This window comes from Eumetopias jubatus, unplaced genomic scaffold (assembly GCF_037043125.1).
Source record: "Eumetopias jubatus isolate StellerSeaLion01/CBP00866 unplaced genomic scaffold, mEumJub1_p1.0 scaffold_4, whole genome shotgun sequence".
In the NCBI taxonomy this organism is placed as follows: Eukaryota; Metazoa; Chordata; class Mammalia; order Carnivora; family Otariidae; genus Eumetopias; species Eumetopias jubatus.
In genome coordinates, this window is record NW_028274810.1 from 8959326 (window position 1) to 9185669 (window position 226344).

The 226344-nt window shown below is 47.6% G+C and overlaps 2 protein-coding genes and 1 long non-coding RNA gene across 5 annotated transcripts; 2 read left to right on the plus strand and 1 right to left on the minus strand.

Annotated features, from left to right (window-relative positions):
• Nucleotides 1–11700: 11700 nt before the first annotated feature.
• On the plus strand, nt 11701–65447 carry IGSF3 (immunoglobulin superfamily member 3). The gene is made up of 11 exons (XM_028102200.2): nt 11701–11842; nt 25990–26367; nt 28432–28842; nt 33216–33605; nt 35026–35085; nt 37521–37922; nt 41390–41794; nt 53058–53468; nt 56924–57331; nt 60731–61210; nt 63376–65447. Exons 1-11 carry the CDS (start codon nt 11701–11703, stop codon nt 63624–63626), a joined length of 3738 nt encoding a protein of 1245 aa, XP_027958001.2. The 3' UTR covers nt 63627–65447.
• Nucleotides 65448–70428: 4981 nt separating this feature from the next.
• Nucleotides 70429–147488, plus strand: CD58 (CD58 molecule). Of its 3 annotated transcripts, XR_015767958.1 has the most exons (8): nt 70429–70574; nt 85445–85738; nt 93470–93733; nt 99761–99841; nt 102502–102538; nt 115811–116033; nt 140595–140711; nt 146511–147488. XR_015767958.1 is itself a non-coding variant. In XM_028102141.2 (6 exons), the coding sequence occupies exons 1-6, from the start codon at nt 70505–70507 to the stop codon at nt 115812–115814; spliced, it is 750 nt and encodes a 249-aa protein (XP_027957942.1). In that variant the 5' UTR covers nt 70429–70504; the 3' UTR covers nt 115815–117158. The 3 variants fall into 3 exon arrangements, 2 of the variants coding, with proteins under 2 accessions (XP_027957942.1, XP_027957941.1); XM_028102141.2 differs by lacking the exons at nt 140595–140711; nt 146511–147488 and having other exon boundaries at nt 115811–117158; XM_028102140.2 differs by lacking the exons at nt 115811–116033; nt 140595–140711; nt 146511–147488 and adding an exon at nt 106902–107222 and having other exon boundaries at nt 70430–70574.
• On the minus strand, nt 119257–120969 carry LOC148164491 (uncharacterized). The gene is made up of 3 exons (XR_015767959.1): nt 120884–120969; nt 120567–120710; nt 119257–120150 (listed from the first exon to the last, which is right to left on the minus strand). It is a non-coding gene; the product is annotated as an uncharacterized LOC148164491 (long non-coding RNA).
• Nucleotides 147489–226344: the final 78856 nt, after the last annotated feature.

Genomic DNA, 226344 nt, shown 5'->3' on the forward strand with positions numbered 1-226344 from the left:
CCACACCTGAGTTCATACTATCCTTCTAGCCAGGGCCCACAGCGGTCCTCCCGGTGAACTCCCACTTTGTCCTCTGGCCTTGCCTGTGCCCTGTCCTCACGTGTGGATGAGTGCCTCCCCAGACCGGTCCCTGGGCTGCCCGCCCAGCTCCTGCTTACCTCCCAAGACTCAGATCAAGGGGACCTCCATGAGACGCCCTCCCTGACTCCCCAGGCTGCCTCCACCCTCCTGGGGTCCTTGTGCAGGTAGCTCCTTGGCTGGCTGGTGCTTCATTCCATGCCTTTCCTGGACAGTGATGCAGGCGGAATGGTTCAGAGCACAAACTCCCTGTGTGGTCCTGGGCAGATGCCTTGATCTCTTGGCCCGGCATTCATCTGCAGACAGGGATGAGAAAGGCACCCACCTCACATTGTTGCTGTGAGGGTTACATGTGCCACACGCGAGGCATTCAGAGCGGGGCCTGGCAAGACCCAGTGCCAAGAATTGCTGGTGCTACCATTGTTACTTTTCCTGTTCCTCCCTCCTCCTTTCTTCCTTCTACCTTCCCTCCTTCCTCTTCCTTTGTGCTCACTGTTGTTCGCCCACCAACACGGCGAGATGGGAGACATCGTAAGCAGAGCCTCTTGGTGTGAGTGACGAATGGCAGGCTTGTGGGGGAGGCGAATTCTGGAAGGACTAGGGGGAGATTGGATGGATGCGGGAGTGGGCCTGGGATTTGGACACCTTGACGACCAAGAGGAGGTGTTTAGATGAGAAGGGACTGGCAGAGTGGAGCCACTGGAAATAACACATTTTCTTAAAATTTATTTGTATCTTTAATATGTGTGGAATGGCTTAGGATTTGCCATCAAATTGCATTTGTTGAGAATGCCTACTGTGGGTGCCAGCAAGAGGCATGGTGACATGATGCACTTACAGGCAGGACAGGAGCACGGAAGTCTTTTGCCCAAGCACCGAGTTCAGAGTTCTCTGGCTGCCTTAGGGTGTTGTGGGAGTCTGTGCTTGACCTTTCTGCATTCTTCTAGTGAGTTTTGATGAAGGTGAAGGTCGTACTCATTTAAAGTCACTGAAAGGACTTTAAAACAAGAGGAGACAGCATGTATGTTGGTTGGTAAGGAAGACAAAAAACGAGGCAGGCTGATGGTCTGCCTTCTGCTAGAACGGAACTGGGATAAAGGCAAGGTTTGGAATCCAGCTGTACAAGGGCAAGAGGGGGAGACTGGGCAGGATGGCAGGTTGTAGTTGGGCAGGCGCCAACCATGTGATGTGGCCACCAGACAAAGCTGTCTTGTCTGCACTGAAAGAAATTTGGTGTCTAGAACCAGGGTGCTGGTCAGACCACAGGCAGGGGATGGTGTGGCGTTCTGGGCAACACATCTGGAGGGACAGAGACGACCTGGAGCCTGTTTGTGAGAAATAGGGAAAAGAACTGAATCTGTGTCATGCGTGCAGCCATGAAAGGTCTCAGGCTGTCCAGCTGGCAGAGAAGAAGCTGCAAAACTTCTAGATGGCAAGCTCCTTGAGCGTCAGGATGGTCGCTGTGCATCTCTCTGCAGCTTTCGTGCCTGTTTCAGTGTTTGGTGCCTAGAATGTGCTCAGTTATTACCCACCGAAGGGGTAAGTAAGAGACTGGGCTCATCCTATGTTTAGGACCCCTGAGCCCAATTTCAGTTCCAAGTAAAGAAGAGCTTTCTAACAGAGCTTCCTGACCCGAGCTGGCATCCATGGAGATGAGCCGCAGGTATGGGGAGTCAGTAGCTAGTGGGCCCCAAGAGTCGTTCTTTACATCCCTGAGTCAGGACTTTTTGTGGAGGGAAGGAAAAGGAGTGGGTAAGAATCTGGGATGGCTGAGGGTGGCCAGGAACAAGTAGGTTTGTAAATGAATCTATTGGCAACTTAGAAACGCACCCCCTCCCCCAGACAATGCTTTTTATAATTTCTGGTTAAAATGCCCTAATTTGAAATAACATCGAGTAGAATTTAAGTTAATAGTGTGAATCGCAGTCCCATTTGCTCAGCTCCATGGCCCAGATCTGCAGAGCCATTTGTCACAGTTTGTTTTAAAGCCAGGAAGAAAAATACTCCTGGCTGCTGTCCAGAACTCCTTGTGGAGACGCTGTCTTTGGAACATGGAAAGGGTGGGTGGTGAGAAAGCTGGGGTGGGGCAGAGGGAGGGCCAGGTGCGGCAAGGCAAGGGACAGGGTTCCACTTGCCCTCACTGGCTTGCTGGTGATCTTGGCTGAGTCATGCAGCCTCTCTCAGCTCCCCGTGCCTGGTGGAGAGGAGCCCCGGCAGACCGCACCTCCTCCAGGTTAGCGAGCTTTCCTTCTTTCATTCATTCAGCCGATACTTTGAGTTCCTCTTGGGTAACCAGGCACCATTCTAGGAGCCGGGAATCCAGCGGTGCCAATACTTTCCTAGTTTTAAGACCTAGGATGCGAAGAACGTCATCCTCCATACTAGAGAGCAACGTTTCTTCCAGGCCTAAGAACCACGTGCATGCAGACCTTTATGAGCTCGGGAAAAGTCATCAGCAGGCTTCCTCCTGGTGTGCTTGAGGCCTGAGAGGGGGCAACAAGGGCCAACTCAGAAGTGCATGGAAATCAGGCTGTGGAGATTTGGAGAGCTGAACAGATGCCCCTGAAAGCACCTCTGAGTGTGGAAGGAACCAGAAAGCGGGTGTGGGGAAGGTGGTTATGGGGCGGGGCTGTCTGCGGGGCAGGGACCTGCTTTGCTGGAGGAGGCTGAGGGGGCTTCAGCTGGGGTAGGGGGAGTGGGGCACCCGTGGGGAGGGTTGTTCTTTGGAGTGGAGGTGCCCTGGGAAAAGTGGTTCCAGGAGAATGAGCGATCGATTCATGCCACGCATGTCCTGGGCACCTGCCGCTGAACGCAGAGGGGCCCACAGAGCTGGGTTACGGTGGGGCTCTGACTTCGGCTGCCTGGAAGCCAGCGAGGCAGACGAGTGTGGAAATGTCCCTCCACGGTGCAGCGGGGGCACACCACACAAGAGTGTGGGAGTAGCTGCCCCAGAGGGCGAGGAGGGCCTCCCAGCAGAGATGACAAATGGGCTGGGCTTTCAGGAGGGACTTGGAGTGGGCTGGGTATGCGGCAGAGGAAGAGCCATTCCAGGGAAGGGCTTTGGAGTCTTTGGAGTTTGCCTTCATGTTGTGTGTGGAGGCAGAAAGAGACCCCATCACCAGGCGTTGGTCATTTGATTCTTGGAACGATGGGGGATATATGCTTCAGTGCCCCAAAAAGAGGGTGGCCATTACAGTGTTCAAGGCTGAGAATTCTTTGTGCTTAAGCTGCCACAAGTCTTTTCTGGAACACTGTGGGTGGAAAACAAAAAATAGTCCTTCCTGCTCTGTGTGTGGGGAGTCAGAGGGCTGAGGGCTGGGAGGCGGCTGGCGGGCCAGGTGCAGAGGGTGGCAGGTGGATGGAGGTGTAGCTGCAGGACGGGGCCGGGAGGGGCTGACAGTGACTGGGAGTAAACGGGATTTAGGGGCGGTCCGTGTGCCATCCACCGCCGTCCATAGTCGAGGGAGCAGAGAAGAGCAAGGACCACTGTCTGCCAGGAAGAGAGCTGAGGAAGGCAGACATCAGTGGGGATTGTTTGGGAGGAATAGTCAAATATGAGGAGACACAATGAATTTATTTAAACAAGTTTCTGGGGCGCCTGGGTGGCTCAGTTGGTTAAGCGACTGCCTTCGGCTCAGGTCATGATCCTGGAGTCCCGGGATCGAGTCCCGCATCGGGCTCCCTGCTCGGCGGGGAGTCTGCTTCTCCCTCTGACCCTCTTCCCTCTTGTGCTGTCTCTCATTCTCTCTCTCTCAAATAAATAAATAAAATCTTTAAAAAAAATAAATAAAAATAAACAAGTTTCTGGAATTGACGGCTTGACTCAAGGGCTTAGCCAAGCTCTGTGCCTTAAAACCAGTAAGTGGGAAACTGAAGTGAATTTGAGATGGGGTCTAGACCTTGGGGCTTCTGTTGTTTAGAGGCGGGTTATCCGTTATCTAGAGCTTTTCAACCAACCACCCTAATCTTAGTGGTTTACAAGAATAATCCTTTTATTCTCTCTCGGGAATCCTGTAGGCGGGGACTTCAGGAAGGGTTTGGCCCATGATTCTGGCCTCGTGTCCGTGCGGCTGCTGGCTGGGGCCCCAGGAGGTGGAGCAGGGGTTGGGGGCCAGCACACTGGGGGCTGGCGTGGCTTCCTCAGAGTATGGCGGGTTCAGTGCGGTCAGGCTGCTTCCTTGGCTCCCAGGGCTCCCAGTGAGTGTCCTGGAAGAGGCAGGCGGAAACCTTTCATGACCTAACCTCGAAGTCACTTGTGTCGCTAGGGTAGTCAGAAGCCCACCCAGACTCAAGGGGAGGACGGGATCGCGTCTCTCCATGGGAGGCGTGCCAGAGTCAGGCGAGCAGAGCACGTGGGATGGAAGGGGGCTTCGCATCCAACTTTAGGAAACACTTGTTCAGGTGGGGAAATGGCAAGAACAATTGAACTCCCCAATAGCGCCATAGCACTGTTAGAGGCCAGTGGTGGTGCTGGGGGCGCACCTGTGGTCTGGTGGGCAGCCCATGATACTGGGCACACAGGAGAGGAGGCAGCGGGTGATTGAGGCAATGGAGGAGGAACGCCAGAGCTGTTCTGGGCCTGAAGCTGCTGTGGGGGCAGGGCGGGAGGGAGGACCAGAGGGACGTGCGTTTGGCCAGAAGCGTGCGGCTCTAGTTGATGAGTTGTTTTCTTCACTGTCTTGAGCCCTCCCCCCACCTTCCCCTCAGCTTTCTGAACGACACTTAATTAGGAGAAATTTTAAGTAATCTTAGTCTTTTTTATTGTCTCCAGATTTTACTTTGGCATAGCATGCATTTTTATTCATTTACTTTTGAATAAGCGAATAGATGCACGTGTCTAATTTAAGAAGATACAAAAGGATGTAGACAGTGGAAATTAAGTCTGCTCCTCACCCCGTCCCCCCAGAGACCACCGCTGTTGCAGTGCACGGAGTATTCTCCCCGCCTGGGGCCACAGTAATGCTGACTGAGGGCTCCTGCTCTCTGGTCTGGCGCTGAGGCTCTTCCCCAGCTGGTTCCCCCCCTCCAGATGGACCCACCCACCTTCACCAGAAGGCCTGGCCTGTGAACTCAGGGTCAGCCTCAGCCTGGGGCTGTGTTTAGGCTTTTCTGAGCCCATCATTTTAGATGTTGCTTCTAATTCAAGTCAGATTCATTCCACGTTGGTTCTTCATTTCTGCTTTGTGTCGTTTCTAAGTGTTCTTTTACTCCCAAGATCATGATTTCTGATATTTTTGTTGTTGTTGTTCTGTCAGTTACAAGTACGTTTCCCTGGCAGAGGGAAATATATACAGGTGGGGGGAGCCCAGGGGCTTTGAATTTTGGTATCACAGAATCACGCAAACTTGGAGCTGAAAAGGGACTTTATGGATTGTCTAGGTGTTTTCCCTTTTTTGTTTGTTTTGGTTTAATTTTTTTTTTTTTTTGTATGTAGGGAATTCAGCCCTAGAGAGAAAACTGAGAGATTGTCTAAAGTCCTCCCTGTGCCAAAAAACCCACAAACCTCCCACAAAACCAGCTCTGCTTTACTTCCTGGGATGGATGCTGACCCACAGAGACCCCGAGTCCCTGGAGCAGGTGGTGGGAAAGTACCTGATCCAGCTCTGGACAGGAATGCTTGAACCCAGGAGATTCCAAATGGTTTGAGCGTGAGACCTTGGCACTGTGCCCAGGCCCGGAGGGACTTCTTAGCTGGCCTTCAAAGGGACGTATTGCAGCTGAACTCTGTGCAGTACCTGAACACAGCTCGTCGACACCAAAGGCTGTATCTCTGCAGGGCGCAGCATCGATCCATAGCATTAGAAGCTATTTTTTCTGAGTGTCCACAAAATTCATTACTTTACAATAAGCCTGTCAGGGAGAGCTGTAGTGAAGAAACTCTCCACTCAGGTCCCCATGTCTCATCCTTCTGGAATTTTGCCTTAGCAAGTAAATCAAATGCTCTGTAAACACACTAATGTCACCATCCCCACACATGGGGATTTAAAACTTTTTCAGAGCCCCTTTATATCTGTTGCCTCACTTGTGCCTGGCTGCAGCCCTTTACTTTTCTGGATTTGGCTGGAGGTTTTGTGAAAAGGTTTTTTGGGGTTTTTAAAAAAGATTTTATTTATTTACTTTAGAGAGAGAGCACGTGGGTGCGAGCAGGGGGAGGGGCAGAGGGAGAGGGAGAGAGAATCTCAAGCTGACTCTGTGCTGAGGGCAGAGCCCAACACACATGGGGCCGGGGCTCGATCCCACGACCCTGAGATCATGACCTGAGCCGAAACCAAGAGCTGGACGCTTAACCGACTGAGCCACCGGGCACCCCCGTAAAAAGGGTTTAAACAGCAGCTCCTTTCCCCCTGAAAAGCACCCCATGCACTGGGTCCTGGCTCCACAGGTATGGTGTGTTCATCCGGCCAGGCAAGGGGAGCTCTAAGTTAATGAGTACCATCTTTCTTCTCCCTCTTAGAGCATAGATTTACTTTACAATTCTTGTGAGTTTGGGGAGACAGAAAGATGTGGCTGAAAAGGGATCGCTGGGCAGGATTAAACATGAATCCTTCAGCATTCACGTCCCTATTTGCACCTTCTGGGTTTGCTTTCTTCCCTGCCTCTGAGGGCCCCTCATTGAGTGTGTTGCATGCTTAGTTACTCCACAGTTATCTTGAAAGTAGTTTCCGAGATGCTGTTTAAATCCTGGCGAGGTTGTTGCCTTTCGATGGCAGTCTGCTGTACCGAGGGGCACTGGCAGCGCCCCGCCCCCCCCCGCCCCCCCGCCACAAACGGATCCATGTCTCATCTGGCCGTATACACAAACGGTAACTGATAACTCCTCTTATCAGCACTGGGTGCGTTGGAGACCTTTGGGGATGGTCCGCGTTTTCTGGTTTTGATTACCATGTAACTATTTTAAATGTGCAGCCCTAGCAAAGTGATAACCTTCACAGCCATGTCATCAGGGCTCTTATTAATGGGATCATTTTCTATTCTGAACGTCGGTTGTCTCTCTCCTCTCTTTTCTCAATCAAGCCTGCATTGATTGAGTTGTGCACGTCTGGAATCCTTGACTGCCTTCCAGGAACAGGCTCTGCTCTTGGTGACTTCTGCTGTGTCTGGACCTTTGTGGTAATGATGCCCATTTGGGAGCTGCGGGGTCTGCAGCTGACGGAGGTTTTGAGGAGGACTGAGTGCCAGGTATTTGGGAGCAGTCTTGAATTAACTATCTTCTGGCAACTTTCTCAAATTGATCGATGGCTTATTTTGGCCTTTGAGGCACCTCCCATCTGAGTGTTTGCCATCCATCAGCTGTGTGACTGTTCTCTGCTTCCTCTGTCCTGCAGAGGGTTATTGGAGGAGGTGATTTCTAGCTGCAAGTGGCAGGGTGGTCTGGGGAGTTGGACGGGCGCAGGGGAATGGACTCTCAGTCCGATGATGACCTCATCAACTTTTTCCCAAACCTGCCTCCTCTGTCTTTGTTTTGCACAGCCACCCTGTCGCCCAGATCTGGGAGTTACTCTGGACGGCTCCCTGGACACTCCTTTGGGCTCTTGACCACATTTCCTTAGCATCTCTTCTTCCAGACAACCTCCCTTCACCTCCTGGGATCTGTTCTATTTGGGTTCTCAGTGGTGCTCTTCTGGATCATTGTAAGGATCTTCTGCTAGGACCCCTTCCCCATCATTCCTGCCAGAACCACCTTCCCAAGACATGATTCGGAATATACGTTCTCTTGTGTACACCCCTCAGTGGCTCTTCACTGCCCTTGGAGCAAAGCCTCTTTAGCATGGCGCCTGAGCCCCACCAGATCTGCCCTGAAGCTGCTTCGTCTCCGTCTGACCCCTCTGCGTGCCCGCACCCGTGGGCCCTGCAGCTCCCCCCAGTAGCTCTGTGGACGCAGGCTGCTCTGGGCTGAGGGCCTGGTCGTGTCCTTCCAGCCTCACCAAGCAGGAATGTCCGCTCATCCTAATTAAAACTGGCACCAGGAAGCTCTCTTCTCCAAAGCGCTCCCGACTCCCCACAGTTAGCAGGGACCGCTTGCCCCGTGCCCCCCACGTGTCCTTGGCCTCGCTGCTAGCCCTTCTGCCTTTGTTTACATGTCTGTCTCCCCCTCCTCCACGGCGAGGATGGGGGTCTTGTAGCTCATCAGCCTGACACGGGGCCCGGTGAAGGAGAAGCACCGTCCATAGTTGTGGAGTGGATGAAAAAGGAGCGTGGGGTCCTGGCTCCGCATTCACCGTGGCGCTTAATTTCTCTGAGCCTCCGTTTGCTTATGCCATCTGTACAATGGGGACAGCATACTTCTCTTGCAAAGTGATTGTGAAGTTCAGATGACAGGACACTTAGTGGAACCTGCTAGTATGGGGCAGATTTGACCAGTACCAGGGATTTCGCAGGTACCCAGTCCTCGTGGCCCTTTTCGGATGGCAGCTGAGGAGAAGCATCAGTGTCAGATGAGGCATCTCATGACTGCCTCGTGTCTTTTGTCTCCTTTCCCAGAGGGCTTCTCCTCGCCCCTCTAGTTGGGAGGGTGTGTCTGGGGAGCACCTTCAGCATCTGGGCCGGAGTTTGCCTCCAGGGGGCAGAGGCTTCTGAACCCTCCCTGTGCCTTGTGGGACCATTCAGCCAATGTTCAGAATCCCAGTCCTGAAATCTCTGTTCCTCAGGGCTTCTCCAGGGCCCTTGCTGGTGCGGCCGCCCTTGCTCTCAGTGGGGAATTGCGGACAGCCGTGGGCCATGGGGCGCGTCCTTGGCCCTGGATAAGTCAGATGCAGCCTACATGGTAATGCCTGAACTTCCGTCTTCTCAGGACTCCCCCCAGCCAGCTGTCACTCACGGGCCTTCTCTGTACCCCAGAGGGACGGTTGTCACCAGGGCTCACGGTCTCCATTCATGCTGCAGGGGGCATCCGGTTGGAAGAAACGAGAAGAGATGCATACTTGGAACGGATCAACATGGAATTGAAAGTTTAATACCTGGGAAAATAAGGAGTTTTAGCAAAGTGACTAAATAGATTGAAAAAAAAAAAAGAAGATGATGAGGTCGAACCTGTTCAACCAGGCCCTTGAGCAAGTACCAAGCTCAAATAGAGGGCAACTGATTAACCATGTGACATGTCACACCTGCCAGGTCACCTGGCCAGCTTGGCCCTGGCCGATTTTGCCATCTAGTCTCTCTCAGCCCTTCCCTTCCCCCTCCCCCACCTCACATAGGCCACTTAGACACCCCCCCCCCCCGCCTCCCCTGCTCACACAACCTCGGACTCATCTGCACAAAAACATTCACCCCTCTCTGACTCCTTTTCTGGGGGGTGCAGAGGAAGGTGGTCTGAGAAATACTTTGTAACCACTTGTCCTCCTTTCAAGAGTAATCTGTGCAGAGTGCAGAACGCTTAGAAAACACTTCACACAAAGAAAACCAGTCACTTATTACCCTCCTGTCCTTCAGCATTTCCTGCATGTTAGCCTGGCACTTTCCCCACACATATTGTAGTGGGGTGAGTGGTTCTTGACAAAAATACTTGCAAACCCCTTTAGAGCCTTTTTCTTCTTTAACTTACTAAGAGGCTTCCAACATTTTTAGGTGTTCATAATATTTAGCTCTGTGATTTTCGATGGCTGTGTAATATTTCCCCACCTTGGAGAAGGGCTGTCATTTCCGCCGTAGAGCCTTGCTGGGTGGACCTCTCCCTGCTTCTACGAACCCCCATCCCCACCGCCGTGTTCTGCTCCTGGTGCTGCCACCCTTTGGAAGGCCCCTCTGCTCTCCCCCAGCGCAGCCTTGCATACATCCCAGGGCTGTGTTCCAAACTCCCCAGTTCTCATCTCTGGGCTGCTGCAGAGTTGTGTTTTATGTGTTCCTGCCCCCCAGTAAGAACAAGCAGGGGACCTGCTGCTTACTACCTGGTGACAGTCATGCTCAAAGTGTGTTCCTTAAATTAAATTGGAAAATAACGCAACCCCAGGGCTGCCCACAGAGGAGGGCACAGTGCAGGAGACTGAACCACCAACACTGAAAGTCAAAGCTGAGAGAGAAGGAATGGCCATGAATTATTATGATAGAGGTGACAGGGGCTTGGGAAAATCCTCAGAGGTGGTGTCCATGCACTTGACTATTAATTTTTAGTTGAGTGTGGATGTTGGTTCTTTATTAGTGTGCTGGACATATTTCAGGGTGCCTGGCCACTCACACTTGAAGCAGGGGGTGGCCCCCTCCCCCATGGTCCCTGCCGCCTTGTCTGCAGCAGGGACCAAGGGGACAGTGGTTGTATGCCAGATAATGGGATGCAGAAGCCCATCTGGTTGGGGTGAAGTGTGTATCCTAAACGACCCCCCAAATCCACAACTGAGGCTTTGAGGTTACTGTCTGGGGCACTTGTACCGAGAGCCATAGTGGGGAGTTGCAGGTGAATGCACAGGTAACAGTAGGCATATGTGAGCTGAGTTGTTGGAGCACAGAAACTTTGGCCAAGTAAAGGAAGCCCATCCTTGAAGAGAGGAGTGCAGCCTACCTGAGGAAGTCATCTAGGTCACGTGGGTTTCCAGTTCTGGGACTTCCAAGGTCTATGACCCATACTCTTGGGTTGCTTTGAACTTCCACAGTGTCACTTGTCGTACATCCTCCACCCCACACACATACACTCTTGAGCTGGTCGAATGGGCCCCTGAGCTCAAATCCTTGTGATTATCTGGCTAACGTCCAAGAGGATGGCCCACATGTGTAAGGGGATGGTCATGGTCAGGAGGATGGTCATCTCTGCTGCCAGCCCATCTGCTTCCCCTACTGTCCTGCAAAGCCAGCCTGGCTCCCAGAGGAAGGTGCCTGAGCACCTCTGGAACCAAAGGTGGGTGTTCTGGGCTTTTCCTAACTTTGGAGAAGTGGGCCCTTGGAGCCTGCTGCACTCGTTAGCTCATTGGCTCATCCATCGATAACGTTTACTGAAGTGTCTGACAAGCCCCAAGCACTGAGCTCAGGGCATGCACAGATAGTAACAGAGTTCCTCAGTGTCTAGAGATTCCTGCTGGGAGTCACAGCGTGGCCTCCATGAGGCCGAGAGAGCACAAGGAGAAGGCTCTGGTCTTGGGCGGAGCTGGGAGAAGAGCATGAGTGGTTTGTACAAGGAGTGCTCGCTGAGGGGGAGCTGGAGGGGCTGCACCAGGAGTAGGAAACTGCTCTGAGGCCCGTCTGAAGACCACCCACTCAAAACCTGTGTGTCCCTTGGCAGCTGGGCAGCCCCCATTTCTTATGCATGTCTATATGTGTCTGTGGCCTTGGCATTGGAATACAGAACGGGGAGGGGGTGGGACATTGTGTCGAGGGCCACGGCAGACCTCTCATGAGCTTTCTGAAGCCATGGCCTCCGGTTCCCACTCAGGTCATGGTCTTATTCCTGGTGCACTGGAGAAGGCCCTCAAGGTCTTCTGCGTTCCTTGCTGCCCCAGCGAGCTGACATCCTAATGCCACCCGCAGGAGCCCTTCTGGCATTTTCTGGGAAGGACCTGGGCTTAGCATCCTGTTCCTGGGGCCACGAGAACATCAAGGGAGACACAGACAGGAAGCCTGCCAGCTTCTAGGAGGATGAACCAGAGGATAGCGTGTGATGGGGGAACCAAGGAGGTGTTACCTTGCCTCACATGGGCGATGGTGGTGACGGCCAGTAAAAAGACTGGAGATCCAGCAGATGCTTTCAACCGGTCTGAGAACTTGGTGAAACTGGGGCATCCCGGGTCCAGAAGTGCCCCCTTCAAGGGTATCAGCTGCAACAGTTACGAAATGCATGCTGGTGAGGAGGAGCAGACCTTTGCTGGTTCTGAGCGTGGGTCCTTTTACTGGAACTCACGCAAAGCTTGTGGTTCCTAGGCCACCAGACTTGGCAGGGGAACTGTGCCATGAGGTTGCCCTCTTATTAAAAACAATCTGCCTGACAGTCCATTTCTGTTATCTTTGAAACTGGATGGAAGGAAACAGTGGTCAGTAGATCTAGGGTAATTACAGGGAGAGCATTTACAGGCAAGTAATCTGATTCCGTCTTTTAATTTTTTTTCTCCTCCAGAAAATAGAAGGCAAATACTGGTAGTTCTGTTCAATTATAGGCATTTTCCACTGGTTATGCTGCCTTTGGTCCTGGTGGAATTGGGAAAAGGGTCTGTCACCTTAGCCATGAGCACGGTTGGGTCAGGGCAGGCTACGGGGCACCCCCATGTGCCTTTCCAGATGCTTCCATGCTGTGCCAACATTAAGATGGGGGTGACGGGGTCCCAGGTGAGTATGAGAAGGTAGGGGGGACTCTGGGGCGTTAGCCCTGCCTTTTCTGGAAAGGGAGTGGAGGGCCATGGCGAGGGGTGAGTGACAGGAGAGGGGGCACTGAGGAAGAGGAGCAGGGAGATACGGTCTTGGGGGCTGGTCCTAGTGCAAGCATGTCATGAGTGGAAGAGCCCTGGACATCCTAGAAGTGCTCAGGTCTCCCCTGTGGGTTAAATGGTTAAGGAGAGAGAAGCTAGGGGACTGTACAAATTTGGACGAGGAGAGGACCAAGATGTACTGTTCCCGGACAGAGAACAGGTGCCAAATTCAGGTTCAGCTGCTCACTGCTCAAAAACCAATCTTGATAGACAAAGAATGGTAAAGGAAAGCTTGCTTTCTTCAGGAAGCCGGCAGCCTGGGAAGGTGGTGGGCTAACGTCTCGAAGACCGTCTTCCCCATCTAGGTGAGGCTGGAAGGGTTTAAAGGGGAAGGGAGGGGAGCGAGTGAGCAGGAGAAGCAGATGCCCTGGCGGTTCGTCCGAGGTGGACGTGACCCTGAACAGACTTGCTGGCATCTGGGGCCGCTGTTTTCATGTAGTCAGACCTTATCTTCTGGGAGAGTCTGGTCCTTCACTCCTCAAGGCTGCTGGTCTGCAGATCTCAAGGAAAGTAGGTTAGTTCTGCTCTAGACCCAGGGACTTAGGTCAGCAAGCGAGGAGTGCATAAGCTGGAAGCAGGTTATCCCTTGGGACCCGTTGGAGTGCTGTTCTCGTGGTAGGCATGTGCAAAGAGAAGGACATGTTGGTTATAGCAAAACATTTAGAAATCATGTAAATATCCATCTATAGGGGAACAAATAAAGTGCGGTGTAATCCCAGGAGGGGATACCATATAGCTGTATAAAAGGAGAGAACTAGAATGATATTTAATCTCAAAAACATCGAGGAGCAAAACCAAGGAACGTGTCTGTGTGGAACCCCAAAGTGTTTATGTAAAAAAGTGGGGACTGATACTTTCAATGATTATACACACACACACACACACACAGTGTGTGTGTGTGTGTGTGTGTGTGTATCTGTATGTATGTGGATTTTTAAGAAAAGTCTGGAGTGATATATCCCTAAATCATAGCAGTGCCAGTCTCTGGGGAGTTGAGGAGGGGAAGCAGGATGATGGCTGGTAGTTGGAAGAGATTGAAGGCTTATAATATTTTCATTAACATTTGTTTTAAATATTCTGATTGAAGTAAATATTAGAATGTTTAAAGTATTTTTGAAGTCATAGTTCAGCAGCGTTCTAAGGTGGCGGCTTCAGCATTTAGGACTGAGTAAATGAGGCCGCAGCTGGGGGGCAGGGACCCAGCCCAGGGGCTCGCTCCCTGGGAGTCCTACCCTGGGCAGACAGCGAGGAAGCCTCGTCATGACTCAGCAGGACACATGTCATGGAGATCAAAGTCGGTTTGGGGTGAAGTGAATCATTGTGTTTGCCATCTTGTTTGCTGGTTCTGTAGCGGGTAGTCACACCTCCTTAGAAGTGGCATCAATAATTTAACATTAACTAATCATCATCTTTAGACAAGCTCTATTTTAGGTACCACTGGGGAATTAAACCAAAAAAAAAAAAAAAGAGAGAGAGAGAGAGAGAGAAGGAATGAGTGATATTTTTGTCCTTGAACTTAAAACCAGGCCAGGCCCTCATCTTGTCTCACTTGACTATTAATTCAGTCTCCGTGCTTCCGTTCTCGCCCTCTGCTCTGTCCTCCACGCACTTCCAGAATGAGGACTCAAAAACACAAATCCGATCTGTGTCCTCACTTTTCCTTTGCTAGCCTCTTTCTCAGCTCCCCCTGTCCCAGAGGAGAGGTTTGACTGTATCCATCTGCTTTTCGGTGCCCTTTCCCACCTGGCAGTCCTGTACCCTCCAGTCATGTGACCAGAGCCCATGGCAACCTTCTTGCTGGTCCTGGAACGACACTATCATGTTTTTGTGTGGCACTTACTTCCCCACCCATCCTTCAAGACCCAATTCAAATGCCCCTACTTCTGTGAAGCCTGTTTGTACCTTTCTCCTTTTTTTTTTTTTTTTTAAGATTTTATTTATCTGTTAGAGAGAGCAGAGACAGAGGGAGAAGCAGGCTCCCCGCCGAGCAAGGAGCCAGATGCGGGGCTCGATCCCAGGACCCTGGGATCATTACCTGAGCCAAAGGCAGACGCTCAACTGACTGAGCCACCCAGGCGCCCTACCTTTCTCCTTCTGAGGGATCTTAATCTTTGCACTTCACACCTCACTGCCGTCACCTTCTGTTATATAATGATCAGTTATGTGCATTTCCTTTGGGGTTGTCCGCTTAGCATACAACTATGTCTTATTAATCTCTCCCTCAGTTTGTGAAGGTCCCTTCTTCATATAATAGGTACTCAGAAACCTTTGGTTGCAAGCGTAGCATATGTCCCAGTTATCTTTGCCCTGTAACCAATTACTCCAAAACTCAGTTGCTTAGAACAACCATTTTATTATGCTCGTGGAAACTGTGGGTCCAGAATTGGGGCGGGCGTGGCAGGGATGGCTTCTCTCTGTTCCCCAGTGTTTGGGGTCTCAGCTGGGAAGATTCAAGGCTGGGAGCGGTGCTATGATGGCCGCCTCCCCAGGACCCCTCCACGTGCCTTGGGCTTCCTCATAGCACGGCAGCCTCAGGGCACTCGGAATTCTTCCACGGTATTAGAGCAGATGCTGCATCACTTGTGTTATGATCTGACCCTGACGTCCACAGTGTCACAAGCCCGCCCAGGTCCCAAGGGAGGGGGATTAAAGCCCACCCCCCGATGGCAAGTTTACACTGAGGAAGAGCACCCGGGACAGGAGATGTTGTTGAGCTGTGTTTGGAAAATACACCTTGTCATGGTGTGGGGGAGATACTGGTTTCACCGCTAGAGCTAATACCACTTCCTACTGCAGGTCCTCCTGCAGTTGGTGGCTTTGTGCCTGTTAAGCACTTAGGATGGGCCATGTGCTAAGAGTCTTAAAGGAAGAACTCATTTAATCCTTCAACAACCAGGTGAAGATTAAATCACTTTACAGATGAGGATGCTGAGGCACAGAGAGGTTCCGTATTACCAGCTGAGGTCTCACGACACCGCCTGTGCTGTGTAAGGTCAAGGAGGGAGAAAATTCTGGAATTAGCTGCACCCTTCAGATCTGCTGCTGGGTTGTGGCACTGCACGAATCTCATGGGAGTCAGAAGCTGTTTCAGGGGATATTTTTAATGGAAATAAGGACCGAGATATAGGCCTTTGTGCCCATGGTCTTGGGAAGCAGAGCAGACCGCTGTCCTGGCTCTGTAGATTTCGTGTGTGTGCGCGCGCACGCAGCTTGGTTAGGCTGCCTCTAGGGGGCAGTGGCACTGACCTAGTGGGACCTCTGTGAAGGTGCTTTGGGTGTGTGGGTGTCTCCAGCCTGGCTTCATTGACTGGCTTCCCCCACCCTTTGCTTCGTGTTCTGCTTCTGTAAAGTGAGGACACTAAGAGAATATACCTTCTGGGGTTGCTGTGAGCATTGACATTCGTTAATCCACATAAAGCCCTTGAATGGTGCCTGGTACCTGATCGGGATCCCGCAAGTGCTGGCTGTTGTTGGCAAGGGCCAAGCTCTGTGTCTGTCTGTCTGTCCCCTGGTCCAGAAGGAGATCGCATGGAGGTTCTTTTAGCTCATGCCACTCTTGTCCTCCCTTGGCTGAAGGCTAAAAAGTGGGGATCTTCAGACACTGTCCCTGGAGTCGCCTCCCTGACTGCTCTCTCTCGGGAACTTATGTTCTGGGGAGCTTTGGTTTGGCCCAGTCTCCACCCCGCAGAGGGTCTGTTTGGCATTTTAAACTTGAGGCCATGTAGATTCCCCACGATAGTCGTCGAGACCAGCTTGGCAAGAAAAGCCAGTCTGTGGTTTATCCTCACTTAGCGCTGATGTTCCTCTAGCACATTCAGCATGCACCACAGACTAGGAAAAGTATTAGTCACGTTCTTTGTTCTGGAGAAAGTGGCTTAACCCCGAAGGGCATCGCCGTGTCTGGTCCGTGTGGCTCTAATGACATCAACTTCCTTTCATTGTGTGAGGATTAAATGAGATGATGTACGCCTATTTAAAATAATGGGAGAATAAAAAGAAAAGAGGAGGCGAGAGTCACCCGTATTCTCACCACTCAGAGGGTCAGGCCAGGATCGTTGTTTTCTGGCGTCAGTTTTCTAGGTATAGTATTTTTTTAAACATAATTTTACTACCTATGCAGTTTTGCATTTTTAGCCAAAAGTTAAACGTCGATGTTCCTTTTACGCTCTTGTGCTTACAAAGATTTTTTTTTCCTGATTTTAGATTATTTCATGTGGGCAGAAATAAAATGAAATCTTGAAATGTTCATTGGGTGGCTTTCACAATACTATTTGATCTCTGGCGTTACCTGTGAGATCAAGATATGGTGCGTTACATTATTCCCATTGTATGGATAAAGAAATATGCCAGCATGGCGGATTTGGATGTAGAATTTGTACCAGCTGGGTGCGGAGGGAGCTTTGATGATCGTAGAGGCCACAACCGGAACAGGAGAAGTGGAGGGGTGGTGAGCTAGGTCCTTTGACACTTTGACGTGCTCAGTCATGCATCTTGAACATAGCAGTTGGATCCTTTGCCTAGTGGAACCTGTGGGTTCCCTGAGCCCAGGCGTATTCCAAAAAAATGCATAAGAAGCTAGTTTTCACAGGCACAGTGACCCCTCCTGCTCACTAACTCCTGAATCATACTACCCCTAGTCAGTTTCATCTGGGAACAAAGGAAAAAGAGTGTCCTTGGGCATGCACTGTCTTGAAAAACTAGTTAAGTGATAGATACTGTTGTGTTAGTTTATGTGACTGGAAACTGTCACAACTAAATCTAAAAGGACCTGGCCAGTCCTAATGATCATGTACTGTGTCTAAAGCAATATTCTTAATTCTTTTTCTGGGCCTTGAATTGCTTTCAGAATCTTTTAAAATTTATGGACCTCTTTTCTAGAAGACACATAACATGGGCAGGGAACACAGTTTTTCATTAAATCTTAGGACTCACAGGTGTTCAGATACTGGTGCAAAACAAAGTACCCCCAAACTTCAGGCTGAAAACAGCAATAAATTCTTCTCGATTTTATTGTAAACCAAAAATTGTTCTAAAAAAACCATAGTCTTAAAGATTTTGATTGGAGAAGCTGTGTGAGCTCTGCGAAAGCAGTAATTACTGCAGTTGTCAATAAAATTCTTAAAATGATACAAAAAGTCAAAAAACACACAAAATAACAGCAAACATTATCTCATACAGTTTCCATGCATCGGGAATCCAGGAGCATCTGACCTCTGGTGGCTCTGAGGCTGTGGCTCCCGACGGGGTGCAGTCATCTTGACTGGGCCTGGAGGACCCACTTCCAGTGTGGCCCAGTTACATGCTGCTGTTGGCGGGAGGCCTCAGGTAGACCTGCCCAGAGGGCTGCTTTGATGTCCTCCTGACATGGTGTATGTGGTCCCAGAGAGCAAGGCAGAAGCCCTGGTGTCTTTTTATGGCCTAGCCTTGGAAGTCCTACTTCAGCATTTCTGCATTTCCAGTCAGTGCGGAGGGCAAGGTATGGAGGGTAACTTCCTTGTCCTCTCCAGGCATACCACCCTCCCTGCACATTGACCCGGGGCTTTTCCTAACCCTGTCATTTAGGGTTTTTATATGGGGGTTTTATTACATAGGCATGGCTCATTAAATCATTGGCCATTGGTGATTGAACTCAATCTCTTGCCCCTCTCTCCTCCCTGGAGTGTGTGTGGGGTGGGGTTGAAAATTTCAACCCTCTAAGCTGGGCCAGCTGATGTCTTGAAACTGTCTAAAGGCCTGCCTTAAATCATTAGCATAACTCCTTTGGGGCCAAAGGGGCTTTTTATGAATGATAAAAGACATTGCCATCCCTTAGGAAATTCCCAGGGTTTTACCAGCTCTGGGCCAGGAACCAGGGATAAGGACCAAATACGTATTTTTTTTTTTTAATTCTACCATATTAGTCAATACAGAAGACATTTTATACAGCAGTCATACATTATTTTTATTTTTGGTTAAATTTTTTTCCTACTTCTATGACTCGTACATACTCTTTGCAGAGGACAAGGGTGGGGAGGAGTAAAATATAAAGAAGAACATAAAAATCACTTGCCATCCTATTACCCAGTATTTTCTCTCTGTACTTTAGGTTTACAACAAAATCGAGAGGAAGATACAGAAATTTCCTGTACATCTCTGCCTCCACTCAGAAATAGCCTCATGCATTATCCGTACCACTCATCATAGTCGTACATTGGTTACCTGGGATGAACCTGCTTGGACGCATTTGTCACCTGACACGTGTCACCTGAAGTCCATAGTTCACCCTAGGGTGCACTCTTCCTGTGGTACACAGGATAAATGTATAATAAAATGTGTTCATCATTACAGTATCGTACAGAGTATTTTCACTGCCCTAAAAATCCTCCGTGCTCTGCCTATTCATCTCCCCACCCGCTGCAACTGCTGATCTTTCTGTTGTCTCCGTAGTTTGGCCTTTTCTGGAATGTCTCATGGTTGGAAGCATATAATGTGTAGCCTTTTTTGATTGGCTTCTTTCACTTAATAGTATGTATTTAAAGTTCCTTCATGTCTTCTCATGGTTTGAAAGCTTATTTCTTTTTAGTGCTGAATACTGTTCTGTGGTCTGGATGTACCACAGTATGTTGATCTCTACTGAAGGCCGTCTTGATTGCTTCCAACTTTTGACAATTATGAATAAAGCTGATGGCAACATTTATGTGCTGATTTTTGTAGAAACAAAAGTTTTCAACACCTTTGGGTAATACCAAGGAGTACAGTTGCTGGATCATATGGTATGGGTGTGCTTAGTTTTGTTAGAAACCCCCAACTGTCTTCCAGAGTGGCTATACTGTTTTGCATCCCACTAGCAATGAATGAGAGTTCTTGCTCTACATCCTCGCCAGCAGTTGGTGGTGTCAGTGTTCCAGATTTTGGCCGCTCTTACAGGCGTGTAGTGGTATCTTTTTGTTGTTTTCCTGGTGACGTAATGTGGAGCAGCCTTTCATATGCTTACTTGCCATCTGATATCTTCTTTGGTGAGGTGTCTCTTAAGATCTTTGGCCCATTTTTTAATCAGGTTTTTTTCTTATGTTTGAGTTTTAAAAGTTCATTGTATATTTTGAGTAACAGTCCTTTATCAGATGTGTCTTTTGCAAATATTTTCTCCCAGTCAGTGGCTTGTCTAATTCTCTTGATTTTGTCTTTCACAGAGCAGAAGTTTAATTTTAACGAAACTTATCCATTATTTCTTTCATGGATCATACCTTTAGTGTTGTATCTGACAGGGCATCACTATACCGAAGCTCACCTAGGCTTCCTCCTATGTTATATTCTAGGAGTTTTATAGTTTTGCATATTACGTTTAGGTCTGTGATCCATTTTGAGTTAGTTTCTGTGAAGGGAATAAGGTCTGTGTCTAGATTCGGGTTTTTGCTTATTTATTTATTTTTTTTGCATGTGATTGTACAGTTATGTGAGCATTATTTGTTGAAGAGACTATCTCTGTTGCATTGGATTGGCTTTGCCCCTTTGTCAAAGATCAGTTAACTGTATTTATGGGGGTCTATTTCTGGGGACTCCTTTTTGTTCCATTGATCTATTTGTCCTTTCTTTCTCTGATACCATGCTGTTTTCATTACTTTATAGTAAGTCTTGAAGTTGGGTAGCTTTAGCCCTTCAACTTTGTTCTCCTCTTTCAATATAGTGTTGGCTGTTCTGGGTCTTTTGCCTCTCTGATAAACTTCAGAATCAGTTTGTTGATATATACAAGTAACTTACTGTGATTTTGATTGGAATTGCATTCAATCTATAGATAAAGTTGGGAAGAACTGGTATCTGGACAATATTGAGTCCTTTTATCCAAGAACATTGAATTTTTCTCCATTTGTTTAGTTCTTTGAATTTGTTCATCAGAGTTTTGTAGCTTTCCTCCCTATATACCTTCTGTATATTTTGTTACATCTCTACTATTTCATTTTGGGTAGTACTAATGTAAATGGTTTTGTGTTTTCAAAATTTCAAATTCCATTTGTTCCAGGGTTGGTTTGTTTTTTTAGTCAATCCCCTTAGCTTTTTTATATAGACAATCATGTCATCTGTGAACAAAGACAGTTTTCCTTTCCAATCTGTATACCTTTTATTTTCCTTTTCTTGCCTTATTGCATTAGCAAGGACTTCCAAATATGATATTGAAAAGGAGTAGTAAGAGGGAAGATCCTTGCATTGTACCTGGTCTTAGTGGGAAAGCTTTGAGTTTTTGACCATTAAGTCTGATGTTAGCTATAGGTTTTTTGTAGATACTCTTTATCAAGTTGGAAAAATTCCCCTCTGTTTCTAGTTTACCGAGACTTTCTATGATGAATAGTTGTTGGATTTTGTCTAACGCTTTTCCTGTTTCTCTTGATATGATCCTGTAATTTTTCTTTTTTAGCCCATTGAAGTGATATATTATATGAATTGATTTTTAAATATTGAACAAGCCTTGCATACCTGGGATAAACCCTACATAGTCTTGGTATATAATTCTTTCTGTAAATTGTTGGATTTGATTTGCTAATACTTTGTTGAGGAGTTTTGCATCTGTGCTCATAAGGGATATTAGTCTGTTTTTTTCTTATAATGTCTTTGTCTAGTTTGAGTAGTAGGTTTGTGCTGGACTCGACTCACAGAATGAGTTAGGAAGTGTTCCATTTCCTTTTGTTTTCTAAAAGAGATTGTAGAGAGTTGGGATACTTTTCTCCTTAAATGTTCAATAGAATTTGTTCATCTGGGCCTGGTGCTTTCTGCTTTGGAAGATTATGAATTATTGACTCAATTTCTTTTATAAGTGTAGGTCTATTGAAATCATCTATTTGTTGTGTGAGTTTTCACAGATTGTGTCTTTCAAGGAATTGATCCATTTCACCTAGGTTATCAAATTTGTAGGCACAGAGTTGTTCATAGGATTCCTTTATTATCCTTTTAATTTTCGTGGGCCCTATGGTGATGTCTTCTCTTTCATTTTTGATATTAGATAATTTGTGTCCTTTCTCTTTTTTTAAATTTTATTTATTCAAAATTTTTTTAAAGATTTTATTTATTTATTTGACAGAGAGAGAGACAGGAGAGAGGGAACACAAGCAGGGGGAGTGGGAGGGGGAGAAGCAGGCTTCCCGCTGAGCAGGGAGCCCGACGCGGGGCTCAATCCCAGGAACCTGGGATCACGACCTGAACCGAAGGCAGACGCTTAATGACTGAGCCACCCAGGCGCCCCGTCCTTTCTCTTTTTTCTTAGTCATCCTGGCTAGGGGCTTATTGATTTTATTGATCTATTCAAAGAATGGCTTTTGATTTTGATGATTTTCTCTATTGATTTCCTATTTTCAATTTCAATGATTTCTGCTCTGATTCTTGTGATTTCTTCTGTTTACTTTGGATTTAATTTGCTTTTCCTTTTCTATTTTCCTAAGGTGGAAACTTAGATTACTGATTTGAGATCTTTCTTCTTTTCTAATACATGCTTTTGACTTTATGAATTTTCCTCTAAGCACTGTTTTGCCTGCATATCACACATTTTGGTAAGTTGTGCTTTCATTTTCATTTAATTCAAAATATTTTTAAATATTTCTTGAGATTTCTTCTGTGATCCAGGTGTTCTTTAGAAGTGTGTTGTTTAATACCCACATGTTTGGGGATTTTCCAGTTATTTTTCTGTTATAGATTTCTAGGTTAATTCCACTGTAGTCTGCGAGCAGACATTGTGCGATTTCTAGTCTTTTAAATTTGCTAAGGTGTGCGTTATGGCCCAGAATGTGGTCTGTTTTGGTGAATGTTCCATGCGAGCTTGACAGGAATGTGTACTCTGCTGCTGTTGGAGGAAGTGGTCAACAGATGTCCGTTATGTTCAGTTGATTGATGGTGTTGTTGAGTTCAACTGTGTCCTTACTGATTTTCTGCTTGATGGAGCAGTCCATTTCTGATAGAAGGGTATTGAAGTCACCAGCTCTGCTAGTGGATTCATCTGTTCCTCCTTGCAGTTCTATCAGTTTTTGCCTCATCTAGTATGGTGCTCTGTTGTTACGTGCATACACGTTAAGAATTGTTATGTCTTTGTGGAGAATTATGTAATGTCTTTCATCATCAGTGATAGCTTTTTTTACTTTGAAATCTACTCTATCTGAGATTAATTGAACTACTCTTGCTTTCCTTTGATTAGTGTTTACATGGTATGTTTTTCTCCATCCATTTACCTTTAATCTATATGCGTTCTTTATATTTAGAGTGGATTTCTTATAGATATGATAGAGTTGGGTCATATGTTTTGATCCACTCTAAAAATCTGTCCTTTAATTGGCATGTTTAGATCCTTGACTGACATTCAGAGGGATTACTGATATGGTTGGATTAGTATCTACCATACACCTTACTATTTTGTATTTGTTGCCCTTGCTCTTTGCTCTTATTTTTGTCTTCCACTCTTTTTCTGCCTTTTGTGTCCAGTCCTTTTTATACAGTTATATATGATCCTGTGTATATTTGTTTTTTTCTTTTTAAATTACAGAAGTGATATGTACTTGTTGCAAAGTAATTCAAAAAGTATAGGAATGTCTAAACTGAAAAAAAGTAATAATAATAATAATAAAGTAATCCCTGCCTGGGAGGAGGCTTCTGTTGTAGGCTGAGAAGGGAGATGGAAGGGGCCGTGAGGCCAGGGGATGCCTTGGCCAGGTAGGGGACCTGGGTCTCTTTGAATACATAGCACTGTCTTGGAAAATGAGGGGCAGTGCCAGGAATAGGTAATATGGAGGGTGGGATGTAGAAAGGGAATTGAACTGAGAAGGAAAAGGTAATTTTTACCTCTGTGTTAGGGTCCATTCCCTAAGAATGGCATTGTTTTCAGGGGTCAAAGGCCCTTTGTGGGGCAGGAAAGAAATGAAGGAGATATCGAATGAACAGGTGCGGCTGAATGTGTGTGGTTCAGGTCCAGTCTGGTGTTTATTTATTTATTTGTTTGACAGGGCTGTTTATAACCTGCTTCTGGCTTGGACAAGTCATTTTGACCCTGATGCCCTGGCTCATTGAGGCCACTTAACACTGTTTACTTTTCAGGGGGTGATGTGTGTGATCTGACAATCAAGCGCTTTGGTAAAGTCTGTGAGGAGAATGCAGGCTGGCTAAGCCCCTGGTTGCCTCACAAGAGCCAGGATCTGACAGGGCCTCCACTGCGCCCATTCACTAGAGAAGAGTGAAACTCTCTTGACCCAAATTCATGGAGAATCTTTGCAGAAGGAAGGAGCTTAAAGCTACTGAGAGCTTTAAGTTAGGAGACGTTCTCTAAAATTTGGACACCTGGTTGCCAGTATGTAGAGACCCATGAAAGCAGCAGTTGTCGACCCTGCCATGCGTTTGAATTTTTAGAAATGCTAACGCCCAGGCTGCACCCCAGACCAGTTACAGCAGGTGGGGGCCAGGCCCTGCTATGTTGTAAAGCTCCCCGGGTGATTCCAGTATGGATCCAAGGTGGAGAGGTAGTGCCTTGAAGAAGCTGGCTCCTGACTTGCCTCTAGCAGCCTTCCTGGAGGCGGGGGACGAGCGGTTGTGGCTTTTGTGTCACAAAACACGGAAATACGAAGAGACCTAAATGTTACGAATGTAGTTAAATTGTTTTCAGAGTTCTGTGTTTCTAGAGTAGTGCAAACAATTGATTCAGAATGTCACCATATAGATATTTTAAGTTGTCATAGACAGAGTACACATAGTCAAAACGTTATACACCAAATTTTCACAGACTGAAAATAAGTAATGAGCTGTCTTCTCAGTGACTCTCAATGTAGTAATGAATACTGTCAACCAGGATGGATCAATTAAATTCACATACCACTTTGATTTGTTGATTTGGTTCCCACCGTTAATTTGTTCAGTTCCCGGTTTCTGCTCATGAAGCCAGGATGGGGTTCCAGGTAAGATTTTGATTGGGAGAAAAGGTTCTCCATGAATTACAGGCCTTTCCTTGTAGGGTCTGTGGTGAAGTCTATCATCTGGTAGATGAGGCCCGAACACTGCCCCCCCTCCCCCAAGCTGCGGCCCCGGACTGGCCCTAGAGCTGCATCTCAGTCCTTGAGCTGTCCCGGCTGTTCACCAGCTGGATCTCCGACAGACAGGTTTACATTGGGGCAGCTGCGATTCCTTTTTGGAGAGGGAGAGGGGAAGCTTTCATGGACGGTGGAGGTGGGCTGCAGCTGTGGGTGGAGGTGGGTGGCCCAGAGATGATGTCATTATCCAGAGGCCCTTGGAATGTCCTGGGGTGATGCCTGGCCAGAGCTGTGGATCCAGAGCTGTAGAATGTTCCAGCCAGGAGGGGTTTTTAGCTAGCAGCCCTATATTGAAGAGTAATTGTGGGCTAGACCCTGTGGCAGGGGCTTTGCAGATGTTATCTTACGGAGTCTTTTTGATAATTCTGTGAGGCACACATTATTATTATCCCCGTCTTACAGATGAGGAAACTGAGGCTTTGAGAGGGTTAAGTAACTTAGCCAAGATCACAGCTAGTAAGTGACAAAGCCAGCCCTGACGTATGTGCTGGTCCACTCCCAAGCCTTCTTAGAAATCATTTTACAGATGAAGGGATCAAGGTCCGGAAAGGAAAAGCAACCTGTCCAAGATGACACAGCCAGTCCCAGTTGCTGGCAGAGCCGTGGCTGGAACTCACGTGCCCCTTGCACCTCATTGGCGTGCCCAGCTGCTGCTGAGGGGAAGGAAGGCCACGGGGGTGTGCCCCCTTCTCCCTGCTCCAGGGCTCAGGCTGTAGGCATGGAATGAGAAATGAAACTCACCATATTTCCTCGCTCCCGAGTCTGTGGGGGAGACCGTGTTAAGAAGAACACGGAGAAGGCGAGCAGAGGTGACCCCAGAGCAGCATAGCCCGGTCAGAAGGCAGGGGGACTGGTGGAGAATCAGAGCCACCATACCAAAGGGCGGGTCTACACTGTCAGTCCCCTACCCCCCCCCCCCACTGCCAGTGTGCGGGCATCTGGGCAGCAGGGCTATACTTCGGCCCTGCACGTACTTCCACATTCGTGTGCACTCAGCTTAAAGCTGCAGTCGCCTGCAGGAGCTCGGCTCTGCCCACCCCACTGCCCCAGTACGGATGGTGCAGCACCAAAGCGAGGGCCCCAGGCTTACCTCCGACCTACAGGCCCAGACTGTTTATTTCTTTTCATCGGAATGGGTGTCGATTCAACGTTTTGTGCTCCTTTTATTAAAAACTTTATAAATGGCATTAATAGATAGATATAAAACTGCTACACAAATGACAAGCAGAGAGACTAAATGAAATTTCCTAGGGTTCAGCCGTTGAATAAGTAACAGAACCGCGGCTTTGCATGGTCAGATTTCCATACATGCAAATTAGGGACAGAGCTTAACCGCAGAGTGTTTTAACTAATATTTACTAATCACAGAGCACCTCAGAAGGGGCCAGCAAGCTATTTATATGATCAGGTCATACAAATCACAAACCCTTTCGAAGATCACTGCCTACTCTGCATTTTGGTCTGAGAAGTAAGCGAGCATGTCCGTGTGTCCCCCACAGGTGTAGTGTCGGCACAGCGACATGTCGCCGTCCAGGAAGGACCCCTGTACCGCACGGAGGGCTCCCACATCACCATCTGGTGCAACGTGAGTGGCTACCAGGGGCCGTCTGAGCAGAATTTCCAGTGGTCCATTTACCTGCCATCTGCCCCGGAGCGCGAGGTCCAAATCGTCAGCACGGTGGACTCTTCCTTCCCTTACGCCATCTACACCCAGCGAGTCCGCGGGGGGAAGATCTATGTGGAGAGAGTGCAGGGGAACTCAGCCTTGCTGCACATCACCGACCTCCAGGCCCGGGATGCGGGGGAGTATGAGTGCCACACGCCCAACACGGATGAGCGGTACTTTGGGAGTTACAGTGCCAAGATGAACCTAGTGGGTAAGGAGATGACGTTTCCCATGGCCAGTGTCCCGCCCCAGTAAGTCCGCTCGGGCTGTTATACCCAAATACTGCAGCCTGGCTGGCTGAAACCGCAAGTGTTTATTTCTTACAGTTCTGGAGGCTGGAAGCCCAAGGTCAAGGTGGCAGGCACAGTTGGTTCTGGTGAGGGCCCACTTCTGGGTTGCCAACTTTTGATTTCTCATTGTGCCCTCCCATGGCAGAAAGGGAATGAGAGAACTCACTGAGGTCCCTTTCTAAGGGCACTAATCCCATTCAGGAGGGCTCCCCCTCCATGACCTCATCACCTCCCAGAGGCCTCACCTTCAAACACCACTGGGGGGGGTGGGGGAGGAAAGATTAGGGTCTACCATATGGATTGTGGGGGAGGGGAGGAAATAAACACTGAGTCCAGATCACTGAGTCACTTCTTTTTTAGTGCAACTTTATTTCACTTAAAAAACAAAAACAAACAACAACAACAAAAAAAAAATCCAAAGCTCCCCAGATATCTTAGTGGTTAACCGGTAGCATGAGCGAACAAAGGTTGTGGGTTCATTTGTAAATAATAGAAGGCTGAGGCTAAAACTTAGGAAAGATTGAGTGCAGATGTCAAGAATTCAGAGAAGGTTAACTAACCCTGTAGCTGGTGAAAGGGGATATGAAAGTAGAAGGCAGGGACATTTGTGGTTGATGATCTGTCTGAAGAAAGGACGAAGATGGAGCATATGACATCAGCTAGCAGAGAAGTGAAACCGCTGGGCAGTGGAGGGGCTCTGAGACCCCTGGGGCACTGCTGAGTCAGGAAGCAAAGGCACCTGCAGGTCCTTTCTTGCTCACACCCGGAGCCTGCCCCTAGGTCCTTTGGCTATGCGAGTAAGGAATTATGCACCAGCCCTCTCCCTTGGCCCTCGTGCTCCCTGAGTGATGGAGGGAGTTGGCAGGAGGGGAGGGGACAGATTTCAGTGTGGACAGCCGTGGGCCACCACGCTTGCTGACGTGAAGCGTCAGTGATATCAAGGCTGTTCTGTTTTCTGCCCACATCTTAATTTTCCCACATCTGTTTTTCTGCCCACGTCTTAATTTCCAGTTTTTATTATCACAATTATGCTTGGAAATTATGACGTGAGCAGAAAAACAGAACAGCCTTGATATTGTTGACTCTCCGCGTGGGTGAACATAGCAGCCCAGTGCTGTCCACACTGAAATCTCCCCCTCCCCACCCTACGCCAAACTTGCTTTTCCTTTCTCTCAGTCTGCATCCCATCAGAAGGCCTGTGAGACCCAGGCCTGAGATCATGCATTGAGAAAAGACAACACTGTGACTGGGGTGTCCCCATCACAGCCCGTCAGTCCCAGAAGGGGGGTGTTTAGTCTCCAGAGTACATTTCTGACCAAGATGCCATGGGGCAATGCCCGAACCTAGGCTTCCTTCCAGTGCCGACCACTCTGACACATGCATTGTAGGAAAATTCAACCTGCCAGACAATTGAGGATGTTGTTGCTTTCCTCTACCAAAGATCTTTTTCTTTTATTTTTTGTACAACATAGCCTTGCTAGAGGATTGCATTGCTGAAGTGAGTTGGCGGGATGGGGGTGGGGGGACACGTGGGGGTGGGGCCGCGAAAGGGGAGGAAGTCAGCAAGGTGCACAGACACATAAAACTGCAACTTCTAGGAATGATTTCTTTTTGAAGATCGGTCAGAAGCCAAGTGAAAGTATCTTGAAGCAGTACCAAAATGAACAACAAAATCTCATTTGGCCTAAAAGAGAATTCTTTTTCACATGGTATTTTCAGGGAGTTCATTTACTATGGGGAACAAAATACATCCTACCTGTTATCCAAGTGTTATTAAAATACCAAACAGGTAAGTGTAAGTGCCAAAAAATTGCAGTCCATATCCAAGCGGGCAAATCCTTCTGTTTCTGTGCCATCCGGGGTCACCCGTGGCCTCACGGTGACTGTTGAAGGCTGTGGGAGGTGGGTGGCTAACCCCCTCCCCGCCGCGAGGGTGAGGTTCTGTGGCTTTGTGACTGGGTTCCCGGGACATTTCTGTGTTGCAGTGATCCCCGACACCCTGCAGACCACGGCCGTGCCCCAGACTCTGCACAAAGTGGAGCAGGACCCCCTGGAGCTCATGTGTGAGGTGGCCACGGAGACGCTCCAGCACAGCCACCTGTCTGTGGCCTGGCTCCGGCAGCGAGGGGGCGAGAAGCCCGCGGAGGTCATTTCCCTGAGTCGAGACTTCGTGCTGCACTCCAGCAGCGAGTACGCCCAGAGGCAGAGCCTGGGGGAGGTGCGGCTGGACAAGCTGGGGAGCACCACCTTCCGCCTCACCGTCTTCCACCTGCAGCCCTCCGACCAGGGCGAGTTCTACTGTGAGGCTGCCGAGTGGATCCAGGACCCGGACGGCTCGTGGTACGCCATGACCCGAAAGCGTTCCGAGGGAACAGTGGTCAACGTCCAGCCCACGGGTCAGTCTCTCTCTTGTCCCCACTCTCTACCTGGTGGTGAGGGTTGTCCGTTGCCGGGAGGGTGTGCAGACTTCTTCTCTGGTGACCTCTGAAAGTACTAGGAATGTAGAGGGAGCCTAACTAAGATCTGACCTTCTAGTGAGTCTTGGAGAGGAGCAGGCCAGACTGAATCTGGCTTACAGACATGGTTTCTTGGACCCACGTGGAATTTTATATTTTTTCTTGAATTACAAATTCATTTTAAAAAAATTAGGAGATTTCACATAAACCATTTGTATCTGATGAACTGGGTTTGCAGTGGCTGCCCCCTTTGATGACATTACCTGTTTTGGGGACCAGTCCTGTTTCATTTGTAGAAGACATTTGAGATTATGAGCCTTCCATCAGAGGTATGAAATTATGATCTAGGGACATTTTGGCTTAAATTATTATTTTTTATATTAACACTATGTCTTAATATATGTGGCGTTTTATAATTTCCAAAATACTTTATCACATATTACTTCAGGGTCCCTCAGAAGGTCTGCAAGGTAAGTCGGCGGTGGGGCAGATGCTGAGGGCAGTTGCTTTATGGTGGGGCCCTGGGAGAAGTCACAGGGCGGGTTGTCGAAGCCAGCCTGGTGAGTATCGGCTTTCTCTGGTGAAAGACCTGGAAAAGGGGTTCCCTGAGGAGGCTGAGTGACATGTTTATAGCTGGGGTGAGAAGATGGTGGTACCGTGGGCTGGGATCTTCCCTGACTCCTTGTATTATTCCCCCACAATCTTCGACTGCCCCATGCCCCCGAGTGCAGCCAGGCTCCAGATCGGAGCTGACCCCTGTCGCTGGCTGCCTCGGCTGGTCAGGGGCGGGCTCTCCACGAGCCTTCAGTGCCCTGGCTTTGTTCGTTGTGTCATCATCGAGGTGCAGTAAGTGGCCCAAGAACCTTCCTGTGTTGTTCCTCACCTCTGGTGAGGGGCTACAGTTGGAGGTGGGGTTTGTCGGAGCTGAGCTACAGTACAGGTGGGGTCTCCTCTTCAGGACCTGACCTTGACCTCACTGTCCCTTTTGCTACATCCAGTCCGGGGTCCTGGTCTTCTCCCGCTTCTTCTTGTGTCCTTCTAGAGCAGTGCTTCCAACTTACCTAATGGTACAGATTCCTGAATCAGGCTCCTGGGGTGGGGCTGGGGGGCCTGGGAAGCTGGATTTCCAGTACACGTCCCAGGTGATTGTCCCACTGCCCACATTGTCCAGCACAGCTCTACAGGTAATAGGGCAGAAGGGATTCTCTGGACATCTGATGGGCTTTTATGAGAAGGGGCGGCTCCAGGAAAGAGAGCACTTGATCTGCTCTGTCGGGCCCAGATCAGTTAGCAGCTTCTGGATCTTCCAGTACTAAGACATCTGGGGAAGGCACTTCATTCCATCTTTATCCTTTCCCTTTCTGGATGGCTTTAGGATCAGCTTCAGAAGTCTGGACCAAATTTTGAATCTTAATGCTTTCAAATTAGGTAGCATCAGTTAATCTTCTTTATTTTAATCTTACCAATTTGGGATTAGGACTTTCTGCATTTGCTCAGCAAATGTATTCAGACTAAGCCAGCAAGGGGAAAACTAGATATAAAAAAAAAAAAAAAGTGGATGACTTTACTCTGTGCCCCTGAGCTTTTCAGGTTCGACAGTTGCAGCCCCATCTTGGCCCTTCCCTTAGTTCCTTTCGGTAAACACTCAGTAAGTCTCTGCCGCAGTGAAGGTCTGGTGAGAGCCACTGGGGATTCCCGGATGAACAACTCTTGGGGCCTACGTTCAGGGAAGGGGCAGCTGTGAAGGCCGATGGCTAAGTGGGGCGTGCTGAGGTTTATGATGCTGCTGTCTGGACGGTGCCCTGGGACACAGTGACTCGGAAGTGTTCTTGCAACCTGAAGTTTTCCCTGGATGGGAGAGTGAAGGCAAATCCAGGAAAAGCAGCAAATTTACTAAGTGGAGCCGAGTCTGAAGCTTGAGGAGACAGCAGAGGGACAAGCATAAGGGCACAAAAACGTGTCCCCTGTTTGGCTAGCAGAGAGGAGTCGGCATGGGTAGAGGTTGAGTCCCAGAAATGAGTGATGAGAGGAGGAAGGAGGCCTGAGGCCCCACGTGCTGGAGTACGGAGCTCGGCCTTGACTCCATAGACCCAGTGTTTGCAAGCTGTCCTTCTTGGGATCTTAGGAGCCCTTTAGAGGCGCCTGCCAGGAGGTCCCGGAGGAAGGCATGCTGAGGGCCACAGCGTTCCCTCGCTTGCCTCAACCAAATGTTTTCTATATTGGGCAACAAAAGATTTTGCATGGAGAAACTGCCCTTTCCCCTGCCCCCTCCAAGGAATGTTTGAAAATCACTGCTGCTGACACTGGGAGGGGGAAATAGAGATTTTAAAGCAAGGAGTGACACAATGAGATCTGGGTTCTAGAAGGGGAACACCACGGAAGCCAGTGGGAGGTTGATGAAGCAGGTTGATCCTGCCGTGGCGAGACCAGGTAGGAGAGAGCTATAAGGCCAGGGCGGGTTGGCGGCAGTGCCTGGAAAGCAGGCCAGTGGGTGTTAGAGATGGAAGAACGGGGAGCACCACCACGGAACGGGAATCCACCTCCCAGGTGCCCTGAGGCCAGGGCTCTGGGCAATTCCTTGCATCGGGGTAGGGAGAGGGGGGGAGGAAAGGTATCAAGAGCGTGCCGAGTCCTGCTTCAAAGCCTCTGCTTCCCCGGTGGTGGCAACCCTGGTTGTCTTTTCTACTGTTTTTGTCAATTTTAGTCAAGGAGTCCATCCTTCATGCAGAATCTTACAGAGATGCTTGGTAGATAAAGCACTGTCCGTGCTGAACCCGGGAGGGATGAGGGCCAGGGGGAAGCCCATGGGGTAGTCATTGCAGAAGGTCCCGGAGAACAGCAGGTCTCAGTGAAAAACAGAGAGAAACCTAGTGGTCAGTCAAGCAAGAGGAGAGAAACAGGAAGGAAGGCGTCATGGAACCCAAGGGCAGAGAACGGGTCCAGACTGAAACCTGCTTGAGAGAAGCCTTTGGTGTGATGGCGGAGGTGGGGGTGGGCGGATCATTGGTGACATTTGGTAAGTCAGTGAAGTGTGGGAGAAGGGCCAGAAGCCAAACTTCAGGGTGCTGAAGAGTGAGGGGGCATTGGAAAAAGCATAAATCAATTTCTAGAGGTTTAATTGGGTATCATCACCAAGGACCAATTGCTGTACAGGAAGGAGGTGGTTTGCTGTAAGTCTTGGGTCTTCAACCTGGGCATGGGAAGGCTTCACCAAGCCACTGGGGATTGTCCCAGGAGAGTAGAAGAGTCTCTGGCTGCCAGCCTAATTCTGAGGAAATGGAAAGTTCTGAGATCTCAGGCACCCGTTTGCATGTCTTCTGTGCCATTTATGTGGAAGAGTCTCTGGTAGCCAGCCTAATTCTGAGGAAATGGAAAGTTCTGAGATCTCAGGCACCCGTTTGCATGTCTTCTGTGCCATTTATGTGGAAGGGGTGCTTTTTTTTTTTTTTTTAACCATTGATGTCAAGTGACTGTAATTGGGTTTACCGCAGAGCCACTGTCTTACAGATAATATAGGCACAGTTCCCTGTGGGTGTGTTCCTCTAGGCTAGGGTGGCAGAGCGAAACCCGCTCCTTTCAACTCCTGCCTCGTAGGACTGGCCTTTGGGGAACGGGAAACTGAGGCAGCAGCTGTCCCCTTCCTTCTCGAGATTTGATCTGACAGGTGGTGACTGGTGGAGAGACATTTGTTTTCACTTTGCCTGCGGAATTTTGTTAGGGATTGTCTTACCTGTGTCTTTTATTTCCAGTGTGCACATGGGGCTGGAGAACATATCTCAATTATAGGTACACTTTTGAGTATTTCTTAGCATTGGGGTCAGCGCCTAGGCCACCGTGTAACTTTGTCTCTCCCGTCTCAGTGGGGGTGGGTCCTACCACATCTGCAGAAAATGTTTGTAGTCCTGTTGCTTAAATGGAGTTCTGGGAGTATAGGTCAGGGCTAGACCTGGGTAAGTGATGTCAGGAATGATATTCCTTATTGACCTCTGGGGGTCTAATCCAGGGCATCACAGGCTGCAAACAGAGCCCCCTCTGTCTCAACTGGGATGGCAAGCCCCTTAGACTGCCTGGGTCTAGCTAGCTACCTTTGAGTTCGCTCTGTGACATTCAGGAGTTTCTCTGGTCCTCAGATCCCCTGAGCATGGGTTGGATTTTTCTCCCAAGACAAGTGGGGAGGTGCCTTCCCTGTGGTTAGCACTACACAGAAGGCACGGGTAGTGGGAATTTGCTGATACAGTTGGGATAGCCGGGGGAGTGGGGGGTGGGGCCCGCATTCACCCAGAATGCATCCGTTTTGTTATTTGTTTTCTTAGACAAAGAGTTCACTGTTCGGCTGGAAACAGAGAAGCGGCTGTACACGGTGGGTGAGCAGGTGGAGTTCAGATGCATCCTGGAGGCTCAGAACGTTCCTGACCGTTACTTTGCGGTCTCCTGGGCCTTCAACAGCTCACTCATTGCCAGCATGGGGCCTAACGCCGTGCCGGTCCTCAACAGTGAATTCGCCCATCGGGAAGCCAGGGGCCAGCTGAAAGTGGCTAAAGAGAGCGACGGTGTCTTTGTGCTGAAGATCTACCACCTCCGCCAGGAAGACAGTGGGAAATACAACTGTCGTGTGACAGAGAGAGAGAAAACGGTCACCGGGGAGTTCATCGACAAGGAGAGCAAGCGGCCCAAGAACATCCCCATCATGGTCCTCCCCATCAGTAAGTAGAGAGACGTGCTGCCGCCTTCTCCTCCCCCTGGGCTGGTCTGTAGCTGGCGTCATTGAAGAGAAGTTGGGGGGACAGATGAGCGGTGTGGGCAGAGGGGAGGGCAGGGCTCGTGGAACTCAAGGGTTCAGTCAGTGCTGGCAGAGAAACCTGTTGATCTCTCTCCCTTCTCCGGCTCGCCTGCCCGCACTTAGCAAACCCCCCCGCCCCCGTTATGCAGAGCATTGGAGTGTGTTTGCAGGCTGGAAGGGGCATCCCAGAACTGAGCGTTAACAGCCCTCTGTAAACGCCAGCCGCGCCAGCTCAGCTTGGAGGAAAATCAAGGAATCCAGGAATGGCTGTTTGCTCCCACGTGGGAATTAAATGCCCAGAAGAAGTGGGCAGATGCCTACCTTGAAATCTCACTTAGGAGGGTTGGTCTTTTATGGGAGGATGTTCGATCATAAAGCACGTTATTTAAAAGGATTTGCTGTCTGGGGTTTTGGGGCATAAGGGTTGCCATTTCCCTAAGGGTCTCTTCCCTACTGAAGTTGTTTTCAAAGGTCAGTGGGTGGGACCCCTCCTGTCTTCCTGGAGCATAGCCTTCCTTTTAAAGCTTAGCCGGTTTCCGAGGCTATGGCTGGGCTCCTGTCTCCACGGAAGATGGCCTTGTCTGGGTGGGGAGTGGTTGTGGCTGGGGACTCGGGGCACTACCTGAGTTTGCTCCTACTGTGTTTACTCATCCCCTAGATTCAGGATGTTATTAACATCTCAGTTCTCTCATAGTTCTGTTTTTAGTATAAAGAGAATTAAAGCGTACCATGCCCTGATTTTAAACAAGACAGTGAAGTTTTTTAAACTAACCTTTAACCTTTTCTCAGCTGCTCAAACTGTTCTTTCCCTTAGCCTGTAAAGGTTACCTCTACGTTTTGATTTACACTTTTACATTTTTAATATAGTTCTCCTCAAGCGAGAAGGAAAAAGTAGACATAGGGGTCTTCTGCCACTTTTTTCTTTTCTCACCAACAGGATTCCTTTCTTTTGCACTTATTTATTTATTTTTTGAAATCTCTCACACCCACCTAATTATCTCGAAATTATTTTGTTTCTTAGACTTTTTTTTTTTTTTTTAATTTTCCTTGCAATGCCTAGCATGGTGCTTTGCGTAGGGTAGGTGCTTGCTGAGTATTTGTAGAGTTGAAATTGTTGACTTGAATGCCCACTCTCTTGACTGTTTTCTGTCGGTTTGTGCTTGCCCTAACCACAGACTCTCTCCTTTTAAATCTGCAACTAATTCTTCGTTGTTTTGTAAGGATCCAGTGAAGGGCAGCCACGCTGTTTTACTCCCCTAGATCTTTTGTACTTAAGAGATTTCCCCCCCACCCCTTCCAAGAACTTGTTTGATGATCTGTGGCCTGCTATATTGCTTTTCCAGCAGATAACTGGGTAGTTAAAGTCCCTCAGCACCACCAGATCCTGCCCCAAGGCCACTTGGGTAAGTCTACCAAAGTACAATGATCACATCGGGAATGGTGATGATACCTTGGATTTTCATGGCGCTTTTCCTTCCAAGAGCCCAAGTACTTCTGCATAGATCACTTCTTTCTCCGCTCCCACCCCTGAGGCCCAAAACATACCCATCCCACGAGTGAAGAAGCGAGAGCACCTTGCAGAGAAGCGGCCCAGCCAGTTCCGTTAGCGGTTGGGCGTGCGTGGCGTTAGGAATATTTGCTCCTCACTCCAGATCCACTGCTCTGCGCTTAGCCTGTGCTACATTGTCCGCCTCCTGGTTGGAAATTTCCCTGGCGCCCATGCAGTCAGATTCTCATTCATCTGTCCTAGTTTTCGTTTAATCCAGAGAGTTTTTAAGTTGTCGGCTGCCTTTTTCTCAGGCCCAGGGATGCGCGGATCTAGTCTTAACAGGCAGTGCTACATTGGGTCTGTATCTGCCTTTGCCCGGTCCGCCGGCCTGGTTTTTCTTCTCGGGGGTCCACGTCTCCCCCTGCAGTTCTTCCAGGCTGGCTCGAGCAGCAGAGCCCCAGGCAGCAGCCCCCATCATTACCCAGCCAGGGCTTCTGGAAGAGTTCACTGGGGTGACAGTCTGGGAATGGCAGGGACACCCTGCACGTTATTCTTCTGCCGGAGGCAATCGAAGGGATTTTTTTTTTTTTTTTTAGCCCTCGATGTGGAGTTGCCCTTTCTGTTCCTCACATGGAATGATCATACTGGGGATGAGTCCGTAACCTAAAGAGGAATTATTCGTAACGAGGATGGTAATGAGACGTAATTATCTCCTCCAGGACTGTCACCGTCGGGACCCCAAGAAATAGGAACTCTTAGCCCCTCCGTTTTGCACATGAGAAATGCGAGCGTGGGGGGTGGTTAAGGAAGAACCCCAAGATTACAGAAGTAGGAAGCAGTAAAACCTGGGCCTAGAGCCCAGGTCTGCCTGCCTCCAAATCCATGCTTTTAGCCTCTTAGTGCTGTAGATGGTGGCTAAGTGGGAGACTCCTCACCTCCAGAAATCATCTTGGTATGGCTCCTGGGGGTTGCCCTCCTGAGAAAATTCCTCTTTCCCACCCTGTCCAGACGGATTTTTCACGTGGAACAAGCCAGCGCAGAATGGATAGCAGGCATTCTCACCATAGCACAAACTACCTGCTGGGGCTCGGTGCTCATCTTTGTCTGTTTCTGCCTGTGGGAGAAATACAGGGGAGAAGAGAGCGATTCAAATGCATGGTTATGGGTGTCTGCGGGTCCCCCCTCTGTGATTGGGTATGGCTCTGAATCTGGGATTTGATTTAATTGATTGATTTTAAATTGTTGTGTTTCATGTGGGTGGTACCCAGAAAATTGAAGCCGAATTAGTTATGGTGCTTTGTATTCTTTTGGGTTTTTTAAAACTCAGTATAGATAATTACACAAAATAATGTATGCATAATTAAGGCAGATTCGAACATCCAGGGTATTTATCAAAACAAAAGTTATTGGCAGTAGTAAAGTTAATCATGATCATGGTGACCACCTTTTGGAAACCTCCAAACATTGTCTTGTTTCCTTTTTAATCTTTAAAAAACTGTACAACATGAATACCACCGTCCCTATCTTATAGAAGAAGGCACGTAGAGTTGAAATGATTCGATTGAGTGACGTCATGGAGCTAAGTGAGTAGCAAAGGAGCCAAGGGAGTGAGTGGATCCTTAGCCCAGAGTTTGACTGGCAGGAGGTTTTAAGATTGAAGCAGTGGAACCAGGGCTGAATGTGGGCAGCAGGATGGAGAGCCGGTGGCCTTGGTATGTTCCTCTGCTTAATGAAAAGGATGAGTGCTTATTCCCCACCCCTTTGTGAAACGAGACGCCTGTGCCATTATTACCCACACCCAAGCAAGCTCATGTTTCTCTTCCAAGTACTTCCCATCGTTTTTGGGCTGCTTGCTAATATTGCCCTGAAGGGCTCTAATGGCATATTATGGACGTTCAGCATTTATTTGTCTGCCGTAGCACCGAACGGTGGGAAGATTGAGGTGAAGTAGAATTCCCGAGTCACTCAGCTTACTGAAACTCCTGAGCTGAAAAATCCTTGAACCCCAGCTGAACAGATTCTCTGATAAATGCCTTTATGCCCCAAGGGTAAGGTCATCGTGTTGTGTTTCTTAGGTTCTGATTCAGTCTCAGGTCTTTAGACCCCCCTTGTCCCACACGTTATTCTGGTACACAGCAAAGGGCCTCCAAGGTTATGAATCTTAAGATCCTGGGGAGCAGTGCCCAGAACCAGCCAGGCTTGCAGCAGCGAGTGTCAGAGGGCTTTTATCCTCCAGGGGAACGGCACCTGCATAGCATGACCTCTGCACCCGTCCTCCTTTTTACGTCTGCGGGGAGGGTGCAGGAGGGGCCAGAAAGCCACAGTGTGGCTCTCTGTCCCTCTTCCCAGAGAGCAGCATCTCCGTGGAGGTGACCAGCAACGCCAGCGTCATCCTGGAGGGTGAGAACCTGCACTTCTCCTGCAGCATCCGCACGGTGGGCCGGCCACAGGGCCGCTTCTCAGTCGTCTGGCAGCTCGTGGACCGGCAGAACCGCCGTAGCAATATCATGTGGCTAGACCGGGACGGCACCGTCCAGCCTGGCGCGTCCTACTGGGAGCGCAGCAGCTTTGGGGGCGTCCAGATGGAGCAGGTGCAGCCCAACTCATTCAGCCTGGGCATCTTCAACAGCAGGAAGGAGGACGAGGGCCAGTACGAGTGCCACGTGACCGAATGGGTGCGGGCCGTGGACGGCGAGTGGCAGATCGTCGGGGAGCGCCGGGCCAGCACCCCCATCTCCATCACGGCTCTCGGTAAGGAAGCGTCTGGCAGTCTTTCTTTTCTTTTTTTAAGATTTTATTTATTATTTGAGAGAGAGAGAAAGAGAGAGAGAGAGCACAGAGGGAGAGAGAGAAGCAGACTCCCCACTGAGCAGGGAGCCCGATGCGGGGCTCGATCCCAGGACCCCAAGATCATGACCCGAGCCGAAGGCAGACACTTAACCGACTGAGCCACCCAGGCGCCCCCAGCATCTGGCAGTCTTTCTGTAGGGCTGTGCGGAGACTGCTTCCCTGTCAAGAACCTTACCCCGACTTTTATCAGAGTCCTGGCAGGAAACGGATGGCACCTTCCGAAAGATTTAATTGAAGGGGCCGTTACCGAAGTGCAGGTAGGGTTGACGGGGCCAGGGGTGCACGGTGGGGCCCCTGGGGACTGGTGGCAGCTGGGGGGCGCCCACTATTTCTGCGTCCGCGTGGTAGGCATGAAGTTAGAAGAATTCAGGTCAGGGGAGCGAGGCCACCCCCAGGAGTGGTGGCCCCAGGTGGAGGAATGGTCACTGCCAAAACTGGCCCCCCAGAGCAGATCCTCTCTCGCCTACCCCCAGGCCCTCCTGCCCTGCGGTCCAGGGCAGGCAAGGGTAGAAAATCCCCCATTCACCATTTATTTAGCATTTACTATGTTCCTGGCTGAGTCTAAGCACTTAAGCTTAATTTGTCCCTAGGAATTTTCACCTAGCCAAGAGCTAAACCCGATTTTACAAGGAAACTGAGTGAGACGCCTTAACTCATTTGCCCAGGACTACGGCTTTTAAATGACACACCCAGAATCCGGACCACGGAAGCCAGGAGTCTCTCAATTTTTTTTTTTCAAAGCCTGTGCTTTTGTCTCGTCCTCCATAAGGCACCTCCTTAGGAAAGCCACTTCCTCATTAGCATGAAATTAAAAAGATACCTCGAGATTTGCTAAAACCAGAGAATTAGATTTGCTTCTCACCGGGCAGTTAAGGAGGCTTCTATCAACATTTATCTGCCTAATATAATCAGTATATTAAATTGTAAAAGGCCAGTCTGCTGCTTGTTGTCTTGTTAGGTCTTCCTGTTTATCAGGACAGCTGTGACATCAGTTGTCCTTAGTGGCTTTGTGTCGCTGGGACCGTGTTGCCCACTCTCATAGGTAGAGCTGGTGGCGCTTTTAGACACAGCCCCGTAAAGATGGCAGCCCCCGCTGCTTTTGCCCTCAACGGAGTACTCTGTCCTCCCCTCCACACTTTTTTTTTTCTAAAAGCTTAATCCCCAAGATTGGTCCTGCTTCTTGCAGTCATCGTATTGCTCAGATTTCTGTCTGTGGAAGCTTCATCCACTGGTTGAGTTTGCCGCTCGGCTCAGTCAGCACCAGTGTGGACCTGTGGGGATGGCGCCTGTGAGGAAGCGTCTGGCTGTCCGGTCACGGGCATTTTTCCCATACTGTGAGGTTAGGGACGTCCAAGGAGTGGTTAGCATTCATCAGGAGCGCTTCTCTAGAGGTCACCTCACAGAATCCGCTAATCCCCTGAGATTTTTCCTCCTCACCGTATGTCTGTGGTTTCCACAGTCAGGGTCACCAGGGGCTCTGACCCAGGATTCTGGGGCTTGGTTCTGCTTCCCTGTCCTCTACCCCTGGGGCGCCTCTGGCCAAAGCCATAATCAGGGCGGCCCAAGGGGATATGGCAGGGAGAGCGGAGGGCACTGTGGGTTCAGGTTGCCTCTGACCCACATGAGTTTTCAAATTGGTGCAGTTAACATATGGCTCACTCTCAGCAGGCGCCCCGGGGAGATAACAGGTGGGTACATCCTCCAGCTACCCCTGGGCCATTATGATCATTCAGTTAGAGGAAGCCGGCTGCTCCGTGCACCATGATCATGGCGTGTGCTCTGTCAAGTCTGGACAGAGTCCCTTGCTTGGAGAAGCTCTCTCCCCCTACGGGTGTTGAGGCCAGGAACCCTTGGTGCGTGTCCTCTCCCCGAGGTCCTATGTTCTGCCACCCTCGGGGCAACGTATACTTCATGCAGGGGTCCAAGGGACCATCACAACCACGTCAGGCTCAAGGATGGGTCTCTGGGGCTTAACTTTTTTTATTTTAAGGATACATAAAGATAGCTTATGAAATCCAAATTAAAGATCCAGAGTTTTCAGCAACTTATGCCAACCTGTTTGCTGACTTAACCTCCCCACACAAAGCCAGAAGATTCATTCTGTGCCTGGTCTTTTACCCACAGAATTTAAAGTACTTTCCTTTATGTGTATTTTGTTTCTTCAGCTAACGACATATTTAACAAAATATGGCATGGGCCGGGTACTATTCCATGCCAAGTATGTTGCAAATATTAACTCATTTCATCCCCACCAGGACCCATTTTACGGATGGGGAAATAGAGGCAGAGAGAAGTAAAGTAACTTGCTCACTGTCACACAGCTAGAAAGTGTCACAGTTGGGCATCAGGCTCAAGGGTCTGTGCCTTTAACCACTTCCCATGGGTAACGCCACCTGATAAGAGCCCTGACTGCCATCAACTAGCAGCTTGACCGTGGTCAATTTCTATAACCTCTCCGTGCCTCTGCCTCGTCCATAAGAAACGGATGGTGCTCCTTCTCGTCCTACAAGGTCATTTTGAGGACCTGGTGAAGTGTGGCATGAGCACGGCAGTTGGCACCACGCCTGGCACATGGCGCTCAGTAAGTCCCAGTTTTATGAGCAGAACCATTGTATTAATATTAAGTCGTGTTTCAAGATGAAGGAACTCAGATAACCCCCACCGAGGAGTTGGTATCAGGGATTAGTCAGCTGCCTGTCCATAAGGAGTACCGTGACGGCAGAAGCCCGCCTCACCCCAGGTCCCCACCTGCTCAAGATCAGGCCACCTGCTGTGGCTTCCTCACTGCCCATCTCCCCTGGATTTCACAAGGAAAGTGGAAAAAGGATGGGTGAGCAAGCCTCCACTGCCCGGCCCTGGGAACATGGGACACGTCCTCCCATCTGCCTCCCCTTTCTCCAGCCCCAGTGCGCTGCGGACCAGACAGAGGAGGCGTCAGGGCTGGGGGCTGTGTCCACCTTGCAGGCAATGAATGAAGTTGGCTTGGGGGCTTTTTTCTCGTATTTTAGGGGGCTTTTTTCTCGTATTTTAGCATGGGATCCCAAGATTTCTGGGAATGGCTCTTCCTACAAACCTCAGTCCCTGGGAGGGGGCTGTTGGGAGGCAGATCGACATGAAGGTTTCATTGGGAAGGATTTGCTTAGTGCTGCTCAAGGAGAATTGCGTCTGGCCTCTGTCTTTGGGGTCTTGTGATCTTTTGGGCTCGTGCTTCCATGTGAGAGCTATAGTAACACTGGCCTGGGCATCAAGAGAGACCCAGAGCCTTGGCTCTGCTCCGCTAGCTTTACCAGTAGCCCCATCACTACAGCACGCCGCCCTGAGAAAGCCAGGTGTCTCCCCTAGCTGGAGTCTCTCTGCTCTCCCTCCAGAAACAGGCTTTGCGGTCACAGCCATCTCCCGCACGCCAGGCGTGACCTACAGCGACTCCTTTGACCTGCAGTGCATCATCAAACCCCATTACCCGGCCCGAGTCCCCGTGTCGGTGACGTGGCGGTTCCAGCTGGTAGGCACCCTCGAGTTCCATGACCTGGTGACCTTCACCCGGGACGGAGGGGTCCAGTGGGGGGACAGGTCCTCCAGCTTCCGAACCCGAACGGCCATCGAGAAGGCCGAGTCGAGCAACAACGTGCGTCTGAGCATCAGCCGAGCCAGTGACACGGAGGCGGGCAAGTACCAGTGTGTGGCCGAGCTGTGGCGGAGGAATTACAACAACACCTGGACGCGGCTGGCTGAGCGGACCTCCAACCTGCTGGAGATCAGGGTGCTGCAGCCAGGTCAGGGGCTCGGCACGGGGGTGGGGCGGGGGGGGGTGCTGGGTCGCGGGCGCTTGCCCTGGGTGCCAGGCACGCAGGGATGGAGGGGGGCGCACATCGAGCTCTCGGCCGGCCTGCTTTCTCCGGCTGGAGAAATTTCAAATCTGTATGTGGCTGCAAGATTGCCATTCACTGGTCTGGCTGGTCAGTGGCTGACTACTGCATTTGTTTTCTCCCTCTGGTTGGTTGGTGTCATTGTGTTTGAACCATTCGAGGATCAGTGGCAGCGGTCGGGTCTCCTGCTTCTCAGTCCTTCAGCGGGTGCCTCCTAAGAACAAGGACCCTCTCCTGTCCAACCAGGACACCGCTGTTGGGCCTGGGGAACTCACCACCATTGCGGGACGTTACCAGCATTTCCCCCATTGTCCCTATAATGTCCTTTGTAGTTTCTCTTCTGCTTTTTTATTTTTCTTCTGAACCAGGATCCAATCAGGGATTACAAACCACTTTTAGTCATCATGTCTTTTTAGACTCATCTCCTATAATCCTTGTGACTGTAGCGTGGAGGAGGGACCGTTGTCCCCCGTTGGCCGATAAGGAGTGTTGAACGTGAGAAGGAACATGAGAGGCACTTACTGAGTTTTCTCCCTCGTGGCAGGTGCTTAGGGCCCCTGGTTTTATGAGAATTTCACAACAAGCCCAGGAAAGATTCCATGACTAGCCCAGGGTCACCTAGCTGGTAAAGGGTGGAGGGAGGGTTTGAACCCTTGTGTGCCTTTCTCCCATGCCCTTTCCTGTGGGAACAAGAGAGGAGCAGGGCGCTCCGCAACCGCTCCTTCACTGGACCCTTCTCCTAAGTATATGTGCTTTTGTGGTGTGCCCGGTGTTGCTTGGTTGGAAGCTGGTGGAGGGTGGAGCCTAGGCTGCAGGTCCTGTTTAGCTGCCGCCGCCGCCAGACCCCCGAACAGGAGAGCGCAGGCACCCACTCGGTGAAGGGAGGTGGGGATGAGAAGTGACTCTGCAAAGACGTTTTTCTGAGTTTGTGACCTGCCCACTTTGCCAAGATGGTTCGAACACCTGGCAAAGAGGATTTTTCTGCCCACTCACAGCCGTGGTTCGTGTCCAGCTGGTCTGCTCCGCCGCATCATATGGTCACAGTGGTGTTGCCTGAACTTTTACCCTTACCTTTACTCTTCTAACCCCATAAAAGCCCTGTTCTGCACCAGTGTTTGGGACGAGCAAGTTGTATAAATGATGGGAAGGGGTTCCTTGGTCAATTACAGCCTAAGCCTGGGCAACGAGAAGCTCAGAGAAGACGCTGTGCTGCATAAGTGGATTTTTGGGTTAATGGAGGGTTAAGCAGAGACCCCATTTTGTGTGACCTCTTGTTGTGGAAATGCCGAGGGACACACTCGCCTGCCTCACTGACTAGGACGTTCTGATTGTAATTGCACATTTTGTGGTCTCCTCTGGCCCTCAAGGTCGGGTTGTGAGCCACGGTGCCTGTCACATGGTTCTGCAGCTGTAGAAGGTAGGCTTAGCGCTGACCCCAGAACCTTGCCTGACATTGCCTTTTTGAATCAGTTCCTCATACTTGCTTGCTTCCATCCCTATCTGGAATCTAAGGCTGGAGCACATAAGGGAAGGCTTAGGAATCAGCTCATCAAAGTTCAAGTTATTTGGATTCTTTTTTTTTTTTTTAAAGATTTTATTTATTTATTTGACAGAGAGAGAGACAGCGAGAGCAGGAACACAAGCAGGGGGAGTGGGAGAGGGAGAAGCAGGCTTCCTGCAGAGCAGGGAGCCCGATGTGGGACTCGATCCCAGGACCCTGGGATCATGACCTGAGCCGAAGGCAGACGCTTAACGACTGAGCCACCTGGGCGCCCAAGTTATTTGGATTCTGTTTAATTTGTGGGGTTACTAGAGAGAATAAGGGATATAGTGTATTAAGTACCTCTTGGGTGCCAGGCTTTGTGCTTACTAGCACCTATGTTTTTCTTAAAAATTCATCCAGCAGTGAAACAAGGTAGATGTTTGTATCCCCATGTGGTTTCTCTGCGAAGAAACCCAGGCTCCCATTGCTTAGGAGGCACGATGGCGGCAAACCAGCTTGTCAAGTGGAAAACCGAGATTGCAGCTGCCGGTGGGCCTTGGTCTCCTCCACTTCCAGAGTTCTCTCCATTTTCTGTCACACCATCTCATTCCTCCTAGGTGGAAAATGTAGCTGGAGAGCTAGGGGGTGAGGATCTGCTCTGAGGACCGTCTCGGGTCTTGTGGCTTGCGCTGGATTGGTTTGTGCTTTCACTGTTGAGGGAGAAGGAGCTGTACTGGTGCAGGAGCCTTGGGAGGGGCTGTTGGTCATGTGGCTGGTGCTCCGCAGTGAGCAGGAATGTACCCCGGAGGCCCTCTGGAGGCTGCAGAGAGCCTGGGTGGGTGCTGGGGCCTCACGCCACCGCCCAGGGGGTGGCTGATGCACCAGGGAGAGTGCATCCCTCTTAATGTTACCATTTCTCCTCTGTTAAATATTTATGCAGTTAGCACTTCGTCTTTCCCAAAGAGCTTCATGTTCGTTTTTCCTTTTTTCCCCCACACACTCCCGGTTGGTGCTGTGCCTTCATGGGGGGAAGTAGAAGTGGAAAATACCAGAGGGCTGACTGTGTCAGACACTTGGCGTGTGTGATCTCATGTTGTCTTCACCCGCTAACCTGGGAGGAGGCTCTTGCTGTCCCACTTTATCAATGAAGTAACTGAGGCTCAGAGAAGTTCTGACTTGCCCAAGTCAAGTAAGTGGCGGGTGGGGGGTGAGGGTTGGGATTTGAACCCACGTGTGCCTTGTTAAAAAGCAGTGGCGTTGGATGACGAAAGGGGGACTTTGACTTTCTTTAAGGCCATACGGTCGGAGATTATGCTTTCTGCATTCAGTTAACAGCCTTATTAATGGAAGAAGTTTCGCTTTGGAGCTTGCTGGCATGGAGGAGTCTCAGCACGGGTGGTTGTAGTAGTAAGAACAGTAACAACGACACGGCAGCTAATCTTTATGGAGCATTTCTTGTGTGTCTGTCACCATCCTGAAAGCTTTATACGCAATAGCTTACTTGGTTCTTAAAATACCAGGTTTTACCCATTTTATAGACGAGGACACTGACACAGACCTTAAATAAATTATCCAATGATCCATAATAAGAGGCAGAAGCAAGATTCAAATCCAGACAGATAGTCTGGCTCCAGAACCCAAGCTCTTAATTTTATTATATTGCATGTTTTCGAGAAAAAAAAAAAAAATATATATATATATATATGTACTTTTTTTCTTTTTCTTCTCAGGAATCCTCTTTGGTACCAGGTACTTTTATTTGACCTCTCTTCTCTCTGGTGTACCATCCTTGAATTCCTGACACCCATTAGCAAATGCTTAAATTTGTTTTTTTCAAGTTGGGGTCACGAGGTACCTGTAGAGGTTCCGGTCTCCTGATGGTGTAGGAGTTTAATTTATGCCTCCTCTAACTCTCGTTTCTTCACAGACTTCTGCCACAAGATGGCTCCTAAGACTTGGGGATACTAGAGCTCAGAACCAGTGCTGGCTTCTCTTCTTTCTGTTCTCCCTCCATTCCTTGCCCCTCAAAACAGGGCTTCTTATCCCTGCTCTGGTGTTTTCCCTAGGAGCGTCCCCCACCACCTGCCCCCACCCCCTTTTAAGAATATTTTGTCAAATATTCTTATTCCAATAGAATCATAGAGAAACCCAGGGACCGTTGGCTCTCTCGTGCTGGTCCATGTGTCAGCCTTTCACTGCTCATGTCACCTGCTCCCAAAGGGCTCTGTGTGATCTGTGCCCCCGACCAGCCCTTGCCGGGGCCCCCTGCTGACCTGACCACATCACAGGTGTTTGATTCATTGAAATCTCTGGCCGGATGGCACGATCGATTGTGGATCTATTATTGACCATTCTTTTTACCTACTTCCTGCTCCATCTGCACATCCCCAAGGAAATCTTCAAGGAATGCCATCACTCCCATTTTGTTGATTTAGCTTAGCCTGACTCCCATCGATCACAGGGGGTGACCCCCAAGGGGCCTTTAGGCAAGACTTTAAGCCGGTTCAACATATTCGATTCTTCACTCTTAATCATTTCTTTTCTCTCTTAATTTCCAAGCATCACTTTGCTTCCTTCTGATTTTCTTTAGCACCAAAAAACACTCTCCAATTACATATCCCTAAATACAGGAACAATAAGGGAAATGTCAGCACTCATTTTCCAAATGTTTATGACCCTCTCTTGGTCTGGCTATTAAATATTGCACATTCAAATTGACAAAGCAATAAACAAGCTTCCAGGAGGAGAGCCTCCGGTGTAGAAAGCCGACTTGTCAGTGGGTGTATTCTGCTGGGATTTTACTGATGGGTAGTCGGGATGAATATTTAATACCCTGTGGGTGCTGCCAAATCCGTTTTCTCCAATTTCTTACTGCTGACCTGGCAGATTGGGAGGGCTGAGCGCTTTTTTTTTCTTTTTTTTTTTTCTTTTTTTTGACTTGCATGGGTCCAGGACGTGTGAACAGTGGCTGTCCTTGTCATAGTCTGGTGAGTGACAGCCCGCCTCATCCCAAGTGGGATTGGCCCCTACTTTCTTTTAGGAGAACCTGGGGTTCATTCTCCTCGCATGCCGAGTACATGTGGCTTCTGCCTGCTGAGTGCTCAGAGACAGTGAGCAGGAGTGCCAGAGCCCTAGGGGAGCCCCCAGTCCTCCCTCACCTCCTCAGGCCCCGTTGTCATGGTGACGCCAGGTGCACCTGTTTGCAGTCAGCGCAGAAGGGTCATTGCTCTGTCTGCAGACAGTTAAGGCAGGGCATGTCTGGGTTACTCCTAATTAGCTGTTTCCACTTCCAAACTTTTGCTGCTTTCTCCTCCCTCCTCCCTCCCACTGCCTTCTGCAAGCATATTTGAGCACCTACTGTGTGCCAGTTTCCATGCTGAGTGCTGCAGCTGCAGACAGGGGTGTGTCCCCGTTCCTGCCTGGCAGGCTGTCCTGCGGCCTGGGAAGGCGGAAGCTCGGGGAAGAGTCACAAGGGTGGTGGGAGAGCTGGCTTGGGGGATGTGCCCAAGGAGGGAATCGGCTGGCGTGGGCGCGGGCAGTGGGACAGTTCAGGCTTGGAACAGAGTGTACGGAGAACATCATGGAGGGAGGAAGCAGCATGCATGTTTTGATATGACTGAAGCATGGGGTCAGGGAGGGCTCTGGCCCCAGGTATGTTGGTGAGGGCAGGGGAGCCCCTTTTATTTATTTTTTTATTATGATGTTATGTTAATCACCATACATTACATCATTAGTTTTTGATGTAGTGTTCCATGACTCATTGTTTGCGTATAATACCCAGTGCTCCATGCAGAACGTGCCCTCTTTAATACCCATCACCAGGCTAACCCATCCCCCCACCCCCCTCCCCTCTAGAACCCTCAGTTCAGGGGAGTCCCTTTTAGACACCAGAGCATGGAGGGTCATCATATGTGATGGTTAAAAGCAAGGACAGACCAGGCAGCCTGGGTTTGAATCTGGGCTCTGCCATTTATCAGCAGTCTGACCTTGGCCAGTATCTCTAAAACTGGGGATAATGATACTTATTTCATAGATCTGGTGGGAAGCAAGTAGTCAGTATTTATGAAGTGCTTACAGCAGTGCTCAGCACATAGAAAGGCATCTATAATTTGTTAAATAAGACATTTTTTTCTAAACTGAGCAATCAGGAGTTCTGCTCATGCTCAGATCATATAATCCTTTTTGTAACAATTTAGAATAGTCCCTTTACTACTATTAAAATGAAATTCCTAGACTGTATAACATTCCTACTCACATAATCTTTAAAAATTGTTACAGTGCCCTCATTGTGGAATAAAGGATGATTTTTTTTTAGAAGTAGTTCATAACACAGTGATGCGTTGTAACACGTCCGTGCTCAGGGACAGCTATCTGGGCGGCCACCCTGCTGCCCTGTCCCTAGAAATACCGACTGGGTGTCAGGCCCGTCTGCCCAGGAGGTGCTTCTGTCCCCTACATGCTTTCTGAAATCCTGAGCACCTCTTGCAGCAATGCCAAACAAAACAAAGGAAAACCCTCCCTTCATTTCCCTGGCATATATTAAAACCACGCAAAATTAAAAAAAAAAAAGTATTGTGATAGTAAAATGCAAGTAGGTTCTGAGCTCAGGGACAGAGTTTTCCCCCCACATGAATGTCATTTGAAAGTCATGCAGGACCCGAGGCAGAGGTTTGTTGCATGGAGCCATCCCAGACCTGGGTTTACATCTATCGCTGGCTCTCATCCACTGAACACCCCCCTCCCCCACTTCCAATCAATGCGACAAGGAAAGACCTGCCCACAGATTTCCCTGATGTCCCTGGGGGCATCGCTGCCCTGCTGAAAACTGCTGTCCTGAGGAGCCACAAGCAGGCCCTAAGCTGGGAGCAGCGAGCTCCCGTTTGCAGCTTAGGAAGCTCCCCCTGGTGGAAGAATGAAGGGGAGTAAGTCGGAGGTGGAGATGGACCATTAGAGACGATGGACTCTGAAAAACAAACTGAGGGTTCTAGAGGGGAGGGGGTGGGGGGATGGGTTAGCCTGGTGGTGGGTGTTAAAGAGGGCACATTCTGCGTGGAGCACTGGGTGTTATGCACAAACAATGAATCATGGAACACTACATCAAAAACTAATGATGTATGGTGATTAACATAACAATAAAAATTATTAAAAAAAAAAAAAAGGAAGCTCTCCCTGGTGCGGGCGGGGGCTGGAGAGCTCCCGTGCAGGCTGAGTGTAAGGCTGGGCAGAGCTTCTAGGGACTCAACTAGGGCATGACCATGGGGAGAGAGAAGAGCAGGGGCTTAAAATGTAGGGACTGTAGGGTGTAGTAGCTGCTTGACTGGCAGGTGTCTTTGCCGTTCCCATCTCTGAGGGTGGGACGGACACACACACACACACACACACACACACACACACACACACACACCATTCATTCCTCCCCCCCTAGCTTTCCCTTCTTGGCAGACTTGCTTCCCTCAACTTGACAGACGTCTGCTGTCCAGCCACTGGCCCCCCTCTATGCCTCACTCTTCTGATCACTGTCACATGTCTTTAATAAAGCACAGTGTTCCTTCTCTCTCCTCTACTCCTTCACTGCCCGCGTCTCCTCACTTGTCCTCTGGCTCTGCGCACCTCCCCCCCCCCCGCACAGAAACTGCTCCATCCTGTGTCACCGGCAGCCGCCTCAGCACCACACCTGTGGCTTCTCAAACTCTGTGTGCCTCTGACTTCGCTGGAGGGCTAGGGAAACTGCCCCTCGCTGCCCCCCCCGCCGCAGCTTTGTGATTTAGTGGTCTCAGCCAGTCCCCAGGGGATGCTGATGCCCCACATGGCGCTCTGAGAACCGCGGATGGTCAGCGGCTGGTACGCGCTCCAGGCCCCCTGCAGCCCGGCGGAGGCGTACCTTTCTGACTTCATCTGCAGGACTGACCATTTGCTCTCCCCGAATGTGGTGCACAGAGCAGTTCCCACCTTTGCTCCCCTGTCCCCTCTCTCATGGGTGTCCTCTCGCTCCCCTCCTGTGCCTGGGTAACACCTACTCACTTGTTTTTCAAGGGCTGAGCTCCGACGTCACACACTTTGTGAAATGTGCAGTCCCTCCCGTCGCAGTCAGGATTAAACGCCTCTCCTTTATCTTCCCATACCTCCAAAAGATCAATCGCCTCTTTATTCAATCATCCATTTCTTAATTTGTTTAGCAAATGGTTGGGTCACAGTCTCTGCCCTTCAGATGCTTATAATTTCGTAGGAAAGAAGAGGCCTTTAAAAAATGAACCTCAATGTGAGGCAGCCTGTAAGAGCTCTCGCAGGGTGTAAGAGAATCGTTACTGATGGAAGAAAGGAGTTCTGGGGGGGTGGTGCACACAAAGCAGGGTCCGCAGGATGGGGGGTGAAGTTGGCCGGTGAAGCCACGGCTCCCCCCTGCTGCTGAGTCCCTCCAGATGCCTCTCACCACCTGCTATACGCTGTCTTTGCTGTAACACAGCAGCCTCTCCCAGAATGCCAAACCCATGATCCCACCCAATAAGAGGCCTAGGAAGGGAACTCTCCAGATGCAGAAAGGGCCTGTCCCTCAAACGGGGCACAACCTGGCTCCAGGAGCCTGAGGCGCCCCCTGGAGGCAGCACGAGCGTGAGCCTGAGCCTGAGCCTGAGCCTGTGCTAGCAGGTGGGGCCTTGCCCCGCAGCCTCTCTTCCTGCCCCTTCCTCCCGCTGACTCACTTGTTGGGTATTAAACCAGCCTCTGCTCCTGGCTTTCCTATGACCTGTGTGCGGTTGCCCTCCCTAAAACCATTCCTTCACAGGGGCCCCGTCCAGGGGTTCTCAGGCTCTAAGGTGCTCAGGAATCACCCAGGGATCTTGTTGTTAGAGGCAGATTCTGAGTCGGTGGGGGGTGGGTCCGGGAGTCTGCCTTTTTAACAGGTTCCCAGGTGACGCCAGGCCTGGGCCAGGGGCTGCACATTTAGTAGCAAGTTGGTCACTTAGTTTGACAGTTCTGGGTCTCATGGTGTGCTTTGCATGTGGCACCGAACCCAGAGACCAAAATGAAATGGAAATAGTAAAAACGTATTACACGTTTATGTTATACCAGGCTCTGTACTAAACTCTTTCTATAGACTTGCGTTTCGCCGACACAACACTGCTATGAGGTGTTGTCATCATGTAGATGAAAATTCCTCCAGTCCTAAAGTGGGCTGTGTCCCGTTTGTCGGCGTCGTTGCCCCCCGCCCACCTCCGCCTCCACGGAGGAGGATGGTGGAAGCAGGCTTCACAACGCCCAGGGCAGTACTGGTCAGGACTCATGAGATCTTCCTAATTAGGCAGGGGGGCTGCCGGCTCTCCTGGGCTTCAGGCAAGGCCCTCCCTGCCCTTGAGATGGGGGAGGAAATTCTGAGCGCAGAATAGCTGACCCCTTGCCCACCTGTCAGGCAGGCACCAAATTTCAAAACTGCCTCTCTTTCAAGCTTTTCAACACTTCACAATATTTTGACATGGGAAGGAAAGAAAAAATGGAAATGCTTTAAAACATCTTTCTTCCTTGGATTCTTGTTCTTAGACCACGTGACTGAATTGAGGCTTAGTCATAGGATTTCAGTTTAACATATGCAGTTACTATAGCAATTGAGGTTTCCTTAGTAACAGTTGCAAAAATAATCCGGCCCCAATTAATAATACATTTTAAAGCTCTTTCTACTCCACACTGAACAACCCAGTTTTTTGGACAAGAACCAGATAATTCAGGTGGTATCATTTGTGCTGATATAGATATCATTTGCATGTGGTGAATTGGGTTGGAAGGGAATGAAAAGGGAGCTCGTTGTTTCAAGTATTGTAGGAATCAGATCTGAAAAATCGACTGGCAAGCTAAGTGCATCTAGTTTGCGGAGCTGGGAAGCTTACTGGTAAACCCTGCCCTGGATTCCTGTGTGCCCTGGAGGACTTTGTGTGTTTGAAGAAGGGAGAAGGCAGGGGACTGGGCTTGTTCACAAGAAACATGAAAAGAAGGGTGGGGTGTGGGACGTAGGATTTCTCTCTCTTGTTGGTGTGTTCTTTTTTTTTTTTTTTTTTTTACAGAGTGGGGAAGAGGGGGTGGGGGAAAGAGGGTCAGAGGGAGAGGAAGAGAGAGAATCTTAAGCAGACTCCAAGCCCAGCAAGGAGCCGTTTGCTGGGCTTGATCTCGTGACCCTGAGATCATGACCTGAGCCAAAATCAAGAGTCAGACACTCGACCCACTGAGCCACCCAGGCGCCCCTCATATTGGTGTGTTCTTGATGGCTTGGGAAGGTCTGTGGGAATGTGAATTCAGCAGTCATTTGTGAGGAGTGTCTCCTGATTCACCACTGAGTTACTTGTTCTTAGAGTTGCTTTTGCAGTAATGGCATTGGGTATCAGATCCCCCCGTCCCTTGGCTTGCTGAATCCTCTCTGCCATCCAGAATGTTTATCTGTGTGTGACCAAGGTGTCCCAAATGACTGGGGCTTTCAGAAATTTCAGTTGTGGTGTGAAAAGTTGTTTTCACTGTTAGCTCCCTAGGAGGAACTTGGAGCTGCGTCTTTTTCCTTTTTTAAAAAACTTTTTCAGTAGGGGGACAATAGTGGGTAGGGAAGAAGCAGAGCCAGGTATAAGACGGATGGAGTGGGTACGATCCCAGGTTACCTTCATAAGATATATTTCCTTAGACCTTGGCTTCTTGCCACCTTAAAGGTGAGCCCAGTCATTAATTAGCAGGTAGGGTGGCACTCTGGAGTCTGCCCTCCCTCTGGCTTTGGAGCAGGGCGGCAAGGGGAAGGACACTGGAGTTAGCTCTGTTCTGTCCCATTGCTCACGACTTTCTTCTCAGCCTCCTCCCTCTCTCTGCCCCGAGGAAGATCACCCCTAGCAATCCTTTCAATACCTGCTACCATATTTCTCTGGCACGCTCTCCCCCACATATCCCAGCAGACATTCGAGTACTTTCTGAAGCCCAGGCACTGTGCCAGGCTCTGGGGGGTGCCGCGATGAGAACGTCCACTAGGCACGATGGTGGTGTTCTTCGGGGTATCCCTCGCACTTAGCATCGGGAGGGGCACACTCGAAATATTTGCAGACTTCCAGAGAAAAGGTTGATCTCTGCCCTCAGGGCGCCCACACACTAGGGTGGAAGAGAGACTAAGGAAAAAGAGTCGGAAGATATGTAGAGGGTGCTGATGCCAGCGCTGAGAGGGGCTGCCGGCCCAGGGTGGGAAGGAAGAAGGGGGGGTGGAAAGACGAGTGCACAGAAGGGCCAGAGGGGAGATGGTGGAAGGAGACAGGCAGAGAGGTCAGCTGAGCAGAGACCAGAGCTCAGGGAGGAGGTGCAGGGGGACTGGGGGCGAGATGAGGGGGGAGCTGGAGGGGTGAGTCGTGGAGATGAGCCAGGACAGTTGGGCGAGAGCCAGATCCTGGGGGGACTTTGTACTGTGAAAAGGAATTATTTTTTTCCTTATAAGCTATAAGCAGTTGGGAGCCATTAAACTTTCTAAGCAGGGAAGTGATTGGGCAGATCTGAGTTTTCGCGGAGTCCCCTGGAGGCTGCGTGATAGGAGGGGAGGCAGGGAGGAGGCAGGTGGAGGGATGTTGGGGTGAAGCCAGCTCTGTGCTGCCTCCCTCATGCGAAGCCCGGTCGCGTTCAGTCCCCCGGGGAGCTGTGTGGGGCGCCGCTGCTGAACTGCCCCACCCCCTTCCTCTGCAGTGACCAAGTTGCAGGTGAGCAAGTCGAAGAGGACTCTCACCCTAGTGGAAAACAGGCCCATCCAGCTGAGCTGCTCCGTCAAGTCTCAGACTAGCCAGAACTCGCACTTTGCCGTGCTGTGGTACGTCCACAAGCCCTCGGATGCCGACGGCAAGCTCATCCTGAAGACCACCCACAGCTCGGCCTTTGAGTACGGCACCTACGCCGAGGAGGAGGGCCTGCGAGCCAGGCTCCAGTTCGAGAGGCACGTGTCCGGGGGCTTGTTCAGCCTCACGGTGCAGAGAGCCGAGGTCAGCGACAGTGGCAGCTACTACTGCCACGTGGAGGAGTGGTTGCTGAGCCCCAACTACGCCTGGTACAAGCTGGCCGAGGAGGTTTCAGGGCGCACGGAGGTCACCGTGAAGCAGCCAGGTAAGGACCCAGGGCGCGGCTGTCCTGGGCTAGTGGCTTTAGTGCCGACAGAGTGCCTAGGGGCGTGGGGTGGCAGGGCTCTGCAGGGCCCATGCTGGGGGTGGGTGCAGGCATGCAGACCCTCACCCTAGTGCCGTGCGGACTGCTGGCTTTGCCTCGGGCGCGTCCTGGTGCTGTAGGGCCAACTCAGGAAAGAACCCTCCACTCTGCTGTTAGGGACAGCATCTTCCTCACCAGGTAGTGCCCCAAGGGGCGGCTGTGCTGAGCAAGAGGCCGCAAGGCAGGGTCCCTGAGGGCTCCTGCATCTCCTCCTGGGTTTGCAGGTTGCACCCTGGATCTCAGGCCGGTGCCAGCTCCATACCCAGCATTCTCGCCTGGAAGGCATTTTCTGGTCTCCCTCGTCTGCTCCCCTTTCTTCCTTACCATCCATTTCAGCCCCCCGGGGCGAGAGCCCTTCCCATCTGCAGAGCGGACCACCCCTCGGTCCTGTCTCAGAGCCTGTGGGTGCAGGCCTCATTCTGCTTCCTGACAGACCAGGGGTGGCACCTGACCTCTGTAAGCACGCTTCCAGAGAGGGAGCGCTTCCTACCTCCGCAGGACTCCCTTCCATCCACGACAGGGCAGCCCTACTCATTGAAAAACCCTCCTCCACGTAATTCCCCTCCAGGTTTTAGCTCTGCCCCTGGAACAACCCAGAATAAGTTTGGGTCACATCTTTTCATGCATGAAGGGGGCCCCTGTCAGTCTCCCCTTCTCCTTGTTAAAGAGCTCTAGTTCTTGAGCTCCCCACACGATGTGGCCTTTAGCTCCCTCTCCATCCCTCATTCCTGCATGGCCACGATCTGTTGCTGCCCTGTCCTTCCTGATGGGCTGGGGTGCCCCGTTGTGCCCCAGGTCCTGGCTCCACGCCTTCATTTATCTTGTCCTCTCTGCCTGGAACGCCCCTCTCCTGCTGCTTCTCCCCTGTCTTCACTCCATCCTCAAGACTTCCCTCAGCACCACCTCCAGGAAGCCTTCCCTGCTTTCTCCCGTATCACCAGAGGTTCCCTTTTCCTTATAAAACACCTCGTGTAATAATTATTTGTTTGCATTTCTTTTCCACTCTACTTTACTTTGAGGACACAGCTGTGTCTTTGTGTTTTCAGCCACTAGTCTGGCACCCTTAATAAGTACCGACTGAATATGGAACGGATGGCTGCTTCCCTCGAACACCCCAGGGCCTTTGCATTTACCTTCTCTTAGCCTGGAACATGTTGACCATAGATATTCATTGATCTCCTACTTTCTCAAAGAGGTGTTCCTAGCTCATTTTAACTAAAATAGCATCCCAGTCACCCTGTACCCCTCTCCCTATCCCCTGCATGGCATACATCACCACCTGGCATTCTGTTTATTTACCTATTCACATGTGAGTAATTATGAACTGCTTATTCATATTTACATTTAAGGAAATGCATTTATTATCAGATACTATATATTACATATAGAAGTAAATGTGCGTATGCGCGCTCGCGCGCGCGTGTATGTATATTGTTCACTGTTCTCTTCCCATGGCTTGTCTCCCAGGAGGCCTTGGTAGACATTTGTTCACACAGCACATGGAACCAGATGCAGAGGCCAGGACGTGAATGCAGTGGGGCCGTTCCCCCTCTTTCCCCTTGGGACGTTGTATTGCTAAGACTGCACCAGTGCAGGCTTCTCAGCACCTCGCGGTGACACGTGAACCGTTCTGCGGGTGCATTGCCAAGGAAGCTCTCATCTGCATTATCCCTCTTGGTTTTTCCAGAGACCTCAGGCCAGTCCTTGGGGCTTTTGAAAACTGACAGTTGTCATTTCGCCCACAGATGTTCTTTTAAGTTTCTGTTCTTTCTATGTATTTTCAGTTTTGGTCACTTTCTCTGCTGGGCGGACATGATCCCCCACCCACCTCGAGTTCCCCCTTAGTCATCATTCATCCTTTGCCTTTGCTCATTTGTGCAGAAACTAAGAGATTCTCAGTGGATCCTAAATTTATCAAGGGAATTTCCCCATCTGAGACTACAGACTTAAAGCGAGCTAAGTGGGCCAACGCACAGGGCTGCACGGATGTTTGTCAAAACACATTTAGTGAGATCTCTGTTTGTGGGAATACTAACACTATAAACAGCAAACTCACAGGACACTGATTAAAACAACACATCCCTCCTTTTCAGTGATTTTTTTTTTTGTTTCATTTTTTTTCCTCCCCCTTCTTCCAGTTCTTTTTCTCTACACACCACCCCTCTCTTTCTTTTCCTGATGAGAAAGAATATGCTTATAGAGCTTTTGGAAAATACACAAAAAGAGAAGAAAATACTCTTTCAACCCAAAGACAACCAGAGTTAATATCTTCATACATGCACATGCACACGCACATGCACATATATGTATATGTATGTTTTCGGGAGACTGGTTACTTAAAATTTTTTTTAAAGATTTTATTTATTAGAGAGAGAGGGTAAGCAAGGGGAGGGCCAGAGGGAGAGAGAGAATCTCAAGCAGACTGTGCTGAATGTGGAGCCCAACTCGGGGCTCAGTCTCATGACCCTGAGATCATGACCTGAGCCAAAACCAAGAGTTGGCCACTTTACCAAATGAGCCACCCAGGCACCCGTTTTTTCTGTTATTTTAATTTTTTGACCTTTTAATTACAGAAGTTACTGCATTGCATGGTAAAATATTCCAATAGTTTTGAAGTGTAAAAATGTAAAAAGTGCTCTGTGCATGGCCCTCCCCCCTCCTCGGGTATCACTCAGGAAGTGTCCTTCACTAGGTTCTTCTGTGCTTTTACAGTTTTGTAGGTTTTTGACCCCCCTGGTCCAGATAAGCTCATCAGGACCTTTTATGAAATTACACGCATGTCGTCAGGGCATACCATCATTAGGGACACTTTTTTCTCTGGAGGAGAATCTGGTTGGCTGAGTTTTCAAGTCACCGGTTCTCTTAATACCAGGCTTCTCTTTACTAAGGTGAGATCTGTTCTGTTCCCACTTTGAGAGGGAACCCGAGAAAGTAAGAATTGCAATTCGTAAGGCCAACTCGGGAACATATTTAACTGTCTCATCTGCAGTTCTTTTTGTGGTGGACAGTCCAACATATTCTAGTCATCATGTGGTCAGTTTTCAAAATTCACTCTTGGTTCGAAAGGGGGTCTCACCTTGTCCTTTTCTACCTGGCCCTTCCCAGCCGGGCCTTCTGGTCAACCATAGGCTTATGGGCTGCTCTCATTTGGATGCGGAGTCATCTATACCTCATGCTTGTCCCCTCCTATGCATCTGAACCAATGAGATAGAAATGGGGGGACAGCTGTTACCATGAACTGCTTGCAATCCATGCCCTCAGACGCGTGATCAGGGGACTCAGAATGTGCGTGGAAAGGGTGCATGCAGGTGGCCTGTCATTCTGCGAGGCTAATATGTCTTTTTTCGCCTTTCTAGATAGCCGCCTGAGGCTCAGCCAAGCGCAGGGGAATCTGTCGGTCCTGGAGACACAGCAGGTGCAGCTGGAGTGTGTGGTGCTGAACCGCACCAGCGCGGCCTCCCAGCTTGTGGTGGAGTGGTTTGTGTGGAAGCCCAACCACCCGGAGCGGGAGACCGTGGCCCGCCTGAGCCGCGAGGCTACCTTCCACTACGGGGAACAGGCGGCCAAAAACAACCTGAAGGGGCGGCTGCATTTGGAGAGCCCTTCCCCGGGCGTGTACCGGCTCTTCATCCAGAACGTGGCAGTGCAGGACAGCGGGACCTACAGCTGCCGCGTGGAGGAGTGGCTGCCCAGCCCCAGCGGCGTGTGGTATAAGCGGGCAGAGGATACTGCCGGGCAGATGGCTGTGACCATCATGCGGCCAGGTGAGGGTTAATGTCCCCAGGCCCTCACTGCTCTGGGTATTTCCCCTCCAAGTGTCATACTTTGTGCACTGCACAAAATGAGTGTATTAATACATTGTTTGCAATTAAATTTATGAGCGTTTACATTTTGCATTAACATTCAGGATTGTCTCACATTTTTTTTCCCCTAGTGAATGGAAAATGGCACATCTGGCTTTGGCCTAAAGTGATTCTATTTCTTAACCAGAATAGCATTTTTCGATTAATTGTTGCAGAACATAGAGTAGTTTCTTTTTAAGAGTACATTCCGACTCAGAAGGTGGTTGGATATGCAAAAATCTTGAAACAGTAGCCATGTGGTTTAAAAAAAATTAAGCCTGTAGATTTTCAGTGGAAAAGAATTGATTCACATGCTTTAAATAGAAATAGCATGCTTTAAGTAGGAAAAGATGAAATTCAATCTCATTTCCTAATAATTTTGTTGGTACCAGTGACTGCTCCGTGTGGCCTTTCTTGTCTTTGTTGTCATTTCTAAAGTTGCTAAATGCACATAATTCCGTGGTATAATTATGATTACCCATTTCAACCCGTAACGAAAGCAGAGGTAGGCCGATTCCTGGGTCCCCTGCGACTTCACATCCTCATCCATCCGCCATCACATCCATCCGAGTCCCAGCAAAAAGTCAGTGGTCCCCCAGAGGACATGGAGCAGAAAGGAACTGGTGGCCTGCGTCGGTGTGAGCGCTCTGTCTTGTCCGTTTCCCGCGCATCCCCGCATTCCGATCTGTGGTCTCTTGGAAGCGTCCATCACGTTTGCACGTCTCACGAGAGCGGCTCTTTTCGTGGGTGGAGCCTCGCAGCTGTGCCCGCCCCGTGTGTCACAGAACACACTTCAGGAGTGAATGTGCCCTTTGTTCTGGGAAAGGGGCATTATCTCACTGCTCTGTGTCTTGCCTACACTGGACAGGAAATCACCTCTGCTTTGAGTTACTCATAGTTCCCATGAGCTTTTGTTTTTTTTTTTTTCTTCTTTCTACTGTGCCTAGAAACTGCTGCGTGTCTTCTCCCAAACGTGAAATTGTAGAGAGGTGGCAGCTGAGCACTCTTCTCCCCCAACACCCACCCATGTGCGCGTCCCCACACTAGGGCTGCAGGGAGACTGGGGCGGGGTGGGGGGCAGACATTTAGGGAGCACCGGCGGCATTCCTGCCTAACATACAGAGAGGAGGCAGAAGCGGACTTTCTTGGGGCTTATACCTGAAACAGGAAAGAGCGCAAAAGTCTGCACAGGGAGGTGGTTTGGCCTATTCTAGAAGGGAACAGACATGGGCAACCAAATTAGTATAGAGATATGTTAAAGGGGGTGGGGTGTGGACAGGTGGACATTAGTTTCATTCAAAAAACTTGCATTGAGTCATTACTGCAGGTGAGGCACTGGAAGAAGCCAGGAAATCTAAATTAAAACTCAAATGCTTAAATAGCAAGCATTCAGGGGCGCCTGGGTGGTGCCGTCAGTTAAGCACTGACTCTTGGTTTCAGCTCAGGGTTGTGAGATCAAGCCCTGCATCGGGCTCCACGCTCAGTGCAGAGTCTGCTGGAGATTCTCTCTCTCCCTCTGCTCCTCCTGCTTGTGCTCTCTTTCTCTCTCTCAAATAAATAAATAAATCTTTAGATTGTAAGTATTCAGACAAGAAGAAAACAAAGGGAGAGTAGATGGGGAAGAAGCCCTTCCGAGGAACTAAATGTCCAGTGGTCTCTGATCGTCTTGCCGTTTTGGGTGTATTGCATCTTGTTGGCCAGCCACCAGGAGCTTTGGGATACCAGTGTGGTAGACTCTGCAGAGCAGAGGTGCCCTAGACTGCTCCTTGATCTGCAGTATTTCTCTCTGATGGCTTTGGGGTTACAGTTAGCCATGCTCTCTGGAGGGATCAGCTGATGAGCCAAGGAGCGTGAGTTGCCTGTGAATGGATATTCTGCGCCCTGCCACGTTGCCCTCCAGCGTGTTCTCCCCCGTGGGAGCTGGACTGAGGCGCTGTTCCCGCCACCTGTAGCCGGTTCCCGAGACTTTCTATGCCAGTGATGCAAACCAAGATTCTAGATGGGCCATGGGGGGTGTGGAGGGGCTTGGCAGAGCCCCACAAAGGTGGGAGAACCCCCAGCTTTGTGTTCACCTGTAAGCAACATTAAGCCAATTCATTGAAAGCCCAGGATAGTACTTGGGAAATGCTCCTATTTGGTCTTCATCCAAGCAGAATCCGATTTGGTATCTTTACTTTTGTTACCATTATGTTGGCATCTTATATGAGCATTTCATAAACAGAGCCAAACAGGCCATTTAGGAGGTAGGGAATGGATTCTTTGTTTAGTACCTACCCCGGTGAGCCAGAAAAAAAAAGGGGGGGCACAGCAAAATAAAGAAACAGATTATGGCTGCCTAGTGCTGTCTGATGTGTGACTCACCTGCTTGGGTACCTCTCCCTGGCTGTTTTGTGTCTCCCGTCTCCGTCGGGAGGATGCTGTCCGTGTCATCCTTCTGGGGGCTTTATGCTCAGGGCGAGGAGCCCTTTCAGGTCTTGGGCTTGAGTCCTTGGAGATTACTTACCTCCTCGGGTTCACTGTGGCATAGATAACGGTCCACATGCACACTTTAAACTCAGAAGCTGAGGGGTGAATGAATTTCCCAGGGCTGCCATAACAAATTAGTACAAACTTCATAGCTTAAAACAACAACAGTTTATTCTCTGACAGTTCTGGAGGCTAGAAGTCTAGAAGCAAGTTGTCAGCAGAGCCAGGCTCCCCCTGAAGCTTCTAGGGAAGAATCCTTCCTTGCCTCTTCTGACGTCTCGTGGCCCCAAGTGTCCCCTTGGCTTGTGGCTGCATTGCTTCAGTCTCTGCCTCTGTGTCCTTTCTGTGTGTCTCCTTGTCTTCTTATCAGGACACCAGTCATTGGATTAGGGCCCACCCTAAGTCCCAGGGTGAGTTCATTACCTCTGCAAAGACCCTATTTCCAATCAAGGTCACATTCTGAGGGCCCAGATAGACATGAATTTTTAGGGGGACCCTTCAGCCCCTGCAAGAGGTTACAGTGAAAATAAGTGTCCCTTCCTCCCCAGATTCCCATAAGCAGCCATGCTACCAGCTCCTTGTGAATTCTTCTGTGGATATTCGATGCAAATATAAACAGATTCATGTGTCGGAATAAAACATATTTTCTTCTGCACACAGTGACTGGTAGGGTACCCAGTGTTCTATAGCCTAGCAACCTTTCTGGAGACTCTCCTTCCATCTTGCTCCTTTCACTAGGTGTGTGTTGTATATTACTATGTTACTAGAGTGTATTTGGTGATGGGCGTGCAGGTTGTTGTGAGCAAAGAAGTTAAAACAGCTTCGTCTTCCTTTCTTGCCCCTCTCCTCCCCTAGATGCTGCCCTGCAGGTGGACACGGTGGTCCCCAATGCCACAGTGTCCGAGAAGGCAGCTTTCCAGCTGGACTGCAGCATTGTTTCTCGGTCGAGTCAGGACTCCCGCTTTGCCGTGGCCTGGTACTCCCTGAGGACTAAAGCTGGAGGGGAAAGGGACGGCCCCGGCCTGGGCGAACGGGAGGAGGAAGGGGACGACGAGGAGGAGGGGGAGGAGGGGGAGGACCCAACGGAGCGGACGGCCCTGCTGAGCGTGGGCCCAGACGCCGTCTTTGGCCCGGAAGGCAGCCCCTGGGAGGGCAGGCTTCGCTTCCAGAGGCTCTCCCCGTTGCTTTATCGGCTCACCGTGCTGCAGGCAAGCCCCCAGGACACGGGGAACTACTCCTGCCGAGTGGAGGAGTGGCTGCCCAGCCCTCAGAAGGAATGGTACCGGCTGACCGAAGAGGAGTCGGCCCCCATCGGCATCCGGGTTCTGGACACAAGTGAGTTTGCCCAGGTTGCAGGGGAAGGATGTCTCTGTTGGCTCCAACGGTCTGGAAGAATAAAGTCAGAGCTCGATTATGGGTTAATAAGCAGTTTTCCCACCTGTCATAGGCATTTCGGCTTTGCCATGCCAGTTCGTCTAGTTGACCCTCAGTTGAGGCTAGGAGTTAAAGTGAGAACATACCATCCAGTAATCTTCCTAATCAACGCGATGTTCCACCAGATTCTATTTTAGTAAGATTTCATTATCCAAGTATCTTGTGAGATGTTAACCGTGTCGCTCTTTAGAATATCCAGCCTAGGGTGATAGACACTGGGGAGGGTATGTGCTACGGTGAGCACTGTGAATTGTGCAAGACTGATGAATCACGGATCTGTACCTCTGAAACAAATAATGCAATATATGTTAAGAAAAAAAAAAAAGAAGAAGATAGTAGGAGGGGAAGAATGAAGGGGAGTAAGTCGGAGGGGGAGACGGACCATGAGAGACGATGGACTCTGAAAAACAAACTGAGGGTTCTAGAGGGGAGGGGGGTGGGGGGATGGGTTAGCCTGGTGATGGGTATTAAAGAGGGCACATTCTGCGTGGAGCACTGGGTGTTATGCACAAACAATGAATCATGGAACACTACATCAAAAACTAATGATGTAATGTATGGTGATTAACATAACAATAAAAAATTATAAAAAAAAAAAGAATATCCAGCCTAGTCCCCCTTTAGCCAGTTAGCGCGTTTCAGACTCAGAAGGAGGACAAAAAATGAAGCCCGAGTGTGTCGCTGCTCTGTTTTTCTCAAGTTCCTGGCTCGTGTGTATTTTGGAGGGTGACTTGGAGGTTGAGCTGGATTCTGCATGATTGGCTGGGATGACCAGTGATACTGCAGAGCCCTGCTCACCATCAGCGGCTACTCCAGAAAGGTCTAGAGCTCAGAATTCTCATCAGATCAAGGGACTCCATGGCCAGAGGCTGGAAGAAATAATTGCTGACCTGAATGATTTTTTCTCACAAGGCAGTCTTTTAAGTTGCCCTCCTATCAAAGTGTGGCATAGAGCAGACTGAAGGTGGCGTTTGTCACCGTAAACTTGGCCTGCAATGCAGCAATAAAAAATCTGCTGGAAACTGTAACCTCTTTTCCATTTCAGCCAAAACATTTTACCGGGTAAATTGATTTGAGGTTTCTCGTTTTGTCAGCTTTTTTTTTCTTTGACTACCTCCTGTTTAGGAGATGGAACCGTATGAAATTGAAGTTTTGTAGGTCAAAAGTGGGTGACTATCAGCAATTTCATATACTTTGGAAATCTAATAAGTGTAAGTGCATGTTGAATTTTCTTAATAATACTGAGCAACAGCTATGCAGTGGAAAGGAAACCAGAGAAAAGCCTAAATCATACTCAGACACCCTAACAATCTACTGAATAACCCAAAAGTACAAGCAAAGGTGTTTAGACCACATTTTATCTGTCCACTGTGGATGTCCCTATTTATTAAGTTTCGTAGTACATAGAGGTCATCCAGCAGCCTTGTTTTCCAGAGAAAATGGAAGGTCTCCTGCTGAGGTCTCCTACGCCAGAGCAGACCTCAGCTGGGTCTGGGGCGTGGGGGAAGCGGGTGTCATTCCCTTCCATATCCAGGAATAACTAGCACTGAATTCACTGTGGACATTTGTAAATGGTCCGTAATGGCATTTCAATTGATAGTGTTAAGCAAGTAAGCATCATTTCTGGTAAAACTGCTCTCAGAAGCTGGCGGGGGAAGAGAACGGGTCCCCTCCCAAAGAAGGACGTGTGGAGCAGAGCTGAGTGCATAGGGACACGTGAAGTATCACCGGGCAGGCAGCACGGACTGGGGTGGAGTCAGCTGCTCCACCATCTAGATGCAGTTGGGTTCACAGTCAATAAACTGTATTTGGTTCTATGGCTCTCCAAGCACAGTACTGGCTCCCCGTGGGAGATGGAAGCATTGCTCTGAATGAACTTCAGCTGGGAATCGGAAGGGGCGCTGCTGTGTGAAGAAGGCTAGGGGGGTGGTCCCCCCTCCCTTAGCAGCAGCGGGGGAAGACAGCGTGGGGGGCAGGAGTTGGGTTGGGCTGGGCTGGGCGAGGGCTTGGGGAACGAGGGCTGGCGGTCCAGGCTCCCAGCCCTCACGGTCTTGCCTCTGTTCCAGGTTCCACCCTGCAGTCCATCATCTGCTCCAATGATGCGCTCTTCTACTTTGTCTTCTTCTACCCTTTCCCCATCTTCGGCATTCTCATCATCACCATCCTGTTGGTGCGCTTCAAGAGCCGGAACTCCAGCAAGAACCCGGATGGGAAGAACGGGGTGCCCCTGTTGTGGATCAAAGAGCCACACCTCAACTACTCCCCCACTTGCCTGGAGCCCCCCGTGCTCAGTATCCACCCAGGAGCCATAGACTAAGGGGAGCCCAGCGGACCTCAGCCACAGAGGAGCTGAGACTCTCCCTTCCTGCCTCTTGCTCTGTGATCACTCAGCAGACGGCACCCAACCTCTGGAGTGCTCTCGCCCGAAAACCGTCAGACTTGAGAAGTGTTCAAAGTCCCTGATCAGTCACAGAGACAGACTGCCTCTCAGTGGCAGTCCTGGTTGGTTAGCTGTTTTGGAGCAGATGTCCTTACCCTGCAGAATTAGGCTCCTTGTTTCTGTTTCCGGTAATGTAGTGAGTAGCTCCAGGTGCCATGTCTACTCACTGATTTATATAGTATTCTCATATAGATGTGACAGGGGTTCTTATTCTTTGTAATGGACTCTTTTTAAATCCCTTTGGTTTACCCTTTTTGGATTCCGTAATGTGACGGACGAATTTCTCTTTAAGGTACCACTGATGGCAAAAGGAGGGATGAACTTTATGGCGCAAAGGAATCTCTTCCAAGACTTAACTGTTTTTGCATACTTGAAAATGCTACCCACGGATCAGAACACACCGAAACGTTTTCTACTTTCTTAACGAGACTCGAAAATTATGTGTAGTGTGGGCCCAATTTGTATCTTATCTTCTCCCTCTGCTGGAGTGGTTGGAACCACTTTGTAGTCAAGATGAAAGCATTGAATTTTGCTTCAAAGAACTGTGTACGTACAACAGAAATCCTGCATAACCCCATTAGGAGTAGATGGTGCCTGACCAGCCTGTCAGGGAGGCAAAGAATAGGCTTCATCCCAAGCTTGCCAAAAAAAACCCCACAAAAACAAAAAACCCGCTTTGTTGGAGAATAAGTCAAAAGCCCCAAACAGCACACACTTTGCCAGCTAAAGTGGGCAACGGGCTGCTTTTAGCAGCCACTGACTTTCAGATTGATCAGAGCCAGTGATCAGGGAAGGAGGGACAAAAGGCTAGTTGTTGGCTTGATCTGTTCTGCACCAGACGTCTCTTAACTGATAACTTGAGTGGGTGGGCTTCTATTTTAAGGTGCTTTGCCAAACTCTTAAGGGAAAGTGGCCAGGGAGCCTGAAAAGGGGACAGTGCTGAGCTGACCACAAGGGGCCCAAGCAGCTGCCCACAGGACACCACATACCTGGAGGGCATGGGGTGGGCTGACAGCTAAGCTCCTGCAGGGGTCAGTGGTGGGAAGGGGTGGTTTCCAGAGCCTGACCTTGGAGACCAGGGGAGGTATAACTGCCACGCTGGAGGTATGAAGACTGGGTTTTTCTTCTTCCCTCCAGGTAGATTTTCCTCAAAGAGAACGGTGTCTTTCTTGTTCACCATTTCTGTCCGCGTGGGTCTTACTGCCATGAGAAAATCTGCCCCGGAGAGGTCCGGACACAGCCCTTTTGTGACCCAGTCAGACGACCTAGTCTCTGCGGGAAGTCATCACATGGCTGTGTGGGTCTTTGCCTTCCCCTTTCTTAGATCTTGTTTGTGGTTTTAGGCGATTTGGTTGTTCATTGTTACGGTGGCTTTTCATTTGAATGCCCACTGAAGCCCAGCAAAGCCAGTGTCACCCTGTTCCTTTACACTATGGGGCAATGTGCTTGGCTCCCCTGGCACGCCGTCATGGGTTACAAGTGTTGCCTTTTGCTCACTCCATGGGAGGAGTGCTTATGCCCTGGCGTTTCTTTCTCTATTTTGCTGGTCAAGAGCGCCATCTCCTTTCCTCTTGAACTTGCATCTTGAATCCCCAGGGAATTCCCAGTTTAGAAAAAGCCACCAGGGATTCTGGAGCTAAGCCTAACCAGAGAGATGATTGTCTGTCCTGAGGCTGAACAGACTCCCTGGGAGGCCAGGTGGGTGCCAATCCGTATCGGGGTCCGTGGGGATGCTGGTGGCGTGGGTGCTCAGCGGACGCTCTGCTGTTGCGCAGTTGAGGGGTAGCAAGACCACCAACAGGCTTGTGGAGAGCTGCCTCCCTTTCTTCCCCCCGCACCAGTACTCTCCTATGAGACCGTGTGCAGGTACCACCACCTTCATTCCTCTGTTGCCTGATGTGCTCATTCCCATTTATTACGAATACTGCATCAACGCCTCAGAGGTACAGAGTCCACCTGCTCAGCCGTGAGGGAAGAAGGCAGTCCTTTGCCCCATTTCTTCCTTTCCTGCGCCAGGGTTTTCTGTGGAAAATTGGCCCCTAATTGGTAGCCTGAGTCAATGAGGGAAGATGACTTACTTTCCTCTGTGAGAAGGGGAAGATGCCAGAGGGCTGGCCGGGACTGGGCGTGTAAGGACTCAGAAGACTTGACTTTGCATTGGTTCACAGCTGTAGAAAAGTAGGTAATGCACGGAATTAAATATGTGAAGCAGTTGCAGGAAATGTGAAAGGAAGAAAAGAAACGGAAGCCAGTGTTTTAATAATTGGTCCCCCCACCCCCACCCCGGTGTATTTTCTATTGGGCTGGGGAATACCATCAAAGGGTGAGCTTTTCAGCTTTCTGTGAAAATCCCCAGGACCTTGTTTGGCCATTTCTATGGAAATGTGGTGTCAGATGAGTGGTAATGGTGCCCTCCAGTGGCTGGAGACCTCATTGTACACAGCCTCCGGGAGTTCTAGGCCATGGACCAGGAGAGGAAAACTACCAGCTGTACTCTTTTGACTTATCTACAGCTACAATGTTGCATTCATGAAAAACTACGCGGTGCTAGGCCCATCCCAGGACATGGATATGACCACACCCTCCTTCATCAGGGTGTCTCTGTAGCAGGTTTTCATATTCTTTTCAAACAATGGTTTCTCTGCGTTTATTGTTGAAAAAACAGGTAGGGTAAGAAAACTACCCATGCATGATGTAGAGAGCTGTTGATTTGTTTTTGGTTTGTTTGTTTTGTTTTTTGGTTTTTGGTTTTTTTTTTTAAAGGAGAACTATTTGTAAAATGTTGCACTAAAATGTTTTATATACACTTCAGAGACCTGTAGTAAATTATGTTGAAAATATGGCTGTTTACAGTTACTGGAGCCCAGTGTCCTTCTTTCTCATAACCGGCCTCTCTCCTCCGTGAAACTGTGCCCTGGGAGCATGGAGTTCTGCCCCTGGCGTTGTGTTGGCCTGCTAGGCTCAAGGGTCAAGAACTGCAGCCTTTATTACCCCGCCCTGCCCCCAGCCTAAAGAGTGCCTTTGTACAAATGATGGGGGCAACAAAACAAGACAAAAAAGCCTTTCCCAAGACGCTTTACTGCCATCTGCTGAAGATGAATCATAGTGAATGTACACAACTACCCTGTCAAGGCCATACTGCCCCCAGGTCTGTGCACACACCACACACCTGGAGGCCTGACAGGCAGGTTCAGAAGGCAGAGCTTAACCAGCTTTCCTTTTTAGGGGGATGGGACAGGAAGGGGTGGGAGGAGACTGATGGAGAAGGAGCGCAGGAACGGGGAATAACCTTCCCCTTGCCTACGGAGGGCCTCCACAGCAAGACCACACCACCTTTGCCAAACGATGGAGTGCTGTCCCGACCTGAACTTGTCAGCAGGCATTTTCCAGGATACAGGAACTGCACAGGAGCTGTGTCTTCCTGCTCAGGGTGCCTTCCTGCACAGCACGCCAGTCCATGTTCCCCACGTCCCTGGAATGCTGGTGTGGTACGGAGGAGTTCGCCACCTCTGCAAAATGAGAATGATAGAATGATTAAAACCACAGCAGTGATACATGATCTGTAATTCTTTACATTGTACAGAATACGCAAAAGAAAAATGCAGGTAAAAAGCAGAGGGAGGCGCTTCCTTTTCTCTTTAAAAATCCAAACCCTTCAGAGGTTTTAATCTGTGCTTTCCTCTGTTCTGCAGCCGCATCTGCTGCATCCTTATCAACTTCTTGCAGCTGCTGGCGGGGCCAGGAGTTGAAATGGGGATTGTTTATCCCCTGGGTACCCAGAATGCTTCCATGTTATGTCTTACGTTCTACTTTTGCCTAATTTTTCTCCCAAATGCTCTCTTTCTGCCAGGGAACATTTTAAAAAGGGAAATGGAGTACTGTGGAAGAAGATTACCCATCTACGCCTTTGGTGCAAATTTGCCCAGTGTTTATATAAGGGAAGGGAATGTACATTTCTGTGAGAGGCAGGGACAATTTCCATGTATGCAAGATTAGGAGCAGTGTTTTGCTCAGCTCATCCTGGGATTTCTAAGCTTCCTGGGGGTAGTTCCAAGGTTGGCAAGAACTAGAGCCAGAGTACCAGAGAGGGACATGCTAGGAAGAGTAGCAACCTCAGGCCACGTGAGCAGGTTGGATGAGCCCTCCTTTCTTACCTCTAGCTCATGATTTATCTATAGTGACAAGCAGATAAGACTGGACCTCAATACTGGCCACAGGATGAATAATACATCCACTCTCCTTTTGGGGGCAAGTCTTCAGTATACGAATAGAGCCTTTTTGGCCCATTGCCTAACTCAGGTCCACCTTTCCGAGCCACTTTTGACTCATGAAGTCTGCTGGACCATGCACAGAAGCTCCTGTAAAAATGCTTGGTAGAAGGGAGTACCTGGCTGGCTCAGTCAGTAGGGCGTGTGACTCTTAATCTTGGGGTTTGGGGTTTGAGCCCCACGTTGGGTATGATGTAAATATTTCCAAAAAATAGCTTGACAGAAGCCTAGCATTTCTCTTACTGAAAAAGCTGGCACTGCTCGTTGGTCTTGGTCAGAGGAGCATCTAACCAAGGAAGACCTAACAAATCATTCCTCACCCAAAGGCTGGAGACCATGACCTGAGGCATACTTCCCAGCCCCACATGACTGGGCAGAACTTTCCCCAGCCATGCTGGGTTGACAGTGCCTGCTGGCTAATCCAATCAATAGCATGGCCGCCTATCCAAAAGTTGCATCCTGTTCATGTATGAGAGGGTAAGAGTGGCACTTTAGATTTAACTTCAGTTGGACTCCCAGGTCTGCCCCTTACTGTGTGTCCTTGGGCAAGTCATTTACCTTCTCTGAGTCTCCGTTTCCTCATCTTTGAAAATAGGGAGAGCAAGAAGATTAAATTAATTCGGGTAATGCACTTTAACACAAGGCCTGGCTTGGTTAAAGTGCTCAGCAGATGTTTGCTGTTATATCACTTCTCAGTTCAAAAACGTTCAGAGGCTCTCCAGTGTCTAGAAGTTTGACCCCATCCGACCTTTCTCAGTTGGCCTGAGTTCCCACCAGCTCCGAACAGAGCAGAAACTTGATTTTCTCACATTTTGTGCTATACACTGCACCTGCCTCAGGTTCTCAATATCTACAGATGGTAGGGAATGTTTTAAGGTAAGAGGCTTCCTGGTACATGACATTGGTCCCAGAAATTTCACTGACAGAAATACCTTTTAAGATTTAAGGTATTTTTTTTTTTTAAAGTACGCTCCCCACCCAGCGTAGAGCCCAACACAGGGCTTGAACTCACAACCCTGAGATCAAGACCTGAGCTGAGATCAAGAGTCAGGTGCTTAACTGACTGAGCCACCCAAGGCGCCCCTGGATACCTTTTAAGACCTTATGCCTGACTTAAGAACTAATGAATTCTTACAGTACAGTTCAACTGTCTTGAGTGGTTTTGTGATCCTCACTTGAGGATGATGGAGATGACAGCAACAATAAAGCACATTTCCACTCAGTTTCACAACTGACACGTTGATGTTTATAAGGACAGCAAGGTGTCCTGTTCACCTGAGGAGCTTCAGAGTTCCCTTAGCTCCCACAGCTCCCACAGCAGGGTCAATTCATGTGCTTCTCTTTGAAAGGGGTCAGACAGGGAAGCCACGTGAGGAGCTGGTTCTGGGAGTTACTTGGTCTGGAGTCAGATTTGAGGGAGGACAAGCCCATCGAGAAGACTAACCACTAGGGGGCGCCTGGGTGGCGCGGTCAGTGAAACCGCGGCCTTTGGCTCTGGTCCTGGGATGGAGGCCCAAGTCCGGCTCCCTGCTCAGCGGGGAGTCTGCTTCTCCCTCTGCCCCTCCCCCCGGCTCGTTCTCTCTCTCAAATAAATAAATGAATGAGCGAACGAACGAATGAATAAAACAAATAAATAAATAAATCTTTAAAAAAAAGACTAACCACTAGCATGGAGTGTTCCAGGTGACTTTCGCAGCTGGGGCGGGAGGTTTCGTAGGAGGCCGAACAGTGAGGGGGCGACCAGACCTGACTCCTTAGCCTAAGGGAAAGTCCACAGCTGAGATGGAGGAAGAGGAAAACAAAGAGGAAACTGAGAAGGGAGAAACCCAAGGCTAGAAGTCCCAGCTCCGGGGAAAGAGAAGGTTGGGGGCGGGGGGGCAGGCTTAAGGAAAATCTGGTCTGAACTTGAGTGAGACCAGCGGGACCGGCTGCACCAGGTACCCCGCACCGTCTAGCAGTTGCCCACAATGTCCCGCTTCCTTTTGTTCAGCATGTTGCTGCTGCTCGAAAACGCTGAAGGAAGTGCTTCAGAGCCTCCCAGTCCTTCGGCAGAGTTCTCCTGTCACCGTAGGGTCCAGCCGAGTGGGATGCAGCTTTGCCCGGGGGGGGGGGGCACAGTTTCCCCTCCCCCCTCCCCGACACCCCCAGTTACGGAGTTGCCTCCGTCACGTCCCAGACGTCCAGGAAAAGTGCTGGAGGAGCGGGAGGAACGAAAATAAGCCTGGTTTTTAAAACGCAAGCCACTCTGAAGGAAGAGCTCCGCAGAGCAGACGGGAGGCCGCCGGACGGCTCTGGGGACTTGCCCGGAGAGGAAGCTGGCGCGGCGGGCGGGACCCGGCCAGGGCGGCGTGGGGGGGCGGGGCCAGGGCGGCGCCAGGGCGGTGCCGGGGACGGGGCAGGCGCCGGAGTGGTTAAGGACCGCGGGAAGCTGCTCGAGAACTAGTACACCCCTGCGCAGGCCGGCCCTAGAGGCCCGCCGGACGCGCCATGACCGCCGGGAGAGCCTGGGGCTGGGCCGCGGGGGTCCTCGGCGTGATCTGCCTGGTGCTCCAGTTCGGTGAGTGGAGGCCTTCCTCGGGCCCTGGCGGGGACTGGGCAGCGCTGCGGGTATCGGTGGCTTCAGGGCTCCGGGGCTGGGTGGACGGGCGGGGCTCGAGGTGGCCACAACTGGGTGGGGGAGAAGAAACGCAGCGAGCGGGACCTGGTCCGGCCGAGTTGTCACTTCAACAAGTCTCCCGTGGGTAGTCAGGAAGCAGCCTTGACTTTAGGCACCGGAATCCGCGTTTGGAATAGGAACGGGACTCCGGCTCGCTCACTTCTCCGGTGGTTTCTTCTCTTAAGAATCCTTAACCCCCGGGGCGCCTGGGTGGCTCGGTCGTTACATGTCTGCCTTCGGCTCAGGTCATGGTCCCAGGGTCCTGGGATCGAGCCCCACGTCGGGCTCCCTGCTCAGCGGGAAGCTTGCCTCGCCCTCTTCCCACTCCCCCTGCTTGTGTTCCCTCTCTCGTTGTGTCTCCTCTCTCGTTGTGTCTCTCTCTGTCAAATAAAATCTTAAAAAAAAAAAAAAAACCCAAAGAATCCTTAACCCCCAACTCCCTCAAGGCCTTTCACCTCTCCACCACCCCACACCTCCGGAAGGGGGTGCCTTTGCTGAGGTTCCAGGGACTGCTGAGCCACTCGTCGCCCCCACCATCACCCGCGGGGTATGGTCGCCGAGCTCATTAGTGAGCTCTCCCAGGACGGCTCCCGGCAGCGGGAGTTTATCCCGGCGGTTTATCCGCGGCGCGCGGAGTGGGGCGCAGGAGCCGCGACAGCCGATTGGTTCCCCCGTCCCCCCTTCCGACGCCGCGCCGCGTTTGAGTTGCGCTCCTGAGGGAAGGGTACCGGGCTTGGGACAGGGGCCGGCCAAGAGAAATGTCTGAATCGCTCCAGGATTTCGAAGCAGGGCGGCTGGTGCTCCTTTCCCCTCCCTTGAAAACGTCAAAGAACTCTGTGCGTCTAGAACTGCTTTCATCCCTTTCCCACTTCTTCAGCCAAATTAACAGCCCCATGAAATAAGTATCTGTCTCCATTTTTACCTCCCCACCTTTATAAACCCCTACACACACAGTCATAGCCAACCCCCTGGGGCATAGTAACAAACGCTTAACTAGTTCTTCTTTCCTTGAGGGTTTCCGGTTGGGGGCCCCTTTGCACATACTACAGATCAATCTTGCAATCCTCATTCTGCACTCAGCTTCCGCTGAGTGCCTATGGGGTATGTGTCTATGGAGGCCCGCCTAGCGGGGCCTACAGTTTAAGGCACAGAAGTAAATGTCGTTAAGACAGGCTGAGCATAAAGTGCTGTAGGCGTGCACAGGGAAGGGAGCAACGTCTTTTGTGAATCAAGTATCTCTTGTGACACAAAAACTTCCTGGAAGGGGAGGGTTTTTGAACCTGACCTCGAAGGCTAAATGGTGTATGGACGAGTCATGACGTGGGAAAAGATTCCGAGAGGTGAAAAAGACGGGAGCACAGTGTACAGGGTGAACCTGGCAGTTGAGAGTCATTCAGTGTCCCTGGAGCATAAGTGTGCTGGTGGGAGCTGGAGGCCCCAGGACAGAGCCCTGCACATCCCGAATGGGAGTTTGGAGAATTCTTTAGGGGCCTCACAGAATCGGAACCATGCGTGTAGGAGGAATAGTCTGGCAGCAGTATGGAGAAAGGATTGCAGCTGGGAGTCATTGGAGGCGGGGATGCCATCACAGGACCCCCTGAGACTTTTCTATGCTGGTGACTGTGGGAAACGGGGAGATGCAAGTTCAGGCCGAGCCTGACCCAATGAGAAGCAGCCCACCAGTGATAAAGAGCATCAGCTCTCCAGTCAGTGCTTGGCTTCCCACCCTGGCCCTGCTCCTTATATGGAATTATAATTTCCATAAGTTACCTAACTTCTGTGAGCCTCACTATCTTTGCCTTGGAAGAGAGAGAGAGAGCACCCCTCACTGGTGAGGGAGGGTAATGATAACATGTACTGCCTAGACTGTGAACATGAGTCACTGAACACAGTTTTACTGGGGGTCCACCCTGTGTTGGGCACTGTACAAGGGACCGGGGTTACAACAAGAAGCAGACTTCCCTGCCTCTTTGAAGCTTACATTATAGTCGGGGAGAGAGACAGAAAGTGAATTAATGAGTAAATATCTAGATGTTGGGTGGTGGTAAAATAAACACTAATACAGAGATTAGTAATGCAGAGGAAAGGGGAGTGGGCATCGTTAATATTTCTTTAAAACTTTGGGACATTGGAAATCTTTAGAATAGTTGCAAAAAATAGTATGATGAACACGTACACACTTTGCTCCTGGAATCCCCAGTTATTAACATTTTGAACACATTTGGTTTACTTCTATTTACACACACACTTAATTTTTTTTTGTCTAAACATTTGAGAGTTGTAGATCTTATGATAGCTTACCCGTAAATATTTTATCATATGTCTTCTAAGAACAGTATGTCTCCAGGAATCCGTGAAACCATGATCAAAGTCCGGAAATACACCATCAATATAATACTGTTTTCTGATAGAGTCCAGAAGCTGATCCTGGATCACACACTGCATTTGGTAGTCTTGCCTCTTTAATCCCCTTTAATCTAAAACTTGCCAACTCTTTTTTTTTTTTTTTTGGTACTTTATGATATCACCATTTTTGAAAGGTCTGGACCAGTTTTATAGAATGTCCCTAGATTTGGATGGTCTGTTTCCTTATGATTAGATTCTGGTTAAAACTTTCAGGAATGTTCCATAGGTGTGTCGTGCCCTTCTCTGTGCATCTCATTAGAGAGCACATGCAGTCCATTTGTCCCGTTATTGGAGCCCTTAACTTTGGTTATTTGGTTAAGGTGATCCACCAGATTTCTCCATCACAGAGGTACCTGTTCCCCTTTGTATTAATACATGACGTATCAAGTGACACTTTGAGATTGTGTGACTATCCTGTTCCACAACAATCTTTCATCCAGTGTTTTAGCTGTTTTGGCATCCAGTGGTGATTCTTTCCCAAGTCCACTAAAATATTGGTAGACGGCAGTTCTCTATCCCCATTTTTCCTTATATATCATTGACATTCTTCAGTAATGAAGAACTTTTGCACCTCCTTTTTAATTTTATTTTTTTAGTATAAGTATGGACCCAGGGGTATTTCTTAAGATGGCATTTTTGTCATCTATTTTGATGCTCGGTGATCCAGACTTTGGCAAATGGAAACCCCTCCGTGCTTCTGTGTTCTTTGCCATGTTTCCATCAGTTTTTGAGAACTTCCTACTTTCTGGCACAGAAGGATGTCTTGGACTCATTTGTACCTTTTCTGCCTCCGCCTGTAATCATTAGATTCTCTCATTCCTTTTAGTGGGAGATAGGACTTAGAAATCAATATCTGGGTGCTAGGTGTGCTCAAGGCTACTGGAGTCATGGTTTCTAGGCTGTCAGTTCTCAGAGCTGGGAAATAGAGTGTTCGCAAAGTCGTAAGTTTATCCTGTTACCGCCAAGCCTAATCTAACAATTTGGTTCATCTTTCTCTTCCTCCATTCCCTATTTGTATCTCCTTTTGCCACAGTGAGAACTCTATTCCTCATAGAATCCGTATGTTTTCCTAATATACATTAAACACAAAATAATTTCGTAATTGCTATACCGAGACCACTACCAAGCACAAACCTTACTAAATACAGTTCACAGGTTCTTCACAGCTTTTTTTATTCTTCCATATATCCTGTTGTATATGTACAGAAGACTCTTTTAAAATTACTTGGATTAATTTTTTTTCTTCTGAGTGGTAATGCTATCAACTCAATATATGCTTGCATTGATTTGTTTTGTTTCTATTCAGTTTTAGGGTTTCCCCCCTTGATTTAATTTTTAAATATTAATATGGTGCCAGTCAAGCCATATAGAGAGATGCTCAGGGAAACCCTATTCCCACCCTCTCCCTCTGTCATAATAGGTACTATTTGTTTCTGTTTTATCTTTGTTTCTTTTTGTAGATATAAATAGATAATGCAACAACGGTAACAATAGTGTCATACTCTGTGTACTCTTTTGTACCTTGTTTTTGTCTCTTAACCATATGTCTGGTTCATCATTCCGTATCAGTTCATAGAGATCATCCTCATTCCTTTTTTATAGCAACATAGTCCTCCATGGGCTGAATGTATGATGTTGCATTCAGCTACCCTACTCTTCAGGTTAGGGTTCAATACTGTGTAGTCAGGGGAGGGTCTCTTTTAAAAGGATGACAGTTGAGTGTAGCCTTGAGTGGGCCAGGCAACTGTCTGGGGGAGTAGTATTCCGGGCAGGGGGCTAGCAGCAAAAACCCTAAGCCAGGCTTCTGACATTTAAGGGATTTCAAGTAGACCATTGTACCAGAAAGTAGTAGGAAATGAAGTTGTAAACACAGGGCTAGGACTTAAGAGATAAAGTTTTGTGGGCCCCTTTAAAGACTGCGACTTTTTTACTCCCAGTCAAATGGGATGTTTTGGAGGATTTTGAACAGGAGTGAAATTACAATGAGTGGAATGTGTAAATGAATTATTCTGGCGGCTTTGTGAACAGTCTGTAGAGTGGGCAACGGAGAAGCAGGGGGACCAGCTGGGGAGGCCATAGGAACAATGCAGATAAGAAATGACTGCAAGAGAGGGGGATTGAATGGGAGGTAGGGGGGTATGGTTGGAAGGTAGAGTCAGCAGGATTGGGTGCTGGGGTGCATCGTCAAGATACCACATGGACAGAGCTGAGGTAGTGCCAGGCAGGTAGCAAAGCTCAATAAGAACTGTTGTATTGGGTGCCTGGGTGGCTCAGTTGGTTAAGCGACTGCCTCTGGCTCAGGTCATGATCCCGGAGTCCTGGGATCGAGTCCCGCATCGGGCTCCCTGCTCCGCAGGGAGTCTGCTTCTCCCTCTGACCCTCCCCCCTCTCATGTGCTCTCTCTCATTCTCTCTCTCTTTCAAATAAATAAATAAGATCTTAAAAAAAAAAAGAACTGTTGTATTAGCTCTTTTTAGCAGAGCCTGCCTTATTCTGCTGCTTTGTATAGTTCCTTTTTCTTGTCAGCTATCTCCACAGCTAGATTTTCTTTCCTTGTATGCAGAAACAAAGCCATATACTACTTCTTAAAAAGTTCCTTTCACTGATTTGTTTTCATGTTTTTTTTTTTTTAACATTACAGCGCGTTAAATCTGGACATTAGATGAGACAGTGTTTGTCTAGCATTTCTCCTTTTTAAGTTATTATCTTACATTATTATGTGAGACCTGTTCATGTTTTTTTGTTTGTTTTTGTTTCGGGGTTGTTTTTTTTTTTTTTTGCTGCAGTCAAGATTCAGAGTCTGTGTGTTTTTATTTAGGAAAAAGATACTCTAAGTCAAAATAGTGTGGTGTATTCCTATGAGAAAACTAGACCCATTGTTATAATAATAATAGCTGTCATGAATTGAGTACATGCCCTGTGCCAGGTTCTATGCTTAGTATTTTGGATTTTTGTTTTCATTTAATTGTCACACCAGTTTTTTTTTATAATCTTTAAATTTTTTATTGTTATATTAATCACCATACATTACATCATTAGTTTTTGATGTAGTGTTCCATGATTCATTGTTTGTGCATAACACCCCGTGCTCTGTCACACCAGTTTTTTAAGGTAGAGACTATTAAGGAAGAGAACAAAGGTCAACAAAGGTTGAACCTTGTCCAAGTTCACACAGGAAAGAAGTGAAAACGCGACAGAAGTCATCTGACTCAAAATCCATGCATTCCCAACCCAAAATTAGATGAGCAAATTTTATGACGATATGAAGAGCCATCGTGACCTCTCTCTCTTTTTTTAGGTTTATTTACTTTTTTAGTAATCTCTACACCCAACATGGGGCTCAAACTCACAATCCTAAGATCAAGAGTCACATGCTTTTCTGGCTGAGCCAGCCAGGAGCCCCCATGGGTGATCTCTTATATGTGACATGTATGCATTATCCAGTGTAATTTTGCTGAGACATGTGAAGTTATATAGGACAGCACAGTTACCAGTCATATAAGATGGCTTTCAGTATCATCATCTGCAGAAGGGGGTTGGGGAAACCTTACTTGGGCTGTAGAATTCAGGATGGGGATTTATTTACGTATTTATGAACATTTTGTTATAGTTACACTCTCTCTGTACATCCATACTTTACTCCCTAGTACTTTTGCATAATCCTGATAACATTATATTTATGAAAATTAACAGTAATCTCATCATATCACCTAACTTCTACCACTGTTCAGATTTCCCCAATTGTTACAAGAGTGCCTTTTTTTTAAAACACCAGGATCTAATCAAGTATCCCGCATTGCATTTGTGACTAGGTTTTTGGTTTAATTTTGATGGGTATCTTTAAAAAATTTTTAAAGAGACTTAGAACCACCTTTTGAGAACTCAATCTAAGAATTTGTTTTATTGCCTTTGGGGCACTGTAAGGTTTCTTGAATGAAAACAGGCTTTCAGGGTAGGTATAGGTTCCTGCGTTTGAAAGCAGAAAGTTTGCCTGCATTCATGAGGCATGAGTGTTTGTTTGCAGAAGTTTTCTGTCTTTTGATTTCCTCTTACATTTCTTCTCAAGTGCAGAAGGCTTTTTAAAGTAGTATATGGCTTTGTTTCTGCATAGAAGGAAAGAAAATCTAGCTGTGGAGATAGCTGGCAAGAAAAAGGAACTACACAAAGCAGCAGTAGAATAAGGCAGGCTCTGCTAAAAAGAGCTAATACAACAGTTCTAATTGAGCTTTGCTACCACACAGGCCCTTAGACTCTGCAGTCACAAATCAAACCTTCTGTCTCAGGATTGAAAGTGAAACCATGATACTACCTTTTCCATTTGTTCCGACGAGTTGAGGTCTGACTAGGAAGTGTAAAATACTGAGACTGTTCCCAGGAAAGTGCTGGGAAATATCTTAGCATTTCTTTGGAGGTAGCTTTCAGTGTCTGTCCACGAGCGTCAAAAGAAAACGTCTTCCATTTACTTAGAGACACAGGATCTTCTCCTTTGACCTTTTTTCCTTTTTCTTTTTAAAAATCTTCTTGCCCTTGTGCCCTTTGGTCTTTCTTTTCCTTCTCAGCTGCTGCTGGCGCCTATGCCAGTGACCTCTTAGCCCAAGGACTCTGGGGCTCCGATGGAAACCAGTGGAATTAAGGAGACCTCTTGCTCAGAATCCCTGCAATAAGTTCACGTCTGCTCTATGCCCCCAACCAGGAACCCCTAGTTCATAGGTCTACCCTTTGTGACCTTGACCAAGTATCTATCTGAGGGAAACAAATTACTTTGATAGGCTTGTTCTCAAGACCCGTTTCAGGTCCTAGGGGACTTCACTTCCTTTTCATAATATTCCCCAAAATGTCTGTTGTGATTAGTGTCTGAATTTCCACCAGGCTCACTGCTGTGTCGTTTCTTGAACATTTTTCCCCTGTAACAGTTAAAAACTAGAAAAAAAAATGCCATTTTATATACACATTCAGAAAATAATAAACTCAGATTCACAGGAAACTAATAAGACTGTTGTCATCATAAATTAGTTTCTTAACTATGAGCCGAAAAACCTGAAAATAGTAGGGATTATAAAGAAATTCTTAATGGAATGATCAATAGTGTATAGAAATACCTTGAATCAGAAGTTGGAGAATAGATTTTAAAAGACTCACAGTCTTAAATAGCTCTAGTGAAGACCCAATTCCCTAAAGCGTGCTGTAGATCTCAGATATATCCTCCAACAAGAACATGTGGCTTTTGAGCCTAATGAGCTCACAAATGGGGCTTTTGACCAAGATGGTGTGTGGGTATCTTGAAAGGACAGGCTGCAGGAGTGCTGACAATTAGAAACAGTATGAAACCAGCAAAAATGATTTTGATAATCTATTTTACTTAACCTAATAGAGCCACAATATTTTCATCTCAACATGGAGTTGATATAGAAAATATTAATGCGGGATTTTACATTCCGTCTTCAGTGTCCGAACATACCTCCATTCAGACAGACCACATTTCATGTGCTCCGGAGTCGTGTGTGGGTAGTGGTTACTGAGGCTCACTGTACAGATTGAGAGGGAAAGGAAAAGGGCTTTTAAGTGTCAGCCCAAGGAGTAATGCTTTGGGGAATGTTTTAGCCTGACAGAAGACAGAAAAGCTCAAAAGGAAATTGATTTGGTCAGTTCCAATATCTCCATTCCAGATGAGCTCATCCAGGAGGCAAGGAGTAGCTTGACAACTGAGAGCACCTGTGGGGCAAGTTCTGGGGGGTTTCAGGGACTGGGGGGCCAGGGGGTTTACAACTTGCCAAGACTCAGGTGGCTGCCATTTCAGGCTGAAGTCAAAGAGACAGGGAAGCAGTGGTGGCGTAGCTGAGAGCAGGAGATTCCTGTTTTTAGCAAATCATGGCAGCGCAAGTACCTGACTCAGTCTGGGCAAGGATGGAATGGACAAGGGAAGACCAAGGCCTCTCACTTCCTGGCTAAGAGTGCAGGCTCCGGAGCTGGCTGCCTGTGTCCAGACACCAGCTCTGTGTCTTCTGCGTGACCTCGGTCAACTTCTGAACCTTTGTAACCTGGTGGCTCCCGTTCTTTGGAATGTTCTTCTCCATATTCTCAGACCCCACGCCCTGACTTTTTCTGGGCTGAGTTGGCCTAGGGCTCATTTGGAGTGGATTTATGAAGAGCTAGGTTAAAGAAACAAGCTGCATTGTACTTCCTTGAGTAAAAAGACTGCATTTCCTCCTTATTATCTACATACCTGGTGAGCAGATTTCCTACCCCCAAACTGGGTCATGGGGCCTGACTAATCTGACAATATCTGTGAACCTAACAGGACAGATTATCTGATAACAGACATTTTAGGAGAGTGGCCACTTCTCTGTGTTGTAAATGTGTGTCTGTGTGTAGAGAGAGACTTTGTCTCCCAAAATGCCACCCCTTTCACACTCCAGGTAGATGTCAACAGAGGGTGTGCCATGATACAGAGGAGAAAGGTTGTGGTCACAACCCCCTGTCTGGAGAAGAGACTCATCTGCTCACTTGGGTTCAGAATGCCCCCAGATCCTGCTGTCTTCACGCTTGAAGGAGTCTTTAACTGAAACACCGTTAGAATGTTGAACATAGGGGGGAAATACCAAGATTTATATATTCAGGTACTGAAACTTTTAGGGGATTTTTTTCATCAAATGAACTTTGATCTTAACTGCTAAGATCTGCAGGCCATCCTTAGAAGATATTTTAGACAGAGAAAAAGACTTTAAAATCACATTGTTCATATCTAAGAAATGACATCTATAAACAAATTGCATCTCCTCAGACCTGACACGGCCTATTACCTTTGATGTGGCGCTGACATCCTGCATGGGTCCAGGCTTACCTGGTGCAGGTAGTAGGCGCCGCCTAGTTAAACCTGAAGGGGAAGCAGGAGACAAAGGGGAGCGTCTTGAAAGGAACAGCAGTGGGGGAGACACGGGAGTGGGAATCCAGCAGCCCCTCCAGTCTGGCTGTGGTGCTGGTGGCCGGCTTTGGGGGAGGGGGACCGTTTCGCCTGCACACCGGCGGGCAGGGGGTCCCCAGGCCACTTATTCTTTGGTGCCAGTTGAACGTTTCCACGTCCCCTCGCTGAGTGATGGTGATTCATCAACCAGTTTCCACAGCAGCTTAGGACCTTGCAAAGCTCAGGGTTTGGAGGAACTGCCAAATTTTGTGGTTCTGTCAGGAAGCCCTGCCTTTCAGACTATAGTCCAGCTGTATTTAGGTTACTTAATTCACCCAAATATTGATATCGAGTGCCCTTCCTGTGCCAGGCAGCGGGAATACAGCAGAGACCAAGCACCACCCTGTCTTTGTCCTCATGGGGTTAGCCGGGCCGGGGGGGGGGGGGGGGGGCCTGAACTCAGATTGGAATCAGTTGCCGCCTTTTAAGAATGAGAAGTTTTCACACAAAATTTGAACATCCAGCATTTCCTGGAAAATCAGAAGTTCTGCAAATTGCCTGCGCTCACGCGGGTGGGAGGTGAGGAGCGCTGCTCCAGAGGAGCGCATGCGCGCCAGTGCCCCCGCGCCTCAGCTCCCCGGCCCTCTCCCAGTGCCTCTGCTGGCTGCACTGCGGGTCTCTGTTCATGCTTCATCTCCCCATTCTCTCAGGCTTCGCAGTGTCTCCTGTGGTTTGGTTTCCCTTGTTACTTCTTCCCTTTGTTCCTGTTTTCTTTCCCTTTTCTTTTTTTGGCTCCAGCTTTTCTTCGTCCCCGCATTCAAGCCTCTCTTGTCCCTTTTCCGCATCTCGCATGGTACCTGACATCACCCATGAGGAGTGCAGACTCTTAGGCCCTCTCTTCAACTTTGTTTCTCATGGCCTCTGATTATGAAGCCCTGCCCCAGGTCCCTTTGTCACATCTGAAGTCGTTTGCAAACTGCAACACCACCATCACAAAACTCAGGTTGTCACATTTTGGGGATTTGGGTTTATCACTTTCTTGCTCAGTCAAACATCAGTTCCTCATGTATGAAGTCAGGGGCATGAGGGCCACAGACTCTTGCTCTCTCAGGCCCTCTCAGGCCCTGACATTCCGTGATTTGAGGACCACTGAGCTTGGTACCTCACCTGCAGTTTTCAGAGGCATGCTTGAGTCTCAACTAGAGTAGTCCCAGTACATTCTAGAAACCACATCTGTAGAAATCCTGTATCATGTCACGTCTTTAATAGCCATATGCCGCATAGCAGGCCAAATAAGAAATAGTGGTTATGAGCATTCTGGAGTCAGACCAGTCTAAGTTCAAATCCAGTTTTACCACTTCACTAGCAAGTCGCTTAATCTTTGTGCACCTCAGTTTCCTCATCTGCAAAAAATAAGGTCAAAAATAACGCCTGCCTCGTGTGGCTTTTAAGAGGGTTCAATGGGTGCATATTTGTAGAACTCTTCCAATGGTGCCTCACAGATAGTAAGTACTATACAAGTGTTTGCTTACTAAAAATAGCAGTCCACGTCAGTCCCAGGAGCCAGCTGAAAACACGCAGAGGAATTTGTGGCTGGGAGTGGGAATTCCTCCTCCTTAACTCAGTAGTTATGGTGACCATATTTTCTAAGTCAAAAAATCAGGACACTTCATCTGCAAAATATGTGAGTTGCAATTCTGACTTCAAACCATAGAAGAATTATCAAAATTGGGTGTGATGAAAATGTTTTGCAAGGACACTGCAACAAAATATTTGGAGTTGGAGCTGTTCTTAGATACATGATTTCTCTGTCTTTTGGTATTAGGTACCCTCCTATCTTCAAAAGATCATTCAATATTCTTCAAAACAATTTTAAAAAAATGCTGGCTAGCATGGAATGTCTGTTTAGGCAATCACTAATTCATTTTTTTCTTTCCCTCTATTTGTTTGTAAATGATGCGAGCTCACACCACACTCGGTGGTCACAGAAGCAGGATCACATACAACCAAGGTATTGATGTGGCCTGACTCACTGCAAGAAAAAGAGGGAAAGCCCTGTTGAAAGCCAGCTTCCTTTTGGCCATTGTGTAAAGACTCTCAGTCTTATTCAAACCTCAAAACAATCGTTTGTGGTGGGCGTTATGATTTACATTTTACAGCTGAGGGAGCCTTGTGTGGGAGGCTTTTGAGAGTTCCCCTGGACCCATCTGCCTGAGAATCTGGGCACTTACCCTTCCGCCCCCTAGCATGGGAAATTGGCATCCTCTCTGACCACTCCGATAGCAGCAAAGCAACCAGCTCACTGCTGACTCCTTTCCTTGCTGCTGTTTGTGTGCAAATTCATTCATTCACTCATTCATTCATTCACGGTTTGTGACCTTTGAGAAACAACTCACTCCCCTTTCTGCTGTTCCTCTTTTTCATTGGCGATTATCCTATCAGCAGCTTACTTCATTCAGGGTTAGTCTTGGAAGTGCAATGGAAAAGACTTCACTGTGAGAAGGGAATGCTAGACAGTAGCCACTACAAATGTGATGATCCCCAAGTCTGGATCTTCTCCTGTGAGCCCCGGACCTGTGTACCCAGCAGCCTACTGGACATCTCCACTTGGCAGTCTTACAGACCCCACACAGTGTCCCAAACTGAAAGTATGATCTTCCAGCCCCAGCCTGGCTCTCCTCCACGTCCCCTGTCTTAGGGAACGACAGTGGGGCTCACTGCTCCTCATTCTTCACAAGCTGTCTCTAACCCCTCATCCGCTCCCCGAGTGGGTGCTCTATAGTGATACCCTGTGGTTCTACTTGGTGGCCCTGAGCGCGGTTGCAGTGGGGTGTTGGTCCAATTATTTGTTTTAATTAATTAATTTGATAGCGCGCATAAGCAGGGGGAGCAGGCAGAGGCAGAGGGAGAAGCAGGCTCCCGGCTGAGCAAGGAGCCCAATGTGGGGCTCGATCCCAGGACCCTGGGAATCACGACCTGAGCTGAGGGCGGATGTTTAACCGATTGAGCCACTCAGGCGCCCCTGGTCCCAATTATTTGGACCAAGTCTGACTTCCCTAACAAAAAGTAAGCTCTGAGAGGGCAGGGGCTGTGTCTTGTTCTGGGGTGGGGGGAGTCCCCACATCGTAGAGCTGCCCAGTGAGTATTTCCAGACTGCCCAGTGAGTATTTCCAGAGTGAGTACCAGGACCAGGCTGCTCTGAAGGGAGCGGGGGGCTGCACAGAGTCAGGAAATCTGTGTTCTGGTCCCTCTGCCGCCGTAAGCCTGCCGAGGGACTCTGTGTGATGCGGTGAGCACCACTACTGCAGTGTGTGTGACAGGCGTTGAAGAGGGTGCGTGAATACACTGCTGGCACCGAGGAGGCATCCAGTGACCTTGCCCTTCAGTTTTCTTGGTGCCCTGTCACTTCACCTATGAAATGGGGGGTTGTTCGACTAAATGGTTTTGACAGTTTCTTCCAGCTCAAAACTGAATTTTTTGGAACTGGTCTCTCCCTTCCCCTCCCGTGCTTCTTACCAGCACTAGCTCCATTCCCGACTTCTTTTGTCCTCCTGTTCTCAAGCCCAGGAAACATCACCTCTCCCTGGGAAGATGGCAGCCATCCATCTTTATGCAGCCAAGGTTCACCTCCTACTACTTCTCTTCCCCCACCACCCTACCCACTGCCGTTCATGCATGCATTCACTCATTCATTCACTCACAAGACATTTCGAGCCTCCGCTAGTGGCTGTGGATAGACCCTCACTCCTCAAATCCTGCCCCCTCTCATCCACCTTCCCACGTGCTCTGGTCAGGTGTGAGAGAAGAGAGGGCGTGATCAGCACCGCAACGAGGGCTGCTGGTGTATTCCTGTGGGCAGTCCCCCTTAATTAAGGGAGATGGGTTCTAGAAATCCTCGCAATAGACAAATGGGACGTATTTACTTCTTATTTGAAATTACTGAACACAGTTGCCTACAATTGGTCTATTTAATAGTTTTGATTTTCCCCCATGCTCTTTCAATTACCCTGATTGCTGCTAGGCATAAACTTCCATCAAGTTTTAATTTATCTTTAACGTCTTTCCCTTAACAGCTGTTCTTCTCTCTTAACAAGAAAGTCAAGTCTGGAACCAGATGCATTTAAACCCATTTTGGGGTATCGAGACTATCCCAGTCTAGGGGTGGTAGTAAATATTTAACAACTGGATTGGTGCAGAGTAGGCAGGAGTCTCTCTCTGAAGCATTAGTTCCTTTGCTGTAAATACTCCCACCACGTGGGTTTCAGGTGATCAGCCAGGCTTGGCTGAATGGGGTCCAGGTGAGATGCTAACGGTTGACTCACGAGGGGGGACGATTGGAGCCAGCTCTCCCACGCTCCCCATGCCACTGAACCTAGTCCTGTGCCCTTAGTCTGCGTCTCACCCCACCTGGCTTGCTTCCCAGTCATTGTTTCTGATCTCAGCTAATAGCCTCTGTCAGTCAGCCAAGAAGGATGCCTGACCGACACCGTTAACTACCCCCTCTCCCTCACCCGCCACCTCCAGTCACTAACCCCCGGTGCTTTCTCTCCCAAGCTGCTCTCCAAGTCTGCCCTTTTGTCTGTCCCCTCCACCCACACCCCGCTGTGGTCTGCGCAGTCTGCCACCCTCTCGTTGCTGGTTTCCCTGCCTGCATGCCTGGCCCCAGCCACCGCTGTCCACGCTTAAATGACGTCGTGCCGGTCTTGTGTTGAAAGCCGTCCTGTGGCTTTGCCTTGCCATTAGGATCCATCCCAAACCCTTAGCATGTCTTACCTGACATCCCCAAGTACCCTCACATACACTGTGATCTGGCCCCACCTGCCCCTCCAGCCTCACCCCCCACCTGTGACCTGCTTGCTCGCTTCCTCTAGCCATGGGGAGCTGCTTTTATTATTTCCTCAAACACACCCAGCTCCTTCTCGACTCAGGGCTTCCTTTATTTTATTTATTTTTTTGGGGGGGAGGAGGCTCCGCTTCCTCTATCAGTACAATTACCTCTCCACCCCCACTCCCCCAGCCCTTGGGTGATGCCTCCTGTGGTGCGTCAGCGTGACTTCCTGGGGAAGGCCCTCACGGAGGTGGCTCCCTGGGCCTGCTTTGTCTTCCCTACACAGTGGGGCTTCTTGACGGCCTGGAGGGACACCTGTCTGGTTGGCTGTCATGTTGGCAGCCATGCCCACAGCCCCTAGCAGGGACTTGGTGCTCCATCGAAGTTGAATCCGCTTCTTGCATTTATGTGGGCCCCAGTGCCCCCATTAGAGAGTAAACTCCGCACGGTCAAACATGTCCTGCTTGCTGTGTTTGCCATCAGCGGTTTATCTGCTTAGTGAGAAAAGTTAGTCAATGAATCATTTTTACTGCTAAATTTCACTTTTCTCGCCCCCAAAGAGCATCTTGGAGGATGGTTTTCTATTTTCAATAAAGTCGTGTTGGTTTTCCTAACCAATTTCTTTTTCCCTCCTAGACTCCATCAGCTGTGATCCCCAGAGGATGTTTGGAATTGTGAACAAGAGCGTAACTTTCTATGTAGCAAGTTTCGAACACGTTACAGAGATCATGTGGACAAAAAGTAAGGATAAAGTCATTGAATGGGAAGCAGGCTCCTCCGTCCACGTTTTCCCACCTTTTGTAGATAGAGTTCATTTAGATACCACGTCAGGAAGCCTTACCATCTTCAATCTGACATCATCGGATGAAGCTGAGTATAGATTTGAATCTCCGAGCTTTGGTGACATCTTGTTTACTCTGAATGTGATTGGTGAGTATCCCATAAATGGGTTTGTTTAAAATGGCAACTTTCCAACTATTTTCAGAGATGAACACAAATGAACGGTTTCTGAGAAATAAGAGAATTCGATCTCTTAGGCTGTCAGGCACATAGGAGGAGCAAGTGTCCATCCCCTCGTCATCCTCTGAGTGAGGAGAGGATGTGACCGAGGTGGAGGGAGCGACCCCAGCTGGGCTGAGCTGCTGCCAGCGGCATCTCTTGTCTTGCTAGGAATATTCTGGAAAGGGATATAGGGGCAGCAGTGAACTCAAAACTCTTTGAGCTCCACTGAGAGATGATGCTCTAGAAATTAGAGTGCCTGCTTGCACCTGCACCGCACCCCAGCAGGTGGATTTTTTTCTCCCCTGTATCACTTTACACAGAAACTGGAGATAGAGTCCAGGTTCCTCCACACTTCCCATCGATACTTCCAGGTCATTCTCCTTGTCATCTATAGGCCTGTGGATATATCCCAACGTTTCTGGATCACTGGAATGCCTGGCTCACTTTTGCTGTTTCTGATGTTCCTGCTGTTATAATTCTTAGTGATTACAATATTTAAATATATAATTCTAATATCCTGGCTTCTGAGTCCCTGATCTCACCTGTGATGGTCTTGTCTTCCATCCACCTCCCCCACCTTTCCCCATGGATAGAACCTAGAAGTTGTCATTACCATTCATTCTATTTATTTTTTTTAAATTTTATTTTATTATGTTATGTTAGTCACCGTACATTACATGATTAGTTTTTGATGAAGTGATCCATGATTCATTGTTTGCGTATAACACCCAGTGATCCATGCAGTACGTGCCCTCCTTAATACCCATCACCAGGCTAACCCATCCCCCCACCCCCTCCCCTCTAGAACCCTCAGTTTGTTTCTCAGAGTCCATAGTCTCTCATGGTTTGTCTCCCCCTCTGACTTACTCCCCTTCATTCTTCCCTTCCTACTAGCTTCTTCTTTTTTTTTTTTAAACATATAATGTATTATTTGTTTCAGAGGTACATGTCTATTACCACTCATTCTAAGCCCTCCACTATGTCATGCCAGATGTCCCCTGCTCTGCCAAATCTGCCACCCCTTCACCTTGCATGGCCCCCTGTCCTCCTTAGGCAGCCCCGAATATGCTCACTCACGGCTCACACATTGGAAGACTTGCTTAGTTTCCTTGCTCCTTTTAATTTTTTTAATTTCATTTTTTAAATTACTTTTTAACGATTTTATTTATTTATGTGAGAGAAAGAGCGAGAGAGAGAGAGAGCACAAGCAGGGGCAGAGGGAGAGGGAGAAGCAGGCTCCCTGGAGCTTGACATAGGGCTCGATCCCAGGACCCCAGGATCATGACCTGAGCCACCCAGGTGCACCATCCTTGCTCCTTTTTAAATGGGCCATACTCCTCTGGCCTGTGCAACCAGGTCCAGTCCATTGTGCTGCCTGTTCTGCGCTCACACACTGTGGCTGCCGAGAAACTCATCGCCCCACAGAGCCCCACACGTGAAGCTTCTGGTCGCTTGCCTCAGTCAAGTCCAACATGTCCCCCAGTGTCCTAGCAATTATCCTTCCTCTCCTCAAGCCTTGAAGACCCTCTTCTCCAAAGCCACTCCTCAGCTGAAAGCTTCGCTTCTTGTTTCACTGAGGAAGAGAAGCACTCGGAGGAGAATTTCCACAGGCTGTCACCCTTAGCCTTTCTGCCTACCTGCCCTTGAGCATGGGTACCCTGCTCACGGAGGACCAAGCCCTCTGCTGTGCCCCGAGCCCTGCCTCCCTGCCACTGCCCTTGGGGACATTGCTCTAGTCGGTGCCCTTGCTCTGTTCCAGCAGCGGTGTCCTCCGTGGGCTGCCAGCCCGACCCTACCAGCACGCAGTATGCTGTCAGACATTCATGCCAGCACCGGGAGCCCTCTGATGCCCCCTCCACCCCTCCAGCTACCACTTGCCATCTTGAGTTTGTAGAAAATCTCCCTGAAGGGTTGTCCGTGTTTGCTTTCTAACTCCTTTTCTCCTGTTTACTTTTAACCCACCCCAAACAGGCTTTCATCCCATCACTGTACCAGAACTCTTGATCTCCTCATTAATGAAGGCAGTGATCCATTCATGCTCTCTCCACCACATCTTTCTTGGCCACTCAGCAGCATCTGACATAGCTGATCACTCTCTCCTCTGAAACACAACCTCCTCTTGGCATCCAGGACACCACCCTATTCCGGTTTTCTTTTAGCTCACTAACTCTTCCTTCTCAGCTTCCTTGGCTGGTTCCCTCATCTTGCCAACCTGCAAGCATTGGAGACTTGAAGGCTTGAGCCACCCTTCTCTGTGTACATTCACACCCAGCTGGGTGAGCTCGTTCTGGGTTCGGGTTTTAAATATTGTTTTGATGCTGATAATGCAGATTGAGAGCTCTCACCTGGAGCCCCACTGAGCTCCTTATGTGTGTTTCTGACCGCTTCCTCTGTATTTCACTCGGATATCTATCTGATGGGCCTCTCAAATCACAGGTTCCAAAGTGAGCTCATCAACTTTCCCTTAAATCCCGTTCCTCCCCAAATCTTTCCCCTAGCTTGGTTAATGGCAGGGCCTTCTTTTTGGTTGCTCAGGCTAAAACCTTGATGTCATCCTGACACCATGTTTCTCTTCCTCTTTCTGTCGAACACTGTGTTTATCCCACCAGGAAATTTTGCTGGTTTTACAGCATCTGACCACTTCTCACCACTTCCTCTGGGGCTGATCCAAGGCTCCTTTATCCTCATCTGGAGGACTGCAGCAGCCGCCTAGTTGGGCACCCAGCTTCTACCATTGCCCCTTACAGGAGGCATTTTGTGTTGTTTACAAATTTAATTACATTTCATTTTTTTCCAGTTTTATTGAGGCATAATTGACCTGTATCACTGTATAAGTTTGAGGTGTACAGCGTAAAGGTTTGACTTACATATTTTATGACCACAGTTTATTTTTAAACAGAAGCAGCCAGAGTGATCTTAAAACAGAGGTTGGAGCAAGTCATTCATCAGCTTAGAACCTTCTAGTGGCCCCATCTCTCTGAGTTAAAGCTAAGATTGATAGCGCAAGGCTGTATGAAAGCTGGCATCCATGATCACCTCTTTCTGTTCTCAGGCATTCTAGTGTTGCCCTTGACTTTGGCTGCCTTTTCTGTGCTACCCACCAGCATTCCCAGCTGAACCTGTACCCATGTCACACCTCTGTGGGGTCCCAGGTTCACTGTTTTCTCCTAGAAGAGGGTGTCATTCTAGCCCTCCCTACCCTATGCCAGAGGTGTTCTAGAAAGATCCAACTCGTAGCAAAGTGTGTACGATCATTTGCAGGGAATGGAGAAGAGGCAGAAAGTCCAGTGTAGAAATTCAGGTCTGAGCTCTAAGTCCCATTCAAGGCAGTCTCAGTGGCACAAGATGGGGTGAGGAGCTGGATGAATAGCTGTTATTCACCAGTTCACCTGCCTGGTCTGCTGGAGACATTGGAAAGAAGAGGGAATTTCTCTCTTGTTCATCATTGTAGCCCCAGAGCCCAGCAAGGGACTTCAGTAGGTACTAGGCATTCAATAAATATTTATTATAGCAATGAAAGCAATTGAACCAGGTGACTGGGAGGTCAGAGGTGCAGTTGACAGAAATGGGGGCTCTCAGACTGGGTGGCTGGTTTGTCCAGAAGATGATCAACTCCATTTAGAAGAGTGAGGCTTGTTAAGGTGTGCAGGCATCCCATTAGAAGAACCAGTGGTTGCCTTTGGAGAGGCAGACTTTTTAAAACGTGCAGGTTGGGGATCTGGCTGTTTATAGAGCCAGCAACTGAAACGATTGATTTCAAATTTAGATAACAATGGAATACATTTTAAGAGCCCTTTTGTAGAGTTTGTAAAACTGAGTTCAAACTTTTGAATACGTTTATCTTTTTCAAACTTGATGAAGTGTTTAAGAGTAATTTGATTTTTAAAATTGCATGGTCGCTCAACCAAGGTGCTTGATTTCAGGAGTCAGACCAACTGAACAGCCCTTAGGAAGCCTAGTTAGCAAAGGCCCACCGAGCAGCAGAGTCCAGAGGAAGTGAATTTTGATCAGGAGGCACTGATCTGGGCAGCATTAAATGTGGGACCTCAAGTCCTGGCTTGAGAGTCTGGATTTTAGCCTGTGACGGTGGGGAGCCACTGGATCCGATACTGGAGCAAAGAAGTAACTTGATGAACTCTATTTTCAGACGATTAATCAGTAGTGATGGTGGATTAGACAGAGGGGACACCAGGTTGGAAGCTACTGTGATCTTCTAGGGGGACAGGTGTTGCTAGTAGATGTTGGGAAAGGAAAGAAAGAAGATACTTCTAAGAAAGAGTCAAGCGATTTAGATTTTGGTTATAAAAAGACATAAGATGACTCAGGATTTCACACCTGAATGACAAAATGATTGGTCATACTTCTTTTTTTTTTTTGAAATGAGGAAGGCCTACTTCCTTCGGGGTATGTTAATACCTAAGTGACTTGGTGATCTTCCGGAGACCCCAGGCCTAATGGGAGATTTTCAGAAAGGATATTTTAGACAGGGGGATTTCCTGGCACCCCCTCAGTTTTAGGCCATCTACTTCCTTCTGTGTGTAAATTGGTATTTGGTTTCCTTCTTCCCTCAAAATCCCCTTCAAATTTCCACCATCGATGTTTTTTAGTTCTTTCTCTTGTTAGTTGCATTGAAGATGTTGATGTTCATATAAGTAGAATTAACTACTCTATCCTTAAATGGTCTGAAGTGGTATGACTTTTTATTAAAGTTAAGAGAAATACACAAATATCGTCAGATCTATGTAAGCAGTTCTCAATCTTACAGAGTAGTGTGCTGAATTCATTCATTGTAAATTGACTAAGTTGTCTTAAGGATGAAGTAAGTACATTTCCTGCCAGTTTCATGCTGCTTAAGGTAGAGATGTAACTAATACTTGTTACATCGCTGTGGGAAGTCCCATGGGCAGTGAGAGAATATGAGGATTCTAGACACAAAGATCTGAGTTGTAGAAGCTCTGAGCCAGATGCTGCAGGAAGGTTTGCATACTTTCCTGTGAGCGGGACAGGCTCTTCCAGATTGACTCTCTGGCAACCGTGCGGTAGTGAGACCCCCAGAAAGAGCTTTTGGATAGTTAAATGAGCTCCAAAAACACGGAAAATTATACTAGCTCTTCCACGTAGGCCCTTTCAAATTATGTTCATCCTCCACTAGACCTTTCCAGTCTTGTAGAGTATTACATTCCATCTGACAGGTGAAAACGAGACAGATTTAGCAATGGGTCTCTCCATCTGTAGAACAAGAGGCCCGGGCTGGATGATTTCTTAATCTACCGCAAGAGCTGTGGGCCAAGGTTACATAGAGCGGAAGCCCACACCTCCCAACTCCTGGTTGTGTAACGCACGCTTGTGGGGGGCCTTGCCTTCTTGCCATGTGCTCTGTTGCAGCTGAAGTGACTGTGCCAGGCAGTGCGTGTTAATCCCTATGACAGTTATTACCCATATCACCTCCTTTCATCCTCACCTCCACCGTGGAGGGGAGGCACTGTTTGTTGCCCTATTGTACAGGAGAGGAAACCTAGCCACAGAGGGATTCAGTAACTTGGCCGAGGGCACGTGGCTCTTCCTGGTAACGCTGCGGTGTGAACCCAGGCAGTCAGGCTCCTGAGTCCAGGCTCCTGGCCACCTCACCCTTCCTTTTCAGAGGGGAGCCGATTGAAGAGTTTGCCTTTTATACAGTGGAGAGAATAATTTGAAACCGTCTCCCTGAATTTATCCATCTATCCACCCATCCCTCCCTCTGTCCAACATACATTCTCCTTACTGAGGAGCCACCTGTGCGCCTTGTGTTGGGTCAGGCGCCGTGGGTAAGAGGTGAGGAGTATCTAGTCTTACCCTCCAAAGATGTACAGTCCGAGGGGTCTCATGAGGCAGCTCTGTTGAGTTCAGAAAGTGTTGAACGAAATGCTAGACGTTGGCCAAACTAGATCACTAAACTAGAATCTGTGACAGAACACATGGAGCATCCACATCAGAATCGTCTGGGGTGGTGGGGCCCAGGAATCTGTATTTTTAATACACACCCTTGGTGATTTCTCGTGCCCATTGATATTTGAGAAATGCTTCTGTGGAACATCTCCAAGGACCTAGAAAGCTCAGTTTCAGGCCCCTGAGAAACACCCAGCTTAGTTGCAGAGGCAGGCATAGGTACGGGCAGAATCTAGAACCATCAATTCCATTTCTCAAGTGCACAGAGCAACTCGGGGCTGCTGGGAGGTGCTTCCTGGGGCTGCTGTGGGTGTGTGGTAGGCAGGATGGACCTGAGGAGGCTTAGAGAGGAGGGTTCCGGGCTTGCTAACTTTGAGTCAAGAGGAGCAACTCCTTACTCTTTTGAAAGCTATTGGTCTGTTGCTTACAAGTTAATTTGGAGAAAGGTTTCCATTGCTTGCTTTCAGGCAACATGTAACAAGTTATGTGAACTAGATTAAACCTAACAGCTGAAGAAGTCCCAAGCAGAAAAGGAAGTCATGGGTGACTCAGGTCTCTAACCAGGTGTGTTACTTAACTGAGTGCGAAAGAAGTCTAGAGAAGATGGGGGGAAAGAGTTGAATGTTTTCAGTTTTTAGATTATTTTAGATTAATAATTAGATTATAAGCATTCCTTTGCCTTAGGAAATATTGTTTTAAATAGCAGCATAGTATTATAGCATCTCGATGAACGTTACTTTGCTTTAATTTGCTTTTTTGTAGATGTTCATAAAGCATTGAAATTTTATTACCCAAATGCTACCATGACCATTTTCTGGAGAGTCCCTAGATGTGTACATGTTTTCTCAAATGTCTTATGGTTAGTTGTTGACGCAAAGTAGAGATGCAAGAAAGGCATATGAGTGAACGAATGCACGAATGTCTAATGGGATAAACTAGCATTGTGGTTCTTAACCCGTCCTTGCAGGTTCAGGCTGCTGTAGCCAATAGGGGGCACTTGCGAGAGAAAGACTGGGCCTGAGGCCTCTAGACTGACAGGTCTGTGACAGCTGCCATCCCCTCCTCTGCCTATTAGCAGAACCCGCTCTCGGCATGGTTCTGTCGCATGCTTTGCCAACATTGTAAGTCAGATATCTTCTGGAATTCAACATTTTTAGATTTCAGAAAGGTAGTATAAACTATTTCCTCTACATATGTTAAGAAGCAGCCCACTTAGTTTTGGGGGAACCACCTTATACTCAAGCACGAGAATATTTTCAGTACAAGAGGATAATGAATATTTTAAGTAAGTGAGAAAAATAGGGAGCATCTGGCTGGCTCAGTCAGTCGAGCACACAACTCTTGATCATGAGTTCAAGCCCCACGTTGGGTGTAGAGCTTACTTAAAAAATAAAGAAATAAAAATAAAAATGAGGTAAGTGAGAAAAATAAAAACTGTTAAATCCTCATGTCAACTCAGATGAGGATTTGGAGCTAAGTGACTTTGTTGCTATCCTGTGGAAACTCTTGGCTTTCTGAATCGAGGATAAGGGATTTGGTGCCTGCGTATATTCTGAACTTGAGCAGGTAGATCTGACCCAGAAGAAGAGAGAGTTCTCTCCCCTGGGTGCTCAAGGAGGTGGTCTGCTTGTCTTTTCCAGCTCATAAGGAAGTTGGGAGCTCTTCATACCTTTGTAGACGATGAGCCTAAATGTCACTCTTTCCTGTACTAAATACTACATTTCTTTTATCCAGATCCTCTTCCATCTCCAACACTAAATTGCACCTCGACTGCTGAAGACATTACAGTCCATTGCGGGATCCCGGAATCTTACAACCACACAGAATTTTTAAACTACTCATGGAATTGCTTTTCAGCACTGTGTGAAAGTAGCTCCGATCCGTCTGAAGTGTTGATTAAGAAGAAAAATGATCTCTCACAGGAAATACAGTGTATTGTTAGCAACCCATTGTCCAAACAGACATCATCGCTTGCTTTAGCAACCTGTGTCCCAAACAGTGAGTAAACAGCCCAGTGTGTCATGGCGGGGATACTCTGTATAGGTGGGGTCCAGAGACCGTGAGTGGTTCGGGAGTTTCAAACCAGAGATGCTGACTTGCATTTCACAAGTCTGAAATGTAAAATGAGGTATGGTTTTCACAGACACTGCATTACAGATATACACATAACATTTCTTAGCCTTTTCTGTGTCAAGCACCGTTCTCATATGTTTGTTAAGTAATTCAGTCTTCCCGCAACTGTATGAGTTGGGTACTAGTCACTACAATCTTTATATTATGGGGAGAAACCTGGACACAGGGAGTTTAGTGTGATTGACTGCCTCAGGTCAACAGATAGTAAGGGGCAGAGCCTGGTTTTGAAGTCAGGCCATCGGGCTCCGGAGCCCATGCCCCTAACTATTCACAACAGTACTTTGTAATGTTCTTAATAACCATTGTGTTCTTAAAGGCTGCACTTGCGCTCCAAGAACGTGCACTAGGTACATTTGTCTATAGGCTATTCCATGAATAGCCTGACAATCTGTCTTGGCTGTGGTCCTTTTATTTTGTTTAACTATCATGTACCTTTGTAATTTGCGATTTTTATTATCGGGTTTTTTTTTTTAGATTAGATTCCCAGTTTACAGACAAAAGGATCAGTAATCTGAAAGTGGGTCATTAGAACATAAAAGAAGAGATGAAAATTGTGAACACCTTAGTGTGCAGAACAATGTCCTAGTTGTAAATAGTGAACCGATCTCAAGGGTAAACACAGACTCTGAGTCTCCTTGGGCAGCGATAGGGTGATGCTGTGAATCAGTTTTTTTCTGAACAAGCAACTGAAACAGAAAAAGGCAATTAGTCAATATAATGAATATAAAAAACCTTGAATTATATTTGATTAGTGAGCCCTTCTCCCTGAGTCTCCGATGTACTGTCCTTTTTGAAAATTTTCTTTCCTGTCCCCTTTCTTTCATTTCTCCTCTCTCCTTTTTCCTCTTTGCTCTCTCCTCTCTCCTTTTCTTAGTAGGTTCCATGCCCAGGGTGGAGCCCAGCATGGGGTTTGAACTCACCACCCTGAGATCAAGACCTGAGCTGAGATCAAAGTCAGATGCTTAACCGACTGAGCCACCTGGTCACCCTGAAAATTTTCAGATAATGACATGGAGGCCTTAAGTTCATTTTATCATTTTCAGACTAAGCAGTATGACTTCTGGGTAAAACAAACGAATACTTCCAGATGAAGTGCAAAATGAGTTCCAGTTCTTAACTGATGGTTTTGGTCCCTAAAGGCAGAAAAAAGACCAAACGCACAGAGGTACCACTCAGGGCAGCACCCTTCGTGCAAGTCACACAATTATCCAGAAGATTTGAAAGCCAGCTGCAAAGTCAATGACAATTGTTACGCTTGGAGCAAACACTTCTTTATTAATTCCACTTAGTGGGTGTTGCATAACATCCAAGGTGTATACCATATCCAAGGTGTGGAAGTGCAGTTTGCATGCTAGCAGATAGTTGCCTTGTCATGGGAACAAGAAACAAAAGCAGTGTGCTTTTTTTGGCTTTGGCCTGTGTGTGATTCACATAACCAACAAGAGAAAGAAGGTATTGTGTGCAGAATGCACGAGCAAGTTGAAATCTTGAAAAGCTTCTTGTGCCCCAAGAGTCAAATGTTTGAAGGAAATAATTTCTGAAGAGGATCCTCTATAGATTTATATGGAATATTTTAAGAGATTTTCCAGCATTTTGCCCTTGCATAGGTTTTCATTTAACCTTTACCATTAGAATTGAGTGTCCAAATAAGATGCCCTTCCCTGTAGATACCTTGAGAAAAGATTGTCTTGATCACATCCCTCTCATTGATGATTGTTAATTTGCAAACAAACTCTCTGTGTTATGCAATAATGGTGATTCATCTTTCTTTTACATTTCCCCCCCAAACTAATAGTTCACATTGCATTGTAGATTTTGAAAGTTTGAGAAACATTGCTAGGTAGTTCTTAGGTCATCTAAATCCTGGAGTGATGCTGGGGCAACTGGGTGGCTCAGTGGGTTAAGTGTCTTAACTTCATCTCAGGTCGTGATCCCGGGGTCCTGGGATCGAGCCCCACCTCGGGCTCCCCACTCAGCGGGGAGCCTGCTTCTCCTTCTGCCTCTGCCCGCTGCTCCACCTACCTGTGCGTGCTCTGTCTGTCAGATAAATAAATAAAATCTTTAAAAATAAATTAATAAATCCCAGAGTCGTGCTGACATAGGAGACCTATATCTGGGGTCCTGCATCGGGCTCCCTGCTCAGCAGAAAGCCTGCTTCTCCCTCTCCCACTCCTCCTGCTCGTGTTCCCGCTCTTGCTGTGTCTTTCTCTGTCAAATAAATAAATAAAATCTTAAAAAAAAAATTGTGCTCTCTGGAGTCAAACAGGGGTTCATATCTCTTTTTGCCTCAAAGCAAGTGGGAAGAGAGAGGAGAGAGCACAGTCCTTCCCTTTAAAGATCCACCCAGTGTGGCATGCATCACTTCCAGTGCCAGCAACTTGGCCAGACTGAGTTCACGGCCATGGCCACTGGGGGAGGCTGGGAAATGTCCTCCTTAGCTGGCTGGCCATGCACCTACTTAAAACACAGGGGTTCTATTACCAAAGGAAAATGGGGAGATTGGGTATGGGGACCACTAGAGGCTTCTACCACAATGAATATAACTTGTACCATTTTATTTTATTTTTAAAGATTTATTTATTTATTTGAGAGGGAGCGAGAGGACATGTGCCAGTTGGGGGAGGGGCAGAGGGAGAAGGAGAGAGGACATCTCAAGCAGACTCCCTACTGAGTGCAGAGCCCAGTGCAGGGCTCCATCTCATGACCCATGAGATGATGACCTGAGCCAAAACCAAGAGTTGGACGCTTAATTGCCTGAGCCACCCAAGTGCCCCTAACTTGTACCATTTTAAAACATAGAGGAAATCGGAAAAACTTAAAGACTGATATAAGTAGCAAATGTAAGTAGAGCTTCTTGCTTTTTTGCACCTCACTGGTCATGTCGTGTACTCCCTGGGATTTATACACCCAATTTAGAAACTCTGGGTCTCAGCCAGAGGTTATGGTGTCTCGGAAGACCGTGATAGCAGCAGAGATTGGGAGAAGTGGTTCAGGTTAGGGTACATGTTGAAAATACAGCCCCAAGAATTCCTGATGGTTTGAGTGGGGGAGAAGGGTCCCTAATAAGAAATGTGCAAATGACCCCCAGATTTCTGGCTCAAGCCACTGGATGAACAGTGTCACCATTTACTGAGACTAGAAAGCAGAGAAGCAGGTGTGTGGAGGATATAAGAAGTTTGGTTTGGGGCATGTTTGAGATGCCCGTTAGATTTCAAATGGAGACGTCAGGTAAGGCGCTTTGATTTACGAGTCTATGTCTCTGGTGAGTTGTTAGCATGGGAGAAGTAAGTGTGGGCAGAATCAGCATATAGTCGGCATTGAGAGCCGTGGGACTAGGTGAGATCACCTAGTGAGCAGATACGACAGGGCCTGAGTCTCGGGAACTCCAGCATTTAGAGGCTGTTGAGAGGATGAGCGTCCCGCGGAGGAGACTGAGAAGGACCTCCAGGGAGGCAGGAAGAAAACTCCAGCATGGTGGCATCTCAGGAGCCAGGGGAAGAGAAAAGGAGTAAACTGAAGAATTTGTATTACTGTCATTGTCATCTCCCCTGACTATCTGCCCTCCCAGAGTGGTGGCAGCATCTGGCATCGTCCCTGGGAGAAAGGTTTTTGGAAGGGACTGGATCAAGTACTGTTAGATTCAGCTATTTAAAAAAAAATTTTTTTCCTTTTTTTTTTCAATATCGGTGGCGTAAAAATGTAGATGACTTCTTTCACATTAACTGTATATCTGTATATCTCCCAGGTAGGCAGTGCTAGGTGTACTGCTGCTTGATGAAGTTGTCAGAGACCCAGCAGCAGCCCGGTTCCTCCCGCCTTCCCCACTATTTCAGGCAGGAGGGTCCAGAAAAGGGAGACTTTGGAGAAACCCCACACAACCCTTCCTTCAGCTCAGGGCCCAACACTTAGTCACGTGGTCAAACCTAGCTGCAAGAAAGGCTGAGGAATTAATCTTTGAGTGGAGTGACAGTATGCCCAGCTGAAAATCTGAATTCTGTTGCTAAAGAGGGGTGAATGGATAGGGGGCGTTACAGGGAGCTAACTAGCAGTTTCTGGCCAGGGGCTTCTCAGATCATACAGGTGGGTGACTTTCTGTTTGTCCTAACCCACCTGTGTTCCGAATAAGAGGAAAGGGTGTGTGTTCACATTCTCATTCTCATTTGTTCATTCACTTTCTCTCTCCCCTCCCCAGCCTCTCCCTTTTCTTTTAACCCTCGGTGTTTGCCGTTGGTGACCCCATCCTTCCCTTAGCAGTGCATTTTGATCATTTGCCATATGCTTAAGTATTCTGCCTTTGTATTTTTAGTAGCTGGATGGAGTCCACCTTATAAACATGTCTTACTTTTCCGTTGAGGACACGTGGGTTGTTTTAGCTTTTTTGATATTGTCAGGAAAGCTGCGGTAAATATCTTTGTGCCTTTTTTGGAGGGAGGGGAAGGGCATGTCACTGGTGGTTTCTGTAGGTTAACATCTTAGAAATGGACTTGTGGGGTCAAAGGATGTTAGTAGAGATACCAATGGTATCTCCGCAATAGCTTGATGGTGGTAGCTAATAGCTGTTCTCAAGGGGGTGTTAACTGATGCTCACAACTGCCCTGTGAGATGGGCATATTTATCAATCCCATTTACAGTTACCCCTTGAGGAAGCTGAGGCACCAAGAGGTTAAAGCACTCTCTGAGTGTTGTCATGGTTCAGTGAGACTGTGGGCGTATCACCTAGCACAGTGTCTGGCTGCTTTATGTCAGACGTTTGTACTGAGCACTTGTTACGCTACTGCCAAATTGCCCTACCAGACACACGCTGCTAAGTTCAGCTTCCACAGGTACTGTGGGCTAGCTGAGAACGACACTTCTAGTGTAATATTTGCATCTTTTAATAAATAACATTGGGCTTGCTATGTATCAACCTTGTGCGGGCAAGTTTATTTATAAATATAAATAAATAAATAAGTTTATAAATATATATAAATAAATAAATATTTATAAATATAAATAAATATATTTATATTTATAAATTTATAAAATTATAAATATAAATAAATTTATAAAATTATAAATATAAATGTATTTATAAATAAATTTATTTATAAATATATTTATTTATATTTATAAATATATTTATAAATATAAAATTTATTTTTATAAATATAAATAAATATTTATAAATATTTATAAATTTATAAAGTCGGTTCTCTTGATTTGTGGTAGTCGTGTGTCATAAAGTCACCGTGAATGCGGAATTAGTGAATACTGAATGTTGCTTCTGGGAAATGCAGGGTGTAGGCTCCTGCAAGCTTCTGGTCACATTTTGGCAAGAAATCAATAAATAACCTTGCTTTGTGTGTGTTTCTATTTAAAGACTCCTTATTATATATGTATTGTTGATTCATGAACATTGGACTCCCGGCCAACAGCGCCATGGCTTACGCCTAGATGAAGCATATCTAACACATATATTTTCTCTGAAAGGCACATCCCAGCCTTCTCGCACTTAGGAACGCTACACAGCATTTTGGCACTGTGTTCGGGGCTATTTTAGACAACGAAATAGCCCACAAAAAGGGACAAAAGTGTGGCAGTAAACAGACCAGGAACAGGACACTTGCTTACATTAGAGGAGAGGACTCAAGAACAAGAGCGTTGCCTTGTTTGGCCTCAGCCGGGGATGTGCGCACCTAGCAATCAGATTTCTCACCATCCTGCTGCACATGTCCTCCAGGGACCATGAATGTGCTGTGAGCATTGATGTGGGGAGGACACATACATTTTAGCAAATAGGTAGATTGCAGATATGGAATCTGCAAATAAGGAGAGTCACCTGGATCTCTGTTTTGATCAGTCTGGCTATTTCTTTCTTTCTCACCGGCTTCCTTTTTTTTTTTTTCTTTACAGGTCAGTCAAGGCACAATTTTGTGATTATACCAGCAATAGTCCTCGTAGCAGGAGTGGCATTTTTTTTGCTGTTTAGAAAAGGTATGTTTCAAAAAAATAAGTTTTCAAACTCGAATTGGGTTTTCAAAGGCTAGAAAATTAATAGTTTAGAGACTAAAGCAAAGTTTGAAATTTTAAGCATTTGGAAGAAAAGCAAGCCTTTTGTTTCATTTTGTGTTCCTTGTTGTCCGAGGTTGCTGGGTCTGCCAGGTTTGCCAAGATTTTGCATGATCTTGAGGGCGAAAGGAATCCTTAGGCCATAGGGGGCTTTACAGATGTGAAAACACAGCCGGCTGTTCCCCAGCCTCCTTCTACTTGTGGTCTGCTTCAGCAGATATTATATCTCTGGTCTCCAAGCTAGATTTTGCAAAAGACCTCTTGCTCTTGGCTGCCAGAGCCGTACTTTCCATGTCTTCTAGCCCAAAAGGATGTCCCGGGGAAAAGGCAGCTGTTGTTGGGGTTTGGTGACTTGGAGTGGGTCATAATGACTGGTATTACCTGCACTGCCTTCCTGAGCCATCCTTGCTTTCTTAGAGATGTGGGCCAGCCTTGGAAGGCAGCCCATGTGCCCTGGAGAACAGGTAACCTGTCCCCCATCCTGTTCTTTCCTGGCAACAACAAGCCCCTCCTCAAGCCCCAGGGGACACAGACCAGGATCCAGGCTGTAAATGTGAAGACCAGATGTTCTTGCAGCCCCGACACTCTCCATATCCGCTTTCTCCAGAGGGCTCTTTGCAAGACTGATTTGTCACTGCCACAGGGAATGCATAAGAGTCAGCTTTCAGCCACGTGATGCTGTGTAGGACCCATGTCATTTCACATTCACGTCTTGGACCAACTTAGATTTCGGGTTCCCTAGACCTACACTGCTCAGTACCGTAGGCACTGGCCACGTGGAGTGGTTTAAATATAAAATCAAATTCATTAAATTTAATTTAAAATTTCTTTCTTCATTTGAACTATCCACATACGGAGTGCTCGGTAGCCACAGAGAGCCAGCGGCTACCGTAATGGGACGGACCAGATAGAGAAGAATTCTATCATCGCAGAAAGTTCCGTCTTTGCTGTCCTAGACTACTGTTTGCGCATTGCCACTAGAATATGGCGTCCCAGGGATACTGCGTCCGTATTATAGGTTGCAAATACCACAAAGATCCCTAGGTAGTAGATTACAAGTCCATTGACTCTCCTCTAAATAAGATAGAAAAATCAGCTGAAGAAAGTTTTGAGGCTTCATTACCAATGAGTAAAATATTGGGGGAGCCCAAATGTTCTTGTAAAAAATTATTTTTAATCCCCAAATAGCAGCATCATTGTTAATCGTCTCCCTAACAGATTGGTCCCCAGAAACCAAAATCATTTTCCACTCAGAGTTCTTGTGGGTCTGTCACCAGAATACCTGAACCAAAAAAAAGGTGGTACTGAGTGCCCATATAATTCCAAAACAGTCGGTTGATTTAGGTTTTAAAAAAAAGAAGTTCACTCAGTGGAGAGAAAGTTACTCCCATGGGCAGTACCGGTAGCTCTGTATAACTTGAAAAAAAAATTGTCTTGAAAAAAATTACTTCAGCCAGCTTCACAATCGTAAAGCCATAACTTGGGAAAGGGTGAGGCATTTGGCACGGAGCCTCCTGAGGGGGACAGGGGAACGTAAGCAGCTGCGGCGGTGAGTTGTATTTGACAGACACCGGGGTAAGTTCAGTCGAGCCTGCGGACTAGGCTGCTGGACCGCTAGTCTGGCTCCGGACAAGGGCCGATACCTTTTATGGGAGGACACTGGTGGGTACGTGTGTGGAAGCCATATCTTAATGTCCAAAACGGCGCTGTCCAAAATGGTAGCCATGAGCCACCTGCGGCCGTTGAACCCTTGAAACGTGGGGGTCCAAACAGATGTGCTGAAATAGAAATTACACGCTGGATTTATAAGACTTAGTACTTGAAAAGGGCTGCAAAATATCTCATTAGTAATGTTTGTTTTTTTGTTAATATTTTATTTATTTATTTGAGAGAGCGAGAAAGAGAGAGAGAGAGCACCTGAGAGGGGGGAGGGTCAGAGGGAGAAGCAGACTCCCCACCGAGCAGGGAACCCAATGCAGGACTCGATCCAGGGACTCCAGGATCATGACCTGAGCCAAAGGCAGTCGCTCAACCAACTGAGCCACCCAGGCGCCCAGTAATGTTTATTTTGATTGCATGTTAAAATGATAGTATTTTTGACACATTGGGCTTACTAAATAAAATATTTTGAAAATTATTAAAGTGTCAAAATTAAACATTAAAATTAATTTCAAAATTAAAACATTTTGAAAATGAATTTCACCCAGTTCTTTTTCCTTTGTGAGGTGACTGCTAAAATTGTTAAATTACCCCTGTGGCTCATATATTCCTGGGCAGTGCTGGCCCACGCCATCCGAGCCTGCCCTACATCTTTAGCCTTATGCATGAGCTGCTGTAGAAATAGCCATTGTTGTTAGCAGTGTTTGGTTTTCTTCTTCTGTCATCTGATGAGCAGTTTTGGAACACCTCTTTGGACCCCCTTTGTAGTTAGTTTAACTTATGCATTTGGAAGAGCAGGAAGACCAACTTGACAGGTGTGGTTTAGAGTGTTCCAGATTTAGGTCTCCCATCAGGCAGGCTGTAACTGCAGATTTCAGCTTTGCTTTTCAGTCCTTTAACTGAGTTGAAAATTCCTTCATTTGTAGGTTGTCTGAAATGTGGCAGAAACACAGAGAGAACCGAGTAAGTACCCTGTAGACTGTACAGTGGGTAAGTTACGTATCATGTAGCAGAACCAGAACAGCCCTGATGTAGAGCGCCTCTTCCTTGGGGACCATCTGTGTATCTGTCACTTGTCTTGAATGGTAATATGTAGCATCAGCGCTGGGCTTGGCACTTTTCCGTGTAGCACCTCCTCACCGCCTCGCGATGGGCCTTGCACAGGGGTGTCATTACCACTTGCTTAGAGACAGCGACTATGAGAAGTCAGGTCCCATTGCTAAGAGGCAGTCGAGCTGGGATTCAAATCGGGGTCTTCAGACTCCGAGGGTTATACTGTTAGCCTCCGTCTCCCATCCCGGGAGAATTGGACCAAGGATTGGATTCACTTCGGGAGCCAAGGTCAGAGCTGGGCCTGTATCACAAACAAAAACTAGGATCCAGACACAGTTAGGAGCAGCAGTGCTGACTAAACTGCCCTGTGGAGGCTCCAGAAGGACCCCTGTCCCCCTGCCAGGTCCTTGGCAGTCAGGAGGCAAGGGCCCAGGAGCTGGGCTTTAGGGGGTGATGGGAAGAGTAAAGGCTCAGGGCTGTAAAGGGCGGGGTAGGGAGTGAAGAGTCATCCTCTTTGGGGCAGCAGATATCGGTGAATAGAGGGAGCTGGGGCTGAACTGACAGGCTGGGCCACGCAGATAATGAGGGAGAGTGGCCAGAAGGTTTGTGTCATTTTTTTCCTGGGAAACCGCTGAGGATTACTGAGCAGAGCTATGCGTTAGACAAAGCATAGGGGGAATTAACAGACAAGAGGCTGGAGAAGGGGACACTGGTTGGTGGACAATGAAACAGTGCAACCAAGCAGAGAGGGCCTGAATCATGGTGGTGGTCGTGGCAGAGCGGCCGTGGAGGGCTAGGTGCGGGAGGAAGTGTGGCGGTCATATTAACGAACATTCCAGCTGAAAGGGCAGGCTCCCCGGGGCGGGGGTGGGGGCGGGGGTGGGGTTCCCTGCCAGCTCATCTCTCACGGGCCTCAGACAAGTCACTTCAACTCTCTGTGCCTCAGTTGTCTTCTGTGGAGAATGGGCATAACAAGAGAAGAGAAATAATAGTGTAGGTAATAATAGTATAGGAATAGCAACATGTATAAACAAGTTAATAAAAATAAAATGCTTTGAACAGTGACTGGCTCAGAATGGGGCTTAATAAATGTTACTGTGCTATTATGGTTTTGAATATTATTATTATCCAGGAAAGAAGCCAGAAGTGGCAGGAAATCCGAGGCTTGGTGCCTGGAAGATGGGTGGCCCCGCCAGGCGTACGGAGGAGTCGGGCGCGGCTCTGGCTTGGGAAGCTGGGTCTCTGCTGTGACGGGCTGAGTGTGGGGTGTCCGCATTACTTGGGTCCTAGGTCCGGCACATAACTGCAGAAGTGGCTTTAGGGGCTGTGGCTGGAGCTACAGCATCTTCATCAGTACAGTAACTGATGCTCTGAGCATCTGAGGTCACCAAGAAAGCCACGCCCAAGGCCCTCGGGTGACAGGCAGAGTGGAGGAGCCGGGGTGGGATGAGTCCGGGAGGAGAGCCAGGGTGGCCCCCTGCTAGAGACCCTCAGGGAGGAGAGGCTAAGGAGGAGGGCGGGTGGTCAAGACCTTTGGCTTTGTTGAGTGAGTTGCTGATTTTCAAGAAAGCCACAGGGTCAGCGGTTGGAGTGGGAATGAGGACGGGCCTCTGCGCAACAGGGAGTACCTGCGTGCCCCGGGGCCCGGGGACTCAGAGGGTCCCTTTCTCCCCAGCTGCTGGCCGGGACACACCCAGGTTCCCAGGGAGGCTGGCGATGGCAGGAGGCCATGCGGAGGGGGCTGGAGAGGGGCTGAGCACCAGTAGGTGAGGTGAGGAACCGGTGTGCCAGCAGGGAAGGGGGTAGAGAAAGAGGCGCGGTGGCTGTTACAGATTGGCGGCAGTAAGCACGAGTGCCCGGGCAGGGCGGGATTCCCGGTGCGCCTCTGCTGAGACCCAGCTGGTGAGAGCGGGGCGGGGGGGCGCCGTCGGAAGCGTGACTGCTGACGTCATGCAGGGCGGGCCGTGAGCCAGCGGTGATGGAGCCTTCCAGAGCTTATGCCCTCGCCGGAGGCTCGCTTTCACAGAGGTTCCTGCAGTGAGGTCAGGCACTGTGTTAGCCGATGGCTTGAGATCCGGTTCCCAGGGAGGCCCGACACTGTGCGGGATTCAGAGAAGGGCTACGTTAGGGCTCCCACCCTGGAGCAGCTTGTGAGCACACTGGAGAGAGAGGACGAGGATGTAAACAGTTAGAAGGGCGGAGGCACGGGGTAATGGGCCAGAATGTGTGGTGGGGTTGGTCAGGGCTGGGCAGCCAGCCGAGGGGAGGCGAAGAGGCCAGAGTCATCAGGAAGACTCTGAAGGGGGGGTGGGGGAGGATGGGAGCTGGATCTTCAGAGCAGGGGTGGAGTGGAAAAGGCCTTCCAGCCGGGAGAAGCAGCAGAGGCAAAGACATGGAGGGGAGCTAAACCCTCGTGGTTCATTTGACGGAGAGATTGGCCTACTTAGCATCAAGGTGAGCAAGTGGCAAAAGAGTGAAGTCAGGGCCATGAAGATGGAGCGGTATGGGAATAGGGAGCCATTGTAGGCTCTTGAACAGGACAGTTCCAAAAAGCATGAAAAGCACTGCTTTGGGATAATGAGTCTAGGAAGGAAAAGGTGACATCTGAGGGTGACATCCTGAGGAGAAACCTGGGTAGCTTGGGGCTGGGTATGGGAGCTCACATTTCTTGGTGTATTTTTGTTTACTCTTCAGATTTTGTACTTTGTGTATTTACTACCTATTTAATAATAATTTTTAAATTTACAGAGCCCCCTGTGGCTGCAGTGGGACTTCCTTAAACTCAGTTATTAAAAGAGTTATATATATGGTGGAGAGGGTAAGAGTTGGAAGAGTAGTGGGGGAGGGGACACGCATAACCAGGAACAAAGGCCAAATTGTCACATTTCTGTGATGACCGTGTCTGAAAGAGCTAGACCCAATCAGAAAATATCTAAGGACAGCCAGTAGATTTCAGACAGCTGAGAGAAAAACGGACATGATATCACACTTTTCACCCAGATAGGTCAATGTCAACAATTTCCGGGAGTGCTGGTAGTCTCCGTTTTTGTGTAAATGCCTAGAAAACAGGTCACAAATTCACCCGAGTTAAAAAGGGAGCAGAGAACCCTGTTCCTGTGGGAAGAAAGATCTGCAGTCCGTAGGCCATGTCTCAGCCTGAAGGGGAGCTGGAGAGGCAGGCCCCATTCATTGGCAGGAGGTGCAACAGGTGTGGGCGTGGGTGAGGAGAGCCCCCAGGGGGGCAAGGGGGGCGGGAGAGCAGCAGGGCACCGAGCCCTGCACCTGCAGAGCTGCTCTAAGGAGTCCTGTGCCCGCTGGGACACGTTTGAGAAGCAGCGCCCACTTCATCCCCCTCAAAAATTTACTGCACCCATTTTCACGTTCTAGTAGATTATTTATTTTAAGGTTTTATTTACTTATTTGAGAGAGAACACAAGCAGAGGGGAGAGGCAGAGGGAGAGGGAGAAGCAGACTCCCCTCTGCAGGGAGCCCGATGCGGGACTCGATCCCGGGACCCCGGGACCAAGACCTGAGCTGAAGGCAGACACGCAACTGGCTGAGCCACCCAGGCGCCTATTAGATTCTTAATAAGGAAAGCTCATAATTTGCTCCCTTTTACCTAACCCCTGTGACTCCAGCGCTCACTCTTTATGATCTCTGGCCACTAACGGGGTACAGATATTTGGGGAACCCTGGTGTGGTCTGGGCTGCGCCTGTCAGATCTGGTCTGACCTATGAAGTACAGACTGTTGGGAAGGCACGAGGCAAGAACGGGGACCTCAGTTTGAAGGGGCGTGTCCCGGCAATTCTGCAGCTTTGTGCCTGGGCTCATTTCCTCTGAGCTAACCCCAGGCCGGTCCTGTCACCACTGTGGAGATGACTCACCAGGAAGAGAGGCTGAGGGAGGGGCAGAAACTATTCCCAGGAGACTCATGTGGCAAGGAGCAGATAACTGCCACAAAGAGCAACAGCTTACGTAAGGGTCCTTAAAGGTCTCAGCTTTGTTCTTTGGAGAGTTCGATGCCACTCAAAGGCTGAGTTGGTTTGAGGAAACAGGGCTGTTAGCGAGTGCCTCACACTGAAGGTGGTACTTCCTGTGGGCCTCCAGCTACCATCCCAGGAGGGCCCAAGACCAGTCTCCCTCCATCTCTGCTCCCCGGAGCCCTTGGCTTTGATGGCTTTATTGTAAAAGGGCTACTCACATTAGACTAGGAGGGTAATTTGGTCTGCATTTTACAAGTTACTAACATGAGCTCTCTTTTTTTTTTAATAGTCCCAGTTGACCGGTACTACAAGGTGAAATCAAATGTATAGCGACTAACTTATTTAAATAATGGAAAAAAAGCCATCTGATTTGCCATTCAAGTTTATGTCATCTTCGAGGACATTTTGGAATTCTAATCTGAAGTGGCCCTCCACCAGAAGGTTCTTTTTTGGCAGAAATATCAACTAAAAACCAGCACCAGTATCTACCCTATCCCTGCTGTGATCTATGACTAGATAACTGTAGATCATTTTGCGTCTCAATTTTTTACTATAAATTTTCTATCAGAGATATAAACTTGTAAATATGTAAATATATACATAAGTGGTAGATGGTTTGGCTTTTTTTTTTTTATCTTAGGTCAGAAAAATATCCTGAGTCACGCACCTCAGGAGGTGAAAGTTTTTTCCTAAAATCTATTCTCTGCTTCTCTTTTGTTTTATTTTTTTTTCGTTTTTTTAAAAATTATTTTTTTTCAGTTTTATTATGTTATGTGGAGAAAGGGGAACCCTCTTACACTGTTGGTGGGAATGCAAGTTGGTACAGCCACTTTGGAAAACAGTGTGGAGGTTCCTCAAAAATTTAAAAATAGAGCTACCCTATGACCCAGCAATTGCACTCCTGAGTATTTACCCCAAAGACACAGATATAGTGAAAAGAAGGGCCATATGCACCCCAATGTTCATAGCAGCAATGTCCACAATAGCCAAACTGTGGAAAGAGCCGAGATGCCCTTCAACAGATGAATGGGTAAAGAAGATGTGGTCCGTATGTACAATGGAATATTACTCAGCCATCAGAAAGGATGAATACCCAACTTTTACATCAACATGGATGGGACTGGAGGAGATTATGCTAAGTGAAATAAGTCAAGCCGAGAAAGTCATTTATCACATGGTTTCACTTATTTGTGGAACATAAAGAATAGCATGGAGGACATTAGGAGAAGGAAGGGAAAAATGAAGGGGGGGAAATCGGAGGGAGAGACGAACCATGAGGGACTATGGACTCTGAGAAACAAACTGAGGGTTTTAGAGGGGAGGGGGTGGGGGATGGGTTAGCCCGGTGATGGGTATTAAGGAGGGCATGTGCTGCATGGAGCACTGGGTCTTATACGAAAACAGTGGATCGTGGATCACCACATCTCTTGTTTTAGAGGGAAAAGAATTCATTGCAGGATCGGTAGTAGAGTGAGGGAGGAGATGGACAAAGTACGTTCTGTGTCCTGAGTCTGTGGCTCTTGACAGGAGGCGAGAACACACGGGTCGTCCGTTTATTTTGCTAAACCAGATCGCCGCCATCCACACGCAGGGAGACTTGTCTCATGAAGGTCTCTTAACTCACTCCGTGTCTGGTGTTAGTTGTCACATGGGCAGGGAAACAGCAGAGAACTCTTAAAAACTGTAAAGTCCTATACAAATGCAGAACAGAAGCCTCTCCTGAATGAGGAAGCAGACCGGCCCTGGCTGTCCCTCAGGTGGCCATCATATATACCAACATCCCAAGCCCTTAGCTCCTGAACCCACACTACCCCTGGAGCTCCTGCCACATGAGAGTCTTCAGCCTGAAAGAGGAAATACTGCTTTTTCACACCAAGACAAAGTGTGCTGAAAGCCCCATGAGGCAGCTCTCTCTGGGCCCCTCCCAGGTATCAGCAAGAATGAGGCGGGGGCCTGGGAGCCCTGAGTACTGCTGGGAAGACCCACCCCTACTTCTCCCTGGTCCTTCCACCTCTGGACAGCAAAGCTTCCTATCAAAATGTGTGTCTGGCTCATCCTGTGAAACCCTTTATTCCAGGCCCTGTGGGGAGCCTGGGACTCCCAGAACATCCTTCGCCTTCCAGACCGTTGTCTCTAGATGCTCTGTAAGGCCCTTTCTGACCCCTCCATCAACGGCAAAATTCCTCGTATTCTCTGCTGTGAATGTTCCCTCCACCTTTCTGTTCTCACCGGAACCTGACTCTCCCCAAGCGATGCTGCTTCCTGAGGCCCTCTCAAGGGCCAGTTCCTTCCTCTCCTGTGCTCCTTGGACCCCGGGCAAGAGGGAGGGCCGGTGTCCTCCTGGCTCCTGTCTGCTTCCAGCCCACGCCTCCTTCCTCAGTTCCAGTGGGCAAACCAGCAGATCACCACCCACCACACGTCCCCTTTTCTGGTTATCTTTGTTGTTCCTCAGCCTGTGAAGATTTTAGCGCTAGGTCCAGATCACTCTTTCCTAATGCTCCTCCCTTCAGAATCTGAGTGTGCTCTCAGAAACCCCAGGTCCAGTGCCCTGGCATGGTCTGCCCCAAGCATCTTGCCTCCCTCCCTCCTCAGCAGCCACCGTCCTGGTCTTGCCCCTGACCTTCTACCACCACTGCCTGCAGCCCCTCACAGTCCCTGTTACAAGCATCCCTGCTCCACTCTCCGTCTCACACGTCTCCCCCTGGGCGCCCCACTCCGCAGACCCCGCAGCCCCACCAGGTCCTCCAAGCCAATGACCCCACGGCCCCCCACTGGCCTGCAGCCACTGCGACTTCTCATTCCCCGAGCCATGCTGGGTCTCCATGTTCGTCATGAGAGCAACCTGCTACCTTCACTCTTTTACCCTCCTGTTCATCCTCCTCATTTGGCCCAATCCCAACCCTGGGCAGAGTCACCTCTGCTGGTTCCCTCCCTGCACCTGAGCTGCTAAGCACCCCTGCAGGCAAAGACAGCCCTGGGCTGAGGAGTGTCATCTCAGTGACCGTAGACCTCCAGGGGGCTCCCAGTGGCTCTCAGATGGCCTCACTGCATTGCCCTGGTCTGCTCACTGTCTCCTCCCATCTCTTCCTAGACCTGAAGCCCTGTGTCCTCATGCTCAGCTGCTCACCTCACTTCCTCTGTCACTGAAACAAAAGCATCCAGAAGAACCTCCCGCCACATGTCTACACACCCAGCTGCATTGGCAGCCATGTCCTTTGCCTCCCCTCCTGTCACTGTGCATGAACCCTCCTTGCTTCTCCTGAAACCTCCAGTCTCCCCCCTTTGTCTTAGTCTGCCGGGGCCACCGTGACAAAATACCAGTGGCTTAAAAAACAGAAATTAGACTGGGTTACTTAAAAAACAGAAATTTATTTTCTCACAGTTCTAGAGGCTGGAAAGTCCAAGATCAAGGTGCTGGCTGGTTTGGCTCCTGGTGAGGCCTCTCTTCCTGGTTTGCAGGCGGCTGCCTTCTTGCTGTGTCCTTTCATGGCTGGGAAGAGCCCTGGCGTCTCTTCTCTTCTGAGGGCACCGGCTCTACCAGAGCAGGTTTCTACCCTCAGGGCCTCATGTAACCTTTGTCACCTCCTCACGGTCCTGTCTTCAAATAGAGTCACACGGGCGTTAGGGTCTCAACATGTGAGTCTTAGGACAAAAATATTCCATCTATGACACTGCTTCTGTGTGGGATCCCAGCTGCCCTCATCTATTTAGGAGATCACTCTTTGTCTACCTCTCTCCCACCTCATCAGCATTTACCTTTCTGCTACGTCATACAAACAGACTGTCATTTCCCACATTTCAAAAAACCAAAATACTCTTGATTTACTTCCCCATCTAGCTCTTGTCTAATTTTTCCACTACCTTTAATGGAAAAGTTTCTCGAAAGAAATGATCTGTAATTTCTTTTTTCTGACTCCTCTCCTCCTTTCTTGAACCCACTTCAGTCAGGCTTGTCAAGGTTACCAGGGACCCCCTCCCCCAGCTGTGGGATCTGGTGGGTAGCTCTCCAGCCTCATCTCACCATGTCTGCAAGCAGCATTTGGCTCAGTGGAGTAGTTCCCACGTACTTAGTGCTTTGTAGGTGCTAGGTTCTACAGGGTCTGCCACAGGAAAGCTTGCAATGTGATAGGGCAAACATCTGTGAGCACTTGTGATGAGTGTACTAAGTCCTAAAACAGAAGTATAGACAAAGAACGAAGGAATTATAACCATATGATCCAGCTGTTCCACTCCTTGGTATATCCCCAAGAGAAATAAAAACATGTCCACACAAACTTGCATATGAATGTTCATAGATCATTACTCATAATAGCCAAATGGAACAATCCATTTGTCCGTCAACTGAAGAAAAGATAAAACGTGGTACATCCAGACAATGGGATAGTAGTCAGTGTAGAAAGTAATGAGGATCTGAGGGCGCCTGGGAGGCTCAGTTGGTTAAGCAAGTGTCTGACTCTTGATTTCAGCTCAGGTCTTGACCTCGGGGTCATGAGTTCAAGCCCCACATTGGGCTCCCTGCTGGGTATGGAGCCTACTTAAAAATAATAATAATGAGTGTCTGATATGTGCTACCACATGGTGAGCCTTGAAAATGTGCTCAGTGAAAGAAGCCAATCCAAAGAGACCACATACTATATAATTTCATCCATACAAAATGTCCAGAATAGGCACATCTATAGAGCTAAAAAGTGGATTCCTAGTGGCCCAGAGCTGGGAGGAGGATGTTGGGTCAGGGGAAGGAGTGACTGTTAATGAGGGCCTGGTTTCTTTTTGGGGTGATGACAATGTTCTGATATTGTAGTCATTGTATAACTGTTAGACTAAAACCATCAAACTGTACACTTCAAATGAGTGGCTTGTACTGTGTGTGAATTATGTCCCAATAAAACCGTTATTATAACAAAAAGAACTAAGCAATTAGAGGAGGGCTGGCCCTGGGAAAGGCAGCCCTCCCCCACCCCTGGAGCCAGGCTTCCCCATCAGCTGCTTCAGCCCTGGCTCAGCCCTGGAGGCTGACGGGCTATGTGGGTGACTTCCCTAATCTCAGGACCCCAACTACAGTTTTCCCCACTCCGCCTGGGGCTGAAAATTACCAGAGGATAAAGCGACCTTCTATTTGGAAGGCAGAGCCAAGAACAATCATCTAGCCTCAAACACCAGCCAGTGAGTCTATGAAAGTGTCATGAACCAGAGTTCAACTTAGAATCTCAAGACAGGGGCGCCTGGGTGGCTCAGTCGTTAAGCGTCTGCCTTCGGCTCAGGTCATGATCCCAGGGTCCTGGGATCGAGCCCCGCATCAGGGTCCTAGTTCAGCGGGGAGTCTGCTTCTCCCTCTGCCTCTGCCCACGACCAACCCCCACCTCACTCATGCTCACTCTTTATCTCAGATAAATAAAATCTTTAAAAAAAAAAAAAAGATTCTTGAGACCAGTCGTCCCACTGTATGTCTCCTCCCGGCCACCCTCAGCCATGCTCTGCCCCGCATCCACATGCCCTGCTCATCCATCTTCTTCTGCATTCCCATTCCCTGCCCAGCCCCTCCTTCCGGGCTGTCCCCCTGCAGAGCCAGTGGAACCTCCCTCCACAGTCAGCACTGGAACCCCCCCCCCCAACCCTCGGCCTCATCTCTGCATCCCTGGTGCTCCTCTGGGAGGCCTCTGGCTCCATCAGCAGCCCTCACCAAGGGACAGGCAGGTGCTACTGCTCTCTCTGATTCATGCATGAGGAAAGCCACAGGCACCTGTCCAAGGTCAGCCGGTTATAAGCGAAAGAATTGGGCCTCTAACCCAGGCAATGCAGCCCCAGAGGGCTCTTCACCACCAAGCTACACTAAGAGAAGTTAGAGGCATGTGGCCACTCTTCCACAGAGAGTGGGGAGACCTCTGAAACCCTCAGTTTTATGCCCCCCACCCTCAACTAAAAGGTCAGCTGTGCATGTCCACCAGCCAGAGGAAGCCCAGCCCTGGCCACTGGGCCATGTAGTGAGAGGCCTAGTAGCAGCCCAGAGCCTGTGTGGCCCGAGCGGAAGTGGCCGGGGGTGGCGGAAGTGAGAGTGAAGTGAGCAGATGTGTGGGTTCCCTGGGCAGCCGGGGGAGTTAGAGTTCTTCCTCTCTCCACCCTCTTCCTCTTCTTAATCTTTTTTTCTTCTTCAAGATTTATTTTTCAAGAGGCTTTCATGCAAAAAAAAACAAAAAACAAAAAAAAACTATTGATTAAAGTAGTAGGCCTCTGTTCAGGGAAATAGAAATCAAAAGCACAATGAGATGCCACCTCACACCGGTCAGAGTGGCTAAAATGAACAATCAGGAAACAATAGGTGTTGGCGGGGATGCAGACAAAGGGGAACCCTCCTGCACTGTTGGTGGGGTTGCAGACTGGTTCAGCCACTCTGGAAAACAGTATGGAGGTTCCTCAAAAAGTTAAAAATAGAACTGCCCTATGACCCAGTGTTTGCACTACTAGGCATTTACCCAAAGGACACAAACACAGTGATCTGAAGGGGCACATGTACCCCAATGTTTATAACAGCAATGCCCACAAGAGCCCAAATATGGAAAGAGCCCAGATGTCCTTCGATGGATGAAGGGATAAAGAAGATGTATATATATATCTATATATCTTGCCATTTGCAACGATGTGGTTGGAACTAGAGGGTACTATGCTAAGTCAAATAGTCAGAGAAAGACAAATAGCATATGATTTCACTCATATGTGGAATTTAAGAAACAAAACCGATGAACATAGGGTAAGGGAAGGAAAAATAAAAGTAAGATAAAAGTTGAGAGGGAGGGAAACCATAAGAGACAATCATAGGAAACAAACCGCGGGTTGTTGGAGCGGAGGTGGGTGGGTGGATGTGGTAACTGGGTGATGGGCCTTAAGGAGGACATGTGATGTAGTGAGCACTGGGTGTTCTATGCAACGGATGAATCACTGAATTCTACCTCTGAAACTAATAATATGCTATATGTTAACTAAATTGAATTTAAATAAAGAGTTGTTTAAAAAAAAGAAAGAAAAAAGAAAAAAACAAGAAACAAAACAAAACAAAAATAAAGTAGTAGACTTATGTGTGTTGATTTGGGAATCATTGAAAAGCACCCCAATCAAGACCACCGCAATCACTCACCAGCCTCCTGAAATCTGCCCCCCTTCACTCCTTCAGATGCAATAATCAGTTCAGGCCAGAGCAGTTAGAGACCTGTTTAAAAATGACTCATGAGGGGCACCTGGGTGGCTCAGTCATTAAGCCTCTGCCTTCGGCTAAGGTCGTGATCCCGGGGTCCTGGGATCCAGCCCCACGTCCGGCTCCCTGCTCGGCGGGAAGCCTGCTTCTCCCTCTCCCACTCCCCCTGCTTGTGTTCCCTCTCTCTCTGTGTCTCTCTCTGTCAAATAAATAAATAAAATCTTAAAAAAAAAAAATGACTCATGAAACCACTTAATAACCACACCTCTCCTGGCCAATCATTTGGAGACTGGAGCAAAAGAAAAAAAATGTGTGCCCCTGTATACACATCTGTATGTATTTTCTTAACGAGCAAGATTTTTCTAGAACATTACAGTAACAACAACAACAACAAATTGAAAAATTGAAAAGTAGGTGTATTAGAACTCAACAGTATTTTAAGTTTAAATATTTTATTTATACCCTAAAATAGTGTTTATTAGAATAGTACTTTCCCGGCTTTAATGAAAAACTCAGTAAGAATTTCAAAGTCTACTTCTTTGCTTATCTTATTTTCAATGGATAACATTGCCATGTTTAGGAATTTCTCTTGACCAGGTGGGCTGATGACGACTACTGAGGGCTGCCCAAGGGGCTGGCTGTGTCCCTTGGTACTATGCAACCCTGGCCAGGCTTTGGAGGCCAACACCAGCCTGGCCCAAGCACCCAGGTTTACCTCACCCACAGGAATTAAAAACGTTATCACCACTGCTGTTCCCCGGGGCGGGGGGAGGGAAAGAATTTCTCTTGATCAGGTGATGATCTTAGTTTTCCAACTGACTTTAGCTCACTGTAAAGCCCTTCAGATCACGTGTTTATTTAAAATGTTGAGATTTCGCTCTTCACAGATTTTTTTTTGCTAATTTTGAATCTTAAGTATATTGCATTAAGTATTATTTATCTTGATTACTGAGTTCTTTTGGTGCCCCCTTAAGTTTTGCCCCCTAGCTGAGGGTCTCACTGGCCTCACCCTAGTCCCAGCCCAGCTGAGAATCTTCTGATAGCAGAAGTATCATAGGAGAAGAAAGAAAACCAATTCATTCCTTCGACAATGAAGTCACTTGTCCATCCATCCATCCATCCATCCGTCCATCCATCCAATCATCCAACATGTTAACTGAGTGCCTACTATGTGCCAGGCACTGTTCTGGACACTTGGGATATAACAGTGAACAAGAAAGACAAAAGTCTGCCTTCGCGGCCCTGCATTCTAGTGGCGAAGACAGACGTGAAACCAGTTAAATAAGGGACGTACAGTATTAAGGGCTAAGAGAAGAATAAAACAGGGAACCAGGGGGAGCGTCAGAAGGGGTGAGGTAGAGCTCTAAGAGAGTGAGGGCCCACTGTGTCCACAGGGTGGGAAAGAGTCAGCCCATAGGTGTGTTTTGTGTAGCCTTCACAGTGTTAATTTTTTTTTTTTATTTAGATGTCTTTAGATGCACACCACTCTCTGTTTCACCATTGACTCTCTGCTTCCCTATTGTCTTGCATCCATTTTTTTTCTTGGCTCTGTGCCCCAAGCCATGGAGACAATTGTGTGCTCTAAATATGCCCAGAAGCAGTAGAGAACAACAGGACGGATAGACAGGGCAAACGACATTCCTTTGGACACCCCAGCCTGTGTGGCTGGGGCATCGGGGCCAAGAACCCTCCACCCCCACATCTTTACAACGTGAAGTCACAGCCCACAGTGCCAGAGTGGGAGCATTCCCCGAAAAGGGCTGGGGTTTAAGTTTTCCACCAACAAAGAGAAATGAGAGCTGAGTCAGAAATAAGTGGAGTTATGGACATTAGAGGACATTCCATTTCCTTCACGTCTTAGTTTGTAGACTAGGAATCACGTCCACAAGAATAGCATCTATTGAGCCTCTCCTGTGTACCAGACGCCTTTGGACTCAGAAGCTCTATGTGATCCTCACCATAGCTGCTCAAGTGAGGTGTGATTTTTCCCACTCTTGTCTTCCGTTTCCCAGGTGACAGGCCGATGCTCAGAGCGATGAAGCAACTTGCCCAAAGACGAGCAGCAAGCTCTTGCCACAAGCGTACCCAGACCCTGTCCCTCTGGCCCAAGAGCAAGTTCTTGCCGTAAACCTTGCTGCTTGTTGAAGAGATGGAATTCCTCCTCCCATCCTGTTGCTACAAATGTTATGTAAGGTGCGCACACCTGCAAAACACCTGGCCGGTCCTCTCGCGGTGGTAAGTACTTCTGTGAAGACCCATCTCATTTGAACCTCAGGAAAACTGTGAGTGAGATGGTGTTGCCCCATTTTGCAGAGAGGGCAACAGGTGTAGTGACCTAAAATGGTATGTCCAAAGTTACCTAGCAAGTTGGGAGACGTGAAGCTGGGCCAGAGTCCTGTCCCGACGCTGCATCACCCAGCCCAAGACAGGATTGCAAACCCTTGGACGGCCCGCCCCCGGTCAAGCCACTTACCCCACACTTCTTGCCATAGCAGCGAAATGCTACCCAATGTATGGTGAAAGGGGTGGGCTCCTCCATGTCTGCTGACCCCCACACTCACCCCCAACCCCAGATATTTCAATCACAGAATAACTGACTGAGTCACATAGAGAGCTGGATATGACCCAACAGGGCAGCTCCCCACTCTCCCATTGACAGCACGTGGACTTCTGCCCCTGGTGACTGACTCGCCGGGCTGGGTGACCCCGTGCATCCTCCCCGTGAAACGCCGGCGGCCCTTCCCTCCCGGGGGGCACACTGAATGCGTGGGCCACAGGGCACTGTGGCTTCCCTGTTGACCTGAATGTCACCTGCAGTGACATGTGTTTTCTCCCAAGCCTGTTCCATGCTGGAGTGCTTCAGTGAATGTCACATAAACTGGGGAAATGTGGGTGTGAAAGAAAGAGTTATTGTTTCTGCCAGAACCAAGCTGACAGCAGAGACTTAATAAAGGAGAGATCCTAAAATAAGGTTATTGTTGGATTGGATGGAGGCAAGACAACGCGAAGGATCGGAGGCAAAGCATGGTATCTAAAAGGTTCCTGTACTCAGCTTGTTTTCAGGTGTCTAAGTTCATGCTCCGCTCTGTGGAAACCAAAGTCAGAAATTGTAGACAATGCATCCAGGGTGTGATTTTTGTACACAGGCACGGTACGGCAGAACTCCCAAAAAAAAAAAAAAAAATAGACATATTCTCAATGCAAAGGCCTTGACTCTATGTCAAACTACTGGTGAAGGAATGTACACGTGTATGTTTTGGGTTAACAAAATGTTCAAGATACGTATATGTAATTCAAGTTTTCTTCTCACGTATACCCACACACATGCTTTTACATTAATAGAGAAATGGGATTATGTGATATATGTTGTTTGAATTTTGATGCAGTCCTTTTTTTTCCTTTTCTTCTGATGGGGCCCTCCCTCACCTTCTCCCATCTGCCTCCAAGACCAGGATGACAGCTGGGCCTGGCTTCCGCCATGTTTCCTCCGTGCTCCTGCGTGTTGGCTCACATACACAATGGGGCCAGAGGGTGGAGAAGGGTGGCATATTTCTTCTTAGGAGTGGTATAATTTTATGTACAATTTCCTGCACTTCACTTTTTCTCACCAATTACTCATGGTAATCCCTATGAATCATCAGATCTAGTTCCAACTGTTCTTTTTAATGGCTGCGGAATATTTCTTCACATGTCCTAATATATTCACCGTCCCCACCTCTGAAGGACATTTGCTTTGTTTCTAGGTTTTGTTTTCCACCACAAGCAACAATTTATTATACAACCTTGTGCATATAGTCGTACATTCTGGCACAGTTGACCCTTGAACAACGTAAGGGTTGGGGCGCTGACGCCCACGCCGTCCACAATCCCTGTATAACTTTTGACTCTCCAAGAATTTTACTAAGTAGCCTACTATTGACCAGAAGCCTTGCCAATAACGTAAACAGTCAATTAACACACACTTTGTATGTCCTATGCATTATATAGTGTATTCTTACAATGAAGGGAGCCAGAGAAAAGAAAATGTTACTAAGGAAATCATAAGGAAGAGAAAATACACTTACAGTGCTGTGCTGTGTTTATGGGGAAAAATCTGCATATATGTGGACCCACACAGTCAAACCCATGTTGTTCCAGGGTCAGCTGTCCTTTTATTTCCGTGGGGTCGATTCCCAGAAGTGGAACAGATATATGTATTTTTAATTTTCATTTTTAGTAGATGTTGCCAGATTGCTTTCCAAAGATTGCTGTGCCATCCAAGAGTGATGATTAAAGTAACTTTTTCCCCGCATTCCCACCAGCAAGAGGTATCATCAGTCTTAAAATGTAGGTCATTCTGATAGAGGCAAAGAAGTATCTCATTGCTACTTAAATTTACATTCCCTGATTGCTAGAGTCTGAAAGCTTTTTATGTTTTTTTTGATCATCTGGACTTGCTCTTCTGTGAATTGCCTATTTGCATCCTTCGTAAGTTTTCCTTCCTTTTTTTAAAAAATAATTCATTGCTTCAATTAATTCTGCAGCTAGTCCAACAGCTTCCACTCCCTGTCCTGTTAGATAGGACTGAAAATGTTGTAAATGTTGATATGTTGCTATTGTAAACCATTTGAAATGAGCAGGAGAAATGAAAGCCACAAAGCGCTAGGAAATGGGTGTGGGAAAAGAGGTTAGGAAGCCATAAAGCACGAGGAAGGACGAAATAGGAAACCAGGCTTCTTGAGAAGGTAGAAATGATGTAGCCCCGTGGTGCTCGAATTGGTAGACAGCGAAAGAATACAGTGAAGGAGTCAAGACTCAAGAGGGATATACACATTCACATGAGTGTGCTCGCACACACGTGCACACATGTTCACACACACACACATCATTCACTCAACCTTTGCCACGTGCCGGTCACTGTGCTAAGTGCATTGCCTGCTGCATCTCACCCTTCACTAGAAGGTAGATGGTAGTATTATTCCCATTATACAGATGGAAAAACAGAGGCTCACAGAAGTGTAGTAACATAGTTAAGCCCGCATTGCTCATAAAGGGGTAGAACTGGGACTGGGACCTAGGTCTGCCTGCCCCAAGCCCTTAGCTGGGAGATGATTGGCCTGAGTAGTGTGGACAAAGCTGCCATCAGGGGGCTTGGGCCTAGACCAGGGCTCCAAGCTGGGCCCGAGAAGGGGTTACAGACCAAGCGGAGACAAGTTAGAAATGCTGCAGCCTAGATTGGGCGGTCGGTTTCCTGAGAAACCGGTGTGGTCAGAGGGGCCTGTGGGGGGCAGGTTTCGGCTCTGTAGATGATCGGGGGCCCTGGGCCGGCGCAAGGGGTACTGTGGGGTACAAGAGAGCACACCCCGGATGTAAGTCCCCAGTGGATGCAGTGACTCACACACCCTGATGTCATGCCACATCCTTGGCTGCAATCACGGTGAAGTGAAATTCACCACCAGTTGGAAGAAATGCATTTTTTAAAAGATTTTATTTATTTATTTGAGAGAGAGAGAGAGCCCGAGGGGGGAGGGTCAGAGGAAGAAGCAGACTCCTCGCTGAGCAGGGAGCCCGACGTGGGACTCGATCCCGGGACTCCAGGATCATGACCTGAGCCGAAGGCAGTCGCCCAACCAACTGAGCCACCCAGGCACCCCAGGAAGTGCATATTTAAGGAGCTTACTGTCTCAGTCCCTGGAGAGAATGAACAGCCTTGTTACTCCTGAGCTTCCAGGTGCTTTGCTGCTCAGCCCTCCCCACGGCTCGGCCTCTAGGTGACAAGAACCGCTGGGACAAAAGGCTGAATGGCTGGAGGAGTCATGCTAGTGAGAGCCCCCCAGGGGTGTGCAGCAGCAGGTGCAACGAACCCACGGCCCGGAGCCCCTATGCCTCCCCTCCGCCCACGAGTCAGGAAGTTCCCCACCCCTGTTCCCAGCTGCAACATCAGGGCAAAAATACTCCCCTCCTACCTCACAGGGGGTGAGCGAACTCCTTGGAAAGCACTGAGGCACAGTTTAAATAGCAACGTTTGTCATGCGTTGGGTGGTAATGCTAGAAACGCCTGGACTGACCCAAAGAAGCAGCTGCGAGATCCCCTTGTCCCAGGTCGCTGCGGAGGCTGGTTCCATTCGAGCCAGAATGAAGGGTGTTCCGAGAACAAGGGGAGGTTAAAAGTGACCTGTGAAAACAGTGGGGCTTCCGGAAGCAACCCCCAAGCTGAATCCCTTCCCGGCAGATTGCTCCACCAGGGAATCTGGGAAAAGACGATTTGGGGTTGGATCCAGCAGATGGGGGTTCAGATCTCAATTCATTCACTTAAGAGGGGAAGCCACCGTCTAGGCTTCTGTTCTCTGTCTGCAGAGTTTCGGAGCCGCGCCTGTGCATGAAAGACGAAGGTGCGTGTTTGGTGCTGGAAAAATACCGGATGGATTTCAATTCTCAGCTAACTCCATCTTGCACTTTTGTCATTCCCATCCGCAATGGGAGGATGGATGATTTGCAGGAGTCCTGCCAGGATCTGTGCTCTGTGTTCTCTTTGCGGAAACTCCTCGAACCCTGCGAGGTGTGTGCTGTGATCCTTCTTCTAGAGATGAGGCATCAGGTGCTCAGAGAGGGTGAGCTGCCTCCTCGAGGGTTTACCCTTTGAACCCTTGCCTGACATCAAAATCTGTGCCCTTTATCTGAGACAACACGCACAGTCGACTCAAATCTACATTTTTCTTGCAGATGATAAGAAAATCTCAAGGTACAAAATCCATGCGGATGAGGTCAGGCTCAAACACAATCTCATACCGTCAATGAGACCGCTGCTAAATCACCTCTTCGGTGACTCCTTTTTCTTGTCTCGCTCTGCTCGCACCCCCAGGTCCAAGTTGGAGAAGTTTCAAACCGTTAAGTGCAAGAAGCATTCAAGGCCATTCCATTCTGCCTTTCCCTCTGGAGGGGGCAGAATGAGTCAGGAACATCAAGTGCCCAGAGTCGCCCAGGAGAGGCCTGGGCTGCTGAGTGTCAGCCGTGCTCCTTCGCGAGCCCCTTCCCTCCGTGGGAAGCACAATGCCACCCTTCCCCCCTCTGTGCCCCTTTCTCAGAAGCAGGCATCTGAGACATACCATCAAGGACAGGGTTGTTTCCCTGCATTTTCCTTTGGACTAGATGACTGGTCCACTGGACTGCATTTTCTTCTTCCAGATCTAGGACCGTTGAATGAATGTTTCCATATAAGGTGGAAGTAAAAATTCCTTTTGCTAAAAATAGCGGGGAGGAAGGAAGGGTGTGGCCTGGGGAAACAGGACAATGCTTTGACCTCTACCCGCATGTTGGAGACCTCCTCCGCCCAGGCCCCTCTCCTTTTCCACTCCCCTGCCAGAGCCCTGCTGCATTCTGCGCTTCTTCTTCTTCTTTTCTTAAAAGAGTTTATTTATTTATTTGAGAGAGAAAGAGAGTGAGAAAGTACAAGTGGGGGGAGAGGCAGAGGGCCAAGCAGACGCCCGCTGAGCAGGGAGCCCGACGACACAGCCCCATCCCAGGACCCTGAGATCATGACCTGAGCTGAAATCAGATGCTCAGCCGACTTGAGCCGGCCAGGCGCCCTGCATTCCGCACGTCTACGCACCAGCCAGTTCTTCCTCCTTGGATCCCGGGCTCTCCGGCTCCGAGGGCCAGGAACCCCCTCCTAAGCCTTCCACTACGAGGGCTCACTCCGGCCCCCTCTGGCTCTCTCCTTATTCTTCTTATATTGGGTCCTTATATCCTGTACTTTCATGAAGTCTTGAGCTTTCTCTTTGTCTGAGGCCATGCTACATCGTGGTGTAAGAATTTGCTCAGAAACCTGACACATTGGGTTTAAAAACGCATCCTTCCCCTGGCTACCTGTGTGATTCTTGGCCAGCTCAGTCTCTGGTTCTGTTTCATCAGCTGCAGATGGGGAGAATAATATGTTTCCGGCAGGTCTCGCATCAGAATCAACCAAATAGTGTCCATAAAGTGTTTTGCCCATTGTAAGGGCACAGTAGATGGTCCCTTTTCTTCTAGGGATTAGCCCGGGTCTCACGCTCCTGCTACGACCACGCCTAGCGCCCCAGGGGCCCTCCTGGGTGGTGCCAAGTGGGAGATGACTTTCTGTGCCCCAGAGCTCTGTCCTGGCGCTTGCAGCCCCTGTATGTGGCGAAGTTCACCCTCCCACAGGCTGATTCTACTGCACCATCTGTGTCAGGAGCCAGACTGGGCAAGCCTCCAAAACCATCATAATTTCCAGGGCGTGATTATTCAGCACAGCCCCAAGAGGCCCACAGAAGCTCCAGAGGCAAGAATGACAGAGTGCAAAGGAAATGTGTCTTGGGAACTGGGGTCTAACTTTCGGCTGCATCCTTGGGCAAGTCTTTTAGGTTCTCACTAAATTTACTCATTTTAGATTCAACTAAAATTCCAATGAGAAATACCTCCGTTTACTCCCCCCCGCCCCCGCCGGCCACAAACAAATTCAACAAGTACAAGTTGGACATGGAGGCACTGGGGATACAGGCAAAGTCCTGCCATGAATAGCATCATGGCATCCGTCATCTGATGAGGGCACAGATGTGTTCATCAAATAAGCACAGAATTCTGCCCCTGAGGAGGGGTTCATGGTGCTGGAGTCTGACCGTGACCTGGTCAGAGAGGTCAGGGAATGCTTTTTGATGAAGCTGTGACTGAATACAGATTGAAGCACAAGGAAGCAGTCACTGGCCACCACACGGTGGAAAAGATTTCCAGGCAGAGGACGAGATCAGTTGTAAAGACCCAGTAGCTGGAGCGGACCGAGGTGTGGGAGAAACTGGAAGTCCCGTGGGAATGCTGGGTGGGGAGGATGGCTGGAGTGCTCAGAATTTGGGCTTCAGTCTCCTAAGAGCCCTGAGATAGTTTTAAAAGGAGGGGATGGATATTTCACAGGCGGGTGTTGGAAGAATGAACGAGTCTATCGGCACCTCATCTCCCCAGGCATTTCTCAGATTAACTTAACAGTCACTTAGCAAGAGCGTGAAAATTTGGAACACGGCAGAAGATGTTTTGGGATGGAGGATATTTCGACATACAAAAGGGACTGGAAAATCTGGAAAGTGAGGTGCTATCTCAGAGTTTAGGCCCAGATGCCGCGTCACAGCAGGGAGCTTGGCACTGGGCTCATGGCATCAGAAGGGGATGAAGACTGGGGTCCTGAGGAAGGAAGGGAGAGTATTCCAGTGTCTTCCACACCGGAGACCAAAGATATCTTGGCCACTTCATAATCAGGATCAAGGCTAGCCATTCCTGAATACGTTATGGGTAGAAAAAGAGAAAAACCTAGTGATTGTCTGGAGCCCTTACTGAGCCACTGCTGCCCTCTAAACCAATGGGAGGAGCCTGGTATCTGACAAGGAAAAATACGTATGTCCATAACTGAAACTCAGCTCAAGTATGTGGCTCATAAAAGACATTTTCTGTCTCTGCAACTTTTCTACTATCTCAGGGAATTACATCCAGATCTACCTGCCTGCCTGGTCACAGCGGTTAATTGCATGGGGTAAATACTTGCTGTCTGATCACAGGGAGAGTGCTTGGGGATGGTGAATCCGTTTCTGCATTATGAGTTGGGATTAATGATACCTACTCCACTGGGTTAGACGAGAGAATGCATGTACCATGTGCGGCATGATGTCTGGTCCCGTGGCAGCCGCTAATATTATGGCAATTATTCTGTATGGGGGATGTAGCTGTGAAGCTTCTCTCGGGACCGGAAAGGCAATGTAATCAACAGCACGGCAGACAGTAAGGGACAATAGGGGATGGTGGGGACTGTTTCAAACTGAGAACGCTTGCCTCTCCAAAGGGGGAAGCAGCTCCTCAGCTTCAGCCATTGGATGCTGCCCAAGAACTCAGAACAAATGTGGTCAGACCTTTTCAGAAAGGCTGGGAATCCCAGTTTATGATTTTGGTATGCAATTCAAATTAAAAAAAAAAACCCCGCAAACAAGAGCAACAAGCAAAACTAACAACATCATGGCACACGCAGAACAAGGTCCTGGAGCAAAGCCGGACTGGAGGAAGCTAAAACAAAGCTTCACAAAGGCCAGCTGTCTTCAGGAGGCAGATGTGCCCCACAGATAAGACTGAAAGCGCAGGAAGGGCCATCAAGGCAGCCCAAAGGAAGTGCCCCTGACACGGTTGGGGAAAGGGCAGCATTGTTAAACAGGCATACTGTCCCAACGTCCCTCAGGGAAGATTTCGAGGAGGACAACTCTCCTTTACCTGCCTGTACTGGGGCTCAACGACAATACCCGCGTTTTAGACTCCAGCCCAAGAAGTGAACTGGGAGCAAGAGGTGGGTGCAGGAGGTGCTCTGGGAGGCTGCAATACCACCAATGTCCACTGGGGGTCTCTCTCCTACAACTGATGGTGGGGAGGCAGGGAGCAGAAGGGCCGCCCTGCGAGGCGGCGGGTCCCAAGGCCAGTCCCAGCCCCCTCCCTCCCCCCCCTCCCCCCCCCCCCCCCCCCGCCATGGAAGGATTGCCGCGCCCTTCACGGGGATGTGACTACCTGTCAAACGTTTAAAACTTGGACTTTAAAGGGCAGCTCTCCTGCCAGCCGGGCAGTCTGTCAAAATAGTCTTTTCCTGTGTGCAGAAAGCCCCTGGAGGATCTCAGGACAATCCTGAGAGTTTCTGTTAAGGTCAGCTGGGTGGCTTCCCCTGCCCCGGGTCTCTCAGACGCTGACACCAGGGCACCTGCTGCCTCCTTCCCGCTGGAGCCGAATGAGAAGTATAATCCCAGGCTTCAGAGATTGCCCTGTTGGGAGTAGCTTTATTTGGTCAAAAATCCCCAGCTGAGAGGCCAGAGATCTGGGTTTGGGTTCTGGTTCTGCCACTTATCAGCCATATGTCCTGAGTGTCCTTGTCTGTAAAATGGGCCTAATAGCAATCTCAAAAAGTTGTTTCCAGTATTAAAAAGGAGCCCACGTGAAACATTTAAAAACGGAAAGAGGTATGAGTCATCCACATTGTTACTGGAGGGCAGGACTTGGCAAATGTGTCCTGTAAAAAGGCCACAGAGTAAGTATCTCAGGCTTTGCTGGCTTTATAGTCTCCGTTGTAGCTACTCAGTTCTGCTAGTGTAGCCGAAGGGCAGCCACACCAATTCATAAACAAACGAGCACGGCTGAGTTTCAATAAAACTTCATTTTTGCGAAAATAGGCAGGGGGCTGGATTTGGCCTATGGGCTGTACTTTGCCCACCCTTACCGCCTGTTTTTGGAAAGCTTGTGAGCTAAGAATGGTTTTTATATTTCGAAAGGGTCCCAAGAAACCAACAAAGAAGAGGTGACAGAGGCCAGACTATTCGTGGCTCACAAAGACTACAGTATTCGCCATCCGGCTGGCTCTTTCTAGAAGTTGGCTGCCCCGTGCTCTTGAGCACGTTGGGCGCGTCTTGGCCCAGGAGACAGCAGCTGGTCCCTGGGTGTGGGGTGACCTGGCTGGTCATGACGGCGCAGGCAGGAACCAGATGGCCCCTGGGGCTGTCGCGCTCATGAGGCTGCAGGACAGTGGGGACCACGTGGCTTCCCAGTTCTCTTTTCAGATGCCTATTTTGGATGGGCCCTTTGAAAGAGGATCAGAAAGCATTCCATCCGAAAAGGAACCAATAGTCAAGTGCAAAGGGCTTTCATTTCCTGAACTGTTTCTAGGGTACAAGGTGGTTCCGAACACGGGCCCTGAGTCATGGGAGAGCCCGGGACTCCCACCCACCTAGGGAGCCGGGGGCTCGGATGCAGAGACGGGAGAAGGGGCGCTGTCAGGCCAGAGACTGGCCCTGGAACCAAGACGCTTCTTCTTTGTTCTGGATTCAGTCACACAGATGAGCAGAGGCAGCTCAGAGAAACAGTCTGCATAGAAAGGGAAAGAAAACCTGACTGAGGAAAGCACCTTGTGCCCATGAAATCACGGCACACAGCCACTACGCCTCCTATGGGGAAGGCCTGGGAAGCCTGGACCCTAGGCAGGAGCTGTGTTGGTGCGTTGGGCAGGGAGAGCAGGGGACGTGGCTCCGTTGTTATGGGTCTGTTTTACTCCTCTCCCCCGCCCCCCACTTTCCTCTCACTGACCCCAAGATGCTGTTAGGTAAACAGGCTGCTTGGCCCCCACTGAATCCTCTTGTCTACCATCAGGAAACCGGTGGCTCTTCCCGGTATTGTTATGGCTCCGAGGAGCTCAGGACGGACCTGGTGCCACTCAGACCTGGGGTTGGGCAGGTGGGGAGGCTTAAGTCATTTTGACTAAGGAAAAGGTTAAGGTATAGGCAGGGAAAGATGGGGGCCCCTGGCTGGGCTCTGAGACTATTCCTGGCAGGCAGAAGCCTTAAGCCAGAGTGAACAAGAGATAAGGAAACAGACCACCTGGCCTGGGACGTTAGGGAGTATTTTTCTTTGGCAGCTACAATGTATCATAGAAAATGGCCAAACCTCAAAGAATTAAGTCATTAAGGATGTTGGCAATAGTCCGTGCTCAAACCAAGATGGCACCAGAAACTCAAGGCCACAAGCTTCCCAGTCAGTTCTCCACGAAAGATTGCCAGTAGAAGCCCTGGGTGGCAACCCATTCGGGACCCCTCTCACTCTAGAGAGCTGCTTCTTTGCTTTCTGCTCTCACCTTCACTTAATCAACTTTCACTTCACTTCACCCTGTTGTGTCCGCGAGGTTCATTCTTCAACTCCATGAGACAAGAACCCTGCGATCCTGTAACAATTTCATGGCAGCTGTCAGTCTCCCCAAAGACTGGGCCTGGAAAAAAGCCTTTTGTCTTTTTGTATTGCTTTTTCTGACCAAATATCATAGTTACTGCAGAACATTTGGAAAATATAGACATGTGTAAGAAAGAAATGTACAGAGTGATTTTAGACTGAAAAGCACCCAACTCATTCAGGAAACAATGACTTAATTGAGCACCTAGTCCCTGCCAGGTGCTGGTCTTGGTGCTGGAGATATTACAGGAACAAGCAGAGTCCCCGCCCTCTCGGAGCTTCTATTCTAGTCAATAGAGCAGGGGAAGGGGCTAGAAGCTGATGGAACAGGGTACTGTTTTTGATAGGGGGCCAGGAAACGAGGAAGCGACTCGGTGGGTATCTGGGGAAGAGTGTTTCAGGCAGAAGGGGCAGAAATGTGGCGGGAACCTGCCCGGTATGGTCAGTGGGGTGAAGGAGGCCAGCATGGCTTGGAGGCGGGTACGGAAGGAGAGGAGAAAGGGCAGCGGGCCGAGGACATGTGGGGATCTGTCAACCATGGGGAGGGCCTCAGATTATTAGTGGGTGAAACAGAAATCCCACATAGGCTCTTGAGCAGCAAAGCAACCTGACCAGCTTTAGGTTTTGAAATACTCATTCTGGACGCTGGATGGAAAGAAGACAGGGGCTGGGGCCCGGGGGGCTGGCATGGGTGGGAGCTGGGAAACAGGTTAGGCTACTGCAATCGTGCAGGGAAGAACGTTTTCCCTGACCCTCCTGGAGTCCCTGGCTGGGGCTGAAAATCAAACTCACAAAGGCAGATGGACACGAGAAAAGCACGCAGGTTTTACTGACTTTTTACAGGGGCATGAAAGCCTTCGCAGAAGAATGAGGACCCAGTGAAGCGACCAGAGCAGGAAGCTCTGATACCCTTTAGACAAAGAAACAGTACATTTGTGAAGAATTGAGAAGATAAAGGGTTTGGGCCGCAGGTAGTAAGTGGGGAAGAGGCAACAAGGTTTGTTTATACGGGCTTCTTGCCTCCAAATTCCCTGTCACTGGTACTAAGGATGTTTTCCTTCCTTTGGGTGCCTTTCACATGGGAGATTTACCTCCTGCTTTCAGGGGAACGAAAAGCGTCAAGGCGTCTTTCTTGCATCAACTGTTTCTTAAGTGCCTTTAATTAAAGTAATATGCTGAGGTGGCATATCTGGGGGCGATGTATTCTGCTCTTCTTCGATAATAATATAGATCTGGAAGTGGAGGGAGCTGCCCTGGTGGAGGCCGGAAGCCCCTCCCCTTGGGCTTCTGCTCCTCCCTCTCCGTGGTCTCTAAGGTTCCCCTCTGGAACCCCAGGGTGCCTCGGAGCACAGTTTGAAAACCACTGGACTGGAGGGTCTCTGAGGGCCCTTCTGGGTCTGCACTTCAGTGCTCTTGTGACCCTGCTTGCCAGGCTGTTTGAGGGCTGGACCTGATTCTGTGAGAACCTACCTGGTTTCCATGATCCGGGCCTCCAAAAATGCCAACTTGAAAACTGGGCAGTTTTCAGGGTCCAGAAAGGGGAGAGATTTTGAAAATGAACCTCAACTCCCACGTACAGACCATGGCCAGCCCCCTGTAAGGATGGGAAAGATGAGTAAAACAAAGTATCTGCCCCAAGGGACTCACCGGCTGGGATGGGAGAAAAGACATCACACAAATGACCAAAGAACACCGGGGTCGGGGTCTATGACTTGCCCTGACTTTCTTCCCTGTGCCCAGGGGCTGGCCTGAGGGCATCTGGAGAGATTGAGGCCACACCAGCTCCCAGAAGACTCCTCCACAGACTCTAACTCAGTTGGCCCCAGGCTCCTCAGCCACCCAACCCCATGCTTGGGTCAACTCCTGAGTGTCTCAGAACCTCTCTGCTGGGCTGAGCTCTGTGACACCTCTTAGTGCCCTGAAATATTAGCCCCAGAACAGAACCAACATGGAGGGGAGTGTTCTTTCAGAGCCCCACAGATCCCACAGAAGGAGAGCCCTTGCAGGAGAAACAAGTATGAGGTGAGGCTTGCTGAACAGGTGGGACCCTAAACCACTCCAGGACCTGAAGACAATCAGACATTTCTGGAGAAAGAGAAACACGGTGGGGGCGGGGGGGGGGGGATGGTGCCCGGGGGGAGGAGGAGAGAATGAAGCGTCTGGGAGTGAATGGTACTTTTTCTCACAATTACCGGAAAGAAAAAAAAATATCAACAAAACCAGACCAAGAGCCGCCGACTAAAAAGATTTCTCTGAGTCACACTGCTTTCCTGGAAGCTGTGAACTTTATCCTCCGGCAACCATTAATCTAATATTAAGGCCCTTAACTTTCTTAATTGTTCTCTTTCAGCATCGGCTGGTTTCATATTAACCTTCCAGGCTTTCCCATAACTCAGTTACCTGCACCTCCAGCCGGACCCGACCCAGGAGCACCTGCTGGCCCAGTGCCTCCCCCCCCACGCCCCCGCAACCGGGGCTGCAGGGCCCCGTCCCTACTCCGCTGCAGCCTGCCCCTCTTTCTGGCTTCCTGGGCCGTGAGGCAGCCTAGCAGACACAGTGTGCAGGCCGGCCTGGGGCAGCTCCTCTGTTACTGCAGACGGAGCCTGGCAGCGGGAGAACACGGCTACCGGCCGTCAGGGCTCATCAACCTCGGGGGATTGCTGTGGCTTGCTATTTGAGCTTTGTTTTCCTTCTCTCTCTCTCTTTTTTTTTCTTAAGATTTTATTTATTTATTTGACAGACACAGTGAGAGAGGGAACACAAGCAGGGGGGAGCGGGAGAGGGAGAAGCAGGCTTCCCGATGCGGGGCTCGATCCCAGGACCCTGGGATCATGACCTGAGCCAAAGGCAGATGCCCAACAACTGAGCCACCCAGGCGCCCCTTGTTTTCCTTCTCTCCTGCGAAGAACTCCTTGCAATTATTTCTTGGGGAAGGACAAAGCCTCTCACCCAGATGCTGAAGGCACACTCGGAAGCTGCCTGTGTGCCTACCTCGGATTCCTTACTGTGCCCTGCGAGGGGTGAGGGTGGCTGGAGGGCTGCCTCCCGAAGGGCCAACTCAGAGGTGCCCCTCCTGGGACCGGCCACCAGGCCCGAGCATGAGTTCTGGCCTCTCCTCAGAGCGGTGTGTCCGTGTCGGGGAGGGTCCTTGAGTCCCTTGGGTAATTGCTGAGGGCTGGGAGAGGGTCTTTGTCCCCCCCCCCCACCAGCGCCCCAGGAGAGGCCCCTGGGGCACTTTCTCTTAACCTTTACATTCACTTTTCAAACCCTTATTTCACGGAGAACGGACGCCCTGCCTCGACGAGGGGCTGCAGAGTTCAGTCGGAAGCAGAAGGGGCGAGGCCCGGTGAGAGGGCTCCCACAAGCCCCACCGCACCCACTCTGGGCAGGGGCGTGCAAGACCGTCTTCCCCACACGGCACTGCGGTGGCAAGGTCGGGGCCAAGGGGTGGTGGCAACAGCTTCTTCAAAGCCCGTCCCCGCCAGAGGCCCTTCTCCCAGCTAGTATGGACCAAAGCCAGCTCTTCTCCAGCCCTCCTGTCTGGGGGCCTCCAGGTCTGATGTCTGCTGGGGGCTTCGGCCTGGTGAGGACACCCCACCAGCACCTCCTCAGACCTCAGCGTGGGAGAAAGGCAAACGCCTCACACACCCGGCTCTTCTGACTGGGCACGTGCACCCAGACAGCCCACACCCTGTCCCCACGCCAGGGCTGCCTCTCTGCTTCGTCGTGCTTTCCAGGCACAGCGCCCTTGTCACAAGTGGACAGAGCCCTGGGCTCAGTGTTGGGGGAGCCGACCCGTCTGCCCCGGGGCCCCTGGTGTCCTCTCTGAGCAGCTCTGGCCTGCACACTGAGGGGGTTCCTTCAGACCTCCAGTGTCGAGTCCCAACCGGAGGCACCTTGACTTCTGCCCCTCTCTTACCTGAGTGGGACACCTCTGTCAGTGTGTGCCCACCTCAGGCGGACTAGAGGACAGATCCCACAGAGAGAACCTCGGGGCACCAACGCAACGTGGCCTCCTTCACCGCGTGGCCCCGTGCAGCGCTGTTTGCCGACCACCAGACACGGCAAGCGGGGTGTCCCCCAGCTCTGCACTCCCGGACTCCCGGTAGAGGGAAGGCCCCACACCCACACCTCGTTTGTGAGCTTAACCTTGGCCTAAAAGGCAGTCTGGAAGAGATCCAAGTTCTCCCAGCCCCGAGTAGGCGCCATTAGGTTGGGCAGTCATGCACAGCCCTTCACGTGAAAATACGGAAGAGGGTCTCTGGCCATGTGAACCTAAGGGGGTCACGGGCCCTGGAGGTGGACATTTCCCTGGAAACATAAACATAAACATGATTTAATAACTACAAAAATTAAACACTTCTAAATAACAAAGCACTTTTTATTCTTCTGTATTTTATACAATGGAAGCTTTAGAGTTTTTTTTCCTTTTATTAGATTGCCAAATGTTCAAAATGATATCCAGAACTGTCCAATTTGCCTGTCACTCCAGCTTACTGATCTCAAGAAGACTGAGTAGTTTTACTTTTCATTCAGTTGGACAGGCTGGGGTCTGAGCCAGGCGTCTCTTGGAGTCGGGGAGCAGCATTCACCAAGGACCTGTGGTCAGCAGAGCCCCGCCTGGGATCTGTGCGAGGCTACAACCAACCAGCCCAGACGCGCTCTCATGGGGCCTGGATAACTGTTGGGAAGATAAAGTACATGAGCCTGATAGGGAAAAAAAGTCACAAGGTGAGGAACAAAGCATGTGATTCCACTCCAAGGAATTAAGAGCAAACGCACCAGGAGTGGGAGGATTTGGGTGGCAGAAGGGATTAGCCAGGTGTGGTTAGCCCCGGATTGAGGAGGCAAACTCTACCCTGGATTTGGAGGCAGAAGAGAGAAAGTAGGGGAAGGTCTCCATATTTGGGTGGAGTGGTTGGTGGTGGGGGGGCGGGGGTAAGTGAGGAGGAAGAAGAGCAGAGGGGCCAAGTTGGCCTGCAGAAATCAGTCAGCGGTCTAAAAAGTCACACTCGGAATATTGCAACACCTCCTCCCGCCCCCACCCCATGCGTCCAGCACCCCTGCCTCTCTCGAGTGCAGGCCCGCTGCCTGGGGTGCCACAGTCATTGCCATAGCAACCAATTGTTCCCTCACAGAGTCATGACTCCAACTCCAGGTGGGGTATGAACAGAAGGCACACGGCAAACTGCTAAGCGATAGAGATCGAGTTTTCCAGCAAGTGCCCCTGCTAATAAAGAAGAGAAAACCTACACACTGGAAAATATATGGAACAGGGATGGGCAAAGGCTACTTTTTGCATGAGGCACCAGCTGTTTGCTGAAAACAACAAGAACAGTCTCACAGGTTCAATGGGAATATGCGGGCAAGGGCAGCCCCCGTCTGCCTGCCGTCTAAGGGGCAGGGCCGGGCATGCGCAATGCCAGGCTTGTGGGACAGAAAGGGGGGATGCCTGCAATGTGTCCTCTCGATCTTGCACATATTCCTGATGCTTTCCCTGGGGACAGCTGCTCTGCAGCCCCTCACAGGACCCTAGCTTTTCCTGCGTGCGTGTGAATTCTCTTAAGGACTCATCCGTGCTATTTAGGACTTAGGAGCCCAAGTACAAACCTTACTAATTAGAAAGAACTGGGGGAAAAGTGAGTCTGAGTTCCCAGGTATCTTAGGAGCAGAGCCTATTACCGCTCTGAAGGCATGACCGACGCAGTGCCTTTGTCGGGTCAGCCCGAGTCTGCTCTTCGCACTGCAGGACTGAGGGCAAGCCACTTGCCTGTCCTGGTCCCCATCTTGCAGAGGGGGGCAACTGGACTCCATGAGCTCCAGATGCAATACTTGTGCTCACCCTTGTTTTCCAGCTGTGTCTAGTGCAGAGGCGGGCTCAGAGGGACGTGACTGTAAATGTCAGGTTGATTTCATGTGCGGACTGTTTTCATCAAGCAGAATCAAGACCACGTGCTCATCTGCACTGGTTAACCGATTAACATTGGTTAACCCCATACTATGTGGCCGTCTCAGGGCCAGGCCTCCGGAATCGAGGTGAGAAGTGATGGTGCCTTGGGGAGACAAGCAGGTACATGCTCAAGCCCACGGGGTACAGGTTGGCACCCACACATGGAAAAGCCCACCCAGGCGTGGGGAAGGGTGGCTCTGGATGCCCCCGCAGAGGTTTCTCCACACCCCGGGCGTGGCGGGAGGCAGCTTTGGGGAGGAAAGCAAGCTGCACGGAGGGGCGGTGCTGGGAAGACCCCCAAATGACTGGGGAACCTCAGAGCAGCAGGAGGGGTGAAATTGGGAGCAAACATGCCATGCCAATGCTGGTGCTCTGACATCTTTGCTCTTCTCAAAGAGCTAGAAAAAAACAGACCACTCCGAGAGGAAAGGCAGTAAACTAAGGGAAAAGAAAACTGGCAGAAGCCCAGAAGAGAAGAGGATGAGATCTGGGGTTTACACAGGCGGAGGTGTCCCTAGAGGAGATTCAAGGTGTTGTTGGCGGCCAACATTACTGTTGGTGGTTAGACCATCATCACTAAGGTGCTGGGAAGGTGCGGGGCGTGGGCACCCAGACTTGGGGAAAGATGGAGGGATCAGGTAAGGCTGCCAGAAAGCCTCCTGGACACAGCAGGCAGGCAGGGTGTTCTCTCCCTCCCCACCAGCACTGGCAGATGGCCGATTGCAGGGCAATCATGCAGGGCAATAGCGGTCCCTGGAAACCCACAGAAAGATGGGGAGAACGTTCTAGACTGAGGTACAATGGTGAGTCTTGACCGGGGAGATCGAGATAGCAATCAGCTGTCTGAGAGTTCCATGCTTCTCCACTTGAAGGAATCAGAGACTCAGCCTCTCCCTAAAAATCCATCGGTTAATCCTTCAGTGCATGCTTACCAGCACCTACTTGGTATTATGTTATCCTGAGCATTCCTGGGGCTCGAGGCTTTATCCATGCCATCGAGTTACAGAGCCGTGGGCAGTTTACAGGGGCACGTGCACGTTTGTGTGAGCGGAGCTAAGCGAGGGACACAGAGTTGCAAGAAAGAGCAATCTCCTGGAATTGCCTGCTTGGGAAATCTTCACAGGGAAGTGGAATTTGGGAGGGTGTCGCAGGGCATACAGGTGGAGAGAATGAAGGGAGAGCAAAAGATGTGTCTGGGAGGCCGGGGAGAGACCAAACTTGCAGAGGCGTCCTGCCAGTAGCTGCCGCCAGAGGGCGCCTGTCTCAGAGGCCGGCTGGGCACCAGCCTGGGAAAGGGAACAATTTCTGACGTTGGCGGTGCACTTCAGGTTGGAAACCTGGGTCTGCCATTGAAAAGCTGGCGGGGCCTGGCCCAACTCCTTAACTTCCACGTGCCTAAATTTCCTCGCCTGTAGAGTGGGAAAGGGAATAATGCTGCTCTCCAAGTTGGGAGACCGGAACCAACAGTGACAATGGGCAAAACCCCCAGCACTTAGCAGGCCTCCAGGAATGCTGGTCCCTTCCCTTCCTGGCCTGTTGAGAAGGCTGCATTTGAGACTGAAGGGAGTAAATATTCCAGAAGTCCTCTGACTGCCCTTGTAGGGGTAAATACACAGACTGATCAGTGGGAAAAAAATGTTCTCTTCCAGCCTGTGGGGTGAGTTGACCATGCACACTTGTCTCCGGATGTCGGACTTCCTGAATCTTCCCCGAACAATGCCATCTCTGTCTTGGCACCGCTGGCAAGCAGTCCCATGAGAGCCAGGTTCTTGTCACATGTCCTTTCCCCGGAGTGAGTCACTAGAGAATTGGGCTGTAGTTATAACCTTCACCAGCTTGGGGAGGTGAAAGTGGATTGGAATGAACACAAACACCGTACAACTTGGTGCTTAATGTTCCTTTGCATCAGCATTTTGCCCCAGGCCTTAACCTTGCCACTCAAAAAAGTAGGGTGGCATAATGAAGGAGATAAACCGAGTGACCCCTTGTAATCCACAAACAAAGGGCTTTTCAAGCCCGAGATCCAAAGTCTTATCTACTGCAATAAAACCTAGCCAGTGACAAACTGGAGGCAGAGTGGGGGATGCTAGCGAGACTCCTTAGCCCCAACAGACAACCGGAAAAGGCTCTTGGTCCTTCCCCAAGGAAAAAGGGTGACCATTAACAGAGAAGGGGAAAATCGAAGTAACTGATGGAATGCCATATAGAATTGAAACTTTGAAATCGAATGCATGTCTTCCTTCTTTGGTTGTACAAAAAAAAATCATTTTATGATGGCAAGCATAAAAGTAAACACACAAATCTGCGAATACCTGGTATTTCCCAAAACTTGATGTAAGCTTGGGAGCGATGGCATGTTTAACCTGGGCTGGGAATGGGGACAGTCTACGTGGCACCCTCCACTCTGGCCACGTGTCCTTGGGCAGACCCCTTGCTTCTCTGGGATTGAGGTTCCTCAACTGAAAAATGAATGGTTTGTCCAGATAATTGACTGTTTCCTTTAGCACCCCTCCCCCACACAGAGGGCTTTGATTTTCATGGCTACTCCTACTTTGAGCTTAAAAAAAAGGGGGGAGGATGACATCAGTCCTTGCCAGTCCTGTGCATCACCCCTGAAGCCCCTCAAACACACGCCCAGGAGGGCAGAAGGGGCTCCTTTTTTTGTGGAAACTGTGAACCTACTTTTGTGTATTCCAACGTAGCCCAAATGTTTGCTCCCGGAGGGGTGTGAACGGTCACGCAGCTTTCCGACTGGCCGCCGGCTCACGGGTCATCCCAGGAGTCGTTCAAATTCACACCCGGTTCCCGTGGAACACTGGCTCAGCTCTGCAAGTCAGTCTAGAAAGCTCTGTGTCCCTGCCGCAGTAGGCGTTAATGCGAGCTTCTGTCAGGGGAACAAGGATGACCGAGGAAGCACGGCCCCAGCCCTGTGGGAGCTGACACTCTAGCAGGGGACGCAGAAGTGCTTGCAGACCAAGCCTAACAGAAGCACAAAGCACTGTGACAACACTTGGGAGGGTGAGAGCAATCCCAGCTTGGGAAGGCTTTCTGGAGGAGGAAGACGTGGACCTGTACAAGAGGGGCAGGACGGAGCCGGGCTCAGGCTGGAGGAGCATGCCGGTGGATGAAGTGCAGGAGTAAACACAGTGGCGAGGAGCACAATTCATAACACAGGAGTGGCAAGCCGCTCTTTCTTGCTGGACCTTCAAGTGTGCAAGGGACATGAGCCTAGACACGCAGGCAAAAGTTGATTCATAGAAAGTCTTCAGAACTCCAAGGAACATGGACTTTGGGGCAGGACCTGGGATGTCATGGCGGTCTTTTTTTTTTTTTTTAATTTTCCTTGTTCATTCGACAGAGTAAGAAAGCACAAGCAGGGGGAGCAGCAGAAGGAGAGGGAGAAGCAGCCTCCCCCCTGAGTGGGAGCCCGATGCGGGACTCAATCTCAGGATCCCGGGATCACCACCTGAGCTGAAGGCAGACACTTAAACAGCTGAGCCCCCCGCCCCCCCCAGGCGCCCCTGTCATTGGCAATCTTGAGTAGCCTTGGTAAGCCTCGTACCTGGACGAGGAATCTGCCAGCAGGATGGGTTTTAGGGGAGCCACATGGGGGCAGAAGGAACAATGAGGGGATTATTTCAATAACCCAGATAGGTGGTTGTAGAGGTCTGAGCTGCAGTGGGGAGATAAGGGTTGGAAAGGAGAGAAATTCTGGAAAGGTGCTGTAGACGCAACAGAGTGGGCTCCGTGCCTCGTGGGATGTGGAGGCCAAAGTCACACCAAGGCAGGACGTTGCAGAGGAAATTCAGTCACCTGCCCCGCCTGGACTCACAGGACAGCTTATCCCGGGGGGCGTGGCGGATGGTCCAGAGGTGCCCTGAAGCCAAGAAATGAATAGCCTTAAGGAAACCCACTGCTGTAGTGACTGTGGGTTCTCCCCTCATTTTTAGCCTCCTACCCCCACTCTGAATAAAGACGCTTTCTACCTCTCTTGCGTCTAGCAGTCTGTCGGTCACGTGATCACATGACATCATCTGGCCAGTCGATTTGTAATTAGAAGTGTCAGACTTTTGGGGAATAGGGTTTTCCTGCTGGTTAGAAGGCAATACGACTTAGGAGGATTTAAGTCTTGTAGTTACAATCAGATTTGAGTCCTGCCTTTTCTGAACTTGCATACTGGATGTCGTGTGTGTGTGTGTGTGTGTGTGTGACTTATTTTATAACTGGAAGCTCGTACTTCTTAATCCCCACGCTCAGATGTGGGGGTAATCCACACACTGGACATCTTAACTGGCCAGGAACTCATTTACAGAAAATCTTCCGGCTCGCTTCTGCAGTTGTCCACTGTTTACATCCTTAATGCTTTTACATTCAGGGAGTTACATGATCACTTTGTGTTCTAGGAGATACTTTGTTCTGGGCACCGACAATAGGGGACGAGCACAGGTGAGTAGCCGAAAGGAAGCTGATGTCAAGGTTTAGCTGCTGGGGAGGACAGAAGAACCGATCCCCACCTCCCAACCCCAGGAAGGACACCCAGAGGTGAAACTGGGTTTAGGAGGAAGATGGCAAGATCTGCTTCCTGCCTGCTGAGGTTGTGGCTCTAATCGATAACTGGTAATAGTTAACATATATTGAGCACTTACTTTATGCCTGGCCATACTCTAAGATTTCAATGCCTCACCTCGCAAGCCCATTCAAGATAGCTGCTACTATTACCCCCCACTTGCAGACAGGGAACCCAGGAACGAGGAGGTGAGGCTCATTGTCATCCGGTTGGCAAGCTCGAGAGCTGTCACTCAAACCCAGGTGTCTCTGCTGCAGGGCCCTTAACTATGACATTAGCTGTTCTAGGGGAGTTTAAAAAACATTTCTTCCCCACGAATTCCTTTTTAGCCAAATGTCTCTCTCCTCAATGAAGTTGATTCCATACTTGGTGGTTTATCTCAGACGGTCTCTGTGAACAGGCTCCTTTCTCTCTCCCAGATTACAGGGTTTGAAGTTTGACAGGGCCTTTGCAGTGCTGTGCTGACAAATCCCCTGGAGGGGGGTGGGGCGGAGAGACCTCTAATTTGTAGCATTTGCCAATTTTCATGGTGAAAATGCTCCCACCGTGACTGATTTAAAGTTGCCATTGCAGTTTGTAAAAATCCCTGAATATTTGATAATCGGCTCTGGTCCAGCCCACTCCAGCACACCACTGGGGCCCCTAGGATTACTAGCTGGGAAGTTGAGAAACACACGGTGGGGCTGAGCGCAGGCACAGGAGAGCTTCCAGGGGTCTTCCAGATATGCCTTTGAGGGGTTTCCCAGGTGCTGCCCACTGGAGGTCTGGCCCAGGGCACTCTGGGAGGCCAGGCTGTGGCCCCTGCTCAGCGGTACCCGGGCTCACCTGTCGCTGTCAGTCCGGAGGCCTCCGCTCACCACCTGAAAACAGCTCCCTCGGCCAGCAGGTGGCAGCACACTCGCATTCAACTCTCCGCGTCCAAGCAAAATGAGGCGCCTTTGTTCTGAGCCAGAGGCGGTGTCACGAAGAGAAAGGCCCAGAGGGGCAAGCTAATCAGCCTGTCCTTAGCTGACCTAGGCCTCCAGAGCCAGTGGACGAGTTCCCGCAGCTTGAGATAATGAAAGCAACCTTAGCAAATAAGAGACAGCGGTCCCAACTCCACCGCCTGCCTGTCCATCCTACGGGCTTGGGCTCGGCCTGGGGCAGCGCCATGGAAGCAGGCCCTGGGTCCTTTCAAGAAGGGAGTTAGGTGCCAAGAATGTGTTTCCAGTTCTAAGAAGGGAGGCTTTTTAATCCTACCTGGTGCTACCTACCCACGAGACACCCGGTGCTGCTCTTATATTGTTGACTGTTGATTCTAGTGGATGGTCAGCTCCTACTAGGGTGGTGGGAATCCCAGGTAGTTTGCCTGGGATCGTCCTGATTTTGGCGCTGAGAGTCCCATGTCCTGGGAAGCCCTGGTGCCTGGCAAATAGGACAACAAGCCACCACACTCCTAGTCAGAGTGCCCACCGGGCACACAGTAGGCGCTTACTGTGATGGTGGTGCTGAAGGAGGGGGCAAAGCCGGAGTCACCGGGGCTGACCAAATCCAACGGGCAGCATTTGGTTTCATTCATTTTTACAACCTGCTCCCTTTGCGTTGTGTCAGAGAGGAGGGCCAGGATAGGCCAGGAGGAGACTCCGGGACCGTTCTCCCGCCTGCTCACGTTCCATCTTTGACCTCCCTCCCGGTTTCCTTCTCTCACACCTCACGCCTGCCACAGGCCTGTGCAGCCCTGTGTCTAGTCCGGGGTGCTCCCAGAGCCTGCAGCAGAGAACTCCATGTTCCGGGGCAGGGTGGGGCAGGGGGGCGGGGAGGCAGGCCAGAGGAGGGGTGAGGCAGATGGGAGGCAGCCACCAGCAGGATGAAAGGAGCCCTCCGCTTGATCCCCAACACCAAGCAGCAACATGCACTCCTCTCTCCTCCTGTAGTTCAAGCCTCATTGTGATGTGGCTTGTCTGTTTCTGCCACTGTTGAATCCTCAGATGGTTCCTTCTAGGCCAAGGGCTCAGCTCAGGAGAGTCAGGCTCAGCAAACACTAACCTGCAGAGTGGCTTGAATCAGGGCAGAAAGCTTTGCCTTAACTCAATGTAAGCAATTTACAAATTTCCCTCCTTGCTTTGGACGTTGGGATCAAGAGCAAACCTCTCACTGTGGCCCCTAAATTCTGCACGGGCGGGCTCTCATTAACTCCCCAACCTCACCCTATGCTGTTTTTCCCAGCACTCACTGTGGCGGTCCCCCTGGCCTTCTGCCAGCCCCTAGAGATGCCATGCTCTTTCTTGCCTCCGAGTCTCTACTCGGCCACCCCCTCTGTGTGGGTGAGAATAGCAGCAGGATCTGGCTCAAATGGGCTGGCCCCAGGAGCCACGTGAGCGGGTCACACTGGAGCTTTGACTTGAAGGATGAGAAGGGATCAGATCATCCAATGGGGAGCAGGGGTGGACGTAAACATATTTTCAATGGGGCGGGTGTCTGCGCTTCTCTGGTCATCCTGTTAGGAAGGAGTTATTGGTGCTTAGAAATAGAGACTTCTCATGGGCTTTGTGTCTCAGATTTTCTGAAAAACCCCCCACTCCTCGTGTCACAATCTGTCACACTCAGTGGGCTCATATTTACATTCCACTAGTAACAAATCAATGCAGGCGTAGCCCTATTCTAGATGAAAATGGACCATGCAGGTGAAATCCTGCTGACTCCCATCTTCCAGCCAACATTTGGATGTGCAGGAGCCTGCATTAACCCTAGGATCTCAGTAGAGATTCTCAGGACTTGAGGATTTGTATTAGTAGGTATAATCTTTCACCTTAAAGAACAAAGACCAGGAGTTGGGGCTATTTGCAGGCACCAGATAATGGTCCGTGAACATGGAGTTTATTGAAGAAATGCTGAGTTTGCAACGTGGAGGTTCCCAAGTAAACCAAGTCCTAGATCGAATGCACAGCAACTCTGGTCATGAAGACATGGATAACTCCAAATCTCCAAAGCTTTGAGCGGATGGTGAGAGTCATCACTGGTGTCAGAGAAGGGCCTCCACTCCATCTCCGGAGCTAGAAGAATCTTAATGCGTCCATAGAGGCCACAGCTGACACTCGATGGAAACTCCGCGATGGACCCCAGGGGGAGGCATGCGCAGAGAGGGGGCTGCCAGGTCCTCGCCGACCCTTTATTGAGCTATGACATGACTCTCATGGAAGCTGGTGTGCCTTGCCCATCTATGAGCGGTCACCTTTGGGATCCTGAAGGTGGGCCAATCCCGTGCATCTAAACAACCTTTGTTCTTGCCAAAGAGCTCGTGTCTACGACGGTGTCCTGTCCAGGTTAGTTCCAGCCATATTCTCCTTATTCTTCTCAGAGGAGGGAGCCGAGCATCTGGGAACAGTCTCAGGACCTGGACAGTTGCAGGGATGTTGGCGCATGACTGCTCTTTGCCTCTATTATCTAGAAATGCCGATTCTTCAGGTTGCCCATGGACGGAGCCAAAGGCTGGGAAGTGAAGGTGTGGATGTAGGGAGGGGAAAATGGAGGAAAAGGCTCCAAGTTTCCCGTGTCCTGTTTCGTTTTGTGTTTCTAGGCAGCTTTGTCCCGCTCCTTCCCGTCTGTGCCCGAAGAAGAGTCCCCTGAACTGCCTCCCCTCCACCGCCACCCTACCCAGCATGCCTTGTTCACCTCCTCTGCCACTTGCTTTGAGGTAAGGAGCCCCACCCCACCCAGAACACGGGGTTCTGTCCCAGTGTGGGAGGCGGACGGTGGGTGTGAAGAGAGGAGGGGCAGGGGCAGTCAAAGCCAGAGAGGAGGAGGAAAAAGAAAGGGAGTGTTTTATTGTTTCTCCGTGACTCCCGCCTGTTGTCGAAGAGCCGAGGTGACAGGATTTTGAAATGAGATGAGAGGACGTCTTGCTCCCCAGATTTGGAGATCTTTTGTAATCCCCCGCCCTTGACTTGGCGCGTCTACTTCAATACCACCGTCCACAGCAACCTTCACTGAGTGCTCATGGGTGCCAGGCACTGGCCTAGGCACAGGGGCTGGGAGCTTATGTTATATTGGAGCGAGAGTCAAGGAAATGGCCAAAGGCTGCAATGGGTGGGAGACATACAAAAGCTCCCTTCTGAGAATTGGAAACATCATGTTCTTTTTTTTTTAAAAAGGTATTTATTTATTTATTTATTTACTTATTTATTTGAGAGAGAGCACAAGCAGGGGGCGTGGCAGAGGGAGAGGGAGAAGCAGGGTCCTCACTGAGCAGGGGGCCCCATGTGGGGCTCGATCCCAGAACCGTGGGACCATGACCTGAGCCGAAGACAGACGCTTAACCGACGGAGCCAGCCGGGTGCCGTGGAAACATCATGTTTTTTGAACAATGGCTTACCTTCCTTTTTGGAGGAGCCCCAGCTGCCTGTCCTATGATGCTACCAGGCAGTCTCAGCACTTAAGGAGGGAAAGGAGGGGTCTGGGGACCGTGCTAGTTCCGGTGACTGATGGTGTCCCTATTGTATCATCTTGCCTGTCTGCTTGGGTCCCCACAGGTGAAGGACAGCAGGCCAAAGAGCTTGCCCCACAAGACCTCTTTCTTTAAGGAAACACAGTCGGTGGCCCAAAGGCCCTTGTGTGGGCGGACACCTGGGACACACAAGTGAGCCCCTGGGATGGCAGCTCCTATAGTGACCCCATGGGCATCAAGTCTACTTACCAATGGTCTTAATGTGGACAAAGAATTGAGCAGTTAGTTAGTTAATATTACGGATAAAAATATAATCAGAACTTTGCATCCATATCGTGGAATACCATTCCATAATAAAAGCAACTAACTATAGACGCAGACAAGTTGGATGGGTCTCAAGGCAGTTATGCTGAGCAAAGAAAACAACCTCAAAAGGTCACATTCCATGTGATTTCATTTCTGTAACATTCTTGAAATGAAAAATTATGGAGATGAAGCGCAATGTCATGGTGGCCAGGAGTTCAAAGTTGGTGGGGCGGAGAGCGGGTGTGTCTGGAAAGGGGTAACACGAAGGAGCCCTGTGGGGATATTATGGACCTTGAATTTGGTGGTGGCTACGCAGGAGAGAACATTGCACAGAACTGTGCGTACGCGCATTCCCACACACACGCGCGCGCGCGCGCACACACACACACACACACACACAAGTGCTTGTGACGCTGGTAAAGTCTGAATTGACTCTGGATTGTACCCGTGTGCCAGCGAGTGCTGTAGGGCACACTCACACGTTCTTACCGGGGCCCAAGATAGTGGAAATTTCTCAGTTTCCGTTTGTAATGAAGCAGGAGGAGGCCATTAGGGAAGGCCACGGTGAGCCTGGTGGGGGCTGGGCAGGGGGAGGCTGGGAATGTGGGTGGGCTGGCTCCAATCGTGATCCGTGATCACATTAGTCACCCATCATGGACGCTGACAGACCTTGGGCTATTCAAGGACTCCAGCTGTAGAGGCTGAATTGTAAAATCCTATTAGGGTTGCCAAGAATGGAACAGTGTGACTTTAATAAGGTTAAAGTTTGGCATTTTTACAGCTTTTATAATGATAAGGTTCTTAGTCACATGAGGGGGAAAGAACTAGAGAGGGTCTGCCCACACCTAGCTGGTCAGTGCTGGGGACGTGGTCAGGCATGGCCTCTTGCCAGGCCCCCGAGGGCGTCTTTGGTTGTGCCCACGGTTCCAGGCACAAGTTCTACCCTGCTGCTCAGAAAGCCTGTTCACCCAAGTCTGTACTCTGGGACTATTAGGGGAAGTGAATTCGGGCATCGATTTCCAAGAAGCGTCCTTGAAACCAGCGTAGTTTATTAGAAGCAAATGCCCTATTCCCCAGCCAAAGGGGTCCCCCGTAGTAGTTGCATCCCCAAAGCACTGCTGTATTTCAATGCCTTTGTTAATATCCTCTGGCCTAGAATACTCTACTGCTCATCTGGATCTGTCTTTCAAATGGCCTTCCCTACCTTTGTCTTCCCTTCCTGCCCCTGGGAGGAGGAATCCATCTACTCTCTTCTTAATCCCAGGGCACTTAGACCAGCTTTCTAAAGCAGCGCCTGTCCCCGTGTAATGAGTTCATGGTGGACATGACTTCACCCCATCAGACTGTGAGCCCTCCATGCAGGGTCAAGCTGGGCCTGTTCTCCTGGAGTACTCAGTCGGCACACAGTGGGCGCCCATAAATGTCAAAGGAAGGAAAGAATGATGTAGCAGGAGGCCCATGCCTTCCACTGGGAAGACAGCTGAAATCCCATGTCCTCCACGCATGGATCATCTTTGCTCACAAAGAATAGTAAGAAGTGTAATTTTCTAAGTAGGTCACTAGTTTCTTGAGGGTGGAATTTGCATCAGTCCACGTGTCCACGGCGTCAGCCGCCATACGTCCGTTAGTGTAAGTGTCAAATGCATCAGAGGATCTTGTCTATGTCCATTAAGTCATCACGCTGAATTCTTTACAAAGACCTTCCCTCAAATGGGACGAGTGAAATGAACAACAGCGCTGACGGACCTATCCTGTGTCAGAGCTCTGGCACTGGGCCCTGCAGAAGTGCAGAGACGAGACGTGCCTGCCCGCAAGGAGCTAAGCCTAGGTGCCGGAGGGATGTGGGGAGCGCCTCTCCGGTCCCTGTGTCCCTGCCAGTTGTGAGCCGCCGTGCGGGGGTACAAAGACATCAGCCTGGTCCCTGGAGAAGCTTACAGTCCAGCGGGGTAGCTGAGCCCTTCATGGCTGGATGAGCTCTCAAAATGTACGTGAGTGTTTGCTAGGTGACAGAGCCCCGCTGCCGACAGCCCCCGGGGGCCCACACGTTTGTGGGAGCAAAAGAGAGGAATAGCGTGCAGGGAAGGGGAGACACTAGTGGGAAGGAAGACCCAGCACCTTCCTGACCCCTGTAGTCTGATGGGCTCCGGGTGCCACTCTGTTTTGGGGGCAGAACTGGAATCTTTCCCCTGGGTCCAAGATGCATGGGAACTGTCAGGGCCGCTGTGGGGGGAAGCCGACTCTCCAGCTAGGCTCTGGGAGCCCCCTTTTAGGGATCCATGGATGAGGGGTGTCCAAGCCTGCACCGGGCCTCCCGGGGCTACTTGGGACCAGCTCCCGCATCAGGACCAGGCCAGAACTATGCCTCACCACACAGCAGAAAGGAGGCTGATGGGTGGCATCGCCCAGGGAGGCCACAACCTTGGCCCTTTGGCCCGCCGCGCAGGACCTTGTGCTATGGTGTGACCGAGGAGCAGGTGGAGCTGGGGACATCCGGGAGCTGCCCTCCCGGGGGGCTCCGATTGGCTTTCTCACCTGGGAAACCCAGCCTTTTCCAGGACAGCCTACGCCACCAGCGGGCTGGACTCCTGTGTTTGCCCAGGAGCCTGGATGAAGGAAGGGGCAATTACAAAGGGTCCTAGGAGGCACCACTCCCATAGGGAGAAGAATCTCCCTGGTATGGTATTACTAACGAATGCGCTCTCTGGATCCAAAGTCCGTCTCCTCGTTCGGGGGAAGGAAGTGTCCTTGGAAATGCCAGTCCTGGCCCCCATTTCCCTCAGCTGGCGCGGAGGAGCAATTCCCCTTTGCCCCCGGCCACCCCTTGCTTGGGAATGAGGAGCGTGACTCACATTAGCGGGGAAGGCAGCACGGTTAGGTGAGGCTAATTCAAATGCCAGGCAGACACAAATAGCATGCTTTCCTATGAATAGCTTCCCCAGCTGTTGTGCGGGCGGCTGGCCGGTTCTTATCCAAAGTACATGTGTGCTTATTTATGAGCCGCATCAGGCACCACTGGTTGCCTACCTTTGGCCCCTCAAGGCCAGCTCCGCGTTCTTTGTTCCCGAAAGTCTCACCAAAGTGAAACATTAACTGGTGGTGGGACAGAAGGGCCCGGGAGCCTCCGAAGGCAGGGCTGATGGAGAAGGATACCTGGAGGGGTTGTTGCTCACCGACCTGGAATTTTCCATTCCTCTGCGGCTCACATGACCGGGGCAGTGTTTTCTTTAAGCCACACAGAGATGGGTGCCAGGGTGGCATGTGCTAAATACCTGGACGGGGGTGACCACAGCTGCTTACTGGTGATACGAATCTTTGCGATACAGGGGTGGTGGAAATTGTTAGGTCTGAGAGCCGGGAGACCCAGGGCTTGGCCGAGACTCTGCTTCTAGGACATCCTGGGGCCCCGTGGGAAGCCACTAGATGTCTCAGGGCTTCTGCTTCCTCAGCTGTCCAGGAAGGGCTGGGTGAGAACACAAAGGTCCTTTCCGACTGGAACATTTTCTACTCTAGATGCTGACACCAATCCACTCCATTTATAGCCGGTTGTAGTAACTGTCTCTCCTTATCACCCAGGAGAAGTTACTAGGGCCCACCCTCTGCTACCTTTGCTTGTCTTCTTTCCCTTCTCTCCAACTGCCTCACTGCTTCTTAGCCACATTCCCTTTATCTCACTAATTTTATCTTTATCTTAGGGCTCAGGACGTCCCCTGCAAAGCCTGAATGCAAGTTAATCCCGTGATGCTTGAGTCACTGGGACCCTTGTTTGCCACTTTCTACCTTGGCCACTTCCTAACTATGTGATGTTGGCCATATTATTTGCTTTCTCTAGTTATCCATTTCCTCATCTATCGAAAAAGAATCATATCAGGGTTTCTGTGAGAATTATGCAATATGCCTCATACATGAAGGCTTCATAAATATAAGCCATTATACGATTATAACCTAAAAGTTGGCAAACACAAAAAACTCATTCCTCTTCCCAAAGAACTTTCCCTTTAGTCTCTGTTTCTGTTCCCAGGGACACTGGGCTTTGGGTTTGATGTCACCCCGAGTTTTCTTCTCACTTGTTCAGTGCAGAAAGGATCTCTAGGAGACTTCCTTTCAGCTTCCCTGGGGTATGACATTTTTGGAGAGAAGGCCTGAAGGTCCAGGGCCAAGCAAGGGCTCAGCCCTCTGCTGAGATGGGGGTACTATCCCTGGGAATTCCAGGAAATGTTATTCATCCAGGTAACTTTTCTCAGAGGGGGGATTAGTTTTGAATCATGGTTGATGGGCCAAGATTCCCTGAAAGTGGGTGTGGACCTCCTTTGTTGGGGTCAAATGGACCAAGCTACTCTTTCTTAATTTATTGATTTTGATTTATTGACCAAGCTACTCTTGTTGACCTCCTTACCATGCAGAATCTGCCCTGGGACAGATTCACATTCCCTGGGCACTGCCGATGGTCATGGGGGTCTCCCAGGGTGACATTGGCTTGAGAAGTATAGGGGAGGTGGGCACTTCTACATAGCCCATATAATGCTTTAGGAAATTTTTTAAAAATTGCTGCTTCTGGAGGATGTGGGTCCTGTGGGCACATAGTTTAGTGGAATGTGAGCTGAGTTTTAGTTTTTACTTGGCCAGGAGACTTTGTGCAAGACCCAAACTACCCAGCCTTAAGGGCCACCCTGGCACTCACCCATTAGATTCCAAGTTCCATGATTCCAAGTTCCATGAAGACGCGGTTCATGTCTCTCTCATTAGGGAAGCCTCGGTGCCAAGTTCCATGAAGATTCCAAGTTCCATGAAGACGCGGTTCCAAGTTCCATGAAGACGCGGTTCATGTCTCTCTCATTAGAGAAGCCTCGGTGCCAAGCGAAAGGCCTGGTACAGTGTAGAGGCTCACTAGGTATTGTTGAGTGTCGGATGAATTAATGAAAGGTGACGCCTCGCTCGGGATGCCTGCTGTCATTGGTGCCCAAGAGCTTGATATCAACAGAGTGGGGTAGTTAAGAGGACGCACTATGGAATCAGACAGAACTGTTTGGATTATACTCCCCGTCTTAATAGAGGCATGGTCTTGACTTCTCTGGATCTCAACTTCTCCGTCTTTTTAAAGTAGGGCTGTAATAACACCTCCCCCATTCATGTTGTGGTGTGGATGATCTGAGATGACTTCTGTCAAGCACCTGTATCAATATTTGACAACAGATTACATTATAACCAATGAGTCCTGGAGAGCACCAGGATGGGCATTCCCCACCTCCCTCATCTGAATTACTTTAGGGTTGCCAGATTGTGGAGTCTTTCCAGTCATTCTCACTGGGAATCTCAGATATGGATTGAGGTGGCTTGTGGTCACAATGATTTGTTTGCTCCTGGCACTCATCCCCACACACTTACTGGGCCCTCCAAACCCATTAGGCACTCAAGCATTCAGCACTTCAACTTCCCAGAAAATGCACAACTTCTGTTGGTTAGATTACAACTCTCTTCTACAATTTACCGCTTCTCATTACTGTACCCCCAGTTGCTCTTTTGCTTGGTCTTGGAGATCTGCCATCATTATTGAGCTGATCTCATGCTATCAGCAAAGGCAAGGAGAACAATGGGCTCTCTGCTGGCCTTTGTCCTCCCACCAGCTCCGGGACCACAAAGCCTGCATGCTGGGGTGCAAAACGAATGTCCCTAGCTTCTGAGGATGTTCAGTTGAGAAACATAATAAACACACACACACACTCACTGGTGTTGCGTCTGTGTTTTTAAAGCTCACAGCAGTCCGTCACAGAGACCGGATTGGTACATGTATTTCCTCCTTCCACAGGGCTTCAAGTGGGCAATCTTTAAAGGCTCTGCAGCGGGGCTGGAAAGAAGTTGCTGAATAAATTCACGCATGAGGGAAAAAGTGGGAGAGCTTTCCCTCGGTGGTTGCGTGTGTCTATGGGGACCTACAGAGTATCTTGAGCTTTTTCTTAAAAATTTTTTTAAGGATTTTATTTATTTGAGAGAGAGAGAGAGAGCATGAGCAGGGGGAGGGACAGTGGGAGAGGGAGAAGCAGGCTCCCCGCTGAGCAGGGAGCCCGATGTGGGGCTCGATCCCAGGACCATGACCTGAGCTGAAGGCAGACACTTAACCGACTGAGCCACCCAGGTGCCCCATATCTTGACCTTATTAAACCTAAAAGTTTGCTATTTAGAAGGTCAGTCTTGGCCTGTGCCAATTGCTCCAACCATCAGGTGATTTCCTGGAGGAGGTTGTGGGGCTTCGGAGGTGGTAGAGGGGAGAGTTCATGGAGTAATGGAATGAACACAGGACTGAGGGTCAAAAAACTTAGGTTTAAATCCCTGGTCTGTCCTTGATCAGTTGTGGGATTGATTGAGGTACCTTCATCTGCCAGGGCCTCTGGTTCTCTGCCAAATGAGAGCAGCGCAGGGATGTGTGGAAATCATCCGAGCTTGTGGATTGGAGCATGTGCCCAGCACGTGGTGGGGAGGAAGCCACAAGAGGTGGGACAATATGGCCCTTCTGCACTCAGCCCATATTTTTGTTCTGCAACCATTTGTGGGGTCCAGGGGACTCCTGAGGGAAGGAAACAGAAGAGAGATCTGTAGAGGATTTGGAGACTTTTTCCATGGGGGAGCTGTCTTGATTTCACAAGTGGGCCTGTCCTTTCCTGTCCAAATGACAGATTTATAGCAGACATGCATTTAAAAACTTCTGTTAAAAATAAGTCAGTCGTGAGTGGAAGGGAGAGGAGAGGTAGGTAGAGCAGAGTACAGGGAACACAGTTTGGGTGTAGATGTAGAGGTGAGACGGTGTGAAGGGGAGAGAGTGAGTTTGGGGAGAAGCAGCTGGAAGAGCTTTATGCAGACCGCTCAGCCTGCTGACGGGGAAGGGAAGGGAAGGGAGGGGAGGAGAGCTGCAAAGGCAGGAGAGTCAGGGAAGCAGGGGGAGCCTTATGGATTGGCAGCACACTGCAGGTGCTTGCTGACATCAGGCTCCCGTACGTACGAGACTCTGAGTAGCCCCTGCAACCCGTGTCCTGGAAGACCCCGTGAGGCCTCTGGTGAGGAGGGCAGGAACAAAATGTGAGGAGAAGGGCCCAGAATAAAAAGCCTCAGTAATCAAAATCAATGCTATCCTAATGCAACCTTTTTTTACTGTAGCAATATTTTTAAATTGACTTTATCTTTTAAAGGAGTTTTAGGTTCCCAGCAAAAATGAACAGAAGGTACAGAGATTTCCCATATATCCCCGTTCCCACACATGCTCAGCCTCCCCCCACGGTCAACACCCTCACCAAGGGGTACATTTGTTACAACTGAACCTGCCCTGATGCGCCGTTATCACCCTCGGTCTAGAGTTGACATTGGGATTCACTCTTGGCGTTGCGCAATCTTGACAAATGTATAATGACATGTATCCACCATTGAAGGATCACACAGAGTAGCTTCTTCATTGTCCTAAAAATCATCTGTGCTCCACCTATTCATCTCTCTTGCCCCCCAGTTCCTGACAACCACTATCTTTTTACTGCCTCCATAGCTTTGCTTTGCCAGGACTCCATGTAGTTGGAAGCCTACAGTATGCAGCTTTTTTAGATTGGCTTCTTTCACCTAGTGATGCGCACTAAAGTTTCCTCTAGGTATCTTCATGGCTTGACAGCTCACTCCTTTTTGGTGCCGACTAACATTCCACTGTCTGTATGAACCACAGTTTATTTATCTACTCCCCACTAAAGAACATCTTGGTTGCTTGTAGGTTTTGCCAATTATCAATAAAACTGCTATAAACATCTGTGTGCAGGTTGTCACTCCTTTGGGTCAATACCAAGAACAGCAATTGCTACATTAATGCAATATTTTTTAAAAAATCAAAATTAATGAAAACCATATGAAGAACAAACTGTCAGAAATTTTTAAAAAAGATAGACTCTGAGCTGGCACTTGTCTGACTTGCCCCCCCATCCCTCCAATCCTGACCCTGTTGGGTTTTACCCCTGCCACCAAACAGCTTTTTAATGGAAACTTTCTGACTCAATTCACATTTCTGATAGACTCCGCCCCTAGGAGCTCCTAAGTAATTTAGCCTTTGCTGGGGTGGGGTAATCCCATTAGCGATTCCAGGTGATTCCCAGACAACTTCCTTATTAGAGATTAACCAGACACAGCAGGTGAGGGCCATGTGCCCCCCTCAGGAACACGTGTGCTTGAGTAAGAAGTGCACCGTAAAGAAGGTATGGTTTTATACAACCTGCTAGGGGACACTGCGAGGCCAATGAGGATGCGTACGCGATGTGCACGGGATGCCGCCATGCACAGCGCTGGACCGTCTGACGTGACCCTGGTACAGCAAGGACTAGAGACCTGTGGACACTAGAATTTATCTCATGGGGGAGGGGAGGAAAAGGTTTCAGGCAGAGTGAAGTAGAAGTGTAAAACAAGGACACCCTGTTGCCCTCAGTGTGCCAGGGTGCCCTTCCCAACACTCCCTGCAGGCCACCCCAAATCAATCTACAATCCACTTAAGAGCAATGGGCCCTCGATGCAAATGCCAGGAAGCTTCCTGGCAAGGACCATTCTGTCCTGGCTGGCCGGATGCCCCTTGTGAGTGCATGCATGACACCCTGCCCATCGCCCTTACTGCATTTATGCCCCCTGAATTGTGTATGCCCCCTACTACGCCATTAGCTTTGTGTGCAGGGATGGGTCTGTCTTGTCCACTGTGATATAGCTCCAGGAAACAGTCACGTGTGTGGTTCATGATAAGTGCTCAATAAAATATTTATTCTGTGAATGAATGAATGATGGTAAGGAACAGCAAGTTCAAAGACTCACAAGTCAGTTGGCATTTGGATTCTTATATTGTTTTTATATTGTTTTAATATTACCTAATATGTGCACTTTGGATACAGCCAGTGTCCAATAAATACTATTTTGAGTGTGTGAACTCTATGCCCAGTGTGGGGCTTGAACTCATAACCTTGAAATTAAGAGTTGCATGCTCTACTGACTGAGCCAGCCTGGCGCCCTCCAATAAATACTTTTAATTAATTATGATCCACTGGCTGATAGTAACCTGGGAAAACTATACCTATGGCCTAGGCCTCATCCAAGAACTGGGAGCCCCCTTTTCTTCCCTCTCCTGCCAATGGGGTCCATCCAGCAAAGCATTGCTTGTGGGCTGAACGCTGAGGCGAATAAGTTTATTCTTTGCAACATGATAAACTGCCACCATCTTTCATTTTAGCTTTCAAAATAAAGCTTAGAGGAATTATGAGCTATTCTATTATTGTGGACACCGGCAATGCTGTAAGTGGTAGGTTAAAAATACCCTCCTTAAATATGTCCTGTTCACCCCAAACAGCTATGTTAACAGATACCTAAATGAAGCAAACATTATTTACTAGTCAGCAACATTCAAAGAGTATAGGTTTGAAAATACAACAGCCTGGAAAAGTGTGATCATAAGGTAGAGGTGGTGAAAGAATCTGTCATTTTAAGCCCTGGGTCCTCTGTGTACTTTTTATAAATCCCTAGACCAGTTACTTGTTCTTTCTGAGCATTTCCTCATCCATCTGGAAAATGGAAACCAAACTGTTGTGAAGATCAGATGAAATCATGGGAGTTAAGGTGTTTTGTGAAGCACAATGTGCTGTACAAATACAAAGAAATATATTCTTATAAAAACAGAGATAGGAAACAGTGACCCTACAGGACGAAAATTGCTAGACTTCTAGGAAAGCGGAGGTGGCTGTGAAATCCACCCTCCACAACCCTCGCCCCTCGACCCAGAACCTGGAGAGCCGGGAAATGGGAGAGCCTTCTAGAAGTTAAACTGGCCAGATCTCTAATGGATGTTTTGGCCATCTGGAGTCACAAACCAAGACGAGGGGAGTATTTGATTGAAGGGCTTCGGGACATTCAAACTCTGATCAGGATAGGTCTTGATGAAATCTCAGGAAGATAGGCCTGCACGTGATTGCAAATTGGAAAGCAGGAACCTAATGGCTTATTATTCACTTTACCATACCAACTGTGATGTGACATTGTGCTTTCAGGCGTGGTCTACTGGGGACCCACAGGACAGTTACCTGGGGATCGTGCATGTATGGGTGTGGGTTGCTGGGGTCCATAACCCAGGACTATGAATCCGAATCACTGGGGATGAGGTCAGAGAATCTGTGCTTTTCATACATACCCCAGGTTCCAGAACAACTACTTTTTAAAGTCTGTTTAATAACTCTCCACCCAGGGGCATCTCTTCATCTTAAGGCAAAAGCAACTCTGGAAAGATTTCAGAAGAGGAAATAAATGATTTAAGGAGAATAGGACTTGTTTATAAAGGGAAATTAAATATGTATAGGATTGGCTATATGAAGTCATGACTATGGTTTATAAATATTTGAAAGGTACAAATCCAAGTGGTAGAATCTAGATGTTTTATTTCAGTACCAGACGGCGTAAGTAGGTATAATGGAATGACATAAGCAAAGAGAACCTGGGGCAGACATCAAGGAAAACATCCTGACAGTGTAAAAAAAAAAAAAAAAAAGTTACAGAATCATTTCACATGGTTCAGTCAGCCAAAATATCAGCCCCTTCGGTGGAAAAAAACAGTTGGGCAGCATTTGAAAAAACAACCGATTGAGTCATTCAATCTTCTCCCTCTTTCTTTAAAAACGGTTGTTTTGATGTCCGAAGCTTTGTTATCCTAAGTCACAGGAATCAGGATGATTCTTAATAAATGAAAACGTGGCTCCTGAAAAATGTTCAGGACAGGAAGAGCCCACTGGTTCTGGCTGAGATCTAGTACAAGGAAGGAGAAGCAGAAAGTGAGCATAAAACTTCTTCCAGCATCATGATTTTGCCTTGGACCCCATCTCGATACATTGACCTGTAATGAGAACTGACTATGTGCCAGACCCTGTCTCATGTAATCCGTGCAGTCTTGTGAGGTAGGTGGTGTTCTGTTTCATGGAAGAGGAAGTCAGGCTTAAGAGTAGAAAGTCCTAGGAAATGAAAAGCCGGGGGTTTGAACTCTTATCTAGATGACTCCAAAGTGCATGCTTTTTCTCAAGTAGGTACTGGGTACAAAGTACTATAGTCCTCACTGGTATTTCTTTCTTAATCTAAAGATTGCTAAAGTGAGCTAAGGAGTAATGACCCATACAGATGATCAAACTCTCTCCAAGCAACCTTGATACTGGGAAACTCTCTGAGAAATGATTACCTTCAGCTCATTTCAGGTCCTGCCGCTGTCCACAAAACTCAGTGCTTCTGAGTGCTAGAAAAATCAGAGTTAGTGGAACACCAAGGGGAAGGAGATGCCATTTGGGCGATGTTTTTGGCCCAAGGAGAGGTCTCAGAACCAGGAGCAATAATGTTGGAAATGTGTTGTTCTCTCTACCACACATTCTCCCCTTCTTCCTCCTCCTCATCTTCTTCCTCTTCCTCCACCACCCACCATCATCCCAACCACGACTGCCACCACCAGCACCACCACCAGCACGTGTCCACGGAGAAAAATGAAGAAAAATGTGATATCATGTGTTCAATGACCATCAACATCCCTTGCCACCACTTCCAACTTAAAGACCCAAAGCAACGTTCTGTGCTAAGTAGCCCTCCCTTTCATCCCGGTCACACTTGGGGAGCATGAAATAGACCAATTATGCCAACATAAGAACAAAACCAGAGCCCGTCATTCCTTCCTCCAACCTCCGCAGAAGGACAGCCATATACTCCACCAACATGCCAAACTGCTAAGGCTTCGGAATCCCTTGAAAATGAAACCAGATAGAAAGCAGATAGAAAGGGAGCTCAGCGTTCTTCCTGCACCCCCTGTGCAGCCCCTGAAGCTACAGAGTCATGGGGCTACAAGAAAGGAGCATCCAGTAAGCCCAGACCTCACGGTGCCCATTTGTGTCTCTACATCTGGCTCTGACTGGTAGCTCAGAGACACGGTCTGAGAGGGTGCCTCAGAATCTGCCTCCCACATAAACACACGATGAGTATCGTTCTGCCGTGAAGGCTTTAGCTCCCTGGGGAAATCTCAGACTCGAGAACCTGCTGACATAAACAAGTGGAAAGGCTGGGTATGGAGTCAGAGGCTTGTTTTGGGAAGCAGAGAGCTGACTTGGACAACAATGGCTCTCCATAGCGCCCTAATTGTGCCCTTGCCGGGAGGCCTTCCCAGCCCTCCTGGGGCCCCTGGGGCTTGGAACCAGCTCTGCTTAGGTCAGAGCTCTGTGCAAATAAGCCCCCTTGGGCCTGCGGACGGGTAAACAGCTCTCCACATTCAGACACAAAGTTGGCCTTCAGAGGAGCAGCTTGCAGACCCGGAAGCGCCTTCGGGCCTGAGGAGTGGGGCCGGAACAGGGCTCCCAGCGCAAGACAGGAGACTGGAACCAGCTCCGACAGGGCTTCAGAGGAGATGTGAAATCCATGTAAGGGCTGGGGTTGCCCTCGTAAAGACCAGTTTCACTGACACAGTATAAGGAGAGGAAAAGGAAAGAGATCGGAGAGAGAGAAGAAAGGAGGGAAGAGCAGAGGGAATCAGTCAAATGGTTTTCTAGGAACTTATTATTGTGAGGGGCAAGGGCTGAAGATTCTTCTTTGTCCACCCGATCCAGAATCACAGTACAAAGTTAAATGGAATTAGGGCACAATCCCCCAGTACTGGGACATTTTGATTAATAACAAAATAAAAGAAGTTGAAGATAAAATCTGACTGGGAACGCATAGGCTGATAACACTTGGCTGTCACTGGGGCCATGTCCCCACATTTTGACATTTTAGACAACTAGACAAGTTAGTGGAGGAAGAAGTATTTTAAGTGTGACGGATGGGAAGTTCTCTCCCCTGTGGATGGGGTTGGCCTTTGTGTCTTGACTTCCCATTCTGGGCATGGTTGGCACGATACTAGCTCCTATGTCTTGTGCCAAGTCTCCCTGATCCCTTCACTCTTGCAGGATCGTGGTTGCCCTCAAAAGGGGGGACTCTTCCTGCCTGGGGGGATCTGTAGTGGGGTCCCTGTGTTGCTAAGGGCAATGCTGACTTCTAAGTGTGGCCCTCCAGAAGATCTCTTTTTCCAGCACGGCTGCCTTCCTGCCCACCATTTTATATTCTGGTCTTACCAGTCAAGCCCATAGAGGGGAAAGGCGTGCCAGACCCTCCTGCTTCCATGAAAAAACAGGGAAGGCGTGTGTGAGGACAGACCGGAACATGAGAGAAGCATGTAAAGGATCCATACTTACCGTACAGCTTCCTACCAGCCGTCCAGAGGGATTTGGCATTTTCGGATTCTAAAATCTTACCATTGTCTGTCACTTAATGCAAAACAGGTATATCAGTGTGGTTGACAGTAAAGTGAGTTCAAAAATTCAAAATCCATTTTCCCCCTGACTTCCTCATGAGACCACAGCCATGTTCCCACAGGAAATGGAAATCCCCCCCAATAATCAGAGATGAAAACTCTTCAGGTGAAGAAGTTACTTTGATGGCAAACAGGGTAATCTGTTATTCTAGCAGGATCATCCCTGCCTGGAATCCAGTGAGGGGGACAGGACAATAAAGTGAAAAGAGCACAGGACTCGGGGTTAAGAAGGTGTGGACCCCAGCTCTGCCTCCTACAGGTAATGGAACATTAGGTAAACTCCTTAAATTCTCTGAGCTTCAGTTTCCATAGCCAGGAAAGGATGGGGATAATACCTATTTTGTAGGATTATTACGAGGCTTATATAAAATAATGTTATAAAGTACTTGGTAAATAGTAGATACTCATAAATGGTGCTCCTTCTTACCTAATGGCTCCCTTCCCTTCCGTGGTAAGAACTGACTCATACTGAGGGCCTACAGTATGCTGCTCATTGGCTACAGGCCCTGCACATATCAGCAGCAGCTACTATGTCCTGAGTACATAAAATGTGGCAGGTAGGTGCTTTATGACTTCCCTGATGATCCTTACCAGGATAGCTCTGCGCAGTAGAGTATCATTCTCCCCATTCTTCAGATGAAGAAACGGAAGCCCAAGTTTTCATCGAACACCCTTGTGACACTTGAGCCATTCATCTGCTGGTCCCCCAGCTACTCTCCAGATCATGAGGATTATTTGCCTATCTTGGATTTAGGGTTGCCACGTTTAGCAACTGAAAATAAAGCATGCCTCGTTAAGTTGGAATTTCAGATAAGCAACAAATAAAATTTTAGTATAGGTATGTCCCATGCAATATTTGTGACATACTTACACTAAGAAGAGACTCTGGTATCCCTGAGTTGCATGTACAGCGTTCTCCTTGCTCTAGTAAGAATGACCACAATCAGAAAAACTGGGCTGCGCTCTTCCGCATCCTGACAAATGATGCCTCCCCTACGTTCTGCACTCCCGGCACATTCTCTACCTTGGCGGCATCAAGCAACCACCCAGGGTGGATCTAAAATGACCATATGTGCATTTTCCCTAAAAATGAGCCCCTATGCATTTATTTCTGCTGAGGCCTGTAAATATTTTATTTGCTGCTACTACTCAATTAAAACCCCCAGTTTCACCGTGCTTGCTCTGGCAAATGTTTGCAATGTTCGATTTCAAAACAGTTCTAGTTCATTTTTAATTAGATATTTAACTTCATTGGCTGCTAGCCAATAATTTTAGGATATTTGTTTTCAGCTTGATGAGAGTGGCAAAGGGACCATTTGTGCATAAAATAGCTCACTGGTTGTCTTTGTTTTCAGTGATGCCTTTGCTCTTACTGTTCCTTGCTAATGCCAAGGATGTTAGCTCCCCAGCAAGTTAAATATCAACCCCCACAGGAAACAGTTCTGATGATCCCCTTCTATATTGAAAATGCCCGTAGGAACCCCAAAGATGGGAGAACAGAGGACAAAGCAAGCTGGGGAATTCGGGAAACATGAGACCAAGTGTTGAATGGCCATACTTGAAAACTTGACAATCTTGGAGCAGGTGCCTGGGCTGCCTGGGGAAATGGGAGGTCAGGGAGGAGGGTTGGGCTGGCCTTTGCCTGTGCCTGGGGAGGGGTATGTTAGCCCAGATTGCTCCATCATGGGACCCTCATGGTCCAGAGATGCTCCCATTTGCTTTCTTTTCTGGAAAAAAAGAGAAAGGGATTCCTGCATCCAAACCCCCACCAAGCACTGTAGTTAAGTAGAGCAGATCCTTTGTATTCATGAAGCTTAGATCCCCAGGTCTTGGTATATTCTCAAGTTTGCAAAGACATCCATAGACTATTGTTTCTGACATGTCCCCTGTTCTCTTTAAATCTTCTCTCACCTCAAGGCTACACCTTTTCAGCCTTTGCACAGTGTTTTAGACAGGTCTTTTTAGAGATCCACAAACTGCTTATTCTTAGATTTGTACAGAGCCTATGGTGGCCTTGTTCATGGCAGAGATCTGAGTCACTGCAGCTTGATGTCCTCCCTAATTTGTGGATGGCTCCTATTTTGAGGAATGAATGATTTTTTTCTAAATCTCTTCGCTATCGGCATCAGCAGTTGTCACTCTTGTGGCGCTCATGTTTCATAGAGAAACAAGAGCTTTTGTCATTCACAAGAGGGTCTATGTAAACAACAGCAAATGGAGGGTAACAGAGCTGAGACGTGATGCATGTACCTAGCAGCCGGCTCGGCTCACCCACTGACCGTGGGACCAGTGCTCGTAAATGAGCTTCCGAGTAGCACACGTGACTCAGATTTGTGTCTCAGCAAAATTAGAGATCATGATCTGTTATAGATCTCCAGACAAACCAGCTCCGATGAAGTCCAGGAAAGCCAAAGCTCAGGGAGGGACTAGGAATTACTTTGTAGAGTTCTGTATCTCTACTTCGCTAGAACTGGCCGTGGACCAAATGACGGCTCTATCACAGTCCAGTGTTGCACAGTGAAAAGGCAGAAGAGGTGAGACTTTAATGAGGTGATAATACCAACCCTAGTACCACCTGCCATGCACCTGTCACATGCCAGGTGCTATCGTTGCGGTTAGGGTGAAACTTCTGGGACTTGAACTCTGCCTCGCCAACTTACCAGCTCGATGACCTTGGGAAAGTTACTTAATGTCTCTGTGACTCAATGTCCTCATTATAAACTAAGCGTATGAACAGGGTCTACCTCATAGGGTTGTTATGAGGATTAAAGGAGCTAATATTTGTCAAGTGCTTAAAAAAGAGCCTGGCCCATACTGGCTACTAAGGGTCCAGGTGGGGGCTGTGGATGGGTTGCCTAGGGAGAAAAGGCCGAGATGTCCCTTACAGGGATGTCCCTCTTTCAGGGAGTCTCAGTGGCTCTGCATTGCTTTCTGCCCTTTCTTCAAGCAGACAGCCGGCACGGGCTTAATTAGGGACCAAGATGCCAAGCTGAATCTTCAGTGGAGTAACTGATCTAAACTATACAGAGCTTGGCTGAATTTGATTTACTCATTGTGGACAACCAGCAGAGCCGGGGCCAGGGCAGTCACTCAGAGGCTAAGTGGTCAGGTTTCCTGGGTCTGTTTGGGGCCTAGATGTTCCTGAGTCCCTGAAATGCAACCACTCTACTGAGGAATGGGCAGCGGGGGGTGGGTGGGGGGGAAGACAGACAGAGCTGGAGGGTGGCTTTGCCCTGAGAGGGGCCTGGAAGGAAGATGTGAGGCAGGAAGCAGCAGAAAGGGACGCCATTACTGAGATCCTGAGTTTTCACTGCAGAGCTTATAGTCCCGATGAGCCCTGATCTCAGAGAGCCTTGGGGTCTGAAGGTCCAGGACTGCTCTGAGCCTGAGTCAGGAAGCCCATCTCTCCAGACTTGGCCTCTGCAGGGTCCAGTGCTCCCCCTCAACCACGTGGTGGTCGTGGTGGGGTGACCCAGGGTTCCAACAGCTCAGTGCCCGGGTCTCTTCTGCAACAGATGTGAAAGCTGACCACTGCCTGACTTTTGGGGATAGTCATGGGGGCGTGGAGTGAAGGGAGGGAGCTGAACTGCTGGGGTGGAGACACCATCCTTCACAGCTAGGGGCTGGAGCACGGACTGCAGTTGTAAAGCTTTTAAGAAGACCAACAGGCTAGAATCTGGCAGTTTGCTGAATCAAAGGAGCCAGAAGCAGATAAAGATCCTGGGTACAAAATTAGGAATTGAGAACAGGAGATGGGAGCAAACGCCAAGTGGGCTGAGAGTCAAGAGAGGCTTTGCTCTTCCAGGCCAGTGCGGCTCACAGATGGGTTAGTTGAGCTCTCAGCCAAGAGCCTCAGGCCAGCGATCTCCTGAGCCCAGCCTCTCTGCTTTCTCGTGCTGAGATCCTCTGTCCACGTGGCCTAGCCTGAGAGGAAGAGAGGTGGTCACCTGGGCTTTCAGGCCCGACCGTAACTACTGGAATCCTCAAGCCAGGTCTGCATCTCCAGAGGCTCTTGCACCTGAAGGAATGGGGGTTTTAAATGGGGGTTACAGCCATGATCACATTTGGCAGAGGAGCTACCAATTCCGGCCAAGTCCCAGCTGCCGGGATGGCGTCTCCAAATCCTTTCTTGTCCGTGACATGCCAAAAGGCTCCCTATCTAATTGGTTCCTCCTGGGCATGCGCAAAGCACCCCAACCAACCCTGCATGGGCTGCAGTCAGCAGGAAGGATAGAAGCTGCTGGAAGGTAGAGTCCATTGGCTACCCTTTCTTCACAGCTCCCAGACTGATCACAAGTGCCTGAGGGTAGGAAAAGTTTGCCAGCTGCCTGAGTTCCAATGGACACATCAGAGCAAGGGGCCTGACTGCTCAGAAGAGTTTGTCTTTCTACAGTGGAGCATGAACCTCACAATTTAAAAACAGTAGCGTTGTCCTGGAAATAGTAGAACCAGTGATACAACATGGCATAAAATTGGTCTTCTGCGTTTTTCAAGTTAGAGGCATATTTTGAAGTATACTCTCCCTGTGTCTGACAGAGTGGGGATTTGCTGTTCCCTGCTGCACCCCTAGGCTCTGCAGGCCTTGAAAAGGAGTCTCACCTTGTTACAGACTCTGGCAGGGACAGGGATACCTGCTAGGGATACCCCAGGGCCATCTGCACCCCCAGGCACTGCAGACTCTGGTCATGGAACTGTCCTTCATTCTCTCAGGAACACGTAGGGTGACCTCCAGGGCCTGTCCTGGCATCAGGCTGTTCCTGGAAGGGATGAGGTGACAGAGGGTTGGGATTCCACTGGCCCTGCCCCAGCTGCACCCTGAATGCCATCAGCTCAAGTGCCCGAGCAGTGCTGACGGGAACCCAGCAGATGACACGCAGCTGTGAGGCATTTGTTGTGGAAACAGAGTCACAGATGGCCACACGGTCCATCCTGCTGGGCTGTTTTCTTCACACAATTTTTACAGAAGTGAGGGGGAGAGTAGTTTGTGCTATAAATAAGCTAAGCCCTGAGCAGCCGCTGTCCGATTTACTGGCTTAACATTGTTTGTGAGCGAGAACATATTGGCTCAGAGAAATGGCAGGGTCTCCCTGAAGAGAAGGGCTGAGGCCTTTCCTTCTGGTCCTGGGGCCTGGAGGCCCTCTCCCCTCCTCCCTTGGGCATGTAGAGGCACATCTGGTATAGCCACCAGCCTTACACATTCTCCTCACTACATTTGTTGTATAAATTATTTTTTAAGATTTTATTTATTTTAGAGAGAAAGAGAGAGCATGCAAGAGCTGGGGGAAGGGCAGAGGGAGAGAGAGAGAGAGAGAGAGAATCTCAAGCAGATTCCAAACTGAGCCAGACTTGGGGCTTGATCTCATGACCCTGAGATCATGACCTGAGCCAAAATCGAGAGTTGGCTACTCAACTGACTGAGCACCTAGGCACCCCTATTGTTCAAATTATTAATATCGTTATTAAACATTTTCCAATTCAGAGATAGATCATAAAGTCCTACGACCTCCAGGCAGCCTTGGATGGGCAGGTGGGGTTCACAAATGCTCCTGCATTCTAGATGTCCTCAGGGCCCTTGCCATCCTGCCATCATGTGACCCTGTGATTCTCCCCCTTTTTCAGCTTGTCCCTAGACACTAGCAATTCTGGGGCAAGTCATTGGGCCACACTTCCAGGCGGTGCTCGACAAAGCAGCAGGTGGGAGGAGAAGCTGGTATTGAGAGTCCTGAGCAACACCCTCTGTGGAAGAGAACTTGGTGATATGAAATTACAGATACACTGATCCTTTGACCCAGCAATCTCACTTCTAAAATTCTGTCCCAGAGATATATTGGTAAGAATATAAAAAGACGATACTCAAGGCCATTCATTGAATTATTATGTAGAGAGCAAAAGATTGAAAAATAATCAAATGTCCATCAGGAGGGAAATGATTGAAAGAGTTATGGTATATCCACACAGTGGAGTATTATACAGCTGTAAAAAGTCATGAAGGACAATTCAATATACTGTGATGCAGTTATTTTCAGGATCAGTGTTAGCTTAAGTTGGAAAAAGATGTAGGGCATGTTATCTTTTCTCTAAGAGAGGGGGGATATGAATACACATGTGTGCTTATTTTTTAAATGGCATACATCATGAAATAAATAAAAAGATTACTAATGGAGGAGAGAGTGGACAGGGAAGAGAGGATTTCGAATTGCAGGTGGATTGACTATAAGCGTTTTAAGGCTTAAGCTTCAGGACCCCTTGCATGTACAGATCTTTTTCAAGGCTCTAAGAGAATTCCTAATCATTTCCTGTTCTTTTCCTTGAGAAGGCATAAAGGTTTACAGACAGTTCTTTAGATGGCTTCTCTTGTGCTTCATTCACAGGAGATGCCCAAAAAGTGCTTGTTGAGTGTATGCACAGAATAGAATATGTTGATGAGAAATCAGCCCCACCATGCTTTCGTTCTTGATCCTAGTCTAATGGCCTGCAGAGACCCAGAGCAAACCTTCTCCTTCTTCTGTGTGCCCTCTACCCGACCTTCAATATTTGAGCGTAGAATAATCTCTTCTCTGGCAGTCCGCATACCTATTCCTTACGACAAGTCACTGGGAGACCTCCTCCCAATCATGCTGTTTTCCTCGGAACAAGCTCCAGCTTTTCTAGAACTGGTAAGAAATGCAGAAATTAAAATGGGACTGCTGCTTCAGAGCCGTCTCCAGAACACACGTACATAAGGATATTCTCTGAGAAGACTAACCCTTTAATTTATGGTCATCAAAGGTCATTTGAACATACCCATTTCTCTTATTCATCCATCCACCCATCCACCCATCCACTCATTTATTCAATAACATTTATTTGACACCTGTTCCCTGCCAGGCAGTAGGCCAGCTCTTGGGCATACAAAAGTAAATAAAGCCTGGTCCATTTAACATAGTATGGTTGTTAGAAAACCTTTAAAATTGGAGAAGCCAAGTAAAAAAAGGTTTAGAGATATTGGCACTGGTCTTTTTCTGTATGATCTTGGGCGTGTTATTTAACCTCTCTGAGCTTCAGGTTCTTACGTACAAAATGGTGGTATCAACAACTACTCCAAAAGGTTGTTGTAAGGATTGATGATAGAACATTTGTAAAGTGCTTATTGTAATGGCTGGAATGTAGTAGTTGCTCAGTTAGTTAATATTCTTTCCCTTCTGAAGAGCTCACAGTTTGGCTATAAGAATATGTGTTGTGTGGGGTGGCTCCGTTGGTTAAGCATCTGTCTTTGGCTCAGGTCGTGATCTCAGGGTCCTGGGATGGAGCCCCACATCGGGCTCCTTGCTCAGCAGGAGCCTGCTTCTCCCTCTCCCTCCGCATCCCCCCACCCCACTGTGCTCTCTCTCTCAAATAAAAAAAAAAAGTATGTGTTATGGGAGTGTGGGTGGGGAAACATGGATTAATTTTGGTGGGAGTGGGTAGGGGTTTGGAAAATCTGGAACATGGGGGTCTCTGTAGGGTGGAGCATCTTGGGCAGCCGGAGCAGTGTGCGGGTTTTGGGCACTCACCAGTGTGAATGTAGAAAGTGAAAGCTGCCAAGGGTGTGTTTGTGGGTTGAGGTTGGGTGGGAGAGAATGAGGCTGAAGACAACCTTTGCCATGTTGCTTAAGACCATGCTGTGTTCTGTGAGCAGTAAACAAGGCTTGTTTGTTTTGACTAAAATAACCAGCCACTGGTCCTCTGGGTCTCTGTTTTTGTTTCTGTTTTTTTTTTTTTCTTTTTTCACATCACTTCAGTACTTCAGTACTTATTTTATTTCTGTTTGATTGAGCATGGGTATGAGATAAAATATGGGATCTAAAATACTATACTTCTACTAGTGAGTGGCCCTGTAAACATGGCCCTAGATGTCCCTTTGGGGCAGGCCACAGTTTAGAGCGGCCTCACAAGCAGGCTCTGAGGACCTGACGGTCCACAGCGGGCCTGGGCCCCGAGAAGGAGCCTCTCTGTGACACTCCTACAGAATGGATGAAGACGAACGGGGTGTGTTCCTCCTCTGGTGCCGGGAGGAAGGAACTGAGACTCTTTGGCCTGGGCCTCAGGTGGCCCCACTGGCAGTAGGAGGAGGCCGGGAAAGAACCTGCTGGCTCCCTCTCAGGGCGCAACACCACCCAGCCCCATGTTCTACAGAAAGAGTTCCTCGGGGAAGGTCTCTGCCTTGGCTTTGCTTCCTCACCACCCTCCAGCCTCCTCACACAAAGGCTCTCGGCATCCGGACCCTTCCAGCTTAGAATCTGGGCTTGAGCCTCTGAGCCTGCTCTGTCTGGGCCTGGGGTTCGGCCTAGTGCTGCCAATTCCATTCTGAGTATATTAAAGACCCACCCCTCTGGAATTGCCTGGTGTGGTTATAGCCATGGTGGTGGGAGGTGGGGAAGAATGGAAGAGAAGGAAAGGTAAGCAGTTTTCTCCCACTACGAGTTGGCAGGGGAATCAAGCATGTCCAGCCCGGGCTGCAGAGATACATGGCAGGGGCCCAGACTCTGGCCCTGTCTGGGCACACAGAGCAGACATCTATATATGGCTTCTGGTTTTGCTTCCTGACCTCCCTTCCCTTCCCGTCCCCCTCCCCACCTTCAGTGTCTCCTGCCCTGTTTGCCCACACTGAGGGCCCAGCCCAAGCGAGCAGCCTAATAAAGCAAGTTCAGTGGCCCCAGACTGAGGGCTCTTCAGGGCGTGGTGAGGGGTGCCCTGGGGCAGCCTGGCCGGAGAGGTCAGCAGGACAGTGCTCACAATAAGCCCCACGTACGTGGAATCTCAGGAATCTGCCGCGGAATGAGTCTGTTGTGATGGAAAGATGCTTCTCTGGCCTGAAAGCAGGTTGTGAGGCCTCTGGGTCTACACAGCTGTGATTGATTCCAGCCCACTGCAAGGTGGGAGGAAACCACTTATCTTTCCTTCCCCGCTATTCCCACACTAGGTGGGGGGATCTGAATTCGGCTCATCTCAAAGCAGTTTGAAAAGACAGATGCAAGTTCAAAGTATTCTGCAGGCTGCCCTCGATGAGTTTTCAGAAACTAGCTCCCTTCCATGGTTATTAATATGGGTACTGGGTGGGCCTCCCCGGCCACGTTTACGTAATTCACACACTCAAGTCTTGAGTGAAAGGAGCAGAGACAAGAAGGGTCACGTGGCTTTACAGTGTAGAACTTGGAAAGTGGAGTCTGTATCTCCATTGACCTTTTTACCCATTTGTCAAGTTGGGGTACGTTTGACAGCAGGATAAACAAATAAGATGAGGGTTAAATATTGAGCAGAGGGAGCCCCTGTTCCATAAATGTAGCAGCTAGAACGGTGATTACTGTGACAGCCCGTGAACAGCATAGCATTGCCGCGTGGCGTCAGTAAAAGGCCTGGACCCCATAAGCTTGAAGTTTGGTTTTTCTCCACTCCTCTCTGGCAACGGTCCTTCAGGATTCTGTCCTTTAGGGCCTAGGACCGTCACACTGGTTCAGAATTAGCCATCTTCCCAGTTGGTTGTTTTCAGAAGCAACGTCAGCCCTGAGTAAGAATTAGCTCTGGGTCCAAGTCCTGCCTCTGCCTCTACATTTGTGACCAATTTGGGCTAATTACTTCCCTCTCTGACTCTACTTCTTTATCTATAAAACTCCTATCTCATAGGAATGTTGTGTTACACGAAATAATATCTATGAAGAGGTTAACAGAGCTAGTCTGGCACAGAGCAAGTGCTCGGTAAGTGGCTATTAGAATGAATTATCATTTTGGGGCACCTGGGTGGCTCATATGGTTGAGCGACTGCCTTCGGCTCAGGTCATGATCCCGGAGTCCCAGGATCGAGTCCCGCACAGGGCTCCCTGCTCAGCGGGAAGTCTGCTTCTCCCTCTGACCCTACCCCCTCTTGTGCTCTGTCTCTCACTCACTCAAATAAATAAAATAAAATCTTAAAAAAAAAAAAGAGTGAATTATCATTTTAGAAAGCTGGAAATCTTAAGAGATGAGGACTATTCAACTCTCAAAAAAAGAGGAAAGAAAAGCAGATGGGTGCCTGACCCTATTCTCAATTTATGGTCTTTGACCTACAAATTCACTATAATCTAAATCCTCCTTGCACTGATTTCTGTGTTCTGGAAAAGAATTTCATGGATGTTTAAATCCCTGGCCCATCTCGTCAGAGTAGGTAGGAGTACTCCCATTTTTAAGATGAGAAAACAGATTCACAAAGGTGGAGTGATTTGTCTGAGGCCCCGTTTCCCGTGAGAGGAGAACCAGGACCCCAGTCCACGCTTTGCCATGGACCGTGCCACAAACGCTGTCTCCTGGGTCTCTCCCGCGCTCCCCTGACCCCGAGCAGCCTCTGGGCTGATGAGCTCACCTCTCCCAAAGGCTCCACCTTGCCATCAGACTAACACTTGCAGAACCTCACAACGGACAAGTCCAAGACATTATGATTGTGAAAAATTGCAGGGTCCCACTGGGATTTTATTGTATTAAGTCATCAAGCAGTTCTGTTTGTACAACAGGGAACTTGTCAACTGCTGGGCACGTCTACGTCACTTGACAAAATTCTTGACGCCCCTCTATATCTCGTTCCTTCATCTTTTGCCCTCTGGTCTTTCTCTCTCCCTCTCTCTCTCTCGCTATTCTATTTCCTAGGCAGAGCAAATGAAGCTTTCAAACTGACAAGATCCTCATCTAATAAATGGTCGAAGAGATTAGTCACGACAGGGCTCAGAAGTGAACCGATTTTCCTGCAGGCTGAGACTCCTGCTAAGGTCCACTGGGGGTTATTCTCTGAGCCCGTAAGATGCCGGCTTGGCAGAATGGTGTGACATGTTGGCAATGCTGGAATATCAATGCTTGGCCCAAATTCAGCAGAGGCAGAGCCGAGAATGCTGGCGAGCAGGGAGGGGCACCCGATTCTCCATCACAATGCCCACTGCACAGCCTTGGGTACAGGCCTCGGGCAGGCAGAGGAAGCACAGACGGGAAGTGGGCCAACAGAGGCTGCTTTGCAGGACCCATCTGGGGGCCCAGCATATCACCTTGGGTCACTGCTCACCAGATCCGTCAGACTTCATGCCTGGCACTGAGGGTTCCTCTGCGTGGGACGGCCTCTCTCTCTGGATGCCACGGCACTTGGCTTGCAGCTTATCTTAAGCACCCATTTCATTCTTCCTGGTATGAGAGCCAGCTTTTTATAATCTTCCAGTGGGTTTTAAGTTTCTTCAAGTCAGGGACTCTGTCTTACTCATCTCTGGCCTTTGAGCCTTGCAGAAATAAGTACCTAGCCTGCATTTGCTGAATAAATGAACTAATGAATCAATGAACCAGTCAATGGCTTAGTAAATATTTATGGACTATGTACTCTAATAGAGGTTCTGGCAAGATAATCCCTTTTCTGGGCTGGAAGCTCCTTAGCAGTGTCCACCTTATAAAAAGATTGTCCTTTATTATTTGTCCCTTAAAGTGGTTGAAACTTGTAGACATAATACTAATGAGCTGATGCAAAACGATTATAATTTCGTAGGTGGGACTAAGTACCTATGTTGTGGTTAAAATGTAAATGCTCAACTTTCTCTCTCTTTTTAAAAATCGATCGATCGATCGATCGATTGATTGATTTATCTATCTTAGAGAGAGAGGGCAGGGGAAGGGGCAGAGGGAGAGAAAATCCCCAAGTAGACTCCCCACTGAGTACGGAGCCCCACGCGGGGCTCCATCCCACCATCCTGAGATCATGACCTGAGCCGAAATCAAGATTCCGTTGCTTAAATGGCTGAGCCACCCAGGCGCCCCCAAAAAGCCCAATTTTCTTTTAGCTAAATGCTTTTGAAAATTCAGGGAGTTGTGCGTGCATGGGCAGTCCAGCGTCTGAATGACTGGTCATTCTCCATAAGAATCAGATGAAGCCCAATGAGAGATGAGCACTGTGACCCTTTTATGGGATGGCTGAAGCTTCAGACACCTCTCTATCTGGTGTGGGAGGCTTAGGTTGGGTCAATCTTTGGAAGTCTGTTCTTCCCCCTCCTTGGAAGGATCTGGTTTTCCTGGCAGAGACTTGTTAGGCTATCGGGATGAACCCCCATACACACTTTTCACTTTCAGCTTGTGCTCCACCCTGAATGGAGTGATAAGAGCCCACATCTCCTAATTCAGCTTTTGCATGTGTGTCCTCCTTCCCTCTCCTAATGGATCTTGGGAGGAAGGAAATAGAATTTAACTATACTTGTGTTTTACCCATGTCTGGCTTTTCATGTAAAGAACCATTTGCTGGAAAATTAGTTCTGGAGCAGAATTTTAGAATCACTACCATTTATTGAGTTTTTACCCATTAGCCCCCCCGGGAAACACTTTGCATGCATCGTCTTCCTTTAATTCACAAAGCGCCACTATGAGGTAGGCATCTCAAGTCCTATTTTGCAGACAAAGAAACAGTATGTGAAAACTGACTCGTCGACCTTCCCAGGGTCACACGGTGAATAAGTGGTAGAAGCAGGATTCCATCCTAAGCCCATCAAACACCAAAGCCTCCCATTGACACTGCTGGGCTGTGACTGGGTGCTGGCTCAATGGCTGGGAGCATCCAAGGATGAGCATCTCCTGCTTCCCTGGATGCTTAAGGGACAAGCAGGCCCACGTCACCGGGATGTACCCCAGTCCTCTCGCCATCTGGTACTCTGAGGCAATTGCATTACAGGTTCACCTGGGATTCCCTGGGCACACCGTGTATATACCGTATAGTGGTTCACTCTGACAGAAGCTCAGAGCATCCGGTGTTGAGACTGTTTTAAAAATTAGGTGCTAGGGGGGCGCCTGGGTGGCTCAGTCATTAAGCGTCTGCCTTGGGCTCGGGTCATGATCCCAGCGTCCTGGGATCGAGCCCCGCATCGGGCTCCCTGCTCCGCGGGAAGCCTGCTTCTCCCTCTCCCCCTCCCCCTGCTTGTGTTCCCTCTCTCGCTGTGTCTCTCTGTCAAATAAATAAATAAAATCTAAAAAAAAAAAAAAAAAGTTAGGTGCTAAGGTTCTTCTGGGTTTCTTTGTTTCTATTTTGTTTTTTTTTTTTTCCTCTTTGATGAGCAGAAGGCCCTTAGTTATAACTGACCTCTCAAAACTCAGTTTCACCAGTCAGCACCAATGATGTTGACAGAGCTGTGTGTGTTGGCCTGCCCACCTGGCTTGGCCCCAGCACCTATGGTATAGATGCTTCCAGGAAATCGCACAACCTCCCAAAGGGACAACCAGCAGAGATGGGCCACCAGTGGTGTCCGGTAAACGAGACTGGAGCCTCAGTCATCTTTGGAGAATAGGCCTTCCTACGGACGGAAGGGGTCCTGTGCCCTCAGGGATGGGCATGTTGAAAACCAGTGAAGCAGGATGCTCAGGGTGTAGAAATCCAGCCCCTGGAGGAGGCGAGTGACCTTCCATATACGATTGTTCCTTCTGTCCTGATGCGCTCCGACCTGAAAGCCACCTGACCTACAGCCCCCCACCCCCAACTGGGTCAGTGGTATTTGAAATTCTTTTAAGTCTAAGGTTTACAATGCAACTCCTCCTGGAAAAGGTGAGTTTCTGTTCATACTACCCGAACACGCCTCACATTTGCACGGAGCTCTTCAATGTGGGTGTCATTTGCACCTCTTTATCTCATCATGAATGCCTGTGGGGTATGCCCTGTTCATGTCTTGGTTTAAATATAAAGAGACTCAGGGCAGGAGAGTTACGGTGACTTGTCCAAGGACAGGTGGTGACAGAGAGAGAACTGAAACCCAGATTTTATGATTCCAAGTCCAGAGCTCTTTTGCTATGGTAGAACGGCTTCTGGCTTACCCAGATGTGTACGCTGAGCTCCAAGTGGCCATTGTCCCCAGGCTAGTCCTGCTGGCATAAAGAGGGGCCTACAACCTTAGAACGTGGGCACCTGTGGGGAGGGGGGTCTGCCGAGGGGATGCAGGGGAGGGGTGAAGGTAGAGAGGATGCAGGAGGGTGGGTGGCATCCTAAGAGGACTCTGCCAGTTTTATATTCTTGCCAAGGGGTGAGTCTACTTGTAGCTCATAAGTGGCCACAGGAACCCCTCCTAGTCCTAAAAGGCTTTTAAAAATGTTGTTGTTGTTGTTTTATGACTTTCCCAGGGCAGCAAAATGTCTTCTCCTGCTGAGCAATAATGGAAGACAGTGAGCAAATGCCAACTCAGTGATCCCATGGGAACCCTTCTGGGCTGTGGTGTTTACACAGGATGAGATCAGAAGGGTTGCTGCTGGCTCGGGAGCCCTGAATGTCCACAGAGCACCACAGTGTCTGTGGAGCCTGGAGCTCCGGCCCCTAGTCCTTCCGACAGAGGCCTGAGGTGTGGCTAGAGGTCGCCTACCTTCCTTGGCCTGGCCAGGTAAATGCAGGGTGAGAGCAGAGCATTGCATATTCTCACCAACGCTCCTTTTTTCTTCATCTGTTCATTCTTCCTGCCCATATCCCTTCACTGGGCCCTGGTTGAGAGCACTGGGAAGGTGCTGGGGACTCTCGGATCTTGTCCTCAGGTAGCTCACAGTCTAGCTGGGGGGATAGATATGTCAAAGGATTGGTCGTTCAGATGTTAAACACCAAAAAAGCAGACTGAACTAGGCCCAGTGACCATAGGAAAGGTGCGGGATTAGCTCAAAGGGAGGGTATACACAAAGGCTTCCTGGAGGAAGCATTTTATGTGAGCTGAGCTGTTTTGACCTACAGAGAACTGCACGTGTCATAACTGTACAGTTTGATTGGTTTTTACAAGTTGGAATAAACTGGTGTAAATAGCACCCAGATCAAGAAACAAGTCCAGCACCCCAGAAGCCCCTCGCGTGTCCCCTCCTGGGCACTAGCCTCTCTCTCTCCCTGGCCTCAAGGGGTAGCCACTCCCACAGTCTCCTGACTCCTAAAGCATTGGCCTGTTTGAACTTTTTATAAATGGAACCATTCTGCCTTGGTGGCTGAGATAGAGCTGCGAGAATAAATAGGAATCCATCAGGGGGCCAGGCAGAGCAGGGCATTGTGGGAAGGAGGGGTAGTAGGCTCCAAGCAGAGAGATGGAATAACATCGTGTGGGAAAACTGTCTGCCTTCAGCACTGCTAGAGCATAAAATTCAAGGGGTAAAGAGGCATGCAGAGGAAGGCAGGGGGAGATAGACCACAGAGGGCCTTCCATACCATGCAGAGGAGTTGGGATTTTAGCCTGAGAACCAGTGATCCCTAAATCTGACTGACCATCACAATAGCCTGGGCAACTTTTAAGGCATACAGATCTCAGAACCCACCATCAGGGATTTGAGATTTTTGAAGTTCCTCCCTGATGATTCTCATAATTAGCCAAGTTTGGAGGCCACTTTATAGAGAGAATGGGGAACCACTGAAGGGTTCTAAACAAGACAGTGGGAGCTGAGTTTTGAAGGGTGAGGTATGTCGTCTAATGAGTTGACTATGGCAGATGGCAAGAGAGGCCTTGGCCTGATCTGGGATACAGCAAAGGGGTTTAGAGTGGAAAGGACAATCTTCAGAGATAATTAAGAAGCAGAATGAACCAGGTGTGTTGATCAATTGGCCATGGCCAAACCCCATGGAAGGTACCAGGTTTCTGGTTTGCGGCTACTGTATGGACATGAACACATTTTGGGGACAGAAAAAAGTAACATCAATCACATCTTATTTTTGTTTGATTCATTCATCTCTAACTTCACCCCAATTTCTCTACCTACCTTTCTAAACCATTTATTCATGCGGCCAAGTGTTTTAAATGCCAAATATCTATCTGACATTGTTCCAAGAACTGAGTCACATCTAGAAGACAGGATCAAAAAGATAAAAAATATTGAGAATTCACTGTTATCATTTCAGAAAAAAACGTTGGAACTTTTTTTCCTTTCAATTCACTAAGTATATGCCAGGGAAGAGTCAAATGTCAGGTTAGATCCCAGCGGAGTACATATGAGTGAGTGATGTGGTCGCGAGGCAGGGGAGGAGCAGAAGAACCATCCAGTGACAGGTAATAAGGATATTTTAAACTTGTGTTGAGAGCCTAAATACTACTCTACTCCTCCCAACAACTCTGTATTTGTTGTATTTATTATCTATATTTGCACACATCAGGAAAGGTATCCTCACAGAAAGTGAATAATTCACCTTCAAGAACACAGCTAATAGTTATAATGTTAAGGTTCAAGCTGGATCATGTGACTCACTGCAACCCCAAATTTGGAGAGACAGATTCCCTCATTTTCACATGGAGAGATTGAGGCTCTGAGTGGTTTGTTATTTGGCTCAAGGTTGAATAGCAAGCAAATGGCAAAGCCAGCTGAGTAGAAATCAGTCTTTATCTGCAGCCCTGGCCTGTGACCCCATGCAGCTCAGCCACTGAAGGAAGCTCTGCCTGTCCTGAACATGACCCATGGTTCTATAAGCTGCCTCTGAATATTCTGTTGTTGGGACTGGGCTGGAGGTCAGGTTTAGGATCTGGCTGAGTTCGGATGTTGCTTTGCTGGAGAGTCTTCTACAGGCCAAGGACAGGCCGCAGTGACAGGAAAGCGCTACCTCGCCTTTCTAGAACTTTTGCCCAAATATGCCCCAGGCTGTTAGGAGCAGATGTGTTGAGGTCATGTATTGAGTTCTCTTTCATGTGTTGAGTTAGACTAGAGCCAATCTAGAAATGGAATCAAGAATTAGCACAGATTTCTTTAGCCACATGCAATCAGCAAAGTAAGAGAGATCGATTTGAGGTGGGAGCAAGGGCAAATCAAAGAAAATCTCAACATCCACATTTACAGGCAGGCACACAGAGCAATTTTTAATAATGAGTGCTGATGTCCTGCTTTCAAAAGGGCCAGGACTCTTCATCCAAACTTACAGGCTGGGGGCCACCTTGAAGAGGAGCAGAAAGGCATGATGGCCCCATATGCCCCCTCCCACGATGCCCTTTCTTGCCTCTGCCCACTTCCGGGCAAGATCTCCTGCTGGTCCCCATCACAGCAGGCCACCGAGGACACACTGACTGCCCCTCCAGTCCCCACTGTCACTGGCTCCTGGAAAAATGATTTCTCTTGACACACTCTGAACAGTTAGGCTGCTTAAAGGGAACATATCCTTAAGAAAAGCCTAATGAAATGATCAGAAGGCAAAAGGATGGCAGTACAAATGTTTACATCATCTGAACTGAACAAATCTGACATCAAGCCAAGGGGCTGGGGCAGCTATAACTCCCACTTTGAAATAGCTGTTGTGAACAGTGACTCAGCAAAGCAATGGGGAATGGAGGGAGAAAGTAAGCCAGCTAGGATCTGGTCTGTTGGCATGTTGTCTCCTTTCTCTGCACAAATCTAACACCGAAGTAACATCACTGGGGCTCAGCTGGGCCTAGACCAGGCCCAGGACTGGGGCTGACTGCATTAACTCAATTCTATCTGAACTGAAGTATGAGCATCCAGGTGGGTTGGGGAGCACAATCTCAATCTCGTCTTGGACTCCCACATCCTCTGGTCCTTCCAGGAGACCCAGAGTAGAACCATGCCCCGAACTTCACCTTTACTTATATGGAGCTCTCACCTAGGGATAGGTCCAGACACCTAGAAAGTATCTGGTACCCAGTAGGAGCTCAACAAATATGTGTTGAATGAGTAGGTGAACAGCAGACTTTAACATGGTCTTTTCCCTAAAGTCAATCACACTCAACATGACTTGAGAATTTTGTGGAAGATGTGTCTTCAGAGCAGCAAGTTTCAATGATATGGTGTCAAAGAGAGTTAATTTATTCACTTAACAAATAGATTTTTAACACCCTCTATGTCCCTGTGCCAGGCACTACGTTAGGAGTTAAGAATATACTAGTAGGTAAGAAGTATATTTCCTCTCTGATTAACGATGTATGCTTCCACCCTATAGGATTATGAAAATTAAGGACGATAATATAGACCCTTAGTACAAGAAGTAGTAAATGTTAACTGTGTTATCATTATTGGAAAAAATGAACAAACAATTACTAAAAGTTGTTGTAATAACTGTGAAGGAAAAGAGTAGCAAACTCGGGGGGCCTAATACAGTTTGGGAAGTCAGGGTGGGGCAACTTCCCAGATGTGGTGACATTCAAGAGTCCCATAGGATGAGTGACAGCAGGGAGCCAGGGACTGTGAGGTTTCCCTTCAGAACCACCATAGAAGGTTTCCAAGCATACAAGAGTGTCAAGCAGCTGCTTGAGAAACTTGGGAGTAAGTCTGAGGGATAGAAAGCTAAGGCAGTCCAGGACCATGGCCCTGGATGAAGTTCAGAGGGGGCCGCAGAACATTTGGGGAAGGATTTGCCAAGACGCCAAGTAAGTTTGATTGCCAGGAATGAATGGCTGGAGAACAGGACAGACGATAGAGTGGAGGTGGCCTGGAGAGCACAGAGATGGCTCTGAGGCAGAGGGCGGACAGGGTGGGCCTGACCCTGAATGTGTGTGGTGGAACGAGTGCTTGACCAGGAGACTTGGGTCCTATCTTCTAGTGCTATGTGATCTTGAGAAAGTTCTATTCTCTGGGACCCAATTTTCTTAATAACAAAATAGAGATTGGGGCGCCCGGGTGGCTCAGTCGGTTAAGTGTCTGCCTTCGGCTCAGGTCATGGTCCCAGGGTCCTGGGATCGAGTCCCGCATCGGGCTCTCTGCTCAGCAGAGAGCCTGCTTCTCCCTCTGCCTGCCACTCACCCTGCTTGTTCTCTCTCTCTCTCTCTCTCTCTCCCCCTCTCTCTCTCTCTGAAAAATAAATAAATTAAATATTTTAAAAATAATAATAAAATGGAGGTAGTAGTGATTTCATTGTCTATCCTACAGGGCTCTTAAGATCGAATGAGATAATGTATGTTAAATGTCTCTGGGAACTCAAGTGCTAGAAGTGATGGGAAATCGGACTATCACCTTCCTTACTATTCTCTTGCAAGAAAATTGAGTGGAAGTGTGGAGCACTCTACAGATATCGGGGATGAATTAATTAATTCACTCATTTAACACACTTTTTTTTTTTTTTTTGGTGCAGTGGGGTATGCAGAGATGAGTAGGCGATGGTCAGACCCTCCAGCTTGCAGCCTGGTTGGAAAAACAAACTTGTAAAATGATAAGATAGAATGTGTTTTGTGTGTGTGTGTAAAATGTATAATTGGCAAATTAGGTTGGGAGATTTCAGGAAGTCTTTCAGAAGAAGTGGTACTTGGTGGTATTTGAGGTGAGTCTTGAAGGATGAATGGTTTGTCCAGACAGACCAGGATGGAAGTCATTGCAGCCTGAGAAAAAGATTCAGAGACATGAAGGAAGCATTCTGTATCCAATAAACCAAAAGTAGTGCTGTTTAAGTGAAATACCAGGAATGTCTGGAGCTGAGAATGGAAGAGGTATCTGGGTTTGAATGGCCCCGAAAGCAGAACCAGAGATAAGGCCTTGGGCGTAGGTAGTTTACTGGGGATGTGATCGCAGGAAGCAAAAGTGAGAGAAGGGAGAAAATGGGGTAGAGAACAGAGAAGAGCCAATGAAGTGTGGTTAATGAGCTACTTACTCCTATGAGCTCAGTCTTGCTGGGGACCATCTAAGCAACTATGTAGAATGTCCCACCAGAGGACAGGGAGGCTGTGGCAATTATCCAAGGATGTCTGTCCTCCACTGATGGAGGGGTACTCAGAGGGCATTAATTGCCTGAACTTTCAAGTTGCTCCTGTGTGAAATGAGTGAGCTTCTATAGCTTTGGAGAAAGCAGAGAACACTATGTGTGAGATTCTGGCAACATACAAGAAACGATCCGAATTCAGAAAGAAAAGAAAAGGAAGAGAAAGAGGAGAAAAAGAAAGTACATAAATCAATGAAATAAGGGCACAGAATCATTCAGTACCGATGGAAAAAAATAAGTGAAATGATTGAGATAAAGAATGATTGGACTGGAGACACAGAATGTGGAGGACAATCATGAGTGCTAAATGGCTCAGGACCTGCTTACTTGGAAGGATGAGAATGGGATGGTGTGCACCATGATGTCTTTGAAATGTGGTCGGTGACAAGACAAGACATCCAGTTCCAGGAGTCCCATTAACAGAATTTCAGTTGGAACAGAAATACAGAAGCTCTTTGGGGACAAGAAAGTATGGATGTCACTGAACACAACTCAGCCCATGAGCATGGATGAAATAGCCTGTGTCTTTGGGAGTCTAGTGGCAGTCTGGGGAGCCCCAGGCACTGGGCTTGCTGCAGAACTAGCAGGAGATATTTAACTAAGGAGGAAGATGGAAACTCTGTAAGTCTTCCAGAAACCAGGAGCCAAGGGGGCTGGCACTAATGGAATACTGCCAAGCATGTGAGTTTTCTTGGGGCACTTTCTCATTCCTTAGTTGTTTTCTCTCTTGGCCCTGTCTCCTAGTTCCTCCACATATTTAACCTGGACCAAATTAATGTTGAACTTCACTCCTCTCTGTTACTTGTCAAGGTTGTAAATCAATCTGATAAACAAATATCCCCAGGAGTTAGCTAATCATGGTCTTTGAGTATACTGCAATAGAGAACCTATTAGACAAAACAGGTTCTAAATCCAGCTTTACTACATACTATCTACATAGTCTTTGGGAAGGTGTTAACTTTTTTGATGTTTGGATTCTCAATCAATGTGCATTGACTCTTCCTCAGAGCTTAGAAGCAGTTGCAGCTCCCCAATCTATTTATGAGCTATAGAAATGAATCTCTAATGTGGCACTTCAGCCATGAGTAGAGAATAATTTACATACCGCACTTCTTCACAAGGTAAAGTTTATGGGCATGAATATGACTGATTTCATAATCTTTCCCCCTGTATGTATAGTCAGGACAAGGTTAAGCATTTATCTCTAGGAAACAGCTAGTCAACATTTACAGAAGCAACATAAGGAGGTCGTACACAGCCTGGATGTTTGGGTGGGTTTCTGGAAAACTTGATCACATTGTATATAGTAACTAATTGAGAGTAATTTGTAGATATTATGCCCTTTTAGTCATAAATACCTTTCTGTGTACTTTTTAAAAACAAAGACTTCCTATTGCATAATGTTTTAATGTTATATGCAATGATGATGTATTACAAAATCTATAGCCCCTCCATTCAATCTTCATAATTATCCCAATAATATCCTTTAGAACCATTTTTCCTGGTCTAGGTGCCAATCCAGATCATATGTTGTATTGTCTCTTTTATCTCCATGACTTGGGAACAGTTTCCCAGTCTCTCTCCATCTTAGTGCCTCACTAGATAATATGTAAGGCAAGTCAGAGATAACCAGACATTTGAGTAAAGTCTGAAACATGAAGAAAAAGACTAAAACAAACAAGTGAACAAAAGGGACTTGGAAGAAATGGCTACAATACAGAAACCAGAATAAAATATTTAAAATAGTTAAGTAGACTTCTCAGGGGAATTAGAGGTTTATAACCATGAAACAAAAGAAGGATGATAGAATGAAGGACTCTTACATATTAAAAATATGACATTAAAAAAATTTGCTTGAAAGATTAGAAGATAAAATCAAAGAAATCTCACAGAAACTCAAATGAACAAAAGGACAAAGAAATAGAAAACAGTAGGAAAAAAATAACAAATTTAGAGAATTAGCCACAAAGGTCCAACATCCGGCTAAGAGGAGTTTCTGAAAGAGAAAAGAATTAAACCAGAGGAGAGATTATAAAAAAAATATCACAAGAATATCACAAGAATATTTCCCCAAACTCAAGCACATGTCTTCGGAATGAAACAGGACATGGACTGTGTTACAGTGAATGAACAGAATCCCATGCCAAGGCACTTCATGTTGTTAAGTTTCAGAACACTGTGGATAAAGAAGAGATCCCATATCCTTCTGGAGAGAAAGAGAGGTCCTACAAAAGATCAAGAATCAGAAAGTCATCAGACTTCTCAACAACAACATTGCAGTCTACAGTATAATGAAAAAATGCTAATGCATAATGGAAAATTATTTTCAACCTAAAATTCCACATCCAGCTAAACTATTAATCAAATATGAGAATGAAGTAATTCACCTTGGGACATGCATGGATTTAAAAATAACTTCACATGTCCTTTTTGAAGAAGGTACTGGAAAATGCAATCCAAAAAAAAAAAATGAGTAAATTAAAAAGAAAAAAACTTGATACCTAAGGACTTGGGCTATAACCTAGGGGAGCATTGAAAGGAAGCCCTAGGGAAACTACCATGTCACAGTCCTGGAGAAGAACTGGTCCAGTTTGGAAAAACATACAGAGGACTTTCAGAAGGACTAGGAAATGCCCAAGGGAATTCTCAGCACAGAGTGCCGTGTATTCTCAGCACAGAGTGCAGTGCCTGGCACATAGTCCCTGTTATTTAGGAGATCACAATTGAAAACAAATACTCTTCAAAATACCCAAGCCAGCATTCTGCTTTCTTGGATTGCTCAAGACATGGAGAGAATAAGGAGTGGGATGAGACTCTGCCTTTTGGAGCCCAAGTTTTAAGTGGTCTGTGACTTTTGTTGGCAGGAGACTGTAGCTCCAATGTGGCCAAGGTTGTGCGTTTGAGCCTCAGGAGAAGTACTCAGCAAGCAGATTCCTATGGAGTAACAGCTGATTGTATTAGAGTGCTTTACTCCTCTCCTCTTTTTCCCTCTTTACTTGAGTTTTGTAATATGAAGAAGTTGTTCATATATCCAGAGTATATAAATAATATTCAGTGTTCAACAGGAAGAAAAAACAGCCCAAAAGATTTGAACAGAAAATTCACTGAAGAAGATATATAGATTGCAGTTAAGCACATGAGAAGGTGTTAAGCATCATTAGGGAACTGTTAAACATATTAGGGAAATGAAAATTAAATTACAAAGAGATATCACTATACACCTATTAGAATGGCTAAAATAAAAATACTAAAAATACCCAGTGTGGGTGAGGATGTAGAGTAACAGGAACTGTCATCACTACTGATGAGAATGCAAGATGACACAGCTATTCTGGAAAACAGTTAGACCATTTCTTATAAAGTTTAAACATATACTTATCACATAATCCAGGAATTCTACCTCTGGGTGTTTGCTGTAGAGAATTGAAAACTTATGTTTCTGCAAAAACTTGTACATGAATGTTTATAGCAGCTCAACTTATAATCCCCCAAACAAGGAAAATAAAACAAAATTTCCTTCAAGAGATGAATATATAAACAAACTGGTATATATAATGGAATATTCAGCAGCAAAAAGGCTACTGATACACCCTGTAACATAGATGAATCTTGAAGGCAGTACGTTGAGTGGAATAAGTCAGTCTCAAAGGCTACATAGTGACTTTCACTTCTAGGAAAATAGAGTAGATGTATTTTTCCCTATTCCTCCAGATAATTAGCCTGGAAATTATAAAACAAACATAAGAAGACTCTCAGAGTTGAGAGAAGAAGGCAGATCAGCTATGGACCTTGAGACTTTAAGAACAGGGAATTGAACAGCCTACGGGTTTTTTTTTTGGCCTCAAATATCCAAGAGTAAAAGTTGGAGAAGTTGACAACCTAGAAAAGCCAATGGATGTTGTCCCCCAAAATCCTAACAGAAGCCTGCTCTCTCTAGCCAAATGGCCATGTAAAATGCAACCTCACAAGATAGAAAACTTTTAGAAATTAACTGCTATACTTTAGACAGGCACTATGGGGAAAACTATAGCTCCTACCCTAGTGAAGGTCAGATGGGGAGCCTAAAATCTCATGCCCAACAGGCTATAACAAGGTTCCCTCCTGCTTCCCATTCGGGTAATGTCAGAAATAGTGTAGAGTCAGGATTTTCATCACTACCCAATGGTAAAGAGGTCATCTGCCTCCATGGTGTCTCTGGTGGCCACGTGGGGAGCAGTAATGAAGCAACCGTATCCCTCCCAGCCAGGAAAGTATCAGTGGAGGCAGAGTGGGGAGCCTGGAACTTTTACCTCTGCTCTATAGTAATGAAGAGCATTCCACTTCAGCCAAGGCCAAATGGAGAACCTGGTTTTCTATCTCTACCTAACTGTAATGAAGTGGAACCCCTTCTCCCTTCTCCATCCCTTTCCATCCTGGAGCAGTGTCAGAGAAAGCCAGCAAAAAAGAAGGCTTAAATAAGATCCTGAATTTCATAACTTAATACCCCAAGTGTCCAGGTTTCAACAGAAAGCCACTCATTACACCAAGAAGCACGAGGATTTCAAACTGAATGACAAAAGACAATCAATAGATGCCAACACCAAGATGAAAGAAATTTCGAATTATCAAAAAAGATTTTGCAGCAGCCATCATAAAAAAAAGCAATTACGAACACACATTAAAACAAATGAAAGAATAGTCTCAGAAAAAAATATAGAAAGTCTCAGTGAAGAAATAGGAGGTATAAAGATGAACCAAAGGGAAATTTTAGAACTAAGAAATACAGTAATTAAAATTAAATACTCAGTTTTAGAACTAAGAAATACAGTAATTAAAACTAAATACTCAATGAATGAACTCAGTGAGGCGATAGAAAGGAAAAAGAATCAGTGAGCTTGAAAATAAAATAGAAGTTACCCAAATTACTATCAGTCTAAGCAACAGAGGGAAGATACACTGAAAACAAATGAACAGAACCTCAGGACTAGTGGGACCCTAACAAAGGATGTAACTTGTGTCATTGGAGTTCCAGAGGAGAGGAGAAAAAGGGCAAGGCTGAAAAAGTACTCAAAGATATAATGGCTGAAAATTTCCCAAATTTGGCAAAATACAAAAACCTACAGATTCGAGAAGGTGAGTGAGCCCCAAACAGGATTTAAAAAGGTTGGGGCACCTGGGTGGCACAGTTGGTTAAGTATCAGACTCTTGGTTTTGGCTCAGGTTGTGATCTCAGGGTTTTAAGATCAAGCCCCCTGTGGAATCTGTTTAAGACTCTGTCTCTCCTTCTCCCTCTGCCCCTCCCCCCATCAAATAAATAAATCTTTAAAAAAAAAATCCATGCCAAGGTGTATCTTAGTAAAATTTTAGGAAAATAACACAGAAAAAAAATCTAAAAGCAGAGATAGAAACAATACCTATAAGGGGAAAACAATTCAAGTGACAATGGATTTCTCATCAGAAACCATGGAGGTCAGAAGAAAGTGGCACATTTTTCATGTGGGGTGGGGGGATGTCAACCCAGAATCCTATATCTAAGAAAATGTTCTTCAGTAATGAAGGGAAAATAAAGACATTCTTACATGAAATAAAATGAAAGAAGATTTGTCACCAGTAGACCAACCCTAAAAGAATGGCTAAAGGAAGTTCTTTAGCAGAAGAAAATGATAAAAGAAGGAATCTTGGAACATCAGGAAGAATAAAGAACATGGTAAGCAAAATTATGGGCAAAGAACCCTCTTGAGTCTTCTAAATTAAGTTTGATAATTGAAGCAAAAATTATAACACTTCTAATGTGGTTCTAAGTATGTAGAGGGAATATTTAAGTGGGCGCCTGGGTGGCTCAGTTGGTTAAGCGACTGCCTTCGGCTCAGGTCATGATCCTGGAGTCCGGGGATCGAGTCCCACATCAGGCTCCCTGCTCAGCAGGGAGTCTGCTTCTCCCTCTGACCCTCTTCCCTCTCGTGCTCTCTATCTCTCATTCTCTCTCTCTCAAATAAATCAATAAAGTCTTAAAAAAAAAAGAAAAGCATAAAGAGAGGAGGGTTAAGGGTACTACATTTTACTTGAACTGGTAAAATGATGGCACCAGTAATACCAAGAGCAGCACTAAAAAAAAGCTATATAAGAAAATACACTCAAAAATAGTATAGGTAAGGGGCACCTGGGTGGCCCAGTTGGTTAAGCATCTGCCTTCGACTCAGGTCATGATCTCAGGATCCTGGGATTGAGACCCATATACGGGGCTCAGCAGGGAGCCTGCTTCTCCCTCTCCTTCTACCTCTCCCTCCAGCTCGTGCTCTCTCTCTCACTCTGCTCTCTCTCTCTCCCTCTCAAAGAAATAAATAAAATATTAAAAAAAAACCCAAAACAAAAAAACAGTATAGGTAAATAAAGGTGAAATTCTGAAAAATGCTTAAGTAACCAAAAAATAAAATGGAAGACTGAAATCCTTACATATCAATAATTGCATTAAACAGCTATATGCAAAAGAAGGAAACTGTACCACTTTCTTATACCATACACAAAAATAAACTCAAAAAATGGATTAAAGACCTACATGTGAAGTTGAAGATTTCAATACCCTTCTCTCAAGAATTGATAGAATAACGAGATATAAAATCAGCAGAGATATAAAACTCAACAACACCATCAAAAAACAGAATCTAATCAGGACTTATATCATTCTACCCAACAGCATTAGAATATGTGTTCTTTTTCAGCATTTGTGAAACACATACCAAGATAGGTTGTATCCTGGACCACAAAACAAATCTCAACAAATTTGAAAGAATTGACATCATATACAGTGTATGTTCTCTAAACATAATTAATTCAAGCTAGTTATCAATAACTAAAAGATAATAGGAAAATGCCTGAACACGTGGAAACTAAACTATATAATCCATAAATCAGAGAGAAAGTCCCAAGGGAAATTAAAAAAAAAATGTTGAACTAAATCTAAATTAAAGTGCAACAAAATGGTTTGTAGGATACAGCTAAGGCAGTGTTGAGAGGGAAATTTATAGCTCTAACGTATACATTAGAAAAGAGCAAAAACCTCAAATCAGTAATCTATACTCCCATCTCAAGAACATAGAAAAAGAAGAACAAAATAAATATAAAACAAGCAGAAGGAAATAATGAAGTTAACAACACTTATCAGTGAAGTTTAAAACAAAAAAAAAAAAGAGAGAGAGAGAGAGAGAGAAAGAAAATCAATGAAACAAAGAGCTGGTTCTTTGAAAAGATCAATAAAGTCAACAAACCTCTATCAAGACTCACCAAAAACAGGAAAGAAGACACAAATTACCAGTATTAGGTATGAAACAGGGATTATTACTACAGACCCTGCAGACATCAAAAGGATAAGGGAATACTATGAGTAAGTCTACACATATTAATTTGACAAGTTAAACAGAATGGATCAATTAATAAAAAAACACAAGCTACCACAACTCACCCAATATGAAATAGATAATTTGAATAGCTTCAGAACTATTAATTGAATTGGTAGTGAAAAAAAATCCAACAAAGAAATATCCATGCCCAGATGGTGTCTTTGGAGAATTTTACTAAAAAATTAAAGAAGAATTAACACTAATTCTACACAACCTTTTCCAGAAAAAAATAAAATTAAAAAGAACATATGTATTAATCAATGTAGAAAAAGCACTCAACAAAATTCAATACCTATTCATGATAAAAACTTGGAAAATAGGAATAGAGGGGAACTTCTTTAACATGACAAAGAGCATCTACACGAATCTATAGTCAACATTATATTTAATTATGAAAGACTGAATGCTTTCTCCCTAGTATCAGGAACAAGACAAGAATGTCTTTTATCACCACTCTTTTTCAATACAGTGCTGGAGTTCTAGCTAGTGCAATAAGGCAGGAAAAAGAAATAAAAGTCATACAGACCAGAAAGGAATAAATAAAGCTGTCTTTATTTTCAGATTTGTTTTTCTACACAAAAATTCCAAGTGATCCACCAAAATCCCTCCTTGAACTAATAAGTAAGTTCAGCAAGGTCACAGGATATAAGATAAACATACACAAATCAATTGTATATCTATAAACTAGCAATGAACACTTGAACACTGAAATTAGAAGTGCAACACCATTCACAATTGCTTTAAAAAAATACATAGGTGTAAATTTAACAAAAGATGTACTGGACTTATATTCAGAAAACCACATGATGTTAATGAGAGAAATCAAGCAAGATCTAAATAAATGGAGAGACATACCATGCTCATAAATTGGAAAATTCAATACAGTAAAGATGACAGTTCTCCCTAAACTGATATATATAATTTATATATTTTATAAATATATAAAATAATTTTTATATATTATATATAACACAATACCCTATCAAAATCCCTATAAGATTTATTTTGTACATATAGACAGGATTATTTTAAAATCTATGTAGAAAGGCAAAGAAACTAGACTAGCTAAAACAATTTTGAAAAGGAAGGGTAAGGTGGGAGGAATACATATGCCCAGCTTCAGGGCATATTATATACTTACACTTATCAAGACTATGTGGTATTAATAAGGGAACATACACATAGAAAAATGGAGAATAGAGAATCCAGAAATTGACCCACACAAATATGTCTAGCTGATTTTTGGGGTAAGAGCTTTATTGGGATATAGTTAATATATTATACAATTAGCTTACTTAAAATGTAAAATTGAATGGTTTTTAGTGTATTCTCAGAGTTATGCTATCATCACCACAATCAATTTTAGACCACTCTTATCATTTCCAAAAAACCCCTATATCCTTTATCAGTCACCCCCATATTTCCCCAATTCCCCTCACCCCCCCCCCATTAGTACTACGTCAACCACTAACCCATGTTCGGTATCAATGAATTTGCCTATTCTGGACATTTCATGCCTACCTGCAAGAACAATTCAATGGAGGAAAGAAACCTTTTTTAACAAATTATTCTGGCACAGACTTCTGTAGACAAAAAAGAGAAACATGAACCTCAACATAAGTCTCACACCTTATGAGAAAATTAACTCAAAATCGATCATGGACTTAAATGTAAAACATAAAATTATAGAACTTTGACACACAAAAAATAGAAAATCTTTAAGGTATACAAGTAGGCAGATTCTTAGACTTGACACCAGAAGCATAACCCACGGAAGAAGGAAAACTTGCTAAATAGAACTTAATAACAATTTAAAATGTTTGCTTTGCCCCTGTTAAGATGATAAAAAGACAAGCTATAGAATGGGGCAGGGGCTATTTGCTAACTAGATACCCAACAAAGAACTAGTATCTAGAATGTATAAAGAACTCTCAAAACTCAACAGTGAAAATGAAAGCAATCTAATTAGACCATAGGCAGAAGACACAAATAGTCATTTTACTGGAGAAGACAGAGAGATGGCAAATAAGCACATGAAAGTTTGCTCAACACCATCAACCATTAGATTTCTTTAATATAACATCCTTCAAATGACAAAACCGTAGAAATGGAGAACACGTTAGTGGTTGTCACAGGCAGGGTAGGGTGGGAGAGAAGTGGGTGTGGCTATAAGGAGCAATAGGAGAGATCGTTGTGGTTTTGGAAATGTCTGTAGCTTGACTGTCATGTCAGTATTCTGGCTGTGGTATTGTACTACGGTTCTGCAAGCTATTACCATTAATGGAAAGTGGAAAAGGGTACGCAGGATCTCTGTATTATTCTTTACCACTGCATGAATCCACATTTATCTCAAGATAAAAAATTTAATGTAAAACAAGTTTACATACTGTCTCATTCCACTTATAGGACATTCTTGAAAAGACAAAGTATGGAGATGGAGAATAGCTCAGATGTTGTCAGGGGCCAGAAGGTGAGGGTGTGATTATGGAGGCAAAGTACCAGGGAGATTTTTGGATGATGGGACTGTTCGATACTCTGCTTGTAGTGGTAGTTATGTGAATATATGTATGTGTCAAAATTCATAGACTTATACACCAAAAAGAGAGGAAATTTTAAATGTATAATCAAAGAATATAATCAAGAAAAAATTATTAGTAACATATGCAGCTCATTTGTTTTTTACAGAGTTTGGGTGAGTCTGGTTGGATAATAACAGCAGTTTTAGATTTGCTTGAGTCTATCAGTTTGGAAAGTGTTCACTGTAGCACAGTGGGAAGAACACAAAATGTGGAGTCAGACAGTCGGGTATTGTGTCTTGGCGCCACCATTTATTAGGTGTGTGATCTTGCTGGTCCTCATTATTTTATTTGTAAAGTGGGACTACTACCCACATCACAGGGTTATTTTGAGGCTGAAATGGAGTGAGAGAACCTAGATTTATTGTAGGAGGCCTAGAAATCTAGAAGGATGCCAAGCATTTTCTGTAGAAAATAAACTGTAGGCTTTGAACATAGTTGTGTAACTACTTAAAAATGTGCATAAACACTGTTGTGATCCATTAAAATAAAAACATATAACTGAAAATTAACTTTATGCTTTTAGATATTTTCAAGTATAAAGGACTTTGCTACTTGAAAGTGAATATACTTGGATATATTTGAAGTCCTTTATATTTGCATGTATTAGAAATAAGTGAGACAACGTCTGGCACGTTAAGTAACTGCTTGGTACTTGATAACTGTTAAGAAGAAGTAGTAGAAGTTGTGGAAGTAGAAGTAGTAGCGGCAGAAATAGTAGTAGTAGTAGTAGTAGTAGTAATAGAAGTAGTAGTATTAGTAGTAATAGTAGTAGAGGAAGAAGATGATGATGATGAAGAAATAGTAGTGGTAATAACAGCAGCAATAGTAACCATAGTAGCAACAGAGGCCATAGTTGTAATGGTAGTAGCAATAATAGTAGTAGTAATAACGGCGGCAGTAGCAATAGTGGTATAACAGTAGGCATAGTGGTAATGGTAGTAGCAGTAATAGTAGTAGTAATAACGGCGGCAATAGCAATAGTGGTATAACAGTACGCGTAGTGGTAATGGTAGTAGCAATAATAGTAGTAGTAATAACGGTGGCAGTAGCAATAGTGGTATAACAGTAGGCATAGTGGTAATGGTAGTAGCAGTAATAGTAGTAGTAATAACGGCGGCAATAGCAATAGTGGTATAACAGTAGGCGTAGTGGTAATGGTAGTAGCAATAATAGTAGTAGTAATAACGGCGGCAGTAGCAATAGTGGTATAACAGTAGCCATATTTGTAATGGTAGTAGCAATAATAGTAGTAGTAATAACGGCGGCAGTAGCAATAGTGGTATAACAGTAGGCATAGTGGTAATGGTAGTAGCAATAATAGTAGTAGTAATAACGGCGGCAATACCAATAGTGGTATAACAGTAGGCATAGTGGTAATGGTAGTAGCAATAATAGTAGTAGTAATAATGGCGGCAGTAGCAATAGTAGCAGCAGTAGCCATAGTTGTAATGGTAGTAGTAAAAATAGTAGTAGTAATAATGGCGGCAGCAGTGATAGTAGTAGTAGTAACAGTAGGCATAGTGGTAATGGTAGTAGTAGTAACAGCAGTAGTAATAACAGGAGCAGTAGTAACCACAGTAGTAATAGTAGCCACAGTGGTAATAGTGGTGGTAGTGGTAGTAGTAGTAACAGTGGCAGTAGTCACAGTGGTAGTCATTGTCATCATTGAAGTAGTATTTCACATGCATTGTTTTATTTAGCCCTCCCACTGGTCTGAGGGGTGAAGGGCAGAGCTTGTAAGCCCCATTATACAGCGACAGCACCGAGGGTGATGGAGGGTGCCTCCTTTCCAAGACCTTGCGGTTTGAACTTGCCACACCTGGGAGGAGAGCCCAGGTCTTCCACTTTGGAAAGCCTGGCCTAGAGAAGCCAGCGGCGGTGGCTATCTTAGTCGGCTTCGTCTACTACCGCCAGAGACCATGGACTGGGGCTTAAACACCACACATGTCTTTCTCTCGGTTTTGGAAGCTGAAGTCTGAGATCAAGGTGCCTGCGGATTCAGGGTCTGGTGAGGTGTCTTTCTGCCTTGCAAATGGCCGCCTTCTGGCTCTAGTATGGTGGACAGGGAGAGCACTCTGGTCTCCTCTTCTTGTAAGGGCACTGACCCCATCGTGGGAGCCCCACCTCATGACCTATTCTAAACCTAATCACCTCCCACAGGCCCTACGTTCAAAACCATGACATTGGGAATTAGGGCTTCAGCATAAGAATGTGGGGCGGGGGGCACAAACATTCAGTCCATAGCAGCAGTCCTATTAGTATTTGAGGGAAGAATTCTACATCCAGAGAGACTGGTTCTTCACTTGGCACTGATGCCTCAGGGGTCGCACAGTGTGCTTCAGCAGGACAAGTGGCGTCCCAGGGTGCCTCCTGTGTCCTGTAAACCCATTTGCTCTGGAAACCAGTCAGGCAGGGCAGGGAGTCAACCTCATGGGAGCTAAGTCTGTGTTCAGGAAGAACTCTCCCCCCTCAGGCTTCTCCGGGAGGTGGTCCAGGCCCTGGGACAGCCGGATCCCTGGGACAGCTTAGCCCACCTCCCGGAAAGGTCATGGCTCTGGGGACAGGAGCCCTGGGTCCGAGTGATGGTTCCACCACCAACTCAAACACCTCTCTGGGAAAGCACATTAGCTGAGCCTTCTCTCACCTGTCTACCTCCTATGTTCTGAGACTTCTGCTTCCCCACTCCCCCAGCAAGATTATGCCACTTATATCTGTGCGTGCGGGGCAGGGGCGGGGGGAGGGCGGGGGGGGGGCGGGCACTGTAGGCAGCGCAAGGGCAGGGCTGGGGTCGGCCACCCGCTCTGTGCTCAGAGACAGCAAAGGGAAGGCACAGCCTGGGCAAAAAGGGGGTAGTAGAGGGAATGCCGTGTCATCTGATCCATAGCTGATTAATCCTTTGAAAATGTGCTCTGGGGACATGTCCATGAAGGACGTCACTGAGGTGGGGGAAGAATGCGGCCTGTTGTCTGGGCCCAGGACACAAAGGCCCATCTGTGCGCACGTGGGCACTCCGATCCAGGCCGGATCAGCTGCTTCTTGTTTCCTCCTTCGCCATCACAATACGACTACAGAGTTCCAGTCTGCCCTTCTACCCCCGCCCCAGGAGAGCTGGGCACTGGGATCTCTGCCCACTGGGTGCCTGCTGAGCACAGCCCGCAGCACCAGCCTCCCGGCCCACTTGGCTCTGGGCACGTCTAGAATTTCAATCGCCTGCGTCTCCCTGCCCTCATTTACTGCCCTCGCTCGTCTTCCCTTTCTCTCGCCCTCCCCAGCACATGTGTGAGTGGCAGATCCAGGGTGATCTGGACCCAGCTGATCACCAGGGAGCCAAGCCTGGAACCTGAGAGATGCCCAGTTGGGCGGTGGCCAGCCGTGGTGGAGGGTCACTGGAACAACACTTCGCTTGAGCTGTGGGGCAGCAGCTGCTCTGGCCCACCACCCCAATCCCTAGGAAACCAGCAAAGGTCTGGTTTCTGGATGGAGTCCCTGCCAACACCCAGCAAGGAGCCAGTGTGGCCTCAGAGTCAGACAGCCTGGGTTACAGCAGCATAGATGAGGTTCTTAACCTCTGTGAGTGGGACTTTGCTCATTTATGTAAAATGAGGATCATAGTTCTTATGCCAGGTGATGTGGTTAGCATTCTATGGGTATCAAGCATTGCTTAGCGTGGGGCGGACACATTAGTAAGCCCTGAAACACACCCACCCACCATGCATTAGCCACTCAAGGTCATTTTATCTGTGTATTTATAATTATGGTTGACTTCTCTGTGCCAGGCACTGTGCCAGACACTTAGAAAGAATCTGCGAACAAAAGAGACAAAAACCCCCTGCCCTAGTAGAATGCAACTTCTCACGGAGGGGGACAGACAAGAAGACAAGAAGCAATAAAGCTAGTAAATAAGGAGAGTCCATAGTATGTTAGAAGGTGATAAGAGCTATGGGGGTAAGACAGAGCAGAGTAAGAGGGATCAGAAGGTGTGAGCAGGGGAAGCTTTCAATCTTTGACAAGGTGGCCAGGAAAGGCCACATGGGGAGGGTGACACTGCTAGAGAGACTGGAGGGAGGTGAGAAAGGGAGCCAGGCAGATCCCCAGGGGCAGAGCATTCCAGGCAGAGGGAAGAGCTCAGCCAAGTCCCTGAGAGGGAGGGGTGGCTGGTGAATCTGGAAGGGAAGGGGTGGCTGGGGGCGGGGGTGGGGGTGGGGGGGAGGGGGAGAGAGATACACAAGGTGAAGGGACCAGACCTGTGGCGCCTTTGTCTTGGGTTGCTGGGGTTGCCTAAAACAAAGGGCCAGGAGCTGAGTGGGTTCAACAACAGGAACAGGTTGATTCCTGGAGGCTAGAAGTTCAAGATCAAGGCATCCGCACTTGATTTCCTTAGAAGAAATGATCGTTCTCAGAGTAAGTACAGCTGAAACCCACAGGTATGATTCCCTTACTGCCCGATAGTCTGCAAGCCTGTTACTGCCCCCCCAGTGCAGCTGGAAGTTCACCCAGTCCGTCCAACCCTGTCAGGGACAGCGGCTGGGATTGATGCTGTAAGCACACCGGATGGCCTGTCACGTGCAAAAAGGAACAGCTTCCGACAGTTGCTTTCACGGATGTTGAGAAAGCCTCCATTGTCTGCGTTGTCCTGTGGAGCGATTGAGGGGGAACCTATGGAGATTGTGGGCCTCCAATGCCCACCTGTCTCTGGGGCCCAGTTACCTGGCAGGGGGAGGGTGGGGAAGGAAGGTGTGGGATGAGCTAAGGCTTTATCTTCCCAGATCTCCTTCTATGGATTGGGGAAAGGTGTATCTTTTTCTGAGGGCCTGAAGTTATCCATCCAGGTGATATGAGCCCTCTTATCATTCTGGGGGTGTCCCAGGAATATGGAACGCCCAGGGCTCTGTCACTAGAGTTCTCCTAGCCCTAATGGACCCTCCCAGCTCAAGGGTTCAGGACCATATGATAAAATAACACAGCCCAATATGCCTTGGGCCTCCTTTATACAGGTCAAGCCATGCAAGCCTTCTGCAAACATGGCCTATCTTCTGACCTGGTAGTGTCCACGGGGCAGATATTTCAGGGGGAATGTTTTGGGCCACTGTGTTCGTGCAGGGCCTCTGAGAGGCAGAGGGCAAGACAGGACTACATTGCCAGCATTGTACTAGGGGAAATACCTATGTGAACTAAAATGGGTAGTGAGTCGGATAAGGCTGGAGAACTATCAGATTCTTTTCATGCTTGATTCACGTGAAGGTGAGGGAGAAGGGAGCATCCTAGACATCTTATAGTCTCAGGAGTGTTCAGTAAGGCTGCCAGGGGTTTTCTGACCAGTCAGCTGTCAGAGAAGTCTGGGTTTCCCAGGACTGCGTCTGTCTGTCTTAGTGTTCCTGCTGTGTTCAGTCACTGCCTGGGAGAAGCCCAGGGAAGGGTGGCTTGGTGCACACACAGCCATTGGGTTCAAATGCAGTAGCTGGGATCCTTGGTTAATTATGCTCCCTGTAGCTGGAAGTCTGCAAGCTACATTCTTAGGGCCAGCCAGAGACATGGCCTCTTTGAATCACCCATGGCCCTGACTCTTTGGAAATGGCCATGTTCCCACCCTGGGAGCTCTGTGCCAGGATCGTGTGAGAGTCAAACTCAGGTTTTTTGGGTCAACCAGCCTATTTAGAGAACTCACAGAGACCAAACACACAACCACAGAACACAGATGACTCTCAAAGTGTAGCCCAATTGGCCACCTAACCTCCTGATGAAGAACGTTTTTTCAAAGGACAGCTTTCTGGACTCCATCTCAGACCTACCCAAATGCAATCTCTGAGGGATGGCCTAGGACTGGCATTTAACCCATCAACACACCCCAACACACACACACACACACACACACACACGATTCTTGGGCCCTCTAAATTTTGAATTTCAAATAGCTTGAACTATTCTGCCGGGAATGAACCTGCATACTGGAGCTTGTGTCTCAGTGTCTGGATTAGAAATGATGGGTGAGGACCACAGAATTCCAAACTGAGCTCTGGGAGACCTGTGCTTTCTGGTGCACCAGGTGTAGAATTTCTTGGGACCCACAGGCTTAGGAATTCCTGTGTCTTGCTTTCTGTCTCTGCACAGTGTACAATACCCCATCTCTCCAGTCCTGGAATAGTGCTTCCTTATAAGGATATAGGGACTCAATCTCCCAACAGGTTTCTTTTCCTAATTAGCCTATGGGAAGGTGTGCTTGGGGACCCTTCTTTTCATCACTCTTACATGCACTGATTGCCAGTTTCCATGGGCTGGGCTCCCATGAACCTTTTCCTCCTGTCATCTGTCCTTCCTCTCTTCTACTGGCACCAGATACTCAGGCCTCAGGGATTTCTTGTCTTATCTGTGCTTATCTGCAGCATTCCTGGAGGGTCAATGTACATCCTGCAGCCCCATTCCTTCCAGCCATGAGCAACTGGAAACATTCATGCCTTTGTTGGTTTCCTTATCTCTGCTTTCCTTCACCTTAGAGTCCCTTTTCTGCCTTTGGGTTCATTCCAGTCCAGTTGCTTGACCTTCCCTGTTCTCAGCCAAACACAGATCACTCGTTCTCTGGATGGGTATTTGTAGAAGCATCAACTCTAAAAATCCATTTAATTATTATAAAAACCAATAATCCCCAGCACTAGTAATGAAACTGAAAATCTGGTTTCTTTGTGACTGGTCACGGCAGTATTGTTACAATTCTTTAGGAACATCATTTGGCAATACATAGGAAGTATGAAAAGATCTAGGTATAGAAGAGTCAAGAAATCTTTGATTTGGGAACTTCACTTTTGGGAATCTAGCTAAAGAAAATAAACCTGAATAGGAAAACATGTCATGTAAATGAAAATGTACATCACAGAAATTTGTAATATGGAAAAATTGGAAGTAATCATAAATGGCTAATATTCATTATGTGCTTACTATGTACTGAGCATAATTAAATTCTTTATCATTTCATCTAATCCTCACCGTGTCTCTCTAAGATAGGAACAACTATTATCAGCAGTAAGAACTGTAATTATCCCCCTAGAGCTTCTATAATTTCCTCTGGGCACCTAGTCAGTGAGAGGTATATGGTGGTTTGGATTGCTGGCCCAGGCTCTTCCCTCAGGTGAGCTTCATTCCCTTCACTTTGAACACAGCCATTTCCTGCCCCTCCCCCTCCTCAGTAATTAGAACACAATAGGATAAGTGTCATCGCACAGCCAATTAACTACATGAATCGCTACTGAACAAGTTCTCCCCCTCCCTCCTTATAAAGTTAGCTTTATGAATCTGACAAGTCTTTAAATGAATTGACTCAATTTTTCTTAATTGCATAAATTGGGAGAAGCACCTCATTTTAGGTCTAGCTCCTCATTTAAACCTCCAAGATCATCTGGATCCTAATCCTTTCACTTAGTAGAACTACCTCTCTCAAATTTTCTTACTACAGATCCCACGGCACGTGCTCTAAGTCTTCATTGCAGATGCCGGTTCTCTCAGCGCCAAGCAAGGCAGGGTCAGAGACCCTCTCTAGATCAGGATAATTCTGCTAAAAACGCATCGACTGCCACTTTTTTTTTTAAATTATTTTAAATTACTTACCAACTCCTCATATGTAAAGTCACAAACTGAGTTTTTAGGAGCCATCTGTTAGCTCCAAAGCATAATTTGAGAATTATGCTCCTCAGTGTCCTCACCTTGAACAAGAGTGATCATTTCATCTCCACGACGATGGAGGAGAAACGGGTGCCAGGGTGCCAGTGCCTCCCACAGTACTTGGCACCCGGATGGCCCTCAGGACACGTTCATTCATTCATTTAAGCCTGCTTCTCCTCCATCATGCATTCAACACGCATCTCGAGGGATGTGGATGCAGTCCTGGGCCCACCCCACCTCGCGGGGGAGCTCCCAGTTACTGTGGGAGACCCAGCAGGGTGGCAGAACCCAAGCTGGATTTAGCACCTGCAGCTCCTGACTTTTCTATCAGGAGAGTCTGGGCCCTCTACACCTCATCCTGTCACAGCTGGCTGTGTTCTGCTGGAGGTACAGGTGAGGCAGGGGGCCCCAGGTAGGAGATGAAGGAAGGCATGTAGAAGGAAATCCTATCCTGGGAAGGAGAATGCCTTGTCCTGTACTGGGCCACAATGTGATTTCTGGCTTTGAGTTAGTAGATAACCTTTCTTCTCTTCTCTTTTCTTTTTTCTTTCTTCCTTCCCTTCCCTTCCCTTCCCTTCCCTTCCCTTCCCTTCCCTTTCCGCTTCCCTTCCCTTTCTGCTTCCCTTCCCTTCTCTTCCTTTCCCTTCCCCTTCCCTTCTTTCCTCCCTCCCTCCCTTCCTTCCTCCCTCCCTCCCTTCCTTCCCTTCTTCCTGATTAGGGGTGAGAAAATAATCTTTATTGAGTATATGTACTTAGAAGGCAAGGAGTGTTTTCTAATCAAATTAATGGTCCCCTTTAGGACCAATTACTGCCTATCAGGACTTAGAACATGCTAGAATCATAGTCTCTTCAGCAGTTAACATTTTTTTGGGGTGGGGGAAAGGTGTGTGGAGGTCATTTCCTAAAGGAAGATGCTGTTATATTCACGTAGGTGAATTCTTTTTCCACGGGTGCCCCCTCCTCTCCCCACCTCTTGCCACTGATGCCACTGATTTGTCACACGTGTTCCAGGTATTGAGCTGCCCTTGAAGTGGTTGGAGGGACAAAGCAGCATCCCCAGACGTGGTGTCCCAAGGGAATGCCGGAATCACTCATTCATTTGTCAAAAACTTTGGGAGGTGGGCACTCTTCTGTACCTTATCAGTGAACAAGACTGAACATAGCTCTGTACCCACAACATTTACGTTCTAGTAGAGAGAAGCTGACAAGGAACACATGATAAAGAGGACAATCTCTGAGAGTCAGAGGTGCTGTGAGGAGGAGAAAATGAGGCTGGAAAGGATTAAATAATGTGCCCAAGGTCACGCACTAGTAGGGGACAAAGCCAGGACTCCTACCATACTTATCTGCCCCAAAGCTTGCCTTCCTCACTCTAATGAGATCACGGCCGACTGAGGGTTAGACCTTACTTTGCATGGCACTTTATACTCTTCCAAGCTATTTCTGGCACGTTGCCTCATTTCACCTGGGGACATTATTATTTCCAGCTTCTCCTCTGAGGCCTGCCACGAATGCAAAGGAAAATGGCAGGAGCGGATCCTCTAGCAACAGAGCCAATTAAGCTTCCTATGAATGTAGAGCAGTTAAATTCCCATGACGTGAAGGACCAAGAAAAGCCTTGAGGTGGCCATGTCTAGAGCAAAACCTTAGGGGCCGGAATTTAGATAGGAAAAGACCTTTCCTTTCTCCTTCTGCAACTCAAAGAAATCAGTTCTTACACTGTCTCCTCAGCATTGAAAGAATGTATCAATGGGCAGCTCCTGTGTTCTTAGGTACTGTGGGAATGGGAGGGAATGACCAGAGTGCTCTATTCTTCTGGAATCTCCAGGGAAAGCACCTTCCACTAGGAACAGTACTTATTCCTTCAAGTGCTTGGTCTTAGCTGTAAGGTCTGCACTGGACTGTTCACAAAGTACAGTTACATACTTGATCTTTTTGATGCTCATGTGAACCCCATCAGGTAGGTCCTAAGGTTCTTCTTAATTTCAGATGGGGAGACTGAGGTCCAGAGAAGGCACCTGACTCAGTGTTTTTTTGTGGGGTTGGCAGGTGAGCTGGGCTTTGAGATTTCTGACACCAAGGGTCCCCCTTGCTCCACCATGCCACATTACCACGAAAAAGGACAGTTTCTTTTGTGATGGCTTTGGAAGGAGCTCTTCCAAAAACGTATTTACTTCCCTGCCCTTTAAAGCAGAGGACACAGGGGATGAGGAGTGGTGGTGTGGTATAACATTCTCTTGATGAATAAAGGTAGCTTTGGGAATGCATATGTTCCTGTTCTGTCTAGAAATCTACCTGTTTTATTAGTTTTTCTTGCTTTTCTTCTTGATATCACTGGGCCTACATACTGAAGTCCTTGTGTTCCCTTTGTATTTTTTTTAAAGATTTTAAAATTATTTAGAGAGAGAGAGTGTGTGCACACACGAGTAGGGGGAGGGGCAAAGGGAGAGGGAGAGAGAATCCCAAGCAGACTCCATGCTGAGTGCGGAGCCTGATGCTGGGCTCAATCCCAGGACCCTGAGGTCATGACCTGAGTTGAAATCAAGAGTCAGACACTTACCCGACTGAGCCACCCAGGTGCCCCTTCTCTTTGTATTTTGAAACTTCCTGTCAGCAGTAAGGCTTATTACAAATTGTTGTTGGCAATTCCAGTAGGATGTAAGTTGCTACAACCCTTTGGAGGGGCAATTAGGCACTAAATTTAAGAAGCTTTAAAAATGTTCAGCATTTTTGATCCTACAATCTCATTTTTAAAAATGTGTCCTGCGAAAATATTCAGAAGGCTTCAAAAATATTGCTGTACAAGATTATCATGACATTAATGATGTAATGTAGGGTGATTAACATAACATAATAAAAAAAAGATTATCATTGCATGATTTATGAGTTTGAAAATTGAAAACAGTCAGTGGGAAGGGACAATTGGCAAGTAAATACATTAAGTATTTAAGTAAAATACATTAAGTCCATGTGATAGAATATGATATAGCCATTGAAATTGCAAAAACAATTAATGCAAAAAAATTAAATTAATTATGATATATTCATATGTTAAGCAGGTTGTAAAATAGCACATGCATTATGATGACAATTTTGAAAAAAAGAAACATAAATAGAAAAATAACAGAATCTGCACCAACATTTTCTAGGAGTTACTTCAGGGTGTGGGTTATGGATGGTTTTTACTTCTTTCTGTATGATTTTTAAAAAAATTTTCTACATTGAACATGTGCTACTTTTCATAATAAAATGCTCAAACACTATATAGGCATGAAATATTGGCTAGCTGTGAGACAAGCCACAGGGGCTCTGAGTAAGACTAGGCTTGTGGATGTGGGTATCAGATGACTGTGACTTCATGGAGCAGTCTCTGCTGATTTCTAAATTGGAGGCTGCATTGTAAAGTTTTCAGGAAAGCTGTTATGGAAGATATTATTGCTAATATCCTTGGGTATGGACAGCATACTCACTGGAGTACTAAGGGCACATGAGGATGCATGTACTCCGGTCACCACCCCCTTACCCACACACCCATACCGCTGTATTCCTGAGCATCCCTTAGATTTGTGGGTCAGTGTAATGCAGTCTCTGTGAAGCCCCCACTTAGCTAGTGGGACTCCTGGCAGCTCCATCTCTTGGACTAAGTCTGCCAGATTGTGGAGCCTTCACTGCACTGAGAATCTGCTGAGTCAGGACAAGCTTCTGTTTCCTGGGTGACTGGAGGAAGTGCAGTCACACCATCACCCCGGTTTCCTCAGCTTCTCATGAAGGGGTTGGGGCAGCAGGTGAGCTGATGGACCCCAGGCTTACCTCAACCTAAATAAACCAAGAAGAAAACCGTGACAAGGTTTTTTTTTTTTAAGATTTTATTTATTTGAGAGAGAGAGAGGGAGAGAGAACACATGAGAGAGAGAGAGAAGGAGCAGGAGCAGGGGGGAGGGGCAGAGGGAGAAGCAGACTCCCCACTGAGCAGGGAGCCCAACATGGGAACCCATCCCAGGACCCTGGGATCATGACCCGAGCCGAAGGCAGACATTTAACCAACTGAGCCACTCAGGCACAAGGTTTAACTGTCAATAGTAGTTGTTAATGTCCGTCTATTTTTTAGGAATCCAAAAAATCTAAGAAAATGAGATGCTTTTATTCATTCATTCAATAGAGATTTATTCATGTTAGTTTCTAGAAGAAAGGGAGATGAATAAGAAACAACAGTTCTGCTCCTTGGTATCTACCCAAGAGCACTGAAAACATATGTCCACAAAAAAGCTGATACCTGAGTGTTCTTAGACGTGTTATTCACGACAAGTGCTAACAACCCAAATGTCCATCAACTGATGAATGGATAAATAAAATGTGCTACATCTATAACAGAATATTATTTGGCGATAAAAAAAGGAATAGAGGGGTGCCTGGCTGGCTCAGTTGATAGAGCATGGGACTCTTGATCTTGAGGTCATGAGTTTGAGCCCCACACTGGGTGTAGAGATTACCTAAAAAATAAAAAAAAAAAAGAAAGAAATAGAGAATTGATAATGCTACAGCATGGATGAACTTTGAAAGCATACTAAGTGAAAGAAACTCCACCCAGAAGTTCTCATTTCATGATTCCACTTTTCATGAGATGCCCAGAATAGGCAAATCTCTATAGATTTCCATATAGAAAGCAGATAGAAAGCAGATTAGTGGTTGCCTAGGGTTGATGAGATTGTAGGAAGGGCTGAGGGATGATGGCTAAGGGAAGCAGGATTTCCTTTAGGGGTGGTAAAAATGTTCTAAACTTAATTATGATGTGGCGCTGAATGGGGTTCTACCTCTGAGAATCCAGCTCCAGGTTGGGGTGGGTAGGAGCATCACTCAGTTGGCAGGGCTCTGCCCTCATTGTGTGGTGGCCCAGGGTGTGGCCTGACTCCAAGCAGCCTCATTGTGATGACTGGTAGACTACAACAAAGCCTTAATTTTTGCAGACCAAGGCTGAAACATGAGGTTAGGCCATGCGCAAGGTGGTGATTCCTCTAGTTTAGAAAGCCAGGCTACAACAGGCATTCGCTTCTCCCTCTGCAGGGCCCTTGAAGTATGGGACTAGTGGCAAAAAACAGATGGTATGGCCTGATAAGATACCCCTTTGTTCCACTGCTACTCAGGGTCCTCAGTCCTACAAGATACCACTGGGCTGCCCATTGCAATTCAGCCCCAGTCTCCCTTTTGCCAGCACTATAATTTCAAGCAATTCACCCTTCTTCCAAACACCCCCATATTTTCTGATCTTCATCCATTAGTTCACACTGTTTCCTCTGCCCTGATGCCTCTTCATCGTTCCCTGTTAAAATCCCACTTCATCTTTGGTATCTTCAGGATCTAGACCAAAGGCACTTCCCTCCACCTACGATGCGTTCCCATACCATCCGCTTTCCCCTCGCCGTCCAGCATCAGAACGCATCACCCCTTCCTCCGTGACCCCCACCCCAATTTGTTGTCCTTTGTGGCTGGGTGATAGTCTGCCCATTGTGGACATTTCTGGATGGTGATCTCCTTGAGGACTGGGATTTTATTTGATGCCAATTTTTATGCTCCCTGATGCCTAATGCAATACCTTACACGTAGCATGCCCTCAGGATATGTCTGCTGAATTATGGTATGGCATTTTTCTAACTAGGTGGGCTACGTTCTGTAGAAACTCAGCATACAGGAATTTGCCATTAACCAGTCTGAAACTCGGGAAACTGATTTTACAGATGGAAACCGTTTACAGAATTTTCAGCTCCCTCCACCCATTTGTTCACTTAGGGATACATTCACTGGTCACTTCTGGGACTGTGTATCTCTCTGTACCTTCCCTCAGATTGCTTGTACATTGCTAAATGCCAACAGTTTCTGCAGAGCATGCTGGGAACAGGTTTGCACACCACAGAGTGCTGGAAGGACTGGAGAGGGAGTTGCTGAAGCTAGGAGATTTTCAGTTCATTATGTTCTGTTCAGTTAAGCCATCAGTGATATTTCTTCTTGAGACCTTCGTGCTTTTCTGCCAAACACAAAAATATCCCAACCATTTGCTTCCATATTGGTGAATTGCAGAGGGTACCACGATGAATCTTTTAGTAGAAAACTGTTGTTTTCTTCTGTGTGATTTTTAAAGGTCTATTGCCCTTTTGCACAGAATTTTATTATGTGTTGGTGCCAGTTTATTTTCCAGAGGAGCCCATCTCCAAATTTATAATGAAAGACAAGCAAAGTGGGACTTCACGGCTTTGGCTGGACACCAAGTGGTAGCTAATTTTTGCAGCAGGAAAGACGAAATAACTCCCTGAACTGCAATTTTGGTTTCTCCTATTCCAAAACAAAATTGTTTAAACGACAAACTCCTGTCTTAATCATAATTATTGGTTAATGAAAGTATGTCGGTATTTCAAGGGATATTTTTGTTTTTTAAATCTTAAATGTCATCCTGGCATTGACAACTGTGTTGGGGCTTTTACTTTTGATTAAGACAGAGGAGTCTGGTTAAATGAATTAACAGTTCATTTAACCTAATGAACTGGAAGAGCAAATAGAAATCCAGTTGACTAATTGTTACTCTTTATGGTTGCCATTAGCTGTCCTCCAGTCTTTAGTCAGTACACAGAAATAAGTACATCCATTTGTGTGATGAAGAAGTAACATTTATGCCTGAAACTATATATTTTATACTTACTTGATTAATTACAGAGTCGGAAATTGGGAATGTTATGGTAACATAAGCTCTAGGAATCTCATTTGCTTCCAAGAACAAATGAGGATCTTAATGTACCTAATTTCTTATGACAGGATATAAACTTTATGTAGCCCTAGAGAACCCCTCCCATGTCCATTGTTCTTGGTTTCTCAGATCCCTCATCTTCTACTTTGGAGTAGAGACTCATTTTGCACACATATGTGCACACATAATCCTATTTACACACAGAGTCTTCCCTGCTTTTCTCTCTCTCTCTTTTTTTAAGATTTTATTTATTTATTTATTTATTTATTTGAGAGAGAGAGAGCAGGGGGAGGGGCAGAGGGAGAGAGAAAGAATCTCAGCAGACTCTGCACTGGGTACAGAGCCCAAAGCAGGGCTGGATCTCATGACCCTGAGATCATGATCTGAGCTGAAATCAGGAGTTGGGTGCTTAACTGACAGAGCCCACCCAGGCACCCCTTGCTTTTCTCTCTCTTACCTGAGTTTCTCTGTGAGGTTATCCATTCTTTGTGGACTCTTACCTCTCCTCCAGCCTTCAAGGGTGCTAATGGGCTTGTTTATTTCTCATCTTCCCAAATCACCTATCATCTTTCCTCAGATCGAAGATGTCATGGATTGCAAGATGTTCCATTAGTTGGTGTAGCATTAAAAAAGACTATCATAATTACAAAAACACAGAGATTTAAAGTTACATTCTGATTTTAAAGATGTTTAATGGGATGCCTGGCTGGCTTAGCTGGGGAAGTATGCGACTCTTGATCTCAGCATTGTTAATTTCAAGCCCCATGTTGGGCATGGAGCCTACTTAAAATAAAAATAAGAAAAATAAAGCGTGTTTAAACATGAGACTGTGTGACCCCTGGAATCAATGAAATGTGGCATTTGAATTTTGAAGGAGCCTTCTGGTGGTGATGACTTAGTGACTCCAGTGAGGGAGTGTCAGGCATTCTGGCAGGTTGGTGGGGCAAGAGGTTAGAGTCAGGGGGTGATTTTTTTTTTGCCGCATATATCTCACCATGTAGTAAGCTGCCTATTCCATCTACAGAGTGACTTTGGGTGGGAAGACCTAGTAGAGAACAATAAAATAAGACATAAACATAAAGGCATGTAAATAAAGGAGTAGATCTGCCTGTTGCAGGAAATCTACAGATGTTCTATAATGCTGTATAAATCTCATTGATCAGAGAAGGCAGAGAAAGCCTGTCCCCATGGAGTGTTCTGAGAAGAGTCCACAGTCCATCGCTCTCTCTGCTTAGACCTCTGGCTGAGGCTGGAGACCTGAGTTCTAGTTTTTGCTCTGCTGCTTTCCAGCCCAGGAGCCTAGTGATCTAGGCCCATGATTTTCAAACCTTATCCTCAGTGCTGGAGCCCCTCAGATGAGGGATACACAGGCCTTGGGCTTCAATCTGAACAGCTCTACTTTAACCTGCCTTGGCTATTAGATGCCTGTGATTTCCTATTAAAAAAAGAAAAAGTTTCTCCGCTAAAAGAAAGCTTGAAAGTCATTGCCAGAGACAAACCCTACAACCTCTTCAACAGCTAAAATCCTCAGATTTATTATGTCCCTCCAAAATGTAGGTTATGGAGAAATACTAGAATATTTGTCCTCAGATAACAGCATCAAGACAAAAGAGCTGTCTCAGTCCATTCAGGCTGCTGTAACCAAGTACCATAGACTGGGGTGGCTTATAAATAACAGAAATTTATTTATACATTTCTGGAGAATGAATCCACCTAGATCGAGGTGCCGGCATGGTTGGGTTCCGGTGAGGATCCCCTTCCAGGTCACAGACCAACTTCTATTCTCACATGGCACAAAGAGGGTGAGAGAGCTCTCTGGAGTCCCTTAAGATGACACTAATCTTATTCATGAGGTCTCCATCCTGATGGCCAAATTATCCCCCAAAGACCCCAACTCCTAACACCGTCACGTTGGGAGTTAGACTTTTAACATAAGAATTTTAGGGGGACACACTCAGTCTATAACTAGAACCAAGGGTAATTTGTGTGAGAAGTTTGACCAGTGGCTTCCTCTTCATCATTCCTATTGAGAGCTCCCCCCCTTGTAAGTGACCCTTTGGGATCATTAAGGAAGGGAGTTGCCTAGTATATGAGTTTCCTTAATGGCTGCTGTTGACCGTATTACTATAAACTCAATGGCTTAAAACTACATAAATGTATTATTTTATAGTTTTGTAGGCTAGAAATCTGACATGGGTCTTTCTGGGTTAAAATTAAGGTGTTGGCAGGACTCCATCTCTTTCTGGAGACTGTAGGGGAGAATCTGTTTCCTTACCTTTTCCAGTTTCTGGGGGCCACTTGTATTCCTTGGCTTGTAGCCCCTTTCTTCATTTCCAAAGTCAACAATGGGAGAAATGAGTCCCTTTCACATTACATTTCTCTGGTCCTCTTCCATAGTCACACCACTCTGATTCTCTTCCTCTGTCTCTTCCTTCCACTTTTAAGGATCCTTGTGATGACATTGACTCCATTAGGATAATCCAGTATAATCTTCCTATTTTTAGATCATCTGAATAAAAACCTTAATTCCTCTTTGCCCTGTAATTATATAGTCACAGTTACCAGGTATTAAGATATAGACCTCCTTGGGGGCCATTATTCTGTCTATGACACCTGGACATAGGTGTCATAGTGGGACAGGTCTTGTGAGGATCAGAAAAGAGAGGTGATACAAAAGTAACCACAGAGCCATAAATCCGCCTATTTTGAGTTATGGCTTATCCCCTATTATTGCTTCATAATGTTTATTACACAAGGGACCTAGAGAGTGGCAAGCGAGTATTTCATATGGGATTGAGGTCACAGCTCGGATTTCCCCAGATGACAGAGATTTCTATGCAGGTCATTTATTCCAGAGTGCTTTTGGGATCAACACCTTTGGAAGGGAAGGGAAGTGAGAAAGATGTTTTGGGCAGAGAGAGAAGTTGGTTTGCAAAGCAGTCTCAACAAAGGCCTCAGCTAATCTTCTAGGGAGCTTTGAAACTGGGGTGAACCAGCTTTTATACTCATGCTGACCAGTCATTGGATGCCCTGGAAAAGGGGGTGTGACCTTGGTGAGGCCTCTCACTACCCAGAGGGACTGATAGCCTAGGGCTATCCGCAGCAGCTGGGAATAAAGTCCATTACTTCTGGAGGGGAATTGGGGTGGTGCATCACAATGCCCCCTACAGTTGGACTGAGGACTCTAGTGTGGGGTGGTTATCAGTGAACTGGAAGAGATTCTCCAAGGCTTGGGTGTAGGGGAGGGTCCCGGAATAGGGAGAGTGTATGTAGGAAGAGATGTAGGGATTTGCCCAGCCAGGCACAGAGTCGATTCAGAAGGGATGTTTCTCAGTTGCCTTTCTGCACCCTTATCCCTGCAAGAACCTTAGGCTCCCTGCCCACCGAGGGCCAGCTTGTCTGCTAGTCACCTCCAGCTCTGCTGGAAATGCCGGATAGAACAAGTGGTGGCGATATTGGTCTGAAGAGTCTGGACAGTGAGTAGATTTACACAGAGTAAACAAGAAGCTGGCCTGGGCTTTGGCTTGATTTCTCACTCCAGAAACCCACACACTGACAGCAGAGTCAACTCAGTGATATTTATGTGCCTTGGCAGCTGGTGCACATGGTGGCTGTTTGGGAGCATTATCCCAGGATCGCAGGTTTTTACTCTTTGTTACCTTGTCATCTGTAAGAGGAGGGATATGGTTATTGATAGTGTGTGGATTTGTGAATTATTTCACTTCTCCTAGAGTGAACTGTCTCTCCTATAGGCCTTGTGACTCTTGGCCTCCGTTAGAACTCTCTGCAGTGGCTGGGAGTCAAGATTAGCCTTAGGCATAGGCAGGATAGGACATCACCCACTCATGGTCACCAGAAAAACTCTCCTACCCCCAAAGAATTTGCCAAACTTGCCTTTGGATGCCTGAAGGCCCACCATTTTTTATTTCAAGCTCTGTTGCTGGGTTAAGTGTAGATGCTCTCAGAAAGGGTAACAACATCTCAATGGAAGTAATTTTAAAAGTTTTCCTGAAAGAAAATCCTGGGATGTAAGTGGTAGCATTCCAAGTGCCAAAGGCTCCCATGTAAAACCATTTGGCAATAATACTGAGAGCCCTTACAAACGTTCATACCCTTTGACCTAGTAATTCTATTCTATTTCTGTGCATTTAACCTAAAGAAACTGGTCTAAATACTGAGAGGACTTTGTACACAAGAATGTTTATCTGGAATAATTTATAATGATGTAACTTTGGGAATGTTAACTTTAAAAGTCAGTTATTTTACCAGCAAAAATGGACTTATTCAGGAATAAGAGAGAATTGCAATTCAGGACATGCATGCTATGACAAAACCATAGGCAAGCCCAACAAAGGAAAGGAACAGTTATTTTATGGAGAAGAAGGAGGAAGTTGGGAGGGGTTGTTTTGAAGGAAAGCCCACTGGAGGAAAGCCCAAGTCCAGGGTGATGACAGTTTCTCATTGGCTGAGTTTCAGGGTAGTCCAACTCTTGCCGGAGATGCAACCTACACCTTTCCCTGTTGGAACCTGTAATTGATGACTCTTTACTGCAGAGGATTCTTCTGTGGGAGTTTATAACTGACAAGTCTTCCTTTAATTGACCTGAATGGTACCAGCTCTCCCCGCTTGTGCTCTCTCTCTTTCGCTCTCTGACAAATAAATAAAAATCTTAAAAAAAAATAATAAAGTGGTGTGGGGAGGGTAGAAGGGGAAGCTAGAAGGGGGAGCAGCAGAGAGAGAAGCAGGGTCCCCGCTGAGCAGGACAGTGAGTAGCCCAATCCCAGGACCCTGGGATCATGACCTGAGCCAAAGGCACACGCTTAACCGACTGAGCAACCCAGGGGCCCCTCCCCACTCCACTTTAATGAAGTTTCCTTTCATTCAATTTCATAGGAACCACTTGAATGTTGAACATTTGAAAATGCTCTGGTAAATACTAGCATATATACCCAATGAAAAAATATCCTGTCATTAGAAATGATAGGGAGTCTGTAATAACATGAAGGAAATATTTGTGTTATAAAAGTGAAAATGACCCTGCATTCACATTTGTATGTGCATTTTATCACAGCTATGTAAAAATAAATCTGTATACATACAAAAGGAATGAAACCAAATATATGCAAATAGCAACAGTGATTTGCTTGGTGGTAAAACTAGAGGAGTTCTTAAAATCATTTTATCATCCTCAGGATTTTCAAAACGTGTGCCGGCTCTGTAGTACTTCGAAAGGCACTGGGGTTTTAAACACCGTGCATGCAGGTGGCCTGAACTCTCCGCACCTGCGCGTTCCCAGCAAGACTACCGGGCCCGGGCCGAGACTCTTTGGCTTTAGGACCGGAGACCACAGCCTGGTGGCGGACCCGAGTGCCTGAAGCAGAGACCGCTCCCTCCACCCGGGAGATCCCTGGCTTTCCCTGAATCCGGAGGCTTGGACTGATCTGAAGGCCGGGCTAGGCTTCCCGCCGCTGCAGCCCGAGGACCCGCCGCGAAGCGCCGGGCTCTGCGGCAGGACCCTCGGCGGCCGCCGTAGCGCGGAGCCGAAGCGCGCGTTCCCGTGCGCGGCGCGAGCTGCGCGGTGGCATCAACGCGAGGCGCTCGCGAGCATCCTTGGAGCCTCACCTGTAAGACGGGCTCCTGCCCCACGGGGCGTGTGAGGACTGAATGAGGTATGCATATGCAGTGATAAAGTGCTTATCACGGGGCGCAGTCCCCGTGTGGGCAGCCAGCCCGAGGAGGAGTTCTTAGCCGTATGGTGAGGATTAAGTGAGAAAGTAACCACAAAGAACCTGCACTTGATTAGGACTTGGGAAGCGGTAGCCATGCCTTAACTATGATCGACCAGCTGCACCTTTGGAAACACACACCCTTAGCGCCTGCTGCTTATGAGGGCAGGTGGGCAGGGAGAAGGCATTTGCATGTTCCCACACCCGGGCTCTGAGGCCACGAGCACAAGTACAGCTCGTCCCGACCGAGCAAAGGGGGTGCAGCACACACTCCTAGCAGTAACCCTAACAGCCAGCAGTTGAAGGCCCTGCAACCTCCAGGTGAGTGAGGCGCTCCGAGGTAGCTTCTTGCAAAATGGCCAGTTCAGGGGCCTGCCTAGGTCAGTCCGCCCTCCGCTCTTCGGTAAACCAGACCTTCTACAGTACTCCAGAAAAGCAAGTTGACATGGCTTTATTCCCCCCTTCAAATGAAGGTGTGTTTTACTTGCACTGAAAGTGAAATTGTACCAGCTATGTTTAGCCCTTTCTCTTTACACCCATTGTACTAAATGCTCTGTAATCTCACTTAATCCAGGCAGCCAACCTCACAGCGTTCTGTCCGCTTTACATTTTGGAAAGCCAAGACTCAAAAGTTTGAGAGGCATGTTGAAGGTCACAGCTAGAAAGTAGCAGAGCCAGAATGTGAATCTGGGCTGATCTTGACTCTAAACCGTGTGCTCTTAACAGCTCCACTGCTCTAGATATCCACCCGTATTTTCTGCTTTAAATAAAATGCTTTCTAAATCTTAATTTTCAGGGCCTGTAATGAAGCGTTTTTCAGAGCACGTTTTCTAGGTTCTCCTCCCCTCCCCACTTCCAACCAGGCTTCCTTCACTAACCTTTTATTCATTGCAAGCACATAATAAATGTGGGCTGAATTTGTGAGTTCAGCACTGGGCTTAGCAGACTTTACTTAGGGAATTCAGCTGCAAGCCAGTTGCTCCCCAGCCAGACCCTCACAGCGAAATCCAGGGGTGCAAGGACCTTGGCTGTGCAGTAGCCATGGCATGATGTTAGGGCCTCCTTGGGTCCTGCGTCAGAGGACTTTCCATCCACCTGTTCTAAGGAATGCACTTGCCCTTCCCCACAAGTTCTTGGGACAAAACGTCCTATGCTTTCACCTTTATGTGGCTTCAGATGTTGGATTTAATTAACAAAAATTTTGCAGCAGAAATGTGGTTATGAGTCAGGGATGTGTACGTGTGTGCTTGCCTGTGTGTGAAGGCAGTCTCTCAGCACCAGCTAAAAATGTGAAGCTGCCTGTCGGTGCCGGGAATTGAGGACACCATATGCTTGCATTTCTAGGTCTTCCTAAGAGTTATATAACTGCCCCCAAAGCCAGGGGGCAGGAGCAGGGCCAGCCGTGGGAGATGTTTCCAAAGAGGAATGCTGAGGAAGGACTGACCTTGAGAAGACAGGGAGTTCGCCAGGCCATGGAATGTTCCCAGCCTCGGGGCTCAAACAAAAACTGTATTCAGAGAGTGAGTGCTCTGTTGAGAACAAGCCCTGTCTGTCTCCCTGCTTTGTCTTGGGGGTTTATCAAGGTGAGCCTTTACTCTGTGGGCCACTGACTATTGAATTTAGAGCCGGGCACAGCTGCCAGACGAGGGCCCTGGTAATCCTCCCAGCCATCTCTAATTAGCAGGCTTCAGGGCCCGAGCATCTTGAGGGCCAGGCAGAGGTGAGATAAGAGCTCTAGCCTCATGTGTTCACAGAATATGGCTCCAGAAAGGCATGGTTGGGAGAGGAGAGCTGTGGGAAGGGACAGCCAGTCAGCAAGAGCTTATCAGAGGCTCACTCTGTGGTCATCTTTGGGGGAGGGAGGTATCTGATGGGCCCCTTCCCTTGTAGAGAGCTCTCCTCACTGCCCTCCCTTCCCCCTGTCTTGCTTGACTAGAGCTTATTTTTCTTTCAGGCTTCAGTTCCGAGGTCTGAGACCTAGAGCAGCATTTTTCAGACTGTGGGTCATGACCATTAGTAGCTTGTGTCATCAATGTAGTGGCTCACACCCTGCATTAAAAAAAAAACGAACAATAAAGTAGGCTATCCAAGCACATCAGACATAATAAAGGTCTGTGTTATTTCAGTTATATATATGAAATTAATTCTTGCTGGTAATGGTAGTAAAAAAAAAAAAAGGAAAACCTCTGGTTTAGAAGCTATCTCCAATGTCCTTCTTACTACAGCATCAGAAACTCTTGCTCAATCTAGTTGAGACAAGAAGGGCGTTTATTATATCACTTAAAAGGAAGTTTAGAGATGGAGCAGGCCCCACGGTCATTGATACAGGGTCCACCATGTGACCAAGGATGCCAAGCCTTCATGGTGGGTTTTAGCCTCAGGCTGGTAGCAAGAGTGTTGCAGAAGCTCCATGTCTGGCTGTCCTTGTGTCTCTGAAGAGTGAGGACATCCTTCCTGGAAGCCCTTTGGCTGCCTTCTGTCAGTGGAGAATCAGTCACAACTCTGGGCTTAGACCCATCACTGGCAAGGAGGGTATGACTCCCATGAATAGATAAGCCTGAGCAGGATGCCCCCTACATCTGGAACTGGGAGGGAAGGGGGCATATCTGATCAGAAAGAGGGTTCTGACCACGCACTAGAAGGCAGAATGGGAGAAGATGCTTTCAGTGTCTAAAACTGACACGTGACTGATGGCTAGAATACACAAGAAATTCCTACAAGTCAGAAAAAAGAGAGCAATCTCAAGAGAAAAATAGGCAAAAGACAGGCAATTTTCATAGAAGAGTTAACCCTAAAAGCTAACAAACATGACAAGATACCCAGTCATTATTAATCACCAAAGAAAGATGTATTTAAATGAGGTTGTACACCCATTAGATTAACATTTAGAAAGCTGGGTAATTCCAGTTGTTGGCAACCCACAATTCCAGTTGTTGGATTGTGGGCAGATGCAGCCATTCTGGAGGGCAGTCTGGTCTTCTTGTCAAGGGATGTAAATGTGTATACTATATGACCAGCGATTCTGCTCCTAGGGAAATTCTGACAGAGGACACTGGGGACATGTGTGACGATGTTCCCTGATGCTTTATCTGTGGTGGAGGGGACTTGTCCACAATTCTGCTGTCCATCACAGAGAGAAAAGGTCAGATGTGGTGGGTACACGAACAAGTCACTATGCATCACTTGGGATGATAGATTAGCAGTACCCATGGCAACATGGATGGATCTTAAAAACAAAGTGTTTTTTTTTTTTTTTTCAAAAAGAATCTACTTGGTTATGAATTTTTTAAAGGTCATTTTTTGTTGTTGGAGACATATACTGGAGTATTTCTGGGTGAAATGACATGATGTCTGGAATTTGTGTTAAAATACTCCTGAAAGAAAAAAGTGAGCATGGGGAAGGGAGATTAGAGGAAACAAAACTGATGAATGTTGGTAGTTGTTCAGGCCTGGTGATTGATGGCTACATAGAGCTTTGCTGTATTGTCTCTACTTTTGTCTACCTCAGAGATTTTTCATGACAAAAGCTTAAGACAACACTTTAAGGGCAATGCCTGTGTTGCAAGAACACATTCAAATAAAAAGGTGCACCTTAAAATGGTACCCGTAGTGTAGAAGAATGCAATGGAAGGTGGTTATGGCAAATAAAAGGGAAAAGAAAATAGAGAAAATCTTTGGTGTTCCCTCTGAAAGGCTGAGAAGACTCAGGATGGCTGCCTGCCTCCCTTGGAGCATGGGCTGGGGAAGGGCACGGTGTGGGACAGGGAAGGACACAACATTTGTAGGCCAATGAGATCTGCTCAGTGCCCGCCTTTATTTTCTCCAGGAGCCTCCTCCTAACCCCCAAAGCTTGGTTAGGCTCTTCTTGTGGGTGTCTGCAGCACTAGGGGGTTCTCCTATTCTGGCATTGACTCTGCAGCAAAACTATACCATCTTCCCCAGCAGATGTGTGTAACAGGGCCTGGGACTTGTGTTTTACTCAATGGTCCATCCCCAGGATGTGGCACAGGCTCTACCACATAGGCTGCACTCTGTAAAATCAGTTTAATGGAAAACAATAGCCAAGGCTTGTTGGGCATGATCTCATTTTATTCTCACAACTCTGCGAGGTTGGAAATCGTACTTTCCCTATGTGATCAACAAGGAAATGGAGGCTCAGAGAGGTTAAGAAACGTGCTCAGAGTCACGCAGCTAAAGCAGGGCAGAGCCAGGATCCAGTCAGACCTTCTGCCATGAGAACTGATATTCTCCATCACTGTACTATACTGTCCTGAGGGAGGGATCGCAGCCCCTGATGTTGAAAGGAGGAGCTAACTTAACCTGAAGCACTTTGAGAGCCCCGGCAGGTACTCCCAAACCAAGAGCCGAAGGTGGTGGTACAGGCTCTGGTGTTAAAGGCGTGGTTGAGAAGAAAATGGTGTGATCAGGGAGACCTGAAGCATAGGAAGAGAGCTTGCTATAGACAGCTGCAGGAGTCAGCGTGTGATTGAATCCAAGAATTGTTTTCTTTTCTTTTTTTTTTTTAAGATTTTATTTATTTACTTGACAGACAGAAACACAGCGAGAGAGGGAACACAAGCAAGGGGAATGGGAGAGGGAGAAGCAGACTTCCCGCCGAGCAAGGAGACTGATGCGGGGCTCGATCCCAGGACCCTGGGATCATGACCTGAGCCGAAGGCAGACGCTTAATGACTGAGCCACCCAGGTGCCTGAATTGTGCAGGGCTGAAACTGGAGGCTGAGATCCAGCCCTCCCTGATGGTGTGTCTTCCTTTCTAATAGTTCTTAGTCAGTGGTTCTCACCAGGGGGTGGGTTTGGCACCAGGGGTCATTTGGCAGTGTCCGGAGAGAGAAGGGGTAATTAACGGCATCTAACGGGTAGAGGCAAAGGGTGCTGCTAAACATCCTACAATGGACAGGACAGCCCTCCCCCCGCAAAGAATTATCCAGCCCCAAATGTCACCAGTGCCAAGAATGAGAAACTCTGCTTTAAACCTGTAAATTGCTCTTTACCTGTAAGATAGTTCTGACCATTCACGCCTTTTGCTTCCTCCAGTCCTCTCTCAGCTTCCAGAATCGCTGAATACAAGGACTTGGCAAAGACAGGGCATTGTCAGGAGAAGCCTGAATGCTGGCAGGGCCTAGGGAGTTTCATGTGTTAGAGGCATCATCTCTGATGGTTCATCACAGTCCAGGACCATTGTACCCTGCTGCCTTCCCACTCTCTGATACTTGGTCCTGGTTAGTGTTTAACAACCAGCTCTGGGAAAACAAGCCTGGTTTCAGTGTTTGATAATTTCTGTGTTGTACATATTCCAACCTTGGCCAATTTCAAGCTGTGTGAAGTTGGCTGGCTTGCAAAGGACCTGAAAATTGAACAGTAGGAACTAGCTCTCACACACCACTGCTTAGACCCACCTTCTGATCTTCCATATTCTCTCTTCAGCCACACAAACACCTACTGAGCCAACGGCTTAACAAAAGTTTATTCCTCACTCTCCCAACATGGGTATTTCTGATACAGTTCTCCTACGTGGCCCTCTTCCAGGCAGCTCGGGACCCAAGCTCCTTCTGTCTTGCAGCTTACCTTCCTTCAGAGCAGCAGCTCTCAGCTAGAGAGCTGGAGAGACAATTCCCCAGGGCCCTGATGCAGCAGCTGGGGGCCTGGGAATGGGCATTTTCTTACAAGTCCCCAAGTGGTGCTGCTGGACGGGGCACACCTGTTGAGAACCACGTTGGAATCATCTGGAGAGCTTTGGCAGGGTTCCACGTCCTGACATCCCAATCTAATTGGTCTGGGAGGCAGCCCAGGCGTGGAGATAGATAGGAAGGTTTCTGGGTGATTTCAGTATGCAGCCAAGGATGAGAACCCCTGCTTTAAGGGCCTTACTATGTCTTTTTTCATTCAGCATATGGATATAGAAAGAGAATGAGAACTTTTGGGGAAGGGCTTATGGGCCAGGCCCGGAGGTGATCCTGACAGCAGTCAGCTCACATCTCTTTGCATGGCTGCATCTCACAGGGGAGGCCAGGAAATGTGGTCTTACTGGGCACTCGGTGGAAAGGGGCACAGTCTGTGTTGAACAACTAGCGAGTTGCTGCCATACCTACCTCTTAACTGCTACTTTGGAACAGTTGTACCCAGATGGATGCCCATGTGTGTGGACCCACAAGTATCGGTGAGTCTATGTGAATGTGTGGGAGCTCCTGGCTTTAGGGTATGTTGAGATGAAAAACTACCAGTGGCAACATAGGGTGTGTTTGAGTCCCTAGAGGGAGGCAGCTTGATGTGGCGGAAAAACCAAGGCTTATGGATCTGTGCTCAAACCCTTCCTCCACCACCTTTTACAAGTTACCTCTCTGAGTCTCAGTTTCCCCTCTGTAAAGTGGGAATAATTTCTACCTCTATCTACTTCGTAGGACTAAATGAAATAAGCATTAAGCTGCAAAGACAGTGCTGTAGGCACATAGTACAGGTTCCACAAATGTCTGTTCCCTTTCCCTTAGAAGGTACTGTCCCGTTGGCACCAGAGCTCAGGGCACTGGGGCAGATGACCTGCAAAGACTCTGGGCTTCTCTCCCAGTGCACGCGTGAAGAGCTGAGTGTGCTGGCAAAGGGCTAGCTGGCTTTCAGGGTTCTGCTCCCTGTTCTTTGGGGAGAGGAGGAACCCACACACAGCAGACTCTCACTGTAGTGAAGGATGAAACTATGTTTCTGGGACGATGTTTAGTTGGCATGAACATCCTCCGATGTCTGTCATTTTAGGAAAACTTTAAGACCTTGCAACTGGTTTTAAATGGAGCAATGATCTATACTACAGGAAGATTCTTTACATTACTGAACTACTTCTTTAAACAGCTCTGCTTTCCAACGCACAAATTACACCAAGGCAGTCCTGACTGCGGGAAGGGAGGGGATCCTTGCTCCCTATAGAAGGCAGGGCCAGGAAGGACAGCTTTGGAACCACTGGCCACTGAGGAGCCAGCATTAACGCCGAGGCTGCTGGAGGTAAGGGACTTGCCACCCTCCAGCTCACAGCCCTGCCACCGCCTAGGAAGCAGATCTGCCACCGCAGAGCTGGCCTGGGATGAGAACCGCCTGCCTTCACGCTTCCTAGTTACACAAGCTGCAGCTTGGTCACCCAGCAGTGCCTGGGGGCAAATCCATTTGAGTAACTGTTCAGTGGTGTGTGCTTAATTTCCAAGAAACTTCCATGATCTTATGTTTTAACACCAACTCTACCCTTCCCTATTCTTTTTCATAAAACCACTGCCCTTCTCTGGTCCTCGACCCCAGCACCAGCCTTCCACTAATGCCAACGCTTGCCTAGCACTTCCTTATAAGTACCAGCTGCAAAGTCTTAGGAGCCTGGACTCTGAGCTCAACTGTCTGGGTCCGAGGCAGACTTACCCACTTCTGGCACTTAACTAGCTGTGTGACTTCAGGCAAGTCACCCCACTTGTCTGAGGCTCACTTTTCTCGTTTGTAAATGGTTGTGGTTTAGGACATTGCGTGGCATAAGTCTCTGTTTCTGTGACTGGGGAACACCGAGTAGCCTCTCCTAGGTTTATCTTCGGGGGACACTTGGAGCACAGCTGCGATGGAGATGTGCATAGAGATGGGGGTAGGAAGTAGGTCACCCGTTAACGAACCCTTATGAAGAGCTGGTGTTGTGCCAAGTCCTTTCCACATTTTGCTTCACCTTATTCTTCACAGCACCCTGTAAGGGAGGTATGGCAGTCTCCTTCGTTTTGTAGACAGAGAGGCTTGGAGAACGTAAATGCCTTGCCCAGATTGCCTTCCTATTAAACTGAGAAAGCAGGCTTCCCCAACCACTGCTGAGACCACTGCTCTCTAGGCACACAGGGCGAGGGGCACGAGGAGTGGAAATGGAACCCCGTACATGAAACAAGCAAGCCTGAGCCCAGCCAGGAGGCTCTCCACCCTACAAGCCTCTGAAGCTCTGCACACAGCCAGTCGGCCTCCAGGAGGGCAGGAAACCAGAGCCCACCAGCAGAGGCTTGCCTTCGGAAGCCATGTGAGGTTGTGGACAAGCCCTTGTGCCTCGTTTCCCTTCTCTTTATGTTTTTATACGTCAAATGATTTTATTGTCATTTTCTATTGAGGTATAGTTGAAATCCATATTAGTTTAAGGTGTACAGCATTTGTCTATATTTCAAAATGATCACAAGAAGTCTGGTTGACCTCTGTCACCATACATAGTTACGCATCTTTTTCTGATGAGAACTTTTAAGATTTATTCTCTGATCCTCTTTCAAATATGCAATACAGTATTATTAACTATAGTCACCATGCTGCACGTTATAGCCCCAGGGCTTGCATTGTATGATCTACTGTTGCTTCCTTCTAAAGTATTTTTCACTTCGGTTGTTGTATTCTTCAACTCTGATTGGTTCTTTTTTATATTCTTTATCTCTTTCTTGATGTTCTGAGTTCATCCACTCTTTTCTCCAGTCTGGTGAGCATCTTTATGACTATTACTTTGAACTTTATGAGATAGATTGGTTATCTCCATTTCATTTAGTTCTTTTTCTGAGGTTTTGTGTTGTTCTTTCATGTGGAGCATAGTCCTCTGTCTCCTCATTTTGCTTGACTTTCTGTGTTTGTTTCTATGAATTAGGTGGAACAGCTACTTCTTCTAAATTTGAGGGAATGCTCCTGTGTGTGGTCATCCCCTGTATAAACTGTGTGTGCCTGGTGACTTTGGCTGGGCGGCTGGTTGGAGATGTGGCTGGCATGGGCTGAGTCCTGGGGTCCTGGGGTACTCCATGCTGGAGTTGCCCTGGTGGGATGGCTAGAGCTGAAGTAGGCATGGGCCAGGGAAGTTTCAGGGCTCTCTGTACAGAAGGCACCCTGGTAGAATAGCTGAAGCTGAAGTGAGTGCAAGCTAGGGGGCCCTAGGGCACTCCACACAGGGGCACACTGGTAGGACAGTTGGATCTGAGGCAGGTGTGAGCCAAGATTTCTTGAGGCACTGTGTGCTGGGGGTGCTCTGGCAAGTCATCTGGAGCTGAAGTGGTGCAGGCTTAAAGTGTTCCAGGGTGCTTTGTGCCTGTGTCACCTTGAGGAGACAGCTGGAGCTGTAGTGAGCACTGACCAGGGATATCCTGGTGTGTGCTGCACTGGGACCACCTTGGTGGGACACCTGGGGCTTGTGTGGGCTGGGGGCTGGGGCTCACTAAAGTGGCAAGCCTGGGGTGCCTGGGTGGCTCAGTCGTTAGGCATCTGCCTTCGGCTCAGGTCATGGACTCAGGGTCCTGGGATCGAGCCCCACATCAGGCTCCCTGCTCAGTGGGAAGCCTGCTTCTCCCTCTCCCTCTGCTGCTCCCCCTGCTTGTGCTCTCTTGCTCTCTTTCTCTCTGTCAAATAAATAAAATCTTAAAAAAAAAAAAAATAAGTGGCAGGCCAGCTAAGATGCCTGGATCCTGCTCCTGTCCATGTTATCAAGGTGGAAGGGGAATATACCCCATGGTGTTTGCTAGCCCCTCTGACCCAGAGGGAGTTCCAGCAGCAGCCCTGCCATTTTGTGGGGTGCTCGGCTAGTTTTTTTATATTCTAGTTGCACTTTTAAACAATGGCTTTTTTTCTGTGCTCCAAAGAAGACAAATCTGCTCATGGTCCCTCAGTGTTATCCCTCCTACTACAGTTCACGGTGCTGGGGCTAGAAGTTCCTATTGTTACCATGTCTCCATCTCTCTTGCCATTCTCTATATGGTCTCTCTATTGTTGTGCAGAAGCTGCTTGGTCATCCCTCTGTTCTTCTTCAGGGGGATTTGCTCTGTAAGTAGGTGTAGATATGGTGTGTCTGTGGAGGAGGTGACTTCTGGGTCTTCTGTGTCACCATCTTGGACCGGAACTAGTCTTGTTTCTTTTTCTTACCTAATTGCTCTGGCCAAGACTTCCAATACTATATTGAATAAAAGTGTTGAGAGTGGGAATCCTTATCTTTTTCCTGATCTTAGAGCAGAAACTTTCAGCTTTTCACCACTGAGTGTGATGTTTGCTACGGGTTTGTCATATATGGCCTTTATTATGCTGAGGTACGTTATCTCTGTATCCACGTTGTCGAGAGTTGTTTTTTTTTTAAATCATAAATGGATGTTGAATTTTGTCAAATGCCTTTCTGCATCTATTGAGATGGTCATATGATTTTTATCTTTTGTTAATGTGGTGTGTGTGTTGACTGATTAGTAGGTGTTAAACCAGCTTTGTATCCCTGGAATAAATCCCATTTGATCATGGTGTTTGATTCTTTAATGTATTTAATGTAATATATCATATTTAATGTATGTAATATATATTAATTTATTTGCTAATATTTTGTTGAGGATTTTTACATCTATATTAATCAGGAATATTGACTTGTAAATCTTTCTTGTGGCATCCCTGTCTGGTTTAGGTATCAGGGTATTGCTGGCTTCATAAAATACATTTGGAAGTGTTCCCTCCCTTTCTATTTTTTGGAAAAGTTTAAGAAGGATTAATGTTAATTCTTCTTTCAATGTTTGGTAGAGTTCATCAGTGAAGCCATCAGGTCCTGGACTTTGTTATTTGGGAGATTTTTGATAACTGATTCAGTCTTCTTACTAGTAATTGGTCTGTTCCACTTTTCTATTTCTTCACGATTCAATCTTGGTAGTTTGTATGTTTCTAGGAATTTATCCATTTCTTCTACATTGTCAAATTTATTGGCATATAATTGTTCATAGTAGTCTCTTAGGATCTCATCTATTTCTGTGGTATCAGTTGTAATGCCCCTTCTTTCAGTTCAGATTTTATTGAGACCTCTCTTTCTCTCTTCTTGGTGAGTATAGGTAAAGTTTTGTCAATTTTGTTTATCGTTTCAAAGAACCAGCTGTTGGTTTCATTGATCTTTTATATTGTCTTTTCTATTTCTGCTCTGATCTTTGTCATTTCCTTCCTTCTACTAACTTTGAATTTTGTCCCTGGTGGTGTAAAGTTAGGTTGTTTGAAATTTTTTGTTTGTTTCTTTGAGGTAGGTATCTATCGCTATGAACTTCCTTCTTAGAACTGCTTATGCAACATCATAAGTTTTGGTATGCTATATTTCCATTCTTATTTGTCTCAAGGTAACTTCTTTCATTTATTAAGTTTTTAATCTTAATTCCACTATAGTTGACATATAGTGCTTTATTAGTTTCAGCTGTACAATATAGTGATTCAACCATTCTATACATTACTCAGTGCTCATTGTGATAAGTGCAAGGTACTTTTTGATTTCTCCTGATATCTTTTTTTGATGTTTTAAGTAGCATGTTGTTTAATCTCCACATATTTGTGATATTTCCTGCTTTCTTCTTGTACTTAATTTCTAGTTTCATACCATTTTGGTCAGAAAAGATGCTTGATGTGACTTCAATCTTTAATTTATTAAGACTTGTTTTGTGGCCTAACATATGATCTGTCCTGGAGAATGTTCCATGTGCACTTGAGAAGAATATGTATTCTGCTGCTTTTGGATGGTATATTGTCTAGATCATATGAATTTTAACAGGTACATAATGTGCCATATAGGGCTGATGTTTCCTTATTGAATTTCCCTACTGTTACTAAATTACTGTCTGTGTCTCCCTTTAGGTCTGTTAGTATTTGCTTTATATATTTAGGTGCTCCAACACTGGGTGCATAAATATTTACAACTGTTAAATCATATTGTTGGATTGAACCCTTACCATTATATAATGCCCTTCTTTGTCTCTTACTACAGTCTTTGTTTCAAAGTCAGCTATGAATATAGCTACACCAGCTTTCTTTTGGTTTCCATTTGCATGGAATATCATATCTTCCCATCCTTTCACTTTTGGTCTGTCTGTGTCATTTTTTTTGAAATGAGTCTCTTGTAGGCAGCAATAGATGGGTCTTTTTTTTTTTAATTGTTTCAGCCACTGTGTCTTCCAATTGGAGAAGCTAGTCCATTTACATTTAAAAAGTAATTATTGGTAGGTATATACTTACTGCCATTTTGTTAATTGTTTTCTGGCTGTTTTTTGCTGTTTTCTTTTGTGATCTGATGAGTCTCTTTATTGGTATGCTTAGATTTCTTGCTTTGGTGTATCTTCTTTTTTTTTTTAATTAATTTTATTTTATTATGTTATGGTAGTCACCATACATTACATCATTAGTTTTTGATGTAGTGATCCATGATTCATTGTTTGCATATAACACCCAGTGCTCCATGCAATACGTGCCCTCCTTAATACCCATCACGGGGCTGGCCCCTCCCCCCCACTCTCCTCCCCTCTAAAACCCTCCGTTTATTTCTCAGAGTGCATAGTCTCTCATGGTTCATCTCCCCACTTTGGTGTATCTTCTATAAGTTTTTGCTTTGTGGCAACCATGAGGCTTATGTATAACAATTGGTATTTATAACAGTATATTTTAAGTTGATAACAGCTTAAGTTTGAATGCATTCTAAGGCTCTACATTTTTTACTCCCCTCCCCATCCCCACGTTTTAGGGTTTTGTTCTGTTTTTGTTTTTTGTTTTTTTAGGTTTTTAGGTTTTTAATGTCACATTCTACATCTGTTTATCTTGTGTGTCTGTTAACCATCAGTCTTTTAACTTCCATGCTATCTTTAAATTGATTGATTCACCATCTTTACATTAGATTATTCTAAATTGTACTATATATTTACCTTTACTAGTGAGATTTATGTTTTTATATTTGGTACTTTCTTATATTCTCTGTCTCCTTTGTGAAGTTCTCACTGTGTTCATTCTTTTCCTGAGTTCGGTGAGCATCTTTTGACCATTATTTTGAACTTTTTATCAAATAAATCATTTATTTCTGTTTCATGAAGTACTTTTTCAAGGTTTTATCTTGTTCTTTCATTTGGAACATATTCCGTTTTCTTCATTTTCCTTGGCTTCCTGTGTTGGTTTCTATGCATTAGATAAAACAACCCCTCTTCCCATCTTTAAGGAGCCGCCTCATGGAGGAACTACACCTTAGAGTTCAACCCTGCCCGAGCTTTTGGTTATCTCAAACCTTTGTGATTGTCCCAGCATTATTTTTGGTGGCTCGCAGTAATTGAGGGTGCGCCAAGATCTGCCAGTGTCCGAAAGGGGAGGAGCTCAATCAGTACCTAGGTTCAGGCTGATTGGAAGCTAGACCCTTAGGCAGCAACTTTTAAAGAATGCAAATACATACAGTTCTGTGGGACTGCAAGCTTGAGTCCTCCTGGACACCAGAGCCAGGTAATCTTGAGGTGTCCTCCGGGTAGTAGCCCCAGACATTAGGGTGCCAGACAAATGTATGAGTTCCTTTCTGGGAGATACTGGCAGTCTGGAGCAAGGCAGAGGTACGGTACAAAGATGGTTGGTGTCTGCCAGCCTCCATTCCCACAGTGCATCTTAGTAGGTCCCTAGATATGTACTAAGCCAGAAGTCTGCCCCTCAGGCTGAAACTCCTGAACAAGGAAATAGGTCTGTCAGAGAGAGACTTGGTGTGTCTTTCAGTCCACTGTCTCTGCAGTGCCCTGGTGGTGACAGCCTGCCAAGAACCATCCCCTGAATTGTTATTATCCCATGGGATCCAGGAATACACGCCCTGCTGGTCACCAAGTGCTCGGCGATCGAGGGGCATCCCCTGGGTGACAGACGTAAAAGCTGGGGCACCAGCCACATGGACAAACTCCTCTCCAGGAGATACTGGCACTCTGGAGTGTGACAGAGGGAAAGCGAGAAGGTAGCATCCGCCGGCTAAGGTCTCTGGAAAGGATGATAGTAGGGCCTTAACTGTGTGCTGAATTAGAAGTTGGCCCCTCAGGCTGATGCTTTAAGATCAGCAGATAAGCCTCTTTTCACCGAAAGCCCGGGTGCTTCTCGATCGGCTGCTTCTGTGCTGGTCCCTGGGGCGAGTAAGTCTGTGCACAGGCTTTTTCAGAGCAGTTTTTCAGTTTGCTGTATAGCCCTAAGGGTCTCATGGACAGAAACCCTATTGGTTTTCAATGCTGAATGTTTTGGGGGCTTGTGTCTCAGGTGAAGGTCTTAAAAGCTGGAGTGTGCAATGTAGACTACAAAACCTTTGCTTCTCAGGGAAAAGCTCCGGGTTTTGAGTTCCCTTCAGTTGCGGGCACTCATGCCAGGGGTGGAGTTAATGGCAAGATTGTGTTTCAGCCTCTCATACCTGCTTCAGTGTCGGTTTTTTCTTGTTTGCCTGATGTGTAGGCATCACTCTAGTTTTTAGGGTTTTTTTTTTTTTTTTTTTTCCAGAGGAAACTGTTCCATACACAGCTGTAGATTTCTTATGTCTGTGGAAGGTGAGTTCAGGATCTTCCTGTGACACCATCTTGAACTGAAACCTGCCCTTCTCCTTAAATAGGGAGTACTGGCCACTGTGCTGAATGCCAGCTTCTCTTTTTAAGGCGCTGAGCATGAGGTTATGATAAAACAGAAAAGACAGGCTCCTGGACCTCACAGAACTTACAGGTTAGCAGGGGGAAGTGGATATGAAATTAATAATTACATAATTGAATAACAGCATTGTGAGTTCTGTGAAAGAGTAGAGTACTAATCAATTATCTAATAGGAGATAACAACCTAGTTGGGGTGAGGGCTGGGGAGAGTTTATGAGATCATTTGAGGCCCAAGACAGGGATTCAAAAGCTGAGACCCAGGCATGTCCAAGGACCTGTGTTCCTCTTGGTGTCTCTTGTAGATCTCTTTGCCTTCTACCATCACTGGTCATGCTCCCCCACTGAACTTCTTGACATCCTAATTCCATGTATGGCTCCTTCTGAATCCTCTCTGATTTCCAGTTTTAAAGTTAGGAGAGAGGCAGAGGCCCTAACTCACAGATTGCTGGTAGACCTGGGCATGGATTCATCTTGGGTGAAGTGTCAGCCCTGATTTAAGAAACCGAGATTCAAGGTCAGGGCAAGATGTTAAAAACATAGGAAAAAGAAAAAGTCTGGTAATGAGCATTCATTCATTCAACAAGTACTGAATGTGCCAGATGTTGGGGAGGGTATGGCCTGGACTATATGCTCATGAACTTGTAGTTCACCAGGGAACACACTAAAAAACAGGCCTAAGTGCTAGGTGTGCAAAAAAACAAGGGCCCACTGAGCCTTTCCCAAGAAGGAATTCGGCCTGAATGGTATCCAGAAAATTGAGTCGATTTGCCAGAATGCAGGTTGGGCCAACCTGAAGGGTGGGGTTGGGGGGGGAGGCTGGGGGAGGGGATGCCAAGGGGATTTGCAGGATGACGGGGCAGCAGTGTGTAGCACAGGAAGGACTTCCCAGGAGCCTGAATGGACAAGCAAAGATGTGCGTATGTGCTAGAGTCAAGGGTGAAGACATGGATGGTGGGAGAGGCAACCAAGTGGAGCTTGGAAGGTGGGACAGAGCCATGGTTCTCAGATTTTGGCATGTATCAGAATCACCTGGAGGGCTTATTAAAACAGATTGTTGTGGGGGGCGGAGCAAGATGGTGGAGGAGTAGGAGACCTGGATTTCATCTGGTCTCAAGAATTCAGCTGAATAGGGATCAAACCATTCTGAACACCTACGAACTCAACAGGAGATCGAAGATAAGAATAGCAACAACACTCTGAACAGAAAAGCGACCACTTTCTGGAAGGTAGGACGTGCGGAGAAGTGAATCCGAGGTGATATTCGGGAGGAGAGACGGCGGGGGAGGGGGCCTCCGTCGGCCGCTTCTGGCAAGTGCTAGAGCCGCGGAGCACAAAATTGGAACTTTTAGAAGTCGGCTCCGCTGAGGGACATCGTTCCAGTGGCTAAGCGGGGGGTGGAACCCTCGTGGGACAGTGTGGTCTCAGGACCCTCGGGGTCACAGAAAGACCGGGGGTGCCTGAGTGCGGCAGAGCTCCCAGGTATCGGAGCGGGGAAGCCGGCTGCAGAGACGGAGCCGAGGCGCGGGCTCTCAGCTCGGGGTTGCCATAAACTGTGATCCGTGGCCCAGTTGGGCCACTGCTCCTCCAGCAGGGACCCAACAAGCGGCAGAGCCGGGGAGACTCCCCTTCCTCCCCCGGGAGGAGTGGCGCGGGAGCGCACCGCAGGGATTTGCTGGGTTTGGAGACTCCACACGGGGTCGGGTGCCAGAGATAGAAACGCTCGGTCACAGGCTGGGTGAGCACGGAGTGCGGCCGGAGACCAGGGAGACGGGAGTGACTGACTGCTTTTCTCTGGGGGCGCATTGAGGAGCGGGGCCCCAAGTTCTTGGCTCCTCCGGACAGAGATTGGGAGGCCGCCATTTTCACTCTCGTCCTCCAAAGCTGTACCGAGAGCTTGCAGGGAATAAAAGCTCCCGAGAGCAAACCCGAGCAGCTTGCTTAGCCTGGACCAGGCAAGGGCGGGGCAATTCCGCCTCCAGCAAAGACATTTGGGAACCACGGCAACAGGCCCCTCCCCCAGAAGATCAGCAAGAACAGCCAGCCAAGACCAAGTTTACCGATCAATGAGAACGGCCGAACTCCCTCGCTAGGGTAATACTGCACATAGAATTCATGGCTTTTTTACCATGATTCTTTAGTTTTTCAAGGTTAATTTTTTTTAACTGTTTTTTTTTTTTGAATTTTTCTTTTTCCCTTTTTCAACCAACATCTTATCAATCCCTTTAAAAAAAAACTTTGGGGGCACCTGGGTGGCTCAGATGGTTAAGTGTCTGCCTTCAGCTCAGGTCATGATCCCAGGGTCCTAGGATCGAGTCCCGCATCCGGCTCCCTGCTAGGCGGGGAGCCTGCTTCTGCCTCTGCCTCTCTCTCTCTCTCTCTCTCTCTCTCTCTCTCTCTCTCTCTCTCTCTGACTCTCATGAATAAACAAATAAAACATTAAAAAAAATAAACTTTTTCATTTTTAGAGTCATAATCTATCCCTTCATAGTAGTCACCCTTATTTTTGGCATATATATATATATATATAGTTCTCTCTTTAAAATTTTGAGATACAGTTTCTTCTAACAGATCAAAATATACCCTAAATCACTGGTGTATGGCTTTGTTCTAGTCTCCTGCCTAATCACATTCTCTCCCCTTTTTTTTCTTTTTTTAAATCTTCCTTTTTCAAACAATTTCTTATCAATGCCTTTTAGAAAATCTTTTATAATTTTCACCTTTACAGTCATTTTCCATCCCTTCATTGTATCAACGCTTATTTTGTACATATATAAGTCTTTCTTTCCTTAAAATTTTAGGAGGCACTTTCTTCTAACAGACCAAAATACACCCAAAATCTAGTGTGTGGCACTGGTCTATGCACTAACCTGATCATATTTGATCATATTCTGGGTTTTTTTTGTTTTGTTCTGCTTTTGTTTGTTTTTATCTATTTCTTTTTTTTTTCTCTTTCTTTTGTCTTTCTTTCTCTTTCTTTTCCCCTGGTTTCAGGTCTTTTCTGATTTGTTTAGAGTATATTTGCTGGGGACGTGGTTAACCTGTTAGCATTTTGTTCTCTCATTCATCTATTCTCCTCTGGACAAAATGACAAGATGAAAAAAAATCACCTCAGCAAAAAGAACAAGAGGTAGTACCGTCTGCCAGGGACCTACTCAATACGGACATTAGTACGATGTCAGACCTAGAGTTCAGAATCATGATTTTAAAGATACTAGCTGGGCTTGAAAAAAGCATGGAAGTTATTAGAGAAACCCTTCCTGGGGAAATAAAAGAACTAAAATCTAACCAAATCGAAATCAAAAAGGCTATTAATGAGGTGCAATCAAAAATGGGGGCACTAAATGCTACGATAAGTGAGGCAGAAGAGAGAATTAGCGAGATAGAGGACCAAATGATGGAAAATAAGCTGAAAAAGAGAGATAAACAACTACTGGATCACGAGGGCAGGATTCGAGAGATAAGCGATACCATAAGATGAAACAACATTAGAATAATTGGGATCCCAGAAGAAGAAGAAAGAGAGAGGGGGCAGAAGGTATATTGGAGCAAATAATAGCAGAGAACTTCCCTAATGTGGGGGAAGGAAATAGGCATCAAAATCCAGGAGGCACAGAGAACCCCTCTCAAAATCAATAAAAATAGGTCAACACCCCGACATCTAATAGTAAAACTTACGAGTCTCAGAAAATCTTGAAAGCAGCTCGGCAGAAGAGGTATGTAACCTATAAAGGTAGAAACATTAGACTGGCAACAGACCTATCCACAGAGACCTGGCAGGCCAGAAAGGACTGGCATGATATATTCAGAGCACTAAACGAGAAAAATATGCAGCCAAAAATACTATATCCAGCTAGGTTGTCATTGAAAATAGAAGGAGAGTTAAAAAGCTTCCAGGACAAACAAAAACTAAAGGAATTTGCAAACACGAAACCAGCCCTCCAAGAAATATTGAAAGGGGCCCTCTAAGCAAAGAGAGAGCCTAAAAGCAGCATAGACCAGAAAGGAACACAGACAATATACAGTAACAGTCACCTTACAGGCAATACAATGGCACTAAATTCATATCTTTCAATAGTTACCCTGAATGTAAATGGGCTAAATGCCCCAATCAAAAGACACAGGCTCTCAGATTGGATTAAAAAACAAGACCCATCGATATGCTGTCTGCAAGAGACTCGTTTTAGACCCAAAGACACCCCCAGATTGAAAGTGAGGGGGTGGAAAACCATTTACCATGCTAACGGACACCAAAAGAAAGCTGGGGTGGCAATCCTCATATCAGACAAATTAGATTTTAAACCAAAGACTGTAATAAGAGATGAGGAAGGACACTATATCCTACTTAAAGGGTCTATCCACCAAGAAGATCTAACAATTGTAAATATCTATGCCCCTAACATGGGAGCAGCCAATTATATACGGCAATTAATAACAAAAGCAAAGAAACACGTTGACAACAATACAATAATAGTGGGGGACTTTAACACCCCCCTGGCTGAAATGGACAGATCATCTAAGCAAAAGATCAACAAGGAAATAAAGACTTTCAGTGACACACTGGACCAAATGGACTTCACAGACATATTCAGAACATTCCATCCCAAAGCAACGGAATACACATTCTTCTCTAGTGCCCATGGAACATTCTCCAGAATAGATCACATCCTAGGTCACAAATCAGGTCTCAACCGTTACCAAAAGATTGAGATCATTCCCTGCCTATTTTCAGACCACAATGCTTTGAAACTAGAACTCAATCACAAGAGGAAAGTCGGAAAGAACTCAAATCCATGGAGGCTAAAGAGCATCCTACTAAAGAATGAATGGGTCAACCAGGAAATTAAAGAAGAATTAAAAAAATTCATGGAAACCGATGAAAATGAAAACACAACTGTTCAAAATCTTTGGGATACAGCAAAGGCAGTCCTAAGAGGAAAGTATATAGCAATACAAGCCTTTCTCAAGAAACAAGAAAGGTCTCAAATACACAACCTAACCCTACACCTAAAGGAGCTAGAGAAAAAACAGCAAATAAAGCCTAAAACCAGCAGGAGAAGAGAAATAATAAAGATCAGAGCAGAAATCAATGAACTAGAAACCAAAAGAACAGTAGAACAGACCAACGAAACTAGGAGCTGGTTCTTTGAAAGAACTAACAAGATTGATAAACCCCTGGCCATACTTATCAAAAAGAAAAGAGAAATGACCCAAATCAACAAAATCATGAATGAAAGAGGAGCGATCACAACCAACACCAAAGAAATACAAACAATTCTAAGAACATATTATGAGCAACTCTATGCCAGCACATTAGATAGCCTGGAAGAAATGGATGCATTCCTAGAGATGTATCAACTACCAAAATTGAACCAGGAAGAAATAGAAAACCTGAACAGACCTATAACCACTAAGGAAATTGAAGTAGTCATCAAAAATCTCCCAACAAACAAAAGCCCAGGGCCAGATGGCTTCCCAGGGGAATTCTACCAAACATTTAAAGAAGAATTAATACCTATTCTCCTGAAACTGTTCCAAAAAATAGAAATGGAAGGAAAACTTCCAAACTCGTTTTATGAGGCCACCATTACCTTGATCCCAAAACCAAAGACCCCATCAAAAAGGAGAGTTACCAATATCCGTGATGAACACAGATGCAAAAATTCTCACCAAAATACGAGCCAATAGGATCCAACAGTACATTAAAAGGATTATTCACCATGACCAAGTGGGATTTATCCCTGGGCTGCAAGGTTGGTTCAACACCCGCAAATCAATCAACGTGATATAAAACATTAACAAAAGAAAGAACAAGAATCATGGGATCCTCTGAATAGATGCAGAAAAAGCATTTGGCAAAGTACAGCATCCTTTCTTGATCAAAACTGTTCAGAGTATAGGGATAGAGGGTACATACCTCAATATCATAAAAGCCATCTATGAAAAACCTACAGTGAATATCATTCTCAATGGGGAAAACCTGAGAGCTTTCCCCCTAAAGTCAGGAATGCGGCAGGGATGTCTACTATCACCAGTGCTATTCAACATAGTATTAGAAGTCCTAGCCACAGCAATCAGACAACAAAAAGAAATTAAAGGCATCCAAATCAGCAAGGGGGAAGTCACACTCTCACTCTTTGCAGATGATATGATACTTTATGTGGAAAACCCAAGAGACTCCACCCCAAAACTGCTAGAACTCATACAGGAATTCAGTAAAGTGGCAGGATATAAAATCAATGCACAGAAATCAGTGGCATTCCTATACACCAACAACAAGACAGAAGAAAGACAAATTAAGGAGACGATCCCATTTACAATTGCACCCAAAACCATAAGATACCTAGGAATAAATTTAACCAAAGAGGCAAAGGATCTGTACGCAGAAAGGTATAAAATACTCATGAAAGAAATTGAAGAAGACACAAAGAAATGGAAAAATGTTCCATGCTCATGGATTGGAAGAACAAACATTGTGAAGATGTCAATGCTACCTAGAGCGATCTACACATTCAGTGCAATCCCCATCAAAATACCATCCACTTTTTTCAAAGAAATGGAACAAATAATCCTAAAATTTGTATGGAACCAGAAGAGATCCTGAATAGCCAGAGGAATGTTGAAAAAGAAAAGCAAAGCTGGCAGCATCACAATTCCGGACTTCCAGCTCTATTACAAAGCTGTCATCATCAAAACAGTATGGTACTGACACAAAAACAGACACATAGATCAATGGAACAGAATAGAAAGCCTGGAAATGGACCCTCAACTCTATGGTTAACTCATCTTTGACAAAGCAGGAAAGAATGTCCAATGGCAAAAAGACAGTCTCTTCAACAAATGGGGTTGGGAAAATTAGACAGCCACATGCAGAAGAATGAAACCGGACCATTTCCTTACACCACACACAAAAATAGACTCCAAATGGTTGAAAGACCTAAACGTGAGACAGGAGTCCATCAAAATCCTAAAGGAGAACACAGGCAGCAACCTCTTCGACCTCAGCTGCAGCAACTTCTTCCTAGAAACATCGCCAAAGGCAAGGGAAGCGAGGGCAAAAATGAACTATTGGGATTTCATCAAGATAAAAAGCTTTTGCACAGCAAAAGAAACAGTCCACAAAACCA

Excerpts from the sequence above, each read along its gene's own strand:
- IGSF3 (XM_028102200.2), top strand. The coding sequence starts at position 11,701 with ATGGTGGTGACGGCCAGTAAAAAGACTGGAGATCCAGCAGATGCTTTC. Across the intron at positions 26,368-28,431 it reads TGCCAAGATGAACCTAGTGG|TGATCCCCGACACCCTGCAG; the intron begins GTAAGGAGATGA and ends TCTGTGTTGCAG. Across the intron at positions 35,086-37,520 it reads CCTGCCCCAAGGCCACTTGG|AGAGCAGCATCTCCGTGGAG; the intron begins GTAAGTCTACCA and ends CCCTCTTCCCAG.
- CD58 (XM_028102140.2), top strand. The coding sequence starts at position 70,505 with ATGACCGCCGGGAGAGCCTGGGGCTGGGCCGCGGGGGTCCTCGGCGTG. Across the intron at positions 70,575-85,444 it reads CTGCCTGGTGCTCCAGTTCG|ACTCCATCAGCTGTGATCCC; the intron begins GTGAGTGGAGGC and ends TTTCCCTCCTAG. Across the intron at positions 99,842-102,501 it reads TTTTTTGCTGTTTAGAAAAG|GTTGTCTGAAATGTGGCAGA; the intron begins GTATGTTTCAAA and ends CTTCATTTGTAG.